Raw genomic sequence first — 260,532 nt, forward strand, 5'->3', positions numbered from 1 at the left:
TCACTCGGCCGCTTCCTCCGTTGTCAGGATGAAAAGGTCACGGATGGAGAGAATACAAGAGGAAGAAAAATTACACAACCTGATTCTTTTCGAGTAACAATTCCATCTAGACTTCAATTTCAACTAGAACTAAATAAAAAAAAAAGCTTTCCACGAATTACCTAGATTCATCACTATTGTAGTTTTCTTTGGCTGAACAAGCGTTCATTTCAAATTATGTTGAACAATGATCCTGAATTTAATTTAGTAACTAGAATGGAACTCAGTAGAGCACTTCCCTCCACCAAGGCTCAACAGTCTCCTTAAATTCAAATAAACGGCTCCAAATTACACACTGAAATATATCAACCCCATAAGTGTGCCACGGGGTTTCTTCTCCTCCAGATCCATGAATTGTTCCCTTAGAAATTGGTGAAAGTGTCAAAAAATGTATTCAGAAGTTTTTGTGTGATCCTGCCAACGATCTAGGAAATGCAGATGAAAACTTAAGTTGAAATTGGAATATTAACTAAATGTATAGTTCAGACAAAGGTGTCAAAACTACAAGACATGAGCAGCTATAATTCTGGGATCGTCTTTATGATTTTCAGTCTTTACGACGTTAAACCCAAATTTTTAAAATCCAGTTTCGGTGGATTTCAAGCATGGCTGAAAATCCTGTGTCCTTGAATCTGATCTCATGAGATTGCTCCACCGGTGAAATAAATTCTGTGCTCGGGCGGCTCACGCCCCCTTCGGTGAATCGTGCGGTAATTGTCATCATTCTCATCCTCAGGGTTTTGATTGAAAACGAATTTAAGAGCAGTCTTAGCATTGTAATGGTGAGTGGCTGCTGCATCGATCTGGAATGTCAAGTCAAATCTGCCGTTAATAATTAATGATTAGTCTGGCAGAGGCAAATGCATTTCCTGATCACTTCGCTGAATGGAAACAGTGCAGATTGTTCATACAGGATAAAAGTGCTCTTGCACAGTTGAGCAGCGCAGACACACACACACACACACTCCCTCTCTCTCTCACACACACAAACACACATGCAGACACACACATTTTATCCGCACACAGTTACATTGGCTCTAATCTGTAATGCATCCAATATGCAGAGCTATTGGCCAGCGCTCTGGGAGGCAGAACAGCATGGCACACATACAAACCTGCACGCTACTCTCCATGCATCTATCCAATCAGCATCTTGCCTGGCTCCTGTGCCAGCGGGCCAATCGGATGCCCCAGATGAAGCCCACTCCCCACCCCCACTGGAAACACACACATGTCTACAACATGTACACACACACACACACACACACGCACATCGGCCACACACACACGCCAATCCAGCTGTGATTCTTGGACATAATCCAAGTTGAATGTCTGGTGTGTAGTGCAAGGTGGGGTCTGTGTGTGCCAGTGTGTGATACAGATTATCTTCTATCAGGGAAGAAAAAAAAAAAAAAGCCAGGAGCATCATGTCAGCGATCAGTGTGGTCCACACACCGAACAGATGAGGGTGCACAATGAAAGAGCGCGGGTCATTCTGTGAGAGGCTGCAAGAACAACAGACGTGCAGAGGAGAATTAGAGAAGAAGAGCGAGGCGGCGGGTGAGGAAGAGGGAACGTGACTCTCGGCTACAGAAGAGTAAGCAGTCATTGAATCATTCTCACACACACCAGCACTTTGGCCCAGATCAGCCGCAGAGATAAAGGAAGAGGATTACACTCTGGCTGAGAGACTTGGGAGGATCCAGAGACTCCTCTGACTCGCTGCCACTTCTACAAAGTCACCTCTGACAACGGGCACGTCCACAGAGCGACGGATCAAAAACACACAAGCACATTGGGATGGTGATGTGGAGCTCATTCCAATGTCCCCAAAGCAAATATATATTTTACAGATTGGGCAGATTAAGCAGCGATTGGTGGCTTGACGGGGGAAAAGAGGAAGCTGGAATCTGTGATGTGGTGCACTTTTTACAGTGTTCTGAAGTGAATGGGACTCACCAGAGGTACCAACGGCCGGTTTGATGCCGTCCGGGGGCTGCAGCTCTCCGTCAGCTCCACCCACACCACGGAGGCCACTAAAGATAAAAGAAAATCAGCATTAGTTTAATCTAAAACTTGTTTTCATACCATTCCACTGTAATTCATGGAGTTTTGGCAAATCTATCGCGTGTCCCAAAGTGACGGCTGCTTTGGAAGCACGGCAAAGTGGTTAGATGATTAGATGACAGCATGGAAACGAACCAACAGTTTAACCAGATTATCTAAACCACTTTGTCTGGAGGTAAATCTGCGAGTGAGAGGGACCAAAATGGCAGCAGCAATTTAATCTTTGCACAGGAAAACAATGGGAGCTCAAGTGGAATAAGTACAGTAAACAATTAAGACGGCAACACAGATGTTTTTCCTCTAGCTTAACACATTTAGCTAAAATGGAGGGTTGTTCCAAAGTAAACTTAAAACCTCTTCTTTTCAATACTGCCATGTTCCAGGATCTCAGCCATTACTATTTTATTTTCTTAAACAAGAAAATAGATGAAAAACAAAACATTTTAGTCGAGTTGTCTGAACTTTAAGCTGAATAAGAAACCACAGTCCAGATTTAATGTTTTGTTTATTAATGGCTCCAGTTTGAGTTCTGTGGTTAAACTTTGTTGTGTATTGTTTACATGATTCTTTAGATTTTGCTTTTCCCGGTCAAATCAAACCAAGTCGAGGTTTTCCATTAAACAAATGTTTGTGTTTGATTTTCTCACCAGCGTCATGCACATTTAGAACCAGGAAGTGACAAACCTGGGCTGGCCTATCTTGATCTCTTTTAAGGAAGTGCTCCCGGTGGAATAAACCAAATGGGGTAAAAATGGAGGGGAGGTTGAGAGGGATTTTGAGAAAAAGCTACTATTTGGGGAGTAGTTGCTCTGATCACGCTACTTTAATAATGCATAATAATAGATACAGATATATTTATGTACAGTCCTATGGTCTCCATAAGTTTCTTTTTTGTGATTCGGTGATCTGAAACTAGTTTTAATCAACTACACACAAATCTTTTCTTTAAAGGTTTGTATTGGGTTATATTTACACCCTGTCGGTTTGTTGGTTGGTTTATATATCTTATTTAGCAAAATTACACAAACACAACAGAATGGACTTCTACTAAACCTGGTGTAAGGATCTGACGTGTGGGTCTCAATAAAGGGTCAGATCCTTTCTCTTTCTTCAGCATTGAGTTCATTTTCATCTTTCCACATTTCCCTTTTCTGTTTCAACGTTTCCATTTCTCAGAGAGAAACACATCTGGCATATTTGGGGGATTGATCAAGATGAGTTTGTACAATTTGGTGCAGATCCAGATAAAAATCTGAATCCATTGAATGTGACTACATACAGGGACTGTTGTGTGTGTCAAACATTAAAATGCACCTTTTCCTGGGCTGTATCGTCCATAAGCATGGAAACAAACTGACAATGACAATGCTTACATGTTTATTTTCAAACTATGCTCATGGTGGTCAAAAAATCATCCCAGCCTTTCATCATCTCTATTCTTTATCAGCACTAAACATAAAGTCAAGCTACAGATATCAACAGTTCTACAGGTATTTGTTGCTAAGTACAGGCTGAAAGTACTTCTCTGCAAACTAACACCCTAAAGTACACAATATTTTTATAATATCCTGAATAAATGAGAAGTGAGTAAACATTTGCATCTTCTCTCTGTCTCTCCTCCCAGAGGCAGTGAGAGTTAGTGGGCCAGCGTTTTACTTCCTGCAGCAGCTGGAGGACAGTGGTGCTGCTTTCTGATGACTTTAAATAGCTTATTGATTTCTGAAAAAAGCCGGAGTGGACACGCTGCAGTTTTCCCCCTTCCCTCTTGCTTTTGTGTTATTTTTTTTCTCTTCACAGCCATTCGCATTATGAGGGTCGGGGGTTTATTGTGGTCCTAAAAATGTTGTTTACTCACTCTGCCGTCTGCTGGAAAGAAAAACAAGAACATACATAAACAGCCCTTGCCATGTTACGTGTGGGTGCATGTGTGTGTCGGTCTGAGGGGGCAGTCGTGGAGTTACTTATCCAAAAGGGTCAAAGGCATAATGGGTTATAATCTCCTGGTGGACAACCTTCCCACCCAACAACACTTATACTTCTAACAAAGACCTTGGCCTCAGCCCTGAGCGGTCGCTTCCCCTCCTTGGCTTCCACCAGCGCTCCTCAGATGACTGGTCCATTGTGCTGCCTATCGACTTGTTAGATGAATTCAAATTTCACATGTCAATTAAATGAGTGTTGCCCTGGTGATTAGCAGATCCCACTAATTGTGGCTCCCTCCTCCTCTTTCTTCCACTTTTTTTTTTCTTCCCTTGCCCCCTTCCCCTCCTCCTCTCGCTCTCCTGCCATTTTCCACATGGAGGAGCAGGGAACGGGGCTTTGTGTCGTCGGGCCCCCTGCCCCATGTCAAAGATGGCTCCTCAGCCTCTTCCTCCGGCCACACCCCTCCCTCTGAGACTCCCTTTGGGGTGTATGGAAGAAGTGCATGTGTGTGTGTGTGTGTGTGTGGGGCTGGGAGGGCACGTACACAGCACACAAGCATGAAGAAGCATATAGGAGCTGATATCTTGTTCGGGGGGGGGGGGGGGGGGGGGCCATAGCATCCGGACTTAGGACAGGATGTTCAGACAGCGCCACACTCCCATGTGCACCGACAGACGTGCGCACATAACACACTGACTCACACTCCTACTCGTGCACCCTGGCAGACAATTACCCCAACACCCAAGAGCATCCTTCTTTGTCCATCTCTAGCTATGTGTGTTTTGTTTTGCTTGACTTGTTGAACTTGATCTGGATCTTCACGCCGTCTTGTTCGCTGTGCATTGAAATATATAAACCAAGACACAGAGTGAGGCCGAACATGTTGTCTGCAAAAGCCACCTCCTTTAAAATGTTTATGATTTTCTGTGTTTGTGATATAGATACACACCTGTGTTGTTACCTCCAGGAAAATGACACAACCTGATTTTATTCTTTATGAAAAAAGCAGAAAATCACATTTTACCACAGTAAATATTAAAAAAATAAGAAAAATGCAAGTATGTGTGTAAGTGTGTTATCAAATTCATGAAATTATCTTGACATGTGCTTATTATTTAACAATACTTCCACAGTTCACTGCTTGGAAATGTTTCAATAGTCGATCAAATAAACTCTAAAGATCACGTGAACGTGGTTTGTTTGCTTCCGGCTCGGCTTGGAGGATAAAACCATCAGGAAGTGAAGATAATCTGTGAGTCATTCCTTTCATTTCCAACATAAGTAGTTACTGCAGGTGTTGGATGAATGCATTGAAGTAAAAAACTGGCATATCTCCCACGTGCACATCAACCCACCCACACGCATATGCCCTGCTCTGATCACTTTGACAAGTGTGTCATGTCGCCGCTATCTGAGGACTCTACAATATTGGGACTTTTGAAAACCCCCTGAAAGCGAGCGAGACAGACAACTCTCCTCCAGTCTTAAGAGGAGCGCTAATCATCTCTCATCACAATTAAACACAGCGGACAGGAGCTCCAAACACGGGGCGACATCTTAAAACTGTATGAATGGTCCCTACCCCCGGACGCCCCCCTACCCCATCACCTAATGTTCAACACTAACCAACCATCACACAGACCTACATTCAAGGGCTGCGCTACAATGGACAACACTGCAGCAAGGCCAGTGCGGCCCAGACGGTTTCGTTTGCACTTTATCAGACCATACAAAACAGCAACGCCTCATTGAGCCACAATTTGCTGCTAGTTTCCTACAAGACACAAAACAAAGGATGGGGCGGCCGGGTCTTCCTTTTTGTGCCAAAGCAGCGGACCAGGGGGAGAGAGTGCACACACACACACACACACACACACACACAAACACACACACACACACACACACACACACACAGCAAGTAGGGGATACACACTCACACGGAGAAAAGTGAGTGTAGCAGAAAAAACAAACTCCAGGACACATCTTTCATATCCTTCAGAAGACATGATGCTGAACTCTTCAGCCTGTATCCAGCCACTAAATCTGTAAAAGTGGCATTGCAGATCTGGAACAAGATTTTAAGATGTTATCTTTTTATTTGTCATACAAAACAATTTGTGTAGAATAGACTTTCCATGTAAAAATACAAAAAGTTTTCACTTTCAATAAGAAACTGCTGCAACTTAAACTTCGTACATCAGCGTTGCTTCATGAGAACGATGGCTTGTCCTCATGACCGGGTCATGAGGACATGGCAGTGTTTAATAACCGCTCGGGGATAAAATACTTCTGTTGGGGCAATCTCCCCCCCCCCCATCCCAGTCTCGTCCTCTCTCACTCTTCCTCTCTGGTTTTACTACCACGATCATTCCTGGGTGAGTAGGCGAGTGTGTTTGGTGTGCGTGAGCCAGGCAGGGCTGAGGTCCCGTTTGTGCATTTGTGTAGTCATGCGAGAGAGCGTGTGACTGAGTGTGTTGCTCGTGGATGAGTGCTGCGGGTGCAACGAGTGTGCTGCCGGGAGACAGAAGTCTGCAACGCGAGATGGGCTTACTCACAGCCGGGCTACCGAGCAGGCGGGCCTCCGACAGAGCACAGGCGAATACAGAGCAACCTCACGACTGCTGCAATCATCTCTGGAAGGAGGGTCGAGCAAATGACACAAACATGACACAATCCTGTCTGAGGGGTAAATGCACACATAAACAACATCGACATAAACAAAGGCAAAGAGATGCTTTGCAGTGCACACATAAGACCAGGCTCATTAGCATACAAACTGAGATCAAAGGATGTTCAGTACATCATAACCCCCCACACACACACCCCACACCCCTTCCCTTTTACCACCACCAACATTATACAGCAATTTGAAAACAGAGAAGAAAAAGCCCCTCTGGAGGAGTAAATGATGTCGCCATGACAACTCTGAAGAAGTTGAACTCCAGACGAGGAGGTGCAGATGATGTGGTGATGGCGCCTCGCCCCGTGTGTGAGAGGGTCCCTCCCCTTTTTCTCTATACCGCCTCGCTGCAGCCCGACTCCTCCATACCCTCCTCTAACTGGCAGCTGCTGGTCCTGCTACGGGATGGGTGTGTTGTATTTTGTCTGCCTGTGTGTGGATAAATAATTGATGAGTGTGTCGGACCTCTGGGAGAGGAGCCGGCTGCTAATCCGACCCGATGCAGCTCCTTCCGTCCCGCCAGCAAGGTGGACAGGGGTCCGGGATGACCGCTAATTGGAAGTGGCGAGCTGATCTAATGACACTGCGGGGATACTTTGGTTTGTCACAACGTGTAAAGGCCCCATCATTTCAAGGGTGGCCGCCCTCCAGTTGGAGTTAATCAATGCACAGCTTAATGCAGACGACTCGGGACAGGGCACAGTTGCTGGTCCCGGGGTAACTGAGGTTAAAACCAGCAAGACGTTTCAGAAGGACTCTTGCTTCCCCCATTGACGTGAAGCTGTTACGACACCGACCCAGTAACTCCAGCATCACACAGGAAACTGTGCCAGTGTACTATGTCCACGCTGCATCTAAAGGCGACCGAGCCACAGTCGAGCTCACGATTTTGGTATCTTACCTCAGCCTGATAGCTGGATTGCACACAGCGCCACGTTCTGCACGCAGCCATTATAGAGAGCCCAGAGAGGAGAAAATAAAAATGCATAAGCTCGGAGCATCAATCACGGTCAGAAAATAGTGATCCCATATGTAATCGATTTCCATAGCATCTTCAATCCCTACAGCTCACATGATGGTGTTTTTCTCCGACGACTTTCTTCCAACGTTTGATACAGGGCACAGACGGATGAAGGAGATGGAACGTGCACGTGTTCACATCTAAAGGGAAGAGCATCAGAAATAACACATCTCTTTACTCTAAACCTCTCTCTCTCTCTCTTTCTTTATTGCCTCTAGTCTCTCTCCCTCACACACATGCACATTAATAGCCGCCCTTTAATGGTGAGCAATGCCGACTTGTAAACTTGCGATTTACACTTGTGTACTAAAAGCAGCTTGAGACAAACAAACACAGTCAAATAGCAAACACTGAGGTCTTCAAAGTGTGCCAGCGGTCGGGTTAGTTGAGGGACCCCAACGTTACAGAGAGACACAAACTAGTCCTTAAAAAACAAAACACATTTTTGTGAACATTTAATGCCAAACGTTACATTTTGAGCATTACATCAAAGTTCTGCCGGAATTTCTTTTTCTAGAGCCCTGCATCATAAATCAAACCTGTGTGTCCTTTATGATGCCGGACCACCTTCGGTGCTTCTCTGAGTGAAATTAATACCTTTAGAAACCAATTTACATTGTAAACACACAATGCAAATCATGTTTGCCATGTTGGGGGGTCAGCCTGCATGGTGGTTGGTCGCAGGGCCGTGGATGGAGATCTACAGGATCCCCCTGGACCGCCACACAAACAGACACACACAGCTCTAAACCCTGCACCCACTGACTGCGTGCCGTCCCCTGGGGAGAGTGCCCACCTCCCGACCTCCTCCAACAGGGGGGTCAAAGGGAATTTAGCACGAGAGTCCCACATTCCTCCAAGGTGATAATTGCTGTAACTGCTGGCAGGGGGCCATCAGCCGAAGGGTAAACAATGGCTCCCTATGCACCACCCACTCCCACCCCCGATAAACAGCATGCATGGCTGTGACCTGGGTAAATTATGCCATCAAGGCCGGCGTGACAGCGTGTCACCCATCACAGTGCAGTGGGTGTGTTTGGTGTCTGAGCACCCAGGTGTTTGACTTAACTGTAACTACACCATCAGCCAGACGAGCCACTTCACACATACTGTCAAACACAAGCTGGAGGCGAGAGGCCAACAGCGTTGAAAAGCTGTTTAGTGAGGAGCTTAAGTGGTGGATCCACAAAGAACAACACAACTGTCATAATAAGAAAAAACTCTGTCGGCCTAATCACACCTCTCCATCTTCTGTTGCTCTACAAACCTGGGAGCAGGTAGGGAGAGAGTGATGGATAGAAGCAGGGAAACAGAGCTCGATCTTCCACTAGGGGTCTGAGGTCTAACCCCTGGTCTCTAAAAACTCACAGAAATCTTGAGGACAAGTGGTGTCATTTGATAATTTCAATGTTAAAGTACTGAATAAAATATTCACCTACAAAGACATACCCATATACAGATATTTCTTTATAGCATTGTCTCCTGATATTGTGCATGGACCATAACAGCCACACTATTGTCAATAATATGTGTACTGTAGTTTAGATAAGTTCCACATGCACCAGTACTGATTTTAGCACCAACGTACTAACCCTGACTGAAAAAAGGTTCCCAACAAATGCACATTTTCCTCCTTGTGTTAAAAAGCACAGAGCCCATCTGTTTCAAGAAAGAACTGAATACATCCTTTAAGAATCTACATTCACCATAACAGAAAACTATTATTCATAGTGTTGTTGTCCTGTGTGTTATTAGTGGTGTTATAGTTTAGATAAGGGGAGGGCCTGGCAGTGCCATTATTTCCTGGTCTCTGCCCACATGTGGTCCCCCCCCCCCCCCAGCCACACAGTAAGTCTTGGAAGGTTATAAAAGCTGAGGGGGTGATTAAGAAGCAGGAATAATGGCCTCCACAAAACTAGGAATGCGTTTAACTGCTACAACGGCTCCGGAATCGTTCTAAATCGGACTGCTGCCATTAATATTGGGAATTATTCGGCCGCTCTTGAGCAGGGGACGTTTCAGGGGTTTAAACGTGGATTTCAAAGGAACTGGTGCCGGGAAAACATGAGCAGCATGGCCAGGATGTACTGTAGGTGTATGATTTATGTCTGAGGGTGACCCGGGAGGATTTAGGTTGGCTGTATCCGGAGCCGTGCCGACCTTCCCGCCACTTCTGCATTGTTGGGAGTTTGGTGGAATCCTTATAAATCCAGGATTAGAAAAGTCAAATATACAAGCACTTTCACCTCGCCGCTCTCTCTCACACACAGACACACCGAGAGGAGGGAGAGGTAGTTACGGTCGGCTGTGGCTGCCTGCTAAGCATGCCCAAACCCCCAAACCCCATCACTTTCCTCATTACCGGAGCTTCATGGCTTTTTAGGGCTCTGTGCTTTATCTGGGATTTCACATTTCGCAGCCTGCCACTTGACATGGCTCCCCCAGCTGCCAGCAATCAAGTAGCGGAGGGCAGCAGCGAGCCCGGCTGAGTCTTCAGGCGGCACCTTGATTTGAGAATTGCACATCACAACCGCTGGCCTCGCTAAGCTTCGGTAATTACAGGCCACACATCCCACCCCGCGCCTCCAACCCTATTCCTGCCCCACATCATACACTGACCTGGCATAAACGGCGGAGGGGAAGGGGTGTGCATACAGAGAGATAGAGACGGTCACGGGTCAAGGGTGGATTCCAGGGATGTGGATCTGTGCTTCAAAAAGGCATTAAGTGTGTGACCGAGTCGGAGAAAAGCAGCGAGAATATGCTCGACTAAGCATCCACACTGTCAATCCGAGATTGTCGCATGCGTTGAAACATCCTTGTGAGTGTGTGTGTGTGTGTGTGTTGTTTTTAACGCACGTATGTTTGCATGTAAGTACTTGTACTCGCATCTACAGTACACACGCTGTTATGTGTGTGTGTGTGTGTGCCTAATTGAGAGGTAAGCAAAAAAGTTGCCTTTAAAGTTGCCAATAAATATCCTGCCAGTAATGTTAAACACCTGCCCGTAAAGCCCAGAGGAATGCTAAATGAAACCAAGTTGCAGAGCCTGTCTCCTGTCTGGGCTCTCAACTCAAGACAGCAGGATTTGTAATGGCTGTAACCAGGATTATTGAGTTCAAGCAGAACAGCCAGGAAGCGAGAGAAAAAAAGCCTTGACATGGTCGGCAACACTGTTTTCCCTCCCTCTAACGGCCGGGCGCAGCGACTAATGTGTGTCCCCTTACCAGCGCCGAATATTCCAGTTTACTGCTCGACTTAATTACACAGCTCAATCAGTTCTACAACTCTTGGAATCAACAACATGTCGAAAACACACAGAACACGGCTTCAACCGCAGCGTTCACAGCCGAGTGATCAAAGCTCCTCATGTAGCGTTGTGTAACACTAGTGGACACAAACAAAAAGTGTTCCTAAAGTTCTTTGTGCGAGCGTGAGCCAGATAAAATAAGACAGGACATTACCACAGCTCCAAACACGCCCCCCTGATCCCCTCACCCCGGTGTCACACACCAATAAGTGCCTCATTCACACACTCACTGGAGCGCACATGCCTGAACATGCACAAAGATAACCGTGCGCACATATTATGCACATACATTCACGGTGTACAGTGTCAGGGCAGGAAGAGGCTCTCGCTCTGGAGCCTCCGGGGGTGAGAGGGAGCATCTGACCCCCGGGAGCCGGAGACGCTGTCGTTTGGCCTCATCTCTGGTTTCGATTCTCTAAACTCCTGACGCCTTCCTCCCGCTGCACCTGTCGAGTGCCAATAGACCCCTCGGCTAGACCCTTTCACCACAGAGAATATATGACCCTGCTCCCTGCTCCAGTCGGGCTAATTACTCCAGGCCTCAAAGCTGCTTCAAACAACCCCACGGGCCGGGCATTGAGCTGCTGTTGCCACCCTGAGGCCCGACCCGGCAGCCCTTCCTCTCTCCGGTGCCCCGCCGCTCCTCTCCGAGGGCCAGATAGGGCTGACCGAGCACAAGCGTCTATTTCCAGAGTCACAACCCAGAGATTAAGCACCGCTGTCTACACGCAACCATGAATAATGAAGCTATCACTCCAGACAGGCAGGCAACAGCAGTGTGAGTTATACACACCAGTAATCCCATAGGCTGCTGCACACACGTGCCAAACGTGTACAGTAGCAGCGCCACTGTACAGCTCATGCATTATTTCACAATGCAGAAGACACGCTCTCAGCCAATTTAACATCGTCAGTGGTTTCTTCAACTTTGTTTGACGTCGCCGACTCCACAACAGGACGATTCACCGATGTTAAAGGCAAAGTGGCCCCGGTGCACATTCGTTTTGTGCCTGTGACGTGGGCTCTACTCTCACGGCCTGAGTTTTATGTGCCCCTTTCCATTCAGACTGGAGTCAGCGGTGATAAGTACTCCGTGAAATGAAGCACAGTTGTCGTGTAAGGCGACACCGTACAGCCACAACTGTAAAACGTGAATGTGGCTGAACAGTAAAAAAAAAGCCAAGTGGTGTATATCCATGGAACGCTTTCAGGCGTGAACTCCAGAGGTTATCTGGGAAAACTGGGAACGGACATTTTCCAGAGTTTGCCTTCCACATCTAAGAAACGCACAGGGAGATTGTGACGTGTTTACGACAGATCATTCAGGTGAGGGGGGGCGTCTGCACGCAGGAGGCAGGACATGACATTTAAGTTCTTCGGGAATCACATGTTTTTGGTTAAAACACATCGCCATCCGCCTCAGCACCTGTCACCAAAAGCTCTCAAATCTCACTGTCTTTCCAAGGTCTTCTACAGCCACTTGTTTTTCATCCTGAGTCATTCATATTCTTCTTGTTTCTTCTTGTTTTGCATCTGTCGTCAACAAGCCCACTCGCTCACTGTGAATTTTCCCGCTCCATTCTCACACAGCTTCAGATTTTAAACAGGAACTTGTCCGGAGTTTAGTGCATAAACTGATATATATGGATTTGTTGGCGTCTCAAATGGATATTCAAAAATTAGAAATTCTGAGAAAAAGAAGGAAAATGTCACTGCTGCCAGTTTTCTGTAGGACAGAAATCTCAGTTTAAGTAAAGCTTTAAAGCGGTATGTGATCATATATAATTATAACTTGTAAGCAAACTGTGACCTATCCTGCTTGTGATGCAGGCTCTTTGTCATCCTCAAAACAAATGACCCATCTTTCGCTGACGAGATGTTTAAACTGGGAGTCTTATATCAAGACATTAGAAATAGAGAAACAAGCATTTATTTATTAATTAATTAAAAAAAATATATATTTTTGCAGTTTAGTCAGATTTGCATTGAGAAAAAAAACAACATCAGTATTACATTACATCACTAACCTGTTGTTTCTTTTTTATAATGTTTCTCTACCCTGTTAATTGTGTTTACTCATGTCCCAGCCTTCAACAGACATAACGGTCATGTTTAATTGAGGAGCAGGCCCCTCCCTCTGAACGCAGCAGTAGGCTGTACCTGACTTGAGGGAGGATTAGAGCAGACACCACGTGACTGCAGCACTTTCCTGTCTGGACGCACGGCAGGGTCTGTCAGAGCCTCCCCGGTGAGGACGACACGCACACGCACTGCGCGGGGGTATAAATAGACACCATACATGATGTTGAGAGGACGCTCGCACCCCCACAGCGTTACACGTCCAACTTGGTTAAACTTCACCACCGCCGCTTCTTATTTTGTTAATTACCGACCCCGTCCCTGCGAACGCGTCTGTTGATCCGCGCAGGTTCATGTGTCGATGCGCAAAAGGCGCACGGACGAACCCCACAGCTCGGATCTGGCTCCCCCCGCCTGCACCTGCCATTCAGACCTGGTCCCAGTTCCACCGACACCTCTCGTTCATTCACACACTCCCTCTGCTCGGCGCTGCGTCACCGGCTCCAGACGGGGGGCAAAGTATGGCACCACGTCTGAACTTGCATGAATGAAAGTGACGGCACCACGGCTCTCCGTCAGCAGGCGACTCACTCAGCCTCCAGTGCGTCTGTCTGGCTCGCCTGTGTGTGTGCGGCGCTCTCCCGCGTCCCCTCAGTGAACATCACTTTGCGCGTGGCATCCTCCTTCCCTCGCAAACCAACGGTCCTGGTCATCCCAGACAGCCCCGTCCTGCGACATGTTTTTTTTAGTTTGGACCCGTTGATGTCACTTCCTGCCTGGGTAGCAGCCTGCACAACCGAGCCCAGGGATGTGGAGGGGTGTTTCGAGGAGCCGTCAGGGTGGCTGCCTCTCGAGGTCACGCTGCAGGCGAGTTCACGAGGTCACGCAGGAGCCGGGTCGTGCAGAAGCACACAAGATGCGCGTTCGTCTTTAAAAAGAAAAAAGAGATGACAGCCATCATCCCATCTGGATCACTCCAACTGTGCCCTATACTTTTATATAACCAGACACATCCACCTCATCCCACCACCCACCCCCTCCCGTGATGCGCCGGCGAGTTTCATTTCCTGCTACGCCGCGCGCGTTTACGGCCACGATTATGCAACGTGGAAAGTCGCATCATCCCTTTGGCAAATACTGCACATGAAATCACGACAGAGCGCATGAAGCCCTCTGAAAGCTGCAGTGAACACAAAGTGCTGGGACACCTGTTGATGCCAAATTAAAACTCTATTAAAAGAATGATTTCATTTGGCTAAACGCACGTTTCCAGTTCTTATTCTGTTTGAAACAAGTTCGTGGCCTGTGTGGACTTCATTGGTTGTTGTTGTGTTTAAGTTTCAAGCCCCTCGCCGCTTTAAGAACTCAGTCTGCCCCTTCACACACATTCAAGTTCATAACAAGGGCACATATTTCTATTGTAGCTGCCTGGAGGAGACTGATTGCTCCTGTCTGATGAGGAGTCATGGTGGGCACACCGAGGTGATCGGCCGGGTGGTGACGGGTGATGGAAGTGGATCGGAGCGAGGACTCTTGCCAAGAGCGCTCTCCTCTTTCCCCACCCGGGTCTCTCCTCTTTACCTTTGAACCCGGGGCCCAGCAGCCCATCTCTGATCTACAGAGGGTCTCCCCTTACCCCCGTCACCTCGCAAGGCTCCCGTGATAGATGACCATCAGCATGCCAATACGGCGCAATATTTCAATTTCCTGCCCAGGAAGAGGAATTTGAGGGGTTGAGTGAAGTTCAGAGCACAGTGTGGTGCCTCCAGCTCGCAAACCAGCCCCCAGCCTTGTGCCGAAGACCCCAGATCCAAACATTCAACTGAGAACATTCCAGAAACCAGGTCCTCTCCGTGTCAACAAAACAAGCCCTGTAGTCCTGCCTGACAGGCCTCGGCACAGAGGACGCTGACAGGAGAGCCGGTAGCCTGTCTGTGCAGCATTATAAAGATTGAAGAGTGCTTTATTCAGAATTACGTTTTTCTCTCTGCAGGGTCGGTCTCATGTTTGGCTGGATTCAGCCTCTTGTTTCCAATGATTCTACAGATAAGAATCAAGTCCTAAATAAATTTGTGTTTCTTTGGAAAATTATTACATTTTACATTATTTTCTAAAAAGTATCATGGCGATCACTGATTTCAGTAATTAAAACTTTTGATTTGTCCTCAAAATACCTGCTCCCAATAATTAATTTGCTGAGACTTGTGCCTCATGTAAGAGTTGTGGTTCTGCTTTCTGTTGTATTCATATTACAAATACTGTCACATGTGAATTACTGAAACACCAGACTAGAATCTGTATTTTATTTTTTTTATATAACAGTTCTTTCTTAAACTTGCCAACTACCTTTTACAACTAAATCTTAACTCCAAGTAATTGCAAACGCCTGCTCTATTTTCAAATCTTTACACACGTTTAGAGAAGAACTAAATATGAACATTTCCTGGTTCAGCATGCAGTCTTTGAGTTCATCCTTTTTCCTACAATGTTCTAATTTTTGAAAGAAACGTGTACACATGCTGTATTAGAAAGACTGGGATTATGAAGCAGTGTTTCACTTTGTTGTGTGGATTAGTCAGCCTATATTTATATGCCACGGTGAATTCAAACAAACAGGATTATGTGCATTGTATCAGTGGGAATGCGGCAGGCTGATATCCAGCATGTGTAGGACACCTCAGGTGCACACAAGTATACATGCATGTGTGTGGCTGAGTATTTTTTTTCTAATAGGATATTGCTCTCGTGGGGCTCTGCTGTAAAGGCCTGCGATTGGTTGGAGGCGTCTATGTGTGCAGGCCGGAGCAGAGGCTGCGAGGCAGGCAGTGCGACCTAGTGGTGGAAGAGAGGTGTGTGGTGCAGGGGGGAATGCACTGCTGGTCGCATGGATAGACCCTCAAACACACACTTTACGTCTTGCTCATATGGACACACACACCGATGTGTAGACACACTCACAATCAAACCCACATACTTTGTTAATTCACTGTAATTTATCTCCCTGAAACACATGCGCTTAACCTCTAACCCATGTATGACACTGTTCCAGGTTCCAAAATAACCCATAATTCCCTACAAGCCACCCACATACACGACTTAATGCTCTTTAACCAGGTTTGAATGCATTTGGAATGTCAGTCCACCCTCCTCTGCCACCCCCCCCCCCCCCCCCGCCCCTACTCCCCTCCTCTCACAGCCTGCTCTTGAACCAAATGGCACCGGTGGCAACTTCAAAGTCAGGATCTCTGTGATGACCCGACCTTCTCAAAGAAACATCCATTTGCCTCTGTTGTGGAATATTAGATCGGTCTAACTAGATCAGCTGGCGGTCCAGGTTTTTCCAATCAGCCGACTGACACTCGGCCAGGCTGGTTTTTTGGAGATGCTCAGACGCAGATCACAATTCTCTCCCCAATCCCCCCCCCCAAAAAAATCTGAGATTACCCCGCTCCTCCAGATGTGTTCTAGCAGGGATTGGGAGGGCAGACGGGGGAGCTTTGATAAAGCGGGGGGGCTGAGAGTGGTCGGCGGGTGGAGCTGGTCAGAAATTTTGGGAGAAAGAAGAGCAAAGGCAAGTGAAGTCCCAAAAGCAGGGTTTAACAGGGGCCCATCTCTGGCAGAGCCACGGCCCATTTTGCCTTGAAGGGGATTAATAATGAATTAAGGCACTCCCACCCCCCCCCCCCCCCCCCCCCCTTCTAAAAAGATATTCATGCATGCTAATGCATCCATTATTTATCGTGTGCACAGAGGCTGGCTAGTGGTGGCCACATGCAAGTGGGAGGGATGTAAGGATGAAGTGAAGAGGTGGGGGTCTCTTCCCCCTGAGTGAAGCTCCGAGGCTCTGGAAGCAACATCCGCCCATTGTGGCTGAGCCGGAGCTGGGTGGGGAGGGTTTGGGGACTGGATATGGACAAGTGGGAGGAGGTTGGGGGAGATGGGGCGAAAGGGGTGGGGGGGGGGGGGCCCTCGCTGCCAGACAGGCAGCTCGTGCATCGGGAGAGGGCCGCCAAGTGTTGTGGGGGGAGGGGTGGATTAAACAAATAAATACATGATAAGAAATAATCATGCCAGGGAGGGAGTGCGCAATGGAGACAAAGAGGCTAAGAGGGACAAGGCGGGGGGGGGGGGGGGGGGGGGTTGTTAAGTCGGACAGGATTTGCTGTCTGGACGGATCCGTTCTTGACCAAAACAAAATGTGTGAGGCAGGAGAACTTTTTTCCGAATGTTCCCTTGACTCGACTGGTTCGACAGCTCTTCACTGACGAGTCCCTCATAGAGGAGCTGGACACATATTGAGCTCTTCTTCCAATTTCCACGCCACAACTAATATAAGGCAGCTGTGGGTGATAATTAAACCCAGCGTCGCAGAAGTCGATGCAGTTGAAAGCATATACGATGAAATGTAGACGTTTGAAAAAGGTGAGAGATCGAGGACGAGTGGGAAGACGCCGTCTCCTTTAATGTTAGCAGCACGTCAGGTATGTGGTAAGGCAGTGCAGAATGAAGCCGGGAGATAAGATAAAGCTAAGGAACGAGCCAGATGAGCTTTCTACCCCACTGATCCCCCGTATTAGCATAGATACAGAGTCATCAGCATGGCAGGGAACTGGGAGTTATGGTGGTGACACCTGGGCCGTGACACCTCAACTCATCTCCATAGATATCATCGGGGCCATGCGGATAAATAATACATCAGGCTTATCTAACACGTCTGCCTTGCATGACATTCTGCCGGCACACCACCACCTTAAGTTTTGGTTATCCTTGTGAGAGAGTCATTCCTCATGCTGCTTCGGTCCCCCCCTCCCCCTGAGTAAGACGTTCCTCTGGTGTCAGTGATGGTTTTTTAAATGGTTGTACAGTCGGGATGACGGTCGCTTCGACAGACTGCTCAACATTGATAATCCTGTCGGGCTACTGAGAGTTCACTGTTTACATCCTTGCTTCTTGCGTGCATGAATACACATCTGCCAGAGATGCGGTGCTATCTGGGCTAAGAGGTTATCAGTGGCTTTGCAAAAAAAAAACCTGTTTGAATTTGGGATTGCCCTCTGATTTCAAAGTGCCGGCCCCGTGAAGCAAATCCCCTCCGGCGTGATGGAGTTTATGAATGGTTGCAACATGAATCTATAAAATACTGCTACATGAGCTTGCAGGAACCGTGCAGGTAGCAGCCAGACACCCATTAACGGCAGACGCGCAACATGTTTCCCAACAAGTTGCACTGGAGGCCAGACCTCCGTGAAGGGACAATCTGCATTGTGCAAACATTGCAGCCTTTGTTCCCCCAACAAACACAAGGTGAGGCTCTTTACTGTTTTTTTGTTTAATACGAAAACCTCAACCGCACACAGGAAAATCCATAAACGTTGGAATGATGTCAAAACAACATCGTGAGGTTTGATGCTTTTAATTTTCCACAGCTCAGAGTAGAAAAAACGGCTCCTGCAACATTTCCTGCACCCCCGGTGATTTTTATGACAAATACAACAGCAGCTTAATTATACATGCGACCACCGCTGTAAAAGCTCAACCATTAACTAGCATCCTGTTAACACAGAGGACCTGCCTCGAAAGTGCTGGAGTCGCATTTTAAAATCCTTTCACTAAGCGTCTGTCTGCCGTGGCAGATTGGCACCGTTTAGAGGAGATGTAAAAAAAGGAACGTGGCAGCGAGCGGAGGCCTCTTACACGAGAGCATGAGCAAGACAGCGACCACAGAGGGTAGTTGTTGATGAGCTGTCCTTGATGTAGTGGCTGAAACATCATGAAATTGAATATCATGGAAAGAGATGTGTCTAAAGAGAGAGAAAAAAAACACAGAGACACGGACACTTTCATCGACTCTAACTCCAACCTCCAGCTGCATGGGAGCAGGACAAAAGGTGGCTTCCAGGGGCCGTGATCTGCCGCGGTGTGTCCGGGGAGAACGCTTTGGAGTCTCAAAATAAGAGTGAACTTCCAACCTCTTCCTAGAGAGGCCTTCGGTAAGTTTCAAAGGCTTCCTGGTTTTACGTTACTGGCCAAACACACCCCAGCTGTACACAAAGTGGTCACTCTCAATGAGACCCTATGGAGGCCGAGGGAGATCAGACAGACACCCCGTGACGTAGCCAAACATCCCAGTTAAAAGCACAGAGCGCTGAAGGGATGCCATTGATGTTATTGCTAGCTTTAACAGGTCAGCGTTCACTCCTGGCTAGTGTGATATTACAGACAGTAATTTCATACTTGGGAGCAACGCTTCGAGCCCGGAGGTTTCTACAAAGAGAATTCAAAGTTTGTCACCGTCGTGAAGTAGAGCGGTCATCTGAATATTTCATACTCCGTCCTTTTAATCTACTTTATCCTGAAGACTTCCACATGGGCTTCATAGAACGTGTCAATCTCCTTAGTGATATAAGGTAAAAACCCACAATACACCCCCTAAAGGCAAGCCCATCAAGTAGTATTCACTCAGAGATGTATGGCCCTATGTTAAGCAAATGGGCAGAGAAGTGGTGACCCACTGAATCCATTATTGCTCCCCCTATATCCATTGTTTTAAAGCCGGCCTTATGTGCCCAGAGTGTCTTTAAAGGCATGTTAAGAGAAAGGAGCTTTCTGCCGTGGAATGAACTAACTTAATTATCATAGCAACTGGCAGTGCTCTTTAACATGTCAATGGTACTTGGCCTGCATGCATAATTCTGCTGTGTTATTGTGGTGGCCTCTGTGTTTCTCACTGACAAAACCCCGAACCACAGGCACGAGGGCCTATTGTCATGGGCGCATCCATCTGGATCAAGGCCATTAGAGGATATTTGCACTTCCTCTGTGGCTCCTGGCTCTTTTTTGACATGCGGCAGAAGGAGCAGGCCTCACCCACCAGTGTAGGGCCAATTGAGGTGCAGATTGACCAGAAGGACAGGGAAGGAGGGCAGTCAGCAGGGCAGCGCTCCTGTCAAAACCGGTGATGGACACCCACGAGGGGGCTGCTAGCTAGTTTTCGGAGGTCCTATAGCAATTGATAGGACATGACGCAGGCAGGCGCCCTGGCTTCAGTCTTTTGTCCCCGGGGATGTTGGAGGGTGTATCAGAATGTCAGAGGCTCCTGGCTACAGCACACTTCTCGTGTCAATATGATATACAACTGCCCCCTTGCATGCCCACACATACACCCCCAGGAAGATCGCAGTGGAACGCAGTGTCTCAGAAAACAATTCCTTTTTCTCTTTTTATGTTCAACCTCAATCATGAATAAAACATGACTGTATAGAACCTGTACAGTGCAAACGTGTTTGCATGGAATTTAGAGCACAAACAATCGGAAGACAAACACATAAATGGTTTTCCCTTTGAAGATGTGGAAACATGCTGATGAAGCGCCCAGATAGACCTGATGTGGTTAACACCATAGCATTTACAGAGGCCTTCAGTGTTCTTTCATATGTATGCATGTGTGTGTGTGTGTGTGTGTGTGTACACAGGTGGGGGGTGCGGGGGGGCCATTAATTGTAAAAGCATATATCTCTATACACATATGGAAAAACTGCTTTGAGACACATATCAAATAGAAGCAATTCAGCTCCAACACATAAACACATTAGCTGTCAATCCATATCTCCCCACGTGTAACGTATACGCTTGTCGCTGCGCACGCCGCCTCTCGGAGCTGCGCTGGAATGCTGACAGCACAGAGATATGGATCTTGATTTGATTAAGAGTCAGAGTTGAGGGTCTGGGCGCTGGAGCCAGTGTCGGGGGGGGGGGGGGGGGGGAGAGGCTGTGCAGAGGAGGTGATGTGGAGGGGAAGGGGCAGAGTGTGATGGCAAGGAGGAGGGGGTGGTGGTGGCGGTGGTGGTGGTGGGGTTACCTGTGGCCCTGGCTCCAACTGGGAGTAATTTGGAACAGACTGCTCCCAATGTGTTCATTAGGTTGTGATTGGGGCTGAGCGCAGGTGGGGAGGGCCTGCCCAGCCTGACGCTGAATAGTCCTGATTGTGCCCGGCATAAAACGCCATCTGTTTCAATGAGGGCATGAGGGAGAGAGAGAGAGAGAGAGGGAGAGAGAGAGAGGGAGAGAGAGGGAGGAGGAGGAGGAGGGAGCTACCGGTGAAAAGTCGTGTTTTATGATGTCTGGTCATTTTTATGTTCTAACAAGGGGACACAAATTAAAAAAGGAGAAAAACGAACGCTTGGTGACATTTTAAACTCTTCTCCTAAATTCAAAAATGCAATGAAAAAAAAATCTATTCTAAGTGAAAAACATCATCGTGAAAGTCCATAAAATAAATGGCCAATTGTATTAAAAACACTGCATTGTGAACAAACTTAGCACAGAAACTCAAACGGGTTATTAGTGACCTGTTCTAGACGAGAGGTAAAATGGCGTCCTGCTCCAGACTGCATGGCAGGTTTGAGTCAAGCTGCGAGCAGACAGCTAAACAGACAGGGGGATTGGAGATGGGGCAGTGGAGTTTATTTACGGGCCGCCTGCTTTAAAGCTGGGATGTTTTTGGTTAATCCTGTACTCATACCAAAAGCAGACATCCAAATGTTAATCTAGGTGTTTACACACACATTTACACTGTCTGCCGCGCTGTAGACACAACATTACCCCAAATCACGTTCATAGGTCTTATGAGGATAAAAAAAATGCAGAAGACAAAATTTCCTTTTTACTCAGTCAGCCTCTCTTCTGTCTCGTATTTTTTTTTTTCCTCCCTGCAAGGCCCTGGGAAGAAAAAGGAGAGAGCCGCAGAGAAGAAGGCCACTGTTTGCTGCTCGACTTTTGAAGCGTCTTTATCGGGCTTGGCAGCGTGGTCCTTGCGTGTCCAAGCCTCGTCGTGCTTTTCATCCTTTGTGCTGTCCAAGGTGTGTCCAATGCACTGGCGCTTTGTGCGGGGAGGGAGACGACACATCACATTCTGTCTTCTGTCCCGAGCTGGGGGATGGGGGGGATTTGAGGGAGGGAGGGGGTGTACAACAGCGGGGGGACAAAAAGCAAACTTATAGAAGGCCGAGGGTCTTCAAAGCCGCGATGCACAAAGGCGTATAAAGCGTTACTTCATGCAGAGTTGTGCCAGATGTAATTCCGGGGTTCCTGGAGATAGAGAATCACATGCAATGCCTAGCTCCACCCCTGACACCATGAAAGGGCTGTGGCTAAGAAGCATCAACGGCCAAAGGGGTGGGGGGGGGGGTTGTGGGCACAAAAGTTTGCTCCACTTTGATGCACAATAAACAAGTGAGTAAATCAGTCATCTTAAAGGTCCTGGTAGGAATCACTTGCTTCCTGAGACGGGGTAATTTCGTGTGTGCAATGTAATGTCGGCTTCCTGTGGCCTCCCGCTGAGATGGGACAGGTGCTGAGTGTGCATTGTTAAATATGTTCCAAGGCACAAGCGCTGCCACTGTCAGGTGCATTTGCAAAGAGTGCCGCTCGGTTCAGTGTGTGTGTGCAGGTGGGGTACGTGCACCCGTGTATTTGGCTCACTGACAGTGAACGGCGGTGGGTGTGGAGGAAAGGGTGGTGCCATCACTTTAGGCCTGCAGATGGGGTTCCCACAGGAGGGACACGCCCCGGTGTTTTCCAAGAAGGAGACGGAGGCAAACATGGCGGCAGATCCATCTTTGCATCTTAAAGGTTTCGGCGGATACTTAGCCAGGGAACAGAAACTTCTTCTTGTCTCTTCATGTGTCATGTCCAAAGGCCTCCTGCTAGGGAAGTGGAGCCGCCTCTGAATCCACAAGGTCGAGGCTTAGATGTCTCGCACAGAAGATTTTCCTTTAGCCGGCCTCATTTTAAATGGAACAGAGAAAGCTAAATCACGTAGAGCCTCATCAAGGTGACATAGTGTGAGCACAATAGCATATAAATGTACCTCAGTGGCTCTCATCTTCACAGGATGGGTTTACTCAGGGACCCGTGTTTGTTTTACAGACTCCCCTTCTTGCCTCCGAGGATCAGAATTCAAGTTTGCTTTATATCTTCACTGCGGCGAAAGGGCCGGCGTTTGTTCTACACGAGCGGAATTATCTTGGCTGTTCATGGCGGAATGAAATCTCGCCCGTGATTAGAGTGGAAATGAAGGATCTTGTGTATATCCAAGTGATATTAAATGGCACATGGCAGAGCAGGAGGGCTAAAGCCTCGCCCGGTGCTCCTCTGCATATCAATCGTTAGGTGCTTGCGTGAAATGGAATAATTCCACCGCAGTGTGTTGGACTACAAGAATTATTTCTGATGTACGACCCACATTTTGCATGAAAATCCAGCATTTGACAAAGTATATGAAATAATCCCAAAATTGTTAATTACTAATAAAATGCAGCATCCCAACATGTGACCTCTCCGTACACTGTAGTGGCAATAGATTAAACATTCCATGCAAATATATAGAAAAATTCTGCGTAAACGTGCACCACAGACACACGATACAAATGCGTCGGTGCCGAGGTGTGGGGCAGTCAGTCGGTGACTCATCACTGTAACGCGCGTCCAATTGAAACTTTTGGATTAGCTACCAGCTAGCGTGTATCTCTCCACAGGCCGGCGTCGTCCACAGGTCACAGAACAAAGCACAGGGGCCAGCGAGCAGGAGTCAGGGGTCACAGCATCCCAAGGGTACCTTGAGTCTCATCCCAAAACCTCTAACATCTTTCAAAGACCTCCTGCAGCCCAGGCCCTCATCAGCGAGTGCCCCCAATGGCCCCCTGCATATATCCACGAGCCCACGCTCTTCTCTGGCGAGCGAAGGTGGAAGCCTGAGTGCATCACCTGGAGCCGTGACTACGTGACAAACAGGCTCGCCCCGTCCAGAACCAGCCCGAGACTCGGTGGGGGGGAGGCAATAATGATGCTGAGGGGGCAGACACACACACACACACACACACAAGGGGGCAGTTTTCATTTTCTTCATATTTCACAAAGGCCTTTCGTACATTCTTGTTGAACTCGAAGCCCGGCTGCCGAGAGGTTTCAACCCACGAGAGATAATTACTCACAACCCACACGGCCCCGTTAGCTCGGGTTCATGTACACACTGGCTCAAATTGAAAATGTTCTATATCACCAACGTAACACATAATAAAACATTTCAATGTGCATGGAGGTAATCAGTGATCTTTCTTTGCATTTCTAGCTTTTAACCTTCAACAGTGAGACGAATTTTAGCCAAACTTTATCTACCGGCAGCTCAGCGAAAAACTGGGCCCTGATAAAGCAATAGATCCATCACCATCCCCTGATCCTCCCGATCAGCCATCAATACAAATCAGTGCCGGTTGCAACAGCGGCACCAGCCGGGCCTACACCTGCCACAGTGGAAAAGACCCCGGCCCACTACTTTACACCGGGAGAGGCAGAGGAAAAAAATTAAGATGATCAATGTCTGCGCAGATTATACTTTATCCCAGATGAAGGGTTGAAATAGAACGAGTGCGGTTCAGTCAAACCAGCTGAACGGGTGAGAATTAAGATGTTGTAGCGTGGGATGAGGCAGTTATGCATACATAACATGTTGAGGCTGGGACCCCCTACTGGGGAGAGGCACGACAAAGCCTCTCTAACAGCAATACCTCTGGGACAGCTAATGATTAATTAGCTTGTGTCATTAAGTGAGGCAAATGTCACCCGAGCTTCCTGGGGAAGCTGTCACACCATGTGGAGGCTACTCACAAGTTTCCCCCTCAGGTGCTGGTGAAGGGTGGAGTGGGTGGGTGTGAGGGTGGGCGGGGGGGGGACGGCTCCTGTTGCACAGTTACTAGTCAAATCCTGACATCTAGTGGTCAGATATTAAACTACGTCGAGATGCAGATGCCACAAAAAACCCAGACAAAGATTTAGAAAACTTTTTTTTCTCCTTTTTTGTTTGTCTTGAGCGATGTATCTTTAAAAAAATAAAGAAAAATATGTACTTTAACTTACGCTGAACATTTGTAGCACAGGTCTGCAGCTCAAAGGTTATTCAGATCCACCTTTGGGATTAATCCCTGCTCTCTGATCCCTGAGCGCTAAATTAGGTGAGGTGACCTCTGACCTTTAAATGTCATTCACCTTATTGACCCTGGCACTGGTGTCAAAATAAAAGAGCTGATACTTCCTCAAACACATACTGGCATGAGCTGGATTACGGGCATGCTTGGCCATACTGGCACCTTTTTTACCGCAAGACCTGGCTGCAAACACCGGACGTCTACCTGCTCGCTGTTGTGGTTTGTAAATTCCAAAGACCTGAATTAAATTATAGATAAAAAGCTAATTCTAACATAAAAGCATACGATTTAAAAGGTCTTACCAAAGATGCGAGATGCAGGCTGGCGTTGACGGCTTTCTCGAACAGTATTCCAGACAAGACAGGCTTCTGAAAGGGTCGATTCAAATCAGTTTCATTCTGCCACTTTCTTCATCAGCGACCTCTGGATGTTCACTATGCACACGCTCACTTTTTCTTCCTCTCTCTCCCTCTCCATTTTAAGGATCAGTTGGTGTGAGTCGTGTGCAGATCAGCACTGAATCCTGGCCTGCTGCAAGACCAGACCCAGGACAAGTGAGAAGGCCTCTCTCTGCACCAGGGAGTGGCAGCACAACATGGACACACACACACACACACACACACACACACACACACACACACACACACACACACACACACACACACACACACACACACACACACACATACACACTTCATGTCTCTGTTTATTCAGTGCACACACACACAAACACATTCACACACACACACACACACACACACACAATCTGCCTCACCCTCACATAGACATACGTATACAAAAGCACACCTGTCAGGGACTTTCCACTGCGTGAGCAAAAGCAAAGGAGTCTGGCCCTCCCTCTGTCTCTCTGTATGTGGTATCCCATGTCTGCTATATTAAAGCAAATCCATTCAGTTCCCACTTTCTCATCTGAAATAATGGCATGAGCAATTTTCACATTTAGGCAAAGCAAGGACACATGTGGTCTTTCTCTCTCTCTCTTCTCTCTCTCTTAGTCTCTCTCTGTGTTTAATGAATGGAGTCGGCTCCGGGCCCCCGTGGCTGTGGTCTAATCTGCCTTTGAAGATTTTTCACCATATCCAGATAGCAAAATAAACCTGCAGCTCCACACACAGTTGTTTTTTTTTATCTCAAAACACACCAGTAAATAACACGTCCATTGGTATATCCGTATATGTTTACTCGTGTCTACAAGTGTTTGTGACTTCTGTGTTATTTACCTCCGGGGAAAGGGGCCCGGGGCCCTGCCAGGAGCCTCCTGATTGTGCCAGTTTACTGGTGTGTGACGTTCATTTGAAGGGGGAATCTGTCAAATAGCACGATTGAATTAAAGTGCACTTTGGTCCAGAGTGCTCCCTCTTTGCCACTTTGCACCATAACATGTCTTGTCCTAAAATAATTAGAGTGGGGCCTTGGGTGGTGGAGTGGCCACATCCTCAATGGTCAAAAGGAGGAATGGTGTTGGCTTTGAATGGAAGCCTCCCATCTTAAAAAACACTCTATTTCTTTACACTTGAGGTTTGTTGTCTTTTGTGACTATTATCCCCATTCACCATTTGCTTTCATGCAGCTGTGCCCCTCTTAAAAAAAGTCTTTGTGCCACCACCATGAATACAGGGAATGTGTCCATGGCAGGTAGCCCTTATTGCAAGTTAATCTCCTGAAAGAGCCTCATACAAGTACTTTTAAATTCTCCCCGAGCCACCGAGGGCTCATCATCAATCGAGTACTTCTCCCCTTTGTGGGACTGATGAGTGTGGTGCGCGGCCCGTGACAATGGCTCCAAAGTGTGACAAAGTAATCACCTTCTGTAGAAAACACTAGTAATTACTTCTAAACTGTTTGGGCTTCGGAGACAACTGCCATTGTGCAATAAAATGAAAGGCTCCCTTTGGAGAGCAGTGCCGTGATGGTCGCCCTCAATCTGTTTGTCATCTGTTTGTTTACAGAGATTTTTCTGTGCAGTTGCCCGGCTGCAGCCATGTTTTTATCATATGTGTGTATGTGTGCATGTGGTTTTTTTTGCCTTGTGTGTCCTGATGGCTTCAGGCGCTTCTGTTCCTGTATTCTCGAAGAAAAGAGAGGTATGCATCGACATTCATCGTGCAAACAAAAAGACACTTCGCACCCGACAAGCCATAATGTTAAGAGGAGCCAAATAATTGTTTAATTAAACAATTAAATGTTCCCTCCAGTTCAAAAGAGTTAGTTAATTATGCACATTCCTGCATTCAACCAGACCTCTATTCATCCTGTGTCAGGCTCTAAGAACGTCAGAAGAAAGACTATTTACTGAGCTGCACCAATGAGATAAAGTAGGTTCTGCTGATTCAACAGGGTTTATTTCTCTTATTATGGATGGAAGCACAACTGGAGAACACATCAAGATAGGAAATGATGACAAAAAAGCAAAATAAATGTCCTACTTTCTCAGAATGTCATTTTAGAACTACGTTGGTGCTGAGTAGATGCATACTCTCTGAATAATAATTATTATGAATATATATTATATGAAATGTGATGTTTTTTAGAAATGTATTCAATAGCCTTATTACCTCAATGCATTTATACTGTAAAATGTCATAATAGACATCATCATTTCCAGGAACGATGATATTTTTATTCCCATGAGAGCAACAGTTTCATATTTACCTGTGTAGGTCTGGAGCTGAAAGATTAGCAAAGCAGCTTAGGTAAATTCCTGTTCTCACAATATTACTGACACTGAAAACCACTGCAGCTCTCACAGATTAAGGAGCATGAAGTTCAGGGACTTTACTGAGAAGTTTTGATTTGCTGGAAACTTTATATTCTACAAACAAATATAATATAATACATACTAGATCAACGACACAAAATACAAGGGATTGCATTTCTTTATATAAATATCTTTATTTACATAAATATATTTTGATGCTTATACATATATATATATATACATGTTTGTATGTGCACAGAGATGAAAATTATCTTTCTTGGGGGTAAAATTCTTGTGTGTAATTATCAGATAAATTAGGCCTATATTCCAGCATAGACTCCTCTGCAGAGCTGTTTAATTTACTGCTGACAAAACATGTGTTGAGGAAAATGGTTGAAATAAATTTTGACTGCGAAATGTCATGAAAACAAGAAAATGTTCTAAGGTCATACAGCTTTAATATCCTTGTCACCCCTAAATTATCAAATATCAAGCCTTTGTTAATTTCATATATTGCATTATGGCCACACTTTTTTAGATTAGATAGATTTCCCTCTCTGTAATATTGTAAGTTTTATGTTTTATACTTTTGAAGAATCACTCACCAGTTACATCAATTGGATTGGATTTGGCTGCAACACTATTTACCCCTGAAACTCCAATAGCTTTTTGTGGACTCAACACTTCACCCACCCCTCCATCAGCATAGTGGCAGTTAATGAGTGCATTTTCATTTTTGGGTGAAAAATCCCTTTAAGTGAACTGAGCTGCGGGCAGCACAGCAACAATGGCTGATCCTCCTGCATATACAGATAGTTAAGTTCCCTCTCACCTGCATTAGAGTTATCTGGACGCCCAGCAGAAGTTTTACTGACTCAACATGCCCACAGCTGCATCGCTGGCAGACCTGACGAAAGGAGCGTGACAGTTAGTGCTTGTGGTGATGAATGAGAATCCCCTCCTCCCCCCCTCACGATAGTCCTCATCAAACCCCTCTGAACTGCCTGTGTCTCGTTTTAGCCAGCAGAGGGCAGCAGCATCAAAACAAACCAAACAGTGGAGATAGAAATCAAACATGACGGATTAAGTTTGCTCATCAATCAATCAAACTTTACTTGTACGTCGCAGCATATGTAAATGTAATGTGGCAGGGTGGGCCACATTAATCAGACTTTGTTAAGATGCTTTCATGTGTCTCTAAAAACTTCCTATTTTGAAATGTGTGCAGTTTTTGTTCTGGCTGCTGTCACATAAAAAAGAAAAAAATTCTAATTGGTCTCTCTTAACAATATATAATGAGTGTTTTAGATCTCTGCCACCACACTGTCTCTTTTAGACTTTAGTGTTTTTTATTTATTCTGATCTTGAGTCAGAGTATGCAAATGCAAACAAGTGTTGCCTGCGATATATTCTTGGAAAAACCTTGTGGTGACCATCTCTCTATGTTAACACCCTGTTCTCAGTAACTCAGTCTCAAAGCCTTCTGAGTAAAACCACTCGAGCAGTGATTCATTGTGCCAAACTAAACACCTTTGGAGTTTTTTATAACAACTGAAGGCTAAAACAAGTTCTCTTTCCTGTTTGGAAGGGGAAGGTGAGGTGAGCGGTGCTCAGCTGCAAACTGCAACTTCACCACACCCTAAATTCTACACACTGGACCCGTATTGTTCTCTGCTGCCTTTGATTCTGAGCAGTAGGAAATATGTGTCAGAAACTGTGTCAGGTGGTTACATCAGCATGTTCTGTATTTCTTCAAGTGGCCAGAAATCGCCCGGAGCTACATTTTCATAACAAGCCAGCAAACAACTGCCTATAAATGTAAAAGTCTGTATTGTTATAGCAGATCTTCTAATCCTGATGACTACTCAAAACACTTGTGCAGCACTTTTTACATCAAACTCAGAGTCACTAGGGGCCATTTTGAGGTAAATATCTTGCCCAAGGACACTTCAGCAGGGGGAGTAAAGGAGATCAGGGATCAGACCGCTGACCCTCTGTTTAGTGGACAGCCCACTCTATCCTCCTGAGCCACAAGCGCCCCATATTGTCAACTATGACATCATTTCATTTGGAGTGTGTTTTGTTAGGAATTCAATATTTTAGCTGTTGTGTGGGTCTGACTGTACTATTTGCAATAAAGGCAGGAGGGGGGGGGCCTTGAGCTGGTTGGGCTGATATAAGGCCTTTATACAAATTATTTATAAATAACCCTTGCTGCATAGTGTTAATAATGAATCTTATAATTGTTCTGAATTCTAACTTTTGGTATTAAACCATTATTCCCTTAGATTCATTCACATCACATATATTTCATGCAGCTGTCTGATAAATTCTGCAGGTCGGGCACAGTGACTTTGTTGACATTGTTTTGTTTCGTTGGTTTGGTTTCGAGGATCCTAATGTTTACATCAACAGGACATTGTTTGGATATAGCAGGAACATCATATTCCTTTCTCAAATGGCCCACATGGCATCAGCTGTGTCAAGGCCTTTCATGAAGAGAAGACTTTGCTTAGCAACTATCAGAGTAGTACTAGCGTCATGGAGAGCGGCTTCTTGTCACTTCCTGGATTCCTTGACAAGAGGCGGGGGACTACAGCTGTGGACCAATAAGGGAGAACCAAATTGATTTGCGGTCACTCCCCTTCAATCTTTCATAACCAATCATATTAAATCTACTGTTATAATTATATCAACCCCTTTTGTTTGGGGCCATTATTAACTACCTATTGCTAACTGATTTAGCCTAGGCTGTGATAATTGTCCATAGCTATGTTGTTCAACTTTCATTGCATCTCAATAAATACTTAAATTGGACCAGTCCGGCTCATCTCTTATTTAGGATAAACCAACACGCCTGACAGTTTCTGGCAGCTTGACGAAAGTACTTTCGAGCATTTGCACAGTTTTTAGCTCTAGTTTGTTCTCCACCATCTCCCACTGATGTGTTCTCAGCAGTGTTGTGCATGAACGAACGCAAAAGAACGCGTTCATGAACACGTTCACTTTTATGAGAACGATGAACTGAACGCAACTCAATGAGAAATAATTAATTTGAACGGTGAACACGTTCATATTGTAGCGTCCACGCGTATAGACGACAGGAAACTTCTCTCTTTACGTGTAACTTTATTAAAGTCCAGCGAACACGACACACTTCTTGTTTGTAACTCTGACACTCCTATCATCATCCACCACTGTGTTCTTCACTCCCCTTCCTCATTCACCCTTGATACGCCAACTCATCAGCCAATGAGAGCCTAACATCCCACAAAACCCTACAGCCATTGGCTTAGAACTGTCACGTGCCCAACCCTACCTGTTCACTGACCCTCAGGACATTTCAATACTTTCTCCTCAGGAGAGACGCTGTCTAAATCGAATGCTTGCACCATGTCATTGTTCAGTACCCGTAAAATGTCCGGGATGTAGCCTAACCTACACCAACTAACTCGACTGGTCAAGGCCGGCCCTGGCAATGTTGGCGCCCTAGGCGAGATTTCAAATTGGCGCCCCCCCAACATACACACGCAAACTGTCATGCATCCCCAATAACTTTTTGACTGTAAACAGATGCACAAACAGGCAGACAAATTTGTAAGCTATAAAAAACAATAAAAATATATAAAATAAAATATCAAAAGATTCCTGTACTGATAGCATATCATGTCATGTCGACACAAATAAACATTAATGATGTCCACAATCGAGGTGATTGGTCTTTCTTCTCCTCCTCTACTTTGCGGTTTAATCTTTTTTTCTTTTTTTTATTCATCTTTGACTCTAATCAAAGTCTGTGCGAGCCGCCGCCTGACTGTAAACAGGAAGCCATCCAGGATGATGTTTTAAATAGGTTCATCTCTGATCCATGAAGCTTCCTTCTACCAAGTTGTGTGGTTATTGGTCCAGTAGTTTATTACATAAAGTGCGCACTAGGCTTTCTGATCTGTAGTTTACAAAAATAAACAACAACAACTTTAGCTGGTGTAATCTTGTGTCAGTCCTCCAGTCTCTAATTGAAACATCAACAATTTTTTATTTTTTTATATTCGACAAGGGATCTTTGATTTCAATGTTTCATTTCAGAATGAAGAGGAAGACGTGTGTGCTGGAAGACACTGTGAAGATGCCAGTTTATGGAATATAAACAGCCAGAGAATAAAATTCACAACAGAAGTTCTCCAAGTTTGAAAAAGGAAACTGCTGCACGCCTGTGTCAGAACGGCAGGGTTCTCGTTTAAATGAATCCATGACTTGATTACATCTGTTGTTGTCTTTCTCGTCATCACATTGTCAACAGCAAGAATATAAGATGCTTATTTATGCCGCTGTAATCTGGAAGAAAGAATTTACAAAGCCACATCAATAATGTACCGACAAATAAACTAAAATGAAAACAAAGAGAATCAGAGAGAGACCGAGCTTTTGTCTGTGAGCTTGCAGAAAGAGCCCTTGCTGTGGACTGTGGGTTTGTTCTTGTCGACCCGTAGGTGTCGGTGAGTGACAGCGAGCCAGGGACAAGCTGAATGACAGAGCTACAGATGGAGAGCTGGACACCTGAGGCCATATTGAACTCTCATACTGCATTAGCAGTGTGATGATAATGATCCCATGAGGCGGCAGGGCCTTCCTTTGAATCACGGTCCATTCAACACGAGAACGGGGGGGAACGTCTCCCCGCCCCCTGTGCGGTCACCAGCATTTCATTTGCAATCTAAATCTGAAAAACACCGTGCTGGAGAGTCGCATCAAAGAGCTTTTTGATAGCCGGGACCGAGCAAAGGCTTGAAATAAAATGGCTAATTACGAGTGCTGATGAGTGGGCCATGTAAGCTATACACACTAATTGGATTGTGCAATGCAGTGCTGCTTTTGTTTTCTGTGCATTAATGAAGTCTTTTCTCTGAAATGTTGAAGAACACTTTTGTGTTTTCCTGGGTTTAAAATGGTGGCCTATATAAACATATAATTTATACAAACACTCATATAGGAGATAATTCAACTCCATGGTTACATTTAGGGTTTGATTAAAAAAAAACAACAGCAACCCTGAACCACCAGAAGCACATTGGGTTTTCTGTTTATCTATTCAGCCTGTGTTTTCAGCTTCATAATGAAGAATATAGGAGTTGTAATAATGGAATATTTACAGCTTTTGTCATCTGTAAAAGAAGGTATGTGAAAGATAAAGTTAATATCTTGGATCGAGCAAAGAAACCCTACTTGCCCGATGCAAACTCAAAGTAAAACATCAGTTTGATCAAGGGCAGATAAAACTGATGATTATGAAATGTCCTTTAACAAGCAAAGGAGAAATATGATTTCAAAAATTCTATAATTGAATTTTAAACTTCAGCTTGCTTGTTTTACATGGGTCATATAATTAACATTAGCATCCAGCCATAGTCCGATTTATTCAGTTTCATAACCATTAAGGGTTTTGGTTGGGTGCAGTAGGCTGGATAATCCAAAATGACCAATAGCCTACGTCCAGTTTCATCAGAATTTAAAACAAGTTTCTATGTGACGTAGAGATCTGTAGTGTATCAAAGGCAGACTGTAGATTTGGTCAGATCCGGAGAAGAGCCAATGATGTACAAAAGTTATTTTAGCCCATGTCACCATTTTGGGTGAGAGATGATATTATTATTTGGTATATGGTAAATAAAAGAGGACCAAGAATGGATCCCTGTGGTGCACCCATGCTAATGCTAGGGGGACTTGACTTGGAGATTGCTGGAGATGACGGGCTCTCCTGAGCTCTACCTGAGAGGAAGTCATTGAACCATTTAATTGAAACACTCAATCCTTGAATTTAGAGCATGTTATTGTTTAAAACCCTGGTGTTGTATGTGTTTCAGACTGGGGCAAGGTATTGGAAAGGCTCAAGCGACTGAAATATGAAAACACTATGAATCCAAACCTTCTGCTTGAGATGATGATGTTGATTTCTGATTCTTATTTAACTCTGGCCATTCCGTTATGTGAAGATGACTGATTGAATAACTAATCAAGGAGACCTGTGACCTTAACCAAGATCCCATTTGGCTAAATCGAAATTAGGCTATTAATTATGGGGAGGGGGGTAAAAAAAATTTAAAAAAATGAAAGAATCCAATTGAGGAATGAATGCTTTTAAATGTCCACTATAGAAAATGATCAAATTGACCCATTGTAATATGTGGATAGTGTTTTGTACATTCGGTTCCAAGTGTGAGTGGGTTCGTGAGACGCACGTTCACAACAAAGCAGGAGAGGGGCTGGTGAAGCAGGAGGTGGAGGGGGAGACAGGAGACATCGGTGCAGGTGTCCTTGGCTTTATTTCCCCGCTGACAGCTCCGAGACAGGAGCCGCAAGGAGCCTAAGACGGAATGAAAGCTGATGAAATAATAAACGTCTGATCTGCCGAGAAAGAGCAGCGGAGGGAGGAAGGATGCGCTCGTCTGGATGAGAGACCCCCGCTGGGTGAAGACGCGCAGCGGAGGCTACGTGTTAGCTGAGCCGTGAAAAAAAAAAAAAAGCTCCGAGGATGAGGTGGAGGAAAATGATCACATCACCAGCGATCACCGTTTCACACGCATCCCGCTCGGATTAGAAATCTGCATCTGTCTGGACATCCCGAGCTCGGTGCTGATCGGCTGCCTCCACCTTCCAGGTTTTCCTCCGACAGATGTGGGCTGCATCAGGGACGGAGGCCTGCTCGGGATACATCGCGATGAGCAGCATTGATCGTCTCCAGCATCAAGGGCGACTCCTGGATGAGTCTGCTGCACCGTTTCCACACGTTATGGACGCCTGTGCCATCTTCAGGTGAGATGCAGCCGATGTGAGCGGAGCAGCGTTACTGCAAACCCGACCCAAGCTGCTCTTCTGCTCCATCACGATGATGGGACTAACCTGACTCTGCTGGATGTCACTCCCTGGCACTGCTGCGAGTATGGGCACAAATATCACCGAGGTTCCCTGGGAGCCTGCTTTCGCCCCTGATTCCGCCCAGTACCCGGTGTGGTCCACCACGGCCGGCTGCGTGGTGAAGATGGTGCTCATATCATTCATTGTGTGTGTGTCCTTGTTCGGGAACGTGGTGGTGCTGCTGGTGTTCCAGAGGAAGCCTCAGCTCCTTCACGTGGCCAACCGCTTCGTCCTCAACCTCCTGCTGGCTGACCTGCTCCAGACTATATTGGTCATGCCCTTCGCCATGGCGGCCACCGTGCCAGGTGTGTGGCCCCTGGATGTGCGACTGTGCCAGGCCCTGGTGGTGCTCATGCACCTTTTCGCATTCGCCGGGGTCAACACCATCATAGTGGTGTCTGTGGATCGCTACCTGGCCATCATCCACCCTCTGTCCTACCCCACCCGCATGACCCCTCACCTGGGCACCAACCTGATCATCTGCACCTGGGTGCTCAGCTTCCTGCAGAGCACGCCGCCTCTGTACGGCTGGGGGGCCATCGACTTTGACCGACACCACAACATGTGCTCGGTGGTGTGGTCCTCCAGCCTGACCTACTCTGCCGTGGTGTCAGCCTTCTCTTTCTGGCTGCCCGTGCTCATCATGCTGGGATGTTACTGGATGGTGTTCAGGGCAGCTCGGAGGCAGAACGCTCTCGTGCACCCCATACAAAAGCAGTCCTACACCCAGCCAGCGCCGCAGGACTCCCAGGGTCCCGGCAGTCCACAACGGCAGCCCCAAGCCCAGCCGGCAAGTTCACCGGAGGGCCCCTACGTAGCCAGAGGATGCCCTGTTCGGGTCAGGCACAGACGCTTCCACTACCACTGCAAGGCCGCTCGGGTAGTGTTTGTGATTATGGCCTCATACATCCTCAGCATGGGGCCTTACAGCATACTGAACACAATATCTATGAGCACCAGAGCGCCTGTGCCCCCCTGGCTGTCCTCTGTTGCGCTGGTGCTCTTTTTCTTACAGTGCTGCCTGCACCCGTACATTTACGGCTACATGCACCGCAGTGTGAGGAAGGAGTTCCTGGCCCTGCTCTGCGGGTCCTTCTGCAAGCAGGGCCGTCCCAGCCAGAGCTCGGCTGTGGAGAGCTGCTTCACCACCACAGAGGGACGCTCGGGCGCCCACCCTCACCTGCCCAGCCTGGCCGCTCGGGTCCTCCCTCTGAGGACCTGGGAGGAATGCACGACCTCCTCCACCCCCACTTTCGAGAGGAAGTCGAGGGACAGCCGCAAAGACACGGCTTCCACCAGCATCAGCTCGGAGAGGGAGCTCACGGTCCACAGCAAACAAAGCACATGAGCGGCCTTGATAATTTGGATCTATGTCCTCATACAACAGGGTTATTCATTAAGACGTTACTGGCATTAGGAACAACAACTTGACAATGTTTTTCTTTTCTAACTTGATGTCAGCTGTATGTAATGGGGGGGTAAATTGACCATGTAAAAGAAATCTCGGTCAAATGTTGAGAAACATGTTTTATGTTTTGTCTCATTAGTTTAAACGTGTGCAGTTGTTATACAACAGCTACACAGTAAAACCAGAAACAACATTTAATTTGTATTTTAAAGTCTTTACAAGTCACTTATTAATACCATTAGGGTTTTTGATCTGCTGTGATATAGAAAATATCCCATTGGATTAAAATGCTGTGTGATCACTTTGCTTTGATAAGGGGTTAATAGAAGTCTCTGATAACGTATTGATCTGCAGTGTCTACGCAGCTACTCTGTGTGTGTGTGTGTTGTGTTTGGAGTCAGAGGATGTACTGTGTACCTTGTGTTGGGGCGAGCGACGTCGCCTGCCACACAAATGAACTCAGGATCTGTTTTTGGAAAAACTTCGTGGTGCCCTTCTCTGTTCTTGAGCAAGTGGAACATGTGCGTGTTTACGTCCTTGTGTCTGTAACTCTTCTTAGTCTCAAGGCGCCTTTTGAGGAAATGAGTAGATCAGTGATGCATTGTGCCTGTTCAAACACACAAGGGTTGGTGGATTACTCTCCTTGATGGGATGGACAAACAAAACCAGTTTGACTTAACCTCTGTGTTTCCTTTAATTCTAGTTCAAATGAGATGGGACTTTTTAATATCGGTCCGGAGACTCTGTATTTTCTGCCTTTTGTGATGTCGGCCTTTCTTTGAGGAAGTACAGTGTTATTGTTGAATCAGTGCAGTGCATAGAGAACAGGGTATAGACTCCAGTGGACCAGTTATTTAATGTAGGCCGCATTGTATATATATATATATATATATATATATAAACCAGTGGCGTATATATATAAGAGTTTTCTTATGTTCCTCTGAACACATGTATATTTGTAAAAATCCCTCCTAATAGTACCTGCCCTCTCACAGCCAGAGAGGATGAATACCTGCCATGACTCATCTCATAGAAAGGCGAATCCCTGAGTTGATTGTAGATGATGTATCGCCAAAGGATTTCACAGTTACACGACCACATTATGTGCATTATTTTAAAAAGTGTGTCCGGTTCTGTGGTCAAGTTTTTATAACTTTTAAATGAATGTTTTATTATTAGGATCATGATTGATATATTGTACTTGACTGGACTACCATAGATTTGAGCCTGGAGTCATTCAACAGTATTATAGCTGACAATCAAGCTTGTACAGCAGGTCTGACACGTTTCTCGGTGCAAGACAAAGAGTGACACTACAGTGTGTGGAACAGTTTATCATCAAATAAGAGAGTAGTGATGTTTTTAAAGTGCTTTAAAACGACATATTTTTGTGATTTATATCGTGCTTTTGCATTATTTCAGGTTTTCATCGATCAACATCACAAGTTGTCTGTTGTTTAATAAAAGTGAATTATATGTATTATGTGTCTAAGTGTTGTATTCAACTCAATATACCAACTAGTCCTAGGTGTGCATGTGAGGGTGTCAGGTTGTTGTTGTCCCCACAAACAAAATCCTGACTTAAGCTATCAGCAGGATCTGTGGAGTGAGGGCTGGTCGAGTCACCAGGCAAAGCATCCACATTAAATTAAGTGAGGTTCATTTTAGATTTTGAATTAAAAATAGCATGATACGAGCTGCACTTTTCAAATGTTCGCCACAAAGGGCACTATAGGTTTTTAGAGGTGTTTTTCGTATTTGTACTAAACTTTCTTTTTATTAGTTGTTATTTTGTTGCTCTGCTACATACCATCATTTTTTAAATTAAATTTGAGTTGAAGTTCATCGGTTTTAAAAGTCAACTCGACAACAACTTCATGAACATTTAAATGGAAATATGAATCTTCAAAGCTACTTGTCTTATGTCACTACTAACATATCCTATTACCTCATACATATAGAGTAAGGGACGTGGTAACGAGTGTATAAAATGATCATATATGTCACTAGTGGCTCAAAAAAGAACATGGTCTTCACTTTGAATTGACTGCATTTATTTGTAAAAATGTTACCACCTGGGTGATGACTCCACGCTGCTCAAAGCAAAAGGCAGCAGGGTTTTACGTATAGTTACAGTTCAGCAAACTGCTTATTAATATCTAAAAGGGTGCATCTGTACTGAATCAGTAAATGAACGGACTGCATGACGATTTCACTGGGGGAGAATCTCTCCTGAGAATCTTAACGTGCAACACACTGTAACTGCAGCATATTCTTCAATGATACACGTGTGCTTCTTAGACGAGTGTGACCTTTGCTACTATGCAAACTTGAGCACAGCAATCAAATACAAGAGAATAGACATGTGTCGTAGCAATGTCAGTATTTTATATGATTTCTGAACTACAATACAAGCCGATAGTTTAAGGATTTAAAGCCCACCCTTTACCTGAAACAAGAAATTAAAGTTCCTTAATGGTGACAATCTTTAAGTAGCATCTTTTCACACACACACTCGCTCTGTACAGTATATGTACACACAGTTTTTTTCATTTTTACAATATAAGTAATGAATGAAAAAAAAGTTTAGACATTTAGAAACATAATAAAAAAAGAAAAAATCAAAAATACAGGGCGAACACTTCATCTTCTGTTAAAACCCACCAAAACAAACTGCTCACTATGAGAAAAAGAGATCATTGGAACCCACACTGATTTTCAAGGCTCCACTCCAAATATTACTGGTCAACAGTGAAGACAAAAACACATATATACTTTAAAAAAAGGAAAAGAATAGCAATGTAGGTTTAAAGCACAAAAGAGGACGGGCTCTGCTCTTCAGGTCTCTATAATAAGTGATGGTTTCATTCAGGTCCATTGAGACCGCTCTATCACACAGGCAGCACCGAGGAGGCGAGTGCTGCGACACCAAGGAGTCAGTCTTTCCCTCAGTCCTCTAGTCCACCTTGACCACACTGTAGATCTTATTTACAAACCAGAAGCAGGCAAAGAAGCCAATTGTACCTGAAAAGAAAAGGAGAAAGGTTACAGGAATGATCTGAGAAATGTGATTACAAATTATAAAAATAATAAAAAGCATAAAAAACCAGCCCCATGAAAGTACTTTAGGAGCATGAGCACAAAAGTGTGAATCTGTACAACCGGTTTGCTGTCAGACCAAAACCACATTCCAACCACTCTGAAAAAACACAACTTTAAAAATAACTTTTCACAGGGAGTGCCAATCTGCACGCCTTGAAATCACCCCCGCCCTTCACTTTGTCAGAGACAGAGGGAGCGAGAGAGCACGTTTCCCTGAGCTCCACCAACGTTGAGAAGCCAGATTGGTCAAAATCCTGGATCAATTCATCCGGGCATTAAAGTCCAATCTGACTGCTCAATGGGGGCAACGCAGCCCAATCCGGATGAAGTTGTGATTAAAGTTGGAATGAGGTATAAGAAACAAACTTAATAAAAAAAAAAAAAAATTAAAATGGGAAGTGAGAGAGGATTATTTAGATCAAAACTGGAACCAAGGAAGGGAAGTGATAGTCTTTTCCTTGAATCCTTGGATTACTTCTTGGTGATAATCTTTTGACATCTCGTTCCCTTGCTACTTACGGCTCTGACTTAAGATAGTGTCAAACTTTGTAGCAGCGACACGTGGGGACTACGGGCTAACTGTTATCTGGCCTAATGACGGTATAACACCATAAAGTATGTCATCGTCTGACATCTCGGTGAGCCTTATATTTTCTGGGTGGCATAAAGACCAGGCGTGTGTTTGCCAGTTATCTAGTCCTGTATATTATCCTCTTTCGGCACATCCCTCGTCTCGGCTGAGTGGGAGTGCATGAGAGTCGGACGGGGTCGCACCAGAGAGTGCCGTTACCATGTCAACATGCGTCAATCTTGGGATCTTTTAACATGGAGACGAGCCCGGTAACAACGTTCTGCTCATTGTAGCTCCGTGATAATAATGCACGTGGTACATAGATCTGCACAAGCCGAGTCACTTAGCTTGATTTCAGGTGCAAGCAGAGGAAATGTGTCTATAGAGCGATGATCAGGAATCCTGAATGTTTATAGGCTTATTATTATCCATGGCAACTAGTGATTGTGGTGCCTGTATCCTTTGATGTTCAGAACCCCCCACAGAACCAGGCTCTAGCTTGTCAAACAGCAGGCGACAGAAGAACTGACCCAAATAATTCTGCAAAAAAACTAGATCTGACCATCAGGGACTTTTATCATTCTAGTCTCATTTCCTAAAGTCCCAGAGATTTTCATTCAACTACAAAAGGACTTGAGAATGAGAGTTTAAATGGGACCTTTGCAAATAAATGCTCTTGGCTTCATCTGACACGGTGCTTCTATTCTGCCAGTTTAGAAATGAGATGGCAGAGGCTTCTATTTGTCTAAAGGACAAGCAAACAAATGTTGCTAATAGGGTGCAATTCCTCCTGCTCAAATGCTCACAGGAACAGGATGGAGTTAGTGTACATCCTATTGTGTTTGTAAAGTGTACATTACGTGCACTTTACAAACACAATTAATGACAAACTATACACCCCTGTCTGCCTCTGACACATGGAGCTTTCAGACATGCACTGAAGTCTGGATCATTTTTTAAATTACTCTAGAGCTGCTGAATGTGAAAACGTAAAATTCTGTTTCTTTGAACATTTTCTGGAACTTTTCCTGCCAGCTCCCTAGTAAAATTCACGATCCAGGGAGCATGTCAATAAGGTTTTTAAACACACAAAAGACTCGAAACTGGAAGAATACTAATATTTAGGGACGAACAAAAAGGTGCCATGCACTTATAAAAATATGACAAAGATTCTTATGGCAATAAGGACTTAAGGATTTAAAAAGCTGCTAAATCTTCTCTGGCGGTCATGTGAGAAAATGTCTATGCAGTACGACACGGAGCTTCTGCACAGGTCAGAGAAAATAACAATAAAACTAAATACATTTTTCAACAAAGGGATATAGTGTATGTGGAGGGTTATTTGTAATTTTTATATAAAACTGAGCTCACAAGTAGAAGCAACCGATCACAACATGATATCCAGGTATCATTGCATTGTGTCAACACAAGTAAAGCTCACTGAACCCAAGGCCTCACCTGTGAAGAGGAAGAAGATGAGGACCATAATCATAGTGTATCCAAAGTAGAGGAAGGTGCTGGCCGCCCCTACGATTTGTAGCTTTGAGAAGAAGTAATGCACAGCATAGATGAACAGATAGACTGCTGTGAAGCCGCTGGTCAGGAAGGAGCGCCACCACCAGTGGTAGTCCTGGAAACACATGGCAAAATAGGACAGGTTAGGATTTAGCATATGAGGATGTTCCAATTTAAATATGGACCAGATGAGTTTTCCATTTCAATTGTGTGTCCCTGTGTAAACGGACATATATTTAGCAAAGAACAGGAGAAACATGAACAAAGAACCAACATCATAGTATTTTAAATCCCTGTATTTTCTCCCTGTAAAATGTTTGAGGACTCATCCTGCACTCAGGGGCTGTTACTAATTTTGAGTCTGGAGAGAATGCACTGCAGGCTTCAGATCTAGGCTAAAAAAAAGATATGGCCTCACTCCAAATCAAAGGATTTGATCATGGTCGTCGTCTTCAGTTAAATACTCAGGCTTAGGCGGTGGCGAGAAGTCCTCAGCAACAAAAGGCATGTTTTTGTCACGACTCTCCATGTTAAGCTGTGAGCTACTGTTAAGTCTTGTGTGGGGGTGTAAAGCACGTTCAGCACTACGGCTGTAGCCCCATAGCTTCATCTTTTACTGCAACCAGCTAAATATACTGATAAATTGGTGCTCTGACATCTGTTTCACTAGATTTGTAACAATGAGTTAATAACTCAGATTAATATAATTCCATTTTCTAAAAATGCTCGATAAAGAAAACAACATTCTCTGTATAGTTACGTACCTCGGCACATAGATGGAAGTAGCAGAGAAGAATTGTGGCCTCGGAGCAGGTGATGAGCAGAATAATGAAAACCAGGAACAGGAACCCAAACATGTAGTACATCTGATGAGACCTAAAACACAAACAACCACTTTAAGCTACACAAGACTTCCCGACAGTCCTGAAAAAACGGATTCCTGTCTTCTTACCAAATGCTGTTGAGGATGAAGAAGAGCTGGATGAAGATGCAGCCAAAGGGCAGGATCCCGCCCATTACTATTCCAGGAATTGGTTTGGTAAAGAATGACTGCTCAGGAATTTGACGGGGGATCTGGTTTGTTCGCACTGGCTGCTCAATTGCCTGCACAGGTGCGAAAAGAGAGATTGAATAATTATGATTCAAGCATGTGTACAAGTTTCATCTACAAGCAGTCAGTCCAAGCAGGAGCGATTAATAAATCAGGAGGCCAAACTCACAGTTTTCTTGAATCCAAAGTAGGCACCAACAAAGGTGAGGGGCACAGAGATACCAAACCACAGGGCCAAAATAGCCACCAGAGTGCCAAAGGGGATTGCCGCTGAGGAACCCTCCCACCAAAGGATCAGGTTCATCAGGAAGAAGTCTGCAAACACAATGCTAGCAGCAGAGAGGATGATAAAAGGACAATGACAAAAAAGAAAGTTAATACATGCGAGAGGGATATTTGCAGTGTGCAAGGCATGACAGGGCTTATGTAGGGCAGTGTGTCTCATTCCAGCACTCAAGGACAGATAAGATCCAGAAAACAATGGATAAAAGAACATAAGCTGAGCAAGCGAACATACCCTGGGCACAAGAGTGCTGTCAGCAAGACGTTTGTCTTCCACTTTTCACCTCCGAAAGCTGAGAATAAAAACAGATGGATGTGAGCGTCATGATAAGACATTGTCTGTGTTACTTGATAAGACTGGAACTAACGAATCTGTAACCGGTTTCGCTGTATTCTTACTTTTGTAAAGGCGCGCAGACACATAGCCGGCAGGGGTTCCCAGCAGAACCCAGAGGACGACACTGCACGTCATGAGAGCCCCTCTGTTGGCTGGTGACAGGAAACCCAGACAGGCCAGGACTAAAGTGGACAAACAAGGGACAGTTCTACTTTACAAACATTAAGGTGACCCGAGTCAAGTCCTTAAAATACCTTTACATGGATGATAATGTATTTCAGACTCTCAACAACATTAAATATTTTTATAGGAAATTAATAAATTGGTTTTAGAAGCTGAGCTGAGCTTTAATTTGCATAATCTTGTTCGTTTGACATGACTATTTAGGTTTACACAGGAATTTTGTTTGTATACTCAATAAACACAACACACAGACATACAGAACATTTCAAAACGGTATTTTGGTTTAGGATGGCCCAGTAACCTCTTGAATGAAAAAATTGAATGGGACAATTTCCAAACTGCTGTATATTGTTTGCTGTTCTGCAGTAGTTTCCAATTCAATATATAGTTTATGTGGTGAAACTAATTACAGCAGTAAATATTAACGAGTGTAAAACAGAACTTACAGAGTGTGATGAAGGTCATGATGAAGATCTGGGTGCCCTGCCCAAGGAACACAGACAGCAACATGCCTTTCCTGGGGGGACGGAACACATCCCCGTGCACCTGCTTCCACCCAGACTCCTCCTGTGCATCCTCCTGAGAAGGGAGCCAGTCAGCCAGAGAGGCACAGTTACAATCAAGGTCAAAGAGCTGAATACTTTACGCTTGCAAATGACAAAAGTAAAAGGTTAACCAACCACCACCTGTGAGCAAAGTAAAACGAGGTTGAGAAAAGTTCACCAAAAGCTGGAAAATCTGGTGTGAAAACTCCTCGTTCTCGTCTCGAGAGTAGCAGACCTTTTTTTCATCAAACTCTCCTGTTTCCACACCACATTTTGAATTTTATCCTAATGTGCAGATTTACTGCAATCACACACCCAAACACCCGATTCCGTTAACACAAAAAAAAGAGTTTGGTTTGAAACAGTTTTTCCATAAGCTTACATAGAGTAGAGGGTTTTTTTCCTTGGTCGTTGGAACCTTTATCAAGTCTCCCTGTGAAATGTGACAGAATATATATAATTCTAGGTGTGTGCGAGGTGGTATTAAATATTGCAGAAGTTAACCAATAACCATTTATCTCTGATAGCAATGACCAGTTAACAGTGAGTTACTGCCATGTTAAATAAACTAAGCACTTAAAATGTGAGAGTTTTATCTAAAATGCAATAAATAAATTGGGACATTGTGCCAAAAAAATGACAAGCAGGGCTACAATTCAAAGTAGCAGTAGAGTTGTTTGTTTAGGACTTCCGTGTTCATAATGACACAAGATCTTTAGACTAACATATTTGCATGGGGACAAAATGGTGTCCTACATCCGTTTTGGTTCCTTGTCAGACAAATGAATCTACAAGAAGACTACACGTGTATGTTAACACATCATCTACACATCCGGATCAGCTCCAACTGAGAGAGACCTTTACCTGGTCCACCTGGTTGTATCTGGCAATGTCCTTGTGCAGGGTTCTCAGCATGATCATGGCCACCATGCCAGACAGGAAGAGGACAATGACGAGGGAATTCATGATGCTGGAGAAAAACAAACAGGACATATCATAGTATCATACCATCAGCTGACAAGAGTGTTTCTCGGATGTACTGTGTGAAAAAAGTCGTCATACCTGAACCACTGGATGTTGGTATGAGGCATGGAGACCAGGATGTAGTCCCACCTAGAAGCCCACTTGATTGAATTGTTTTCCTGTTAAATGAAATAAATGTATTGTTAAAAGCACTGATTTGTTGTCACATTCTCTCTATTTGGTAGAAATAGTTTTGTATTAGTTACATGTAATTAGGTTCATTATAAAAGTATTATGTGGTTTGGAGGCTGACCTCAAATGAGACAGAGTAGGTGTAAACTACAGAGACATCCTCAGATAACTCCATAGGAACCTCCATCGGGGTGGTTCCTTCACAGCTTGGGGATGCCTCATCTGCTTGTTTGATGCTGTTGCAGACAAAACACACAAAAATGTTCCGGTCACATTATTAATGAGGCTGGTATTATGTTAAAATGGTGGGTTCTCATCCACCGGCTACGTGTTGAGGAAGATTAGACATAAAGCAAATCAATTGTATCTATTGCCAAACAATATTTACCTCTTTGGCTCCAGAGTGGCAGTGACCAGCCGAGCGCCTCTCCATCCCTCGGCTTCTCCACTGTGGTACGTGAGCTTTATGTCCACATGGTTGAAGACATAAAATGTGTTCTTCTTGTGGAAATCCGACTGGAAAAAAAATGTATGGTACTCAGATTTGTAAAACAAACGTATGCGAGTTGTCGTTTCTTCTATATTGAAATTATTCAATTAGAGCAATTTAAAAAAAAAAAGACTTTCAACCTTACAGCAATATTATGATTAATGATTATTTAAGCTAGATAGAGAGAAGTTAAATTACGCCATCATCCTTGGACACCCGTGGCAACTATGAAGATCTCACAAAACTCAGTATATCAGAATGAGTACCACTTCAAATGCAAGTGACCACTACGGGGAGAACTTAACATATAAAGGGAAGCACAAACACGAAAATCAAAGACAAAGATAAAATCAGGACTCACATTAATGACACAAGCATCTTTGGGTTTGCCATCTGCCGTGACAAGGCAGCCAATGGGGAACCCTGGGTTGCAGTACTTCTGACCGTCTTCCACATCATAGCACCAAGTCACCGGCATGTTGTCGATGATCCTGAGGGAATAATTGGTCAATCTCAGCAAGCCTCTATTTATTTGCCGAAAGCTTTTCTTTACTGCGGCCATCCATATCACTGACAAAACTTCTATACTAGGAGTGCTGTAATCCCAAGTATTTCATTGTAGTACAGTGCTGTGAATAATTTACTAACCAGTGGTGCTGGTAGTTCAACTGCATTCCCATCTTGAGAAAATCCAGTTTGGTTGCATCCTCCTGGGAGGCTTTGCTGTATTTCTTTGTGCACACTGCTTTGCATTTAACCTCTTCATTGAAGTTGAACTGGAAAAGGAAGATCATTCACATTGCATCAAGAGAAAACATGTAAAAAAAATAGGCTTGGGATTAGGGATGGACAAAAATTTTGACATACAGTCGTCCTGACTCCTAAAATATGATGATCTATATGCTTGCGCCAAATATCAAGATTTTTATTGTGTATTTATGTTTCTATATATCAGTCAATTACTTTTGAAGACTGAAAAAGTTTTGCTAAAGAACTGCTCTGCTTTCTGGACGTTTGCATGTGTATGTTCATTTCACATTTGAATGATGAACACCTTTAGGGAGAATCTTCTTCAGCTAGACAGATCTCATGATGTATGATGTATTATGTGGGCCATGTATCGTGTCTTGTAATGTATCATGTCACCCAACGATTCCCATCTCTATTTATATTTTTAAAATAAATAAAAATGGATAGGCAGAGCTGCTCCCTTGTGATCAGATCTCTCAGGGCAAATGCTGAAACCAGCTCTGACCAGACCCTTGGATTGTGTGGTAACACACCTTGTAGGGCGAAGACTCGATTCGTTCTCCAAACAGCACCTGCCCAAGGTTCTCCGAAGGCCTCTTCTCCTTTACATCTTTGCAAAAGTCGAACCTTTAAGTAAATTCACAGATTGTTGCAGAGAATGAGAAAATGATAACGAGATGGGAAATGTGTTCGTGTGACCAGCCATGGCACAAATAGCATCAAGCAGAATCCAGATAATACTTACACATCATACTCGTAAGGCAGGACCGACTCCACCGAGTCCAGGCGATTGACAAACAGCTGAATCAATGTCTGCAAAGAAGCAAAGAGTTTGTCTTACATGCTCAGCATTTGGGTGGGATGAGCCCTGAGCTACGAGTTAATCGGCTAAAAGCTAACTCTGTTGAAATCTGTACTAGTGTGGTGACAAGTTAATACTAGAAAGGTGAACGCCCCACAGCCGAAACAGAAAGCTCATTTACTGCCTCAGCAAAGACAGATCTAAGCGACGCTGCGATGCATGGGAACACTCATGCTAGTGTTCCCGGTAATAGCCGGGGCCTACGGGGAGCACTGGTTTGCTAGCAAGATCCAGGAAGTGCATTCCATACGAAGACGCACATTCAACCGTTAGCACTAATACAACAAAAAAAAAAAACTCCACCACATCAGATAGTGACTGTTATTGCTCCTCTGAAGGGACCTTACCTGGCAATCTTCGCCACCGTTGTCCTTCTCACAGAAACTCACTGGGGCCAAACCCGGAAGATAGAACGCCGAGCACGAAGAGAACTGCGAGAACAGCAAACAAACCAGCGCCAAACCTCCGTGTATCCGCATCTCCATGTTTGCCGGCGGTTCTTCGACGCTCTGTTTGCGGTGGTGGGTGCAGAGAGGCTTCAATCTACTCGGGGGAGGCGGGCTGCTGCTCGCTGTTCTCGGCTAACAGGCTGTTTGTGCTCGCGACGCAGAAACTGCGCTGACCTGACAACGTTGATGACGTTCGCCTCCGACCCAGCCACGGCATCAGCCCCGGAACCGAAACATCTCATCCTTCAACATAAAAGCACGCACTAAAATAACGACTTTAGTATTCTGTATTCCTCACATGCATACCCGGTGCTATGAATGCATTAACTAGTTGACTGTAGATTTTGCTCGTAATATAGATATAAGCACTATTCTTACTCATTAACTCATCAAACTGTGCGACCATGTACTGGCAGTACTTTTACTTTGAAGGTTGGGAAATCGGATGTCACATGGGACGTATTTAACGTCGTGGAAGTAACAGTGACGTTGCTTATCGATGTCTGATCAGTAATACCAAATTAGCATTCAAATTAGAAAACATTGTTAAAATAAAAGCTGGTTAGTTACTGTGGATGTTGGGCGAAATATTACATCTATGAGGAAGCAAAACAGTAAAAGAAGCATGTAACTAACCTTATATAACCGAGCAAAACTTTGTCAAAGGCTGCTTTACAAAACTAGAAAAACTGGAATGGGCACATTAACTTGCTTGTAACGACAAATTAAAACCAGTTTTTTGAACCCATATAGTGACTGGAGCCTTTGCACGTCCCCGTTTTGTTATTGCAAACTTCATAGATGCAAGCGAACTGTGTTATAATTCAAAGAAAGTCTATTATTTGATGTTTATTTACCACAGGAGTGGATTTTCCCCTTCAGAAATCAACAAAAATATGCTTTGTGTAGCAGGTGTGCTCAAGCTCTAATCCTGTGGTACAAAAGTGGTTTAGTGTAAGATAGTGGTTTAGTGTAAGTAATACTGGCGGACACTTGAAAAGCTAGTTTGGGACCTTCATAGCCTATAATTACAACCCCCGGTCCCCCCCAGGGGAAATTGTAAATGAAAGGATGCCGGAGTCTGACAGGTAGTGATTGTAAAAATAGAAGATTTGTCAGTGCAACCTTTAAAGAAGTACTTTCAGTTTACAGGCCTTATGAGGATGAATAAGGGCTAAAGAATCTGGCCCGGAGAAATTAGGCACTAACTTACACCTGGCTGAACAGGTCAATGCAGTCTTTTTTCTTGAAAAAATCACTTGACATAAAAACACAAACTTAAAGTTGCCACCAACTCACCTCAGTCACTTTACTTGAGTGTTGTTCTGCATAATGTTTGAGGTCTTAATCAACTGCAGAAGGGTAACTATAAATAATCTCGATACTGATCTCCAATTTGAGCTGAAGATATGAAGCCTACTTAGAAGGCATGAATTTGCACCATCGCAAGTAGTTTGGAGCTGGAATGTGGATACAGGAATCCTCCACTGCACATAGGCAATGAGGATTATTAAAATAATACAGAAGCTGACTGGGCACCTCCTGCGCAGAACACGATATCAGCTGACTAGACTTGATAATGTCCCCTCAAGTGACATAAATACATTCAAAACTCTAGTGTGGCACACAGTAGAGTGCCTACCTCCACCATGGCCCAAGCCCCATCAAATTGTTCACACTCAGATATCCGTCTACTAGGCAAAAAGCATGCAACGCTTCATATAAATATATATTATGTTATATTATATACTATATATACTGTACTATTTTTTATATACTGTCTAACAATAACATTACCATCATATCATCAGTACTATTACCATCATCTGCCACTGCACCGTATCTACCTATTTATCTTGTGTGTCTGTTTTTTATTCTTTCTACCTCAATATTTTTTATTTTATTCTATTGTATTGTATTTTGTTGTATTCAAATGTAACGGCTGCTATGACGACTTAATTTCCCTTCGGGGATGAATAAAGTAATCTATCTATCTATCTATCTATCTATCTAATGCATGTGCTCGGGCCCGCTCAGTGCTGCTTTGCAGTCCTGGAAATTTTAGAAATTGTATTTTATAGTTGGTAATTTCAAGGATTGTGCGATCCGGTTATTATAATTTTCTTTTTCAGGGAAATTAATTGGCTTTTTGTTTTTATTCATTTTTTTATTGTTTTTAATTTAATTTAAAGAAAATATTTATCTCCTGCGCAGAAGTGGAATGTGCCCCCCTGTGCAAATTATTAAAATATATATATATATATATATATATATATATATATATATATATAAAATTAAATTAAAAAAAAGTCCATTTCTGCGCAGGAGGAGTGCAGTTCGCAGGATTAATTTAATATAATTTAATATATAATTTTTTTTTATATAATTTTTTTTTTTTACAATTTGTTCTCCTTGCCCACAAAAATATGTAATCATATGATATAATGATACAGTTTAATTTATAATTTAATTTGTATTAAATTATTATTATATTATTATTATTAATATTGTATCTAATTTCATTTGTGCATAATGTGCCTTGTTCTTTGGTATCATTTGTGATGACGTCAATGTCTTGATATTTGACCGATTCAAATTTTACTGGTAAAGAAATAATCCTGATCTGGATTTTGGTCTGCAGGTGGCGGTGTCGTGCCGCGGAGCTCCTGGTCAGCCGGGAATATAGCGGGAGAAGCAGAAGGAGACGGAGGGCGGAGTGGGAGAAATCGTTGTGAAGCTTCAGAGTCTCGGTGCTGATCAACTTGTAGGCCTCCGCCTGTAACGCTGACTTACTCCATTTAATCTACTCTGTAGTTTTATCGTAGATGTCGTAGAATTCGCGTGCTGGTGTGTGTAAAGCTCAGCGCGGTCGCTAGTAGCCGGGTCGCTCCTTAGCCAGCGTTAGCCAAGTAACCAGCTGCAGGCGCTTTATCGCCATTTTGCGCAATCAACAGCCCGAGATTTTCGCCCGCAGCTAGGTAAGAAGCCCAGAAATAAACCCAGGAACCGAACTTTTTAGCTGACGCTCCTTATCGCAGTAACGTTACACGATCAATTGTGTGTGGCAGGTGGTTGATCGTGCAGCATGGCGGAGGCAGACCGACCGGGGAAGCTCTTCATCGGGGGACTGAACACGGAGACCACCGAGAAGGCCCTGGACCAGTACTTCAGCAAATATGGCAGGATTGTCGAAGGTGTGTGTGGAGCAATTGTTGGCCATTTTAACACTCACCCCAACACGCAACTCGGTTTATGGTTTATTCCAAGATACAGTTTTTGCCGATGCCATTATCCGACTTCAAAACTCTAACAGATGTTCGTGCACTTACTTGAATGTAACTAACGGCACCAGATGTCTACACGAGTGCATTTTAGTTTGGTCTTTTCTCGCAATGAGATAAATATTATTAACATTTTATTTGTTTGTATTTTGAATATCAGATGTGTGCACCGTCGGATGTTTTTGGACCTTTTACCTTAGTCCCCATTTTATCTTATTTACTTTAAATTTAATCCTAGCCTTGAAGGAGGAACTACGAAAACTTTTAGTAAACAAAGTAAGCAGTAAGATTAACCTTGACAGCAATCTTTTAGATTAACAGTTAGTAAATTGAGGCTAGAAATAAGTTAAATTGTTGTAAAATAGTAATCGTTTGTAAATGATGTAATCAGCCTAAATACAAAGTACAAGCTCTCACTTGTTATCTCTTTATTTCAGTTATTTTGATGAAGGACCGTGAAACAAACAAGTCAAGAGGATTTGCTTTTGTTACTTTTGAAAGTCCGTCTGATGCAAAGGATGCAGCACGCGAGATGAATGGAAAGGTAACTACTGTCATCAATCAGCCGCACCCCCCTTAGAAATCTGCTTCGAATTGTGATTGAAATTGTAATTCTTCTACCACAGTCTCTCGACGGCAAGCCTATTAAAGTTGAGCAGGCTACAAAGCCTCAGTTTGAGAGTGGAGGCAGGCGAGGACCTCCACCCATGTACTCCCGCAGTCGCCCCCCCAGAGGAGCCCGTGGTTCCAGGGGAGGTATTGATGGAATGAGGAGCCCACCTTCCAGAGGTATGTATTTATTTAGCAAACAAATTGTAAAACGACAATTTTATACCATTTTACTTTTGGAGCTTAGTGTGTTAATATCTGTATCTCTTGTCTGTGTGCAGACTACTATGATAATTCAGGGAATGGAGAACCCTTCTTCAAAGGGATGTCATCCAGAGGCCCCCCTCCTATGAAGAGAGGACCCCCAGAACGTAATGGAGGCCCCCCACCAAAGAGGTCTGCCCCGTCTGGTCCTTTGAGCAGACGTAAGTATTGGTACTATGCTGACTGGAAACCCAGTGGTTCACAGATTTGATCACTTGCCTTGTTCTCCGGAAAGTACCTTGATCTGCTTCTTGAATCTTAGATTATTTTTCTTAATTAACAAGCTTTTGTGGTCTTTGCTTTCTAGCATCCATGTCAAGGGACAGGGATCCATATGGTCCACCCCCTCCTCGCAGAGACTCCATGATGTCCAGGAGGGACGATTATCCATCACCACGAGATGACAATTACAACTCAAAGGACAGGTAAAACATTTCGTCTTTAGTTACATTACACAATTTTGTGATACTGTGAAAAGGTTTTTGCATTTTATTAGATCAAACTTGAGCATTTGTGCTTGTGTTTGAAACCTGTTCAAAAAACTAAATAGCTAGTTACTTACTTTTATGATCATGGGTAAAATAATCAACAGAAATTTGGCTCCCAAGTGAAATATCAAAGACGGCGGTTACAGCTCTGCAGTTAATTGCACTATTTTTTTTCAGCTACTCCAGCCGGGATTATAATTCCAGAGAGTCCAGGGATTATGGAGCTCCCCCCAGAGATTATTCATACAGAGAATACACAAACTCCAGTTCCCGAGATGACTATGGCTCAATGTCAAGAGGATACAGGTACTTGAATAAGTTGATGCAAATGATTTTAAGATTGAATCATCACATTTGGTCATCAAATGACACTTGTTTGTATTGTGTAGCGATCGCGATGGTTATGGCGGAGGCCGCGAAAGCAGAAGCTACATGGACCGTCCGAGTGGTGGCTCCTACCGGGATTCATACGATGGTTATGGTAAGATACGACTCCATGAATGTAATGACCACTGTGGCACAAAGAAAAGCTGCACAAATACCCAAGCAAATCGTAGCATTGACTACCACACTCTCCAGTCAGAAGAAGCTGCAGTTTTTCCCCGCCCCAGAGGAAGTGACTTATCAGGCAGCCTCTTAACTTTTTTCTCTTCCCTCTTCTGCATCCTTGACCTGCAATCCGAGCTGCATATGTCCGCGCTATTAGAAGCCTATAGCCATTGGCATCTCAAATTCAAAACAAAATTCTATCCCAAAGCTGTTTCTTCATATCTATGCCCATAGTACCGCTACAGCCATCAAGCTTTTGTGGCAATATCGTGCAGAATATCTGCAACCATAAGGAGTCTCAAAAAAAGTCCTTGGAAACATCTGTTGAGCTCTCAGTATGTGTTGCCTAGCAAAGCACTCCCTCAAGGAGTAACCTTCACAAAACCGTCAAGACAACTCTGAAAACCTCGTCCTTAACCTGCAATTCTAACTCTTGGAGCTCTAAATGGAAAAGGCTTCTCAAATCAATGGCATGCTGAAGTGGGTAACAATGCCCATTAATTCCCTGTGCTTGGATACATTACTGCTGATATCAACCAAGTCTAGCAAAACGTGATGGGACATTTAAATATGTCATCCATTCAATTTATTTTTCACAAGGTGAATTCTATTGGCGAAAAAGTGGGCACTTGGCAGTGCGAGAATATGTATAAATTAAACCTTGCCAATTACCTGACCATTGACCCTGCAGGTAACTCTCGCAGCGCCCCACCCTCAAGGGGCCCCCCACCATCCTATGGTGGGAGCAGTGGAAGCAGTCGTTATGATGACTATGGCAGCAGTACCCGGGATGGCTATGGCAGTCGTGACAGTTACCCCAGCAGTCGGAGTGAGTCGTATCAACCTAGCCGTGGTGAGCGTATGGGCAGGCAGGAGAGGGGCCCTGCTCCCCCTGTCGAGAGAGGCTACCCTCCTCGTGATACGTACAGCAGCTCAAGTCGTGGAGCGCCTCGTGGGGGCCGAGGGGGCCATCGAGCCGATAGAGGAATGGCTCGCAGCAGATACTGAACTGGACTTGGAAATCGCATTAAAGCAAACCTTGGTCGCCGTTGCACAGAAACGACGTGTTCTGGATGAAACCTGACGTGACAAACAAGCCATGTCTAAATCTGTGGATTACAAAGCTTAGCTTTAAACTCTGTCATGACTTTCCCAGTTTTTTATGTGTAAAATTACTTTTGTTTTTGTTTTTTTAGCATTTCTCTTGCTCATGTAACAGTACAGTTACCAAGTGAGTGTTAGTTTTTGTACATCAGTGCTGTTGGAATCTGCAATGCCCTATAAGTCTGGCTACTCTAATAAAGCTTTTAGTTGTACCTTGACCACTGCTCCTCCATTTTCGAAAAAAACAAACAGATCAGAGACAGTAACATGAATGTGAAGTAACAACATGAATCTCTGTAAAGCCGAGTCTCTGCTCATACTATATAAGCAGCCAAGTGACTGAAGTTCATTCTTGCCACTCATGTACCTCCAACTGGACGCTACTGTTTGTAAGGGTTAGGGAAATGTTGCTGTCAAACTGTTCCAATGTAGTTTCCTTGGAAATGGATCCATCACCCTAGAGCCATATGATGGCATGCAACGACAAAACCAAAGGCAACAACAACCAAATGCAACTCGACTGGTAGTCAACAGCTGGTAAGCAAAGCAAACCTCTTTGTTTCTCGTCTGTAACTGAGTTTCTCATTGTCCTGTATTGCAATCTCCACTCAGAAGGGTGATGTTCAAGATGCCTTTTGCTACAGTGGACAAGAGACAAAAGGAGGTCGACCGAATGAGCCTTTTTCAATGTAGTCCGTTCTCACCAGCTCAAATTGTCCAAACTGAGAAACAGCCCCAAGACAATGAAAGCCGTAACAGAAACCACACGAGCCCTCAAAACCACCTTGATTGCCTTCTCAATCGTTCACCCTCAGAAAAGTGATTGGCAACAGTTCATTTTAATCTAATGTAAAATATGTTTGTTTTATTTTTTTAAGACTTATTTTTTGCGAAAAAATGAAAGCCTTTTTTAAATCAAGAGACATATTCTCTGTATCAAAACCTGTTCCACAAGCATGCCAACTCAAACAATGGAGACCTCTGGAAGAACCTCATCGTCCTCACTGCCCAACTGGAAACGATCACTGAAGCGAAATCGAAGTCGGAACAAGGACTACATATACTTTCCGATTATTTTATGAATACATAACAAGGACATGGGCAACATGTTAATTTTCTTTTCTCATTGCAGGATGATCATCCCTCCAAGGCGACTGCCCTTGCAACGTAGCTGACTTGTGTCCCGGTGATGTTGAACCGATGAAGCCGCAGTGTGCTAGTCCAGGTATGTCAACCAGACAGATCGTGTTATAATCATTATATTGTGGTTAAGTGGCTTTTCATTGCTGTGTACATATGTTACTGGTTGTCATTGTTTCTGTGTTTCAGATGCTGCCACAGGCTTCTGTTGAGAGTGCCGCTCCGGTCCGTTCAAGTGGACCAACTTGTCGACAGTGGGGAAGATCACCGGCTGAGGATTTGCTCATATTCACAGTTTCTGGTGTTTTCAATAAAGAGTTTTCTTAAAACAAAAAAAACAAGCTTTGTTTCTTCTGTTGTCTTATCATGAAAGAATAATGAAATGAGCCGAACTTTCCACAAAGATATTTTGGATGATGGTTTAGTTATGAGCTGTTTTTTTTTTCTCATAACCTCTTGTGATAAGAGGCTTTTCTAATGGTGATGATGATTTCCTCCTGCAAATATCCACTTAAAGTATTTAGCAAGTGGGCAATGCAATAATCAAATAGCTTGGTATTGTTATCTGGAAATTAGTGCATGACCCATTTGGCACCGGAGTGGTTTTCCATGCCAATGTTATAATGGATGTCAGCAGTCTGCATGTCAGCCCCACTGATCACATATCCTGAATCACTCTCACTGTGCTATGGTGTGTTTTTCCACATCAGATATCAGGGCCCTGGTGTTGTTTGTAATATAATATGAGTGTAAATACTCTTAGTCAGCATGTGGTTCTCTGCAGAGGTAAAACTCCTGGCTATTGTTGAGGTGCCTATTTGCCAGTAGGGGTGATCATCAGTTCTGAGTGTAGAAACAGTCCTTCCCCCACCTCCCCTTTTTTTTTTTTTTTACTTCTGGCAGAAGTGCGGATGTGAGTTGCATATTGATACGGAACAGGCCGCCACTTTTCTCGCTGTTCTATATATATATATATTTAGTGTTTAGCCATGCGTGCACACGGACGATGATCACTCGGTGGAGCCATGAATCCAGAGGAGCAGACGGTAACGTGGTTGATCTCGCTGGGAGTGCTCAGCTCGCCCAAAAAGAACATAGCGGACCCGGAGGAGTTTCTGAAAAGCTCGCTGAGGGATGGGGTCGTCCTGTGCAAGCTCACCGAGCGGCTCGTACCTGGAATCACCCCCAAGGTGAGTGGTCGGTTGAGGGGGAACTGAAAAGGTCGCGGGTTCTGAGCTCTTGTTTTGGGGAGGAAAAGGAGGAAGGGAGGGGTGGTTGTTCGATGGAAGTGATACCGACATAACTTCTCCGTGCTGCGGGCCTGACGGTCCTGCAGCTCGGGTTAAGTTCTCGCTCCGGGCACCGAACTACAGCCGCATTTCGGAGGGTTTTCAAGGCGGGCTTCCCCGCGGAGCTCGGGTGGGGAAATGTTCCGCATTCTTGACACGAGCGAGTCGGAGTGAAACACCCACCAAACACACGACCCGCTCGGGCAGGGGGAGAGCACTCAAACACCGAGGCCGTGCCGAGGCGACGGAGCAGGTCTCCGCCTCGCTTCTTTCCTTTTTAAACCAACTTTTTATATAGTTAACAACCGCGCAGACAGTGGATCTCAAACACACATTCTTTATTATTGAGGTGACCAAACTTAATAAGGATAAATAACAGTTGCAAAGACTGTTCGTCACTTCCTCCTCGGTCCTTCCCGGTGAGAGCAGCTAGCTTAAAAATAAACGGAAGTAGCACGGAAATAGCCACTTCTGCCTTGCGAGGTTTAGTCTTTTTACCCTCGTTTGTTGTTCATTCTATTTCACATGACAAACAAAACTCTTTTTTTAAATTACAAGCAGTAGGGGGGAGAACCTGAGCGTGTTCATTCCCCAGCGTCCCTTGAAGGGGGTGCTTTTATTTTTGAAAGTTTGATGAGTGAGCGGATGTTTTGCTCTAAGTTGCAGCTTTGACGTGTCTGCGCTGTAAATGGTTGTGTGTGTGTGTTTGTGTGTGCACGAAGGAGACGCAGGAAGAACCCGCAGCTATTTAATTTTAACTGCAGGTCTCCGCGTTTGGATCATCGCAGCAGTGTTGTTTGATTTACTGTCTGTGTGTAAGTTAACTCGTAGAGCTTGTGTCAGATCTCCATCTCCTTTCCTATTTGTTTATATATTTATTATGTGTGTGTTTGTGTGTGTTCAGTACTGCCAGGATCCGAGGACTGAAGCCGACTGCATTTCCAACATCAGGGAGTTCCTCAGAGGATGCTCCTCCTTGAAAGTGGAGGTAAGAGTGTCCTGTCAAGTTTTCCAACCCTGTACGATGTGATCTGTGTGTGTCCCTGAGCGTGATCTCCTTAGTGCAGTTCACAGAGGACACTTCATCTCACTCTCTGCTGGTGTTGTGATCTGCTTAACTGACATATGTTTTCTTTCACACGACCATGTGGAGTGAGCCATGCTAACCGGGTCAGTCAGTCAGTCAGTCACTCACCAGATCTGAGCGAAGCATCTGCTCTCAAATTTGACCTAACTCAGCTTTCAGTTTAGTAAACTGTATTTCCTTCCTCATAAATCCCCCTTTCGCTTTTCATACTTTTCCCCCTTGTTTATCTCTGCTGCAGGCTAAACTCAGAACCTCACTAATGCTCTGTGTTACTTCAAAGACATCCTAATGCTGCAAAGTGTTGAGTCCTTTGCAGATGTTTGGGGAGTTTTCTCCATCTCTCTGCACCACCCTGCTTCAGACTGGCCACACCGGACAGTAATTTCTCCTCTAGCTTTATAAATAATCTCTTTCTGGTCTTGAATCACATCAGTTGGTTTCTGTAAACGTCCGATTGAGTCAGCGGGCCTGGCTCGCTGTGAAGTCAAGTGGTTCAGTAGTTCTGCCCAGCTGGCTTGTTATGTCTGGGAGGTCCCCTTTGCTTTTATCCGCGAACCCTGTCGTAGCCCATAATTAGACCTTTTTTTCTTGCGGCCGACCAGTAGCTCGTGGGCAGAGGCTTTTGGAGATCTGCTGTCAAATGTATCAGCCAGGGGATGTATGTGGCGCTGCAAGAACGCCCTGCCCAAGCTTTGGTCAGTGATGTGATCATGGTTGAAGAACTTTTCTCTCTCTCTCTCTCTCTCTCTCTTTTATTTTTGGCGTAACGAATCGTGCTCGCTTGTCCTGTGACTACACAAAGACAGCAGTCATACCATTTTCACTTCTGCCCTGAGTTGCAGAAAGAGGAAGCAGCAATTATCTCTCAGAGAATCTGTCGTGTTATTATTTCTGCGCTCATGTTTTCTACGCACTACTTCAGAGTAACATGTATTTGAAATGGGACTCATTTGAAACTAATGACCCCGGCTACTGTCAAGGTCTCAGCAGTGGCAACGGTTATTTCTGATCCAGCTCAATACGATGACGTCAGAACCGTTTACGCCTTCATTTTGTTTCGTCGGTGCGAATGGATTTTCCCAGTCTGTTCTGCTTTTTATACCACTGGTGAAAAATCTTTACACAAATAGCCAACAAAGCCTTCTCAGTTTGTTTTACATGATGGAAAAACATTCTGAGTAAAAAAAAATGGCAATCAAAGACTTACTTGTCACACTTACTTTAAGTCTGAATGAGGTCATACACGACTCCTGACCAGGGCTGTATCACTCAAACTCTATATTTAAGATGTTTTATTTAAAATGTGAAACATTATCTGCTGGAGGAAAGAGGATAGCCGTCTGAGACAGAGCGAGCATTTGTGAATCACAAATGAGTGCGGCACTGTCTGTTTTAATACAAACCGCTAAGTCACAAAATATGGGTCGTGCGTAACATGTCTGTTTTTATCTCTGTCTTGTAAGCTTTTTTCCCCCCAAATCCCTGTGTGCTCTTCATGTTGTGTGTGTCTGTCTATTGTTTGTGCGGCAGCCTCTACCTCCCTCCCCCCCTCTCTCTTCATCTGTGTTTACTTACCAAGCATTAGTGTTCAGATCACTGCAATCAGTAGAAAAAGTTCCAATTGTGACTTTCTATCTGATGGATTCCAGGTTCTATGCAAACATGGTTTGGCGATTTTCTTCTTTTTTCTTTTGGTCTGAAAGTATCCTCTCTGTTCCTTCTCCATCCAGGGGTTTGAACCGGAGTGGTTATACACCGGCGAGAACTTTGGCAAAGTACTGACCACTTTGCTGGCAGTCAACTTTGCCACACAAGGTAAGAGTTTTGCAGTCTTTCTCTGTGTCTCCTTTCGGCTGGGTAATATTCATATGTTTTTTTTTTTTTTTGCTTTTACATCACAGTATCCTGATGCATGAAAGAAGATGAGGCATGTAGCAAATTAATTCCAAGTCTGCATATCACAGATAAATGCTTATGGGGGATTTCCCCCTAACCCTTTCACTTAATGCAAACTCTTTTTTCCAAGGAACAAGCTTTGATAATAAATGAACATTACACTTAGTTTAATTTCAGCAGTGGCCAGAGGATGTTTTTGCCTCCATATTTCTTATCTAAATGTTCTACTCTGTCAGTGCAGCTCTCCTGTGTTACCCATGGGCAGCTGGCATGGCAGTGTGTGTTTGCATCACGCTGGGTGCCATGTTTACTCATGTGCATCCATAGCATTCATGCACCATGGATGATATCCTTCTTTGTTGGCTAATTATTTTGGTCAATTGAAATTAAGCTCCAGTATGATGCAAAATTATCTGTGCGGCTGAATCCACACATGTGTATGTTTACTGCTCAAGTGTGTTTCTTTAATACAGACGCAGCATAAAATATTTTGCAGCACAGTATCGCTACAGCAGCAGTTTAGGCTCGAGAGCCCTTATTTTGGGGCAGTGAAGAGGTAAAACCAGTCCCCCTCTCATTGCTGCCTGAGAACCAGCAGCATTGATTGTATAATCATCTAGTTTTTAGACCAGTCTGCCACTTCTGCACGATTTGAGAACATTGTCTGTGTGACATTCCTGCATATAAACCGATATGTGCTTGATTGACAGGGGGGGGGCCGGAGCCTGATATTACGGCAGCAGCTAATGTTTTTTTTCATTCTTGATTATTATATTATGAGTCTGATGTCAGAGCACTGTGAAATCCGGTTGCTTAATTTTCTCAGAGTCAGAAGTGATGTTTTCAAATAGCATTTAAACCCAAATATTCAGTTTAGAGTTATATAAAACAAACAAAGACACAACATCCTCATGATTTAGAAGCCATCAGCTGCAATTGTCTCCTATTTGTGTTTGATGAATTGTATTGTTCACTGTTTTTACCCATCAATTAACAGGTTAAATGTTTCTATACAATTGCACATAAATGGAGGGGATAATGCACGGCACCTCGTGAAGTGTGGATCAGAAGCCTCTGCCGGTGCTGGGGCTCTGCTTGATATGCAAGGCTTTTATAGGCTGGCCAGTGGCCATGCCTAGCAGCTGTTCTCTCATCTTCAGAGGTGAACTTGATTTGAGGTGGATTAGTCACAAGTTACTTGATATAATCATACAAAAGAAGCCTCTGTGTTTTTACTCATGATCCTCCAAGCCTCATGAGTTTATTAACGTTTGTTCAGGGTAAATACTTTGAACACTGCTCAGATCTGACAATGCTCGCCACAGAGCGCTTGGCTAACAGCCTTTAGGGATCCTGTTTGTGCGTGTATGTGTGGAGGGAGTGGCGTGCAGGATCCATGAGTCCCACCAGTACACATGGAATATCCCGCTGCCTAAAGTGTTATTTTAATCATATCAGTTATGCCTCAGTGTGATGCAACCTGACATCTCAGCATATGGAAAACTGTAGGGAATCTCCACCATTTTCCCATCTAAACATACATGACATAGATTCCAGAAGACGTTACTCTAGCTCGTTTCTACTGCCCCCAAGGAAAAGCGCACTTAAGCTAATGTCAATTTTATAGTCTCTGAGTTGAGCTCCTTATTTGATCTGCATCAAAGGAGACAAATGGTGCTTGCTCATTATTTTTCCAATCCTTCTGTAATTTGCAGTAGGAAGAGACGGTGGACCTTGCTAGCATCCAGTTGGAATGTGAGAGGTAGTCATCAGTGAGTGTGTTTCTGCTTTTCAGCCTGTGTGCGGCTGGGTGGCTGTCATGTGTCACTTTTCAATTGAGTGCTGTGAAAGAAAATTACTACCCCTGTCAGAGCGTCTCGAAGATTGCACTCACTGCAGAACAGCTGGCAGAAACTGAACCTAAATCACTGCTGCAGTGGCTCAGTGGTGACACTGTCGAGGCTTTGGCTGTGTGTAATGTAAATCGCCTCATAGACTGTATATCTTATAGGAGACAGGTTTGTGGGATATATGTTTGAATTAGTCAGAAGGAACGTATTTGCTGGACTATACGATCACTGAGATTAATTATACTATAATGTAAAGACTTGAGAGTTCCTTCTCCCCTTTTCCAGCTGCTTGCTCGTGTTGGAGCGGTGGGACAGTTTTATTTAAATCGGTTTGTTCCGTCTGACATTGTAAATGTGTGTGCCCATGTTCACTGTCCTGGGGGTTGTGCAGAGCAGGGGACCATAGTGTTTACCTGTGTCAACTCTGACGATGATCACGTGTGTGTTTTCTTTGGGAATTTCTAACATGAACACAACCGAAGTGACCGAGGCTCCATGTTTCCTCTGTGTGTTTGTCCACAGACTGCGCCGCAGAGAGGTCATGTCCGCAGTCCGGCGCCCATTCTCCTAGTCAGTCGACGTCTTCACACACACTCTCCTCTGCCAAATCCAAAGGCTCCCTGCGCAGACAATCCAAATCAGTGGTATGCTCTCTTCTGCATGTGTCTACATTTTCTGTCATCTGCTCACTTAATTTTTACATTGTGTTGGTCAAATCATTTGATGTGTTTTACGCCACATGACTGCACATTTAATTTGTCTACACAACTAGAAGGTCTCAATAGAGCGCATACCTCCTCCAAGGCCCCCAGTCCCTTAATAATCGATCAAGCTGCAGCAAATTGCAAACACTCATAAATATGATTCCTCTAAATATGCTGTTTTTCTTTGAGATCTATATTTTTCCTCTGGAGATCAGTGAAAATGTAAAAAAAAAAGCCCTCATGCAATGTTGTTGAAAGAGAAAAAAGCATCCTGGCTGTGCCCCTCTCCCCAGATGAACTCCAAAATTGAACGTGTTCGGTCTTGGCCCATGTCCCATCGTCCACCAAGTTTCATGGAAATCTGTGCAGTTGTTCTTGAATAATCCTACTTAATTATAACTATAAACACAAGCACTTTGGCGGAGGTAATGAACAGATCATTATATCAAGAGAAGCACGAAAAGTTGAATACATAGCCCCAGCCTAATTTAAAAGAAAACTTGTGCAAGTTCAATATGGTGAGTGTCTGTATTTTATTGCACTGCACAAGATATGTTTGTTGTTATATCTCTTGACACTTGTCTTTGTAATGATGACACCTCTTTAACAGGAGATGTCCGAGAACGGCGGAGGCGGGCAGGCGATGGTGAAGGCCCGCTTCAACTTCAAACAGAACAACGAGGATGAGCTGTCGTTCAATAAAGGTGAAATGATCCTGGTGCTGCGGCAGGAGGAGGGAGGCTGGTGGGAGGGCTCACTCAGCGGCAGGACGGGCTGGTTCCCCAGTAACTACGTCCGGGAGATCAAACCCTGCGGTGAGTGTGGATTTCATTACAAACATTTCTTAGAACACCAAATGTTGGCAGAGTTACAGTGTTGCTACAGTAAAGATTTATGGTTCAGTTGCATTGTTCCGGCTTTCTAGGAAAGGAGCTGTGTGAAAAAGAAAAATGTCTTTGCCTTGATTTGTGTTCCAACACTGAAATTAATCAACTAAGAATATGATTGTGTGCAGGAGAGAATGTGACATAGAAATACTGAGGTTTAAAAAAAACAAAACATACATTAATACTTATTTGTCATTGAAGAACTCTTCTGAATCTCCTTTCTGAATGAAATACATTTTAAAATTCCAGTGCATATTAAAAATGTCAAACTGACTTTAAGATGGTTGTTTTTGTCTGGATATAGATAAATACATATTATGTTGCTGATTCTTACTATGCCTTACTTCTGAGGCTCTGGTTAGTTCTTACTAATCAGTTCTTATCTCCTCTACAGAGAAGCCGGCGTCTCCTAAAGGAACTCAGCTGACTAAGAACTACTACAGTGTGGTGAGTGAAACTTCTGATGGGGTCTGGTCTTCATGTCGGTTAACTTGATTCTTTGTTTTTCAAGTGATGCATTTTATTTTATATTTACTTATCTGTTTATACAGTTTTCTTGTGTTTTCTTATTTTTAACAGATAAATATATTTTCCATTTTATCTACTCTGTAGAACCTCTGCATCTCTTTTTGTTTTGGCATTGTTAAATTGAACTTGATAAGAAACTGAAGTACTCCTGAAAGTTCCTAATCATGAACCGGTTTCATCTGTTTTGGAAACACTGGTGTTTTCCTGGAATCTGACGATATTAACCAGAAGTTTCCTGCTGCTTTCCCAGGTGGTACAAGACATCCTGGAACATGAGCGAGAGTTTGTGAAAGAATTACAAACTGTGCTGAGTTCTTACCTCCGACCTCTGCAAGCCAGCGATAAGTAAGAGCCAATAACTAAGAGGGTGATTGATCCACTAATGTGCAAAAGATTTTAAATGAGGAAGACAGAGGTCTGAAATAACAAGAAAATCTCCTTTGTTAACTGGATGACCCAGAGAGATTGAATTTCAGTCTCTTAATTAATGCTGCACATGATATGATTTTTTTCTGAAATATGTCTGTACTACACTACTTTCATGTTAACTTTCTTTCATTGTGGAAGTTGTGGCACATTGATTGTTCTCTGTAATAAAACTACATCTGTGTGTATTTAGGCTGAGCAGTGCGGAGAGCGCCACCTTGTGTGGAAACCTGGAAGAGATCCTGACCTTCCAGCAGGGACTGTGTGTGTCTCTGGAGGACTGTACCAAGTAAGTCAAGCAGGGCAAGGACCTCCATGAAAAGTTTTCTATTTAGATCAGTTAGGTCACGTTCTGTCATAACTCAAATTCTACACAAAGCATATCATACTTATTTGTATTGTACTACTTCCCAGAATTTCTTTACAGAACAAATATTAACTTGCTGAAATATTGTAATGCAAGTTACCACCTTTGCACAATTTATTTTATAAATGTCTGGTGCATTTCCTTTGTGAACTTCGGGGGAAAATAACATGCAAAACTACTGGAATGCAAATATGTCCTGTGGGGTGGAAGGAAAACATGTAAATACAACTAAGGTATCGTTTGCAATGGAAATTGGAAAAGTGTGCACAGTGTATAAGTAACCAGTTTTCAAAAATACTAGAACCACTTTGTATCAGTAAAAATGTATTTTGCAGGAATATGAAAATGATTCAGTGTATCATCAGGCCAAATTTTTTGCCTCGGTCACTCTCCTTCTCCTAAGCCTTTTTACATTCTTCACTTCATCCACCTCTCTGACCCTGTCTCTGTTTGTCCGACCTTGCAGAGTCCCAGAGGGCCAGCAGCGAGTGGCGGGCTGCTTTTTAAACCTGATGAGTCAGATCAAGACTCTGTACCTGGCTTACTGCTCCAGCCACCCATCAGCTGTCTGCATCCTGACGGACCACAGGTCAGCCCCTGCACACTAAACAGGGCAGACAGCCATTCATTACACTGCCAGTGGAGAAGTCTTGCTAGTGAATAACATTTGTCGGATGGGGAACTGAAATGTGCAGACTTGCCAAAAAATCTGTGTCTAGCGAGATTTAAGTTGAGTCATTTCACTGAAGTTTCAGTCGGACGTCCTGCATTTAAAAAATGGCTTTTGATTTAAATGTCCCTTGTGCTGCTGTTTATTAAGAAATATGGTGTAATTATAAAAAATAAATAAATTAAAAGATCAAACCGTTTTTTAGAAGATAGAAGCGTCACAGGTGTCCTTCGAGGTCTTTGTTGTGGGTCAAAGGCAAACAGTTCTTTAAACTATTGATATAAAACCCCAACATGCCCTGAAACTTTGTTTATCCACTGGCCTTTTCCATGTAATTTGTGTTGTTCTTCTGTGAAAAGCTGAGATGGATTATTAGTGAGTGACTTGTCGGGCCCCCCTATGTTTTCTACTGATGAGCTGTAGTTAATTTTTCAGCCAGAAGGTGTCAGCCTTTCCATTTGCTAATGCCCAGGAGGTTAGTTGTCCCTGGTCCCTGTGCACTGAAAGTTTCTGTCTCTCCATTTGTAATTCAAATGCTGTGACCTAAAGGCAGAGGGACACCCTGCCATGAATCTGTGCTGCACAGATCACAGTTCAAAGATCACTGTGAAATAGCAGAGTGAACACGGTGACATTTTAATAACGTGGTTCGTCAGTTTCTACACTGAGACATGCAAAGCAAGGTGAATTAGAAACAGGAAGAAGCCAACTGTTGACAGGATGTATATACATGTAGTTGTGGTTAAAGACAAGCGAGACGCTTGTTTCCTCACAGTGAGCACCTTTTGTGTTGCAGTTCAAGAAGTGGTTATTTGTCACATTTACTCAGTGTTGCCAGCTCGTGATGCTACAGGATACTGCATGACTGAAACTCTGGATCTTTCAAAGAATGTTAGCGTGCTCGCTGAGATGTGAACATGTGGAGGTTTCAAAAATCAAACCAATGACCTAATTTATGTGGTCTGTCAAACTGTGTTGGCACCATTACAGTTGATGGTAATGTGCACCGATATTACTCAGTCAAAGTGTTGGTGTGCTCTGCAGTCACACCGAGACTCACTTTCCATGCCTCGTGGTTTATTTTCCAGAAATCGGTCAAAATATTAAATTCATCATCAAAACTGTGATGTTAAAAAGAAAAACTTCAGTATACTGTTCCTTGACCTGTTCCCATGATAAGATGCAGTTTTTCTGGTTCTAGTGACATGAACTGAAAGTATGTCTACTTTTATATACATCATTTTACTATTTTCAAACCTGTGTATCTCGATAAGGTCTCCTGCTGCGTTATATGTAGAAAATAAGTGGAGTGTATGTGTGTTGTGTATGTGCACATGCAAAATGATTAAATTGATATTGAAATGGATCGTATTTAGCTTTAATCCAAGCTGTGATGCAATTCATTCTTTTTGTTTTGTTGAAGCATTGATGGCACAATGATGAACCTTTTAATTTTACAGTCAGGGTGCTCTGTGTTCTGTAGCCTCAGCAAAACACTTGTTACCAATAACTGAGGGTAACACATGTCTGTGTGTGTCTGTGTGTGTTTTACAGTGAAGAACTAGACAAGTTCATGGAGAGCCAGGGAGCCACTGCTCCCGGGATCCTGACCCTGACCTCCAGCCTCAGTAAGCCCTTCATGAGGCTCGACAAGTACCCGACCCTGCTGCAGGAGCTGGAGAGACACGTGGAGGTACGGAAAGACATGTATAAATACATACTGAAATAATATTCAATATTTCTTCATAGGGAAATAAGGAATTAAAATGAATACTGAAAAGTGTTCCCATATTTAACTGCTCATTTAAATTCCGTTGAGTTTATTTACCTCCAATAACTAAATGAATGCTAAAACCTGACAACGTGTATTAATGGGAATTAAAAATTAACGAGTCTTTCTCCTCCGGTCTCCATCTTCCCTTCTATACCACAATTGCTTTAATATGAAACACTAGTCCAAGCTCCTGCATTTGATTTGATGTGTTGCTTGTTTCCATCACAGGAAGCCCACCCAGACTACACCGACATCGTAAAGGCAACGTCAGTATTCAGGAGCCTCGTGGTAAGTCTGGTAATCCGGAGAGCTCTTCATGCTTAAACCAGATTTAAACTCCATCTTAAAATTGTGACGGTTAAAATGAGGCTGGAATAAATCTGCATGGTAAATTGATGCCATTTCTTTTTCTTTTATTCACAATTTGATTATTTCCCTCTCGTTGTCAGTGATGCGAACCATGTGGAATAGTGGAATGTACCATAGCACCTCACAGCCCTGCGTGACAGGAGTGTAATGGAAGTGTCTGAGCCTTTTGGGTGAAAATCTGGTTCTTACAGTGGGTGTGAACGGAAAACATGCTAAAGAGTTGGATTAGAAAAAGGGCAACCCGCATTGTGCCTGAGAGAACCTTAATTCTGACACACAGTTTCCCTGGTAGAACTTAGATTTCTATGTAAGACCAGGTGAGGTGACTCATACATGTTTCTTCCGCAGTGCTGCACAGGAAAATTGGGGGGGGGAGTAGGAATCGCACAATGCTGACAATTGTAATTCAAAAGCCTGTGTGTGTGTGTGTTTTGCATGTGTGGTTTGCATGTGTGGTTGGGTGGGTAGGCTCTGAGAAAGTCTAGTTCCCTCTGCAGTACCTGGTCTGCAGAACCTCTTTTTTGTATTCTGCACAGTGGAAAATAGATGATGTTGCATTATCATTTCTTCTGCTTGAAGAGGGAGAACCCCTGCCAAGCACCTGAGAGATAATACTACTTGAAGCTGCAGCTTTCTCCTCATATCCCTGACAATGAATTTAAAAGAAACAAATGGACTTAGATTTTTTCTAAAACTGCTCATAAGTCAGTATTCCTAAAAGGAAAGAAACTACATGGTTCAACAACAGGTCGGTTGAATCTTTTGAGAGAAGGTGTCAACATGGGCTTTAGAATTTAAACTCCCTAATTCCAGTAATCTGTTAATGTCGCTGCAAATACATCTCCAAAGCAGCCCCGTGCATTTGACAGTTTCAGTGAATGTTTAAATCATTTGTCATCTACATAGACTGATAAATATGATTGTGTGTGTGTGTTGGTGTTTAGTCGCAGTGCCAGGAGCTGCGGAAGCGCAAGAACCTGGAGCTCCAGATCTTGTCGGAGCCTGTGCGGGGCTGGGAGGGAGACGCCATGAAGAGCCTGGGCCACGTAGTCTACATGTCCCAGGTCCATGTGAAAAATGGGTCCAGTGAGGTGAGAGAGCTGTGTTTGGTTTAATGACTGCACGGATACAAACAGAACTAACATCAGTTTTCATTCAAATTGTTCCAGTTGGCTGTCTAAGGCAAATGTTTAGATAAGAGTCCAGGGGGCCTTTCAGTCAAAGAGGATAGACTTCTCTGTGCCTGATTTAAAAACAATTATACAGATGCATGAATTATTCCATGGAAAATTTTGAAAATGTGAAAAAACACCTGATCTGGCACACAGAAAATCTTTGATCCACTCTCTGTCTTGATCCACCCCAAAATCGAATGGATTCTTTCCTGGCCCACGAGCCATCCATCAACCAAGTTTTGTTGAAATCCGTTCATTAGGTTTTGAGTAATCAAACAAAACAAACGGACTTGGTTGAAAACAGAGCTAATTATCACTTCCTTATCCCAGTTAAGCCTGAACTGCTGTATAACCAGTGCAGTTTGAATTGTCTAAATTGTTCTTGGTGTTAAACTACAATGTAGACCAATGCATTGACCTTCACTATTTCAAGAAAATGCAACTCGTTTTCTGCTGAAGTGAGACTGTGGTGTTTGACGCAGGTAAACAGACAGGAAGTGTGAAAAGCAGCTTTCGGTGAAGCGCACTTTGCACTTTTCCTTGTTAATCCCAGCAGCATTTTTCAGAAAAATTTAACTTTTATCATCATCTAAATGTGTAATCAGTTCCGACAGTCCATCTTAAATCCACCCTCCTTTACCACTAATTCAGTGTCAGAACAGAAACGAGTGTAGGCCGCACGCAGCCTGAAAAACAGCTCCTTTTTGTGTGGTGTCTGTTTAGGGGTAGGCTTTTATTTGATGGTGGGAAGAAACCTACTCATTTGGATTCCCTGTCTTTTGATCACTGCCAACCACTTTCCAACCACCGTACCTGTCACCATATTTGTCTAACAACTGAACCTTCTCATCCCCTCATCTTATTTTCCATTCATATATAGAGCAACGGCTTTCCCAAACCCGTATCTAGTTGCTTACCTGAGCTGCATTATGCCAGTGTCAGCAATAATGATGGCTTTAGCGTCAGTAGGTGCAAAATAAACTGGAACGAACTTTGGTTTTGGATGAACAACATGATGAACCTTTAGAGCTGCTGCCACCCTCCATTCAGTGGCAATACAAAAACTGGACGTCAGAGAAAACTGTTGTTTAACCAGCGACTAACTGTTGCCGTACATGTGTGCAGGAACTCAAACTTCATGTTGCAACCAAATGTTTTTCTGTTTCTCTTTTACAGGAGAAAGAGGAGCGCTATTTAATGCTTTTTCCTAATATGTTGGTCATGCTCTCCGCCAGTCCCCGAATGAGTGGATTTATTTATCAGGTGAGCTGCAGCATGTGTTGATCCGTTATCAAGAGAAAGGGGAAAGCCAAAGTAATCTTTATCTGTGACCTCTGGTTGAATCTCACCATTCGCTTGGTTGAATAAGATCATTTACTATTCAACAAATCCCCAAATTCTAGGTTTATTTAAGATTTAGCATTTTTGTGGATGTAATCCCACATATTTCATTAATTTCAGTCGATAACAACGTATCGTGGCTACATGGCTTCTGCGTGTGACATGGTGTCTTATTTCCTCTCCCATTGTTTGTACCATTCAGGGAAAGCTGCCGCTGACGGGCACCACAGTGACGAGACATCCAGAGGATGCAGACACTGCTCACTTTGCCTTTGACATCACAGGTTTGCATCTGAAGCTCCTTTCCTTCAGTTTATTTGTGGAAACAGCAATAATGCATAATGACAACATATAGTAATGAGAGGATCTTGAACAGCTTTGGGAATATGGCTTCAAAACTCGCAAGTGCTCACAGTTGCAACTCCAACCTCGGCTAACTAGAGCTGTTTTAGGACATGAACTCCAGAAATATTTCCAAAATTTGGTTTGCACCTTCTCCAGGGTTTGCCTTCCACAAACGAAGACGGTAGCAGGAGAATTATAAATTTCACAGCGGAAATCATGTGCATTTGTTTACATCGGCATCTGTTCTTATCACCAAAAGTTCTTTAATCTCATTGACTTTACAAGTTGACAGCCTCAGCTGCAGATTCAACACCAATTCTTGTCTTTTACCTGAGCTATCTGAATCAACTCACCCAAATGCTCGCTGTGAGTTACCCGGGCACAATCCTGTTGTATTCTCAAATTGACTGGAGTTGCTGACTCCTTCGATCTCTAAATGCCACCTGCGTAATGTGGGTTATTGTAAATGTTGTTTCTTGTCAGCTTTTTGTAACTTCCACTCAAGTCTGTCTATGTGTGTTTTTGCGTGGGTTTGTGTGTGTATTGCAGGAAGCATGATTGATCGAATGACAGTGCTCTGCAGTAGTCCCCAGGAGTTGCAGGAGTGGCTGGAGCACCTTCAGCCCTTCACCAAAGGGGGCAGCCCTGTAGGCACCATTGCAAAGGTTAGAACGCACACGCATGCAAGCAAGCGCGCATCAACATACACAAGCACACAAACACACACACATAAACAGCATTGAGTCAAAGCCGTACTGAAACTGAACCTGTGATAAGGTGTGAACCATTTAAAGTATTTTCTCACCCTGACATGATGAACATGACTTTCACACTTTCATTTTACAGTCATCATTTTCGATTGGCTCACAACCGCTTCTCTTCTTTCCACATAGACTGTTGAGGGAAAGCCACTGAGCATGGTCGGGACCCCAACTCACCTGTCCCACCCGGGCAGCCTCATCGCCATCAGTCGAGGGCCCCTGGAACCACCAAAGATCAGCAAACCGTGGTCGCTCAGCTGCCTCCGCCCCGCGCCTCCCCTCAAACCCTCCGCTGCACTTGGCTACAAAGAGGTAGGAGTTAGAAAGCGTCACAAACAAAACCACACTTGCTGGATGTGCATCTACGGTAAGCAGTCTGGCAGTGAGCTGTTACTGCAACCGAGAAAAGTCTCCTCACCCACGTCACCCTCTGTCCTCTTTTCTATCTCTATTTGGATTCAGACCCAGACTTCAAGATCTTCACCAAACACACAAGATAAATTCCCACACATGCCTTTAATCCATTCAAATAACTGACATGGCACCTGTTGAGAAGTAAAAGATACAAGTGCTCCAGGTTGATGAGAATAGATTTAGTGGTTCAGTTTGTGTAGCCTGAACTGTGTGGTCACAGGCTCTTAAAACCGTGTACTGCTGTGATGCAAACAGGAAAACCCACATTTAAATTAGTTTTCTGAAGAATTTGTAAGCCATTTATATAAAGTACACAGTGACTGGAAAGGAGCAGCAAACATTTTTGTTATATTGTTGAGTAGTAGATAGAGTCAGAGTCCTTTCCGGGTAAATCTTTGCAAACTGGCCGACCCATGTCCATTTAGTGTAAAGTTTGTCGCGAGTACCTAACCCAGTGCAGGACTCTATAGATAGAATAGATTTGAAACTGTTGAAACGGTCCATTAGGTCTAAATCAAAACCAGTTATGCTGTAGTCCTCAGGAAGTTAATTCCAGTAACAGCTGAATGATCGGCGAGTCTGACTGGCACTGAGTGAAACACGAGTTACTGACTTCTCGTGTTGGATGTGTGTTGACGGTCACTCTGAAGCGCATGCGGGAAGCAGAAGCTTTCCTTCTTAGTCAGCACTCGGTTGTGAAGAACCCCCACAGTTTTGTGAGTTAGATATACAGTATATTTACAGTCTCTGTACATCTTTTAAACTATATTCACATATTCCTCCTCTCCCACCTTGAGAAAAAAACCGGTTTACGGCTCGCTGGGTCTTTTTCTCTGCTCTGCAGAGATAGCATGCATAGTCCTCTGAATGCATGACCTTCTTGCTGCTATTTTTTAATGCTATTTTTTTAAACACATAATTATTACCCTATGCTGCATAGACAACCCATAGGTGAACTGCAGAGGGGCTGTAAAAATGCTCACTACCAACTCTCTATCACATCTGCCTCTCATCGTATTTTTCATGCACATTTCCTCTTTTTCTCTCTTTCTCCATCTTGCCTTCTGTAGAGGATGTCTTATATCATGAAGGTAAGGTTAGAACACTCTCTGTTTCTCTGTGTGTGCGTGTGTGCGTGTGTTATCCCCAGTGTTGAGCCGGTATGCGATCGCTATGTTTGCTTCACTCCTCCCCCATTGTCATCTTGTTGGTTTCCTGTTCTCTGTGGCTCTGCGTCTCTCTCTCTCTCTCTCTCTCTCTCTCTCTCTCTCTCTGAGTCAAAGAACGACTCACCAAAAAACACTGTGTAGTAATTTCTTCACGGATACTATTTTTGGAAATGTGGGTACAGCGTGCAAAATACGGTCAAATGTCATTCAGCCCTGAATGTTATATGCAAATGAATCACATTTGCATACTGAGGAGCCTGAAAACAGTTTCCTGTTTCTAACAAAGCATTGTTTTCCTTTCCATAATGCTCTACAGTTTCATCAGACATTCCAATAATGTATAAATCCGTCATTCGCCCGGTGGCTTTAAACAAAACTCCAAACTCCTCGTTCATGTTAGCATGTGAATTTCTGCAGCTCCCAAATCAAATTAAGTAATTCATCTCCATGTGTTCCTTACTACTCATCGATACCAGGCAGGTATACAGGGTATTGGTGTGACACTGACACACCACCCTGCTCCACTGGCCCAACCAATGTGGCACAGGCCTCAGAAAACCAAGCCTAATAAGGAAAGATCCTCAGATCAGCTGAATTAACATGAATCCCTCAGCTTCACAGGCTCTAAAGACATGATTCAGTCAGTTACTCTCCTGCTCTGTGGTTGCTTGTCAGGATGAACCATGAATGGGTCGACTACCTGTTTTCTCTGTTACGTGCTCGTCTTAGCTTCTCCTTTTCATGGAACAAATGACATACTGTAAAGCTTGATAAGAATATATCTGGAATAAGTTAAGTCACAAGTTAGCGCCACACTTTCAAATCAGCATTAGCACATCAGCAGTTTGTTGGACTATTCACCTCACACCTCATCTTTAATGTTCTCATGGGAGGAAATCATCACAAACTGACGGCTGTTGTCTGAAACATGTAAATCTCTCATTTATAAAGTTATAGGTAGTGTCACAATACTGAAGAACATCTTTACTTCCCCTCCTGGCTTTGAAAGCAAATGTTATCTGACTTGAATAAAGAGGAATTAGGTTTTTCTTCATGCTTCTGCTTTCGTCAGGAAGGATTCATATGAGCACAGATGGATTAGATGGGTGCTTCGGTCCCAGTCACCACCACATGCTTGCTGCCTTGTTCGTTGATGGTATTTTGTTCTTCGATGTTGTCTGTTCACAAGGGACGCGCGTCCCTGTGAGCTTGCATTCTGTTTGGTTTGAAGTCTTGGCTTTACAGGTGTGTGTAGCGGTGTGTGCTTGTGTGTTTGTGTGAGTATGTTTGTGTGTTTGTTTGTTTTAAGACTAAATTTAGTGTTTCGCTACTCCAGGACTCCAGCAAGAGCCCACGGCCCATGAAGAAATTCCTGCCAGGCAACAGGAAGAAGGAGCGGAAGCCCTCAGATGACGAGGTTCAAATAAGGAAAAGTAAAGAGTTTTATCTTAATTATATGACGATTTATGAGAAACATGAGAAACAGCCTAATACAGGTGTATATTACCTTATAAATACCTAAATTGTATGTTCTTTGTGTGGTTTTAATGCTTTTATGGTATTTACCTCCATTAAGAACTTTACATTTTTCCCCCTGTCCAATGTTTGATTGGTTCGTTCGTTTGTCAACCAGATTACACAAAAGAAACTTAGTGGATTTCCACATCTATGATTGTTTTTCACTTTCTTTAACATTGTCTTGCACTTCCTGACATTTTCACCAGATGCCCAGGGAACAATAATCGTGGGTCTATATTTTGGGAATGCGCTTGATAATTGATAGAAATTAATTTGATTGATATTGAAACTCTGAAATTAAAACTTGAGAAGTAGTAAGTCTCATTCAAGCGTTGGGTAGGTCAGCTGTGTCCACTTGGAAAATCCTTAGTCCTAACCTGAGGCCCCTGTTTACATAAATAATAAAGAGGACTGTGCAGATTGTAATGTAACGTTTACAGCACCAGTGCAATGTGGGAAATTTGAATTACCTCCACCAAGGACATTATGTTTTCATTGGTGTTTACCTGTCTGTTTGTTTGTATTTATGATTCGTAATCTGCTTTTGTCAGGCACGGCCGCTCTGGAGGAGGATGCTCAGATCTTGAGGGTGATTGAGGCGTATTGCACAGGAGCGAGCCTGCACCAGACCACCACAGGTGTGTGTGTGCGTGTGTGTGTGTGTGTGTGTGTGTGAGACAAATAGATTCTTTAATGCCTTCTTAGACAGCATGTCCATAGCAACTAATATAGCCGTGTATCAACGTTTCCTCTTGATTTGTGTGTTTATATGCAGCGGTGCGGAAGGAGTGCATCCCTCAGGTGCTCCTACCAGAGGAAGAGAAGATCATTGTGGAGGAGATGAAGAGCAACGGGCAGACAGTCATTGAGGAAAAGTAAACATATTATAACTTTGAAAAATAGGCTGTCATTTAGTTGTTGTACCAACAGCGACAAAAAACGGATTTGTCATTGTTTGAATTTGGATCCTAATTATCTCTGTAATAAGATTCAGAAATATGATATTGATCCAATTTTGGTCGTGGAGGCCTGGATCTTTACTCAGACTGACCTCTGCTCAGAAGCCAGTGTGACCTTCATGTTCAAATGTGTTGCCACATAATGACATCGCTACCTGCTTTATTTATTGAGCAGCTAAAAATAAATATGGATATTGTCCTTCAACACTCACCGTCGTTTGGTTTGTCTTCAGGAGCCTGGTTGATGCCGTGTATGCTTTAAAGGACGAGGTTCATGAACTGAAAAAGGTGAGTTTTAACTAATGATCACAATTTACTAGTGTAAATTCCGTATAGTATCTTATAAACTGTTAATTATATGTTCATATGCTGCTTTTAAATGCTAAACTCGGCCTCTGCATCTGGGTTTCCTGCACCGAGGAACGGTTTCGCAGTTTGTTAAATATTGTCACTGTCCAAATGTTTTCACAGGAGAATAAGTGGATGAAGCAGTTTCTGGAGGAGGAGCAGAAGTCTCGCAAGGAGCTGGAGCGAGTCGTCCGAAAACTGGCCAAGACAGGCCAGAAGAATGATTGTGCTTGGGATGACGCCGGCCACTGAACGCCTCCCTCTGATCATCCTCATTCTAGTGTGCCTGTGTGTGTGTGTGTGTGGGTACCTTTTACTGTGTGTAAGCATGCTTGCAGAGGGACAGGAAGGTGTGCGTGTATATTTGTGTATCTGTCTATGTTGCGTCTCCGTATTTCAATCACACAAGAGCAGAGTTGGACTCCCTCTCTGACGATGACTCTTGGAGACTCTTGGCTTAATCTGACGTCATGGTGAATCCGTCTTCCTCGTCCAGACCCACTGGACGAGAGACACGAGTCCGCTTCCTCCCGAAGCAGATCAGCTAAACCAAGACTGGTAAAATGGGATGTTACAAACGTACCTCCTCTCGGCTACTGGCACTGTGAACCTGCCCCGGCGAACAGAACAATTTTGGACGAGGACAAAACAAGTTCTCTGCTGCTTCTCTTGCTTCAGTCGGCAGTAGAGTTCTAAGCCATCGAGTCCAATAGGTTTTCTCTTGCATGCACTTCAGTTACATAGGGGACTTTTTCTTCTGTTCGCATCCTGATGTTTTTTTTTTGTCTTTGTATTTTTATTTGTCACAAGGACCGACCGTGGGGAAATCTATTGACCTGTCATGAGTGTGTGTAATTGCCGTTTTTTGTAACATTTCAGACAACATTTCACTTTACAAATTTCCAGCCGGTTGTTGTGGCCGTTTCAATCAAATCAACCACGTTCAGCTCAACGTCTTAAACTCAGTGGTTGCCCATGACTGTTGATCGACAAACTGCATGAATGTACAGTGTTTCTGCAGAATCCTGCATCAGAGATGTGACACGATTTTCAGATATTTAGTCCAAAGCTATCAGGGATGCCGCTGCAGTAAAAATAGTAAAGGCTTAACTATCATTTATTATACAAGAGCAATTAATGACTTTGATATTTCCCCTACTCTTCTTTCTAAAATATATTCAATCATTTTACTCATTGACATAGCCTGGCTTTATTTTGGATTTTTTTTAAAGTATTCTTTATTTATTGCTCACCCAAGCATTTAATGGTGGTGTTGGCCTTGTTGATATAGTTTTGCCGCCTTTTACATCTGTTTGGATATTTTTTTGTTATTAATCAAACCAAACTGATGGATGAAGGCAGAACATATGTCCTTGTTTTGGCCAAGGGAAAAGAGGATGGGGGTTTTTCATTACAAAAGAGGAAACATGTTAATGAATGAGTCTGCTGGACAATTCAAAGTTTTTTTGTTCAGTCTCGTACAGAACTGACAGAGACAGACTGAGGAAATCCACCCAGTGAGATTCATTCGATGGTGAAGAGTAGAGCTGAACTGTCTAAGTGCCTCCCAAAGGGGTCGTGAAACTTATAACTGAGTTTAACACCAGACTGGGACTAAATGCAGGATTTATATTGAAAGTGTCAAGAGATGGATCATTGTAATATTTGAATGAGATTGGCTCAAACTCAATGGGCGTATATGGGGTCTGACATATGAACGGGGCTCAGCATGTGATTTAAGATGCAGCCTCACAGTGGGGACTCTCGGCGGTACATTTCCTCATGAGGTTGAGCGTGTGCACTGTCAACACTGTTATCTATTCTTGCAGCGCTGCAGAGCAGCAGTGGATGCTATTGAAATGCAATAAGTGACTGCTTTACTGATTGACCTCTGGGTCAGTCCCCGCGCCATGGACCAGATTTGGAGAAATTGCAATAATTAATGAATTAACCCAGTTTATTAACCAAAAACATAGGACCACACAATGTGGCTCAGTTAGCTTGTTTATTACGTTCAAATTTGCCTTTATTTAATCAAGTCCTCTTGGTTGATGTTGATTGTTTTAAAGATCGCTGACCAGGTCCCAGTTTCATTACAAGTCATATAAAATGTTATAATATAGTTATACTGTACAATCCATGTTGGGAATCGCTGTTTTTGCATGCACCTCTTTACAGGGAGGTCAGGGCACCGTGTAGGGAACAAGGCAGCACTGGTACATCTCTTGCGGAGTCGCTGTCTTGCTCAAGGGCACGTAAGCAAGGTCGGTTCTTACCCGGCTGCAGAGACCGATTTAAACCGTTGTTCCTATTCCAACATGCAGATTCTCCTCGGCGCTACACAGACTCTGCTGCCTGCACAGATGTGTGACTGTCTCATCATATCTTTGCTGTTGAGATTAACATTGTTGCTCATTCTGTATTTTGAATTGTTATTGAGTCTAGCATACTGTAGTTTTCAATCCCCCAAAGCCTCATTGAGCACTTACTAGTGGGAAGGGGCTGAACTCCGTTTTTTTTTATCCTGTTTGAAATCACATCTCCAGACCACTGTGTGTAATGTTTTTGAAAAAAGTTCTTCTATGCAATTATTGTTGTTGCAAAGTATTGTCATTGCTTCTTTTTTTTCTAGACACTCTGTTACTTTATGTTTGGTATGGTCATCCTTTTATTAAAAGTTTAATATAACATGTGGAGCTTGACATCAATGTCCCAAAACGGAAAAGTCCAAACACTGAAACTAGGTGAGGTCACGGTTGACTTGGAAATCCCTTCTGGTTTCTTCCTTCCACGCAGCATTCATGGCACTTCTGCGCTTCAGGAATTTGCAGGTTGTTCAGATTTGACTGCAGGAAACTCTTGGCAGGACGGAAAGGAGTGACTAGAATAGATGACATCCTGTGCGAGAGCGTCGCCTCTGCATCTTAAACGCTCCTCCATAGATAATCACATTTTCCATTCTGTGCTACTCATCCGACACACTGCAGAGTTTTTTTTTATGATGTCTGAGGTGCCGACTTCAAACTTGCACTGCATTTTACTTTTGATGGGTGGGAGGGAGTTAGAACCTTCTTTTTATAATACTCACACAGCCTAAGTTACTCATGTCCCACTGGAGATAAAGCCTAATAGTCATCACACAAGTTAAAGTTGCTTCTAACTCATACCTGGAGGAGAAGGTGGAGCCAGCAGTTAAATATAAACTGATAATATGATTTGTAATATGTCAACTTTAATGTTTCAGCCCCTTCCTTTACTTGGAATCTGGAATACTGAGAATCATTTCCTGTCTTTTAGGCAGCCATTGGTCAAAATAAAATTTTCCACTGTGTAAAAATTGAATGGCAGATGTCACATAAGGTAATCCTGATGCATCAAAGTAAAACTTTAGTCTATGATCATTTGTGTAATCCTACTGTTCCAGCAGAGGATAAAGAAAACTGAAAAGTTAATTGTGACGGAACATGTCACCTGATTTATGCACCACATGGGATTAAATGTAGGCCAATTGGCTGCCTGGAAAGAAGAACGCAATATATTACAGAATAAGAAACTAGCAGCTTATACTTGAAAACTGTGAGCAGTAAAATATTTTACATAAAAATTATGATATGTCAACACAGCAGTTTCCCCTGTCAGGGGAGTAGTTAAACTTTTTTTCAAGTTGTAACCTTCATCTGCAGTGGTCGTGTTTCTTGTGGCGCAGCATCATGAGAGATTTCATCTTTTGTGTGGTTTCTTGTGTCCTAGAAATTTGAAACCGCAGTGGAACAGACTGACTAATGATACAGAAGGAACTTTACAGTAAATAAATTACAAATTTTGATTTCTGAGTGGCCCGTGGAGCTCGTCAGACCTCCCTTTCCTAATCCTGATGACTGGGTGATGACTTATCCAGCGCCTTAGCAATGATTCTATTCTTTTTGTTGGTTTGCACCATTTCTTAACGTCTTTAAAAAATATTTTCACACAGATGTGCTCCATATTTGGACATGCACACATAACTGTGCAATACAGTGGTCACCAACCTTGTCGAGCCCATGATCACATTCAAATCCAATTCAAGAAACCCACTCAGGAGGGTCATATTTATTATTTTAGCATTCTCTGTTAAAGGCTGAGTGTACGAGCATACATATACACAACGAAAGGCGGTTATGCAGCTTTATCTATTCAATGAACAATAGTCACATTAATATCAATTCATATTTACAGAATCTGTTCAGTGCACAGTATTTAGCCTCAGTTCAACACTGCAGCACAATGTTTTTTACAAGGCCATAAATGTGACTATTTACTTTTGTGAAAGTAGTTCCCTGTTCTCAAATAAATACAAATACTATACAGCCGTCCGTATTCTGCTCCTGCAAATATTTCACAATAAAGTCTCCTTGTTAAACAAACCAAAAAATGGTTTTAAACACTGGGGTGGTTTTATTTTGATACGCATACATAAAGTGTTGCAGCCACTTGTGTTCGTAAAAAAAAAAAAAAGTCAACAGATAAACAATTAAAACTCGAATGAAAGATCATTTTGTCTGGTTATTCCTCTTGTAAAACACAATGTGTATCTGTCTATGACGCAAGCGTATTTACAACACCTTCCCGAACCCGTTTCAAACTAAAAGCGTTTCACTTTCCGAGTCCATTCATCTGTTCTAAGGTTCTAACGGGGCTTAGATTGTTATCGAGAGACCGGAAGATGTGCGTCTTCATACCGTAGTATACTAGGATTTGCTTTAGTACACAAACCGACTTGCAGTAGATCAACTAGCAGCTGTGGCGAAACCACAGCCACTGATTCTAGAGATTTCGGGGGTCCATGGTGAAGACTGTGGGATCGACCGGCAGATCCGTCTCGACGGGTGGGCGACCACATCACTGAGATGATCGGTATCTCCTTTACTTTGAATTCACTCCTGAGTTGAGCACACGCGCGATAAACTGATGAGATAAGAAGGGACGCTTAAGATTAAATATAGAAAAAAATAAATCATATCAGGGTAATATTAACTTCATTTAATTGAATAAATACAGAAGGATTATGTATAAATTATAGTTGAGGAATGTTCCTCTGTCATCAGAGTTCATCAACCCTCAGTATTCAGCAGTGTTCTCAGTAGATTTATATCCAGGTCCATCCACTGAATGAGTTCATCTCAGGTCCGTGTCCACGCTCCTCCGGACGCTCCTACAGTCTGTACATCCCAAACGCTGTGGCTGTTCCATCGTAGTCCACATAGGAAAGGTTCTCTATCCAGACCCCGAGCTGGTTTCCCTCCTCCAGCGTGACCACCCTCCCCTGCGTGGCCGTGCACTGCCGAGGCTTAGACCCATTCACAGTGGGGCTGCCCAGGTTGCAGTAGGCCTGCATTAAGATCTCATCCTCCTCCTTCTCGCTCTTCTTCAGCTTGACTTGGCTGAACAGGGGGCTGACGGGGTGGCTCTTGGAGAAGGTCACCCTGGAGTAGACGTAGTAGTCCCCGGCCTGCAGCACCGTCAGCCAGCTGCTGTAGGAGTAGTTGATGTTCTTGCGAGCTGAGTTACTCATGTCCCACTGGAGATAACCAGCTGGAGAGACACAGGGAGGCGTTTGTTATAGAAAATACTCAAATTTCATTTCAAATATGCTATTTCTATAGTTTCTTACATTTAGGCGTCTTTGCAGTTGTCCGGTCAACCCCCAAATGCGCAAAGGCTCTGTAGGAAGTGTCCTGTTTATCTGATGTTAGAAGTGAAGCTGGAAATGAGAGAAAACATTTGGTCAGAGTCGTATAAATATTTTTATACAACTTAATATATCAAATTACATTTGGGGGAGAAATTAAATGAGTTTACCTTTTCCTTCAGCTGCGTAAAATCTCTCCTGTGGGAACGAATAAGGAACACGAATTAGGATTTTCCTCATACGCTTTTAATCTATATATCATATTATCTATGATATTAACGTCGGGAAATTAAAGAGCTTTCTCTCTATGATCACAAAATGTCTGTTATAGTAATATCACACCTCACTTGCTTGTTCAAGAGCATTTCCTGTGCTCTAAATACACAAATGCAAACTCAGGTGCACTGCACATAAGTTACTTCATTCAGAATTTAGAATGAAAAATTATGAATTTGCAGATGAAACTGAAATATTTGTTTCATAATTATTTTTTCCTTTTGATACGTTTGTAAGTTTAATAGAAGTAATTTAAAAAAAAATGCCTTTTTTCCTCCAACCATCACCTTTATATTTACAAAGTAAAATACTTGTTATGGGTTTCGTAAGTACTGCATAATGATTAAAAAAATACTTTCAGCAGTGCCACCAGCTAGGCCATGTGTAGTTAAAATCCTCATACTGTAATTATAGACGTAGTTTTACCGTTTTTTCATAGTGGTACAGATAGATGAATCCTCCGACAGACAGCAGCAAATGCAGCACCGCCACGCCGACCAGGAATCGGATGAGAGTCTTGCTGTGGCTCGGTGATGGATGTGGACCGGGGATGAGGAGGGTCTGGGACCCGCTGTGGCGTGGAGGCACCGGCGGTGGGGCCACGCTGGTGTGGTAAGTGTTGATCATGATGGAGAGTAGCGGTGGAGTCTGCAGGAGCTGCCTGCTGTCCGTCACATCCCCACGCACCTCTGAACTGCAGCTCTCTCTGTCAACTGAGTTTTACTCTTGATACTTCCTGGAAGCTCTGAAGGCTTCAACCTGCCCGAATCTACAAGTGACGTGACCTTTGAAGAGTTCATGTGTCAGTGTGCGTGTGCATGCATGGGTGTGTTGCATCTTCCATTCTAACAGCCTCCGCTGAATGTTACGTGAACTTGTACTTCTCAATATTTCCATGTAAGTGTGGCAACACTTCTGTTTTTGACAAAAATGAACAATAATCCTACAAAGTGCAGTATAATGTACTACTATTTGTTATACAGGAATAGAACTAGGCCACGTGTCACAGAGCTTATAACCAAAGGCTTGTGCATTGGACGCTCAGTGGTATTTTCACACAGTTTTGATGCTGTGTGTATTTCCTGAGACACAAATGACCTCAGCAGCCGCAGATACATATGATCTGCACAGTAATAGGAGCAGGAAATAACACATTTACAAAATGTTCTACATCCATGTGGCCCCTAAAGAAGACCTGTGTGTAGACCCATGCAGTTTAGGGTAACTTCTCGATAATATTTGTTGAATTATTTGGTTGTTTACTTGAATTCAGAGGAAACAAGAACAAGTGCAGAACGCAAGTGGACAAATGCCAGATGAGCAGAGGCCGGTTAGACCTTCCTGAATTCATCTCAACTCAGTTCAACTTGAAAGAGGTTTATTCAGATACATGGAGATGTCGTCCCACTGCTGAATATGTGAACACTGCTCGGTTGTAGAGCACATACAACAAGGGAAGAGGAATCGGAGAAAACCTGGAGAAGATGCGCAGAACAAGAGAGGAAGAAAGAGGGGCTGTCATGGCAACAACTTGACCGGAGGGCACAAGAGCGGAGAGGATGGGGGGGGGGGGGGGGGGGGGGGGGGGCTCGTTATGTTCCCCGGGGAATCAAAAGGCTTCAGAAGAAGAATGCACAGAAAGTTTAGGCTATTGTGAAACTCTTTTTCACGTTTTCCCAATTAGTCACTGAGGGCTGTAAAAGCAGAAGGTATGAGACAGCCTAGCAGATGACATTGTGTCGTGTCAGATGCTTTGAGTCATTTCTGAAGAGTCGGTGTTTCGTCCGCACGACAACTTTTTCACATGGGAGCTTCCTCCCAGAGCTCCCACACCCAGATGGGCCTCTGAGCGAAAGCAAGGAAAATTCCTGCTTCTCATGAAATCACTGCGATGCTGAGTTACGTTTCCCCAGTGAGTAGAAAACAGTCGTTATTTGTCATCGTTGGGTTATTCAATTAAATGTTATAATCATCTCTAGCTCTTGTGTCACTTTTGTTACTTGTTGCTAATAACAATAATTTAATATTTTTTATGTTGAGGAATGAAACATTTTCACCAAAAAACACATTTGTTATTATTTTGGGGGCTAAAAGTTAAGATTCTCATGTTGAGTATTGGGTTAAAAACAGCATAATTTATCTGGTGGATCCTCGAACCCCATTAAGGTGGTTTTAACTTAAATATGTATAATATTCTCGACACTGCACACAAGAATTGGACAGGTTTTCCTATGATTAAATAAAAAGACTTAAAAAAAACGATACTCAAAAATAACTGACACACGTGAAGACTGAGTGTAATGTGACATTACTGCATCTCAGTGGTTCAAAATATTCTCGACAGTATATATACAAATAGATTATTTGTATGTATAGAAATAAATACAAATAAGAATAGATTCAATGTTTTTAAACACTACATTTTATACTTTGTTTTCCTAATTTAGTACCAGACACCATGTACTGTTAAATTCTATGTAATTGTTGAACCAGAATCAGTGCATGTTAAATTATTCCCTTTCCTCTCAATTAAATGGTGAATTACACAATATTCTAACTGGTTCTTCTGTTTCCTGTTGTTGCTGTTTTTGAAAAGGAAATAAAAAAAGATAGATTTCAGGACTCAGAATCAAACGTCTAACTGAGAAGTCCAAAGGAATTTTATTCTTTTGCAAACCACAAGAGACATTCATTGATATTTACATTTCATGAGCGTCGGCATCAATATTCAGAGGCTGCTTTAACTCGGTCGGTCGAGCTGCAAACTTACACATAATGACATTCTTAACATGTGCTGTACATTGGCATTATCGTAAATGGAAGATCAGCACATGACCAAGTGAAATGTGAACTAAAGCAGAACTGCATGGGACTGAGTTTACATTCAAACCTTAGAGAGTTCTTCGTCATGTGTAAAATGAACTGTCTTTGAGTTGCTCTTTGGATTCTGCACATTCATAAAAAATGAATTAAAAAAAAAGAGTTTAAACGTCCAAAGTCTGTCAGAGGAAAAAGGTGAAAAACCAGCTAAGGAGTGAAATGAACAACAAGTGTGTGACGTTCACTGTGCCGGCTGCAGGGGGCAGTGTTTCTGGAGCCTTCTGGAGGTGGGGCGGAGCGGAGAGAGGCCTGATGCTTGTGGGAGGGGTAGAGGCCTGAAGCCGGTGTCCCTGGGGTCGGGTTCACTTCTTCATGAACAGACTGAGGTTCGTCTCTGCACTTCATCAGAGCCACAAAGCCTCTGTAGAACTGGGGGAAAACACAGAATACAGGAGGATCAGTGTTTGTCAGCATTGATGTGGTGTTGTGGTGATTTGCAGGTTATAAGAAGTTTGACATCCAAGCTCATTATGTCAGTAACATACATAATAATCAGTATCATATCAGTCAGTTACTAAATGTTAGGATAAAGTCGGCTGAAACAAAACTTATACTCTGTCTAGAGAGGAAAACATTAAATCATTAGTTTACTTAAGATGTGTTTAAGCAGAAATCATAGATTGTATTTAAAGATGGATGTCGTGTGTCCACATCCTCCGACTTGACCAATCTCAGCTGTCATGTCATGTCGGAGGATCAGCTGTCATGATGTTTCGCCCCTTTTGTTATCGTATTAAATAACTAATTAAAAACAAAACTTACTGGAAAATGTTTCACTTGGACAAACAACAGTGTGATGAGATTTACCCCAAACGACAGAAGATATACACAAAAAGTTGCGCAACGTGAACTTTGACATTTTAGTTTGGTTAATGTCCCATCGATTAACATGGAGGATTTATGCGTGTTACTGCCGCCAGCCACTAGGCGGCAATTGAGATGCATTGGCTTCACTTTTGGGGAGCACCCACAGTCTATGAAAGAAACAAAAGGTCACATATAGCTGCGGGGGAAGGAAAGCTCTTATGTGTGGGAGAGAAAACTTTTGTGCTACTTTCTATTGTGTGTATTTGTAGCATATTGGTCTATTTGGTTTATTTTGTGTATTTGCCAAATTGGTGAGGAGGTTTTCTTGTTTCTGCCTAAACAGGAACCTGTCATCCAGTGTGATGAACATAACAGCTGATATCGAGAAACACTGAGAGAATAAAGACTGAGCTTCTCCTCCGTGAACGTCTCTCTACCTTTCTCTCCACTTCACAGTTTACAGACACAGCTGAGCAGACATATTTATACTTTAACCAACAGACCTTACATAGCGTACTTCATCGTTCCTCACCCCCTCCTCACCCAGGTCGCTCACCTGGTTGTTGAAGAACATGTAGATCACAGGGTTGATGACGGTGCTGAGCTTGGCCAGGACCGAGGGCACCACACTGGCCATGGGAGTGACCAGTCCCAGCCGACCGAAGGTGGCAATCAGGGCCATGATGCCGTAGGGCATCCAGCACAGCATGTAGCAGGACACCATGGACAACACCATCACCAGGATGTGCTGCTCTCTGCGCTGAGCGGCCAGCAGGTTGATCTTACCCACCTGGAGACATGGAGAAAGAATCAGAATCAGGGTTTATTGCCAAGTTGGTTTACACATTCAAGGGATTTGCTTTTTTTTTTTTTATGGTTGCTGGATCAACACCTCATTTCTCTATACATCTGCCTGAATGCTGAACCATGGTGTTAGGGTAACTCTCCCTATTTTCTCCATAGACGCCTCAAATAACTAGTGTTCATGATTAATGTGGTTTAAATTTGATAAGAAAGTTTATATTTAGTATTTTGTGCACTGTTTTAGTATCTACTTTGATATGTGTATATTCTGTTTTGCTGATACATCACTTGATTACTTTAAACTGGACAGTGGGTGTTTAAGATGGCGACTTTGTTTCTAAGAAGTTTGAGTAGAGCTATTTTGTGCTCTTCAAAAATTGTTCCCCAACTCTTCCAGAAACAAAACGAGAGCCGACAGTTGGTTGAGGTGAAAGTGTGAATGTGTCCGTGCAGTGTGTGACGTGTGAGTGTGGATCGGTAGATCTAACATGTCAGACTTGGTAATGGACATGTCGCAGTAACCATAGAGATACCCATTAAAGAAACACTAGAAGGTTAAAGTGTGTCCAGCAGCTCCATTGTGTTCCATTACGTCAGACGTGCTGGTCCCCCCCCCCCCCCCCCAGCTGTGGGCTAAAATAGCTCAGATACAAGGATAATGCTGTCCACGGAGAAGCTGCCCCAATAAAACAGGTTTTTATTGCATCACTTCAAACATCACTCATGACACATGGGCGCTGCAGTATTGTGCTTGACTACCATGAATGTAAATAAAAATGTTTTTGTTATCATCGAATTTTTGGTGGGAATCCAGATTAGGAGGCGGATCTGGGAATAATTTGTGTATCTTAAGGGGACTGGTATTTATGAGGTCAATATAGAAATCTGGATCTAATGATTTTGAATGTGGCTTCATCTGCTGGGCCTTGCGCTCTACTGAGTAAGATGCTATTCTTGTAATATAATCTAGCACGTTTGTCAGGAAATGTGTCCATTGTCAATAAACAGGAAACAGTTATGTGAGAATAAATCTCCAAGGTGCGTGGGCTCATAGAGGAAGCTTTGTCGACAGCATCATCATCATCAACACAATCTCAGAGCGATGTTGCCGTGCAGAGGAGAAAGTATAGAAATCCAAGCCGGATCCACACTGATGCTGTTGATGTAAATGTCATGCGTCCCTCTGACGTGTCCGCCTCAGTCACCTGGGAGAAGCCGGCTGAAGAATCCACACACTGATTGCTCAGTTTCTAAGAAAAGAGCTCCCAGTCAGAGGGCGAGGGCGGAGCCGCCGTTCGAGGGGATACAGTAATCATGTCTGCAAAGCCCCTCCGTGCGCTGACTCCCTCGGGTGCATTAATAGCAGGGATCCATTAGTAACAGGTTGCTTCCCTGATCTAAAAATACCTCCCATAGGTGATTCATAGGAGCAGTAGCAGAACAGTGTACGGAGGCACCTAACATCAATTGATTGCTCTGTAATTGTGTGACTGACAGGTTTACGTAACCCACACCGAGCTGCAGATGAGTCACTATCTGGAAACTGAGAGGGGGTCATTGCCCTGAGGAAGGAAGCCGGGCTCTGATCCTCGCTCGCCCGAAGATGTCGCTGCTCGATCCTTCTCCTGCTGGATAAATGGATTGTGAGGTAGCCAACACTGATCTGTGGCTTCTGGTATTATCTGTTCTGCGAAAATACCCCGAAAACACACGAGCGAGTGTTGATAGGAGTGTGAGAGGAATCACTCAACCTCAGAGCTGCGATCTCCTGGCCAAAGAACACCGTGACAGCTCGAGAGAAACCATGAAGCCCACTTCATGAGAACCATTAAGGCTCTTTATCCTGAGAAAATTACAGCTGGGTGACGTGCATCTCACACTGAACCTTTAGAAATGTGTCTTCTATACTGTCAGGGTGAAACAAAGCCGAGGATAATTGAGCCAAGTGTGTGTGCAATATATTATATACATTTCTGTGACATAATAAGAGCCTGCAATTGGTGACAATGGAAACACTCCCTTCAAGCAGCAACTAAAGCATCTGAAGCTTTGAAAGGGACAGAACAAAGAGCACACACTGGCTTTAAATCTGATCTGTGATCTGTTTTCAGGGATTTTCTCCCGTGAGCTATTTCATATCAGGGCATTGCCTCTCCCACCTGCACAATCATGAGAAACAATGGACTCGATACACACAACACAAAAACTGTGCTTTGTCTCTTGAGCTAAACTTTGTATTATTTGCTCAAATTTGTTTTGTTTTATTCTTTATTTCATTTGTTGCAGTTATATGTCTAGTGTCTCTGCTTCTACTTTACCTGAGGAGTTAACAGCCTGTGTCCACAACGTTAGCAGGAAGATAACTAAAAAGTTTGTGGCAGCATCAACTGGTGTGTTGACGTTTCTTGTCTTCTGAGTTTTTGAAAGAAACTATTCATAACTTGTGCTTTATTATTACATACATGTTTTGTGTAACTTCAGTCCTAGGACATGTTAAACCAACCGATCTGTGTAAGCGTGTGCCGGACCGGCATGCACTCACCCTCCTGATTGCAACCAGGATTCGTCCATAGGAGTAGACCATGAGCAGAAGGGGCAGCAGCAGACAAAAGACGAAGAGACACAACACGTACGAGACGCTGGTGGGCGAGCGGAGGTGCCACTGGACTGAGCATGTGGTGCCCGGTCCCTCGGGCCCGTAGCTGCTCCAGCCCAGTAGAGGCGGCACGGTCCAGAGGAGAGAGTAGAGCCAGGAGCCTCCGACACAGAGCCAGGCCTTCCTGAAGTCCGAGATGTCGGCCTGGGAGGAACGCAGCACGGTGATGCAGCGCTCATAGGAGAGAATGGACAGAGACACCAGGGAGACGATCCCTTATGGAGCAAGAGAGGAGAGATCAGAGTAGATCAGGTTTATAAGAGAATAGCAAATTATGCTTCTTACTCTTCCTCTTCAAACAACTCTACACTGGTTCCAGTGAACAAGGAACAGTTGGTCTGAATCAAACTGCCGACTGCAACTGAGATGTTCTCTGTAAAATCAGACCTTTAACTTTGTCGAGGCTGTGAAAGCAGAATAAGAAATAAATAGTTCAAATGAATTCATTAAATGCAAAAATCATAGTTTGTCCGGTTTTTATTATTTTAAGTAACACATGAAAGTTGATGCTTTTTCTTAACAATGAACAAAGATCTTGAAATTTACACATGTTTTGTGAAACGCTGACTTTCCGAAGCTGTCACGTGAAGCTGTGTGTGAGCATCATTCTTCTTTTTTTTGTGACAGGAAACCTTAATCCCACTAGACCGTCATAGAAAAATCCATCCTATCAGCTGCTGTCTTTTCCTTTTCATAGTAAACCGCTCACAGAATGACAACGTTGGCAGAACCGCCTCTTTCCTCCAGACTGAAATATCTGAACAACTGTCTGATGGATTGAAACGACATTGATGAACTGACTTTTCCTCCAACATGAGGTTCCATACTGGTGGTTTATAAGAGGAATGTCTCAACAGCTGCTGAATGCATCGCCATGAAAGTTGGTACAGATGTTTATGCTGACACTAACATTCCCTTTGTCATCGTCTCATTAATACATATCCCAGAATGCCGTCAGATCTCCAGCACACAAAAGGTTTGAATCTTACAACTATATAACTTTTCACCTAAATGAAATTGTTTAATAATAAAAACCTGAATTTGACCGTCAATTTCTCTTAGAATTTAGAGTGAAATAGTTCTTTCATGTTAATTATATTTGCGAATGTGTGTGATGGTTAGAGAACTTAACTTAGCTAGTTTGCTGTTGCTGTTATTGTGTTCCCATGCCTTTTTTATTTCTTCTTAATCACTTATTCTTTTTTCTGTGCTTCTGTAAACCACTAAGAACTCCCACATGTCTGCCTGGTGTTATATAAATAAACGATGTGAAAGTTTACGTGTTTGCGTGTGTGGGTGTGTGTGTGTGTCTTTTGTACAAAAATTAAAAAAAAACAGGATGCACATTTCTATCTCGGCTGCAGAAAGCCATTCGACTGAAAGCTGAGGAGATCAAGAGACTGAAACTCAAGTAAATCTGTCAAATGACATGTCCACCATGAGTCATCCTCACTTTGACACAAGATGAATAGATCGCAGCAGGACTCTATTTTAGCGTCACTGGCTTCCTGTCGTGAATCTGCCGTCTTTGGTCTTAGTTTCCTTTAAAGAGCCAATTAACTGAAATAAATGGTACAATGTGACACCTATACAATCCCACATGGTTATTTTAGGTTTATTTAACCAGTGGTAGCAGCTGAAAATAACTAAGTAAAGTACATTTACTCAAATGCTCTAAAATATGTATTTCAGTTACTTCCCTCCACTGTTTAAATACTGTGAACTCGTTATGGCTCTTATGAGCCAAGTATTTGAAATATATGGTTGAATCTGACACCAACACAGGTCATGTGGTTTTATTTAACCATTGGAGTTAAGTTATGTTTTCTCAAGCACTGTTGAGATTTGAGTTTCATGTGGCACACAAAGAGAGATACAGATTTGCACGTTGCAGTTTTGATTTGTAGCAGTTTGAATGCAGGACTTAAGGTTGTAAATAAGAATTCTTATACAATGACACCGCTACAGTCCTATTATCAAAATCTAAATACTTTTCCCACAACTATATTTAACCTTAACGTCATCATTCAAATCCAATTAACAAAGTCAGTTACCATGGTGGACTTTGTCAAAGATGATTTTGATATCTGATATTAAGCTGATATTGGATTTGCACTTTAACTTTGTTAAAACTTTGAATTCAGGACTTCAGCCTGTGAATAAGTTAGTTTTTTTTCAATACTTTTATCAAAGCTCTAAATGTTTCTTCAGCCATTGTCTGTCTCCATGTTTGGCTTTATAAAAGATTATTTTAATATCTGATGTTTAGTTTTACTTTGGTGACATTTTGTATGGGTGGTTTTATACAGTAGTACTGCCACAGTACTTTTTATTCCACCTCTGTCTCTATTAACACAATCATTAAGTCATTTAAACAAGTCAATTATGGATTTTCCCTTTTATTTTGGTAGAACTTTGACTGCAGGACTTTAGGTTGTAAATGAGTAAAAGTACTGCTACAGTACTACAGGTTTAAGTATTTTTTCCACGTCTTGTCAAAATCATCTTTACCAAAGTCAAACGTCAATTTTTAACTTTCTGAATTCATCATAAAACTCACGAGTGGGTGGAAAACCACAGACAGGAAAGTTGTTTGTTTTCTCTCCCGTGTGACTCACCGAAGAGCGAGTTGGCGAAGCCGTACCACTTGCAGCCGTGCTCCCCAATGAGCCACCTCCCCTGCAGACTGGCAGCGAAACTGAAGGGAGTCCCGAACACGCAGACCAGGATGTCGCTGAGGCTGATGTTGAGCAGGATGAGGTTGATGGGCGTCCACAGCGAGCGGAACTTGGCGAAGACGAGCAGAGCGAGCAGGTTGTTGAGGATCCCCAACACCAGGATGAAGCCGAGGCAGACGGCCACCACCGTGTGGCCGCTCCGGCTCAGGCCACCGGGGCTCAGGACACCGGGGCTCTGGGACACCGCCGCCGGGGAGTCCCGCAGGGAGAGGTCGGTGCCGGGGCTGGAGGTGGAGTGGGAGCTGGCCGCGGTGCTGAAGTTGCAGCCGCGTATGAGGACGACCATAGCAGAGCAAGGAGGAGGAGAGGAGGAGGAGAGGAGCAGGAGAGAAGCCGGACAGGAGCACGAGAGGAACAGGACAGGAGCAGGAGAGGGGCAGGAGAGAAGCAGGACAGGAGAAGGAGAGGAGCAGGAGAGAGGAGCAGGAGAGAGGAGCCAGATAGAGGAGCTGGAGATAAACTGTATAGGAGCCGTAGAGGAGCCGTAGAGGAGTAGGACGGGAGTAGAAGGGGAGCACGAGAGAAGTAGGAGAGGAGCAGGACAGGAGCAGGACAGGAGCAGGACAGGAGTCGGAGAGAGGAAAGGAGCAGGACCGGAGCCGGAGAGGAGAGGAGCTGTAGAAGAGTGGGACGGGAGCAGGAGAGGAACAGGAAAGGAGCAGGACAGGAGCCGGAGAGGAGCCGGAGAGGAGCCGGAGAGGAGCCGGAGAGGAGCAGAGACTCACACACTGTCCTGCACAGCCCCGTTGCAACTGCTCCACATGCTGCGAGGGCCGGTACAGCACAGTTAGAAGAGAGAGTGTACTTTGCCTTGTACTCTTCCTTATACCTGCACTCTTATAATACCCCCCCCCCCCCCCCCCCGACTCCTCTTCTCCACATTCTCTCCTCCCCTCTCTTCCTCAGAATCTCCCCTGGTATTAAAATGAGTCCTTTTGATCCCAGTGACCTGTGTTAATAGAATGAATCCCACCAATTGATTGCTTTCCGGCTGCAGGTGCAATGTCTTTCTGAGCTTATGTGCAGACGTGAATCAAATTTGCACGGTCACACCGACTTCCATCGGATTCCTTCCATTGGAGTTTTCACAACAGATATAGGCCAGATCGAGCGATTGTCCAAAAATGAAGTTCTTATTATACACCAGAGAGGGAACTACATGTGACGTTCCGCTTCAGAAACACAAACTTTGGCTGCATGGTTCTGCTAAGCCGTGCGTTTCATATTCAGTGCTGCTTTCTGTGCAGGACTGCTTTTGTGTGTGGGAGCTTAGTCAACCATGCACACAGTAAGTCACCAACAAAGAAACTTCCCCACCTGTTCAGCATTATTCTTTCTCACATGGCCAACCTGAGTTTTTAGTGTCCTCTCAATAAACTTTTACCTCGCTGCACCAACTTGTTCTCGTACATTTCTTCTTTGTGTGAACTTATGGAGACTTAGAAGCCTCTACAGATCGGTGACCCATGCAGAGAGTCAAAGTCTGAGTTGGCAAAGTTCACTTTCTGCTGCTGATCAATGCAGTGAAAACATCTGCGTCCCGGCTGCCTCGTTCACAGCAATCGATTGAGTTTCATATCAGTGAATATCATATATCAATTAAATGGATGCCTGGACAAAAGTACAGAAATAAACTAGGGATTGTATTTAACATTGGTCGACTTATTCCAACTATCCAGAAATGAAGCTGAAATATATGTAATAAGAATGCATCTTTTGCATTTGGTGTCTGTGTCTGTGTAGCAACGATCACTTCATGGACACACTGTCTCTTTAAACAGGATCTTTACTCCCTCTTGTTCATTTTTATATCTGTCACACATCTTGTACACATTGGTTATTGTATCTTTGGATTGTTTAGTTGTTTGCATTACTAGTTGTGTGATTTCTCGAAACTCAAGGTGATACGGTTGATAACTTTCCTTTCTTCATACTTCTCTCTCTTCTTTAACGAGTTTCTAGCAGCTACAATGAAGAATGAATTTTAACAAACCAAGGTGACATGGCCCCTCAGGTCTGTGAAATCCTTTTAGACAGTCGAGGACAGTGTCATGATTGGTTTCTTTGGAATGGATTATCTTGATGATGCTGTCGGCTGTGAAGCTAAAGGAGCTGCATTCTTCAAATAAAGAAAAATGAGGGTCAAGCAGACTGAATGTCCATCGACAAAGAGAATGAGAAACTCGTGTTTGCAGAAGAGAGTTACAGACCCAGAGGACAGTGCTTCTGTTTGCAGTCCCCGTCTCTTACAAAGCTTTAAGTTGACAGATTGTTATATAAATCTAAAATGTTTCGTCTCTTACTATTGGGGATCAATCATGATTCATTATTGTGTGCATCACTGGTAATACCTCAAATATTACAAGTGTCATTACTGCTCCCCTCATTTCTTTCACACATTTTGTATAAACACTTCAAAAATGAATACACTGTCTTGAATGTTATAGATAATGTTATATTGTCGACGTTTTATGTTACATTTGGAATCTATTGCACCCCCGTCCGTCCTGGGAGAGGTATTCCATCCCTCACTTGTGGCGCTCTGAGGTTTCAATATTTTTCCTCCTGATAAAGGGTTTTTTTGGGGGAGTTTTTCCTCACTGTAGTCGCGGATGAAGATCAGACAATGTACCACCCTGTTAAGCCCTATGAGATGAAATGTTATTTGTGAATAGGGGGTGTAATAACGCAATGTGATAAATCGGTTGATTCTGTTGGTAACAGCTGAAGCAGCTTGATAACATCACAATTCAGGATCATTTTATTTATTTGTCTTAACTGTTTTAGGTTCTCACAAGTTTGAAGATTGTTCTCCGGTTTGGTTGTTTTTATTCCGCTTGAACCTAATTTTAGCCAAAAATGTTTTTATATATATAACAGTTTAATACTATGTGCACTGCAGTGCCTTAGACATTTCCCACGAATCCTCGCTACATTCGGATGTGATCCACTGGGTACCAGTCCTTTGTCGTCATGGCTACAATATTAACGTTAAATTAATGGGATGATCGTGGTTTGAATCACACACTGGTTAAGTTATGTTTACGCCCAAAAAATGCAAGAAATGCTATCCCAACTGTTCAGTATTTGTATTTATTCACAACATTTTTTATTTCATAAGGTCTCATCTGTGTATTCATTTAGAATTTACCACCTTAAATGTCCATAGTATCAACAAGTAAAAATAAATCATGTGCAAAAGTTGAAGATATATTCGAATCATTTCAATTAAGCAGAAGCTGCAGTAAGACACACTCAAAATACCCAATTACATATAAAAAATCCTGACTTACGAGTTTTACTGTTGTAAAAGTATTATCAACAAAATCTTCTTCACACATTTAGAGTAAAATAATTGATTGAGCAGAAAAGCATCTTTTAGTTTGATCTTATTTATATTATTATTGCTAAATTAACATATAATTGCTTAGTTTAATTCTGTAGTCGTGTGAGGTGAAGCCAATTTAACTTATTCACTCTTCTGGGTAGTTTACTCAGTAGCCTTATGAATATTTAATATGGTGTCAACCTGCCACTAGATGCCACTGTTTTTCAATTTGTGTTGTCTGTTAATTTCTTTTCAAAGCCGGTGAAAGTTTTTTTTATATTTTTACTTTACTTTTAATACAAAATGACAGAAAACGATTTATTAAGATTGTATGACCATGCCCTGTTGGATATTTAAAACATTAGCAACTAAAGCTCATCCAGGTGAACTGCAGACCAATATTAACAACAATATCTTTACACTGAAAAGGCTCACAATGTAATACTGGTCTAGTTACTGGTATAGGTCCACTAAGATAAGTTTTAAGAGAATGCCATCTCGACTCCACAGCAGAAGGAGAAACAACACATACAGTGCCCTGTAGTCTACCAGAAGAATGACAGAGTTGAAGAACAGGTTTGTCAGAGAGTGTTCCCTTCCAGAAGGCTTGTTCCAGTTAACACATACTGAGGTACTGAGTTCATTTTACTGAGAAGTGCAGAGAGCGAGCCAGGGAATGGAAGTGCCGCTGTTTCTTTCGTCTTTCTGAGTTCTCCCATGACACGCCGAGGTCTGCTTGACAAACACACATCTGGCGGCTCCTCGACTGAAGAGTAAGCCAGCTGTTGTAACTCAGTGTCGCGTGGTGGAAGACGTTACTGTCTCTCCTGCTCCAGTCGCTCGCTCTTCAATACCAGTATAAGTCCTTCTTGTCCAGACGCCGCTCTGACAGAGAGGAGACAAGATCCCAGCATTTCTAAACAGCTCACAATCACCCACACTGTTAAAGATTACAGCCTAATTAATCTATATGCATCTTTTTCAAACAGTAGCAGAACAATGTGCAAGAAGTTCCTGTGCAGATACAAGGAAATGAACAAGAAAGTGATCCAGATCTTACTGATAATACAAAGATTCCTAACGAGTAATTCCCAAAGACCTCCACACTGATCTGAGAAGGGTTAGGGTTAGGGTTGTCTGCTGTCCTACGATAACCAACATAAGTGCCTCGGTACTGACTGACTCTGGTGCATAATGGCACATAATCACTGCTTTTATGTAAAGATGTACTGTAGCGTGCCTGCTTTATATGCAGCACGAGCAACAAATGAGCATGAATGTGCTCTGAAGATGACAAGTAAGATATTTTAGTTTAATTGCCGTCACTCAAGTGATTTGTTAATGCTTTTCCAGTAGGAATGCACTTGCTACTTGCCAGGTGTGTACTGCCGGAGCATAGAAACACAAGCCTGCACCTTAAAGAGGCGACATTGGTTAAGTGCCTCTGCAGCTGATAAGGATTTGAATTCAAGCCAAAGATTTACTTTGACTCAATTCATTTCACTTTCATTATACACCCTGTGAAACTGGGGGATAGAATCATCAAATGTTAAAATCTGCCCCGAATCTAAGAGTAATTTTTTAATGACCAATCATTACCTACTATACATTACTGGTTGTTCCTTTCTAAGACCTCACAATTCTTGGAACTAAGTTATATTATTATTAATGCTTTATCAGTTTCTCCATCTGAGGTGCGATGCTGCGGCTGCAGGCTTACCAGGTTCAAATCCCACAGAGGGGTCCACAGACTCTCTGAACCCCTGAGGCACCGTCCAGCTGGGCAGCAACTCTGGCTTGGAGCTGGAGGCCATGCTGGGTCCCATCTCACCCCTGTCACTGTGCAGCAGGTTGAGCAGGGATGTGGCGTATTGTTGTCCAGTCAGGCTCAACCCTTGTGGGGTCAGGGAGTATGCAAGGGGCGGCAGACCTGAGCCCTCTCCTGGCCGGGCTGTGAGCGAGTGCCACGAACCGGGGGGAGTTTCGGCCGCGGGGCCGAATGTCAGGAGACGTTCCGCGGCAGGAGGGGACTGTGCCTCAGTGTAAGGGTCAACAGCCCTGCCCTGACATGAGCTGCTGCTCTCTGCAGGGGGCAGAAGAAAAGAGAAGCCATGTAGTGAAGCTGAATAGAATCGAACATCTTGTTTGTGTGTCACTCTCTGTTATGTGCTCACCAAGTTTGATACTTTTCCTCGTTTTTTTTGTCTTCGCTGCCGGAGCCTTGGCCTTGCAGTCTCCTCTGAGAGCTCGGGTGAAGTGAGCGTCCACCATGCTGTTGATGTCGCCCTGGAAGTAAGTCAGGATGACACCCCGAGAATGCTCCTCCACCTTCACAGCCATCTGGGCTTCTGTTCTGTCCTCCATGGGTCAGCTGGGACTGAGCACAGAGACACAACTTATCGCTGATGACGAGAACTGTCAAACTCAAGAGGGAAGTTTTCCTTCTCATCTTCACATGAAACCTGAGTTGCCCTGGATTCAATGAACAGCCGGCTGTCTCTAACTGTCCTGCTTCCCATGAAGTGTCCAAACGATTCACACAAGCTCAACCAGTCAGACAGTGAGGTCCACCTTTCATTTCACTTGATTTGTTGAGTATAGTAACATCTTACACTTACATGAATGGAAATATGTAGAAAGAGCATAGAGATGTCAAATTTGCATGAAACTCTTTTGTAATCTGTGAAAAATGAGCAGCGGTTTGCAATTTTTTTTAAAGCGAGTCATTATCTTATCATCTGTTGAATTTGAACTATACTGTATATTCAAAAGAAATGGTGAAATTAAAGTAAGTTTTATGTATTATTATATTATATAAAGCCCCCATGAACTTCCTATCCTGACTTTTGAGAAAAAAAACAAAGAGTGCATCATTCAAAAGGTCTTACCTGACCTGATGTTTGCCCGAAGACGACCAGACACTGTGTCCTTGAGTCGACCGGTGGATCAAAGTGAAAGTGAACAGCAGCAGCAGCAGCAGCAAATGTTTTCGGAGGAAATATCCCCTGGACTCATCGATAAGATTCGAAGAAGCGACAGCTGTTGCCGTACTTTTCTTCCTCTACTCTACACACACAACATTTCGCTCACCGATCCTCCAAGTGTACATGCTGTGTTGGACTGGCAGGGCGTGTGATGCTTCATAGACGCAGACGGCTATGAGCAGAATGTCATCCGGCAAGTTCCTCCAGAAAGTGTATGACACCTTATAAAAACATTCCACAGTCACACTGACTAAAAGTCAAAGAGTTTAGCAGCTGTTTTGAAGGGATTCATTAGATGTTTGCAGATGAGACTTCATGTTAAATCAGGTTCAGATGTTACATATTACAGGTTTATGATAATTGTACTTAAGACATAAAACTTTGTTTTTTTGACAACCACTGACCTTACGTTTCAGGGCCTCTGTGGTTGACTTCTGAAATCTTGTTTCCCTGTTTAAAGGAATGACCTTTGTATTTTGTGTCAATCATAACAGATTAAATAAAACAATGTGGCTCTTTTATCATTGATAACAAATAAAGATTTAGTCAGGACTAAAATAAAAGTAAAATTAATAGTTTTGGTCTGGTCACTGTGCAGATTAGTAGTAATGGAAATGTAAAAATATGTAAATAAAACTGAATCGTGGCATTAGAAAGTAGAACAAACAAGAAAAAAAGCTAAACTTACTGAAAAAACATTGAAACTTCACAGCAACTGTGCAGAGAGATGATTTAATATCTTACAAATTACAACCATATGCTTTTAAATTTCATTGGTAAACTGTTTAAATGCAAGGTTACATTTTCTTATTACTTTACAATTATTACATTACATACATTTTTTTATTTGTATTATTTGCTATTCAGTGATACAGACATGAAGCATTTCATCTTTTAACCACTGGATAGTCACTGAACAGTAGACCTTGAGAAGGAGAGCTTCACAGAACGTCTCATACGATGGCCGCTTACGCCCCCTGGTGGTGCGATGGTGCTGAGCCCGTAGAGGAGTCCGAGACCTTCCTGATGCTGGAGGTGTTGTCTGAAGAGCCTGAGTTGATAAGATTGTTATTTTTGCGGCCGCCCCCCACTGTCGCAGAGCGGCTCCAGTCTGGACACAGGGAGCAAGAAAAGAGAGAAGAAGAAGGATCATGAAAAATCAGGACATGAACCATGGGACACTGCATGTCCAAGAGAAGAAACATGGCTTTCCAGCAGGTACCTGAGTAATCACTGAGCCTGAAGCGTCCGCAGCACAAGTGGATTCTCCACTGTTTCCTCACGTTCTCCTTCATCACACAGTGGAACAAGAAAATAAAGAAGCCTGGGACACAAGAGCAGAGACAATGGACACAGTCCTCTGTCAATTTGTCCCTGCTTTTCTTATTCGATAAAGGAATTGAAGTGTTGTCTTTATTCTTTTTCTATTTCTCTAAAGTCTTTTGATTATATAATTTCATCATATTGCTATTGCAGCCCTCACATTTTGTCAAGAAACGAGAAACCCATCATTATATGGCGAATTGAATTGAAGAAACTGATTGTGAAATTTTTTTAAAACCATGGTGATAAACCATAAATGCACTTGAAGCACGGTGGTAAATGTCAAATCAATCACGTGAACAACATGATGGGAAGAAATTGGATTTTCAAAACCTCCCCGAGTCTATAATGCAGTCAAAATTACATACATGCGAGAACTAAGAGAATTACACACGTGTTGAAAATGACTTTTCACTCCTTTGTGACTAATAACCACAAAACACTTCAGCTGATATTTACCCTGCAGAGTGTTGAGGATGGAGAACAGGTACATCATGACCATTCGGCCCGGCCCAAAGGAGAAGAAGCCCATTGACCACGTGAGGCCCAAGAGGACGGTGAGACTGGCCACCGCCCTCAGATCATGCAGCGAGCCGATGCTCTTTGCTGAGGGCTTATTGGCTCTCATCCGCCTGATCTGGATCAGAACCACGACGAACACGGCGATGTTACCCAACAAGATCAGGAGAACAAATGCCACCACGGTCACATAGAAGAAGACGTCATCCTGCAGCCAGCAGCTGGAGGGAGGAACCAGCGGACGTGTCATTTACACTGGGATTTATGATGAATGTCACCAACTACATTTGATTTTTGTCTGTTTGTTGTTTTTATGGATTTTCCTCAATATCCCTGGAACATTCAAATCCGAGCTTAAGATCTTAAGATACCAGTGCTTTTAATCACTCTTTTTTTAAATGGTTTTATTGGTTTTACTTGTTTTACTCTCTGTGTTTGCTCTCAGTTTCTTATCGTTTTTAATTTTATTTATTTATTTGAGGATAAACACATTCACAGTGCTTTCCTTTGACTTGGTACATTTTTTGCTTCCATACATTTTATCAGGCACCAAAGAGATTTTATAATTTCTATCATTCGAGTCATGATGATCACCGCTGCTCATTTCTTACAATGGGTCAGTGGACTGGTCCCTGCTCGCAGCCTGTTCAGCCACAACATTGCCGTAAGCGTCTTTATCTATTGCCAGCACCAGACCGACTACGACCAGAGGAACACCTGTGAAGACACACAAACATACATGTAGTAAACCTAACATAATCATTTTTGCTTTAGATTCTAGAATAACTCGCTGATTTTTTGACTTTTTCTTAGTGGAGCCTAACTGCACCAGATTTTGTTTGTTTTCTACAGCCAAAAGTCCTGGATAATGTCAAACGCCACTTTTGTGCTTTATTTTGTGTGTCATTTCTGAAACACACTCTGTAATCTGGTTCTTTGTGTCGTTCAAACAGAAACATTGTTCTACAGGTAGACTTCAACATATATAGAGAGTATTCAGGGCAAAGATTTTAAATGATAAATAACTATTCACCCTATTCTATATCCTATTCTAAATTTAAGTTCTTTCTAGGATGCTTAAAATTTAGATGATTGGCAAATAAATCTCTAATCTGAGGTTTCTTAAACAAAGTCGGCCCCAACCAATCAAACTTCAGTCCTGAACCCAAACAGCCAATTAGAGCCAAAAGACCCTGAACTTTTCTTCTGTAAGGAGTACTCAGTGTCTGCTCACCCCATCCTACAGCGCAGAACTTGAGGATGTATGAGGGAACATAGATGTTGAAGACCTTGACCAGGGCGAGGTACATGTTTACGGCCTCCAGGCCCATCCAGGTGAACGAGGCCAGCAGGAAGTAGTGCAGCGTTGCACCGGTGGCGATGCACAGGCCGTAGCTGGAGAAGGATGAGAACCAGGAGTCCAGGAGGAAGAGCATGCTCAGGCCCAGCAGAGCAGCTGACAGGTTGATGAGGATCTTAGACGGGTGGTCCCGACGCAGCTTCCTAAAGAGTGTGCGTGGGAAACGTTGAGAGAGAGGACACAAACACAGACGGACCAAGGACAAGTCTGAAGTCTCGCTTAAGATCTCAATATCTTTAAGGATGGTGCGAGTAGGTAATAGTGCTTTAAGGCTTATTAACAAATTCTAAAATGCCACAGAGTGAATCACTTAAGTAGCTAACGCACGATGCCTCTTATACTGTCAGTGTATGCGACTCACTCAAACACCAGGTAGGTGAGTAGAGTGATACCCAGAAAGATGGAGGATATCCCACATCCAAGATATGAAATCAGAGTCAGAATGTAGCTGTTGGCTTCACTGATGGGAGTTCTGGACACATCCTGAAACACCAAATACAAACAGGACAAATCTTATATTTTAAGCCAGAATTGGTCAAAGATTATAGGTATAATACGTAACATCTCTGCATCAAAATATCTAAAAAAAACGTTGACTAGTGTTATATATTTGGTTGAGTTATGCACTTAAATGATCACAAATGATTCCACCAATCCTTAGTCACCCTTTGAATCAGTGTTGTGTTTGTCTGCCATCCCTTAAGAGCTCTGTTTGTCTTGAATAGAACACCTCATGCTAATTCGTCTCCTAATAAAAACCTCCCATATGTTTTTATAAGTTGTGAGAGAATGAAGCCGAGCAAATGTCAACAGCAAGCGGCAACTGAAGCCAATACCCAAACTCTGTAGTTCATTGAATGGCCACTTGAGGCTGACTCCAAAAGTGAGTCAATCCCTGGCAGCAGTTTGGCTAACAGCTCCCCGGGGACAATATTTAACGTGAAACTGCTTCTATTAGCTTATTAACTGGTTTATATGTTTTGGAGAGAAGGAGGCCTTCAGGACAATAATCTGCCAGTTAAAAAACACCTCAACGATAAACAACGAAGGAAAGCCAATCAGGCAAAGTTAACTCCAACGACAACGTGCGTTATTTCCCGACATCACAGACCCACTTACAGACCACTAGCGGCAGAAAAGGACACATTGTACGTTTACATTTTTCCAAATGTGAGCGCACCCTGGTGGTAGAATCAAAAAGCTGTAACATCAGCATCTTGCATCACAGCAGTGAGCCACTCACCAGACTAAACACCTCATGTTGTTGTTGTTTGTTTCTTTGATTAGTTCATAAAAAGCAAATCAGTGACTCACCAGGAGCACCGCGAAATTTGTGAGGTGATCGCAGAGACAGCTGGTCTGATGAGGAGAAATACTCCGGGTTTCACAACCACTGCCGTTCCAACCACCCAGTCCACCTGACACACACACACACACACACACACACACACACACACACATACACAAAACACACACAAAACACAAACAAACAAAGATACACTCCATTTATTGGCTCTGGCATCTACATGGACCTTGATTGTTTGGTCTCACTCCTTCATAGAAAATTGGCTCTAAATCCAACTGTAAACATATAAAATATAACCTGGACAATAAATGATGACTAACTCACCGTTCTTCCTGAAATCCCAAAACATACACTGCACCCTGTCGTCGGGCTGTAAAAGAGAAACAGGAAGTGATGGTGGCTTTGGAGTTTAAAAAAACACGTGTCTTTTCACTGCCGAACTGAAAATGGAGTCATTTCTCACCAGTTTGGGTTTGTGATGGCTGAGTGTCACCACCACCGGATAACTCAGGTTGCTGACGTCAGTGTCATTGATGCTGGCAGATACTATATAAGAGTTCAGCGTCCACTGGCTCTGAGCTGTGCTGGTGGTGTCCTGGTAGGAGTCAAATAGAGGTTACATTAACTGTGGCACGGCTATAAATCACAGCAAGTTGGTAGAGGGTGTAAAGTTTCACTGAGGTCATTGATCAATGCTGCAGAGAGGCAGATAGAGATTCGTCATTTTAAAAGATTGATTATTTTTCTGTAAGTGGGGAAAGTTACAAGTTTAACTGTAAATATCAAATATCCAACATTAGTTTTCTTGTTGTTTCTTACACAAATAGTTTGTGAGAATATGCTGAATCACTTTCACGCTGAGATGAGATTAATTAGAAGAATTGTTACCCCGTTTTTATATTTGTGAATACATGTAACATGAATACATACAGCAGCAACCTCTTAGCTTAACTCTGCATCCAGACCGGAAACAAATCCCAAGTGAATCTGGTTCGTTGAATTAAATCAAACAAAATGGGTGAAATGTAAGAGGTCAGGAGGATTTTGTTATCAGACAGAGCCACGGTAGTTTTTCCCACATGTCTCCAGTCTTTATGCTAAGCTAAGCTAACTGTCACCTGGCTACATCTTAATTTAAGTCCTACAGATATGACTGTACTATCAACATTCTTATCAACAAAATAAGTCATCTCTTAAGAATATCACAGTTGTATTCTTGAATTAAGTGGCCTGCATGGCTACTGCAGTTTCCTCAGTGTCGTGTAATGAGAGTACCTGAAAAAGCTCGGGTGTTCCATGGAACTGAAACTGAACACGAGTTGTGTCTCTGGTGAAACAGCTGTTGAGCTCAGAGGGCAGAGAGATGGTTGCATCTGTGTCTGGAAGTGGTTCACTCACGAAATTCCAGTTGACAAATGTCTGAAAATCAGAAACAATAGTACAGATAATAATCAGAATCAGAATCAGAATCAGAAAGTATTTATTGCCAAGTAGGTTTACACCTACAAGGAATTTGCTCTGGTTATTGGTGCATACAATGAACATAGAAACATAAAAACATAAAAACACAATAAATACAACGCACATAAGAAAAGCAATAAAAGAAACAATATGTTTTTACTCACTATTTACTTCTTATTTACTCCCTTTTTCTAATATTTATACAAAGTAACATTTATTTAGACATAAGACATATAAAAATATATAATAGTTAAAAGATATAAAAAGTGAAGTAAAAAGTGAAATGCAAGATGCAAAATGGGAACAGTGTCAGATTGTTGTGATGTAATTCAGTATAATATAATATAATATAATGTGTTAATTTAACACATCCTTGAGGTGTGGGGGCAGAATAAAAGTCTGATTGTACTTGTGAATTATTAGCCGACATGGCATTTACTATTCAAGCTGAATGTATTATTTTAGAAATTGTATTAAAGTCGACTCATTTGCTTTCTCACTGAAGTTTAATGAGCTGTGGCGGCTTGAGTTAATAAAATTGACTGTTTATTAACTCCATTTCCTGAATTTTAATTCAAGGACATAAATGACACATTGAATTTGTTGAACCATTGTCTGATCAAAACAATATATCTTTTCAGCTCTTGCAGATCACGGACCAGCTGGTTTCGTAAAAATTGTGACACCTCATTACATCACATTTGTGATTTTCTACCTTCAGATCCAGGAGAGAAGAAACTGAGGACACACCGAAGGTGAGGCCCTTGAATCCATCTGCAGCTACGTTGATCATGGAAATTGCCAGTGAGGGAGCGGTGACACTCACAGATTGATCACTGAAAAACATATTGTCTGCCATTCTGTCCGTCAGCTTGAGGACTCTTTGACAAAAGAGAGACAGATTAACACTCTTTTGTTCATATTTACTGATTTACGGATGCCCACTTCCCTCTTTGCTTACGTTGTAGCCACTTGTGTGACGTTGGTTTCAGAGAGCAGGATAACAGCGATGACATCGACAATATCAGCCCCAACAGCAGGTTTGATGACACTGATATCAACCACTTCATTGAGCTTCCTCACCACGGAATCCAGCTCCAAGTATGAGAGCACGGAGCTGTTACTCAACTCAACGTCCACCAGGTCCTGAACAATGTCCACCACCTCAGCAGCGTTATCTACAAAACAATAAAAACATTTATGGTTTAACGATTACTGTAATTGCAATTAATTATGTTTGTATACAAACAAAGGCAGTGAACCAGACTGTGTGTGATACTCTTACCAGTGGTGACCGTGATATTGAAAAGGTCGGACATGGTCACAAGTTGCTTGCAGTTCTTCATATCAGGCGTAGCCCAGCTGGTCATGTCAGTTTGAATGTCTAACTTGCTGAAAACAGAGGAGAATCAGAGACATTCTTGTTAATTGTTGAGTTTGGTTCCTCTGCTTGTAAGATCATCACCCGTTTCTACCCAATGTGGATTATTGCCTCATTTAACATCAACCCTGTGTTCCAGTAATAAGCCATAAACCCCGTTATCTGTATTGCATTGCCTGTTGAGTGATAGTGATAGTGCAGGGATGATGTGAGGAAGACTGAAGCCTTTCATTACTCTTATTATTCACTGATAGGAAATTGATGTGTGTGTGGGGTATGAGAGCTTGTGTGCAGAGTGGGAGGGCCGCGTGGAACAGGACATCTTAATCAAGGGGAACGTCTTGTCTTGCTGGGCCGTCTCCATGGACAAAGACGAAACAAAAGATCCGAACGAGTTAATACTGTCGAGGAGTTTGAAAAGACACTTTCTCCCCAAATTTGATCGGATCAGACGCTTCAGCATCATGCTAGAGAGAATAAAGCCCTTAATGTGATTTCCTCACCATCTCAACTATCACCCAGGATATGCTTTATTAATATTTGGTTGACACTATGTAATACTGTCAAACAATAAAACATTAGATCATTTTGTGCAGCGTGATAAGCTCTGCTAATAAAGATGTGTTTGGATTGATTTTTCGTGTTGTCTTTAGGTCATCGTTTTATAATGGGACCATTTGTCTTTGGTCAAATCTGCTGTGTAAAAGGAAATTGGTGAAGACTTACCAAAGCCTGTGAGCTCTTTTTGACGGAGGTTTTCTGCACACCATCTCTTGCTGTTCTTGTGGAAATGCTGCAGGCCAAATATATTCTCCATAGATCGTTACTCTGGTTTCTTCTAAACAGTTTTCTGGCACTGACAAAAAAACAACATTTTAGTTGTCAAAGTCAAACTTTCTCTTTTCATCTGAGCTAGAAATCGATCTTACATATTTGCTTTATCGCCAAGTCCACAGCTTCAATAATAACGGAGCCATTTTCGTGCTTTGACGTCAGTGCAGAATTAATGAAGGTTATGATTTCTGCGACACTGTTTTTTTTGTACTCCTGAACATGGAAGGCGCAGTAATAGCTGTTAAGGAAACACACAATTAGTGCTGCTGACAACCACAGTGCTTTAATTAAGTCATTTCTGAATGGAAAACTAATTAAATTGACAATGCAGTAATGTCAAACAGGCAGTGCAGGTAGCTTTTAAAATAATCATTTTCTATTTTCAGTCACCTACTGTTTTTGTCGTTGATAGGAAATCTAAAAAAAAGGAACCAGAGAGAAGAAGACTAGTAATTATCATGTGTTTAAAGCAGTGTGAGATGTTTTTCCTAGGGTTAACCCAAACTCTAAAATAACATGCACTTATATTGTCTTTACATATTGATGTTGAACAACATACTCACTGTCAGTTTACTGTTTTGGTCCATGTTCCTATTGAATAATACAGATGAATATATAAGAAATCAGAGCTTTAAAATTAGAAAAATCAAAAACAGAATGTTTGTTATGCAAAAATAATTGAATCCACCCACCGGCCGACTTTCTCCTTTATGACGAGATTCAGTACAATCATGGTGCCATTCACCTCCAGTGATTCTTTCACCTTATCCCAGGAGATAACAATTCAGTGAACACAATTTTTTTTGGGTGATAATAGTGTGAGTCACTGTCTCTTACCCATTTCTGAATGATAACCTTTGGCTTCGTGGGGCCACCATTCATCTGTAACGTCATATTGACTCTGAAGAACGTATCCGGTCCGACTGCGGGGATAAAACGGTCCATGTCATATAATGACACAATTCAAAGAACAACTCTGAATCAAACTCTATTTATGGGACAAAACATCTGTTTGTGCTGTGCAGACTCCCCACAGGGTCGTGACCAATTCCTGTTACTGTTTTTTCTTAAAATTAACAGAATCGTAAAATGAGTCAACCCCAGGCCAATGCGGTCAGGGTTTTCTGGGAGAGAACATTTATAAAACAAGAGATGTGGTTATGGCTAGGTATGGAGTTAGGTTTGCATTGACTGAAGTCTTTTAATGGATGTTATGTGAAATAAACACTCTTGATTCTCAAGATGCGTCTAGAACATAGACTGTATATTAAACTGGAGGACACATCTCCACTTCCTCCCACTTTCCCAATAGGGATCGGTCATTCGAGCCGTGGTACAGGGGTTCCGACGTTACTCTGCCACTTGAGAGTCATTCTCAGCTGTGAGTCATGATGTTTGAAACTGTTTTCCTAGCATTAAATTATAAATAAACATTGAACAAACATCGGTTTGATAACAACTACAAACAATGGCAGAAAACATTCTTGAAAAAAAGGTTTACTTGACGTGTACTTAATTTGGTCCATGTCCCATCCACTAACATGGCAAAGGCAGGGTTTATGACCTATGAAGAAAACCACTAGGAGGTGACCAAGATCCTGTGGCTGTACTTTCGGGGAGCTGTGGTGTTGTCCATCTTTATTTTCTATTGACCAGATTAGCAGTTAATCAATCAATCAATCAATCAATCAATAAATTAATCAATCCATCAGTCAGTCAGTCCTAGCTTGTTTGTTTGTATCGAACTCTTACTGCTGCTGCTCATATTTTGTTTTCATCATGTTGAGCTCTTTGATTTCTGTGTGTGTTACCAGCACTTTAAACATCTTCAGTTGTCTTATTGTGATTTTAGTTATTTGTTGTTTAAATGCTGCTCCTCTGCAATGATTTGAGGACTGTCCAGCTAAGATGTGAAAGTGAAACAGAAACAGGAGAGAAGAAGCTGCATGAACCCGCATGTTTCATCTGAGTTTCTTGATAAACTGACAGGCACTCAAATTCCGATCTGAAGGATCTCCTGTCGTCGACACGTTAGCGGGACCAGCCGGTCGACTTTGAGTTGGACCTGTTTCTGAGAAAATAAATGACATACATTACAAGAAAAGAACAGCACGGACAAAATATCTTTCACCTTATTTATGAAAGGAAAGTCAGTGCTGTCACTGTAGATAAACGTATTCCTTCTCGCACGCTCACCTGATGTAGATGCAGTAGTAGTGACAGCTGTCGGTGGTTCTGATACTACAGGGAAGGACTCTGAAAGAAACACATGAAATCATGAATAACAAAAGCTGCAAGAAAAAAACATTCAACTAACAATCTAGATTCAAAATAGTGAATTGTGAAAATTAAGTGATTTGAATTCTGCAATAATGAGAAAACATAAATTTCTTGTCTTCTATTATAGGTACTTTTAGAGACTTCACTCAGAAATGTAACCTCTGGCTCGACCTCACTCCTTGTTTTCATCAGTGCAGCTACACAATGTTTATTTTATTCACTTGACAATAGCTATACAAATGCGTGTGCGGTTAATCTTTGATGGACGTAATCCACTAAACACAACAGAGTATGTGCTTCACAGACTGTACATACCCACAGGAAGTACCATGATGCTGGTAGGGTCAGCTGACAGGTTGAAGAAGTTGTAAGAGAAGGTCAAACTCAGCAGAGAAGTAATGTCCGTCTGAACTTCTTCTACGTTGGCGGCAGGATTCACATTCACATTGACGTCACAGCGGAAACTGGGGGTTGAACACAAGAACACAAGTTAAATCTACATGTTAACAGTGCAATGATCGTGAACTTCGGTTTTTGTAGGTGTTGATTTCTTCTCACCACTTATCACAGAGGGAGTCTGGTGACGCTGTTGATCCCTGGAAACACACGTCTCTTCATTACAAGGTTACTCATTCGATTACACCTGGTTGTTCTTATTGTGATTCACAAACACCTGCCGTTCAGCTCACATCAATGTTCTCATACGAAATTCATTCACTTAGAAAACTAGAATAACACTCAGCAGAGGACAAACCTCCACCAAGGCCCAACAGTCCCCTTATCAAACCATATTTAAGTTGACTAGATTTTTGGATTTGCAACAAATTTCATGAATACAAATGTATATATCAGCCTAAACATGACATTTTTTTTTCATTAAGATCAAAATCATTCTCTGAGAAATCATTGAAAATATGGAAAAATGATGTCCTGCAATGATCCAAAGTTTTATGAATTCCTCCCTGACCCGCCAAACGTCCACCAAGCTTTATGGTTATTCGGCATAATCCTGCCAGTTTAAGATTAAAAACAATTCACTTGATACAGCCAATAACAATCTCTCCTTTTTGATTAGTTTTAATTATTCTAGTCTCTAATCAGCTCAAGTATTTGAGGATATTGCTTCCATGGAAAATCCAACTGAGGACTGTTGACATGTACCTGAGGCTGTCGCACATGCAGAGCTGCAGAATCATTAACCACAGGGCAGCTGCGGCTGTACGGGAGCACAGATAACAGAAATTACAGACATGTTCAGAATATACATTACATGTAGCCTTGAAATGCAACAGTCACCTTTGCACCTCAAACCTAAGTTCAAAGCGGTGGGAAGTATTTACAAGTACTTTGTAATTTGAGCTTTAAAAGAATGGCTTTACCTTTGGGAAGACACGGAGATGTCATGGACAGAAATGGTGCGAGGGAAAATGCTCTCCAGCTGATGAGAGGTGACAACAGGTACATTATTCTGAAAGGCAAATCTGACTGTTGAAATCTTATTGGAATATTCAGCAAATTCTTCATACCCAGCCTCTAGTGACTCCCTTCGGGGAGACAACACAGTTTCCAGGCTCCACGGCGTGAACAATGAATGTCCACATTTGGATTTTGTAGCGAGACCAAGCTAATCAAAAAGAAAAAAAGAATATGAGGAACAGTTCCAAATAAAAAATGTTAATCAATCAAGTATAATCAACAGGGTTTTCAAACAAGGTATTGCTGAACTCTTGAAGATGTTCCTTTCCTTTAAACTCAAACAGCTAAATACATTTCTTAAAGGTTCACTTTGTAAGATTTAAGTGAAAGGGATCTTTCTGCAGAATATAAAATATAAAATAAAATAATCCTAGTGATGTTGTTACTTGTGTGTTTCTTCGTATAAATTGTACAATTTGTTGTTTTCTTTTCACTAGAGTGGACCTTTTGCATTTAAATACTTTATATTTACATAAAGAGTGGGTCTTCTCTAAGGAGGCCTTCATGTTTTTTACAGTAGCCCAGACTGGACAAACTAAACACCTTTTGAGTTTATGACAACTGAAGGATAGCACAGGTTCTCTTTCATGTTTGGAAGGGGAGGGTGAGGTGAGGATGCAATATGCAACTTCACCACTAGATGTCACTAAATTCTACACACTGAACCTTTAACTCCAGGGAAGTTTGAACTGGACAACCATGCAATGCAACATAAATAGTTCCCAATGTAATTACCACAGTGTAGGCTGTTGTCAGGCACAGGAGGGCAGCCGTGTTTCCACTGCCGCTGGTCCCATCTCACCACGTCTCCATCTGCACAGCTCTGCCCACTCAGCTTCTCAGCACTCCACTCTCTGGACCAGATCCTGAACCGACCGATCTCCCCCAGCAGGTTGTTCCCGCTCTCTGCCTGCAACTCCCCATTTGTATTCACATTATGAGAAACCCCCAGAGTGAGTGTGCCGTTTGGGGCCAGCTGTTGGGGTAGGTTAGGATTCACAGGGGCCTCATGCAGAAGGGTTCCATTAATGTAGGTCCTCAGCCTCCGAGCTCTGCCCGACCAGGTGAGACACACAGAGTACCACTCTTTGACTTTCAGTTCCAAGAGCAGAGGCTCTCTCTCTCCGAACAGCCACACCGTCAGCTCTGAACCTGAGCCCCCGAGTCCCAGCTCTATTCTTTTACCTCCCGGCGCTTTGTACACGAACCCTGTCCACTCGGTTGCAACACTGCGGCGTACGAGCAGGCACACACTCAGCTCCTCGAGGGCCGGCACCACGACACCTGGCTGTAGCTGCCAAATGCAAGGACGACCGTTGAATTGGACTTTCTTACCCCACAGGCTGGTGGTGGCGGAGGCAGCTTGTAATGTTGAAAAGACACAGAAAGGTTTAAACTACTTAATATGAGATCACAGTCAAATCTTAAATGTGTGAAGTCTAATCTCATGTCAAACTCAAGATTTTAATAATTAAAAAACTAAAAAAAACAGAATAAAAAGACAGAATGTTCTATATATTATTTTTTTATATTGTTGTTTTATGTACAGTGCACCAACCACACAAGGCAATTTCCTGTATGTGCAAATATACTTGGCAAATAAAAAATTCTGATTCTGATTCTGATGTGGTTTGTATTCATTCTCTCTAATATTTTCCACAACTTTAAACATTATCAAGCTCTTTGAAATAATTGAAATGTTCTGAAATCTTACTAGAACCCAGAAGACACACTGACAGCTGTATGTACAGACAGACGGTCAGTGGAGACCGGGAGTCCATGACTGCAACTTAAAATAAACTCCGGGTTTTCAGTGTCAGTCAGCTGGTCATCCGCTGAGAGGTGAGAATAAATAAACAGATGTTTTCATTATGATTCACTACGTTGAAGGAATCTGTGCGGCTAAATCAACAAGTGAGACTTACCATGCTTCCTCCCTGATTTGGTCAATTCCAAAATATAAGATGTTCAGTAAGAAATTAATCAATCGATCAAAATCAGTTCACACAAAGCTGCCCGAGCAATGAGTCTGCTGAGCGGTGTCACCTCACTTCTCTATAAGAAGACCTCCACGCCCTCTCACTAGAGTTACTCATTAATCTGGCAATAAACATAACTGACACAGGAGATAACACTAGAACCGTGACTTTGTGAAACCCTTTGCAGAAGTGAATCTCAAGATCTCTCTGGTTCACACATTGAGGAGTTCTGTGCTCAGTGTGAAATCACCTGGTTGTGGTGCTTCGGGGTTCAGCGGCTCATCGAGAGTTTGAATGAATAATGATCCTCCTGAGGCTTAAAGTTCAAAGACAAGAGTTTAGGTTGTTGAGAAACATTCCGTCTTTGACACACACCCTTGTTTGTGTAGATGTTGATGACACAGATGTAATAAGACATGACACGCTTTATGTGTGGGGGCTGTAGTCAGAGCTTCTAGATTCCTTCTGCGTGGGGATGGATGTTTAATAATACAGTAGTAGATGCAAAACACTGCTTCTTTAAATGCTGCTTATGAAAAAAGTATTTCTTGGTTTACGTGATGGGTATTTATTCTTTAAACACAGTAATGTGCCAGATATGCAGAAAATGTACGTTGACTTACATATTCCTGTACAGTTTACACTTGTCACTTTGGTTTCGACACTTGCATCCTTGACTTGTATGTAATTTAAATGTACAAATTGTTTTCATTTGATTTAATTATTGCTCTAAATACACCACTTTCCATTGTACTGTTCACCCTGTGTTAACTTACACATGACGCTAAAACCAGAAACTATGTTCTTCCACTGCTCTTGTTTTTTACAGGTGATAAGCGTTCAAACAGATCAAATTTTCTTCCCTGTGTGAGATACACTGTGACCATGTCTGTGAAAGGTATACAGTATAAGTCCACAGTGCAGCCTTCCTTTAAGCCTTCACAATTCAAACAGCCAATGTATGTCAATATCTCAACCTTTTCTAAACCAGCAATATCCTGTCAGGGCGTTGAAATCTTTCAACAAGGGAAGACAGGATGTTTTTTCTTAGCTTTATGGCTCATTGCTTCCACAAAGTAGTAAAAAGCGATATTGTAGCAACCCGGCTGCACTTTGGGAGGCGTTTAATGATTCGCAGCCCGTCACCTTCAGCTTGTCTCTCCTCTGTGGAGTCAGCAAGAGCTCAAAATAATAGATAAGTGACTTTGTTTCACTCGCACAAAGTATCCTTGTTGGAAACAGCTGTCTTAACAAGGCTCTCATTCATGTATCTGAATACCCTTCCCTCCTCCTCTTCCTCCTCCTTCCCTCCATGTCTGCAGGAGCTGCGGCCGAAACAAGCGGGTTCCCCAGAGGTAACGTCAGAAGACCAGGTGTGACGTGAGGTGCCCAGGTGGGGGGGGGGGGGGGGGGGACCTGAGTGGCTGTCTTGCGTCACATGTGATGTAGAATGAGGGGGATTCCCAAAGATCTTTCCCACTTTTGTCTTCCTCTGCTGAATGAGGAGCAGCTTGGAGGGAGGCACGCTGGGAAGGATGCACTGCTTTTACAGATTTGAAACTTTTCAAATAGGTTTTGGTCACTTTTAGGTTTTGATGTTAGCTATCTAAGTATTGTTCATGAGAAAACTTTTAAGATTGCTTTCAAATGAGAACACATACTTTTTTAGGATTACAATTTCAGAGAAGAAAAGGACATGGACATTTTTTTTGTAGGGTTGTGTCTCTATGTTGCTCTTTTTATGGTAAGTCTGAGCATTAAAGCAGTTTCTCTTGACTGTGTGATGTTGTTTTATTGACCGATAATCCATTTTTTAAATAACTAAGTACCTGAGAAGGCAAAGTACAGAGTACATTCACTTAGTCACTGTATTACAGTAACATATTGAGATATTGTATTTGAGTATTTACATTTCATGCCACTTTGTACTTTTTACTACAATTTACTTTATGTGCAATCCAAATTTTTGTAGGTAATTCTCAACTTGTTTTCGATGCAAACAAACTTGTTTAAAGTATTTTTTCTGGAATCTATAGACACTCGATTGGAGGACGTTTTAAAAGAAGCGGATTTAAATGAAATAACTGCAGTTTCATTTGTTTTAAGAAATACCGGTTTCTATAACTCTATAATTAAATGTTCCCTCTGATTATTTTACATGTGTACTTCCTCAGGTTCAGAATGTTCAGGTGCCGTCTGAGCTGAGCTGTGATCAGACAAAGTTCCTAAACCCTAATGCCACATGTGTTGAGTGTCCTGCATGTGGACCTGGAGAACAGCTCTCAGAGGTAACATGACACATCACAGTGGTCTGCAACTTTTTTATCTTTCACTTTCTTTTCTTTTCTGACTCTGTACTGTGCGTCCCTCTCGTCTTTATGTAAAACTGGGGTGGTGCATGCAGGTGTTATGAACTCCGGAGTGTGACTGGGGAAGTTGAGCCGTCCTGTGTGCCGTGTCACAGCCATGACACCGTCCATAAAGAGTGTTTGCTTTCCATAGCTCAGGGCTCGAAGGCAGGTAAGATCCAGTGATAAACCAGGGACCGAACGACAGTGTAGACAACTATGTTAATAACGTTGTATGAAGAGTTTTATGGCAACATGTTGTAAATGAAGATTTGCAAGTGTTATTCTCTGATAAGACGGTGATGTCACTTTTCAAATAAACAAAGAACCTGAATAAGAGTGAGTGACCCTGTGGATTTTCATTACTTTATTCTTTTCAGTTTGACTAGACAGATTCTTGTTCAATCAAGGAGTAAAGGAAGAGGACGTTTCAGTGATCCTGATTGGTTCAGCAGCAGCTTCCTCTGTTTTCCTCATCGCTCTGCTGCTTTGGGCTTTCCTCCTGACTGCCGAGAAATGCAGTGAGTTAGACATATTCTGTTTGATGTCTCTTCTCCTTCTCTCCAATCTGACTCCTGTTTGCTAGATGTGCATTATATAAACTTGTTGCTAAATCCAGAGCAGATTCCAGACCTTTGTCCTGGACCTGAGGGGCTGCAGAAACTCTCAGAGACGCCTTCACAGGAGGAGTTTCTTTCAAGGTTTTCTGCAAATAGCACTTACTGAATTATTACTCATCAAACCAGACCGTAACTAATTATTTATATAAATGGCATCTGTTCCCAGAGGCCTGAACTCACTGAACCATGGGAATGAAACGCATCCTACTTCTATTGTGATTAATGTCACCACCAACATCAAGCCCTCTGGTCAGCAGACAGAGAACATCCCACAGGAGGAACAGAAAAGCAGCTGCTTCTCCTCAGACGAGGTGAAATACACAGGACAAATAGAACTTATTGTCTGGGTCATGGCAGGAATTGGAACAAAATCTGATTTACAGTGCATGCTCCTTTCTTTTTCATTGTCCCATAAATAAGATATACGGTTGCTGTTAAAAACTCTTTATGCTTTATTCAAAATCCACATGAGATCCTAAAATCAAACATACTTTCAAATGTGCTTATCATAAAAGCTGTAAGTGGGAATGATTTTGTTTTTTACTCTGACTTTAAATTAAATACATTCGGAAGTAATAACAGTTTATTTCAAGGATAACATCAGGATAAACCGTATCTTTGTCTTTTCTTGTTTCTTTTCTATGTTAACATCAGGTGGAGGACAAGCTGCAGACGATATGGGAGAAGGCTCAAGGTGTGTATGTTTTCAATAAGACAAAGCAAACATAGCAGTTATTCGTTTGGACTATAAAAGGGCCGCTCAATTTAACCTCTGGGTTTATCTATTCACAGCACTTTTGATATTCTATGGGGGGGGTGGGGCATTCAGGGTTCAGCATCTTGCCCAAGGACACTTCGGCATGCAGATGGGTCAGACTGGGGATCGAACTGCCGACCTTCAGGTTGGAGGACGACCACTCTACCCCTCAGCCACAGCCGCCCGTAAGCCGGGTAGGAGGCACCATCCTGTTGAATGGCCTCCATCAGCAGGGACCCTTTCTTGAGTTCCTGCCTGATTCCCTGTCCTCATTCTGACTCTGTCCAGGTGACGGTGTCGAGGCGCTCGACTACGACTCAGTCCAGGACTTGTCCCTGCTCCTCGACTCTGAGGACGACAAGACGGCGTTGAGGGGACTGGGGCGGTCCCTGGCTGTCCCGCCTCAGGTCGTCCCTCATCTCTGAGGCTTCCATGACCTCTTCCAGTACCTGCGCACCTCCACCTCCACGCTGCTGCCCCCGCTGGCCCAGGCCGCAGCACCCCTGCCTAATCCTGAGGTTGTTGCTAGGACACACAGGGCTGTGGTTGAACAAGTGACCACTTAGCCCCTGAGGATGCGTTGCCATGACTCCAGCTGTATAGTATTTCTGACCCACTTTGCGTGATGACTGTGTTACCAGCCGGGTCGCCCGATGCTCCTGACACGTCTCCCTTGAGACACACTGATGCTCTTTGTCCTGAAATAAATTGATTTTGCGTGAAGTGGGATATTACTGTAAGTAGATATAAAAGGCATGAAATTAACATCAAAGAGACTTCCAATACTTTGTTAGCCCACTTTATTGGTTCCACCTGAATTAATCAATCATGATAATAGAAGCCATGAGACTGACTAAACCGCACAGACGGTATAAGTCATTATTTGTGCTTTGCGTGTTAAATAACACAATCTCCAGGTCATTGGGACTGAACCAACCAAGCGGGGTTGCTTCCTGTTTACTGTGTAAAATAGAGGAGAGGCCCTCTGGCTCGAGCATGTGAGACCGACCTGGACAGAGGGAACAGTGTTCATAGCAAGAGAAGGAACATAGAGCCCTGAGAAAATGTGTTATTCTCTCACTGGGAGACGTTTGCCAGCTGAACATTTTTCTTGATCTCCAGCTCTGCAGATTCTTCAGCACGTTAAATCCGGTAAGGTTCGTTTCATCGCTACTTTTCAAAGCAAACTCAAAGGATAACGATGGACACATTGTCAGTGAGGTTTGGTGTCTTCTCTTTAAATCTATTTCCATCTTGTCTGAAAAACTGACTTTGAGAACCATAATGAAAAACATGTCATATGAAAGTACTTAGTTTGTTCAAGTAAACACTCTTGTACCATGAAAGTCTCCTGTATATTTTTTAACTGTATCTACTGTACGTTTGATTTGCTGATGTTCTGATCTTCTCTTGTGGAGATACTTTTTTTTCCCAGTGTACATTCAATAACTAACTATAATCGCTTGGTGGCGCTCGTGATCAACATAGCAAATGTGTCCAATATATTTCAAACACTCCCCCCCCCTCGCGTAGATCGTGAATGGAACAGATGATCCACTACTCTGTAGAATTTGGCCCATTCGGACTACTTTTGACTGTAGAACTGTACCTGAGGAGAGTTTTGAGGTAATTCTGCTACTTGTTTGTATGTCAAATCAATTCAGTGTCCTTCAGTCGACTAAAGTGGAAATTCAGCAGCTACTCAGCAGTAGAGCAAGATATAAAAAATAGCCCTGCCTTTACCAACTGCAACATGTGATGAAGGCCTCCACATAAATTCACCAATATTTATAATCAACTTAAAAATATTATATCTGAAATGGGGCAGTTTCAACAGGTGAACAAAGGATTTTTACTTTTGCTACTTTAAGTATATTTTTATTCCAATTCTTTTGTACTTTTACTTAAGTGAAGTTGTGGATTCTGAATATAAGAAAGTATTTCTAAGGTGTGACTACGCAATCGGCAGTCTTATCTGAGTAAGAGATTTTAGTGCCTCCTCCAATCCTGCTTTAATTTATGGTTAAAAGTGACACTTTAAAAGTGCCGTCTCTGTTGTTAAATGTGAGTTCACATGCCACAGGCCGGGATCTGGGTTTCCTTTAGGCCCCACACCTCTTTAACAAATCTCTTTGCAATGATGCATTTGTTCTCCACAAACAACTTGAAAGGAATAGTTTGCAGCCGAATCCAATACAATTTAAATGACATTTAGGCTTAAAACATCAGTTTATTTGAATGTGGATGCTTATGGACACTTGGATAATACCACAGGAGCAGTATGGAGGCTTTTTCTGTTGTTCTTCGAGCTTTGAAGAATCAATCGCCAGTTACTTGAATTGTTTTGCATTTGGCTGCAACGCTGTTCACCCCTGGAACTCCAAAAATGTTTTTTGGACTCAAACACTTTCACCCACCCCTCCATCGGCGTAGTTGTGAGTTGATAATGAGTGAATTTTCATTTGGGCTGAACTATCCCTTTAAGTGGTAAACTGATATAGCATTGAAATTTTAGTTAGCTAAGCTTTAAAAGTGAAATAAAATGAATAGATACCAAACTCCAGCACAACAAAATATAGAGTAGAATCATCACAATTTGTTCCAGTGCATCAACAAACCAGATGAGGACCTCGAGGACCTTATAATCTTATAATTTGACACTGATAAACCTCAGTGTTTAAATCATAAAGCTTCCAGACTCTGGCACATCTGCACCTGACCACTTCTCTGGGACGTGTTGCTCCTCCGCACGAGAGAAAACTCCTCAGAGTGAGAACTCGCGGCTTTCCCCGCTGCTCTTCGCTGTCCACGTCCCCGCGGTGTCCGAGTTCTACCGGCTGCGATGCGTCTCGCGCCCCCGCGCTAAGAGAACACACACTGTGGAGGAAAAACTTCGGAGAAATGGCGGAGGGCGCTTCGACTCTCAAAGGCTTGCGATCCCAGATGGGTAAGACGCGTCCGGACAGCCGCGGCGGTGTGTGGTGCAAACTCCGATGTGTCTCACGCGGCGGTTGGGACTTTGTAATGTTTGCTAGCAGCAGCAGCATCCGCCGCTAACCGGGCTGCTAGCGCGGTTAGCTTCTCCGGGGTAGTGACGTTAGCTCGCTGTCCGCTCACAATTGACGCCGACTACACTGCAACTTATTACCACATTAAACCTTGTATATTGAAATAGTCGAATCACTTTAGCTGACATTGACTTGTGGGCTACAAAAGCCGCACAAACGCAGTGAAAGTAGGGAAGCTACGCTGAGTTAGCTAAAGTTGCGACGGCTGACACATCGCGACCAAACTCGGCTAACTTGCATTTAGCTCCACTTCAGTGATGTTCCACACTTGTCCTAAGAAGTATTTATGTATTAACGTGTGTGTGTGGACACGGACAAACTCATCATGCTTTGTAAACGAAGCTAACTTGTTCAGAGGCAACGACAGTAGCTTAGATAACCATCGCTCATCACTCAGGGTGTGGGGGGGGGGGGGATTATTGTCACTAGTGATCTGCTGTCCCCATCGGGAAGAGTTCAGGAAGCGCGCTGCTCCTCGCGCCGTGTGTCCCCGGCTGTGTCACAGCTGACAGCTCGTGTTGTCCCAGCATCACATCAGCTGCTTCATCATGGGAGAAGATGCTATTCTCAGTTTCTTTCTTTAATAGCCTCAGTCAAAGTGCTCTTCTGTCTCCTGGATCCACCCGGCCGCCACTTCTGCATATTTATTGACATATGGCCTAACCCCCCCCCCCCCCCTCCACTCTCCAGGGAGGGCAACTATGACAATGTCTGACCTGAATTTTCAGCTAAAGCTGGATTGTCAGACGGAGAGTGTATTAGTGGAGTTTGTCTGCACGCTTGTGTTTTCTCGATTTGTCTCGATGCAGTGATAACAGCGTTTGGGTTGGACCAGCAGTCTTTGTCACACACTGATCTGTAAAGCTGAAAGCCACATTGCATTATGGACAGTTTGTGATTTAGGCCAACTGCAAACTCTCCATCAGTGATTCTCATTCAAAGTCGGCCTCCTCCAGAGCTTATGCATGGATGTTTACAGGGTCTACATCCACGGGCATGAATGCACAGTTTGTTATGGCTCAGACAGATTTTCAGTGTTTTAGGATAAGAGGGAGTTTTCTGCATACCCAGTTTGGGAGTAGGCTCGTTTTACCTCTGCCAGCGACTGGACCACTTCTGGTGCTGCTCTTGATCCTATTTCCCTTGACTTGTCCATGTAGTATTTTGAATCTAAAATTTCCATCCATCCAACTGTGTTGTTTTGGGAAAAATATCTGGGAAATTGAAAGTGATGTGAAATGTTGGAATACTGGCTTTGCAAGGAGCAAAACGATCTCCTGAGAAAGAGATGGCTCAGAGGACTGACAATAATAAAATAATGTCAGGAATTTAGCTAATGTGCATGGTCAACTCCACAAGAATGTGAGCAAGGAGAAAATGCACCCTGCTATTAAGAAGGGAGATCACACTACTGCGAGTCACACCGCAAGGTTGTCCTGATCTTGGCTCAGCAGTTGCCACTGCAGAATTGAAAGCATGACAAATATTTCAGAACTGTTAAGATTTAACCAGAGGAAATGGACCATCTGTAAGTTTAGCGTGTGTATGTTCTAGGATCTGTTCACATTGCATTTGCTTTGCTCTTCTAATTCCCAACCCAGTTTTATTTCAGCTCTATACTCTGACTGATAGGAAGTGTTACAGTATAAATGTGCACACACCCACACAAACAATATTTGAAAAGCAAAACATCCTCATTTGTATAAGCTATAACTGAGGTCGGCGTGTCATCAGAGTAAGGCATCAGTTGAACCGGTGTGAAATTGTCCAACATTTCTCTCGTTAGTTCTGGTAAATTGCTAATAACTTCATAACAATGCAAAGCATATTATCTATTAGGCGCAGTGTCACGGTCCATTTAAAGTGGTATTTTAGCTACAGGCAGATCAGATTTATGAAAAGATTATTGATGTGACATATGTTTGGTCTGGCACTGTAGGTTGTAAGTTGTTCTGGTTCAGAGAGGTCTGTAAACCAAATGGCTACATGTGTACTTCACTGATAGAAGTCTAACTACAATCCAAGACCGTAATTACCATTTAAACAGCTGGTAATATATTTGCTCAACCAAAGCTAAGCTATAAAAAAGCACTGCTATTAAAACATTATAAAACTTGTGTAAACTTGTTTCATCTCGCAACCTTTAATCACAAGTAACACATTAGAGAGTCAAGTAGAATTTGTATTGATGGTGTTTTTTTGTAAACGATTAAATCCTTTCAATGCCCATCTCCACAATAGAATATAGTCCATCTGGGAGAGGAGACTCCCTATGAAACCGGGATGTGTCATCATTATCCTGCTAGTACTGCAAATAGCCAAGGCTTACCTTTGCATGAACAGGTCTCCACTAATCCCATAGAAGGTCTAGTGTGTTTGTGTGTGCATGAGTGCGCATGTTTGTGAGCGTGCATCAGCTCAGCTGTGTTATCTGATGATCTGAGCTACTGAGCCAGCAACGGGTAGCTCTGTGCTGTGGAAAGCCAAGACTGTTAATGTTTTCTTTGCAGCCGAGCACAATATAAGTCAGCCGCACTTATCTGGATAAAATAAAGCAAAGAAATATAACAAATCGGCGGCACAAGTTGTGTTTGACAGTGAATTGTCTTGTTATAGTTGGCGTGAAGAGTCCCTGCTTAGCAATGCTGCTCACTGCCAAATGGTCGTCCACCCATGCATTAAGCTGTGCAGACACTTCCTGAGCAACAAGCTACTTAATTATGCTGCAGGGCACAATGAAGACTGCAGTTTGAAGAAGGGACAGAAAAATAGACCCGTTCATCCAACTCATACTTTTCTGTTACACCACGTGTATGAAAAAGAGGGAGGCACAGAGACTCCCAGAATATAAAGATCGTTATTGTTATTTGGAGAACTAGCGGGGAGCTAGCATTCGATGAGGGTTAGACGAGAAGGGGTATGATGTAATGCTGGCTGGTCTGGTTCCTGTTTGGGTTTTTTGTCTGGGCTGCAAAGCGGGGTCATCACAACACCCCTTGATGGTCTTTTCTACTGCTGTAATAACCCAACACTCCTCAATATGTATATGTGCTGCAGCCAGAGTGTGTTTCCAGTGTTTATTTGAATATCTACGACTTTAAAATGTTAAATCAAGCTCTAATCATAAACACAAGAGTCATACAAATATATTCTCTCTCTCTCTCTCTCTATATATATATATACATATTTGTCACAATATGACCAAAGTGATTATTCATTTTTTAATGACAGCATGTGGATTGAGAGGATATGGCATGACGCATCTACTGCTCACTGCGTCTTTAACTCTACTCTACCACCTACCCTTATCTGAGCAACATATTATCTGACAGACAATGGCATTAATGAGTCTGGTGTAAAATTAGCGACAAGATTAATCAGTTGTGTTTTTTCCATCTAACCTGTTGAGTCTTTGTTGTTGCAGCGGTGAAGATGTATGTAAATGTGTGCTGATCTCTATAGTGATGGAGTGATGAGAGAGAGCTCCTCTGATTGGCTCTTTGCATTTCTGTGAGCACACCTGGCTCTCTGGAGATCTGGACCTCGTCCCCCGTCTCATTAAAGCTCTTTAGTGGACACATACTCGTGTGTGTGTCAGTGGAAAGTTATATTATTCCAAGATGACGTGTCTGACTTGGTGTTAGGTTGCATTTAGTTTGATTCTTTCTCATCACTACTGAGCGTGAACTTCATTCAGGAACATCCTCTGCTTGTGGCACACAGAAATTCTGCAAAGTCATAACAGCATCAGTTTTTCTAACAGAAGGGCTTATTGTCATGTTTATCGCAGCTCGAAATAAGAAAGAAAAAATATGCATCACTTTAGCTAACAAATGGAACCAACTCAGCCTTTTTGATTTCCTGTCTGCTTTTACTTGCTTATCATGTCACGGCAACGGAAGAAAGTCGTAATATTCTGAGATATGAAATATGAGATATGAGACATGGCAATAGTTACACTTATTTTCATTTTCAACCCTTTTAGCCTTGTTTATGAAGGTGGAGATAAATGAGGGACATTTCTGTCTATTCTGGTGAGATAAATGTGTCCTGTTCTTGAATGAGACTCATTTTTGTCCAAGACATATTTGGCCATTTCTTCTGAATACAAATCAGCTTCTTTTACAACAGTGAGTTTTTTTTAAATTATTATTTATTCCTACGCATTAAACATGATGTCTGTTGTTAGACGGTGAGGAGCTATTTCTCCAGTTCCTAAATCGATGTGCTAACATATTATCTGTTACACATACAGTGAGATGCAATGTTTACATGCACAACACAGACTTTTAACAAAAGTTTACTTGTATGCTTTGACTTAAGTGGGTTTAATTTGTAGGATTTTTACCACATGTACTTCATAGCACAAAGCTGGTGATTGATAGTTAAACGCAATTAAATAAGTTACCCTATTGTATGAAAAAGCTTTTATAAGTGCTGTTAGATCACAGGCACCCTTAACTTCATTTAGCTTAGCATTAGCTAACATTTGGCCTACTCATGAGGTGGATGCAGGGAATTAGCTGCAGACTTCGACCTTTAGTAATCTCCTTTGACTGGAAAGCACTGATGCTGCCACAGGGTACAGATATCTAGTGCATTGGTGAGTGCTAAACCGGTTAGCTCTCTCTTATCTCTGTGTCACCTGGTTGTAACTCTAGTGGTGGTTTGTACTAGTTTATTACTGCTACGTCAGATCAGTATCAAAACATTCATCCAGATATAGGGCAATAGGAAGATATAAATCAAATCAGACTGTTTTACAGTACCTGTGGCTCAGATGGTAAAGCGGGTAATTTGCTGATCAGAAGGTTGAAGTGTCTCTTGGGGAAAACACCGGCTGTGGTAGTTTGTGAATGGGATGTATGATACAGAAGAGCAGTATGAAAGTGTGTGACTCATAGTCTCAAGCGCTTTGAGGGACTATTAAAGGTACATTTATTTTTCTTCATGTGGATGAGGCTTTCTTTGTTGAATCTTCCTCACAGCACACACACACACAAAGGCAACACAACAAACACAGAGGATAATAGAACGTGGCAATTATGAACAGAGGAAGGACTCTGACCAGCCTAGACCTATTAATATGCTTGTATGTAAAACGGGATACTTCTGTCGCATGGACGTAGGTGGATCATAAAAAGTCTGACGTGAATAGCCTTAATTTGAAGATTATGCTACAGATCAGTCCTCAAGACTCAAACACCACTAACCTCTGTGGTAGCTGCCATGGCAAAGTATTTGCATAAGATATTACTTACATTTTACTACATCAGTCATCAGGAAATGCGATTTTGATGATATCACACTTCCTTATTCCTCTGTTTTGAATCTTATTTCTTTTCGTCTGCACTCATACATCTTCCTAATCTAAGAAAGCATATTAGACAGTCAGCTGTGTGAACAGAGCTTATCAGTCAGTTTGTCAGTGTAGGTTTGTCAGTGTCACTTCATTGAAGCTGAGCCCCTTGTCGTCTCTGCTTTTCCAGACAGAAGTGTTGTAGAGAGCAGAGCTTGTCGGTGCTTGTGATTGACACAGCTTAAATATTTTCAATATGCTAAAGCAACTCGGTTATAGATGTTGATAAATCCAATAAGCACTTTCATGGCAACATTTCAGCTTACTTGGGTTGCTTCTCTTTTATTCATAATAATTATTAGTTTTATTTTAATGGATATGATGGAGAAAGAGAAAAACTTTCAGCACACGGTTCAAAGTGTTCATCAATAATGTGGATATCACATAACCGACCTTGATTTAGCTTCTTTGTCAGCAGTTCTGTAATGCTGAATTCAGAGTAAAAGAGACGGGAGAAAAAAGCTGATACTAGGGCTCATAAAGCTTGATCATGTCCTAACTGTTTCCTTCCTTCCGGCCTCCGTGTCTCTGAGCCATGATTTTCCTGGGAACTGTTTTGGCTGAAGAAATCGCTGTTGACCCAGCGGTGGTCTTGGTGGGAGAGTTGATCTATTTGAGCGAATTTGTAACTCCTGCCTTGATGCAAAATTTCTTGATGGTCTATGTGTATCGGAAAGGAATGATTTTCCATTCATGTACACTCACATGTACACACATGTCACTCATATGTATCAGAACAGGAAATCTTGTGCGGATAATCCTGTTTATCAAGATGAAGCAGTGGTTATGAAATTTGCTCGAAATTGTTTTTATATCATTATTTTATGGAGTACGTGTTTCAAAATGTTGTGCATCCTCAGGCATATTAGCGCTTTACCAACATGCTCACAAGGGTTTGATTCCAGACATTTCTCACTGCAGCCCATCTCTCCCAGCTTGCCACAGAAGGCAGTGTATAGCTGGCTACAGGGTTGACTATGAGAGAGGGGGTTATGTCTCATGGCTGAATAGTTGGATTGTTCTGTAGCTTCAGATCTGGTGAAACTGTCCAGAACTAGAATTCCTATGAAGAACAAACAAAGCACAGAGAAAAAAACCTCTGAATTTAACACGATTTGTTTGGATCATGTAAATCCAGTCCGGTTCCTTCCTTGATATTATGTGATATTCCAGCTTTGTCACAATGGCTGTATGTGACTCCAGTTCTCTTTGTGTAAACCCTGGGTGTGTGTGTGTGTTCTCCTACATGCAGCTGCAGCTGCACAGGCCCAGGCAGAGGAGCGGCGCAGCCAGGCAGGAAATAGTCCAGGACCTACAACTAACACCTCAGCTAAACCTCAGGGGTGTAAACCAGGTAAACGACACCACACCTTGACACAGAAACGGATTGGTTCTCACAAACACAGCCCTGTCACTGCTCTATTGTCATTAATAATCTGAACCAGTAGATGCAACACAATCCCTTCCACCACCCTGTCAGTGTGGCTTACTGCTGGTCAACCTTAGTCATCATCTTATTACTGTAACAGTTTATAAAGCTCATTAATGACAGTCACATGCATACATCTGCTAAAGCCTTCGTAACTCAATGCTGCATCGTAATCCACTCCTGTGTTCATCATGTATGCATTACCCTTTAATCACATGCTGTATACACATGTTTGTGTTTGCAGTCCTCGACGGTGCTGTTCTTAGAATAGACGACCGGCTGCGAGTGGCAAAAGAGAGGCGAGAGGAGGCAGACAGACAACAGGGTAAGATCACAGTTGCTGTGTGAGATTAGTTTAGCCAAAGCTAGCCCTAACCTATTTAACCCGATGTGATGATTTCCTGGTTAGATTCATAGAGATACTTAAAAGTGATTGTTTTAAAACAGGAAATGATAGAAATTTATTACAAAGAATACCTGCATTAGCAGCATCTTCACTAAATTAATTGATAGATAATATGGTTGATATCAACCTAGGCCATATATACAGTGGCATTGTAGGGATTATTACAAACAAAGGGATTATTATTTTGAGGCTGTTCACCCAAAAAACCACATACTAATACATGACTTGTTTTTCTCTGTTCGTGCATGCACATGCTTTGTGTGGTCAGTTTTGCGAGAGTCTCAGATTATGGAGCGGGAGCGTAAGGCCAAGCTGCAAGTGGAGCGTCAGTTGGAGGAGCGTCAGAAAAAGGTTGAGGAACAGCGAAAGAAGGAGGAGCAGAAACGACAGGCTGTGGAGGAGAAGAGGAAGCAGAAACAGGAAGAGGAAAAGGTAGCTGGGGGCTGGCTGAATATGGGGAGCCTTAGGATCTTATTGTTGCTTAAGTAATTTGACTCCTGTGACTAAAATAAATACATTTCTAGAGGAACTCTGGTTTATGTTGCAATGTTTCCCTTTTTAGAAAAAAAAAGGGGAGGTAGAGATTAAATTAAAAGGACATAGTATATTGTTAAGAGCTAACAGCACAATTTTAATATTTGGCTCTTGTCGTCTTTAATGTTCAAGGTAGAATCTATTGTCCTTCACTTCATACGCAATGTTCAGTATGCAGAACAAAACTGCACCCCATTCCCTCTGTGCTGATGTGTGCAAAGTTATACCACACAACAGAAAAAAATTAAAAGGAGTACAAACAGTAAAGTACAAAGTGGACTAAAATACCATGAATGTTGTTTTATTCTAAATGACTTGCATATTCCTCATCCCCTGCCCCTGCTCTGCTGCAGGAGCACTACGAGGCAGTGATGCGGCGGACATTGGAGCGTAGCCAGCGTGTGGAGCAGAGGCAGAAACGATGGTCATGGGGAGGACTGTCCACAGACTCCGATGGACGAACAGGTAGAACTCCTTAAAATCCTTCATCTTAGCAGTTCATATTTATTTTTGTGCTTTTCTGTTAAATTCGATTTTTTTACAGCGGCGCATTAAGGAGGCAATTGGGATGCTCTACGAGTTCCTCATAAAAATGGTCAAGTTGACAATGTGACTGTGTTTCACCACAATTTGGGTAAAATCCAGGCACAATGTGCATGAAGGAAACCTTTTTTTCCTTTGCCAGTAATGTCAGATGAGATGATTTAGGTTGTAGGTTTTTCAGTCAGACAAGGTTCTGTAGAGATAGACAGAACACTCCCTATCTTTTTCATTTTCAGAAGGTATGTTATTACTTTTTTTTCACCAAAAATACAGAAGTGCAAGAGTAAGATTGACTGTAAATGACAGCTTGAAGGTAGTCGGACACATTTATTAAATAAATACATTAATGAGATATTATTTGATTGCTGTCTACACTTGCTCTACCTGCAGAAAGTACAGCAGTTGTAACTCCAAACAACACAGGTTGAGTTGAGATAGCATTTGTGTTGGTTACCAAATGATATCTCCAAATTAATTAAATACGCAGTCCAGTGTATTTTTGCTTTAGTCGCAAGGTGTCAAATGAAGGCTGATGGGCGACAGGAAGGTTACACGCTTGTCGATGATGAAGGATTTGCCTCTTCTTGCATTTTATCGCTCCTCCCTTAGAGCTCTTTTTTCCCACAGGAGATTCTGATGCCAGCGCCTCATCTCCAGTAACTATAGTTATCTCCCCTGCCTCGCCAGACAAGCCACCGAGGAGTCGACAAGGTTTTGTTTGTTGATTAATTGTTAATTTGCTCACCTATGTTGCAAAACACAGCTTGGACTGGCACCGGTACTGCAAATAGCATGGTTACCCACCGTTCCTCCCACCAACACCCCTCCACCACCTGCGGTCTAACTGGCAGTCTTTCACTAACCATTCTTGTATGTGTGGCCTGATTTGTAAATGTGCCTAAGTCTTGTTGAATAGCTGGAATTGTAGCTCTAGGTTTTTCACTCATTCACACTTTCCAGCTCTTCTAGGTCACGAAGGTGAATTCGCATGGGAGTCCACTTATGTTTGCCAAACAAAAAAAACGGGTGTTTAAACACTAGCATCTACAGCTTACTAACCACAATGCTTGTCTCTGAAACCATGATCCCAAATGGTTTGTTACAAATGTACATTTTCATGTTAAACATGATATTTACTGGCAAATGTATGCTATATATCATGTTTTACAAATGTGAATTTCAAAATGTGCACTGCATTGTTAACACATTAGATCAGTGTATGCATTTTATGGTATTTTGGGGGGGGGGGGGTTATTAATGAAGGTAGATATATTAGGATCTGGCAGAATGTTATGCTCCCTCATGTGCACCCACATGCCCACTCCTATCAGCCGGCCTCTAGTGTAAACCCCGCCTCCCTTGTCTGTCTTTCCTCCTCCCTCTTAGTGGACAAGCGCTCCACATCCACCCTGAACTTGAAACAGTCGTCCGAGGCTGGCATCAGCAAACGCCTATCCTCTTCCTCTGCCACCCTCATCAAATCTCCCGACAAACGTAAGTCCCCCCCCTTCCTCAGTTGCTCCCTGTCCCTCCTACCCTTCTTCCTACTCTCCCTGCACCCTGCATTCCAACGCTTGTGTCTCAACCAACAAAGTGTATTCCAGACTGTTTTCAGCCAGTTAAATGTTTTTCAGTGATTTATCTCATGTCCCAAAATCTATCAAGTGATAAAACTGTTGATAATCTAGAACAAACCTCTTTTTATCTGTCAGCTCTTTAACATGAACTCTGACCTCTTCATGTCCAGGGTTTTGCACACAGGCTCACATGAGCCTAGACAGACTCTGGTAAAAATGCTGTAGCTCTCTGTCTCTGGAGAAGTTAGTATCACCTGCATTCTGCTGCATCCCTTCACTGTGCTCCTCTGCAAAGGGCATTGAAGGAACATTTTTAGAGGACTCTAACAATATTCCTTGGTCTATTTGATTTCGCAAAAAGCCTATTTGATTTCTGCAGGGTAAAAAAAACATATTCAATTGATTCCTATCTCTTCACAGCTTCCGAGGGCTGCCAGTGCCATCTTTCCATCGCTAAATTCTCTCTTCTGCCATACTCATTCAAAAGATTATTCTACCACTCTTTCTTTTGCATACATTCTCTCAAGTCTGTGAGACTTCTGTACAATTCACAAGAGACTGTTGTTAAAATTTACCATTGGGTGTTTCATCATTGTCCCTCAGGTGTTAAGCAGAGGAGTTCGTCTTGTAACCGGTTGCCTAGCAATGTGAATGCTCCTCAGGCCAGTAAGGAAGATGTCAAAAAGCCTCAGGTGGAAAAGACAGGTGCAAAAGATCCGCTCTCCATCCCACAGTGTGCTCTCACAGCTAAGACGGCGAATAGAACAGTTTTCCAAAAACACTGCAGCTGATAAAGAAATATTTCAATTATAATGATTCACCTGTGTCACAGCTATGATAACCACATAGCAAGCTGACTTTGTATAGGCCAATGGATTAAACACGCACAACCACAGTTCCCCTACTGTGCTAATAGTAGGGAGCATCAGGTAATTTGATCTAATGAGTTACAACTCATGTCTGGGTGTTTAACCATCAGCTTTGAAACTGGGGCATCAGCTGCTGTCAGCCCGAGCCTGGTGACTAACATTAAGCCAAATGAAGTGCACATGATGTGTAAACTGTCTATGGAGAGTCTTTGTCGACCGTCCTCTAGTGCCTGCTTGGCTATAATTCCACTCTCATGTCCATAGGCCAATCCATGAAGAAGAGAAGCTCCTCCCTCACTCGAGTAAGTGTGGGCAGAGCACAGACCCCTACCAAGCCTGATAAGGGGACAACGGATGATCAAGGTGGCTAGCATGAACAATCGGCATTCGTTTTCTTTATGGCCCTATCTGCATCACTAAGGCCTCCTTTTTTCAATAACAAGCATGTGGCTCTGATATTAATAGCTTGCTCAAGGATCTACTGTTGGTTTTTTAAAGCCCCTAAAAATTCTGTCTGCATTGGCGAGGTTTTCGGGATAACATCCTCATTTGGCTCAATTTAATGTCATGGTGCTGAAGGAGTCTTTTGACAGGCTTACTCTTCTTGCTATGTATTCCCTCTTTCCCTCACCAAAGGGTCTCCCTCACTTATTACAGAAATATCGCCTGGGAAGCTGCTAAGCTTCTGTAAACTGTCATTTCTCATGATTTACTGGAAAAGCTGTGTGTTTCTTAACCGTTCTGCTGTCATACTCCACCAGATCCTGCACCGTGCCATGCGCCTTACTTTGTTTGAACCTTTTCATTGTTTTCTTTTCAACCGTCGACCCAGCAATGGATTGTGTGTCTGGACTAACACTAACAGCGTTTTGTTTAGTTGTGACAAAGTCTTGATTGTTATCTCCCTCCCAGATAACGTCATGGCTGGATTTAAGTCTCTGGGCTTGTGCTTCAGTTTGGTGTGTGGTGTGTGTCTGTCCCATCCCCCCATAGCACCCCAAGGGCCCAGAAATGATCACAGCAGCTATCAGTCTATCTGTTGCCATTAACCACCAATGCTTTTGTTTGTCCCACAGCCACGTCAGCATCTTTGTGCTGCGGAGTTAAAAAATGTTACTTGTCCTGTACAGATGTATGTTCTGTGATTAACCTGAAAAATAATACACCACAGCAACAACTATCATTCATACAGACTTAGGACTTCATAACTATAACCTTATCACAGACTAATAACCCACATGCTTCATACTTTGGTGCAGAGCAGCAGGCTCCAGGGGCTGGTACTCAGCAGATGACAAAAAAACAAGTCTGTCGACAACAGATGTCCTCTCTATTAGGGGCTCCTACAGGAAGTGACTCTGCAATCTCCATTTGAGGAGGTAGCTTTTTAGGGACTTATCAAATCAAATCATCCCGTCAACACTTTAAAGAAGTGACAAACTAATTTGGGAAATGTTGATTATTTCATTTCATGAATGCAAGAGCTCTTTGTTTCTGCTGTGAAACAACCGTGGACCATATTGCTTTTCCAACATGCTGACTTGCTCGGTACTCACTGCTTCTATTCTTATTTTAATTTGTTGATTTAAACTCGGCACCTTCTATATGTCAGCCACGGAAAAATGTCAACAGCCGAAGCTTAATAATTATTGCCTTATCCCAGTCCTCTCTCCCTGTCACTTTTAAACTTTGTTTTCACTTTTTCATTTTCCTACCCAATAGTAATCCTCTGCTGTTTTTGAAGTTCACTAATGGTTCGGTTTTTTCCCAAATCAGCACACCTTCCTCTGCCTCAAGGGACCATTGATTTGACCTCATTTTCTACTTTGACTAATGTTTTTTTAACTGATCTTCAGTTACCAGACAATCAGTTCTTTGGTCTGTCTCAGTACTCTTCCATGGTGTCCTTTTCTTACTGTCTTTCACTGACAAACCTCATTTGTTAACAGTACAAAAGACAGTTGATAAGGAGCCAATGTAAGATTATTCAGACACACAGTAAACTTTGGTTCTATTTGTTGATTCTCTCCTGTTGGTTAAATCACATGGTGACCTTTCCAAACTTCATTGACCCCCTTCTTTGTGTTGCCTTGTCATCCCACTCTCTCCCTCTTTGCCTTTTTGTTCTCTTCTACTTTTTCGGGTGATTTTTTTTCGGCCGGTTTAGCTCGCAAGGCACCGGCTAGCACTGTGGACGGAGGGGTCCTTAGTCGCCTGCTCACCCCCACCCAGGCCTCACTAGCTAGGAGCAAGAGCGCCGCCGCCCTGTCCGCTGAAGGAACAGATGCTCCAGGTAACCTCCACACAGGAGACCCTGACAGAGAGGAAGGATGGCTAGACAGAGATCCTGGTCCTCTCTGCTTACCCTTGTTTTCTTTTGGTAAAAAGTGAACCCAGTCACTCCCAGTACCACTTTAGTAGATTAAAACTCATCCCAGTGCCCTGCTGGTAGATCCTTGTACTTTTGGAACAGTCCTCTCAGAGAAAACGGTGGCCAAATCACAGACGTCAATGCAGCTCCCTGTGTTTAAAAGCAGCCATTGTATCAATCAGCTGTTTTATGTTACGTATGAACAATAATTACTTCCAGCAAAGTACACTCATGTGAGCATGTATAGTTACTCAGTAAATATTAAGACGTCGCACACATGGATCCAGCTCACTTGCACTCTCCGACCGGACACAATTGGCTGTTGTGTGCTGAGCTGGGACGAGCAGTGCAGACTTGGCAGGGAAGGCTTCTCTGCTTCTGAGGAGCGTCAGGGAGGCATGCTGGGAGCTTTGCTCTAAGCTGCTTACCTGTTGGTTCTTGTTACATCAGAATGAGACCGTTGTGCTATAACATGTGTTCTCATCATAAAAACCAGGGTGTCTGAGATTCCAAAACATGCCACTAAAATAGTAATTACTTGTATTTGACTGATTATATGGGCTCTATGTCCCTCTTATCAAAATCAGTACATCCTAAATCTCCTGCTAGACATTGTAAAATATGGTCTAAAGCCATCTAAGTAGGGTTTTTTATCTCACTGAAGAACTTGCATGCCTTAAGGTTTATATTAACTATTTCTGTTTTATACCAAAATGGTTAATCTGCAGAACATAGGTTATTGTTAAAGATCCATCGTTTTAGACTCAGCATAGACAACCATTAATGAATATGTTTGAGAACACTGTTCTAAGGATATAAAGAAGCACACTCTAAAGTACTGACTCGCTTAATAGCTTCCACTGCAGTCCAAGCATTGGTTTTAGGTTGTGGTGTTTATTGACTGGCCATTACAAAGCCATTAGCAGCTATAGATCTTTCGCTAAGTATAGTCCCAGTAGAAACATGACACATCAGCATTAGGAGCAGCAGTGGGAACAGGATACATTTCATAGTCGACAGGGCTGCGCAGTGTGCAGTCTGAGTGGATTTGAAGAACACATTTGTGATCAGGCTTTGGCAGAGAGAGTTCTCCAGGTCTGGGGATTATCATGGCTAATCCCTCAATCTGACACAACAAGCTCAAAACCAGAGGACAACATTATTACCTTTAAGAGAAGGACACATAGACGGCAAATGACTCCTGATTTAGTTACTGATACTGAACATGACACGATCAACATTCACTGTGTTTTGATGTACTAATATATCTGTGAAATGTGGTGTGTATAGTCCCAGTGTTCGTTGTACTGTGTCGGTGGTAGGTTTTGTATAGCATGTGCTGTGGTGTGGTCCTTGGTGTTCCTGTTTGTTCATGTTGTGTCAGTAAACTGTGGCGTGTCTGGGACTTTTGTGAATTTGTTGCATTCTGTTCCTCGAGTGGCCTTTTAATCTCCAGCCTAATCAAAACATGAGCAATCATGCTGTCGCCTGCCTAAAGTGCTAACATCTTGCTTTTTTTGTGCTCTTGTCCCCCTACAAAATGACTCCTCTGCCTTTCTTTCAACCATCATCTCTCCTCCCGTCCTCTCTCCCACTTTCCTTCTCTCTTTTCTTCCACTCTCTTTATTTTCCTCTTCTTTTTGCTGCTTTGCCGCCCAACTCGGCCGCTTATCACGCCTCCCATTGGTTGTTCTCCTCTGGCCCTGCGATCACTGTGTCCTTTACCAGAGTGTCACCTGTGTCCTCGCTCAGCCTCTGCCACTCCCCTGCACCCACCACGCGGACCTGTGCGCAGCCGTAGCATTGACCGACAGAAGAGCGGCATGACCACCTCTGTTTCAGCCGACGGAGCCCTCGACCCTTCACTGGTGAGAACAACTCCTCACGTCACTAACAGAGAACACCGTTCCAATCAGACATTTATGACCAGCAAGATTTCATTTCTTCACCATCCTCCCTGTCCCCTTCTTCCAAAGCTGCATTTTTGTACATGTATTGATGTGGGTCTACCTGCTTATCATACAGCCGTCATAAAAGACAATGCATTGGGTTGATATTTTTCCCAGAGGACCTTAGGTGGCCTTGATCCTCTACTATCAGTGTTTTACATAAAAGCAAAGCCCTGTTGGAGCGTCACATCTTTTTCTTAGACTCTTAACTGGGAAATTTAATGTCTTAAATTGAACATTTTATTAATAAATGCATAATTCTATGAGGCCTGAATAATAATGTTGAATTATATCACGGCCCTTTCAGTCAGTTAGTATCCTGAATAAAGGGTGATCTGTTTTGACAGAAAATAAGTAACGGTTTCATAAGAATATTTTACTTTACAGCACAAAATAATTGCTGGAAAATAACACCACATTATGAAAATTCATAATACATAACCAGCACTATCAGTAATTCCAAGTCATTGAATTTGACTTGAAAAATGTGGAGAGACACATAGTAGTTGACATATTATTTAAATATTAATAGCTCTAAAGAAGAGTTGTACCTTTTTAATAGAAACAGTATGAGGATGAAGTTATGACAAATGCATAGAGGTGACACTGCTCAGAGAAATGAGGCTGGCACCAAAGACACTGATTTATGTGCATATCCTGCTACATTTGCCTGTCAAAGTATTTCAGCCCGATGCTAACGATAGGGAAATGTCATTCCCCCAGCTGCTCTTTGGCCTTCCTGGTCACTTATTGGAACTTGCCTATACACTGGCTATTTGTTGTCCTCTGCACTGTACTTTGCAAATTATAATTCTAATATTTTTATATGGTGCCCTGTAGTGCCAAGCTTTCTCTCAGAACCTGCCCGCCCTCCTCCTGCTCTGTGGCTGTGAAGGGCCTCATTGTCGTAGCTTGAAACAAAGGGATTCACAGTAGTCAGATTATGGACGGATCATCTCATGCAAAGTAGACCCCACCCCTGACTCTGGGGCCTAATGTCAAAAGCCTTAGACTCTCCTCATCAGCTCATTGTGTCTTCTCTCCTCCACATGACATTGGTGTGGAGATAATTTGAATTCAGAGCTTCATGCCCACCATCCAGATATAGGTTAAAATGTGATTTCAAGTCAACTTAGTTTGGCTACACCCATATTAACATGTTGATGTGATGAACACAGAGACTTTTGAAAACACTGCTTGCCATGTTTTAATTTGAAAACTCAGGTTTTGTTGAGTCATTGGATGCTCAGAAAGAGATTTGGAAAATATTAGTGCATACAGGTTTGTGTTGGACAGTGCTGTAGACTCGTGTGTCAATCTGAGTGTCACATGGTTGACCTTGCTGTGCCCCGTTGTCATCTTGTTTGCAGTGCCTAGTTTAGCACATAGGGATTAAAAATAGATGTATTAAATCCCAACCTGTAGGACTTATTTAAGGCAGCAATGTGTCACCATTTGATTTGTGAGTTAAACGAAAAGAGGCAGAAGTAACGATGAGTTTAATGCTGAGTTAATATTTTGTCATAGTTACTTTGTTATAACAGGCATATGTGTTTTTGCCTATTTATCGCAGGATTTAGAGTTTTGTTATAAATAATAAATATAAGTATAGTTCAGTTACACACATAATAGTTCACCATGAGACATTTCATCAGATGAATGATAAAAGGGACAAATTAGACAAACCTGGAGTATTTCTGCTGCATTATGTGAAGTTATATAAGTTTTATTTTTACTTTTTTCTTTTTTTGCATGTTTCTTTAGTAGTACCTGATACCTTCATCATCAAAATACTTAGAATTATACAGTCTAAGATGGAAAAATGTTATGTTTGGTTTAAGTGTGTCATGTCTACATTAATGCCATAAGCTGTCACAAGGGGTCACAAGTATCCCTTGCTGCAGTGAACTGATCCCTTTTCAATGTCAATACAACTTAGTCAAACTCCTACTTAGGAAATTGCCATAAATCCCTGTTCCTCTTCTTTCCCTTCTCTGTGGAACTACAGAAGGACAAGCAGTCAACATCGCCAGCAGGGCAACGTCCCGCCTCCCCATCCTCCACCCTGGGACGCAACCGCTCACCATCCCCAGCCCCCAGTCCAGCTCCAAAGAGGACCCCCTCCCCAGCAACATCCAAGTAAGACTACAGTACATCTTAAGTCAATCATTCATAAATATGTGTTTTGCAGGATTAGACGCAGCCTCATTTGAATTTAATGAGAAAACAAAACAACACAACTCACACTTCATTTTTCTTTTTTTACAGGCAAAGTTCCAAGACACGCCCATCCTCACCTGGTGGAATGAAACAACGTCCCCCATCTCCCCAGCCCACATCAACCAAACCCCCACCGATCCAGAAACCAGCTCTTACTCCAACAGGACCCCCTACTTTACGAAAGAGAGACTCAAAGCCCAAGGATTTGTGTCCTGTCCAGGCTGTGTCTCCGCAGTCCTCTGACAGCAGCAAGACCAAAGACAAAGACAAAGATGGTGAGTTCTTCTCAGTTTGAAGAAAACACCACACAATATTAATGTGTTGTTGTGCTGCATAAATATATAGACAGTGATTTTTATTTTTATATGTAAGATACAGAGGCCCGTATAAAGGCAGACTTAACAACCACAGACCACTGACGACTGTTTAATAGTCAGCACCTGTATTTGTCAAGCGTGATCCTCTGTTATTCTGACAACCAGGATGTTTGCACTTGTGGATCCAGACAGGTTGTTAGTATCAAGGTGCACAGTGACCCAGTAGGATAAGCTACAATCTTTTTCGTCTTATCACCATCTTTCAGTCTCATAAAGATTCATGTAAACTCTTTGTTTTCTGACATTTACACTGCACAATTACCTATTATTACCTGGGTGATCCTAAATCTAAATTGTGTTGCTGCAAAAGAGCTTCTTTCTTGTCATTGTTTATATAACCTGACGTGATGACATAAAACAGCAAGAGATCTAGCATCTACAAGAAATTGCAGATCGAGGTTTAATGCGTGAATACATTGTCAAATCTATTGTAAACAAAACAAAATTCTAGTTTAATTTCAAATGTTATTATCTGCATTCCATGTGTTTGCCAACTCTGCATGGGAACCAGATAATAGAGCGCTTCTTCCTTGTTCCCTTTTGAACTCCTGCTCTTTGCTTCTCTCTCTCACTATCTCTCTTTCTAACCACACACACACACACACACACACACACACTCTCCGACTGTCCATTAGCAGCGATGTATTCAGCTGCACCTTCACTGTGAGCAGATAACAAATTACAGCCTCTGATATCTTGGTTTAATTCTCCCCCCGTCTGTTTGGTTAGAGAGCATTATCATCTGTTTCAATAGCAACAGCATGAACCGAGGTTTGTGTATCTGTGTGTGTGTTTGTGTGCCGCAGACTGATGTGGCAAAGGCTCAGTTTGCATAAAATCTCAGTGGAGCAGGAGACCTATTAAGTCCCAGCTGGAGTCACATCCTGTTACAGATCTGTGGTGGTTGCTGCTGCTGCTGCTACTGCCACCTCATGGACAGAATCATGCTCTGCAAGATCAAATGACTTAGTAATGTTTTAATACATGTCACCGGGCAGGGACTGTTACCCAGAATGCAGAGCAGTCTAAAAATGAAGACACAAATGATCAGCGAATTTCCAACCCTGACTTAATAAGTTCATAGTAATATCTATATTATACTTCAAATATGCACATTATGCTTTTCATTTGTTACGGATTCATTTTAATTTGTGATGCTGGTTAAGTCCTCTATCATGGTATATGTAATTTAATATATTAATACATATCAGGATAAGTAGATTTTCTCAAATCTATTAAATAACTCATTAATTAAATTGCCTGTTTCATTTAAGTTTAGTCACAGTGTTGCAAAACTCATATAAAAGTCTCAACTGTGCTCTCAGCCATCTATTTTTTTACTGATTTAGCATCTCAAATAACAATAATTTTTATTAAATAGTTATATATTATATGGCCGAGATTCTTGATTAAGGCAAATTAATCATCCATTCAATAATAATCATTATACTGCCTAACCCAAATTAGTATTGCTACAAAGGTTATTGGAACCCGAGTTTCCTAAAATGACATAGATTATCATGTGACAGTCACACAACTCAGAATTAGGCCACTTTTTTTCCCTACTCTTTTTCTTCTTCACATTAAGCCTCCGCAGCCAATCTGGCTTTCTGTCCTCTCTGTCATTATTTATCCTCCAGTCACAGCGTCCCATTGCTTTGAGCTCAGGTCTGCACAACAATAAGAAACACGTGACAGAGTGGACTGGACATTAAACGCTAAATGAATCTCCAATTTTTGTCTTTACACCTTAACAGACTCGAAGGGCTCGACGGGAACCAACTCGGCTGCTGAGGCGGCAAAGATCCTGGCTGAGAATCGCAGGCTGATGCGAGAGCAAAAAGAGAAAGAGGAGCAGCTCAGGATACAGAAGGAGGAAGAAGAGAAGTGAGGATCTTGAAATTAAGAATGCTTATCTTCTTTGACAATGGCTCTAGAGAACTGTAGATGTTAAGTGAAACCGTTTGAAATACGGTCATATTTTTTAGGTATTAAAGTTACAATTATTATGATTCTTTATCTCCTGAAAGGCGGAACCTTCTGAATGTTCACTCTCTGACATTACTTGAACATATTTCTGAGTTTGTTGTCAAGCATTTGCTGCTTGTTCCCTTCCCAGGCTGAAAAAGGAAGAGGAAGAGCGTGTAGCGGAGGAGGCCCGACTGAAACGTGTGGAGGAGGAGAAGAAGCTAGCAGAGGAGAGAAAAGTCAGAGAAGAAGAGGAAGCTGTGATGGCGGAGGAGGAGCGGGTGAGACTGGCAGAGGAGGAGGCCGTGAAACAGGTCGAGCTACAGAAAGAACGAGAGGAGGCTGAGGCCAAGGCTCTGGTTGAGGCGGAAAAAGTACGTCAGGAGAGAGACCGCGTCATGCAGCAGAACCAGCACGAGCGAATGGAGAGAAAGAAGGTAAGCTCCTTTCAGACAAGCACTGGACTCCACCGTATTTTAACCAGAGAATGTGCATGCGTGAAGACACGAAAATGAAAAATACTAAAAGAAAACAAATATCTCCCGGTGAAAAAGCGGTGACACACACGTAGAAGACACAGCCAATGATATCAAGAGAGTTTGTGACGATCAGAGTAGACGACAGTATCGGGGTGATGAAAACATGATCACGTGATCTCAGCAGCAGAGTTAATTTGTCACTTCCTGCCTCTGTCTTCTGTACTGCTCCACATCTCGGCTGAATAATGAGGAGGATTTGTTACCGTTGTGAACGCGTCTGTGTAGAGAACCTCCTGCTGTGTTGTACATGTGTGAAAGGCAGACTTGTGTAAAAATGTATTCTTTTTTCCATTTCAGAGAATTGATGAGATAATGAAGAGAACTAGAAAAGGGGACCCTAATGACAAGGTGAGCTCACATTCACTCAGTTGGTGTATCCATATTTTGAGCCCATAATTTGGCAATTTACAGTTTCATGGTTTTAATTTGGGGGTTTACTAAAGTAGGTTCACTTGTCATAATGTTTATCATGGGCATTATTTGTCTCATACTCAGGGAGTGCCTCTTTTCACCCTCTGTCTGAAACACTCATTTTAGCTCTTGGCCGCCTCTCAATGAGCTGTTTTCTCTGATTAGTCAGGCGACCAACTCCTTTGTGATTGGTCAACCGCTTAGACTTGCATGTATTCAAAGCGTCATGCCCCTCTTTCACAGACTGTCTGGTCATCTGTAAACACTGCTGTAGCCACAGCAACAATAGCATTGAATCTGCCAGACCAATACGAGCAAGAGTTAGATATTGAAATTCAATATGAACCAGTCAATAGACCAGCTTAAGACTGGATTTCAATGTTTTACAATGGTAGGCTTTGTTGGCAGCTTTCTTATATTTCATATGTAGCAATTTATCTCTATTATCTCTATTCATCACGGGGAAAACTGTATGAAGGCTGGCATGTTACCTTGTGATGTGAAAGCTTTTATGTCCACAAAATAACTCTGTGATCCACTAAGGGAAAGGGGAAAAAAACAGAAGAGCATATTGTGGACATTTTAAGTGTCTGAAAATCCTCTTCCCTTTCTTGCCCGTGTAGAGAGATGATGATAAATGCTCACAGGACAATGACGACAATGAGGACAATGATGACGACGATGTGGATTCAAACTATGAAGCAAACGGTAAGTGTTTCCATCCTTAAGCTTTCACATTAATTGCAGATTCAAGATATCAGACTATCTTTTCTCATCTTTTTGTTTTAAATAAACTCATTGTGTGTGTGTGACTTTGAATAATGTCCTATCTAACTTATGACTCGTCTCGTCCAAATCAATTACCTCAATTTCCCGGCAGAGATGGATGACATCGCCATGGAGGCCGACAAATATGATGAGTGCGGTCTGTCCTGTGAACCAGTGAATATCAGAGAGGAGGCCCTGGACAGGGTGAACGGAAAACCAGAGACTGACGACAAGGAGAACAACAATGGCATAAGCACAGATGAGACCGAGGCAATAAGGTATAACTGCACAAAGGAGTAAGAGTATGTAATTGTAACTGTAGAGTACAGCCCAGCTGTTGGTTTGTATGTAAAAGTTCATACACCAGCAGCTTCACATCAACTCTACAGTAAAGAGCCACATTTGTTTTGATCATTTATTGAAATACCACAGCACTAGCTCTTGTAGGTAAGTGCTTTTCCCTAGTCAGGATTTACACTTCAAACTGATAAAAAAGTTACTCAACTCAAATATAACAAATACATTCTCAGCCACCCAGTCAGTGTTAGTACAGCCCCCCCCATGCTTAATTCCCACATCAGCTGACATTAAGCTCATGTTTTACCTCAGTGTCTTCTTAATCTACGTGAACACATCTGATTTCCACAGTCAGACAGCTGAGAAGGTTCAGGGTCTGATTTGACTAATTAGTGGAAAACCATAGAAATTACCTTTTGACAAAGTTTAACCTATATCCTCTGCCCCCTTCTCTCCAGTCCAGTCCCTAAAGGCCGCCACGTGGAGGGCTCAGAGTTCCTGAACGAGCAGGACTCTGCTAAAGTGGGCTTGATCCCAGGTCTGAACGGTAAATCCAACCAGTGGAGCTTTGAGGAACTGATTGACCTCAACGTCCACTCCAAGACCCCCCTCATCGCGGCGGAGGACTGCAACCAAGTCTTGATCAACTGTGACGGGAGCTCAGATGGGACCAGGGTAGCCTTCGAGGACAAGGGAACCCCCGTCAACCCCCTGCATTCCTCTAATCAACCCATAGAAGCCCTTTCAGGTGAGGGCTCACTCCCGTACTCATTTGTTGGGAATGTCTAAGTTCTAGAATAACCATTTTGTGTTTTCTCCTGTGTCTCTGCAGAGATGTGATGCTGCTTCCATCCCTTTGAAGCCTCGCACTGTTGCACTCCTGAAGTTCCTATTAAGCTGAGCTCATTAAAAAAAACAAAAAAAGCAAGTCCTCTACCGGTTCCAAACAGCTTCCTCCTCTTTGTCCTCCTCCTCCTCCAGACGGAGGAACACAAGGTGAAGCGGAAAGACCTCCCTAAGTGCTACCTTTGCACCGCACATTATGAGGAAACATATGTATTGAAATTATATATTTAAAAAGAAATCCTTCAGGGAAATTCCATATATTCCTTAAACATGCTTTCTTCAGGTCTCTTTCCTCTCCCACTTGTGTTTAGTTCTTCTCCCACATGTTATTTCTTATTTTCCCTGTGTTGTGTCCTATTTTGATGTTTTTTAAGAGCTTTGTCAGGGGTGCATTGTTGTAATTTATTAATTTTGGCTTCTTTGTAATTGTAATTATTGTTATTATATGTTACGTTTTTTGTTTCTCTTCTGTGACAATATTCCAGGACACGTGCGTGAACTGACATTGTGAGTAAACGGAAGGAACGTTTAAACGGTCTGTCCTGTCGGGGGTTGAGGGGGCGGGGAGCATCCCAGGATTTGCGTGTGATTCACCTAAATTTACTTGACCGGCTGTTTTTGCAGCATCCAGCAATATGGCCTTATCGCGTTTCCCAACCTCGACGTATGAATATACTAAATTCTTTGTGCTGAAAGCTCACATGCGCACAGCTCAGCCGTCTCAGTTGGGAGCAGATTCATGCTTCACCTCACACATCTCGGTTCTTTCACCCCCATTGTGTTTCATGCCAACCACACACTTGTCGCCCAGCTTCTCCCTCCCTGTGTTTCCTTCGTTGGCCACTAGAGGGATTCAGGCGCTCGGCTGTAACGTTTGAAGCTGTTTGGTGTCGAGATGAAATGTCGACACAGTTGTGAATTCAAATGTTCGGTGGAGCCTGAGCACTTTGTCGATATAGAGTTGGCATCTCATTTAGGTTCCATGTATATAAACTGTATGTTTCTTGAGTTGTATCCAGTTTTAGTGTCTAACATCTGTAGCGACGCCGCCTGCAGCTCACTCACTTCACACAAGTGAAGTTCATTAGTTTCCTTCAGCGTGTCTTTGGAAAACAGTGTCTGTTAACTGACCTGAACTTGAATGTTTGGCTGTTCTGTCAATAATGTTAAACTTTCGACTACAGTTTTTCCATTTTGTGCTTCATCACATCCATACACACATTTCTTCCATTCATCCTTCCACCCATGCGGCTTTATCATAAATTTCACTGTCCCACTAACCTCCCTCTAAAAAACCTCCTCTTACACAAGCTGCTGCATCTGAAACAAAAGCATTTCAACTATTTTTGATAATATACAAATTTGGCTTTTTGTTTGTTTATATATGAAAATACATTTCTACATATATTTAAGTGTTATTGTATTGTGTATATAATCAGTATTAGGCAAATGAAGCCATGTTCCGGTGGGAGTGGTGTCAGGATGTGGATAATTGAAGTCTCTGTGTATGTGTATGTGCGTATAAGATTTAAGGTCTCTGTTCTTCATGTGCCCTGTGAGGGGAAGTCAGATTTGTCGAAGGGCACATCGGAAAACTAATATTTATCTGAAGCCCTCTTCCATAAGAGCTCCGCAAAAAAAAAGGGGCCACTGTGGTGTGTGTCCCCAAGCTCTGGTTTTGATTCAGATATTGCCTCATAAAAAAAACAAGTCAACATTTTGATGGTGAGCGGAGCTCTTGCCCTCAGCGACATGTCTGAGCCATGAAATCAGTCGCGTCTGTGCCTCACAGTGATTTTAAAGTCACCGAAATATGTTTTAGAAACTGTCAAAGGATGAGGGGATGTCGGCTCCTCCGTTGCAACGACGCACATCCGCTAAACAAAACCAGACGTGGGGCCAGACTTGTTTTCCCGCATTGTTGTTCTGTCTGTTCTGGATTTTTGTACTGAAACGTTTAAATTCCCTGATGCTTGAATTGTCCAAGCACCAGGTTGGGGGACCTTGATGTTTTGTTTTTGCCTTGTTCTCTGCTGGCTGACTAAAACTGGCTTTCATTAATAAGCTCGAAGAATGTAACAGACTCCATAAGCCGTCCTTCATTATTTACCACATCTCTCAAAAGCTGCCCGCTTTTAGCTTTCGTGCATTATTCATCTAGGAAACGCAGCGACTCTTTGCACTGTTTCAAAGTACTCGCTGTGTTTTATGAATGGTAACATAAGAGTAGCTTTACTGTACAGAGCCCAAGGAGAGTTGTGCGATATTCTGGAAGATGTCGTCTTGTCTTTGTTCCCGTTCCACACATTTTAAAAGTCTCATTCATAACCTGAAACTTCTACCTACTCATGCCTACACCCAAACTCCTCCCCACCCCTCCCTCCGCTCCTGTGTAGCACCTGTTTGGGGGCTGTTGTAGCTGCTGCTTGAACAGATACTGTATCTATTCCAGGTCCTGCTGCATCTTTTAGGGCTCAAGCGCTCAACGTTGTCTGATACAATAGGATAGAACGGTGCCTTAGTTTGAGATTTAGTATTTTTATTGTATCACTTGTTACTAAGAAAGTTTGTCTTTACCTCAGCCTCGACAATCAGTTCACCCAACCAGGGCGACTGTGTGAATATTGAATATTTCTCTGAAAGATTTACAGACCTAACAACGCCCTGTTCAGAAAATACAAATTTGTACTGTAAATATATCTAAAAGTGTACTGAGTTGACACAAACTGTTACAACAATAAAGTTTGCAAAAATACTCCTTTTTCCATGTTTTATATTTATTTCTTTTTATTCTTGTTTACACTCAAAGTCTTGGATACATGAGCAGTTTATATTTCAGCATCAACCTCAAAAACCTAATGTGAGATTTACATTCACTCTACACATCGTTTTAAATGCTAAAAAAAACATCCAGGCGTCAAGAGACGTAACAGATTAATGATCAAAGCTGGTGGGTATGATGAGCAGCAGTTTATTCTAGATTCCAGTAAGGCACTGAAAAGGCTTCTCGTCTGGTAAAGATGCACAGAATCCTGGATTAGATTAGACTAATGTTACACTGTTTCCATATTAGTATCCAACACACTGTCACTAATACAAGCTGCAGTTATGTATATGTGGATAAATGATTGAAGCTATAGTGCATATTGAGTTGAAATAACCCCTAAACTGTCCACTTCAGAAGAAGATGCTTAACTAAACTTGTTCTGTGGCAAACTGAAAGTCTAAACTGTCAGTTCTGGTGTAATCCCACTTGTTAACACCGTGATATTCTGCACAGCTGACGGTGCAGCTCACAGCTTCTTGGCACAGTCGGGGCAGTGGATGTGATCCCCGCTGATCACGAAGCGCTTGTTGGCCAGAGTCAGGCTGCACCTCTTGCAGTTGAAGCAGTAATCGTGCCAAGAGTAGCCCTCGTAGTTCACCACGTTGGTGCCATGGCCGAATCCTGCAGAGGCCAGAGGAAGAAACCCGTCAGAACGCGGCTGCTCATATCTCGTTTAGAAAGCAATGTCCAAAGTGTGAGCACACACTGATCTGTACTCAAAGCAAATGTGCATGCTTAATTTGCATTAAGTTTGAATTTGACTGTGTGTACAGTCCTGTGGACTTATCTGTGTTATGAAATTCAAGATGTTTGCTTGGTGGGCTGGAAGAAAAAATTGTGGTTACACTAAATCTGTCTGGTACATACATAAACAATTCCTAGATTCTCTCTCAAGGGTTTTCATGATGATTTGTATTTGATGTTTTTATATTTAGCTCTTTATTTAAATTGACTTTATTTAGAATTTCTTCTCTTACTCTATATTCTCTAAGGCTGATGCTCTTATTGCATTGATGAGCTGATATTTTCTTCTTAACAAATAAAACTTGAAACTCAAGCTTGAAATAATTATGTTATTATTCTCTATTATTCTTCAAGGAATAATTAATATGATAAAAATGTTTTAACAAAGAATCCTAAGAAACTTTTCTCTGATTGCTGAATTGAAAGCTTGCCTGTTGAATGAAGTCAGATCTGTGCTGTGCAAACTGATTATTAATTCAACAGTGTTTCTCTTGTAAGGGAATTATTCAAAATTACAGACTCATAAATAAAACAATACTCGATCTAGTTGTTTCTGCTGTGAGACACTGAAGCTGTTTGATGATGTACTGTATCATCTGTGGGAGATGCAGGTCGTCCTCCAAAATATGGCTACAGTGCATCATGAGTCAGTCCAGATTATTAGATCATAATGTGTCAGAGGTCCTTATAATCATACAGGAAACAACGAGAAGAGGAAAACACATTAGAAAATAGCTGCACCACTGTTTTCTCATTCATCTCTGCTGACCTGTGATAGGGTTCTTGCAGCCGTGGCACTTCTTGGCCACGTCGGTCTTGTAGCAGTCCACGCAGTAGACGCTGTCCTCGTGGGAGGTGAAGCGGACTCCTGCCAGAGATTTGCGGCAGGTGCGGCACACGAAGCAGTCGGAGTGCCAGGGCTGGTCCTGGTAGCTGATCCCCCCAGAGGTGATGGGCTAAAGAAGGAGACACCTTGATCATGAGCTCAAACACAACTCGGACGGACATTTATTCTGTTGTAAACACAACAGTATACGGTGACTTCACAACAATAAAACGCACACAATGATGCCGTCGGAGCTCGTACCTGCTTGCAGTGGAAGCACTTCTTGGCAAACTTCTTGTCATGGCAGGGGGCGCAGTAGATGTCGTCGCCCTTGGCCAGGAAACTCTGTGTGCGGATTGGCTGCTTGCAGTCGAAGCAGGTGAAGCATTCCTCGTGCCACACCTTTTTCTTGTACTCCACGTTCTGGGATCCTGGAAACAGAATAAAAACCATTTGAGCTTAATGTCATTGGAATTTTAATCTCCGCACACAGCATTTCTGTTTTGGTATATTTTTGAATAATTCAATTCTTCACTCTCCACTAATATATATTGTGTTCAAGATTGTTCCATCTATTTTATTGGAGCTTTATGATTTTCATTTCATTTTCTTATTTTCTTTTTTTGTATTTCGACCATTTCAATAAATAAGAGAGAAATTATACAAACAAGTGGAAACAATTTAAAAATTATTATTTACAAACTGAAAAGAAATGTAAACACTTTATGATTTAATCAAAAATTTTGAAAAGGATTGAGAAGAAGTACAAACATATTTAATATCACCTCTTCTCCATAATAATTTTATACTTAATCTAGCTTCCTATATTTCTATAAACATATTTTTTACCTGTGCTATATTTTATATATAATGTACAAAAAATATATGTAATAATAAATACAATGTAATATAAATATAAATATTTATTTATACATATATACAAATACAAATCTTTTTACACTGAGTGAAATTTTCAAACACGACACTGTATTTTTACTATGCACCTTGACAATAAATGCTGATTCCGACAGGTTTATATCTGATTTAATCTGTATCTTTGGAAGCTTTGAGATCTCAACTAGAATGTAAAATAAAGGTCTAAACAAAGTTTGTATAGTCACATTATTATTTCATAATGAGTGACCCACCAGTAGGTCATTTGAAACGGTTACTGGTTGAATAGCCTAGAAGCTCGAGGGCAACTGTAATAATAACCTTTGTGTAGCACGAGATTCAGTTACAGTGTTTTATATAGAGCAGAACAATACCAGGCAAAGGAGCAGGTGTGGGAAAAATAGTTTTGTGTTGTTGGAAACATTATATATGGATGTAGAAAACTTAAAAACTCGTTATAGCTGAAGCCCTGAAGTGAGTTTGATGGTTCACTGACTAGGAACAGAGACATTGGTGACACTTTCAACTCCATTTCTCACCCCGAACGTCTGTTCCTGTTCCTTCTAACTAAAGTGGGTGTGATCTCCTGTGAGAAGTGTGATCTGAGGTTCAGAAGTCATGCTGAACTGTAGATCATTCAAAAAGACTCAAAAGTCCTTTAAAACCTTGTTTTTCTACAGTATTTTGCAAGTAAACTTTGCAATATGAAGAATTTTAAGCACAGTTTGGTTGGCTTGTGGCTCTTCTGGTTGGGGAAGCTGGGCATCATGGGTAAAATGCATCATTCAGCTGGGTTTCAGCTCAGTGAGTGGGACTCCGCAGTCTAGAGATTGACAGACTATGTTTTTTTTTCTCAACATGAAAAAAACCATGTCAGGCTGCAGAGGGCGCTATTGCTCGGTAAAAGTCATATAGTAATGCTTTAAAGCCCCTTGTAGTCGTTTCAAATGTTGTCATGTTATTTGTTAATAAAATCCTGCTTTAAAACTCTGCATTTTGATAACATTTAGTTGAACTATTTAACAAAAACGTATTGTTATTGAAATACTAAATAAAATAAAACTATTGGGGCAGTAAGATTTTACCCAGCTGAGGCACTGACAGTCCAAAATATGAAAACAAATACATAAATCTCCTAACTGCTCAAACTTCAGCAGAAGGTTGTGTGCTCGTGTCAGGTAATAAACCAGTTGAGAAAAATGTGTTAGGGGCATTAAGAATAAAGTGTGACAGTGAGCACACCCACCTGGCATGACCACCTTGTAGCAGCCCTGGCACCGGTTACCATCCTCCCGGGAGCTACACTTGCCACACATGATCTTGCCATCGTCCCGTGCGTTGAACTGCTCGCTGGCCAGCGGCTTGTAGCACTTGGCACAGCGGAAACAGTCCTCGTGCCAGTGGCGGTTCTTGTGGTGCAGCTCCTAAATGCAGAGGGTAAGAGCAGGGTGAGCAGAGGTGCCCTCAACTGAATCCTCGTGTAGACCCAATTAATTAAAGTGGGGTTTGTTTGCTCGTCATGTGAACTCAGGCTCATGTTGCAGTGCAGTGATTGAGCCATGAAGGACTTAGAGGAGAGTTAGATGCTGGGAATGAGATGGAAAGTATTAAATTTAAGCCCAATTTGTAGAAGTAATATGGGTATTTATATTTATTTATATTTGTAAAACTTCTAGAAGACGGACAATTTGTGTAACTGCTAAAGACTGACTGCTCACACACATACACACATACACACACAAACACACACACACACACACACACACACACTTACATACTCATGCCCCAACGACCTATGAGGACATTACATTGACTTACTCTAGCCTCAGCCGTTACTTGCCTATAACCCTTACCTTAACCTTTCTTAATCTTATCCTTAATCTTATCCTTAACCTTAATCTTCAGCTTAAACGTAAATTTATTTTTAACGGTGGCCTTATCCTTTACCTTAAAACATGTTTTCACTGTTAAATCTAATACTTCACATTGTGGGGACTTGATTTTGTCCCAATAATGTAGTGTTTAAACAGGGTCCCCACAACACAGGTAATACCTGGAGCACACTCACATTTTGTTTGTATTTATGAGTGACTTCTTCTTTAATTTGTATTAATATATTTTTGTCAGATGATTCAGGCTGGTTCCTGTGCAGGGCCGGGTCTAGGCAGGGGCAAGAGGGGGCCTGGCCCCCTCACATAAATGTTGTGCCCCCTCAAACTAAATAGGGTTAGGGTTAGGGTTAGGCACAATGCCCCCTCAAGATTTGTGGCTGCCCCCTCATACATGCCTGTCTAGACCCGGCCCTGTTCCTGTGTCACTCATCTATGTTTTCTCGACACCTTACACACCTTAGAATCCGCCCCGATGGGGCGCTTGCACTCTGCACAGGTGTTGGCACAGAGCTTGTCGAAGCACTTGGGGCAAACGTGCTTGTCGTCCTTCTTCACGTACTTCTTCCCGTGCAGGTTGTCGCGGCAGTAGTAACAGTCGAAGCGGTCGGTCATGGTGGCGCTGAGGTAACTCCTGGGAGCTGTGGAGACACAGGACACACTGTCACACACTGGGACTCCATCACTGGTGAGTTTCCATCAGACGCCAGAAGGGGGCAATGTTGCCTCTTTGTACAACCAGTGAACGAAGCAAGTCAGAGCTTCAAGATCCCACACAACAGCAATGATGAATGTATTATAATTATGCAGTCGAGTGCTTAAAACAATGTGAATTCAAAGTGCTTTGCAATGCAGAAAATGTTTTAAGGCATTAGGAGCAAAAAGATCATTTAAATCTGCACGAATGCCATAAATTTGTGGCTGTTGTTTGGTGAACAGGCAATTAATGCCCGAGGCTGTAACTAAACTGTATATCTCACTTCTGCATCTTACAATGCAAAACAACAGTGTTATGCAGGAAGTTGATTATATTTTGTGTTTTTCCTGTAGAGTCACAGGGAGGTGCAGCTCTAGCGGCAGCATACCACAGTGATGAAGTATATCAAAGAGCAGCACACAGTTGTCTGTGTATTTTCGGGCCACCAGGCTTTTTTTTTATCAAGTTCTCCCTGGAAAACTGAGTGCCTATTTTTAGACTGTCTGGCTTATTCACTTCCAACTCCCCCTCCATCACCACCTGAGAGACCGGCCTCGCTCAGTCCGGCCCACCCGCTCTCTTTAGGGCAGGTCAGCTTATTGGCTCCTCGGTGTAAGCACTGTAAACTGAGTTGCCTTTTTTCGCTCCTTCATTCATCAGCATTCCTGCGTCTCCATCCCAGCCGGTCTCTGCTGGGAGCCGACTGAGTAGTTTCCTGGAACAACTGTGCACAGGGTGGAGCGTGTGGCCACATTGAACTTTATCTACATCACTTTAAAGCCTCTGTCACAGGATGTCAGGCGGAGCAGACGAACAGCGGGTGAACCTCAGCGAAAGTGATTTATTCAGTGCGACTGATATCGATTTAAATCCGGTCGGGACAACAGGAGTGATGGAGGGAAACAATTGGTGGAATGGCATTTGGTCCTCGTAACCATAGGAACGAGGACAATATTTACAAAAGGGGACTGGGGCTATTTGAGTGGGATGTGCTCCACAGCCGTGTGATAGATATGAGGTTCCCTATGTGTGGTATGCGCCCCTGGTGTGTGTGGACTGATAGATGAGAGGAGAATATATATGTGCAGCTTTGCAGCAGGGATAAAGACCAGACTGAGCCCTGGACACACCCCGACTCCGCTCGCCCAGTGGTGGCAGAACAGGCAAAACCTGGCCGGCCCAACCCAGTCAATCTCCTCAAATCACCTTTGCAGTACTTGATTCCTATAAGCAGAGAGCTATTTTAGACTTGGACCCTCTAAAGTCCACTGACCTTCCAGGGGACACAAAGGGAGGGGGACGCAGAGTGATGACTACTGGAACCTAAGCAGCTATTGTGGCTCCAGTTGAGATGTGTGTGGTACTTTAATCTTTTGTCACAAGCAGCGTGACAGCTGCCGCCTGTCAAGCAGGCCTGGTATGTACCGCCGCTCGGCTGCCATGGTCCCTTCAGAGACGAGTCAGAAAGGTCAGAGTGAGACCAGATCGAGAGGTGAGTCAGAGACGGGATAAGAGTGGTCAAAGTCCGGACGAGCCAGAGAGCGTATCGGTCCAAATCTACAGGCACAGTTTAGAAACGTTCTGTTCTCTGATGCTTTGAAAAACAACAGCAGGTTCTGTAGAAAGAACTATAAAAACATGCGTCAAGAAGTGATAAATGGAAGAGAGGTCAAAACACAGATTTAAAAGCTATTTCAAACATAATACGACAATAAATCATTTGATTATTTTCTATTCGATTAAACTCAGTAAAAAGCTTTAAATAACTTTTTGGTTTAATACTTTTACTTAAAACTAAATACTCCTCAAATCCATGTGTTCATTTAAAAATAAAAATGTGATTAATAACATGATGTGGTTTAGTTTTCCTACAATAAAAAAAACAACAACATAAAACTAAAATCTTTAGCAGTAGATCAATAAACTGCTCCTTAAATTAAATAAACTATTTCTAAGCTGTGGTACATACGGCCCAAAAAATAATTTTCTTAGCTTTAAAAATGTCAACAATTTGGCGATACACACTTTTTAGAAGACAATGGTCAAAAGTTAAACATCCTTTTATGAACTTGGTTCAAATTTAAGATAATTTCTTAAGAACACAGGTTTCTGATTTTGCACCTGATTACAAGAGGTGCACTCGATAACTTTACTAGCATCCTGTGCTGTCACCATCTTTCCTTATTTTACCTGTGTGCTTGTAGAAAGCCATGTTTGCTTCCCGTCAGGAGGAAAAGAAGAAGAAGAAGAGAAAGACGACACAAGGACAGGAGAAGACAGTAGCATCCACAGGAGGTCAAACCCTCAGACCATACGTCTCAGTTAGTTATGGGGGGCTGTATATACCCCTCTGTGACACACACAAACACACCCCTTGGCCCCACGTCCAAATCGAACCTTCGGCCCCTCCGGTCCTTTTTAGGGTATGAAGATCAGAGGGGATGAGAGGGATGCTGAGGGGATGGATTAGGTGATGGAGGATGGATTCCACTGCTGTAACATCACAGGTCAAAAAATGAAACACAGCGATGAAGGACAACAGATACTCCCACTGCCCCTACATCAAAAGCTCTGTTGGTGCTCAGAACATGTACATATGACAAGTCGGATCATTTAACATCATAAGTCAAAGGGATGAGTCACAGGAGGAGCTGCGGGATGTTACTGACCGAGCTGAGGAGAGACGATGTGTTGGAGAGGGTTGGGTGAGTATACTCTCCTTCATTCCTGTGTGTGCTTACATATTTACAACCATCACATGTCTCAGATAAAGGGGTAACCTGAACAATAAAGTCAGCCAGTGAAGATTATTTTAGAAGCAGGGAACATCCAGTGCGTTCCTGAAGGAAAAGCAAAAAGACAGAGTGAAAAACACAATCTCTCTCTTAAGGGCAATTCTCTTCCGAGATACACCAACTGGGCTGAACAGCTGAACAGCTGAATTCTATGCAGTCTTATTAAACTTGGCAATTTACAGGGGCATGGGAACTCTGGAGCTTTAAAATCCTCTTTAAAAGCACAGGTATTTTAATATGTCATTAAAACTGTAATAGCATGTGTTTAGGGCACTTTGGGTGCAGCAGAAACAAATTACGAACATTTCATTTACGTATCGTCACCGTTTCAGTGGATGTGGTGAAGCTAGCAGGGAAAGATTTGGCCCACACTGGCGTCCGGACCACATACACAGAATGACAACACTCTGGGAGTCTGCTCCTGTTTGACATATCTGGGCCATAACAATACCGTATATCAACCACAGGTGCAAAAGGTGGCCCGACCTTGTTTTGTGCTATTCGGGCCGATGTTCACCATTAACCACATGGTTCACTTTGGGTTCACATCAAGATTGCACCTTACCTGGAGCACAACACGTTTGTGTGTCTGGCTCTTTAGCTGCTATATGCTCCTTTATGTTCACTGTGTCTGCTTGCCGGTGGCTGCTGAGCGGGAATTGTATGAAGTTTGAGCTTTTTCACTGAAGAAATCTGGGTGACGAGAAGATTCCATGGGAGAGGTGGGAGAGAATCAAAACAATAAACCAAAACTAATGAGATGAGAGGGGGGGGCTGCAGAGTCAGATGATAATAGCGTGTGTTACTGTGACTGATACTAAACACACAGTCATCTGATTTGTAGTTAATATAATGTTGATTGCAGTGATTCAAATTGGGTTAAATATTACAGAGCACACCATCATTATCATTATCTCTCCTGCAGTTCAGCAAATGAGTCTCTTGTTTACTCTGACTGATTTTGGTCTTTAGTGAGTGCAAATACAGAAATGTAGAAATGAGACCAGGAGCCTCGAAAGTTCAGGAAATAAATCCGCTATTTAGATAAACTCACTGACCTCAGTTGGAGCCTAAACAACCATCTCCATATTTTATCCACAATATGAATAGATACAGCGAGCCAGCCTGTGTAGGTGCTCACTAATTTAAAGGCATCTGGTTGTTGTTACAGATTTAATTTGGTCCATTACACTGGAACACAACATTACATCTGTCCCCTTTTATCATCTGTCACCCAATTACACTGAACCCACAAAGACTAATTAATGTGCAGGAAGGCGCCATGACTCCCGGTCCACAGAAAGCCCTCTACAAAAGATGAACGGCTCTGTGTCACATCGGGAAATGTCTTCAGATTCTCCTTTATCATTGCACTGTGTAGGATTTCATTGCAACCAAAGAAGGATTCTGGTTCGAATCCCAGTTTGGCCGGGGACTTTCTGTGTGGAGTTTGCATGCTCTCCTTGTGACTATGTGGACTCCTCCCACAGGGTTAATTTGAGGCTCTGAATTGATGTGAATGTGAGTGTGTTGGCCCTGTGATACATTGTCGATTGTCCAGGGTGTACACCGCTTTTCGCCAAGTGTCAGCTGGGATTGGCACCAGCAACCCTCAAGACCCTACAAGGATAAGCGGTAGATAACTGAATAGCTCCACTCCTTCAGTTTCATGTAGTAGAACATATGGTACTTTTCTACTCAGTTTTATCTTCTGATACTTCCTCATATCAGCCAAATATCAAGTGTTGAGTTTAAAGAGGAAATGAAGAAGATTTCCTGTTTTGTGTTTCATATGAACTCCGACAAACGGCCAGAGGTGAAATATTAAAATCGAGAAACGCTTGTGTAATCTACTTCCTGTACCCAACACTTATCAAAAAAAAAGTTATCAGCATTTTTAACCTGTCGGACACGTTTGCTTCTCTGCTCCACTTATTTTCGGTTTGGATTCTCTGACATAAACTACATGTCTCTCATCACACTGTGCTGCTTAATAACAGTCTCATGTGGGGATCCTATTACAGTGAGAGTCCATTAAGCAGAATTGTGGTGCCCTCCTCTCCACCTGCTGTCTGCGGAGCCTCGCTCAAAACAGAACCAAAATAACTCCCGATCATCTAGAACAATAAACAAAGAGAATCTGGGCTGATTATGTTTCTGGCGATGTGGAAAAAGGGTATAAATGCTATAAAAGGCCCTCGTTTCAACTCATCTCTCCCTCTCTCTCTCTCTCTCTCTCTCTCTCTCTCTCTCTCTCTCTCTCTCTCTCTCTCTCTCTCTCTCTCTCTCTCTCTCTCTCTCTCTTTCATACAGCTTATGCCTTTGAATCTCACCCTATCATGAAATTCCATGAATTGTTTGGTAGGTGTTGCTTCTTGGCAACAAGCCCGTCATCTCTCTGTCTCTACAGTTTTGGCAGCACAGAGAAACAGGAAACCCGACCTGTACTTCCTGAACAAGAGAGCAACACACCTCAGAACGAATGGAACAAGCAGGCCCCGTCCTCTCACTGTCACTGCCACTGTTTGTGTTTGTGTGTGTCTGAGCGCTCGCTTCTCAATGCGACCTCTCGCCCCTGGACGTCCATGTGTCTCTGTCAGCCTCCAAATCTAGTTAGTGGGCAGACAGAGCAATGCCAGACTGAGCCACACCATCACTGTCAGGGGAACAATGACTCACCATGCACACACACAAACACACACACACACACACACACACACACACACACACACACACAAACACACACACAACTAAATACCTAACCCTAACCCTAATGTAAACCTAATTCGAACCCTGACCCTAGAGCCAAGTCTTAATCCTCTATTAGGTTGATGCTCAAAATGGTCCTAACAAAGTACAAGAACACACACACACACACAGACAAACACAGGAAAACACAGCAACAAGATGCACAGAGTTAGTGTGTCGACACGCACAGAGTTGTGTTACAACACAAACACAAGTGCAGTGAGCAGCTGAGGAAATCAGGGTGTAGCTGCACGACCCAGACACATTGAGGTCAAACATGTGAAGACAAAAGACCACAACAGGACCTCTATCGGAAAACAGTAACACTCCTGTCCAGAGGTTATGACTTGGACAGGAGTGTTGCTAACACACCCACACACACAGACACACAAATAAGCACTCTGAGATAAAGCCCTCGCTTTAAGCCTGCAGCACTCCAGCTCTCACATGACCCGAGCCTCCCAACACTGAGCAATATGTTACAGGGTAGAAATCCCTTTGTGGGTCTGACTCTGTGCTGAAGATCTCAGTGAGACACAGGTAAACCATCATTAAACATCAATTCTTCATGCACAGTTCACGTCAGGTTTTATCTCAACACTTGCATCACTCTCAGAGTCAGTGTGATAGCAGGTTAAGTTTTCTGTTTGTATATAGAAAGGCTTTTTTTAAATAATTGAAATACATCATTTTGATCTCACTGCTTTTATCCTCATGTCATGGGGCCAGCAGACAACACTTAACAGTCAGTTATATAACTGTGTACTTATTGATATATATATTTTTTACCATTTACCATAGCATACCACTCTAAGTAAATGTTTGAGGTACTTCACTATGGATTTTACTTTTGTTCTCATTCATGTTAATAGTTTACTACTTAATAAAAGGAAATATTGTTCTAAATTACTCCCTGACATTGATCTGACAGTTACAGTTTTCTGACGATTTTAGTTTTTTACATTGCATGATTACTTTATATGTAAAACCATAGACTGTATATAAAGACGGACAACATGGCAACTTCCTAAAAGTGAAGCCAAATCGTCTTGATTGCCCCCTGGTGGTTGGGCTGCACTATAAGTCATAAGCCCCTTCTCCTCCATGTTAGCAGACAGGGCACTGACCAAACAAAGCAGTCAAAGTACATTTTTCCCAGATAACGTTTCCGTGATTTCAGGTAGAGTTCTTAAGTCTGATTTAAATTGGGTTTTAGATGATAAAACCAATTGGCAGCTGAGACTGACTCACTCAAAAAAGGAATTAGAAAGTCTGCAAAATGAAATAACTCCAAATACATTTGACTTCCTAATATGTTTGTATGTTTACTTGGGCAATAATTGAATGCAGGATTAGCACTAGTTACTACTAAGAGTAAATAATTTGCATTGCAGGAAATGGATCTGGCGTCTTCTTCCATAACTGCATGTGCGAACAGACTTCCTTTCTCACACTACGCATCCAGCTCTCTTTCACTCTCACTACTGGTTGTGGTTATTGCGTCTTCCTCATCTCTCATCTCTTTCCCTCTTTCATCCTCTTTTATTCAAAAAGTAATTGTGTGATTTTCAGCTGCGGCTCTCCTCTGGCTGAGGGGGAGCAACCAGCAGTTTGACGTCCACAACAGAGGATATTGCCTCTGCTTATTCTCCGCTCAGCCCACACACACACACAAATAAGCAGCATTGCCTATTTAGGACTGTTGGGCTGGTGAGTGTGTTTCATCAACTCTCTTTCCTCCCTCTCTCTCTGTTGCTCAGTCTATTTGCAGGAATAAAATAAATGTTGAAACTCTTTTCTCAACAAAAGCGTGTCCCTGGCTGAACATGTGCAGCCACCAGAGTTCCCAGTGGCCTCATTGTGGCTGACACATCCTGCTGGTGGTGGCCTGATGGAGAGGAGACCTCACAGGCTCAGACATACAGCAGCATCACTGAGGAGTGATATGAATTATACATCACATGAATACCAGGCTTTATGAATGAATGATCTGTGACTATTGGGTTTGCAGAAAACTTTTGTGCTGATTTTACATGAATATAAAAAACAATAAAAGACTTCTAAGATGCATATTATAGTCTTTAAAAAAGAGATGTATATAGTGCTGCCTGCATAAAGAAGTTAGTCACCAAAGAAAGAGCGGTGGTTTAAAGTTGAATTTTGTGGGTTTAATTTATGACCTAGTGAACTTATAAAGTGTTTTATGGGTTTTAAAGAATGGTGAAGTCATGGTGAAGTCATATGGAGCAGCCACAAGGAGTTCCAATGTGCCAGGGAAAGGACCGTAACCTGCTGGTCTCTTTAATGACATCATGGGTTTGGTTTGGCAGCCAACCAAACCTGAAAGGAGGAAACGAGGAGCTGATGTGTGTTTTACAGTTTCACACGGCAACTTTGGTGCCGAGCTGTTCAGTGCACAGACACCAGCATCACTGCAGGACGAGGATCCCCTCACTTCAGATCTGCTGCAGCCGGCAGCCATTACGACCTGTTGTGTTGGACTGTTTGGTTTACATTTAGACTTTACGAGGGATGGCTTTTTAAAATATGATGGTAAAGTAAACAGCGTAGCACAGTCATCCAGTGATGTGGAACCAGACAATTTGTTTTACAACTTAAGGGCTGAGCCATAAAACCAATAAACTAAATCAATAATTATTGCAATGTTGATTTCATCAACAGCAACATAACAAAAGTTAAATATTTTTCGATATATTGTTTATGCATTTGACAATTACAGTGAGGAGGTTTAACACATAATGGATCTTCCTCAGATTTGTAAAATACTTTGCTGTTTATCAATCGTTTGTCATTCTCTGATCGTGTAGGAGATTTTTTTCAATCTTTAAACCTGAAAGAAATAATCATGTGAAATTTATGGTGATAAATGATGTACCGATGTACATCTTGATATAATTTTTTTAAACATATCACCCAGCCCTAAATCATCTACATCATTATTGGGTTACATAAAATAATAGAGACACAGTGTCTGCCTCCTGCAGGTGCTTGGACTCTACTTTGATAATGATTAGTTTTATTTTATTAATTTTTTCGCTTGGATCATATTGTTTGATATGAAGGAAATAAAAGTAGCTGTACCATAAAGTTCTACATTCAAATAGTAGATTTTTTGTTTTTTATAATGTTTGGTACTTAATATGTGCAATAATTATAGATGTGAAAGTGAAAATACTATTTCCCTCTGGAATGTGATGGTGGACAATGTAAATGACAAAGTCAATCCCTGAAATAAAAAGTTTCAGAGTTCAAGGAGATATATGATGGACATTTACAGATGAAGACAGAAATGGATCCAACACGTGCCACTGCGGTGCCAAGGAAAGCGCATCAGCCAATCACGCATCTGCTATAACGGTTTTTAAGTCAACCAAATATCATCCTCCTGTTTGACTTCTGCTGTCGCGCTACCTGAGGTGAACCTAGGTTCTAAAACCCCGCTGTGGTTCAGACTCACCTCTCTCTCACTCAGATGAAGCGTCTCTCTCCCCAGCAGCTGTGCGCCCTGTGCGTCCTGCGCGTTTGGCTGAGAGGTGAAGTCTGAGGAGGCATCGCAGCTTTAAAGGACAGAGGGAGCGGGGGGGGGACGGGACACGAGCCAAACCTCTGTACGCTCATATAAACGATGACCTCAACCAGGAATTTACAAGATCTCGCAGCAAAAGTTCTCATTGGCCCTGAAGCCAAACGGGATCAGCAAGTAAAAATGAAAATTTATTTTCCTTTTTTTTAAGCACCAGGAATGGAAAACTACCTTGTTGTTGGGAGTAGCTCTGCAGAGGGTTCCCCTATTTAGATATAACTTTAGTTTCTGGCTTTAATCCTGTATTTCAGGTATTTACAGAAATATGGATTGATTTGTCCTCCCACATCTGTATTGGCCTCATCTTCTCCTTCTTTGGTAATGAAAAGAAGGAATCACACCAAGATGACTCAATCTTCACCCAAAGTAAACACTCGCAGCCTGTAAATTGAAAAAGTTAATCCGCCACAAGTCCTTGATTAAATGGCCAGAGTGTGGTCCTGCTATGTAACACAGATGCTTTTAAATAAAGTGTGTCATTGAGACTAAACAGATATTTGCATCATTGTTTGAGGTCCATCCAGAGTGCCTCCATCGGGACAGATAAACACACATCGCTCAGCCTGAGGGGAGAGTGAGGATGTGCTGTTAGTGCAGCCGGAGGGGGGGAGAGAGAGAGAGAGAGAGATATGTGATGAGGTGTTTTATCGTGAGGAGGTCATGTCTGTTGTGTTTCGAGGTCTCAGGGTTACTCAAACCTCAGGGTCAAAATGTGACGTCTAGTCTTTACCTCATACATCTGCACATGGATCCACTTTAAATAAGCCCTCAGCTGGTAATTCATCCTCTCACTGTAAACATGAGATTCCTCTGTTGGTAACATCACTGAGAGTCGATTACATGAGGTCAGTGTTGATGAGAGCCACAGGTTCCCTCTGGGTATTTCCTTCTGTCGTGAACATCAGATCTGCAGATGTTTTACGGTTTCACATCTGCCAGAGCAAGCGCAGGTTCTCATTTTTATGAGAGCAGCATTTCCCTAACATAAAAGAAGCTTATATATGAACTATATCAGGGGTGTCCAAACTACGGCCCGCGGGCCATCTGCGGCCCGCCATCCATTTTAAATTGGCCCGTCTAAAAAAAAATTAATTAATTATAGTACTTTATAGGTTTGCTCTATTTTTGAAGAAATTAGTACATTCTTTCTCGTTGTTCTAGTTTTTTACCCTTGAATGCACTTATTGTAAGTCGCTTTGGATAAAAGCGTCAGCTAAATGAAATGTAATGTGATGGACTATGGCCAACTGTATTGCAGCTCTCAGAATGCCGCCACGCCCCTCCCCCCACTGTCAACAGTCCGCTCCAGGGCAGGGGGGCGTGGCGGCGTGAGTGGCCCAGACCTTCGTATTTTTTTCTATATTTGGCACTTGGGATAAAAAGTTTGGACACCCCTGAACTATATGAATACAAATCTAAACAACAGGGTTTGTGAGGTCAAAGTGACATTGACCTTTAACCTTTGAACACCCAAAGCTAATCAGGTCATGTGTAAGTCTAAGTGATAGTTTGTACCGTATTTGAAGACATTCGCCCTCAGGGTTCTTGAGATATCATGTTCACAACAATGAGCCGGTTGGACGGATGAGAACCTGAAAACAATATGCCGTCGGCCACTGGCGTCATAAAAACATTTAGTTTGATATCATCTCATTATTATAAAAGATATTAAAAATAACTTGAACTTGAAAACAGAAAATCTCACCACTCAACAATCATTGAGGATCAACTGGAGTGAACGAGTGAATCAAGTAGACAAAACATTTTGAGAGCAAGAGGCAGAAAGAGAAAGGGGGGGGGGGGGGTTAAAAGTAGCCCTTTAAAACTACTGTTTCTTCTGCACAGTACAGACATTCTTGAGCAGACTGGAGGGAGTTGTGACCATATTAGGAACGTGTTACAAATCCTGTGTCTGAGAGAATAAAATGCCATCGGTCCCGGCTGCAGGGCGCGGCTCCTCACATCCACACCGCTCTGCACCTCCGGCCTCGGATGGATGTGGGAGATCTGCCATGTCAAGATGTTTTTACAGGAGAGAGTCATGTTTTAGGGAAGAAGTGACAGAAAAGTGAGGATCAGTTCATGAAGTTTTGTAGTTTAGATTCTTTTACATAACTATGTAGAGCTTGGTTGACATGTGTAAGGACAGAGATACAAATCTGGCCCCTGAATCTGTCCCAGAAATGAATTTGCCCAAAATAGTGAGGTTAGGTCAGTTTCAATCACAACCCTGGATTCAGTCAATAATGCGAACAAAACTACAAAAGGTTTTGGACAGGACATTCATTGGACTAATGCCTGGTTGTGTTTTGTTCATTATCCAACAGTTTGGACTTTTAAGCTCTGGACCAAAAAGGTAATGAGTGTGTGAGCCTGCTACTAAATAAAAAACAGCTGTTGCAGTGATATGAGGATGTTAATGTGCTTTACACAGATAGAAGTAGAGCTGTAAAACATGATCTGTCAAGCCTGTGTGTCCAGTCCCATACAGACACAAACACCATTAAAGTAGCGCCATCCCGGGTTGGGAAACTTTATTTTGAATCTTTACTTTCTGGGACTTCACCCTCCTGGCCACCAGGATGAAGTTGAATCTTTTCCACTGAAATATTTAGGAAGTTTTAATTATCTTTTACGGGCTTTCTGCCATATTCTGAGGCTATGAAGATTATAAACCTGTTCTTCCTACAATAAATCACAAATCCCCCTTTCAAGTTGAATTATTTCTGGCACTAATCTTGTTTCACATGTCTTGTGGACGGGATGATCGCTGAATCTCGACAGCTTCGTTCTTACACGACAGAGACATCCAATAAATAAAAAGAGGGGGAACAAAGTAAATGAGGAGGCCGTTACTGCGAGGGCTTTAATCAAAAGCACAGGCTTCTATTTATTGACCATTGCACGCACATGAACAGTTGAGAGTATATTTATACAGATGCGTCAGTAGAGTCAGTACCTGCAGCACAGAGGAGAAGGGAGAACGTGATTTCTTGCTCTTTCTCTCTCTCTCTCTCTCACACACACACACACACACACACACACACACACACACACACACACACACACACACACACACACACACACACACACACACACACACACACACACACACACACACACACACACACACACACACACACACACACACACACACACACACACACACACACTTTGCAGTATCAAGACACAGCACAGCAGGCCTCTTTGGACTCCTACTTCATTTCCACTGGTCAAAGCCAGTCACCAGTCACCAGTCACCATTCAGAGAGCAGAGAGGGAAACACAGTGGCAGAGCAGGAGGCAAATACCGAAACCTACGAGAGCTTTTACAGATTTGCACTTTTTTAATGTGTCATTTAAAGAACAGTGGCACACAACTCTGTTTGTATATAATGTGACCATTGTTTCCCCACCGTCAAGTGGAGGATGAATGATTCATGCTCTGCAGAAGACATTTAAACAGCAGTTTGTTGCGAACACACATACAAAGTACCTGCGAGGTGTGAATGTGGGATGACAGAATGAAAGGTCTGCCACTACAGTGTGGACATTGATTCTTCACAAAGTATTTATCAATGAACCGAAATGAATGTCTACGAAATACATTTCTTCAGCGATCATTTAACAGACTGTCGCTCGTTTTTTCACAACCTTCCAAAACACAAGGTAAATAATAATAAAAAAAGCAGCTATAAGATAAAACAAACAAGGCAATAAAACATGAGTGCAAATTATTCAGCTTTTTTTCCCCCCCTCACATCATTGTTTCCCTTCAACAAAATAAAAGTCCAAAATAACACAAATGAAAAGTATGAAGTGGAGGGAAGATTAAATAGTTTCCTGGACGTCAAACACTTTTAATAAGAAGTTCCTGCACAGCAGAAGATAACTGTGGAAGGAAAAGCGATATCTAGAAACGCCTGCTCTTCCTTCCACTTCTGTTTCATCCCCAAGATACGAACTGACACACAAACAAAATGGCCAAATTCTCCTTCCTCATCAATTCCTCTCATTTTAATCATCTATATCTCACACTCGAGCAAACACCCGATTATTTTTTCTTTGGCTCACCAAACCACCAACCCGTTGTGGTCGACTGCGTCATCGAGTGTTTCCTGGCTTCTGTCTGCATCAACACAGTGTTGCCACGGGGACGTCCTATCAACACTTCCTGTTGAACCCCCGTTAACAGCTGCTGTGCTCCACACACAGGAGACAACACACAACACACAACCTTCCATTCTACTCGTACACGCACGATAAATAACCCCCGACAGCGTGCGAAAGACTGGAGTAAGACGACAAGTTAAATGTAACGCGTCCATCTTTGAGAAACATTTTTAAGAAGTGAGTATATTTATGACTTGAAGCACGTTAATGCTATTTTACTTCCTGTTTTAATATCAAGCCATGAATCCTAAAGGACGGCAGAGAAAAACCTCCAGCATATCAACAACTATAGTTTTCCTGTTCTTGAAACAAACTCCCACATAAATATCATAAAGAATTCCCCGCATCCAGCTTCATAAATGCAAATACTTGTTATTTTTAGTCACATGTGCTTGGAAAATGTATATCTTTGGGCTTTGATCAATATTTTTTGACATTTATAGGCAAAACAATGATCGATCAATCAAAAAATAGCGATGAATCAACAAGGAAAATAACAATTAGCTGCAGCCCCAGTTAATAATTCTTTGATTTACCAAAGTTATACATACAAAACACCAACTTTCTTTACTGTCAAATTCATATAACTATCTTTGTCATTTAATGAGAAAATTGGATTCAAAGTCTCGACAACGATTATAAAAATGTGCATGAAGCCAAATATGACTATGAAAAAAGGGATTCTGATTAAAATACATAAGCTCTGTTGCCAAAAAGAATATAAAACACTTGATAACATCAACTGCATTTTGATTTTCACAAAAAGTGGAAATGCAGGAGGCGGATGGCACTAAGCTCTCTTCATTTGGATCTCACAGCAGCCCTTCGTTCCGTTGGGAGCGGCATCAGCTTCTAAAATAAGGTGTAAAGTCCATCTCTATTTCACAGTCAAAGGTCATTGGGAGAGATCCACGACTTTCACTGCCAGGTCACAACGCATCTGTGGCCTCACATCGCTACACACTACTGACACGCAAATAGCACAAACCGACAGCCCCAACACCCGCTGAGTATATTGCTACCTTATGGACAGAGGTGTCTGTTTAGTTTTTTGGGTTTTTCTCTTTTTTTTTTTTTACAAAGGAAAACTTTGACCGCGTGACCGACCCATCCTCAGACAGCTCTGACTCCCAGGGCTGATCCAGTGTGGGTCGCCGGGCGTAACACTAGGACTCCCAGGCACTTGATTGTAACCAAATGAACAGTGAAGTTGTCCACTGGGTCAGCAGGTCTCTGGCGCACAGAGAGAAGGCAGCAACATTCAAGGTCAGACCCGGAAAAACACAAAAGCCCTCGGCCTCACATACAAAGAAAACAACGAGCATCCTCAGCATGCATATCAAAGATATAGTGATATACTGTACGTCGACAAATTAGATAGTGGTTGGTACTTGCGTTTACACACGAACACATGCTGCTGGACCTCTGTGCGATGCTACAGTCAAGGTAACTAGCACACAAGTTGAAGCCAACCTGAGAGAAAATATATTTCTGGAAAGGGTGGAAACGAGAAGAATGAGAATGAGGTAGAGACAGTGATTTGCCACAAGAAGGAGTGAGGAAATGAAGCAGTGAGGAAATGAAAGAAGCAAGAGGAATGAGAATCTGTGCCGGAGCAAAAGAGAATTCAGAGGCAGAATGACAGGTACTGGTCTTTTGCTCGATGGCTCGGGTCAGTGTCAGTGGGACGGTTGTCTGCGTCTGCGCTGACAGACTGACTGCTTCACATCTGCAGGCGGAGTCGGGGGTCTGTGAAGGGCGGCTCCGAGTCATCCATGGGCAGCACCAGGCGTGTGCCCCGCATCACCAGCTCGTTGTCTCCGTATGTCAACTCTCTGTCCAAGTCGTCAGCGGTGACGCCGGCAAAGGCCACGCCGCCGCTGGTGTGGGCCCCGGAGGCGTCGGTGCTGACTGTGATGTCTCCGTAAGTCAGGTTGATGTCGCCGTCGGTCAGGATGAGGTCTGAGTCGTCATCCTTCAACTGGCATTCATTCTAGGGGGAAGACGTTAGACATTAACTTCACAGAAACTCAAATTAAGACGAGGGCGAAACATTTAAATGATCGTTTTCTCATCTGCCGGTAAAACAGAACCTCTCAAGCTGATTTATCTAAATAGCTGATTTCCATTCAGTTAATACAGGATTAAAAGCTTCACAAATACAGTTTGGCTCCTGTATGAGCCGGTGTCTGACCTCGAAGGCCTGGGGGCTGGTGAGGAAGCGGGCGAAGGGGGCGCAGCAGGGAGGCAGCGTGGCGGTGAGGGGGGGGCCGCTGTGAGTCAGGATGGGCTTCAGGTAGCTGCAGAGGGGGCTCGGGTCAAGGAAGGTTAACATAGAGGAACATGCACTGAGAGACAGAGGTTAGACAAAATGATACAGAGACACCAGGACAGTGAGATTCATGAACGATGAGACGGACATGTTCAGTTTGAAAAGAACAACAACAGAATAAATTTAAATCAATAAAGTAATTCAACATCATGAACTAAATACTGCGTCATCAATTAAAATTATAGATAATTTATCTTCCAGTCTGTACGAGGCACTCCCCCTGCTGGCTGACACTGTGAACTACATTAGTCTCCACGCAGCTACAATAGATGCCACCAACAGAAAATAGCTGTCAGCTCAAAGTACCGAGGAAAATAAACAGTAATACTTGTGTCTAAAGCTAAAATGCGTAACAACTTATATTTATTACTTCTTTGCACTGCTTTTACTGCACTACTTACACGGTGTAAACACACAGGGCAGCTGATTTGCACACGCCACAGTCATGGTGCATTCACTTCCCATTCATCACTCTTTGTGTATATTGTGGATTGTTTATCTTTCGCACTACTCTTAACTCCGTGTTAAGAATAGAATAATGATGTATGTTGGTTTAGTATGTAAGTACATCGAAAGTGATGCTAAACAGGAGTCAAATCCCCTGTATGTCCACACATACGTGGCCAATGGAGCTGATTCTGATTCAAAATCTTAATTTTAGCTTCTATATAAAGGTTTTAATACTGATTTAAATATATTTATAAACTTTATAACCAGTTAAAGCATTACATTTTTCTGTTGACGTTTTGTGTACTTTTATTTTGAATATATTTCATTATTTTAAGTCATATGTTTATCCTCCTTTAGACTAGGGTTGCCATTTATGTGTCTAGCTCTCCGATAACTGACAAAAATAGAACTAATTCAAATCCCCCGAGCACATAAATAACTTCTAATAAATTCTGCTTGACTCATTTCTCACTAAAGGATACTTGTGGTCAAAGTTGTACCAAATCCTGAATAGATAAGCACTTTCTAGTTTGGTGCTTCTTCTCTCTGGTCCCTCGGCGATGCTCATCTAAAATAAACAAAAACAATAGATGAAGTTTTAGGCATATTCTTGTCATCATAATACGTATCAGCATCTCAAAATAGTGATGCGTCTATCACAAGAGACTGACTCACGGGGTTATCTTGATCAGAGTCCACTCCCACTCTGTAAACAAACAAAACAAGGAAACACATGTAAATCATTTTGAGTTGCAGCTGTCAGAGCATGATGGTGTTGAGAAGCGTGTTTCCCCCGTTTAACGAGTTCCTGAGCAGAGACGCCTAACGAGGAGATGTACAGAGTATAGAAACCTTCAGGCATTAGCCAGAGCAGAGCCAAAGGTTACTTTCACTTCTTAATTCCTGGAGATTGAAACTGAAGGTTTGCACAACCAGAGAAAATTCACTTATATCAGTTGAATTCAGTATTCATGTGACCCCTGTGTTAAAAAACAATACTAAGTGTAAATCCAGGGATGGATGTGAGTGGGGGTGGAGGTGAGGCCTACCGTATGCGCTGGCAGGACAACATCTGGGTGGTGCCACCTCCACAGACCCACACGGTGAAGAAGACCACGAGCAGAGTGGTGGAGAACATCATCTGACGGGCGTACGTGGCCGTGTCCCTGATGGACAGGGCGAAGGTCATCGCACCTCGCAGTCCTGACGAGCACAGCACAGATCATTGTTGTGAACCCACATCAAGCATGTGTGTTTACTACACAAGACAAACCTCTGGTCACAAGCCGGTGTTGCTTTATTTTCTCGGCATACAGCAAGAAACTAGAAAAGCTCCCAGTGGATCCACAGGCTGCAGATACCTTAGACTCTAAATTCAAGTCTTATTTTGTACTGTGATTTTTACAGAGCTTACCCTGTGCATGAGGAACATCTTGTATCTGTATTCCACTAACCTGCGAACATCATCATGTGCTGAAAGTTGGACCGGATCTTGTTGCGTCGCCCCAGATTAAGAAGGAATGAGAGAGGGTAGATGTTAGCGGCTCTTCCCAGGAACACAGCCAGCTGAGAGGGGAAGAGGTTAAGGAGAGGACACCAACACAAAACAAAACCGAGAGCGAGTTAATTCTGTTCCAAGCTTATTTACTAACCCCCTCAAATCAATTAACATTTACATGTTGCTGGTTGATTGTAAAACCCTGGGAACTTTTTCTATTCCGATACTGACGTGACTGAAAACGCAGTGACTAAAAAGGGGGTCATGGTAATCTGGTGTTTTCTTCTCAAGATTTGGTCGTTTCGGACGCAAAAGATACAAAAGCTCCTACGATGAACATGGGATTAAAGACGTGGCTCTGGAAGGTGAACAGGGTCAGACCCATGTAGGAGAAAATGAAGTTCTCCGCCAGGAAGTTCAGAACTTCAAACAGCTGCAACACACAAGAAACAACATCAGACGACATTAGATGACAGAGGATTTGGTCGGTGTACAGCCTGTAAACATGGTTACACAAATCCAACAGCTTAATACACACGGCTGGCACTGCTTTGACTAGAAACATTAAAATGAAGTTATCTTAATTCTAGGAAAGAAAGTTATGGCCACTTTGAAGAAAAAACAATTCTGAGATTTGGAGAATATTGTCTTGATATAATGAGAATATGGTAAAATATATAATTTTTTAGGAAATAAGCAGCAAAGAGGACTTGTGTTCACTTCAGATCCAAAATCTTCAACCAATCTCAGTGTTTCTTAAGAAACTGTGAACTGTGTATAGCACACAGATTCCACCACTGTTAACTCGCCCTTTCTAAACTTTCTAAATAAATGCACAAAAACAACTCAATATTTGAACCATGTTGAAAAGGACCAGAACGAGCAGTAGTGCTAGTGAGGTCCAGGTCTGACCTGTTTGGTCCGGTCCTGGGACTCGGGGGACAGGTTGTTGAAGGTGTAGTGGGCCTGAGTGATTCCACAGAACAGCACCGCCACCACGCCTGCAACACATCAGCAGGGAGAGCACATGGTTTCCAGTTGAAATACTCACTACATTCCAGTTACTGTGTGTGTGTGTGTGCGTTTGTGTGTGTCTTACCTGTGAAGCCACAGGCCTCAGCCAGCAGGAACGTGCTCCATGACATGAGGAAGAACAGAGCCGTCTCCAGCAGCGGGAAATCTCTCAGCTTTGTGAACTTGGTCACGTACAGACGAGAGTCAAGAAGTTGAACAGCACACTCAGACGATGAAACATGGAACTTCATTAGAATTCAATAAAGTGGATATAAGGTTTTTCCACCAGATAAAATAACAAAATATCTGCCAATGCAGTGAGATGATTTAATTTAAGAAGTCTGCATTTTAAAACACTGTCTCATGTTTTCAGAGAATTCTGAGAAGTCTGTTTGTTTGTTAGTTGGTTTCTTTGTTTGCAGGATTATGCAAAAACTACTTAGACAATTTCCACCAAAATCTAAAAATAATATTTTTTTCATGTTATATTTTGCACCAACCCCTTTATAACAGCAGAAGCGGGATATTGTTAAAACAGTTAATTAACCCGAGGCTTTGGTCTGACTTTTTTAAACTTGTCTTGTATCAATAAATAATAACACCAAAAAGATATGAGAGCAGTGACGACTCCGGTGGCCACCCCCAGAGCGAAAGAGCCGCTGAAGACTCCGAGGAAAACCCCAAAAGATTTCAGGATCGCCACGATATCGAAGTTGTGCGTGTTGTCTCCCTCTGGCTGGTACGCTACTATAGACCTGGCGTTACACAAAGACACAACCGTTTAATGGAAACATCTCATGCAAAGTGTAAGTACTTTCCTGATATAAGACAAATAACCATCAGTGAAGGTTCATATCATTTCCCAACTTATTGAGCTGAAGTTGAATCCTGAATACAGAAAGTGTTGTAGTAAACATGTAAACATTTTATAACCTCCCAGTACAGCATGAAAGTTTTTGCTAAAGAAAAACTTTCACTCACGTAGGCAACTTGGGATAAAGAGAAAAGAGGTCATGAGGTTGAAATAAAAGAGTATTTCATTAATTCAGTGTTGATACTCAACTCATAATGAATTTTAGATTCAAACTGAATGCTATTTAAAAAGAATTACAGATATGAAATGTGTCTCCAGTTTATACACATCTAAATTTCCACTGAGGTCAATAGAGGACTACAAATACTGAATGTAATGGTGCAGTTTAGGTTTAATGTGCTGCCACTATCACAATAGCTAACAATTAAAAGATAAGAGGGATATAGTTGTTATCATTAGGTGCTGTTAAATACACAGTTTTTCATGATAGAAAACAAACACAGGGAGAAAAAGAGACGACGGAGCTTTTTCATTCCTCTGAGGATTTAGTCAGATAAAAAATCTGCTTAGGAAATCATGTGGATGGAAAAATTCCAGAGAACTAGCAATGCCACAAACTCAATGAGAAAGAATCTGTGTCACAGCAGCCACGCACACTACAGAATTTTGTTTTTGGGATTAGAAAAGATGAGCCGTGTAACTTTATACTTTCTCTTTTCTATAATTTGTGTGAGTCTGAGTCGAGTATCAACACTGAAAAATCCCAGTAAAAAGATACTGGCAAGAAACAGTACCACACGTCTCATCAGACTTGGCTCAAATAGCTTTAGAAACGTGGTTTGAAAGTGGAGTGTGCCACGAGAGGGGACGCCATCGCAGCAGAGGTTTTTAATATTGTGCAGGGTCATTGTCAATGCAACAATGAAAAAAAGATATTTAAAACTTTTGTATTGGTAAAATGGAATCAACGTGGCACACATCACTTCCAAATAATAGTTTCAAATAGTACTTGAACCAGGTCTGCCAGTAGACCATATTCACCCTCTGCCTTCACAGCCCCCACACTTGAAAAACAAATCATCAGGCATTTTGTCTGTAAACACTCGCGGCTTCGTGCCCTCGTCTTGACCTCTGTATATACAGTAAGTCTGAATATAATTGGAATGTGTTCTTAGCTGGAATAAATGAATAAGTAATGAAATGTTCTCAGCTACAGTGGATTCAGCCAGAGTGTAGAAACAAATGACCGATGATTTGTCATGTCGCTCCCAAGGCACCGCCAAGGCACACAATGCCATGCTCTACTTAGTACACCCGTTCAATGGGCTGGTCCAAGTCTCTCCACGGGGCCCGGCCCCTCCGCTGTGCATGCCTTTAGAATTTATAATCCTGTGGAAATAATTCAATGTAAAGCAGGAGAACAACTAGCTCAGGTACCACCTCAGGTTTAGCATCACATCGATGAGAAGCTGATATTAGTCCAAGGTCACTGGTAATTAATAAGAAAAATACATGACTCACACTTTCATTATTTCTGTTAAAAAAGCAGTGAGTTAGCATCAGCAGCCGTGCGAACACTGTGGACAGATTTGGCACAGACGCAGATTCAACGACTGTGCATGATGTCGAACAGACGGACGACTTACGAGGACAGAACCAAGGCCACGGCGTCGTTGAGCACGCTCTCTCCAAACAGCAGCGCGTACAGATCCACGTCCACATGCAGCTCGTTGAAGATGGCCAGGACCGTCACTGAGAAACAACGAGAAACAACATCAATCCTTCTCCACATTAGACAGAACCAAAATATTGATACAAATCAGAAAGCAAGTGGGTCCAGAGCTTCGGGAGCCATGCTCCCAGTCTATAATGGTTTATTCTTTTAAACATTTGAATCCGTTTTTTTACAGTTGTCTTTTTGTCATATTCTAATAATAGAAATAACATTAAAAGGGGCACCATTTTGGAAGTTAATACTTCAGAAATTAAATTACTTTACTGTTTTGTGTGAAAATCTGAACAAAAATGCAATTTGGAGCTTCGATATTTGTATTAATTGTATGAAAGAAAATGTTTTTTTTTTTTTTTTGTATTTATATAGAGCTTTTCTAGTCTTGATGACTCAAAGCTCTTCACAGTACAGTTTTACATTCACCCATTCACACACACATTCATAAAGTGCATCTATTAGAAGCCCTTTTTTTGTTCTATGAGGGGCAAGTCCGGGTTCAGCATCTTGCCCAAGGACACTTCGGCATGCAGATGGGGAAGACGGGATCGAACTGCCGACTTTCAGGTTGGAGGACGACCGCTCTACCCCTCACCCACAGCCACTGCCGCCCCAATATCAAATTATTTTTTAAACTGATCTGCACCAGCTATATTTCTCATTATCGTATATTATCTTTAGTTTTATGATGAAATGGTTTTGCCCGTTCCCTGTTGGTGGGAACCCGTCCCACGAACTTTCAACAACTTGTAAGCAGGAGACATATTGAAGGCTGAAGACCACCACACGTACCCGGGTCAGTGGCCGAGACGATGGCTCCAAAGAAAAGACAATCGGTGAAGAAGAAGTCTCCGTCCAGCTGCCCCACCTGCTTCATCAGCGTCACACAGCCGTACATCATCAACCTGACAGAGGAACAGACCGTCATGTTGCAATAAGTCATAAACAATACTGACTTTATTGGCACTTACAAATGTTTCTGGTACAAAAAGTATCTTGTGCATATCTGCAGTGCATATACTCCAATATAAAATTTTACATATGAGATCAGAAGAATGTTTGTATCAGTGTTTTCCTTTTTGGAAACTAATATTCTTACCCGATAACGAAACAGGAAATAACCGTCCCCAGGAAGGCATACGCGAGAATCGATCCCATGTTACGGAAAAAATGTCTCTGAAAAACAAAACAACAAAACAATGTAACACATCAAGATGAGAAGGAATAGGTGGATTTCATAATGAAAGGAGAACATTGTTTGAGTCATGTTTTAAACATGTTCACTTTGTAATTGTCAAAGTATTTTGAATGAAGCAATAGAAAGTGTGGTTAAAATACTACTGCACTGTAATAATACTACTGTAATGTGTTCTGTACTATAGACACTACTGTAATACTACTGTACCCTTTTCAAGCTGTAGCCAGCATGGAAGATGATCGGCGGTAGAAGAATGTTGAAGAACACTTCAGGGTCAAAGGTCACCTGAGTCACAAACAAAAACAATTATCATGAATTATTGTGTAATAATATCATGTCACATTTATGAATCACTACAATAAGGAAGGACACTAAAATACTTTAAAACAACAGTTGTTTTCCTGGAAACTTCGAGGCTGCTGTTTTATTGACTCACTAAAATAAAGGGAACATCATGAAGAAAATTCCTGACCGTACATTGTAAAATGACAACATTGTAAAATGATGAATTAAGAACAGGGGACGGCTTTATAGTGAGAGGGCTGCCACCTTACTTTCTGTTTTGTTTATATTCTGTGAAAACAGAAGTTATTTATTCATGCTGGAGAATCGAATTCAGGCTGCAATACTAGACACAGAACTATGATGTCAGGACGAGAAAAAGAGCCGTCCAGAAATGCTTGTTTTGTCTGATCAGCTGTTTCAAAACCTAGAAAGTTCTGTAAACCATTATATGGGAGAAATAACAACAACTTCTGAACATTTGATCTAAAGCTAAAATCCGCAAAACTTTTGATTCAGAATAAATGAAATGTTGAAGCGACTGTCCAACCACTGCTCATTCATTTTATGCCGATCGTCTCATCATTCAGTCATTAAAGGAACATCACAATACATGCATAAGATTGACAGTGATCAATAGAGATGAGTCAAACCTCTGTGTGACATTCACACCGTACCTTTCGCAGCATCTCATTATCTTGCACGTCGTCCACCTCGTTGGGACTGATCTCTCCTTTCAGAGTGTACTCGTAGAATTTGCCGCTGACGTTGATGAGCAGGGTGGCGGGACTGGCGTTCACGTTGCAGCTCAGCGTGACGTTGCTGATGTCCCGAGGAACGTGGATGCCGTAACGTAAGACCACGCCAACGAGCACGCCTGAGGACAGCGTTGGAAAAGAGCCGAGACAAAAAGGCGAAAGAGGGGAGAGTCGGTTAATGAGCAGATTCAATGAAGAGATGTCACCCTCTGAATCGTAGAACAGTAGAAGTAAGAAGTAGCAGAACATCCAAATACCCAAAGAAAGTATTAGTATTTCAAAGTCAAATCCAAACACAGTATTTGAATAAGGGCTGGGCAGTAAAACAATGTCAACAATTATCGCAAAATGATTATCCTTAATAGAAATATCATAAAGTTTATAAATAAATACTGATATATTTCTTATTCATTGAACAGTGAGGAGGTATAAGACAATTGATCAGTCTCGGCTAACATGTTTTTCTGGATGGCCTATTCCTGAATTCACTTGGGGTGCCGGGTTATTATTGGTCTTTCATTTCTATTATTAATATTACCATTATTATTTATGTGCTTCCTTCTGTATTTTAACCATCCATCTTTGTCCTACAGGTCTTTATACTTTGTGCTAAAAAGTGCTCTGTATATTAATATATTATTATTACCTTAGATTTGTCAAATGTTTAGTTGTTTATCAAGTGTCATTTTCTGCTCATAAAGAAGAGTTTAAAACCAAAACCTTCACAAATCAGTCTTTAAACTTTAAAGACATTTAAATGTGACATTTATGTTGTGATCATTTTTAATATCCTAATTTTAATAGATGTGTTTAGTGACTTTCCAACCCGGGTGCAGGAAAGGTTCAGGAAACAGGACAGATTTTTGGTCGGTTTACTTTCACGTTTCATGCGTAGTTCTCTCTGGATCAGCTGTGTGTCATTCTCAAGACCAGGCCGAGTGCAGAGGTGCTGTTTGTGTAACTAAGCTTGGTGCGTCTCTCAGGACCGGCCTCGTGTGTGAATTTCCTTAAAATGAAAAGTGCTGCAGCTCAGTAAACAGGATCGTGAACGTGTTGGAAGCTGACTGTGGATCACGATGGTGGATCCTGATCCTGGTGGTGGATCATCATGACGGATTGTGGATCATGGCAGATCCTGATCTTGTTGGCAGACAGGTTGACCGACACCATTACTGACAGTAACTCCTCAATTAAGATGTCAGTGCTACACCCTTCATCTCTAGCATACATTTTGTGTACGTACAAATACTTTAAACATTGACAGTAATTTCCATTATGTTACAAACCGTTTATTCTAACCTATGTTGTAAATATTATTGTTTTACTGATCTATTGCACTTCTGTCTGTCCTGGGAGAGGGATCCCTCACATGTGGCTCTCTTTGAGGCTTCTACGTTTTCTCCCCTGTTAATATGGATGTTTTGATGGTTGTTCCTGCCTCTTGTTGAGGGTTAAGAACCTAGGATGTCGCTCCTTGTTGAGCCCTATGATACAAATTGTGATTTGGGAATATGGGTTATACAAATAAAATGTGATTGATTGATAAATAACACGGAATCATTTCAGATCGGATCTCCAACAACAAAGCAAGAGTCTCTCTCTCTCTCTTTCTCTCTCTTTCTCTCTCTCTCTCTCTCTCTCTCTCTCTCTCTCTCCATCACTGTCTCTCACCATAGATCATCGCCAGTCCGGTCTCGTGCAGGAACCTGAAGCGCCGGTGCTTGAACAGCCATATGGTGAGGATGGTGAGGGTGAGGAGCAGGATGAAGATGAGCAGGTCGGCGCTGTCCTGCCGGTGGCTCTCCTCCGCCTGCTTCTCCGTGACGATGTTCTCCATGGCGCTGTCGGAGGAGGATGCTCGACACACACAGATGCTCACGGACAGACCCACCAGCACCAGCAGCCACAGAGTCCGCGTCGCCCTCCTCGCTCCGCTGACAGTCACTCTACCCAACATGTCGCCCGCTCTCTGCTCCAACGCTGGGACGTCGTCGTGGGGTTAAACACAGGAGGGAAACTTCGTGCAGATGTGGAGCCACGACCAGGAGCTGGCTGGAGGAGTCGGGCAGCGGAAAGACGACAGCAACACACAGATCGACCCCGGCCCGGAAGTGAAAACCAGCGATCCCGAGAAAGTGTTCAGTGTTTATTTCAAACGTAAAAGCAGCATATCAGGATGTTGTTAGTTTAAATCCACAATAAGTGTTGATAATAGCGCGGATCATTGTGTTGTGATGTATGTGACTCATGAGTGGTCGATAGAATAGATGTTATCGTTTCTCACGGTGTATTTCAAAAGGTTATGATACTAGTTGTAAAAGGGTGACTCTTATTGTGAAATGTACCATTCTCATCCTTCAGAACAGGCAGTGACGTACATAAATAAACATATATATATGTCTTATTTATGTTATAAATTGAACATCTTGGCCCTTATGTGATATCACAGATTAGTTATTAATAAACAGCCATGCAAAAAAAATCTCACGGCCTTTTTTTGTTTTTAAAACGTACAGTATTTTATATTTTTAAAGGAAATATAAATCAAAGCAATAGTGCAAACAGGTAAATACAAGTTAAATATGTATAGTCGCCTATTATATTTTATTCTCTTTAGTCTAACAACTCTCATGTTATAGCTTGATGACTGACATGAAGTTGATGTGCCGTTCAAATTAATCGGAAATATCTTTTCTCTAAGGGGGAAGTAATAAACATCACGTAACTTTGGTTCTGAATCAGTGTTTACAGCGTGAAAAAACTTCTGTACGTGAACATTACATATTTTTAAATCTTAAATATGCATGATACAATACCTTCTGTCAAGATACAGCTAACTATATGTGTACTAAATGTGTGCTGGGTCTGCGTGATGTTACTTACACATTTTCCGAGGAGTACTTGAAGGCAGCAGTCGTCAACACAGTGGCCGACATGTTTTCTCCTCGTTAGATGAACTGGAGCGATTTTAAATCAGAATCGTAATATTCACTGTTTCTTTGCAGGCGTTTAATCATCGAACACATCTGTTTATTGAAGGAGAACGAAGATGACGTCTAAACTGAAAGGTACACTGGCACACTGTTAGCATAGCTGCTAAGCTAACTATAGCAGGTTAGCCGTCTCTGTTGTAAACATGCTGCTAATGCGGTTGCGTCGAAATGAATTAAAGATGATAGAAATTAAAAAAACACAATTGCCGGAGTGTGGCTCCTGAATGTGAACCAATGTGTCCACAGCTCCGGGTTTGAAGCAGGTTTCTCTGGACTGTCTTTGCTGTTATATCAAGTTAGCTCCAAACAAGCTAACTTAGCTTAAACGTTTCTTTGTAGCTTCAAAAGCTGATTAAAAATCACCTCATAACGTGAAATCTACAAGCGATCGAGTCTATTAATCTGAGTTTGTTGTGTCATAACAACTACAGGCAAAAGTCAATAAAGCTAATGCAGCCGTAACGAATGTAGAATAACAAGTTATATTAATATAAATATGTAGCATTAAAGTAGAATATAATTATCAGGACACACGTAGCAAAAATGGAAAGTAACTCCAAATCAAAGTCATGTTTTAAATATATATATTAAATTACTCTGACTCTGTTGACGTATGGAACCATTTCATGTTGTTATGAGAGAATCCTGCAGAAGCTCATTACACCAAACACTCTGTTTACTTTTAGTGCAATTCCTTTAGAATTGGCTCCAAACAGGTTCAATCTATAACAAATGAAAACGTTTGGACATGGCTGGTCAACATGTCTGCTAATGTGAATAATTTAGTGAATAGAAGATGAGTTGATCTCCAAAAATTTCAAGTTTTAACATTTAGCGCAAAGTTTTTGCATTATTTATGTGTACAATTTCATAATGTCATAAAGTAATAGAGCAATTTGAGCTCCCATAAGTTTTACCAAGGTCTCAGACCTTCATATGCTTTGCCTCCTTAAAGCTTGTCACAACAATTAAGAACCATGATGAATACAAATGTTATGGATTTCGTTGGTATTGTGCTTCTCATATAATTCATCTCATTCTTACACTGCTGGCATTGGCCATCTGGGTAAATTTGGCCCATCAGAGTCCTTATACACTTTAAACCATCTATGTGATTAGTTGATTATCCACTCGACCCCCTGAGCCACAACTGCACAATAACTTATCATGGGTTCCTCTAAGCAGCTGCCTACCCCTCTTAAAAGTATCATAATGGATCCCCACAGGACAAGCCTATAAGAAGATATAGCCAAGCATTTTCAGGGCACAGTTTTGAATGTAATTAAGATATGTCAGTTAACAGAAATAGTTGAGATCAAGTAGAATTCTGAAAGACCAAGAACACTTTCTGAATGAACTAGTCCCAGGATTGCTAGAAAGGCAAACCCCTGTAGTGGTGGCGTACTGTTTTACTGTGAGGTGACACCTGCACAAATATAACCTTCAAGGAAAAGTCCTTGTAAGAAAATCTTTCCTGCTTCTTTGGCACAATATTCATCATCAGAACTGAGCTAAAGAACATCTAAAGAAGCCTGATGTAGAAACAAGGTCTGTGGACTGATTTAGTCAGAATAAGGAACAGAATTTTGTGAGAAAAAAACACCTCTCCAACTACAAAGCGAAGCAGTGGATAAGTCATTCTTTGGCTTGGGTTGCAGCCAGTGGAACATTTAATTTGCTGAGGGAAAAGGGTTCAATTAAAATACAGCAAATTCTGGGAGCAAACCTCACAGCCCCTGTAGAACAAGCTCTGAATCTGAAAAGAGAACGGATTCTGCAGTTGGATATTATCCTAATCACACCTCAAAATCTACAATGGACGACCTTAGAGCAAGCTGAAGGTTTCTTCATCATTGCCCTCCAAGTCCCTGTTTAAGTTTGTACAAGATTAAATAAAGTAGTCTTGCTTAAAATATGAAATATATCTTTATACATATATATTTATATATATATATATATATATTTAACTTTTCTTTTTCAATATCAGGAAAGTTTTTTACTCACTAAGGTATTCATAGTACAGAAATATACTGTTTCATGCCAAAAATATGAAATTAAATTAATCCTAAAACGACATCTCTGATTTATGTCAGTTCAGCATAGGCAAAGAGTTATGACAGTGTAAATGGTAGTTTCCTAAATATAAAAAGCAATAAGTGTAAGTGGGTTTAATTATTTGTTCATGGTCACCTGTTTTAATTCTAGTCGGGAAGGTCGGCTCCAAGAACAAGAACAAGGAGGATGCTCCGTATGAACTGGAGAGCCAGTTTGTCCTGCGGCTGCCCTCGGTGAGACTTGTACATGATGAAACAGATTTTATGATATAAATGATATTAACTGCGATTGTACTTAAACATGTGTCCTCTTTTACAGGAGTATGCTTCAACAGTCAGAAGGATTGCACAGTCAGGCAGTATGAACATAAAGGACAGACTCACCATTGAGTTGCACCGTAAGATGCTTTTTATGTTCATAGTACTGATGTGTGAGACATCACAGTTCGAACTCCTGTGTCAATTGTATTAATAATCAGTGTTACGTCCTCAAGCGTCCTCTCTTATGCAAAACATGTGTTCCACCTGCATGTTTTGTCTTCCAACTGAACAGTGACAGCTGTGTCTAGATGGCAGTGGTTTTCTACAGCCTCCAAACATCTCATTATACTCATCACATCATTCCTCTTGTTTGTGTTTTAGCTGATGGTCGTCATGGCATAGTGAGAGTGGACCGCGTCCCTTTGGCTTGCAAACTGGTGGATCTGCCTTGTATGATTGAGTCTCTGAAAACTGTGGACAAGAAGACATTTTACAAAACTGCTGATGTCTGTCAGGTAAACCACCACAGGGGCATTACATTGGAGTCAAGTTTCCATTGTCGATGTCACCTTCGTTAAATATCTTTTTTTTTAAGTCCATGTTTAGGATGACTGTGTTAAACATGATTTTTCTTCCAGATAGATCAGCACCATGTTGTGTATATATATATATATATATATATATATAAAAACACTGGATACATATTTAGTTTAGAATACGAATTGCATTTTTTTTTAACATTAAAATATAATTTTTTATAGTTAATTATTATGCATGAGTACAGAGACTTTAATCAGCAAAATGCTAATTACACTGAGTTATTAATTATGAATTTTCATGGTTCAGATGCTGGTATGTACACTAGATGGAGACCTTTACCCTCCCTTAGAGGAGCCGACTGGCACCGACCCAAAGAGCAAGAAAAAGGACAAAGACAAGGACAAGAAATTTGTTTGGAACCACGGCAGTAAGTCGACAAACATCTACACACGACAGCATTTTGAGCTGAGATATTGGCACATCAGCAATTCAAGAAGTTCAGTTTCCCGCCAGCACAGCTGAACGAGCTGTATTGACTTCATTAATCCCTTTTGTTTTGGTCTCCAGTCACCTGCCCCCTGAAGAACACGCGCAAGAGAAGATTTCGGAAGACAGCGAAAAAAAAGGTTTTGGCATTTCCATTTCCCCTTCAGCGCTTCAATCCCCTTTCCCATCCATCCGTTTAGCATCTCGTCTGATGATCCATCTCTTTCCCCGGCTCTCTTCCAACAGGGCATTTACATTATATAAAACAAGAACTGTGGTGAGAGTGAAAACTAAGATTTACATATAAATAAAACCTTTCCATCTTAGTTTGCCCCAAAGGCCTGCAAAAAGCAATTCACTTTTGCTTTGATCAGAGAGAAAGCAAGTGTGCACGAGCACTACACTTCTACATTGTCTTTTGAATAAATCTTCCTGAAGTTGCACAGCCGAGCCATATTGATTTAGCCCCTTCTGTTTTAATCGCTAATGTGCACGCTGGCATCCAGCCAGCTGCTACCTTTCAGTGTGTGTGTGTGTGTGTGAAAGCGATGCCACGAACAGTACATGCAACTCGATCTTCCTCTCTATCCACAGTATATTGAATCTCCTGATGTGGAAAAGGAGGTGAAGAGATTGCTGAGCACAGACGCTGATGCCGTCAGTGTCCGTATCCTTTTAGTGACCTGCTCATTTTCTGCATGTCCATAATGTAAAGGCCAAACAGCAGTAAGAGTCTAAATAAACACAACAATGGTGTTAAATCTATTTACCAGGTAAGATGGTACAATTCAGAAAAGGAGTGTGTTTAGTTATCATGTGGAATGAGCTGGAAATGATTCATGGATTTAAATCCTACCCGTGACCTCAGCTTTAGATGAATCATATCGTTCTCGCTGTTTTGTGTTTTTCAACAATCATAACCTTGCTCCCATCTCACATGCTCACCAAATGTGACTCAGTGGAATGCCTTTGTGAGAGCCACGCACTTTGCAAGGAGGCTATTAATGCTCTAATGAAACTCTAAACTTATCTGACAGAATAAGAGCACAGCAGGGCCGCTCTCAATGGCTGCTTGCTTCGCGTTAATTGAGATGGACTGTTCATTATCATTGCTTAGTTGGTCACAGTGAAGCTGGATTCTAATTATAGTTTTGGGAGTTCACACGCAGCAGCAGCCGACACACACACATGACGTGCTAATGAATGGTAAAGATGTGGCAGCTCCCGCGGAGACTCATCTGGTTTTCACCCTTCTAGTCGGGATCAAAGACGAGCTTGAGGAAAGTGAGAGTTTTGAAGGATCATGAGTTTTTTACGGGAGGAGTCTACACACTGTGTGTTGACCTTAACCCGAGATGTTCAGGATGGGAAATAATAGCGGAAGATGAGTCCAAGGAGCCGGAACAGCAGGGCTCTCTGGCAAACCTGGACTCCTCACCTGGCACCTCAGGACACAAGATGGGTCATGGATCTTCTGGTAAGTCAAACAATCCTTAATGTACGTTTTATAAGTGTGGTGAATAAGATACAGCAGGCTTAAAGCTGAAACGGGGTGTGAGTTAGTACCTGGGCCACATGGCCTGCAGAAACTTAAAGCAAGTAACATTTTAATCCAATATTTGAGAGTGAAGAATTGTACAACAAGTACTTCTGTCAGATCATTATCCTTGTCACTGTTCTTAGCATTTTCGCCCAGTGGTTTGAAATGGAAGAAGAACACCCCCATGCTTCAGTTACTCTTTGGCAACATGGTTATTTTGCCTCTATATTTCCCAGAGGACTTTCTTTGCACCAAGGATCTCAGGCTGGCACTTATTGCCACATCAGTTTATATGCATGAAAAGCCTGACTGTTGTTTCATTTTGCTGCTGAAACCACTGATTTGCTTTCTGCTTTGTAAATGTTGCCTCAACAATCTATTGTACGTTCATGCGTCCGTGACTTTTACTGCACCACAAAGTGTGGGCAAAGTTTTACTGGGTGACAGGGGCTGTTCACAGCAGAGTGGAGCATGCTGGGTGTTTTGAGTCCACTTTTATAATATCTGATTCATGCCCTGTGAGGCTCGCATCCCTATGAGCTTCTGTTTTCTCTGTGACCCACATCAAACCCCAGCACATGTTCTAAATTCTCCCTGTTTTCCTCTGTATGTCCGTGTTAATAACAATATCCCACGGCCAGCCCAGCGTGACGAACTGAGAGAAATCTTCAACGACATCAGCAGCTCCAGTGAGGACGAGGAGGATGAAGGGGACCGACACGAGGACGAGGACCTGAACATCATGGACACGGAGGATGATCTGGTCCGACAGCTCCAAGACAAACTCAACGAGTCGGATTCCGCTCAGCATGAGAGCGACAGAAACAACCAGATAGGTGAGAGACTCTCAGGGCTTCTATAACCCATGTAGAAAATGCATATTTTTTTAATTGGTGACTTTATTAAGAGCTTATAGAATTATTTCTTATTTAACGATGAATTTAGTTAAATCATCTTTATCGAAGATCAAATTCCAAATTTTCTCTATAGATTTTAAATTGAATATCTGGTATTTGGCTGTCGGTTGGACACTAAGGACGATATGGGGTTGTCTATTTTGTTTTATTTGTTTGTTTGCAAGATTAAGTAAAAAACGACTTAACCAATTGATTCGAAATTTTGTGGAGGGACAGGGAATGACCCAAGGGAGAACCCATTACATTTTGGTGCAGCTCAGGGGATGGAACCAGGAAGTTTTTCACAGTTTTTCACATTGTGAGATGAACTTTTCAACATTTTCACTGATAGATGAGAATAATTCATGGACCCTGATGACAGTGTTGCTATTTGATGCAGATTCAAATAAAAATCCGGATGTAGGGAATTTCAATGTGGTTTTATAACAGGGATGTTGGTCCTTGGTGGATTTATGCACTCTACTGAGTGCTACTCTAGTGCCGTTGTTAATCAAAATTATTGTTTGTTGCAGCACTGTTGACATGGTTTAGTTCTTGTTTGTGTAAAATATAGTTCTGTTCTACATCCATTAACAAATTGTCTAGAGTCCAGACTTTCAGGTCTGTAAAAGCTGCTGCATTTTTATAAATGAAAAATATGAAGAAACTCTGAGATTAATGATGTATGCTTATATCCATGCGGTGGGCGGTGCATGTTTATTTATGTCTTTTCTAACACATGCTGGAAAGTGTGTGAGTATTTGTTTGTTAGTGTGTGAGTTTACCTGTGCTTGTAGCTACAGTAGGTGGATGAGGTAAGTGCAGCATTAGAATTATGCAATGGTTGGTGCTGTACTTGCAACTTCCATTTACCCGTCAGAGTGAACCCTTATTCTTTCAGACTCACTCAATATAACAGCAGTCTTGACCGGCGATGATGCATGTTGATATCAGAACCTTCTTGAAGACCAGAGATAATCAGAACTGAGTTTTCTAGGCCAGACACTACACACACCACCACGAGTAGTCCAACTTGGATATATATACACGTGCCGCGCCCCCTGTCCACGGAGATGCACACGCTGACAGCTCTCAGCTCTGATTCTCCACTAGCCAGGCTGATAGGTGTTGTGGCCCAGCATGTAACTGAGACAGCTGTCCATTCAGACGGCTCAAGGCATCCTTATCAGCATACATGGAGCTGTCAGTCAGCCACATTGTTGGTCAGCTCCTGTGTCAGTTCGACAGAGCCTCTCGTGGTGTGTGGGAGTCTGGCTGTGCGTGTATCTGGCAGCTGTACAATGTGGTATTAAATGGTTCTGCACTGACTCCCTCCTGCATGATTTTGCATATGAGACTGTGCCAGTGGAGGGAAGCAGAGGATGTGTGCAATTAGTATGAAGGATAGTTGATGGCGGAGGAGCCACAGGTTGTAAGACACTATCACTTTGTCTGGCTGTAATGAGAACCCTGTGTGAGGCTCGGAGCAGGCTGATTTAGTTGTGTGTTTTAGTGCTTCAGCCTGCTGGCTCATGTCCTTTTTAAATGGATTTGTTGTTCCCATTAACTGCCATTTGTCAAGCAGAAAAGGAGCCAACCTTGTGGTTCAGCAAGTTAAGGTGCATATCTCTTCCTTCTGGTTTTATGAATGCCGCGTCACTCTGAAATTGTGGCTCGTCTTTCTCTCTCTCTCTCTCTCTCCAGCGTTTTCTGTCTCGTCCGCACTGCACAAGAAAGCAGAAGCATTAATTGTGTGTTGTTGTATTTTTGTTAATGACGGTTTTAACACGTGAACTTCCTGCTGTCCCCCCACAGTCATGGAGTTTCAGGTGCAGATCAACAGCATCAAGGCCAAGCTTCAGGATACTCGCGCCCGGAAGAAACAGCAGCAGGAGCTCATCATGAAAGTGGAAAACCAGGCTCTCAAAGTAAGCTTTGAACACACATACACACATAGACACATTAACAGACACACACACACTTGCACTTTTTTTCTTTTCGCCGTCATTCAGAAACTAGGTCTGCGTGTACAGAAACATAAACAACAACATGCAGATGAGCTCGGAGGCAGAAGTCTTCATGCAGCATAAGTTCTCACAACACTGATGTGAAAACATAAAAAAAACCAGATGATTACACGCATTGTTTGAGGCCATTATTTTGTTTTTGTCATTTTAAAGCCTTGACAATTTCCTTTTCTGCCAAGCACTCCTTAGCAGGGACTTTACAGTGAGTGAAATATGAGCAGACGTAGCCCTTTTTACTTTGCCATTTAGAGCTCTCGTTGCCCGGTGTTTTGGGGCCGACAAAGCCCGTTATTATCACAGTCACAGGGAAAAGGTCAGCTGTCTCTGACTGGCATTCCAAGTGGCCTTTCTGTCAGAGGAGATAGCGACATGAGCCGCCCAGGCAGACACACATTTAAAGCCATCACAATTTAATGAGGCTCAGCGTGTCGACTCCAACAAATCCCGTTTGTCTCTCTTTCCCCTCACAGAACCGTTTCAAGGCCTTGTTCAGTGAGATCATTCTGCAGGAGGAGCGGGAGATGGAGCAGGTAAGAACCTCTTCACAAAAGCCCGGGATCAGGGCTAGCTGTGAGCTCTCTGCGGTTTTCAGCACTTTGCATGAATTTACCTTGTGTGACTATCAAGTACTGTGTTTAGCAGATGAGGTGTTCCTTGCCGTCCTTTTTAATCCCAACGATTCATCACGTTAAAATCAATTTGTCAGCTATGAAATAGTGGCCACCCACTATCCTGGGTCATGCTTTGTATTTAAAAATGAAGGCAGCAAATGACATGTTAATCATCATCTACTTACCTGCCAATTTCACCCCGGGGCTGTCGGGCATCCATCACTCACTCTGTTTTCTGCTTCAACAGCTGGCCTCACTGCAGGAGCAGCTGGACTCACTGATCGAGAAGTGACCACCAGGGGGCAGCCTGATGTCATCTTCAGCCATACAACACACACACACACACACACACACACACACACACACACACACACACACACACATACACACATGATGAAGAGGAGCAGAAGAACCTTCATCTAGGGAGGAGGGAGTTTTTTTAACTAACTTGCTGTGTCATTCCTTTCAGTTTTTGTTTTTCATACATTAAAAACTCAGCAGAATGATTTTTGTTTTAAATGTTTTTTCTTTGTTGCTTCATATGATAACCATGTAGTCAGTTTCAAAAGATGAATATAAGATCCATCCTGAAGCTAAGCATCTTAACATTTCATGACTTGTATAAAGAATAAATTTCAGTGATACACAGGAAAGAAAACTGTCACCTTTATTGCGTGGGAATCAATCTCTATGTGGATATTTACAGGTTTGAATCTTTGTTGTTGCTTTTATAAATGTAGTGAGTGTCAAATCTCCACAATGTCAGGATGGTTTACATTATGGTACACATCAAAAAACGTTCAGACTAAAACATGAGGATTTACATGGGAAACACTGTATGTATACAGGAACCGGTTCTGTCAGAGATGTTTGTACATTTTGTACGCACATGTGTATGAATGTCAAATGGTATTTTTGGGCACAGCTTGTCCAATCAGGGACAAAAGCAGTGTCCCCAATATGTGAAAAAGTAGATGCTGGTTTGGCTTTGGTAAAGTTTCATGTAAACCGGTCAATTGGGGAAAAGGCTGTAATAAAATAGAATTTTTGGGGTCAGCAGGTAAAGAGTAAGTTTATGCAACGTCCCTAAATGGGAACTATGACGTGTGCTTGTGCGTTTGTGCGCCACAATGTAAATACCAAGGACAGGTGAGGTGAATATTCATTATTTCATTTCATTGTCATCTGTAAAGGGACGATGGGGTTTATCAGGCAGCAGGTGAACGTTCAGCTCCCGTTTGTGTTGGAAGTGAAAAATTGGCAAGCGGGAGGATCTGAGTGACTTTGACAAAGGGCGAACTTGTGATTGGCTGAATGACTGAGCTTCTCCAACACTGCAGGTCTTTAATGCTGGCTGTGATAGAAAGCTGTCAGGGGCACAGTACATTGTCGCTTTAGACTGAGACTGCATAGCCACAGAACAGTGTCCATGCTGACCTCTGTCCGCTGCACTGGACATGTGAACGTCACAAATAGAACATGGATCATTGAGCCTTTTTCACAGCAGACGTTTTGACACAGGAGAGAAAGAGAAAGCTGAATTCCATTTCACTGCTTCAGTTGCAGGGTCCTGGTGTTGTGCATGCTGGCTCCCTGTCCCCCTCATGTCTTCCTGGGACACTTGAACTGAACAGACCCATTGTTAACACACCAGCGCTCTTCACACCAGGACGTGTCAAAATGTCTGCTGCGAAAAAAGGCCCATGGAAGAAGGTGACCTGGTCGGATGAATCACATTTATATTTAATTTATTTGCACATCACCTGGACGACTACTGGGTGCGTATACATTGTTAACCCGGGGAGGAGATGGCAGCAGGTTGCACCACGGGGAGGGGGGGCGAGCCGGGGGAGGCAGTTTGATGCTCAGTGCTCTGCTTGGGAAACCTCGGGTCCTGGCATTCCTGTCATGTGGACGCTGCTTTGAGACATGTTCCACCTACCGGGACATTGCTGCAGACCAAGTGGGCCCCCGATAATGTGCTGCTCCACACGGCAAACGTGGTTCACCAGCGTGTGAAGGAGCATCACAATGAGTTGATTTGACCTCCATCTTCCCCAGATCTCAAGCCGCTGTTTGACTGTGGGTCACGTGAAACAAGCTTTTCGAGGACATGACTGTAGGCCTTAGGAGGCTGTGATAATTACTTTCTGGAGAAAATGAGTATTCGAGTTAGTAATTGGCAGATTAATTGTTAGTTGCACCCCTGGTTCCACTTCAAAGATTCCAGGATGCACAATAACACCCGGCAGAGACGTGCTCAGTGGAGAAACAGGCCTGAGACCTTCACCCAGAGAAAGCCCAGCCTGCTGCTAAGTACTTGCTCTGGGCTGCAGCTACATCACTAAACCATCATCGCGTCATCAGATTACACTCCCTCTAGAATGATCTCCGCTTGTCCGAGAGTGATCTGGGTCCCTCTCGTCCACACGGTGCCGGGGCCCGGTGGTCACCCCCCTCTCCCGCTCCTGCCCGGGGGGATTGCTGCACCAATCGCAAGGGGTAGGCGAGGGATTAGCTCCTCAGATTAGAGTGGCCATCTCCAAACCCCTGCCTAATCCCGCCATCTGTCAGAGAGCAGCTAACCAGCCAAGACTCTCTCCACAGGCTAATTAGAAAGCCAGAGGAACACAGGACACAGAGTCGGAAGAAATCTCCCAAATACACACACACACTCACACTTTCCTGTGTGGTGACTGCTGGAGGCGGCGTGACGATGGAGGAGACCTACCTTTGCAACCACCCAGGAGTGAAGAAGAAGATTCTGGCTGGAGGCAAAGGGCCGCTGCCACACTTCCCACCTGGGACCAAGGTAGTCAAAGTCACAGTTAACCGAATGACCTGAATAACACAAAGGATGATTCTTAACACAATTAACCGACAATTGTGATGTAATTAACGCTGCTCAGAGTGATGTCTATTTTTAGCCGCGTGTTTCATTTGCCCACTTCAATTATTTCCCGTTGAATTATTCATGATGCGAGGAAATGTATTCTGTATCTGGCTCTTTCACACAGAGCAAACATTTGGTCAGCCAAATTGCAACATGTTTTTTTGGCACAGCGTCTGTGTTTCACTTCATCTACTGATCTGCTGGTCGCACACTTTTTTCCCTTTACCCCTCTAGTCATATCCAGCCATATGGCACAGAGCCTGGACACTGTGACAAACATTTTCCAAGACATTGCCAGCATGAATTTCAATTTACCTGCGTGTGTGTGTGTGTGTGTGTGTGTGTGTGTGTGTGTGTGTGTGTGTGTGTGTGTGTGTGTGTGTGTGTGTGTGTGTGTGTGTGTGTGTGTGTGTGTGTGTGTGTGTGTGTGTGTGTGCATGCCTTGACCTCCTGGTGAGGTGATCCCCGGCAGCTCGCACCGTTATCAGACCATTATACACAATCTGTCAAGCTATAAATAGAGGCTTGCATGAAGCCAGTGTAATTCTGCAGTCTGGGTGATGGTGAGGTTTTGTACGTCAGATGGATGTTATACAGATGGAGCACATAATGAGAACCAGCAGGTCTGGGGTACGTTACAAGTGTCTGAAAAATACCGCGAAAGAAATCAGATCAGGAGCCCATATTGTATCGTGATTAAATATTAGAATAATAGAAATATATAGCAGGGAGATGGGAAAGAAACGCATGTACCATGTCGAATTGGCAACAGCTGCACATTTGCAAGTTAAATGTATTCACACATGTATCAATTCATATAGCAGTATGAACACGTTCTAGACATAGAAAAAGATAACTCACTATACGCTGCTTAAGAAGTGAGGTTTTGTCAGAAAATGTCCTGTCAAAAATCATGAATTTCCTGAAAAACAGTCATTTCAGATTTTTTATCCCAAATGTATTTTCTTTTTAACAAAAGCATTAATCATTAATCCCCATTCTGTGAATCTTCCCTCCTCCCCCTCCAAGCTGGTGTTCCACTTCCAGACGCTGTTGGACGACTTTGAGCGGACGGTCATCGATGACAGTCGACTGGCCGGCCGGCCCGCTGAGATCTTTGTGGGAAAGATGTTCAAGATGGAGATCTGGGAGACCCTGCTGATGTCCATGAGGGTTGACGAGGTGGCGGAGTTCTGGTGCGATGCCGTTGTGAGTTGAACAACTTCTTACACACACTGGAATATTAAGACCTTAGAAAGGGTTCTAATACGAGTTCATGAGCCAGAAATAAAATCTTCTGCACCTCATTATGAATCAACCCTCCTACATGCTTAGTGTTACAACAGAGCAATCTATTTGTGCAATTTCTAGTTTCCCCCCCCCCCCCCCCCGGAGAAAAAGGTAATTTGCAAGTGAGATTGTGGGTTTTCATGTGTTCTTTCCTGCAAACCTGATTACACAGGTTGGCAGCAGCGGGGGGGCTAGCATGATTCAAGTGCATCCATGTCTTATTTTAGTCCTTTTGTTTATGGCTAATATTGATGTTTTCATTTTGCAGCACACAGGGCTGTATCCGATTGTGTCTAAGGGAATGAGGCTGATCGCTCAAGGGAAAGACCCCCTGGAGGGCCAGAGACACATGTGTGGCATGGGGAACGTGTTCAACTATCACTCCACTGGTTTCCGAGAGCTGGATGAGCTGATGCGAACCCCTCAACCACTTATATTTATCATGGAGCTGCTGCAGGTAGGTGGTAAAACACTGTATAGAAGACTGTGTAAAACAATCTGCTGTTTTCTAATTCTTTCAAAAACAAAAATGTTTTAGCATCGATAAACACAGGCTGTCAGGAAGACGAGACATCAATCCCTCCTCCAGATCCGAGACACTTGTGCTGACGATGTTTTCAAATCAACTGACAGAAATGAGAAAACCAGAGTCCCTCTCTCCCTAAAACATTCAGCTCTGAAATGATATATCATCCCAAACAAGCTTGAAACTCAGCAGGCGGTCCAGCAGTGGTGGCACCAAATTAACATCTTCCCCATTCACTGTTCTTGTCTGTGCACGAGCTGACAGCTGCTCAGCTCCTCTACTTCAAGTAACAGTGGCAGTACCACATCGTAAAAAAGAAAAACACTCACTAAATTCTCAGGAAAAGCACAGTAGGTATTACCAGCCCAGTTTGCTTTCTCAAATATAAGTGCTCATTTGGCATAATTGCCCTTTCAGGATGTTAAATAATGAGATTCCAAGGTCCTGAATAGTCATTTTTATTGTTATTATCTTGTGCGAAAACATAGCAAATAATGCTAAGTGAACAACTCTGTTTGTTTTTAAAGTTCAAACTTTATCTTTGTGATTAGCACTCTCCCATAAATCCAGCCTGAGCAGGTCTAATCAGCCGCGTAACGGTAAATAATCGTGAGGGTGTTCAGGGCCTTTATGCATCATGTTTTATAAGTTCATCAAATGCTCTGTAAAAAACTCTTAATTATAGCTGTGGAATAAATATAGTGGAGCAGAAGTATTACAAACTTGAAACAGTAAAGTACAATTACCTCAAAACTGCTTTCAAGTGCATTCCTCGAGTCGGAGTACTTTGTGTGTTTCCCCCCCACAACAACAATCAGTGGAGCTTTTCTCCTCTTGACCTTTTTGGCCCTGTTGTGCTCCACTCCTGCCCCTGCTGCTTCCAGGTGGGAGACCCCATGTCCTACCACCGAGAGTCGTGGATGATGGAAAAGGACGAGAAGCTGCAGATGGTGCCAACTCTCCACATGCAGGGCAACGCGCTGGTCAAGCAGGGACGATTCCGGGACGCTGCCAGCAAGTACAAAGAGGCGGTGCTGCTGCTGAAAACCGTCCAGTCCAAAGTGAGCGGAGGAGGAGGGGGGGGGGGGGGGGGGGGGGGGTGAATGATGCTGCAAGAATCTTTAATCGTTTTCTCAGGATTTGAGGTTTATGGGACATGCAACTCCCATTGTTTACCAGTGGGAGATTCCTGCTTCCCTGCTTAGCTCTGCTTCACTGCGTCCCTCATTACAGGCGATAGAGTGTGATTCCTGGCAAAGGAATAGAAAGTGGAGAGAGAGAGAGAGAGAGATGTTGGAGGACTGTCTGGGATGAGGGGGGGGATGTAAGGACGGCGGAAGACTGGAGGGAGGACCCGTTGTATATGAGATGTTTTTAATAAGAGAGCATTCTTGATTCTCCTGGCAGCTTTAGGCGGATTCACCAGGCGGATGTTGGGAGGCTCGCAGATAGCTGGCCCGTATGCAAACAGTCGATCTCTCGGTTTCCCTGAGAAAATATTGAAACTTCTGGATTCTCATAAATCATTAAAAACGTGTGTGTAGGGACTGTCAAGCTACAGAACAGCGCTTATCGTGTTCTTGTTCTCTCATCTGTGCATCTGTGTGTTTAGGAGATGCCGGGCGATGTAGACTACATTAACTTGGGTCGAATGATTATCCCTCTGGAGCTGAACTACTGCCAGTGTATGATGGAGCTGGAGGAGTATTACGAGACGATCGAGCACACCACCGAGCTGCTGGAGAAACACAAAGGTAAAGATAATGAGATACACATGTGAGGAGGTTCCATGGTTACTTATAAATTATCCTTTTCTGGCACTGAAACACGTTTGAATCATTATTTCCCAGGTGCATTACACCGAGCGTATTCACACACTCACCCGTCGCTCTAGCCGGCCCAGCCTCACAGGAGCTACCGGGGGTTAATCCTGTGCAGTTCAGCGGTGCAGGATGTTAATCACCCACTTGCCCTGCAGGGATTTCAACCAGCAAACATACTATGTGACCTGGAGGGTGCAGCCGTGCCCAAAATCTGAGAGGAGGAAAAAAAAAAGCATCATGTTGCTAACGGCATGTGTTGGGCCAAGCCAGTGTAATTTATGCGTGAGTGTCATTGCTATTTAAAATATGTGCAGGTCTTTGAAACCGTATATTCAGTCGTTATGGAGCTGTAAAGGTTCAAGAAGTGTTTGAGAAGAAGGCCAATAAGAGAAGCTTGTAATGTAGAGAACAGGGTTGGGTTTTGATCAGAAGATGTTTTTTTCTGGAAGATTAGAGTCAGAAGATCAGATCAGAGTTACACAGAATATCAGAATGAATAGTTGCAACACAATTAAGGAAATTTTAAATGAAGCTGAACACAAATCTTCTTCTGTCAGTGATAAACAGGAACATGTATGACTTAACGGAAAAGCCTAAATAAATAGATCAGCCACACTTCTGCTCTTTCTGCAATGTCATTTAAAACCATTTTCTTATCCAACTCTTGTCAGGAAAACAAATAATGACATGTCCCAACATGTTGAATTTTTTAACACATGTTACGCTGCTCACTAGAGAGGAAAAGAAAAGCCTGCACAGAGTTAGCTCCACCTCTGGGTGATATTAAAAACAATCATTTTGAAAAAGCTGCATGACAGGTCAGGGTCCTGTGTCTGCGCCGGGTCTGCTGCAGTGGCTCTGGCATGTTCGAGCTGTGCTGGCGTCACTGCAGGTTCTACAGTTGAAGCAGCTCTGGGAGATGCACTGTCAGACCCTGGGCTACTCAAATAATCCTGGAGGAGCTCGCATGTCGGCCCAGTCTCCACTTCAGAGCCTTATGAATTATGCCCCTCACCCATAGACAGGATCCACTGAGGCAGTCTTTATTTTACTCTCTGTCCCTCAGCCCGAATTCCCACTATTACATTTGTCTGTGTGTGTGTGTCATTGTGTGTGTGTGTGTGTGTGTGTGTGTGTGTGTGTGTGTGTGTGTGTGTGTGTGCGTGTGCGTGTGTTCTGTTATGAATGTGTGTGTGCTCAGGGCTTATGTAGCAGGAGGATGTAAACTTGCTTGGGAGTGAGCGGGAGTGGCATCATGGAAAATGGTGGGCAGGAGTTTTCTGAGCTCCACTGGCCCAGTTCGAAGCAGCACCTCACAAGAACGATCCGTCCCACACCAGCGTCCCTCCTCCGTTTCCTCTCCCCCTCTTCAACCTCTTGTTATTTCCTGTTTCCATCCATTTCATTTCCACACTTTTGTCTCCTTTTCCTTCCACTTGCATTTTTCTCCCGTCATCGATTTCACGTTGCCTGTATCAGCTGGAATCAGCCACTCCACTGCTGCTTCATCCCCTTTTATCCAGTTGTTCTTTAGCAAACCGCCCGCTGGTGTGTCTCTGCTTTCGCCCGAGGTGATGAATAAATCTGTTTAAATGTCGGCTGAATGAAGATTAAGTGCAGAGGCAAATTAAATGCAGAGGAACAGAGAAGTGGAACCATCAGTGGATATCTGAACCAAGCACATGGGCCTAATCTGCTAAAAACAGAGGAACAGCTGTGTGTGTGTGTGTGTGTGTGTGTGTGTGTGTGTGTGTGTGTGTGTGTGTGTGTGTGTGTGTGTGTGTGTGTGTGTGTGTGTGTGTGTGTGTGTGTGTGTGTGTGTGTGTGTGTGTGTGTCCAGATGAGATTCAAAGGATTAATTCAGCATTGTCTTTGCGGAGACTTTTTGTACACTTTATATTTCACACAAACAAAACAAGAAAATTATAATTAGTCCATTAGTGAGCTTTGGAGGTGGTGCACCACTTTTGTGACCATGGGACAAAGGACGGCACGGTGGCGCAGTGGTTAGCACTGCCTACTCACAGCAAGACAGTTATTGGTTTGAATCCCCTTATGGGTAAATTGCATGTCCTTCCTGCATCTGCGTGGGTAATATCCCAAAATAATGATGATCTGATAAAACCAGTTAGTCACAAGCATGATGCAACACGTGTTCATTTTTGCTTTAACTCAGTGCTGATAGACAAAACTGTCAAAAATAGACTAAAGAAACTGCCCCCTCATGAGGTAGAGCAGCTTTATATTGAACATTTCTAGTTGACATCATTAACAATTGTTTCCCCTTATGGTTGTGTTGTTGTTTTCACGCACCTCAGACTGTGTGAAGGGCTACTACAAGAGAGCCAAGGCCCACACCGCCGTGTGGAACGAGAAGGAGGCTCGCAGAGACTTCAACATGGTGTCCCACCTCGACGTCACGCTGGCGTCTCTGGTCCACAGGGAGCTGAAGAACCTGTCGGAGCGCATGAAGGAGAAGTACTGGGAGGAGAAGGATCAGTACTGGAACATGCTGGAGACAAAGGAGGGCAAAAATGAAGAGGAGGAGGAGAAAGAGGGGGATGAGGAAAAGGAGAGGGAAGACAAGAAGCAAGAAGATGGTGAAAGTGAGACCTCAGGGAGTAAAGATGTTGGACAACGTGGAGAACCAAAAGGTGAACTAGGAGGTGATGAATGCCCGGAGAAGATTAAACCGGATGAGGGTGCAGGTGACGAAGAGGAGAAGAGCTCCTCTGAGGGTAAAGACTGGCAGCAGATGCTCCGACTCGTCATGATGCTGCAGAACGAAGGAAACTTCCTCGTGAAACAAAACCAATTCCAGGAGGCCGGTGAGAAGTTCAAGGAGGCCATCGAGTACGTGGACATCCTTCAGAATAAGGTGAGCCCAACGGGGGATGCAGTAAAAGTGATGTGGTCCTGAATGAAACAAAGTAAAACCTTTTGATGTGACGACAGACGCCAGATTCTCTGTCATATTTACAGCCTCCTCTCGAGCATGATGATTGATGGGACGTGCCGGAAAAGTAGTCGCACAAAAGAATACAATAGTTAGCTGCCTTGTAAACTGTAATCATCATCATTGTTTCTTTACTGAAGAGCAGCTGTGGCTTGTAGGTGTGCCGGGGAAGTGAGGAGCAGAGAAAGAGCTAAAAATAACAGCCCTCCACAGAGAAATAACGGTGACAGCGCTCGGCTGTGCTTCTTTTCTCTTCCTTAAACTCCCCCTCTTCTGCCACACCTCACTGTCTAACCCCCCCCCCCCCCCCCACACACACACACACCTTTCACACACAATAACCTCCCTCTCCTTGTCAATTCGCCTCCTCCTCCTCCTCCTCCTCCTCCTCTAACATTCCTCCACTCTCAACTCCTCTTTCTGTCAACATTCCTCCCCACGCTTTATATTTTCATCTCTCCCTCTCTGTCGTCACACTCTCTCATCTTTTCAACATTTCCTCCCCCATCCATCACCACCAACACGACCACCGTCCTCTCATCATCCCACCCTCCTTCAGCTTCCTGTCTCCGTGTGCTCGGCAGGTGGATCGACGGGGCGAGGACCTGGAGTCACTGGAGAAAGTGCGTCTGCCGCTGACGCTCAACCTCAGCCAGTGCATGCTGGAGCTGAAAGAGCACCAGCGAGTGGTGGAGCTCACCAACAAGCTGCTGAAGAAGCATAAAGGTAATGTTCGTCAAGAGGAATCAAAAAGGGGGTCTCAGATGTTTGGATAGGCATGCTCAGGTTTAGTTTTTCCCCCGCCTCTTGCACACCTTATTTTTTGAAGTTTCCAAATATCTGATTTGTTGCGGATACAAATGTCTGGCCCTCAGCAAACGCCTGCATCAATCCTTGATCTTGCTGTTTGCCACGGAAAGAAGAAAAGCACATTGCTGAGTCTCTCTTTCGCTCCCGCGGCACCGGCCCGTGGACATCACAGTCAAAATGAATTCATTGTTTTCCTTTTGTTTCTGCTACGTCTGAATTATTTATAGCGGAGGCTGATGTGAAATTGTTGTTCTTATGCTTTCCCTTTTCCCTTCATTTACTTCCCTTTCCCAACTCCCCCCGTCTCCTGCCTCTCCGCTGCTGTTCCGTGCAGCTACTTCATCCCCCCCCCCTGGTGTTTTTTATCTGACTTCAAGTTTTACTGCTCACCCGGCTGACCTCCTGTGGTCTTCACATCTTGCCCCTGATAGGTAACTTTAAGGCGGTGTACCAACGGGCTCAGGCGCACGCCGCTCTGTGCAATGAGGACAAAGCTCGAAGGGACTTTGAGACGGTCGAGAAGTTGGACCCGAGCTTCAAACCCTTTGTCCGCCTAGAGCTGAAAAAGCTGGGTGAGCGTGTGCGCTCCATGCACGCCGGCCAGAACAAGACCTACTGGGACACGATGCAGGAGAAGTGGGGGCCTAGTGGAAGCCAGAGCAACAGAGCGGCAAGCGAGAAGAACATCAAATTTGCACCGAAAGCCACAGAAGAAAAAGCTGAAGTAGATAAGAAGGCAGAAGAGAGGGAAAGCTCAGAGGAACCCGCCCCTGCCGAGACGGAGGGAAGGGACGATGCAGAAACAGAGAAAAGCCCAGATGGGAGAGCAGAGCAGAGTAATAAAGAGCTAGATAGTGGGAGAGTGAGGGACGAGGAGTTAGATAATGAAAATATAGAGAGTGCTGTGGATCACGAGCATGGGCCGGGTGCGGCAGATAATCGAGCCCCAGATAAAGAGAGTGATCCTGCGGCCACCAGCACAGGCGAAGATAATGTAGTGAGCAGGAGATCATCGTGTGATAAGGGCGGAAAGAAGGTCAAATGCCAATCAAGTGCCGAAGAGAGCCCAAGCGAAACAAGCCAAGGGAACAAAGCCACCAGTGATAAGACAGGAAACGCTTGCACTCAATCAGAGTAGACCAATGGGCTGAGATTGTCTTGTGTGGAGCCAACGGCTGCAGGCGACGCAAGCGGGCGGAGAGATAAATAGAACGAGAAAACTGGAGAAAGAAAAGGGACATGGACGCAGGAGGTGAATTATGAGGAAAGACAAGTGATTAACTCTCAACGGGAAAATATTGATTCGGCCACATACAAATATAAACACAAGAAGAAATATTAATATAAACAAACTGTTTGTGGCACCGTCCTGAGTCGAGTTTCATTATTCAGCTCTCAGAGGGATGACTGCAAGCACATAACAATAAAAAAAATAAAAACCCAGGCAGACAGGGGGGGGGGTTTGGCAAATACAAAGTTTTTTATTTCTGTACACAAAGAGTAGAAAGCAGCCAGTAACCCACATGTTAATACAGTAAAAAGCCTTTTCTTCAGAAAACCTTTTATACAGATTAAAAACTCCAGAGAGAAAAGACAGCGAGACGTGTTTGAGTGCTGGACAAAAAAACCTCAAATCAAAAACCCATTAAAACAATTAAACTTTGAATGAGTCATGAGGTATATTAATGGTGATTTAAAAAAAAAAGAAGAAAAGTACACCTCAGCTCATCAGTAGTGTAAGAGTGTGTATATACTGTGTGTGTTAGTGTTCTCAAGTCGTAGGTGAGGTGACACACAAGCGCACACGCTCTTGTTGGATGCTCAAGACGCACAACGGTGGACACACAGAGGGGGGGGGGGAGGGGGGGGGGGAGACGTAAAGGCAGGACAGTAATGACAAGGCTTGTTAACATGGTGGAGCAGCACGTGTGTGGAGAACGGCAGCGGAGTCCTCTGGGTTGACCTCTCTCCTCTGTGGAGAGTCTCCAGTCTTCAATCACACAGCTTCAGTCAGGCCACAGGGAGGGGGGGGGGGGGGGGGGGGTCTGTTAGTGTGTTAAGTTTGTACTCGGGTTCAGACCTCAAGATAATCACACAGTTACACAGAGATGCGGCCGGACGACCATGGAGAGCGAGGCGGTGTAGTGGAAATGTAACGTGCTGCCATTAAACCAGGTAGTGAATTCATTTCATTCTGCCTGGATCTTCTTTATTCAAACCCTGTCCCATTATCTCACGTACGGAGGTAAAGCGTGTGAGGGCACTGGGTGATCGTCAATGTGTAACGAGACGTGTGAATTCCATAAAAAATAAAAGTCTATGAATATACATAGCTCATCATGGCTTCTTGTTTTTCTTCTCTTCTCTACCACAAGCTGAGCCGCTGCTCTTTGTTCAGACTTGTGTTCGAGCTTTAACAAAACAAACCGTGAAGCGTCGCCGGTGCACAGACGGATTCGAACAAATGATAATGACTGTTTTTCAGCAGCTGAGCAGTGGCAGGCATCAGAGGAGGATGAAGTGAGGACGAGGAGGGACGCATTTGGAAAAACAAGATGCTATTAGCATTTGTATAAAAGAAAGAACTTAAAAAACAACCCGGCACACGTCGACGCTCCGACTCACACACCTGTGGAGCTGCGTCCTCTGGGACAGTTTCCTGGCAACAGCGTCAGAAGGAACAGGCGGCGAGGGCAGAGGAGCTACAGTCGGCCTACAGATGGGGCCGTAATGAGTTCAGATCATATGGTTCGAGTGTCGCGTTAAGGTATCGTATGTATTCTTAGAGGTGTGTATCTCTGTGTGTGTCGTGTGTGAGTGAGGCGGGATGATTGCTGAGAAGCAGCCGGAGCTGGTTGGTCTCAGGCAGCCTCTCGTCCTGCTTCTGGAGATTCAAGTGGCTCTCTCTCTCCCCAGCCCTTCAGCAATAAATAGATTGTTTTTCTTTCTTTCGGCTCTTTCCTCTTGTCTCTCAGATCTTTCAGTCCCTCCAAACATCATGGGCTCACTCATGATAGCCTGATCCAGCTGCTTTCAACATGTGGATGCTCACGTGCTAGAAATTAACCACCGGCCAGTTCAGGGATGAGAAAGAGCAAAAAGCAAAAAAGTCCAGAACCTCTATATCTGAATTCACTTTGGATTTAAGGCATTAGATGACTGTGCTATGTTTAGAACAGAACACAACCCGTGACCCTGATATGATGAGGCGAAGCCATTTCAAGCACTCTCCGTTTTTTTTGTAAGTCTGAAAGCAATTAGGTCGGCATTAGCAGGGGGAAATCAGGGATGTGTAGTCACTAGCTACTGTTCTTTTCAAATCTACATGAGAGGAGCTGCGGTGGCGCCTCCCCGCCCCCTGTGGTGTCTGGGATCGGCCTTGACGAGGGAGAGGGAGCCTGATCGCCCGGAGCTCCTTCCTTGTCTTTCTCCGCACACAGCAGGAGAACGGCCAAGATCCCAAAGCAAACGCTGGCATGCTGATATTTATCGACGCTTCCACAACAAAAACCCAATTTCAGTCACAATACAAATTGGCTCAAAACCGGGCGCTTGTCTGAATCCCACTCGCCGAGGAGATCAAATAGATCTCAGTTTTTACGACTGTGTACTGTATGTGGTCTGTGTTTTTTCCGTGATGCAGCTCAGCACATAGTATCGATCATGCAGAGAGGCCTTTGTGCATTCGTGCACAATGAGAGAAGGGTGCTTTATAAGCACACAGACGTAGCAGCATATGTCTGTGTGCGCGTCAGGGAGCACGAGTGGTTCTCCACGAGCGTACAGGGCTCGATTGGAGCAGGCGAGCGATGAGATGGACAAGCAGTTGGAGAGGATTAGAGGAACACAGTGTGTGCATACAGAGGCGCTGTGTGCTAGCGGGCACTTTGGCTGTCTTAAATAAATCATGGATTTAACTGATGATGTGTCATTCCCACAAAGTAAATAAGCTCGTGGTGGGTGCTGTCAACTCGCTGACAACCTCCGCCATGCAGCCACATGAAACACACTCAGCCCCGGATCTAGTTTACACCGGCGAGCTTCAACACACCACCTCCCTTCAAAAGACACAAAAATAACAAGCATGATAACAGATTCATTGAAGAGGTGTGTGTGTGTGGGGGGGGGGGGGGGCAACTGAAGATACAGGCATTCTGACATAAACAAAAAGGGAAATCCTCCTTATTTCTTTTTGCATTTGTTTTCAAGTTCTTTTAAATGGAAGGTCCAATTTGTGCTGTGGACTGAGATAAAGCTTCACACCTCCCAACGACTACACAGATACTGGTAACCACAGTGTCCTTAACTCCAGTCTCCCCCTGACCTGCCGCTGACGCTCCAGTTTCCTGTGGCTCGTGGACGTGAGCACCCCGCCCCCCCCCCCCCCCCCCCCCCCCCCCCCCCCCCCCCCCCCGGCCGGATGGACATCAGCGTGGCCCTTTAGCATTGTTCGCATTGAAAAGGCTTTTAGTGCAGTGAGTTCCAGTGGAGGGTTAGCTCAGGGTGTCATAGCTGCTGCTGCTGCTGTGGTCGCAGGGGCCTGACCTCAGCTGTGTGGAGCTCCCCCCCCCCCCCGCTCCGCTGCCATCAGGCTGTCTCTTTGCTCCTCCAGGCCCACTCAGGGTTTAAATGTGTGAGGTGGTGCCTGTAATTAAGAAAAAGAAGAAGAGGAAAACATTTTTTGGGGGGCCAGAGGTACAATCTGAACATTAAACTAAAAAGGTTGAATTGATAATTCCTTTCAAGGATGAATTTCCAGGTTTGAGAGGAACCAGCATGTTGTGTTTTGAATGAGCGCTGCGGTTGTGGGGAAGCTCTTTCTCTCTGTGTGACTGTTCCTGTCTCTCTTCATCTTACCCCCCCCCCCCTCTGCCATTTGATCTCCCTGCGCCTCCCCTCAAGACAATCAACACGCATGCAGTACATATTCGCTCCCCTCTCCATCTCTCACTCTCCCTTGGCTGACAGAGGAGCTGTAGAGGCCGGACCAACTCACCCGGTTCCGAGGGGAAGACGTTTCTCAACTGCTCGATGACCTCCTGGAGCTGCAGCACCGTGTCCTGCTCCATGTCGTCTCCTAACACACACACACAGGAAATATGTTTATGGACTTGGATGAAAGGGAAGGAAGAAAGGTTTCACATCGAACATGCATGCGTTTGTCGGTCGAAGCCTTCAGGCGCTGACCTGCTGCTTCAGTGTCAGTGGTCTCTCTGCTGGCCGGCTCCCCGTGGTGGCCCCCTCCAGACACGGGGGACGACAGGGTTGACGGCTCTGATCCGTTGGCCTCGGAATCCTCTTTGGGCTGTTTGGAGGAGAGACAGATTATCCTTCAGTCCAAATAATTGCTCGTATCCATCATTTTTCAGACCTCCGAGGCCGTTTAGCCTTTCACACGGTAATGAACGTTCTGGTTAATGGCACTCAGACAGCGGCCCTCAACTGACATCTTGGAGCAGAATAATAATAATTATTAAAAAAAAAGAAATATCATCCAGCAGTTGTTTGATGGAGCCATCAGGTTCCTGTGATTTGTCCTTTTTTAGACACACAATAAGACGCCCAGCCGCCCGGACGACAGAGGGGAGCCCTTAGAATCACAATCACAGATGCATAATGTGACACACGAAGATATTTTTATGCTGGTTTTAGAAACAATGCAACAACTCTCAGGGGCTGAGCAAGTTCAGTGGTTACCGTGAAACGTCTGCAGAGACCGGGAGGAATTCACTCACACACTTCCTCAGACAACAGCAGCAGATTGTGGAGATTTTATATTTTGAGGGAAATGAAACTGTGATATTGGTTCAGGCAGAAAAGGATTATATGAATTTGAATTGCATTTTTATATGCAGGTGTATAGCTCCTGTCTCTGTGCAGACATCACTGCCACACTCTGTTTCGCCTTCATCCTCAATCTCAATCTTCAGTCTTTAACCTGAACATGTGTCTGATCCCTCTTTCTCAGACGCTCTCTCCTGTCAATCACTTTGAATTCTCTCTAATCAGTGACCTACATGGGCAGTTTGCATCTGTACTGTACAGCGGCTGCTAACTATTCCCTTCTTACGACCCAGTGACTGTGTGTGTCATCTCTTCACAGATCTCCTCCTCACACCTTTCCTCCAGGCTGCAGTAATTCCTTTTATATTACACTCCACGGTGTCTTAAGACTTATCCTTTTTCTTAACTCGCACAACAGTATTCCCGCCCCAGGTTCTCCTCCTCTTTCCTCATATCGTCACAGTTGACATTTGCATAGAAGTCGTTTTTACATGAACCTTCTTTGACTGCTCGCACTTAATGAAAATGTGTGACGCACTGTGTTCCTTGATGTTTGTAATTTCATGACCAGAAATGTTGAAAACCATTAAATTTGATTCTGTGCCCTTTATTCAAACAGCAGCTATACAGTGATGTACAGTGAATGAAGCTGCTGCAGTTAACCAAGGCCCTTCATCCCAGCAGACGAATACTTATTCTTTTGACTAAACTTTGTACTTCTTCCACACTAACGGTGAAATAAGAACTCAGATGCAATATTAAAAACACTATTTACCCGACCTTTATGTAGGGTTAATAAATATCTTACTAGAAAGTATCAGAAAGACTGAGAAACATACGTCTCACATAAGGATATGTATAAATTGAGACGTATTTCGACTTCACATAACCCCATCACACTGTGATCTACTGCAGGACGTCATGGGTTTATCTTCCTGCCCTTATCATCCTGCCCACCTGGAAAACGACTTATCTTCATACAGAGGAAATGAGATTGCCCCAAAAGTATCACTCCTTTGGGCAGGAAACTATGCTCCATCTCCACCTTGACGAATAGAAATGTTCCAGCCGTGGATTCAGCTCCTTCATGACTCCTCGGAGTTGCTACTCTCAGAAAAAGGCTCGTCAGATCTGTCTGTCTGGCATTTCAGCAGCCAAGAAGCTAAATTCTGGAAATCTCCCCAAAACTTTCATGCTTCGCTCCAAAAAAAGCAGCAACTTCTACCACTGTGGTTTCACGGAAAATAGTCCCTGCCACTTACTCTCTTGACCCATTTATGTGTGAATGGGCAGATTTTCTATGTTATTACCCTCTTTTTATATAATCTTTTCTAATTACACACGTACATGCCCACTCCTACACATACAGTAGGGACTGGGAGATTTTTTTTTTTTTTCAATTAGCTGTTTTTTTTTTACACTATGATCCAAAGATTATTTCCTGTAATACTAAGAAAAATGATAAAAACATCCCTGGACGCACACCTTTGATTGAATTAAGACCACATTTTATGTGGTTCTTCCCAGGCCTCTGCCCCATCTCTCTCCCAAATTTGGTCCAAATCAGTTCATTTCATTTTGCATAATCCAGATGACTAGTAAACAGACAACAAACACAAAGGGGCTAATGTATAACTTCCGGGGTGGAGTTAATAAATAACGGGTTTAAAATGAGGCAGGTCTTTTCCTGGACATCATCATCATCATTATCTTCCCTGCGCCCTCACAGAGGATGTACCTGTAGCAGTAGCTCCCTGAGCCGGTGCAGCTGCGACTCCAGCTGTTTGTTGTGGTCCTCCAGGATCTGCATGCGGGTCTCGAGGCGCGTCTTGTGTTGCCGGAGGACCCGAGCCTCGGCCAGGAGCTCCTCGTCCTGCTGCCCCTCTGCCGTGGGTGAACCCAGGCCGTCCTCCCCAGCCTCGGTCAGCATGGGGACTGACGCTGCTTCTTCGTGCTTCCACTTGAGCCGCCTGTACTCGCCCTGCAGCACCCTGAGGACACCACAGTGGACAGACGGAGGGAAAGAGTCAGTCATCATGGAAAGTATATCCACAAACACACAAACCGCTAGAGATGTTTACCTGACACAGAATAGCTTTTTCTTATTCGTTACATAATCTAAATTATTTCTTTAGCTGCCTGAACAACAACACATTTAAACAATAAAGCAGGCTTCAATTTGAAAATAGGCTGCACTAAATAGGTTCCTTCTGTTTCTAGGCTCCATGTGTGACACTGAGGCCATTAACTGATTGCACTCTGTGCTGTGAAGCATCACTAAAGGTACTCCAATTTATTTGGGTGCTGGAAAATGATGGTGCAGAACACGCTGGTCTATTCCAATGTCAATTTAGTTGAGCAACGTTCTGTGTTTTGGTGAGATTGGTTTGACGTCAGTGATTCTAATCTTGTTATGGTTATAATATAATATAATATAATATACAATATGAGGAGTATTGAACAGATAAACCTTCCCTGGACATTCATCCAGAAACTCTTAGTAGATTAACCATAACAAAATAATAATAAGGACATATTTTATTATTTATATAATGTATATTTCTTTGTATGCACAATCAGCCAGCATACATCTTGGTGCAATCAATTTGTGCCACTGCCACAGTACATTTATTTATTTCTGTAAATACTATTTCCATAGTTGAATTTGTATGTTATGTAAATGTTCTTAATTTCTTAAATTGTATTAGTTTATCTTCATTAACACTCTCTTGTCTACTTGCTGCTGTAACAAGTGAATTTCCCCCGGCGTGGGATTAATAAAGTTTTATCTTATGTTATCGAAAACTCATTCATATTTAAAGAAGTCTATGTTTCTAATGTTTTGGGTAAATAAGAAACATAATAAGAAGTTAAACGTCTTAATAGCTGTGAATCATTGTATTTATCCATGTTTTAAAGCAGGATATCTGAGACTCGTGTCATTTTCTGTTGCAATAAAAAGATGTTAGATATGATTTTTAACCTCAGGACCCCTGAGAGATTTATTGTTGTGGTATGAGTGACAGGATATGAACCGAGCTTCTCTTCTACTCCTGTCATAAATACAGACAGCAACGCACCGTGCAGTGTCATAACAGGAGGAAGACTTTGCAGAGAAAATTAACTGGGTCAAGGTTTCAGACACCCAGAGGATACGTGTGTGTTTGCGTGACTAGAAAGGTCATGACCAAGCAGAAGACAAGAGAAATAATTCATGTGAATCATTCGCATAAAGGCTGCCTCCAGTAACCAATTAAATGGACAGAGAATATAAATTTGCCTCGTTTATGGAAAATATCGGAGCCTCTTGGCAACTGGGACACAGTAAATTCAAATTCAAAGCATTAACATCTAAACTAGTGTGTTTCAGGACTGCTTCTATCACAGCGCTCATTCTATAATGGAGATTTCCTTTCAGGGCACCTTTAATGATGCAAGGAATGGTTTAGAAATTCCCCCCCCCCCCCATGGTCTTTACTGTCAGGTATGAGCACACAAGAAATGCCTCTTGTTCTCTTATGGCTGTTCAAAGGATCTAGACTGTGAAAGTGTTTACTCTCTCCAGGAGATGTGCACATGGCAGCAGACAGATACCAAAAGAGTTTGATGCCTAGAGACAAACACACATATTTGTGTTTTTATGCTTCTCCGGAGATTTACCAATGGAAATATCTCTTCCAATTGCCGCTACAAGTATAATTTAAACCCAATACAAAGCTTTAACCAAATCATATTCAACACAGATGTCAATGCTCGTGTTTCACAGATGTTATGGTGTTGGTGCATGTTCCACAGACCTGTTCTCGTTCTCCAGACGGGCCAGGGTGCACTGGAGCTGCTCCTTGTCCTGGTGGTCCAAGTGAACCAGCATCATGTGTTGTCCGCAGGGGGAGTCAGGGTCCAGGGCGGGGCTGGAGTGACGCAGGAGGTACTGATCTTCATCCCTGAGTCCCCCACACAGGAGACAGCACACTGAGCCACCAGCACACAGCCAACAGCAGCACAAAGCAGAGCCATGGCGGGCATGGGAGAGCACACAGCCCCGAGGGGGGGGCACGCAGAGCAAGACGAGGGGCAGTTTTACAGCCCCAGACAGGACGCGATGGGACACTGACAGAGACATCGCGCTGCACCGGGTTTACTTACGTAATAAACTTGGCTCATCACACCATTAAAAACCTACTCAGATTTATTAATATTGGAATGAGGATCTTAAGCTACAAGACAATTTAATTTCCCAAACAATAACGGACAAACTTTATTGATAATGGAAGATAAAACTTTATGTGTAGATCTATGATAAAAGACCTACTGCTGTAAAACTATAAGTACATCTATAAATGTTTTGAAGTTGTTTTATTGGACAGACAGCTGTTTGTCCATTTCTATTGTGCACTAAGGCTGTGGGCTCTGAAGCACTTTAACTGATCCAAAGTCAAAAGCAATTTAAAGATTTGCATTTTAATCTCATATCATACATCAAAGGGTAATCTATTATATACAAGCAGGCTGGTTTTGTCTAAAGATGGCTAGGTCCATTTATAAATTTATAATTATATACAATTATGCAGTTTTTGCTGTATTTACCCAATTTTATATTAAATATAAGCTATTGTATACTGTTCTACTTCAGAAAATGCTGTTTACATAGATTTTATATTGTAATCATAAAAATATAAAAAGAAAATCTGCTGTTACAGGGCTTCTGTAGTTTTCAACATGTTAGATCTCAGACCTTTTTAAAACAATAATGAATACAATTTAAGACCAATACGTCAAGTTCGACCAATATGAAGGAATATTCTTGAGAATCAGAGTCAAGAATTACTTTGACTTCCCCCTAATTTGAAGATTAGTTGAAGAAGCCGAGTAGAGAATAATCGTGGAAATGTACGTTATTATATATTATTATATTGCAAATTAATATTGACAACACACTTAAAAATGCTGGTTTGAAATACCCCCAGGAAGTTTAAGTTGAATTATTAATATTGAATTATTGCATTGAAACAATTTTTAATACTCATCCTCTTTGAGCAGCTTATGGAAGACCTGGCTCTAATTATCTTTATCTCCATTACCTGGCAATAGGCAGCTTTGTAGAACACAGCACACTGTATACAGGTGGTGCACGGAGGCAAACAGAGGCAATGTGGTTCAGGACAGAAAACAGTTTGATGCCAGCCGAACACCAGCTGGAGGCACAGATAGCATAGCAGCATGTACAGAGCCATGCAGCAGGAGACACAGAGAGGCGCCGACAGACAGAAGGTCTGGTTCACAGAATCCGAGCAACACGATACAAGGGCACAAAAGCAGAAAACCACGTTGCTACACATAACTGGCAGGAGGGAAAGTGTCATGCATACAAACACGCGCTCAGGCCTGGAATTATACACGGACGCTGATGCATACACCATGTGTACATGCACTGATATACACACATGTTTGTGACAAAGCTTCACCCCAGGCAACTCTCTGGAAACGTGCACATGGAAACATAAACATCAGGAGCCGGCTCGAGGAGCACAGATGTCAGTAGTGTGATGGAAAATCTTGTGAGCTCTTGAAGAATTTTCAGGAGACCCACATGTCTAGAGCAGAAACACTGATCAAAGCTTAGAGCACTGAGGAGAACAGAGAGCAGCAATACAAGTTGACACTGTGTAATGATAACGGATTCTGAAGGTGAGTTTCTCTGCAGGGCAGATTTAAATCCTTAAAGAACAACAGCATAATCTCCATGGGACATTAACACCCATCCATACATATGTGAAGATTCTACCAAACATTAACCAGCATCATCGTAAATAGAACATAGAAATGTCATCAAACTGGAGTGAATCCTGCGGAGGAGCTGCTGTTTTCTAACATTGGTTCATTTAGACGTTCTCTAGAGGTTCTCACCAGGGGACTGACCTGAGAAACTCACATCCAGCCCCTCTGGAGAATGTCAGGAGATTCCCCAGAGGTCTGTGCATGTCTGAAAGCAGCTTCAGTTTATATCCGTACAAAGCTTAGGGTCTGTGCTAACACCTTGGGTGCGATGCTACACGAACAATCCTTCACACAAGTGTTGCACTGCTGAGAAGTAGTGTAGTCGTGTCTGAGCATGAAACTCGCTCTTAATGTGGTGTCAATCACAGTTTTCTCTCAGAACAAACACATTAAAAAGAAAAGAAATAATAAGTTCACTTCACACACACACACACACAAACACACACACACACACACACACACACACACACACACACACACACACACACACACACACACACACACACACACACACACACACACACACACACACACACACACACACACACACACACACACACACACACACACACACACACACACACACACACACACACACACACACACACACACACACACACACACACACCTGGAGCCCGAAAAGTCCAATGAGCACTTTGCAGGGAGCTGCTGGCTATGCATCCATGACACTCGAGCCCAGAGGAGGAGGAAACGGTCGACAACTCACACACAGCAACATACAGTCAACAAAATAAGTCACAGACACTCAAAAATAGATGATCTGATACAACCATAAACCTCTTTCTCTACCTGAGGCTCTCTCAGCTTTCCACAATAAGAACTCACCTTACTGGCTTTGTAACTCACCTCACACTTCCCTATCCTCCCTCAACACCCTGCCACTCACTCATCTTATACAAACACACAACAAGCCTCTCTCTCACTAGCGGCGGGGCTTTGTGTACCCACCCACAACAGCAGACTTTAATCACAGTAGGCATGTGCATGATGAAGGGAGGCCGTGTGCACGCCGCTCACTGTGGGATCACCCAATCTTACCATAACTGTTGAACATACATGAACAAGCCTGAGCGCGAACACACACACACACAAACACAGAAACAAACAGTGTATCAGGGGGAAAGGGCGTGCACAGAAAACACACACAGAATCCCCATGAAAGGCCGTGGCTGTAATGACGGGGTTTGTACTGTGGCGGCGGTATACTCACAGGCTTTCATCAGGAGACAGGCTATCCGTGAAGAATGAACAATTCTGGCTCTCCATTTCTGCCAGTCTACACACAAACACACACACACAGGGGAGGGAATTCAACACACATATGTACAGACGGACACACAAAATCAGAAAAAGGAAACAGGAGATTGAAATGTTAGAGCAAAACTTAGAAAACAAGAAATACCCCTCTTTGGTTGGTTTCCAGATTAATAGAAGGTCACCATGACCTTTACCTTTGATCGCTGAAATCCAAACAATAAATCTCTGAGTACAAGTGAATGTTTGTTTGAAATTTGTGAGGCCACTGTGAACTTTCCCTTTGACTTCAGTCTACCAAAATCTAATCAGTTCGCCTTTGAGACCAAGAGGATGTTTGGCTGCCGTCGGCTCAGAGGCATAAAAAGCTGAAGTTACAGATAATATCCAACGCTGGGGAAATATGTTTCACTGAATACAAGATGAAAAAAAACAAAAAAACAACAGGGAGAAGAGTTTCGCTTTTAAGTAGCATCGATTCGACCTCTGGCCTTTTTAGTAGTATGGACTGCAAATGAACAGCAAGCTGCCTAGAAACATGTGACAAGATTGCAGAGTGGCAGAAATTCTAACTACCAGTGTGCAGCAACCATAAAGATGTCCACAAAGAGGGAGAGTAAAATCCGGATGAAATACTGGACACTTCCAGAAAAGTCTTGCGGTCCAGCACCATGGACAGAGACTATAGTGTGTGTGTGTGTGTGTGTGAGAGAGAAAGTAGCTGCTGTGTGGACTCTTCAGGACCAAGGACAGCGCCTCTGGTTCTGCATTATGTCCTGCTGTCCGTGGACAGATGCACTGAACTTGCTCTGTAAGCGCTTTCACTACATCAGACAAAATTGCTGCACTAGGTGAATTTTTTTAGTGTTTGAAAAAAATAAAGGGCACTTATAGTTTCTGATGTTTGATGGCAAAAAGAAAATTACAGCTGGAGCAAAAGACCTGCTTTGTAAAAAAGAAGCAGTAATGGTGATGCATGCATGGAGGTCGCATATAGTAGTCTGCATAATAAAGAACTGGTAAATATTTTAAAGTACATACTACATACAAAACTCACATGGATCTGGATGTAGCTCATGTTGGTGTGAGGATAAAACTCTTGGTGTTTCATGGCTGATATGCTAATAATCGACAACACTGGAAACAGTCTGGGGACTGCCTGCCTCGCCCACTGACTGTATATAAAGAACAAGGCTGTATATAAGGATGTGCATACAGATGAATATATGACTGAATATATGATGATATAAAGACCTCCTCCCCCCATCTTGTGTTTTTAATAATTAATTAAAACCAATCAAACAGGAAAACTGAGTCTTAGACGAACATCAACAGAAACAACAAACAATGACAGAAACTATGGTTGTATCTTTGTTTATTTGAGGTGTACTTTAACTTTTTTGTGTGGTCCATGTCCCATTTGCTAACATAGAAGATACGACCTATGCTGCAGCCACAAGAGGACAATAGAGATGATCTGGCTTCACTTTAAGGATATTTTCCATTCTTAGTAAGAGTCTATGGTTTTGCCTAACAAATTTAAAACTTAACTGTGTTTTGGGTTCATCACTTATTGCACAAAGACAACAAACAGTAGCTTCAACAGCCCACAAAACTTGTTTTAAAACCTGGACTCGCCGTTCATCACAATCACATTCATCTCCTCCGCCTACATACTCTGGCTCCTAAAAGCAGGGAGACATTCTCTCAATGTAGGCTATGACTGGTTCAACACTAAATTAATTCACAACACAAACTGCTACAGTTCTCGGGATATCGTGTTAATGATACACAACAGTGAACGATGATCAAACGGTGGGTTTCTCCTTCAAGTCAGGCAATTAGCCAGCACAGAGAATCAACCCCCTGACTGAAACGTGTTTATGAGCCTTGTGGTTGCCCACGTATATACATTCACACGCATGTGGCACAAGAAAGTGATCTTAAAACGCCTCTCCAGCGTCACCCGTACACACAAAGACACACTGACACACTCCGTGCTGCATCATCTTTCGCAGAGTGTCGTCAGCTAAGAGAGTGAGGGGTTGGAGGGAGGAGGAGGGGTGAGTGATGTAGAGGCTGTCAGGGACATCCAGATCACATTCTATTTCTCTCCGGTGTCCAATGAGACCATAACATTGAGAAATTCAGGATTTATCCATGTCCTGTTACAGGAGGCCCGGCCTGTGCAACTGACCGCTCATAATTCAATCGGTGACACTATTCCTCAAAAAGCACTCCACAAACCCAGAGCCACTGGAACAGGCAGATAGTTATAGGAACTAGTGTAGCATGTGTGTGTGTGTGTGTGTGTATGCAGCAAGTCGCTTCATGTCTGAATATAAATGGAAGAAAGATGAAGTGAGAAGCGGGAGAGTTCTAAAGGGTTTTTAACATGATCCCCCTCTAATTCATCCTCGATAAGATGGCGAAGCAGCGCTGATGATGAAAGGAATCATCAATTCTACTCCTGCATCGATATCATGGGGGGGGTACAGAGAGAGAGGGTAAGGTACTGATGCTGTCCCCGTGTTTGTCATGTCCACAGACACCCCCTTATTGCTAAAAATGTACATCATACCCATCATTTGCTGAGGGTCGCGCACATGCACACACACGTAAACACACACACACACACATACACACACACCTGTCTGGGAGAGAATTTCAATTGCATTGACATTCAATATTTCAATGTCAGCTTGACTTCCTATTCTTGTTCACAGTGAGTCATGATCAATTCAAATGAGAAATGTGATTTCTCCCTTTTATATTCTATAGCACAGAAAGAAAGAAGGAGAGAAAAAGAAAGAAGGACAGAAAAAGAAAGAAGGAAAGTAGCTCGTGTCACTTCTGCGTAACGCCGGCGTACAGATAAAATAGTGGCCACTTCCATTATAAGGACTGTCTCCTCTTATTAGGATAGTGCTCAGATCAAGCTGGAACATAAGAGGAGCGTGCTCGCACTGTTCAATTTCCCCCTGATGTCTGAATGTGCTGCTGCTCATTCATTTTCAGCCAGTTCCATGTGTTTATAGCCACTGGGCCACTGTCATACTGGTCAGCCAGTTACACATGGAGTAATCTAACGCAAACACAATGGAAATAAACCGATAAAATGTTCACTTAATGAGCATCCCAGCGCTGTTATATTGAATTGTGAAGCTGTACACAGATGGAAAATTATACTAACTATGAAAAAAGGAACTATATATATATATATATATGTTAATGTACAACGCTCCCTCATGGCATGCAACATCCTTGAGTTCTTGTACCATGTGTGGCAATGTGCAGCACAATAAGGACGCCAGATGCACATTTTAAAGTTTAATTAATGTGTCTGTAACTACCTCTGTGAAACATTCACAAATGGTGTCGACACAGTCAGAGGATGCATGATAACACACTAAAGCTAAGCTGTGGTTGTTTGTAACCATCATTCTGCCATGAATCTTCACTGGAGCACCAAATGTGACTTACTCCACTACTGACATCAATCTGTTCTGGCTGTAGTTTGACGATTAAGTGATCAAATCTAAACAGTATCCAGATATTTTCTTAAAGAAACATATTTTTGAAGATTTAAGACTTCTGCAGGAAAAAAGGTTTGAGGAGTTAAGTTTGTTTGAGTATTTTCATGTGATTTAAAATGTTAAACCAGAATTATCCTTTATTGATTTATTCATGTTTGTAATTGGCTAATACATACTTAAAAACCCTGTTCCGTAAAATAAATATTTCATAATACATTATACTGTATTATAGCTGTTCTTAATGTGTTCATTGAGATATACCCTAAAGAGAATACATATTATTTTATCAAGCATTAATAAAAGATGCTTCATATGAGTTGTAAGTAAGTGATTTCACTTTTACTATCCTCCACGTTTTTACATCTACATTACAGTGATTCAAATCTTCTGTTATCCTTTTAATAATTAACTATATGGCGCTTATGAAAGATAAATACTGAGTGTTACAATGTTAGGACACTGTCTGAAAGTGTAGGGCAGATGCAGTCATATGTCATTTTCTTAACCTAAGACTGATTGCTTGATTAAAGAGAGAGAAAGATTCCTGACTTGCAAAAAGAGAAGTTTGCTGTGACTGAAGCTGCAGAGAAAGACACAGATACAGAGGACACTTTATTATCTTTAACCGTGGGAAACATTTTTCTCTCAGCAGGTCAAAAAAGGCCGACAATCTTTCTCCGTCTCATCACTTTTCAACCGTGAACACTTCTCCATTTCTCTTCTTCTGGTTTTATTTGGTTGAAGGCATGTTGGCTGCTACACTCGTAGCGTATTATGCAGATTACGATTTTTCTGAGGGACTCAAGAACAGTTTGAAGCTAATTTTACTGTAATTGGCAAAAAGGGAGAAAATGTGAGGGAACATAACAGTCAAAGATATTTAAGGAGGGAGAAGAAGAAAGGGCTCGGAGAGAGGGAGCCAGAGATAGATAAGAGGGGGAAATAAGTGTGTGGGTGGGACACAATAGGAGAGCGGGATCAAAGATATGAATAAAAAGGCAAACAGAAAAACAGGAGGAAGAGGAAAAAGGGAGAGATAAGACGGGTAGAGAGGACAATTGTGCTCGCTCGCTTTTTGGAGTTTATTCCCTCAATTTTGGCAGGATGTAAAGCAGTTGTGTATAGGGGCCTCAGGGAGGAAATACACAATGACACACACACAAACACACACACACAGTGCCACACACACTCTGCATCTCTATGGGCAGAGCTGCCAGGAGTGTGGGACTGTGGGACTCCAGTGCTGTGCCCTGTTTATAACCTGTCAGACAGACTCTAATCTACACCGACAACTCCCATGTGACCAATGGGCTCATTGCCCTAGCAAGTGACAGTGCGCAAGGCCTGCTGACCCCCACACACAACACACAACACACAAACACATACAATAACAACCACAAACTGCTCTGCTTCTGAGTGCCAGCGTGTTCACGTGGAGAACACGAGTGACAGAAACTGCTGGGCAATATAGTCCCTGCCCGGGACGGAGTACAGAGCACCACGCAACCAAATCAATACTTCAATCAATGTGTGGTGAAGACTAAAGGGTGAGGGAGCAGGGGGGGGGGGGGGGGGGGGGGGGGGGGGGGGCACAGGGGTGAGGGGAATATCAAGAAGATGGAGGCTGATTTTGGAAAGAGCAAAGTGAGGAGGGAAAGCTTTTGTTGTGGTTACTTGATATAGTGTGAAAGCGCAGTGAGCCACGTACCTGCTGGCGAAATGTTCGATTCTGCTGTGTGTGTCTGCATGGGGCAGCTTGGGCGAGGAGCACGGCCTGCGAACGACAACAAAACCAACATCAATACTGCACCAAGGCATTTCCACACTCTGCAAGTGTGACTGTGTGGGTCACCGGAAGGCTACAACTCACAGGTGTTGCTGTAATCGGAAGAAGAGAAAACTTTCTTGTTTATGATGAAAAACAAAGATTTGATTTATTACAAAGTGAAGGAAAATAAAGGATGTATATTTTAAAGTGTTATTCCATTTGATGCCAATGTAGACGTCTAATCTACATTTCAGAGGAAAGTACAGTGTTTTCTACTTGCTAGATTTGCCTCGTCTGAGTGAAATTACTATAGTTACTTTTCAGATTAGGATTTTGCACAAAAACATATGAATCCTCTGACCCTTACAAGGCCTGGGCAGAGAACTGTTTGCTGTTCTAGTCCCGCTTGCATTAATGCCGGAGGAACACCACTTCTGTTTAGAAATAACTCTCAAGTTTGATACACCTTTCATTTTGATAGTGCAGAGGTTTTTCTTAAATATTGCTTCATTGCCACATCTACTTGAATAAAGGGTCTGACTTTTTCCAGCTCTGGACTTTCATGTCTGTTCTGCTTCAGTAGATGGAAGGATGAACTCGTCAGCTGCCTTCAGACATGCACTGAGCTCCGGAGAACCTTTCTCCGCCTGGCCCCGTAGTGTAAGGTCCAAAGGAGTCAATGTGGAGATCCCTTACTGGATTCACCGCGACCGAGCGAGGGGGTTGATGGCACTTCTAACACTCGACAGAGTCAAAGATAAAAATTATATATAAAACCCCAAAATAAATCAAATAGCTGCGAGTTGAAAAGCGATGTGACACACGTAGAAGACACAGACGAAGATGTCGGGAGAGTTTGTGGCGATAAGAGCCGACGTCTGTGTGAACGAGTCTGAACAGAGAACCCCCCCCCCCCCCCCCTCCCCCTCTGCGTTGTGCATGTGTGAAAAAAAAACCTGGGAGAAAATCCAGACCCAATTCTACAGAGATCCCCCACAGGACATGTCTGAAAATGGCTTTGGACTCGTATAATATTTGTTCGCGGTTATAAAAGTTGACCTTCGTGACACAATCGGACGCATAATCATCATAAATTTCCACAGCTACGAGCTACGCTTCTTGATGATCTGATGCATTTTAGCCTTGTTGCGCATACTTCTCCCTTTGGGTGAGACTCGCTCATGTGAACACAGTGTCTGACCTGAACTGACATCGCATGATTTGCGGCATGTTGATTCTGAACACAGACGGAACCCTTGATCCTTCGTCAGCGAGGCAGAGTGCCTGAAATCGTCAGAGCTATGACCCGACAACAGCAGAGCTTTGCATGTGTTTAAGTGAGAGAAGGTGAGAGATGTGTGACACAGTAAAGCAGTGATGGAGAGATGACTGTGTGTGTGTGACTCACGTCTCCGAGCTCTCGGCTTCCAGCACGGACTGCACCGGCAGGTATCCTCTCTGCGGGTGTTTGGTGAAGTACTGCTTTGACCTGAACTTATTCTTCAGAGTCTTGGCAAAGTCCCTCATCTTCTCTCCCGAGGTTGTCTGGAAAGTGATGTATGAGTGGGGCGGGTGTGGGGGGGCAGACGGGGTGAAACGCGGTGAGAAGGCAATGGGAGTGGACAGGTGGGAGACAAATTACAAATTGCACAGCTTGAGAACTCTCTGAAATATTGTTTTACCCCAAATGACCCCACGAGAAATTTGTCCACTGTCTCCAGGCCGGTTTGTCTTACTTTCACTTTTATTTCTCCATCTGTTCTCTCTTTTTCAATTTCTGCCTCTCTCTCTTGTGCACCCTTTAATTTCTATGTTGTTTCCAATCTTCCCACTTTTCCCTCTCTCTCTCTCTGTCTCTCTATCACAGCAGAAATCTATGGGCGCCGTTTGCCTCGCCATCGTGAAAAACTGTATCTGGCTCGCCTTAAAAAATTGTCCAGTGAAAAAGAAAATCATTGTTCAGCTGGCCCTTTGCCATATTTTACAGCTCGGAATTGATTAGAGATTAAATCTGGCGCCGTCTCAGTACATTCCAGCGCTCAAGCTACTGTGCCTGAGCTACTGCTTTGGAATTAACTCGACTTCAGAGACTCTGTGTTCGATCACCTAAGACTCAGGTTTTCTAAGGGTTTAGTGTGCAACGTGTGCACCAGGTGAGCCCAGAGTGATGTCAGTGCTAAGTGGGATTCAATGTATGCCTACTGTAGATGCAGATGAGGCAGAGACAATGGACATCTTTTACTGGACTGGTGACTAATCCAAGCCTGGTATCAGGAATAAGGAAATGGTGGTATTTCTTTAAGCAACAGGGGTTTATTAGTATCCAGCTAAACCATAATGTTTGTCTTACTGGCGTGTAGTACTCCATGATGGGGTAGTGCAGCTTCTTTCCCTTGGTAGTGCGGCCGGTTAGAAAACATGTCTGGCAGATGTCCACATTGAACTGCTTCAGACTGCGATACCTGTCAAGATCAATATAACACAGAGGCTGAAGTGATGTTTGCAAGAGAACAGGCAGAGGTGCGTGTCTGTATGTGTGTGTGTGTGTGTGTGTGTGTGTGTGTGTGTGTGTGTGTGTTTGCAGAGTAAAGGGTTGGTGCATGCATGTGTACTGAATTATAGGTATGCCTGTCGACATGCAGGCTGTTTTCACACATCCCTCTCTGCTCCAGAAAGAGGTTTAGTCCACATAAGCCACATGTTTTCTGAGTCAACACGCCTTAATCACAAAACACCAGCTGCTCTTTTAAAAGGATTTCTTCTGTTTTTTTATATTCCCAGAATTAACGTTCACATTATTTTACTCAACAGGCTGTAATTATGATGCAAAAAACTAAAAGAAAATTCAGAATTATTCTTATTACTACCTACAAATATTGACCTTTTGACTCCCATTTATTATTTTCTTACATTCATTGTGTATGTGTACTTTAATCCTTCATTGTGATTAATTTAACTAATTCAGTTTATTTGCTGTCAACCTGTGCGCTGGCATGAGCGGGAGCAGGGTAACAACTCAGAGACGAACTGATAACCACAGCCAGAGCAGCATCTACCAAGTTTATGCAGAATCCTGCCTGTCTACAGAGGACATTAAACATTTTATGGATGTTTTAATGTAACAACAACACAGGAAAGATCTCTGCTGGTTCTGCCAATGATCAGTCACTGTGAAAGACGGACAAAGTATTTGTGTGAGCGAAATTTAGACCAAGTGAAAGAAGCAATGGGACAAAGACCACTGAACACTTATTCAGTAGTATATGTAATGTATTTATATATATATATATGTGATATACGACACATGCCTACTATACATTGCTCCTCAGATGCTTTTCATGATTCTTTATAATATTCCTCATTGAACATCTGCATGAATGTCAGTTTGCCTACACTGGCATACCGACCTGAAGCCCTTGATGGGACACTGTTTGCATACATAGCATTTGGCTTGGTGCTTGGTCGACTCTGCAGCAGTCACACGGTGGAGGACAGGAAGCCAAACCATCGACTGGGGTTCAAGGCTCATCCACTCCAAGAAATGAGACACCTCGATGGAAGGTTTCCCTGGGGCCTGGAAAAGGACATTGGGAGTTAGGAAAGAAGAGTAAACTGTAAACAAGCAAAATATAGACCAGCAGGCGGCCAGATACATAAGGGTATTAAGAGAAGAAGCTTTGCTTCCTCTTCAAAGGTGGTCCTGCAGTGAGCGGGTGTGGAAGAAAGGTATCAAAGGGAAAAGAGGAGAGGAGATGAGAGAAGAGAAAAAACTGAGCAGAAGAGTTGAGTACACCATGGGGAATTTTTTGCTTTCATGAAACTATACTACACTGTAATGAACTTTATTAATCGTAATACCTGCTCAATGTAAAATTCATTTAATTATATAGCTAATTCACAGCACATATGAACCCTGTGCCTGTGTGTTTAATGTACGTGTGTTTGTTTGTTTACTCTACGTGTGTTTGTGTGTTTACAAGCAGTTTTAGAGAATTCCAGAAAGTGGCATAAGAAGGAAGTCAACGTAATAAAAGAACAACTCGCCAAGTGCTGACAATCCGTGATGTGCTAAATTCTCATTAAGTCTGCATCAGAGATGCATTAAGAGGTTGATTTCCCTGGGGCTTCCTCCAGCGCTCAAGCTGAGTAGCATAATAAATGTGTGTGTGTGTGTGTGTGAGTGTGTGTGTGTGTGTGTGTGTGTGTGTGTGTGTGTGTGTGTGTGTGTGTGTGTGTGTGTGTGTGTGTGTGTGTGTGTGTGTGTGTCTGTGTCTGTGTCTGTGTCTGCATGTGTGTGCATGTGTGTGTAAGTTGTATACTGATGTAGAATGTCCCGGGGACGGAGGCGCTCCTCTCTGGTAGCAGAGTAGCCAGTTTATCTCCATGTGGGAGGTCAGAACGCAGCCCCTTGCATACCGAGCACCTGGGATTGGCTCTGACTAAGCTGAGCGTGCCGCTGCATCACAAAGCAGCACACTGAGCAGATGGCACACTCTAAACATCATTGGAAAAGTAGAGTAATAAACATTCAGTTATCCATCAAAACTCTGCACTTTGTGAACTATAAATCCCCTGAACAGCACGTTTGTAAACCAACAGTCAATGTACAAAACTTTTTTAAGTATTTGCTGAATTTTGAGATATTGTGCCAGTTGAATTTGCCCCAACAACCTCTGTGCATATAAATCACCTTCGGCAATATTACATTGCTCTGTACAACTACTTATTTGCATAATCTGTTTCAGGTCAATTTCATGTTCTCCTCTCCCAGCAGAGTCTAACAGTCAATATCAGTCTGAAGTGACCCCATGTGCCATCCCCAAAAAACTGATGTCACTCACTTCCAAGTGATAAATGGGCAAATGGGTCAACCCCCGCTCAATTCCCACTACATGGATATTTCATCTACAACTAAATGCCCAGACATGGAGCAAACTTAGAGAGGAATTGGTTTTAATCGGCCGTAGCTGATACAGTAAGCATGGACCAGAATAGAGTGTGTATAATTAGGATCTGCCTTGAAAATGAGGGAATTAAACAGGCTTTCCAGAGGCCATCTACCTCCCAAAAAAATTAGCTGCAGCCTGCTCCTAACAACTCAGTAATTATCTGGTGTTGAATGTCATGAGTTTAAGTTCAGGCAACCTGCGGCGACACTTTTAGAACAAGAAAAGACAAAGTAATTAGGACATGTCTCCTCATTAGCTCTTGCACTTCACTAATGGACTCTGTGACTTTGCTTCATATCAATATTCCAATATTCTTATTATACACTCAACTTTCCCAATAAAACTTCTTGAATTTCACCTACAGTCTATGTATGGTCGGGAGCATGATGCATTATCTACCACTGACTGTATTTTATGTCCATTAAAAGCAATGAGATGCAATATTAATGAGATGTAATGTTTGTGAGGCAAAGCTCCTAAGGAAGGATATTTATATCTTCTCCATTTCCTGAGATGGTGCGTTTAACTGCTTCCTCTGTAGAAGGAGTCCGACTTTGCTGATGTCAGTAAAACACAACAGGATTCAAAAAGCTGCTTCCTGGTGCGACTACATCACTTGTTCATACTTGACAGAAAGCATCCACAGACAAATGTTTGATTAAGATATTCATTTTTTAAGGTTTGGCCTTTAAAATTCTCTTTCTGAAATAGGGTCTTGGTATAGATAACGTCTGTTCTGAATATCTGGAGCTCAGTCATTATTTCCCCACACATTAATAAATAGATCAGCAGGTTTGAGATACAGAGGGATTCATGTGGTCTGCAACATTCGGACCGCACTGTACATTATTATGCTGTAACAGTATTAATAAATGATCAGGTTGTTGATTCAAGAACAGAAAAAAAACGATTGTGTCTTCAACACTGCTCACTGACTTCAAGCCTGAACAATCTAATCCAACAAGGACACTGGGCCACGAATAACAATGCAGACCTCCCAGTAGTAGATGAGTCAACAAGCAGAACATTGTTGACCAGGTCAAATAAGGTAAGGTGAACTCACAGCGTATTCCAGACAGATTGTTTAATCGTATGTGTGTGCATGTGTGCAGCAAAAAACTTTGCATGCACCAGTGCCTGTCTGTGAATGTGTTTATGCATGACATGCATGCATGCGACTCTGCCCTCACCACGCGGAAGCAGCTGCGGACGCTGGGCTCCACGTTGCTGCCCCCGAATGCGGCCACTTCGCCCAACTGCCGCGGGATCTGGATGGCTTCGTGCAGCAGCAGGCTGAGGTGACGCTGGTCCGTCAGACCTCCAGGACCAGACACCTGACGGAACAAGTCTGCACAAACATACAGTGTGCGTCAGTTATGCAGGAACATATCTGATCGAAGAATAGATGGTGCACTTCATTTGTATGCATGAAAAACAGTTATTTGAATTTGTATTATCATAATATCTGCATTTTCCTGCATGTTTACATCTGTTGATTTACAGCATTTGTATACTGATCTGTATGAGCCGGGCTTTTATGACTTAGGCTTTTTTTTATGAGTTTCATTTCAAACATTCAAGCAAAGCAGCAACAATTAAGAAAATGTGCCACAGCAAAATAATGGTTTTACCCTAAGATAAGAACTATATGCTGAGCCTGTCAATACAGTAGTATTGTTCGGGCTGTTTGGCTTGGATATAAAAAGCTGTGTATGTGGAGTCCTATCAGATTCTGTCACTGAGGAGATGAATGCTGACAAGTGTGTGAGGGTGCTGCACAATGGCAGTTTACACATCCCATGTTCCCCTCCCCTGTGCACTTATTCAGCCCAACAGAGGCAACACTTTAACACCCGGATGTTTAACAGCCTCCCCTGCATAGTCCTCATAACCAGAGCTGAAGCATGTCTGACATTTTAAACATTTACATTTGAGCTGTTTGATAGAGGTGAGGTTTCAACATGTTTTTATGGCGACACATTATACAGCCCTATTACATCTGAAACATGCAGATGGCAATGTTGGAAACTCAGCAGTTAGATCATGTTCCTGGATTTGGCTGCACAGACACACGCTTCATGAGCAACCATTACTATTATTTAAGAAGGGAAAGCTTTTGAGTAACCAGCTGGTTTGGAACTACCTATTTACTAAAACACAAATTATGTTGATCACTTACGCAACGCGGTGCATTGAGCTAAATGCAAAAGTAAATAAGCAAACATGACAAAATTAAAATACTAACGTGCTCATGTTAACCATAGATTATATCAAAACATCTCCAGTTCTTGTACTATGCAGATCTCGAGTTTAAAAACCTCCAGAGCCAGAATATACGAAGAACCACCTTTCATAAAAATGTATTTAATGTTAACTTTGACGTTTGAGTCCACTAACATGGAGGATGTTGGGCATCTCTTTTGGGTAGGTCTCATGTCGTCCATCTTTATATACAGTCTATAATATTCACGAGGTATTATCTTTACCATAGTCACTATAGCATTTTAGCATCCTAATGTGCTAGCACTAAAGTATGAGGTTGATGGAATTGTCATTAATGGTGCAGGTGTTTTGTAAGATATGACACATTTCTGTCTGGACCAAATCTCATCAGCAGCATCTCTTCTACATTACAAACATGACATGATCGAGTTTGTCCAGCTTTTAAAGATTAAGTAGGTTTAAAGTTGCAAATCCAGTGAGCTCAGTTTTCATAGCATGATTCAGTCGGTTGCGTTTGCTTAATGATTCACCAGTCTCTTAGAGCTATCACAACTTCATCAACTATTTAAACAAAGCAAACATTAAGTAATCCACTGCGACTGCACAGAATAGATTGCCTCCAAAAACAGGTCCGAACATGTTTTTCCAAGTAGCAACCAGAGAGGAAACAACAGCAAATACTGGACGGTAAATGTTGCTGCCTACTTGTGCAGAGAGAAATGTTAAATAGTCCAAGATCAAAGCTACTGGTACCACACAAAGCAATTAAACTACTTTTATAGTAGTAATGATAAATAATGACAAACATATGTTTTGTCAATCACAGGTCCAGACTTTTGCTGATGGAACAAACACCCACCATCTGTATCTCAGAGCAGGTTGATGCAAACGCTTTAGGTCTATTTGAGAATATTGATGATGAGACGTCTGGAGCTGACAGAAATAGAATCATTCAGAGAAAACGACCGACTTTTGAAGCCACCACCTGGACACAGAGAAAGAGGCCTGACTCACTGAGGGACCATTCGATTGAAGACAAATCTGTTATCGTTCAGTGTTTAAGAGACGACACAGATGGTTTGCCAAGGATGAATTTGTGTTTTCTCAGATCCGGTTTCGGCTAAGATGTTCCAGGTCCAACTAACTGCAGCTCATGTTCCCTCTCATTTTACCTGTACAGGTCGACTCTGTAGCCTCAAAATCAAGCTGAATGCTAAAAGTCTTATGGCAGATTTTCCCTGTTATTGAACTGAACGCTATATTTTCTGTAAAACAAACAGCTACTGCATTTTTTGTTATTCTCTTCCTCTTGCTTCATTGCTCTGATTGGTCGCAGGCCTGTTCCGTTGATAACACCTCTCTGAGAATTAAAAAAACAACGGGGAGATTCCAGACCCATTCGCAAATGCGTATTGTCCGTCAATGACTCGTAAACTGAAATAACAGTGGAACAGTAAAAACCCTATCTCAGTCTGGAGCATTGCACTAATAAATAAAATATCGCGGCATAATTTTAATAGACAAAGAGGAAAGGTAAAGGGCTTCGCTATGTGCTAGTTGACCTGTGGAGAAAAAGGAGAGTTCGAGTCAAAAGAAAGAGAGTGTTCATAAACTGTGTTTTTGGCAAGCAATCCTTTTAAAAGGGCCCCTGGTGTCTTCGGTAGAAGTAAAGAAAGCTTTCTCTATTGTGGCAGCAGAGTCATATCCTCCATTAGACTAAGTGGATGTCTTTTTGTAATACCGGCAATCACTGCCATTTTATTTTGGCTCATTGTTCACAGTCGAGGCGACGCATCAGGCACATGAGCCTGCATCAGACGCACATTTGTACTTCTCCTGGACGTCGGCGTTGCATAAGCTCACTAATCCCATCTTGAAGCTGAGCACTCGCACTTTGCCGTTTCGAGCACTAGAGAGAAGAAAGACAGAACAGAGGGAGAAAAAAGGTTAGGACTGTTTAAGAGTGAATTACACTAAAATGGGGACATTGTTGTATATTCCTACATCGGCTGAGCCCTTCTGGGAGGGACAAAGTGTGGAGGCATTACGTGGGTCAGAGCAGGACAGAGAGGGTCAGTGCAACACTGTGAAATTGTATTAGAGCACATCCACCGTAACCAAAGGCCACACAGGGATAGAGTGTGGCGTCAATGGGTTTATGCCCAGAAGAGCATTAATAAGCTCACATACCAGACTATGTCCCAGTGTTTCATACAGACATATATACATTCTGAACAACACACACACACACACTTCAACACGCTGTCATGATTTACAAACACTTTTCCAGCATTTAAGAGTTTACCCAGCGGAAATAAAACGTCTGATTACTCGCCAATGAAAAGGCCAGTGACATGGACGCTGTCCTGCCCTGACCTGAGCCAAAAAGATTAAAAAAATTTCAGCTTTAAATAAAAAAAGGTGATGTGGGGCAGCAACTGTGGAAGGAATGGATTTGAGAAGCAGAGACAACCATCACTGAGTCCCCGTCAAGATTCCACAGCGCCGGTGCCAAAACCGCCCAGACAAATTTAGTGTCGAGCCGAGCGGCATTGGCAGAAACCGCCGGCTTATTGAATTAACATCTCAATCATTAAGTGAGAATATCAGGAACATCACATTCATCAGAGTGCGTCGGATCAATTAAGTATAAAATCAAATTAAAGGGCGAGTTAATCGTCCGAGCTTGGTTTTGCTCCGATTGAGTTCTGCAGTAAAGTAGATTCACTGTTTTTTAACTCGTTCGAAACACAATTAAATGAAACATAACTCGGGCACGTGGAGAAACATGAGCGGTCTTCAGGAGACCGTTACTGTGGCTCCTCTATTATACTCAGGGCTGGAGTGGGTCCAGAGGAGCTGGAGAGCACATGGGGACAACTGGCTGTCAGCACCTTTCACACACACTCTCTACTTTGCGCCGCATGCCATCTTCAATATGCACCCCTGTGCTGCTCCCCAGGGGACGTGTCACTCCTGTGTACCCCGCTAGTGTGACATGCCTGGGCAGGACACACACACACGTATATACACACATGCATGGCGATACGCTGCGATGCCCATTCACTGGCACAAACACAAACAAACCCACACATGGAAATTACCCAACGAGCATACACACACCGTTCAGACCCACTGCTGCTATTTATTGGAAAACAAAAAGCAATTACTGGAATTTATGCAGAGGGTAGAGTCTCTGATTGTCTCTCATTAGCACCGTGTAGTTAAGAGCCACCGACCAAATTTACAGCACTCATGGGGTTATTCCTCGATTTCCTTTTCTGTGCCTGTGCTTTCTTTTTCAGAAACGACAACACGGTCAATAAGAAACAAAAGGTGGAGAGAATGTTGGTGTGAAAAAGGATTTTATTCTGTTGTGTCTCAGAAGGGACGATTGGCCCTCAGCCTAGAGACATCGCCATCGGGCCTTTAGCCATGCTGTGGGTCTTTATAGATTTCTGTACAACAAGCCATTGAAACGGTTACATCAATCTGAAGACAGACCTCTGTTCTAGGACTATTTGTTCCAAATAGCTTTTAATCGTTTCAGTAGCATGAGATCCCAACTATTGAGTCATTGGTCACGATACACATTATGTGCATGTGATACGTATTTAACCGATGCTCGGATTTTTAAATACCAAGAGTCCTGAGCCGTGCTGAACCTGACTCTGCAGCATTTCTAAACCTCATTCACCAGCGCCATGTAATAAATCACATTCATAGATGCCGCTGCGTGACACACCCATTTCTGTCATTTAATGGGGCTCTTGGCAGATTTATTGCTCTTTTAGTATCAGATTAAAAATAGGAATCTAGTGGAGGGAAGGTTACAGTCCAGATTCATGATGTCAGTCATATCCTCAGTGATAAAAACGGACTAACGCTGATGCACTGCAGGTGAATTCCATTAAAGACAATACAATCCATGTAAAATCTAAACCTTCTAATCACGGATGAAGGTGCTGCTCAGTGTGAGCTACGAATGCAAGAAAAGGTAAGGGCATGGTATATACTGTAATCAGATCTTTTTATTGTATATGTATGCCTTGCTTTGGTGCAAAATCTTCAGTAAAGTTGTGCTATTATGAAACTTGATGAGCGTTTAATAAACAGAGAGGAGGAGTGTGTTTAAATACACATATTCACAGGTTTACAATGTAATTTCGAGGTTCTACTCATTTATATGTCATGATGTTCTAAAGACACATTATTTCTCTCGTTATATTACTTTACTGCCTCTTTTCATCCTCTGTATAAACACATTTCAGATTTATCTCTTGGCCTGCCTCTCTCTGCTCAGATTGGTCAGCAATCCCACTGTTTAGTGATTGGTTTGTCACATGACTTTATGAGTATTGACTTGACTTGAATATTAATAACATGTTTTGAGATATTGTCTTTTCTTCCACACAGTCCTCTTCAATATTCTCCCTTGTCAAAAGCTGATGTTTACATTATAATACATTACCAATATAAGCACAATTGCAAATAACCATTCGGTTGATTTAAACATGTTATGATATTAGTGGTTAATGTGGCTGCAAGCTGCAAGCAGAGAGGAGCTGCCACAGATGTCTGGTAAATTAATTGAGTTCTTCACTCGTCCACTTTGTCTCCAAACTGTAAAACATCAGCCGCAACTGATGCTGACGATTCATCAGCCTTAGCACGGCTCCCACTGGAGCCAAAACAGCCTTAATACAACTTTCCTTTCCACATTTGATGAACAGTTGTTTTAAAAAAGTAAGTTGATTTTCTTAAACACGTCTCACACTGGTGAACCCACCTGTCGTAGACGTTGAGCAGCCAGTTAAGACACATGTCCACGCACAGGGGAATGTTGACCACGATGGACCTCTCCTCCTCCAGCCTCTCGTACAGAGCCGTCAGCCCGTGAATCACCTCCACCACGTCCATCACGTGCTCCCCTTGCTGTAACTCCTGGTCCCGGAACACCTCACCAAGGCCGCTCAGCGCCACTAAATCCACTGAGGACACACGTAGATGGATATCAATGGGAGACAGATACCTGGAAACAACACTCATCTCTATTCAGCTGTGCACCTGGAGAATTTGTTATTTAATGAGAAGAAGCGACGCGGGCAAGTATGTAAATTATGATGCTTTTATTGTGACTGTGTGCGTGTACTTCCCTGATGCGATGCACCTTGTGTGTGATGTGCATGTGTAAGATATTCAATATTTGAAACTGAATTGTTTTTAGCACGGCCCCAACTAAAGTAATTTGATTATACATTTACAACTGTTAAACCTTATTAACACGTGTTCACACATACATGACTTCACATTCATTCATTTCCAACACACGCAGACACACACAGCACGATCATCATCCCCACTTCAGCAAACGAGAGCACAAGTGACACAAGCGCTTATTCACTCTTTTTGCCCACTTAAGCCCGACCAGTTATTTCAAGAGCAGTGACATAAATTAGATTTCCCTCTCTTCTAAACTAATTTGATGGCCCATGCTTTAAAGTGGAGCTGAGAGGGTGTCCGGTGATGCCAGGTATAATTGGATAGCAGGATGATGAGGTGGAACAGTGAGAGGAGATAACAGGGAGTATTCTAAGGGACGGGGAATGAATCACCTAAAAATGGATTTCTGATGGGCTTTTGCATGCAGCGCTGCTCAATCACTCTCAAAGTGTGAAGAGAGAAAAGAGTGAGAAGTCTGCAGTTATCACGGCAGCCTGGCAATTAAATTCTGTCATGATATCAACTAGCAGACCAGAGGAGAGTGAGATAAGAAAGCAGGGGGGAAAAATAACTAATGGGGAGCTTCTGAAAGAGTTTCGACAGTAGTCGAAATAGGCTCAAGTTTTACCAGAGCCACTTACATGGAAGGAGAGAGGAGAGGGGAGAGGAGGGAGCAAGGTGGCAAGGAGAGAGAGAAGAAGAGGGGCTGAACATGATTAAGTGGCTGTGGCAAATCACGGGTCAACGGGAGTTAGAGCAGAGCAGACAATGGAAGATGGATGAGAGGAAAGGGTTGAGAGCAGGAAGAGAGGGCGGGGGTAGTGAAAAACAGAAAGAGCTCAGAATGTAGTGCCTTTAGAAACACAAACTCATCATTAGGGGAAGCACTGGAACAATAAGCAAGATTTATAATAACAGGCATAAAAGTGAGAGTGTGTGGGGCCATGTAGGATCTAACAAGTGCTGTGACCCTGATGACACATTACCACTCCAACCATGCGGCAAAAACTAATTGCCTCCTCTTTTGTATCTGTAATGGACCAATTAATAGCACTAATTATCTCACATGCCAACGATCCGGGAGCTGATGAAAATGAGGAAAGGAACCTGGTGCCCGACTGGTCCTAACGACTCTCCAGTATATCAATACTTCAGATTTCTGTAATGGAGGACGTGGAGAATATTTCACAGAGAAGCGACGATTCCTTTTCGACAACTGAATAGAGGAATGTGCCGCGGCTGATCGTTATATCTCATCCCCGAAAAGAGCCTGTCATGGTGGATTACTGATGGTGCAGGATAACGGTATAGATCACTTAACCAGCCACTCCAGGGGCGGCAGACGGAAAGCACCGCTGATGAAAAAAAGCATACGTACGTCTCAGAGCCTTCTGAACCCGTCGCAGCTTCATGGCTGTTCTGTATGCTGAGAACTTGATGTTGTTCAGATCCGCTGATGGAGGGAGAGAGAGAGAGAGAGAGAGAGAGGGAGGGAGAGAGAGAGAGAGAGAGAGAGAGATTAGAGTAAATTAAAATATGAGGGGAAACAACCCCAATCCGCCCTGCCATCAGAGAATGAGACGTCTCTATCTGTCCCCCTGTTTATCACACCACTGCAGAGGTCATTAGCAGTGTAATTTGTTGCTAATACAATCTGTGCATGTGTCTGGTCCCATGAATTCTTTGTGTGTGTGTGTGTGTGTTTGTGTGTGTGTGTGTCTGTGTTTGTGTGTGTGTGGGGCATGTGACAGCACGTCTATCTCCCCCCGCAAGCTCTGCGTGTCAGATCAGATTAACAGTAAATCACGTGTTGTCGTTCGATCACAATTAATTAAAGGCTAAACGAAAAAGCAATCACAGTGCTGGCAAATTGGGCCTCGTAGGTTAATGGCAGTAGTGATGTAGTCCCTGAGGTGCCTGAAATACTTAATGAGCTGTATGACAGGGCCTTCAAAGCACAACCCCAGCTGAGTCGAGCCGTCAGCGCGGCGCGGTCGGGGGTCCTGGTCGCACGAGCACGAATCGGAGGGTGCTCTAATTGTCTCCTCACTCACCCAGCGCTTGGTACAGCTCTGTCATCTTTGGATGGTCCCAGCACGTCGTCTGGGCCTGATGGCTGAGAGGAAACAAGAGACAATTAATCGAGGAGGCGACGGAGCAGGACCGAGACGAGGCAGCGGGGACCGGGGCAGGTGTGGCAAACGGTAAAAGGAGCAGGATCTGAGGGTGGTAAGTGAGAAAGGGAGTTCAAAATCGAGAGGGCAAGACTGGGGCGGCTACGAGGGAGTTCAGGCCTGTGAAGTGCAGGCACGCGTCAAACATGATGTCGGGTTCAAACACTGATGTGAGGTCCCGCTGCTGCTGTTCTGGAGATACAATGTCGGTCACTTCACAAGGCAGAAATCCCAACAATTACACAACCTTCCTGTCACACTGTGACCACACAAAATGTATTGTGAAACCCCCCCCACTAAAAAAATAAGATCACATAAAACGTGGAGCAAAAATAATGAGAAACCCAGAAGCAGGAAGTCAGGACTCGGGGGCCATTCAGGGCGCAGCACTCACGGCTTTGCCTGTGCGAGTGCTCATTGATTGGAACCCAGTGGAGTGAGTCTCAGATACTACTCCACCTCCCATCGGTACAATAATACAGCACATAAAGAACTGCCTTGCAGAACCACACAAAAAATCACGAGGCTCTGCTGCAGATGATTCAGGAAAGCAATAACCTTGGTCTGCGGAGAGACACACTGTGGAAACGCTTGCATGGTTCATTGATGAAAACAACGGCCCTGGAAAGGTAAACTAGCATTGATGAGGCGAGTAGATAAACAGATGAATGTTCAGGGGCTCAGAGAAGCTCAATAGAGTTCCTCTCCGGATCGTTTTCTATCGGTAACTTTTGTGCGAGTGTTTGGGCACCGGAGAGATCTCTGGGGACAGGAGTCAATCTGTGCTTAAAGCCAAGAGGACGAGGGTCCATTCTACTTACGGTCAATCGGGTCAAACCCAATGACACGTTTGCAAAACTGCTGCTTTACAGGCTGAGATCGGTCAGGTCGTGGGCCCTGAGGATAACGGCCCCGACAGCAAGATAACGGCTCAACTTTGAGATTTCATTGCAGCTGCAGAATGTCGGACGCTCACAAATAATCTACGTCTGATTGTCACAAATACAAATGGGTTCAATTCGAAAAACTGACCGCTGTAGTAGAGCCTCATTTATCTCAGTTTACAGATGCGAAACACCGGGAACTATTTTTCAGAAAGACTAATAGAAGAAACCCTTGATCAGAAATTGCACTTTTTCATTTCCTAGAAGCTCAATGAGGAGAAGGTCCAAATCTGACACTGATGCTCTATTTAAGTGCTCTCGAAGTGTGAAGCCTGACTATTTAACCAACATTCATACGAGATGACACGGCACTTGAAGCTGTTTTGAATCGCTTCTCATCGGGAGGTCACAACCGGAAAAATAACAGACGTCAGAACTAGTAAATCATAGTTCTGAATATTACTACAAATTGGAAAATATGGTCCAACTTAATCTCTGTTGAGAATAACATCATCAGTGTGCGTTTCAGTAACACAATGATGATGCAATTCCTCACACAACTCCCTTGTTATGATAAGGCTTCCTAGCCTGCCGTGGGAAACGTGCACGAATCCCCACAGTGCAGCGGCTGACCCTGAGGTTTGCACTTACTTGATGTAGTAGGGCACTTTGTTGGGCGAGATGGCACGCTCCCATGGTATCTGCACTGAACCTGCACAAACACACGCACAAACAAAATCATATTCAACACAGGCATGTCATAGCATGTCCAGGCTCAATGTCCATTCAGGTCGTCTCAGCGGAGCAGCTGCAGTGGAGCCAAAGGGACGGATTGTGTCTGGTTTCCACACAGTGATGGTTTTTGTGTTGCGATGATGTAATAGAATACAGGGAGGCAGAGGAGGTGACAGTGGACGAGTGAAGGGGTTAACTCCAAACCAAGAGGTTCAGCTGACATCATTTATATTATTAGATTTTAATGATATGCATCAATGTATAGACTGGGAATGAAGATGAACAAAAGCTGCAGTATGGCATTAACCCTGCCACCTCCATGTTAGTGGATGGTACATAGACCAAACTAAATCATGTAAGTAGCTATTATCAAACTGATGTTATTTGATGTATTTGATGATTTTATACAAATCTGCTGAAATCTCATGAGACTGCCTCGTGATTGGTCAATTGCGTGATCTCGATATGTCAGCTTCACTTCAAGATCACTAATGTTTAGAAATCAAGGGCACAATATGGCAAGCTCGTTATTTACAGTCTACGATCAATACATACATTTTTACTAATATCTTTAATTTTTACTTTTGCATCGGCTGAAGGTGGAACTTTGTTGACTAATTTATATACAATTCGGTGGTACCGTCTAGTCGTTAAAAGAGTTTTACCTCCACTGGGCCTCAAACATCCAATCTCAATTAAACCATTTCAGAAGTTTACAGTGGAAATATCTTTTTTGATGGAAATGCTAACGACTAAGCCACCTGGGACATTACAAAGAGCCTCACCTATATCTTACTTTTGGGAATGTATAGAACCATTTGTTTTATGAATGCACCATATTTAAAAGATTATCACACTAGCCAGGGTGTAGAAGCAATTCATTAAAATATGAAGGTGAAGTAAAAGCATGTACAAATGTAATAAAGTACAATACCTGAACTAAATCATATTCCACCTAAACATTTACAATAAGCACCATATGCGCCATAACAAATTTACCATAGCATACTGAGATATAGGCATGTTGGTGCATAGAAATCCACAGCATGTTCCTGCAGGGTGTAGTGGGCTGTGCTGGCAGTGGCATAGTGCTCGATAAGCCCCTGTGTATCATTTCTGAGGCAGCGTGATAGCAGTAAAACTGGATGAGGGTTAGTGAGGACACACGAGTACACAGAGCCACTTCAGGTTCGCTCGCTCCGAATGCCCTGCAACACGCAGTGTTTCCACCTCTTCATCATTTTAAACTATATACATCACGTGTTCAGGCCCCCTGCTTCTGCTGTGTGGCCTTTGAAGAGCAGCAGGTAGAAGAACAGACAGAATTCACAAATATGTATATCTCTCTTCAAATGAGAGCAATGACTGTTGTGATGAGAATCACTGGGGAGGCTCATCGTAACAGTGTGCTGGTTCTGATGAAGACAGACGCACAAAGCCTGCCAGCTCCACCTCTAACCCAAATACGCACACAAACTCACACGTGCTCGCGCACACCGGAAGCGTTTTAAAGCCTCATCTCCAACAAAACTGTTATACACCTAACCCCCTTTTCATCCCTGCACACTCTGAGATGGTGCCTTGGCGCAGCATTGCACAGAATGGTGGGACACGGACTTCAAATGGGAGGAGAGGACTCTTACTGGAGAGGAAGTGCTGCGATCCGGGGCCAAAGTCTCGATGTGCATCCTGGAGCTGCTTCAGCCTCTCCTCTATGGAGCCCTGAGGACGGACAGACACGCACACACACACACACACACACACACACACACACACACACACACACACACACACACACACACACACACACACACACACACACACACACACACACACACACACACACACACACACACACACACACACACACACACACACACACACACACACACACACACACACACACACAGAGAAAAAGAGAGAGAGTTAAATCAAAGAGACTCATGCTGTTCAGCCCACTCCTCGTCAAATCCCCACAATAGAGATGCACACACTCAGGCCACCTGCTTCTCCTCCATTAGTTAACTGCGGAATACAAAGTATGTCTTTTCCTCTGCTGCCCCTCTTGAAAGACTCTCGAAAGCCTTTGAAGAGCAACAGGTACGAAAAGGAAGACGGAGATTGCAAAACAATATATTTTTGAAAATGAGGACAGCGGTTCCTGGTAGCGGCGTGTGGAACAGAGCTGGAGGAAAATGAGATGAAATGAGACAGAGGAAAGAGGAGCTGGTGGGGGTGGGGGTGGGGGGTGGGGGGGCTACAAAGCCTCACATGTGCTGCGTTAATAACCATGGAGACTGAGTTGAAGAAAATTAAGTTTGCAAAAGCATTTCACATCACTTTTATTTCGCGTCAAATGGGGTTTAGTCCGTCTAATCCTGGTTTATTTGAAATGTATTGGATTTGGCACTTGGATCATTGTCGGCTGGATGTTTGAAACACGTCCTCAAACAATTGGAGGCAAATCCACTTGTGTTGAGGTAGAGAGACGAATAACGACAGAAAGAGAATACGAGGGGGGGGGGGGGGGGGGGGAGAAACGCACAGGAAATGAGTCACAATGTGGAAAGATATATCGAGTTAGCATTTCTCAGTGTACACACGTCACGGCTACAGTGATTTAAATTGGTGGGGACTAATATAGAGCATTATCAATGTGCCGTGGAGATGCTGCTGCCAACTGTGCCGTGTTGTACAATCTATTTGTTGTACGGGCAATTTGTGCTGCCATGAGGAAGACAAACGACAGAAATATCCATGATCGGCAAAGAGAAGCAAATCAAATTTGGAAATACATTGTTGCTGCAGTCATAGCAGCCAAAATCAACAGGGCACAGGACGTTCCTGGGATTCGGCATCTATCATTTTAATTAAGAGGAAAATGGGACAGAGAGAGAAAGAGAGAGAGACAATGAAAGACATTTTTCTCTGCGTTCTTCTGCATCTTCGTATTGAAATTATTGATGTGGACGATGGAGACGGCCGACCGATCGATGTGCGAGGCGGCTGGAATGTGCAGGAAAGGCTGTTTCTTTTTGCCACGTCTGAAACCATTTGCCACACCTGTCTCTTAATTCATCACTGGGGCTCCGCCGATGTCACAGAAACCCCCGGAACGCTCTGAAATGTGGAAGATGAATATCGGCTGGTGTCGGTGGATACTAAAAGCCTTCTTAACAATGCTGATCATCAGGAGGGATTACAGACTCTGACATGGTCTCTGAATCAAAGAGCAGAGGACGCGCTGCCCGCTGAAGCACACAGTGCATCAAAGATTCAGCAGAAATTATCCTGTGAAAAGAACTTTTGCATGAAGACTCTTTTTTACCTCTAATGCGAAGGGACATCAGTGAGTCCCAATTTCTGTTCTTCCTGCTTGCATCCTCTCTCATAAAGAATGTGTAATGAGCCCCAGCATCCTTTCCTAAAATACATTGGACTGTGTCGACAATTTGTAGCAGATGTCCCCTTGATAATTCCGGATTCATAAAGTTAGTTAAAACTTGTGCTTTTAACGAACGCTAAGACTTCCCTATGCATCGAGGGGCTTGCGAAAGAAAGAAAAAAAAAATTCAATCAAACAGATGGAAGGTAGGCGACGAACATAAAAATACAACTAACAGATGTTTCTATTTATATGTAAGCTCATTCCATCCTACACAGGAAAAAAAGGGCTGCAATTCTGTTGTGCGGTAATGGCTGCATTTGCAGGATAAGAAGTTCAGTTCTCCACAGCTCTTTGAGCCAAGAGCACTTCGCCTCGTTCACTTTGGTCGAACGAGTGTCCTAAAAAAAGATCAACGCACACACAGCCTTCGAAACAAGCTGCGTCCCCAATCCACACGGTATCTACTGTATAGAACTCTATTTCTTTTTCCTAAAGCTTAACAATTTTTTTAATTAATTTGGTTTTCCAGGAGGTATTTGTTCACCTACAATGTATCTGATTATACTTTTTAGTTGCAAGCTTGTTCCCAAATTACTTTTGTCCACAGCACATATAATGACTGTATTCAGCATGATTAGCTAGTTGAATGGTTCTTTCTTTCATGAACGCACTCCATAATACTTTTAATCAGTATAGAGGTAGGTGTTTGTACAGTGTGAGAGTATGACAACATGCTAGGATTTGCTAATGGGGACTAAGCACAATTGAAATTGTGACCTGATAACAATAAAAAGTCAGGGGATCATTAGAGTTGTTACAATCCTGCAGGACTTCTCTGGAGAGATGTGATGAATGTACTCAGCGTATCTAGTCGGCTCTTTGTTTTGAGGGCATCGATTGTTTAAATGTGTGTGCCTCTATCTCAGATCGAGTATTTACGTCTGAGCCTTCTGCTAATTTCTTTTAGCTCGATGGCATTTATCAACTGAACCCAGATGTCCACTGTGGAGAATTGCGTTTTTGTTGTCTGCATCTCAGGCTGAAACGCAAAGCTAGTTCTGTTGCCTTGAGTCCTCGAGCAGCCCTACACTCGTCCGAACTAATTTGTTGCAATGTGAAAATCCAGCCAACGGTTGAGATATTTTACTTTCACTCCAAAATACTGTGTGCTCCTCTCATCGAGGCAGAAGAAACCCCAGGGAATTGCCAAAGTCATTTAGACTCTATCAACACCATGAATGTCACAGAAGTCCAATCAAAAGCAGTGAACTGACGGACCGACTTCGCCGTCCCTACAGAGCCCCCCCCCCCCCCCCCCCCCTGACTGCTTCAGGGACTCAGCCGCAACACGAAGAACTCAGGGAGTGCCAAGTGTGTAAAGTGGATACCGGAAGATAATTTCTAAGAATTGTGGGATCTTATAATCATCCTGTTTAGAGAGCCACTGAGAGAGAGACAGAGAACAGGAGAGGCTGGAGTGGCAATTAATACCTCATCGGCCGAGCGGAGGAGGAGGAGGAGGTGTCATGAAGGTTATCCTGCAGGAGCGGGGCGTTCACTCATGAGCTGTAGTGAAGGTTGAGTGGGTTCTGTTGTGCTTGTAGGAGCAGTGCAGAGGTTTGTGATGGAGAACTCGGCATTAGCTTGAGCACTGCACACTTCAGAGTTACAGTAATGCTCACTGGATAATGCATCCATACATTCAGTAAAGCATCAAGAGGAGGGCAAACGCAGTTCAATGAATCTCGGGCACTTTATTCTTGGAATTTTTAAAAGGCTTCTAGAGGAGAGTGCCTTGGACTCATTGAAGACTTTACATGTGGGCACATTGGTTTAGAAATCATGACTCATTTCATTTCCGTCATTCGCTATTCTACTCGTTTCTAAGATCTGCTTGGTGCCGATAGTTTGAATCCATAACTAATGAGCATCGTCTAATTTCCTCCTCATCTCCTTTAAGTGAGTTCATTAAAAAAAGATTGAGCCGAACCCATCGCAGGGAATGAAGTGCCGCTCAGAAAACAACGGTTGATAGAAAACGGGTCCATACTTGGAATTAGCTGCCTGACATTTTGTTAATACAATATTAATGCGGACTCACAGTGATTACCATGAAGCAGCTGCAGGACGAGCAGGAGACACTGGTGAGAGAATCTAACGCTCGTTCAGCAGCTCAGTCAGGTTTAAACCATGTTTTGACAGTTTTACCGTAGTTTACCCCCCCCCCCCCCCCTCATTAAGTCTTATGTTATCAGTCCATAAAATTAGTTAATCATTTACAAAGCACTTTATGTTTACTGCATTGCTTATCTATAGTAGTTGCATCTTAACATACTTAAAACTTGTTTTTTATATATATGTTTCAGCTGTTGTTATTCTGTTTCTTTTATATACTAATTTGTAAAATTCACATATTTGTACATATTTCTCTTCATTTTCATATTTACTCATTTATATTTCTATATTTTTTAATTAAAATTGTTGATGTCTGCATATATTTTAGGACCAGCTGGAACAAAACCCAATGTTCATAGTAATTTAAATACTTATTATTTATAAATTACTCCTTAAATGAATTAAGTATTAAGAAACTAGGTTGTTGAAGAAATGCTAGTGAATTAATTCATGTTGGTATGATTTTCTTTTTTCTTCTTTTAATTTCTGTTCACTGTAAGGGTTTATAATTCATACGCATCAACAGCCTCTGTATTGATTTGAAATAAAACTGAGATGAGGGAGAAAAACAACTGCCCTTGAACTGTGGGAAAACTAAAACCCAAACACTGTGTCCTTGTGAAGACTTGAGATGCTGAAGATGTAATTGGGAAAGATGCCAGGAACGTTTGTTCTATTATCCATGATAACGGCAAAAATGTGCAAAAATACACTAAAGCTGCAGAGTCTGAATCCAAAGATGGAAAAAAACAAAACAAGCTGAAAAAACACATAAAGCAGTTGTAAGCCTTTAGTGTGAGAACCCACACAAGCCTCATATAAACATTTAACTTACACTAAGAGAAACATAGAATGACTTTGGTACGTGTCGCTTGAATTCGACTGCTGCAGACGCTGCAGCTGACAATGTCACACAGACGCGACACAGAGCCGGCACTGAACCCCACCTGAAGCACTTTCCATCTGCTGTTGAGATGCTCCAGGGCGTGGGCGTTCTCCATCGACAAATGAACATCGGCGATGGCCAGCTGGTGAGCCAGATCATTGATGTGCTTCATGCCCTCCTTCACCTGGGTGAGCTCCTCCTTAAATAACTGAGTGCAGGGGAAGATAGAGAAAAAGACAGAATTGGATTAAATAAGGAAAACATTAGACACATGAGATATTAAATACAGAAAGGTGTAGAAACGAGAGAGCAGCACAAACATCTGGACCAATTCCACCGTAACACCCCAATAAATAACATAAATCAAATGAGATGTGAGACATTACAGCAGCTTTCAACTCCACTTTAGAAAGAATTAAGCAGCAAATATGTATTAATGTCCTAAATAAAGGTGAGAAGAACAAGTTATTGGAGAAGCACCAGCCTGTGTTCATAGTAGATTTTTTAAATGTGAACAATGATGGAAATTAGAGAAGATACACAGGAAGCAGTGCCATACGATACGTTGTGACAACGATGGAGTCCAGTATTTCCTTTAACGTGTGAAACACTGATGACTTAAAAACACTTTTGCAAAGTTCAAATAAACTCATATCTAATTAAAAAATACACCCAGAGATTATTGCCTGATTGACATGTTGTTTTTCAGATAATATTTATAGAAACTGATGACAGTTCACGCTAGGGACACAAGTGAGAGATTGGAAATGAGGCGTACCACGCCACATTCAATAGCAGTGACCCGTGTGGTAGCAGACTCAGCCCTGGGGCAGCCTGAAGATACTTGTTCTTTTAGGGATTACTTCCCTGCATCTGCTCCTCAGAGCGCAAATCTGAATGAGACCAAAATAAAGAAATCAACTTCAGCACTGAAATCTAATTAAGGTTTCATGCTTTCCATTATGTAGTGTAACTGTGTGGAAGCTCCTCTCTAAAGAGGTGAAACTTCTCTTGATGACAGAGTTCGTTCCTGATAGCTACAGACATGGGCACCAGCAGTAATAATGTCTAAACTTTTGAATTAGGAGAATAAATTTGAAATGTTCGAGAATAAACATGAAATTTAGAGACGAGAATATTAAATTACTTACATTAGCACAAATGACTATCTCTAAAAAATGTCTCATGAAGATGAATTTGTGAAAATGGTTCTGCCGGATAATTTTTTGTTACCAGGAAAGTCTTTATCTTTTTCGGAAAAGCTATAAAAGAAAGCCGCTCACACAGCTGTCAGTCGCTGCTCTGACTGGATCTGATGGACGAGACGAGTCCACTTTATTCTGCACATTTCCACTTTCAATCTTGAAATTTAAAAGAAAAGAAACCCCATTGTCTTTTAATTTTCTGTCTCATGTCTGGACCTCAGTCTCAAGAATGTAAAGAAACGTCTTCATCAGAGGAGCAAGTATGAAACCCTGTTTGAAAGTGAACAGTGAGGGTCAGTGTATGAGCTTAAACAATTAATCAAAGCTAATCATCTTAACCAAACACGGCATTGTAGGTCTCAAGTAAGAGAAATTGAATAGGCAATTGTTTTGACAATCAATTGTTAGCATGCATGTGAATGCCAGTGTGCATAATGTGTGAATGAATGTCTCTTAATTGTGTACATCCATTTGTCTGTGTGTGTGTGTGTGTGTGTGTGTGTTTGTTGGACAGACGAGGAGAGAGGCAGAGGAGTGACGAGCCCGCCCTGAGGACTGAGCTGAACATGTGCTGGCTGTGACAGGAGTCCAAACATTGACACGATTATTATTGTGAATTGCCATCGTCTCTAATGAATAGTGCCACGCAATTACAGGCGGTGGCGGCGTTCAGCACTCAATAATGACTCCACCGATGACCTGCCATTTGTATAACAACATCCATCCAGCCGGGGACGGTGACCCCGGCCGTCTCACCGTGTCAGTCTGAAGCGACACGTCCCTCTCGACATCTGTCAGATCACAGCCTCTCTAACAGAGACGTGTGCGCAGGCGACCCCAACAAACAATTAAAAAAAAAGCCTCATTCAGATCTATCATTAATTCATGAGTAACGTACGTCAGCTCTGTTCCTGTGATGTAAAGAAAACAGATGTCACTATTTTGATGTTGGTTAATGACGTGTCAGAGTGTCACAATGTTCACTTTTTCCAGGGACAGCTGCAGGCAAATATCTCAAAGGGGACAATTAAGTTGTTGCACAGGCAAAACTGAGCTATATTTAGGATTCATGACGATGCCGAAGAGAGACAATGAAACATTGGTGTGGTGCGGTGGGTCTACCTTGGTGGCGTCTATGTGGTCCTGCAGAGAATCTATGAAGAGGTCTCCCACAGGCTCCCAGGCGTCTCTCACGCCCTCGGCCTGCTCCAGGGCCACGGCCAGCTCCTCCATCGCTGCCTGGATCTGGAGGAGACGCTCTAAGGTCCGCTCCATGTGTCTGCAATTCAGGTGAGAATATAATGCACCATGTTTAACTACCTGCAACCACTGCATCAGTACTTCATTTCAGGAGGAGTGCGTACAAACATTTCACTACCTAAACAATTTTTTTTATTCTGAGTTTTAATTATCTAACTCTTGATGGATGTGTTTTTCCTAATGACCTCTGTAATGGATTATACATGCCACAGTTTGTAATCATGTTATTGTAATTATATTATGTGTAATGTATAGCTGCATAACCTTTGCTACACAACAACAGTCACAGGGAGAAATAACACTCAGGTCTTTAGAGTTACAAAAGTTACAGGCATTTACGTGTCGGTAAAAACTTCTTATTGCTAAATTATTGTTGTACTAAACCTTTTTTTTATTTAATTTTTCGACAAATATAGATGATTTTGTTTCTACTAGAAATCCTTAAAGAGCATTTTTTGACTACGTTATTCACCTGCTTTATATGGTCGATTTATTTATAGCGATTAAAAGAAGTAAAAAAGAAAAGTGAAGAACATAACATCTGGATTCTGTATTACAGTTCCTGAGCCATGAAAAATTATATATTAACTGCAATATTATTCCAAGATATTTGAAAGAAAGTTTTGGAGACATGGCCATGAACCTCACTGAACAGCGCATAGTCACTCAAACTTGAACTGCAAGGTTTCAGATCTGACTGAAAGTTTGCTTCCATTGTACAGACATCTTTTCACCAAATCCTTCAGTGCTACTTTTTACCTAAGAGACACAGTGAAAAGTATTACTCAGATTCTTTCCCAAAGTAAAAGTGTCAATGCTACAATGTTAGAAATCATCCAATATTCGAGTCCTTGATTCAAAATATCTATATATCCAAAATCAAAGTTCTCTTTATGCAGACTTTACCATTTTAGCTGCTTGATTAAAAACTAATTTTAACTACTTTATATAGAGTTGAGTAACTTATTTGAGGGGCTGTCCGAATGGTCACAGAATAAATCTGAGGGGGATGTGAGATACTGTAATTAAGATGATTGCACTGATGTGTTGGCTTTTCCATTAATGTTTTTATTTTGTATTACTCTGAACCTAAAATAACACCAATGGGAATAGGAAATGTCTCTTTGATGAAAGACTCATGCTCACAACTCAAAGACATCTGGGAACCACTTGATTAATATTACTAAGTAACATTTGATAATATTAGGATATTTCTTCTTTTAATGTAAAATCTTAATCTGTACAGTAAAGCAAAAATAATTGTAAAATAGTAACATACTTGAAATAGATGAAAGTAAATGTACCTGCAGGGAACCACATGCATAATGTGAGCAGGTTACACACAATGAAAAGAGAAGCGTCTGACCTATGGCGGTCCACACAGCGCGCCGTCAGCTTTTCCCACAGGTCACTGGCCACGTTCGCTTGCTTCCATACTGAGCGGCTCACATTCAGGATCCGCCGGCTTGGAGAGACCTCTGCAGGGGGTGAACGAGGTAAGTCAGGGCCACGCCGGGGTAAGAGGATAACGGTGGAAAGAAGGAAGTGGAAATACAGAGAAGACGATGGAAATAATGGAGTGTGGAAGAGAGACGGGGTTAAAGGGTCAGAGAGAAGCAATGATCAGAGGTGGACGGTGTAAAGTAGATGAAGCAAACAGGGAGCTGAACACAGTGAGGTTGACTGCTTTAAATCCCCGAGGTGAGGCTCCAGTGGTGCGAGACAAACAACTGGAAGTAGGGCGCGTGGCCTGAGAAACACCGGAGCTTACTGTATTATTGATCTATTGCCGGTACTGGAGAGCTGGTGAACTAGAGCTAATTGGTGCCGACCCGGAAACGCTCCCTACTCTCGTCGTAACACCGTAGGACGGATCACTGCTGGAAACTACTCATGGATGATTTCACCTGCATGCGTCCAAACAAATGAACTGTGGGAGCCAGCCGAGGAGGCCGGTGAGAGTAGGGTATTTTGGCTGGCGCAGCATTTGGCACTGAGTAAGAAGGGAGCAGACCTTTTCCATCGGCCAGGGTCTCCTCCGGCTCCTGGAAGGGGTGCTGAGCCAGAAAGGCCTGGGCGGACTCCAACACCGAGTAGATGAACGGCCCGCGGGACTTGACATCCTCCATGAACGCCTGCCGGGGGTGCGGGGGGTGGGGCGGAGGACAGAAGAGAGGAAAGGGTTTCTAAGTGAAAAGAGAATGAAAAACAAAAGGTCTCGATCAAGTCAAGTGCTGGTTTCTCCCCAGTGAAGTGGCCGAGGAAGAGGAGTCATGGAGGCGACGCGGAACAATGAGACAACCTGACCGAACACAGACAAAAAGGATTTCACATTTTTGTGAAAAATGTTGGGAAAGCAACTGAACATGTAGGAAAAAACAATATATTGCCTTTCACAAACATCAGCACATGGTTCTAGCCTCTTGAGTATGACAATTTGCTGATTATAATTTCAAATTGAATATTGCTGGAATTTGGCACCACAGGTTGGACAAACCAGTTCAGTGAAGACTTGGCCTTGGGCTACGTGGAATTTTGACATTTAGCACTAATTTCTGGCACTGACTAATCACAATCATTCAAAAAACTGACCAACAAGTTAGATGACAATGAGTCGTCTTTATCAATTTAAGCTTTATAAACAGCAGCCCTACATGACTGGGTGTTTGGATGTTTTGAACTGGTAGGAAGGGACACAATCCCTTTATTTAATATTGGAAGTTGGGGCATTTTCACTGTTTTCCCCACAAACAATTCATGGATCTTGATGGAAAAAGAAAATCAGGCACATTTAAGGGACCGACACCTGAGTGTGTGCAATTTGATGTGACTGGATTGAATTTAAGGGCACTCTGGTGGAGGTACGCGCTCTACTGAGTCCATTCTAGTATTCACATGTCAAAGGAAGAAATGAGAACACACCGACAGGAGAGCGGAGGAGGTTATGTAGATGTGAAAAACAATCAGTGGATCGTTGCCAACACAATTTACAAGCCCCCGGAAACAGCAACGTGTAATAAGTACATAATGTGAGATGGAGGATGTGTTGCATGAGCTGTAGCTGTGTTTGATCACATGACTTACAAATCAATAGATTGATATCATATACTTCATATTCATAAAAACTGATTCACACTAATTAGATTAATTGGATTAAATTAATTAGATCAAGTGTTTTGAAGTGATTTCCCTGATCCGCATCTACGCTCTAAAGATCACGTGTGATGTAATACACACTACACACAGTGTAAAACCTAGAAGACTAACAATTTGTTTTTGAGCTGTAGAAATAAATCTGGCTTGACTTCCGTTTAACAGCAAATCCCTGTGATTCACAACATGCCCGGGCTGCTAACAAGAACAAATGAGTGTATGTCTGACTTCCATTATTCACATCCTGCCTGAGACATTTTCATTTGTCTGGTTCAAGTGATGTATCACCAGCGACCGAGAGTGACCAATGAAAAGAAACATGTTTTCAGAGTCTTCACAGTTGAGGAGGATTGACTGAACAGTAAGCAACAGGTTGGAAGAGCCTTACAAATGGTCCTTCTCAGCTCATATACAACTCAACAGTAGAGTAGATAGAGTAACAGAGTTGGAATTGAGGGAAAAGAAGACACTGAAGAGCCAAGTGGTTAAAGCATTAAAGCAAGTGTAACCAGAGGGGTATCAAAGAGATCACACCTCTGCAAAGGCCAAACAGTTCCACCCAAAATCTACTGTGTTCATTTGGACATAGTTCTACAACTATTGAAGATGCTTATATGAAGTGTTGATTCTCTGCTGAATCCACATGATCCCAGCTCCACATCGGTGTTAGATAAAAGGTTTGTCGCCTTGTTTGTCTCCGTCCATCGACTGAAAAAAGCCTACCCCACAAAATGCCAGATTTCTTCCATCACGATCAATTAATTATTCTCTGTGAAATTGGTGAAAATGTCAAACACCCTCCCCTTTGTCCGGATCCACTTCAAAACTCGATTGATTCTTTCTTGGCTCATGTCCCTTCCATCTAGTTTTGTGGATATCTGCTAAGTAGTTTTCGCACAATCCTGCAAACAGACAAAAAATCAAAGGAATCCAGAAACAAGCAGACAGGGAAGGAAAGACGAGGTAACAACAGCACAAGTACTTATACACAAAGTCAGAAAACTGTGACAGGCTATGTACTTAAAAGAACAAATATGACCCTTGGTCTGTAATGTTGGTTCAGTATCAATTATCCTCTCATATTAGTCTGATGTGCATTTGACAGTTTCATAAAATACTCGTTATACTTATTTTAAGCTCAATAGGTTACCTAAGAGCCGAAGTTTCCATGGTAACAGAAATGACTGCCAACCGGCTTCAGCATCACAACTCTTGACTGAATGTTTAACCTTAAAACTGAAGGAGGGGATATGAGGAATTCTCTTCTGAAATCAAACATAGACTCGTGCTGAAATGACACCGGGCTTCACAGGCTGAAGATCAGACACTCATGTGCAGTATACATGAACCCACGGTATAATTGGCGTGTTTGAATACATGAGTTTTAAAACACACACACACACACACACACACTAACATAGACACACACACACACACACAGACACACACACACACACACACACACACACACACACACACACACACACACACACACACACACACACACACACACACACACACACACACACACACACACACACACACACACACACACAGACACACAGACACACTGACACACAGACACACACTCTCGCAACTGATCTACTGGCAGGACCACATACGATGACATGGCTGTCCGCTTGTGCTGAGCCCAGGGCACAATAGGAGACCGTATCTACTGGGAGTACTGGTCTGCCGGCCTGCGAGCACAGAGGACCCAATTAGCTGGAGAGACCGGCTCCACTGGTCCACATTCAGCGAACACTCCCTATGCTAATCAGAGCTGAGGAGCTCAGCGTGTGTGAAGACCCACTTACTCCGCCTTAACTCAGCCACCGAGCAGATTCCCAGAGCCCCCCCGGTGAGTTGAAGAAAGCCAGTGTGTCAACCTCCTTCATTCTTCCACACTCATCTCTGTTCTGTAGAAAACACACTGCAGGTGTGTGAGAGCTAGTGCCCATTATTCCCACCTCTTGAAAGTAATTTATTTAGGGTGAATCCAACGTCCTCAATCCTCTTACGCTGTGACGAGATTACAATTCCATCTGAAAATCTGTGACGCCGGTTGGAATTAGCCGGGGTTGTGCGACTGCAGCTGTGATCGTGTTTCAGCGGGGCAGGCCTGATAACACAGCAGTTAAACAGAAAGCCCACATGAAACCGCAAACATCAGCCGGCACCGAGCAAACACGCAAAAGTGTGTAAAGGTAGGGGAGCTGAGGCATAAACAAAACCTGCTGTCTGTCTTTCCTCGCTATTCCTCCTCAGCCTCACTTCCTCCTCGCCTTTTCCTCGACCCTCTTTCCGTCCTCTTCAGCTCTCTATTCTCTCCATCCTCTGTTTAGCTGCTTTGCGGCCCAAAGAGGAGCTCAGCCATGGATTCCCTGAGCCAGCTGCCATGTTAAAACTTTAATTCCAGCTAAATTTCACACTCAGAGGCTTCATCTTAGGTTGAGGGAACATTACAGTTTTTTTCGATTGCTTAAACACGATTTTCAAAACAGGGCCCGGTGTTTCAAACACTAAACACTATCAGCACAACCACACACCCAATCAGCAGAACACCTCAGATCCTTTGCAAAACTAAACACTCTTGTAAAAACTATACACTTATTTATCCAAACCATTTTTTTACCATATGAAACACACATGCCTCATATGACTTAATTCTGCTTTAGCCAGTTACACACTGCTGTTGCTAACCTTAAACACTTTTAGCAATTCCAGTTCTCAGTGATTAGAGTTCTATAAGTGAAGTACTCTGAGAAAGTGAAAATATGCAATAAATTCAACAAACACTACACAAGACCAATGCTGCAGTCCCATGAAAATTTAACTTATTTCTCTCCATATCCCCAAATCAGTCAACATGTCAACATGGAGAATCACAACAAAACATGTCCCAGTTGTCATGCTACTACAGGAGTGTGCATAACACTGAATGCTCGACAAATATCAGACAAGCAGAAAATTCTGTATCCAGTACAGTTTCAATGAGGGGTACCTGAGCCTGGGGCTGGAGATCGTAAACCCTCCACCGTCATGCCGAGAAAAACTCTTTGATTGGGTTTAGAGACGGAGAGTATGGTGGAGGTATGGTACTGTAAACTGTGGATGGTGTTGAAACCAGTTCTGGACCAGAGCAGAGCGGTGGAATGACTCATTGTCCCAGATGACAATGGATTGCATCTGGTGCCTGTGGTTTACTGCTGTGACGATGTTGTGTAATCGGTCCAAACATTTGAGAATGTGAAGTGTGTTGTAAGGGCCCATGTTGTCGTGACGGAGGAGGACCCCATTTTGTGTAGTGGCAGCGCAAAGGGTGATGTTACCCCCACGTTGCCCTGGGACATGGATTATAGCCCCGTGGCCAATGATATTTCTGCTTCTCCTTCTTGATTTTGTCCTATGAACCCTGATTCATCTATGTATATGAATTCATGCGATTTCCTCTGCATCCATCTGTAAAACTCTCAGGAATACAGTGAAAGCCAAGATTGTGTAGTTCAGCATGGGTCTGGAATAGAGTAATTTACATTATTGAAAACAGGTGAACTCAGCTGATGCATTTTTAAAGTGCTTAAACCTGATTGGTGTGTCTACAATTAAGCAATCATGTGTTTGCACACCTGATGGCTGTGTTGAACCAATTGGCCCATAGGGGTGGTCATTTGACAGGCAGTGCTTAGGAATTGCAAGGAAGTGACATCTTGATATACTTCTGTGTTTAATGTATACAAGTGTGTTTAGTTTTTTTCAGATCACTGTGTGTATTGTTTTTGCAAAAAGTGGGAAGCTGACGTTGTGCTTATAGTGGTGCAGATCTTGGCCCATGTTTTGCTCCTTGAGTGTCAAGTTTGATAATTGTGTAATACTTTTGATTTTCGTGTTATGCAATCGAAAAAAACTGAAATCCCTTTTGCTTCAATTCCTTTAATCCCCTTTGCTTCAATTCCTTTAATCCCCTTTGCTTCAATTTCTCTAACCCCCTTTGTTTCAATTCCTCTATCCCTCTTTGCTTCAATTCCTTTAATCCCCTTTGCTTCAATTTCTCTAATCCCCTTTGCTTCAATTCCTTTCACCCACTTTGCTTCAATTCCTTTAACCCCCTTTGCTTCAATTCCTCTAACCCCCTTTGCTTCAATTCATCTAACCCCCTTTGTTTCAATTCCTCTATTTCCCCTTTGCTTCAATTCCTTTAATCCCCTTTGCTTCAATTTCTCTAATCCCCTTTGCTTCAATTCCTTTCACCCACTTTGCTTCAATTCCTTTAATCCCCTTTGCTTCAATTCCTCTAACCCCCTTTGCTTCAATTCCTCTAACCCCCTTTGTTTCAATTCCTCTATTTCCCCTTTGCTTCAATTCCTTTAATCCCCTTTGCTTCAATTCCTCTAATCCCCTTTGTTTCAATTCCTCTATTTCCCCTTTGCTTCAATTCCTTTAATCCCCTTTGCTTCAATTCCTCTAATCCCCTTTGCTTCAATTCCTTTAACCCCCTTTGCTTCAATTCCTCTAATCCCCTTTGCTTCAATTCCTCTAATCCCCTTTGCTTCAATTCCTTTAATCCCCTTTAACTCAATTCCTAGTGTCCACTTTGCTTCATTGAAGAATCAATCTGCAGCAACAAGCCAGTTGGTAGAACAAAGAATAACAAGAGATTTTTCATGCAAAACACATTTCGAACAGCGAAAAAAACAGTCACAATGGAATTCACTCAGAAAGTTAAGCAAATGGACATAAATGCAGAGAATGTCCGCCCTTACTTTGAAAGCTTTTTTACGAAGCTCACAGCAGAGCAGTGGGAGAGGTTGAAGTCATGCAAACCGGATGAAGCTACAACATTTATGTTGGCAGAACTTCTGCTGAACTTAATGACGTCTGTTTCAAATGCCATTGTAAAGCGACGTCCCCGTTCACCCGTGTCTGAGGATAAAGTTCGGTCCATTCTGGGCGAGACTCTCAGCAACAGTCTTTCACCAGGCAGCAGAACAACGTCTGAGAGCTTGGATAAGCTCACAGACTTGGTTGTAGAGGAGGTGACGGAGACTGTCAACTCCACCTTGTCTGCGAGCTCCATCCGTGTGAGCTCTGAGAAGCCTATCCCAACCCGCCTTATTAACCCCGCTAAAGTCCAACAGATGATCTGTTATGCCTGCGAGACGTTAAAGACAGACGGACGAATCAACCAATTGGTCAAGCAAAGTTGGGCCATCTCCTCAGAGGAACAGGACCCTTCTGACGATCCCATTCTGGTTAGTAGGACTTCTTCAAGCTCCTACTCTTCACGAGCAAGCTCCAAGTCAGGTAGTTCCTCAGAGGGAGGTTCAACAGCAAGCAGTGTGGACAGTGTGAAGAGGCTTGTCCAGGAAACAATCAACGAGAGTTTGACTGACATCACAGACTTCTTCACTGAGTTCAATGACAGCCTCTCTCTCAATTCCTTGTTTTCGTCAGAGATTGATTTGGCTTTAGATGAAATAATTGAGTCAATCAGTGAGGAAAGCACAAATGGAAAGGAATATCCAGAGACAAACTTCTCAAACGGTAAAGCGATGGGAAAGATCAATAGGCTTTTCATAAAGACTTTTGCCGCAGCAGGGACGCTCCAAATATTGTCAAAGGTCGCGAAAAAATTCAATGAGAATCCAAAATTCACTAGCAGGAAGGCGATGCAGTCATTGATTGCTAGTATTGACGCTGTGCTTCTGGAGAAGGAGAAGCCAGGAGGTGGAAATGAAAGTTCTGCATTCAAAACACTGGAAAAGCCTCGATCTGAAAAGGTTATTGTTTTCACAAAACAGCTTTCAGATCTCATCTACTCGCACATCGCACCTGGCAAGAATTCAGACAGGGGTTCAGGTCTAGTGAAGAAGGTTCGTGTTCCTACTTCACACAGGGGCATATATGCAGACATTCAGACCAGGGTGTTTTGTTTTCTGTCCTTGATAAGCTGGTGGCTGAAAAACCAAGTTAACCGCCACACAAACAGAGTGTCAGTCGCTCTAATGACCATCGACTCATCGCAGTCATCATCATTAGAGGTCAACAGCCTAGAGGAGAAAAGATCGGAGCAGTCGTCACCATCATCAGAGTTCACCAGCAGAGGGAATAAAAGACTGAAGCAGTCAACACCAGCAGTGGTCACCAGCAGTGTGAGTCAAAGATCGAAACAGTCGTCATCCTCAGAGGTCAGCAGCGGAGGGAAGGAAAGACTGAAGCAGTCAACCCTAGCAGTGGTCACCAGCAGTGGGAGTCAAAGATCGAAACAGTCGTCATCCTCAGAGGTCAGCAGCGGAGGGAAGAAAAGATCAAAACAGTCTTCATCCTCAGAAGTCAGCAGCGGAGGGAAGGAAAGACTGAAGCAGTCAACCCTAGCAGTGGTCACCAGCAGTGGGAGTCAAAGTTCGAAGAAGTCAACACCAGCAGTGGTCACCAGCAGTGGGAGTCAAAGTTCGAAGCAGTCTTCATCCTCAGAAGTCAGCAGCCGAGGGAAGGAACGACTGAAGCAGTCAACCCTAGCAGTGGTCACCAGCAGTGGGAGTCAAACTTCGAAGAAGTCAACACCAGCAGTGGTCACCAGCAGTGGGAGTCAAAGTTCGAAGAAGTCAACACCAGCAGTGGTCACCAGCAGTGGGAGTCAAAGTTCGAAGCAGTCTTCATCCTCAGAAGTCAGCAGCCGAGGGAAGGAAAGACTGAAGCAGTCAACCCTAGCAGTGGTCACCAGCAGTGGGAGTCAAACTTCGAAGAAGTCAACACCAGCAGTGGTCACCAGCAGTGGGAGTAAAAGATCAAAGCAGTCAACACCAGCAGTGGTCACCAGCAGAGGGAAGAAAATATCCAAGCAGTCAACGCCAGCATTGGTCAGCAGCAGTGGGAGTAAAAGATGGAAAAAGTCTTCATCCTCCGAAGTCAGCAGCGGAGGGAATGAAAGACTGAAGCAGTCAACCCTAGCAGTGGTCACCAGCAGTGGGAGTCAAAGATCGAAACAGTCAACACCAGCAGTGGTCACCAGCAGAGGGAAGAAAATATCGAAGCAGTCTTCCTCATCAGAAGTCAGCAAAGAATGTGAGAACTCAGGATCATCAGACAGGAGGGCCAGGGAGAAGATTGAAAAGATCCAGGCAGAGGTCAAATATAAAACGTATGTCAGTGTTATCTCGGACAAGCTCGTCACACAAATCTATAAAAAGGCAAAGGTGACCTGTAATGATGATGACACAAGGCATCATCTGATGGAGAGAATATGGGCAGAGGTCAAAGACATTGACTCAACTTACATCCCGAAAAGAAGCCTTGACATGGACATTTACAAGGAGCTGTGTAAGAAGTGGCCTTCTCCAAAGACGCTAATGTCTTCCCTTCTTGGAAGAGATCCAGGACTTGAGATATTAATAATCTCCATTGTGAGAAGACGCCTGTGCAAAAAGCCTGGCTTCTTCTCCTCTTTAAGAGCAGGCATCTCTTCCTTCTTCAGGAGATAATAGGTGGATGATGTTACTCCTGACATGGCTTTTACTAAGTCTAAAGTTCTGCAATGGGTTTTCTCAGGGTGCTCCTGTTATCCCAACATTTAAAAAAATGAACAAAATGTATAAAATGGAATTATTTGTTCTCAGTATTTATTCCACACAGACTAAAGTTTGCTGTTTTTCAAGGTGAAATTTCACTGTTTCTCAAGTCCAAGTTTCTTCCTTTAATTGAAGGTGCCATCGGCACCTTCACCTGAACTTATCTCCCAAACGCTGTATAAGGCGGAGGAGAGTAACCTCATTATGGCTGGTGATCAAATACCAATAGTAAGAATCTAACTTTCAGATATTTTCAGAATAAGAGTCACAGTTGCTGCACAGAATCAGCGTAAATGGATAAAGTGTTACTTGATTGTGTTTGTCTTAAATTAAAAGGAAATTTGAGATCTCAACTTTTTCAATTTTGGAGTAAAATGTCTTCTTATATAATATCTGGCATTTTATATGGGACTGCATTAGGTCCACTCAGTGTACCTATGCATTGGTTATTAAATTAGGCATTGCTGTATTTCAAATAAAGACAATTTCAAGGTAAAACTGGAATTGAAGATGGAGCACAAACATTGTGTGGTGTTCGTGTTTTGGTCACTCAGCCAATGTTCACGGGTCTGGTGGACCCACCGCATTATTCGATCTTTCAAGCAATACAGCTACAACAATATATGTAAAAATACTTAACACATGTTAACTTTATCCCAATTACAAGCTATATAAACAGCATATATGGTTCATATTTGACATTTACCCCTGTTAAGTCACATTTATGAATAAAGGTGCTTTTCGTTATTTGTGCTAAAATGCAATCAAACAAAGACACATCAATTACAATCAAGATATGATTGGAAAAAACGAACATGAAACAAGGTTCTTCATCAGTATTGAGGTCTATTTCTTGAACTTAATTAGAAATTGAACACACTCATGTCAGTCTACAAGAGAAATGATTTTTTGAAGAGAGAAAATCTTTGGAAGACAACAGGCACGTGAACAGACATTTTGGGGGGCAGGTGCTCAAACCCCCCAAAAATGGCACCCATCGCCAAAATTATTTACCAAATTAAAAATAATAATAATAAATAAATAAAAAACACAGTGGGATATTTTCAACTTATATATTTATTTTGTTAACAAACTAACTCTAATTATCAATTTGAATAAATAAATAAATAACAGGCAAAAACAGAAAAAACAAGGCCATATTGAATAACCAAATAATATGTTAGGGTTAGGGTTAGGGTTAGTGATGTGATGGGCTCCTCTGGACCAGGTAGGGTTAGGTACTGCAGTACAAGGTCGATCCAAGTGGAAAGCGCAAGCACACGTATCGTCTGTGAAACAAAAGCCTAATACCAGACTAATGGATATAATTGCTCGATGAGTTATTTTTGTGTAACAGTCAAAGTTGAGGGGTGTGGCTTATTGTTACTTCAGAGTTTCCATTGAATTTATTTCTCTTCATATCCCCAAATCAGTCAACATGTCAACATGGAGAATCACAACAAAACATGTCCCAGTTGTCATGCTACTACAGGAGTGTGCATAACACTGAAAGCTCGACAAATATCAGACAAGCAGAAAATTCTGTATCCAGTACAGTTTCAATGAGGGGCACCTGAGCCTGGGGCCGGAGATCGTAAACCCTCCACCGCCATGCAGAGAAAAGCTCTTTGATCAGGTTTAGAGACGGAGAGTATGGTGGAGGTATGGTACTGTAAACTGTGGATGGTGTTGAAACCAGTTCTGGACCAGAGCAGAGCGGTGGAATGACTCATTGTCCCAGATGACAATGGATTGCATCTGGTGCCTGTGGTTTACTGCTGTGACGATGTTGTGTAATCGGTCCAAACATTTGAGAATGTGAGGTGTGTTGTAAGGGCCCATGTTGTTGTGACGGAGGAGGACCCCACTCTGTGTAGTGGCAGCACAAAGGTTGATGTTACCCCCACGTGGCCCTGGGACATGGATTATAGCCCCGTGGCCAATGATATTTCTGCTTCTCCTTCTTGATTTTGTCCTATGAACCCTGATTCATCTATGTATATGAATTCATGCGATTACCTCAGCATCCATCTGTAAAACTCTCAGGAATACAGTGAAAGACAAGATTGTGTAGTTCAGCATGGGTCTGGAATAGAGTAAATTTAAATTATGAAAGTTATGTGTGTAGTATGCAACATCACAGTGCTAAAGTGAACAATACTCATACTGTAGCCGCAGCCTTCTCCACCTCCGTGGATTCCCCCTCTCACCCTCACTCTTCTTCTTTTTTGAGCACAAGCTCCATTTTGGTTGAAAACAGGTGAACTCAGCTGATGCATTTTTGTTGAACCAATTGGCCCATAGGGGTGGTCATTTGACAGGCAGTGCTTAGGAATTGCAAGGAAGTTACATCTTGATATACTTCTGTGTTTAATGTATACAAGTGTGTTTAGTGTTTTACTGATCACTGTGTGTATTGTTTTGCAAAAAGTGTGAAGCTGACATTGTGCTTATAGTGGTGCAGATCTGGGTCCATGTTTTGCTCCTTGAGTGTCAGGTTTGATAATTGTGTTATACTTTTGATTTTAGTGTTTATGCAATCGAAAAAAAACTGTAAGAGCGAAGCCTTCAGATCAGATTAAGTTACATTATGCATGGAGTGGAGAACGTCAGGGAGGAAGCGACTTCATTGACTTCGTCGGAACGAATCCCTTAGGACCCCCCCCCCCCCCCCCCCCCCAACATGCTTCTTACAAGAGAGAGGGGGATACATTTTCATTTGTTTTTTCCGCTTGCATGAGGAAGAGATTTTCCATGCCCTTCCTGAAATACTAATTTGTCCCAACACGCAAACACAAACAGAACCCTAACACTAACACATCTTCACACCGACCTTCCGCCATCACAACCCGGAATAACGCAAACTGCAAACATGCTCCCCAACATTGCAGATGAGCTCAGAGAGAAAATAAAAAAAGTGTGGCACAGAGGGAGCTCGTACACCCACACACAGAAACAACATCAGAAAGAATCCACTCAAGATCAATAATTCACGTTTTTTAAAATGCTTTAATTCTCTATAGAAAACCGGGATGCATTTCCCTCTCTGCTTTGTCGGAAAAGTTTTAGAGCAACCCGACGCTTGGGAAGCGGAGTCATCTCAGATCATGAAGGCGTGCTGGGCTGTAAAATGGGACATTTGAGCGAGGGGTGGAGAGAAAGCTCGGTGACGCTCAGATGGGAATCCCAGTGAACTGTTGAGCACGGAAGGGAGGCGTGAATGAAAAGGACTGTTTAAGGTGAAAAGGGCAGATACATGTTCAGCTAGAAGAATGCTCCAGAAGCACAGACCTGCACCAAGACCCTATTACGCCATATCAGAGAAAGTGACAAACAGCTCCTGAATATGTTGGATTCTTGCTTGGGTCAAGCACCACCACTGCTGACACACACACAAACTACAATGGCCCCCAGTCAAGCACTTTGCTCCGCCAAGGCCCGACATTCAGTTCAATCAAGTTGCACCAAATTGCAAACATTGAACGCTATATCATGCAAATAAAAGGAAATCCTGCATCTGCCTCTATGTCCACATTTAACCGGAAATATTTTTGTTTGTCAGCTCCTTTCATCAAGTTATTTTGTCATTAACCTGGTATAAACAAACCAACAAACAAGACATTAAATACGTATAAAACGGAACGTCCTTGGTGGAGGAAATCAGTTATTTTTTGCTTTTGGTCTGATCTGGGCCAACACCACAAAAATGCCATTATTACCAATTAACAATTGAAAACACATGACCTTATTTCCATTCAGAGATCATTGAAAAAATATCCTCCAAGTAATTGAATAGCTAGTTTGGCAGACTACTTATGTTGTAATGGTGCCAATTTGTGCATCACTCAATATCACCATCAACCCTGGAAAAAGGAAACTGCAATTGGGTGAAGAGGAGACAAAGGAGAAGCCACTACATGGGTTTTTCTCATTCTCCTGCTAATTGGGAGGATGATTTCACAGTGCAGCGGCTGAGGTGGGAGTTTTCGACTGAGGTTTAATGGGAGCCACAAACCTCTCAGTGTCAATACCAGTCACTTCACAAAGATTCGGCACAAAGTGACAAGAAGGGAAATTGCAAGGAGGGTAGAAAAATGAAATCTGAGCTGTGCTTTCAGAAACCGATCATGGGAGTGCATGAAGACAGATCACAGGATGGGCGTGTGCCTCTAAACATCTATGCAAGCCACAGTTTGTGATTCGTTGCAGCCACAACTGAGTTGATTTACCGGAATATAAAAGAAAATCTTGGAAGTCCCGGGTAGCGTTCGTCCAAAAGCGGTCTGTCACACAGAGGGAGGAATCCAAAGATCACATTTTGTAATGGTTCTTACCATCACTCATAAACCATTAATGTTCTCTTCATACAGAAATCCTGCCAGCTCAACACTGTTTTATCCTAAATGTCATCACCCCTATGATGTAGCTACTGCATCATATTCTGCTTTTTTGTCTGAGATATTTTTGAGTAAGTAAGACACACATAAACACACACACTTGAACAAATAAACAAACACACACACACACACACACACACACACACACATGCCGGCTGGAAACGTCCTGCCTGTTCCAACTTTAAGACACTCAGCACTCACAGGGCTATATAGCATGTCAATTAAAAAGTTGGGAGACTTTCTTCCCTCAAGGAAATCCTGGGATTTTTGTTCTGGTCCCACCAGTGGGTTTCTTTCTACACACAGGAAAGCCATTCATTTTATTTTATCTTCCTTCCCATAAAACAAATGCTACTGACATTTCATATCTCTCCAATTATTCTGTCAGCATGCTAAATTACAACCGCCTGCAAATATAATGTATGAATTTGGTAATGTTATAAGTGACCAGAGGCTGGTCTGGTCCACCCACTCAGGTATTCAGTTATTTCCAGTACATAAAAGCATGAGCACAGCAAAACTCATCTGGGTTCCTTCCAGAAATATGTAGCTCCAGGAGTCTGGTGACAAATGAAATACTGAAGCCCCTGAAATAAGGAAGCCAGGAAGTTGGTAACTCTTATGAGTCACAGCAGCCTCGTTCCAACCTCACATGTCGTTCTCTGGATTATCATTTCATTCCATAAAGGCTTCCTTGAGATGAGAAAAAGCTCCCTGAGTTAACAAGCTTTCTACCTAACAATCGACAAGCTCAGAAGTTTTATGAGTGGCACAGTGGTTCAGTGGTTAGAGACTGGGTTCAGGCCTTTCCGTGGGGATTTAGCATGTTCTCACTGTGGCCATGTTGTGTCTGGCTACGCTAGCTTCCTCCCACAGTACAAAGACATGCAGCTTAGGTTTATTTGAGACTCGAAATTACCCGAAGGTGTGAATTTGAGAGTGAATTGTTGTTTGTTTCTACATGTTGGCACTGTGATACACTGGCAACCTGTCCAGGGTGTAGCCTGCATCTTGTTAAATGTCGGCTGGAATTGGTTCCAGCTTCCCCAGCAACCCTCAGAGGAAAAGGAAGAAAAAGGTTTAGAGAAAGGACGGAGGAACAGAGGGATAAGATTCCTCATTAACCTGTCAGTAAGTCAATGTTATTTGTTCAAGACACATTTGTACCATCAACCCGACTCATCCATTACTTTTCTGTGGAGCAAACACGAAAAACTCAAAGAGGAAGATGCGCACAGACTCGCCTCATCACTGTGAGTGAATCTATTGATTGTGCAATATCAATGGAACTAATCAAAATGTAATTCTTTGGTTTGAATCAGACCAGGCCTTGACGAACACTCCTCACGTGTTAGCTTTGCGGGCTCCGTTAGGTTGGGCCAATTTGTACTTTAACAACCTCTTATCACACGTTCACCGACCCTCAACATCAAAACTGGTTTAATCAGGAAAAGTAATGAAATACACTCATGTGCGGGAGCTTCAAAGAGAACGGGAGAAGCCCCTGAGACAAAAGCATCTCAAGCAAACGTGTAGTTATTGAGCAATGAAGACGGGTAAAGGACTTAAGAAGACAGGAGTAATGAGATATGAGCCGAGCGGTTCAAGGTCGTGCACATAGACAGTTATCTGCAGTCTGTGGTTGTTTTGTTACTCATAAGAATGGACCAGTTCAAGATGAGTCAGACCTGCACAACAACTGATCTCTGCACAGTGCATACAGGGAACATAAAAATGAAAAAAAAATAAGAGTAAACTATTATAATAGCACCTTTAAAAACTTTTACAAAGTGCTTTACAGTAAAAACAAATTATACATTTAATACTTGCGAGTGAGTTTAAAGAAGAGATTTAAAGGAGGACGCAGAATTTATGTTCCCCAAACTTCTGGTCTACTGTGACTTCGATTGCACCTTAGGGACAAAAAGTATTAAATAAATATGAATTTAGTTTTAAGTCTGTGGCATCGAACCAAACTGGAGAACACTGGCTGCATTAAATTATAAAATCAGATGTCGGCAAAAAATGTATTCACAGTGTTGGAGAAATCAACACCAGCTCTTGTTTCTTCTCTGGGTGACCTCTGGTATCACCGTTAATTTCATTTTGGGAATCAAAGAAAGTTTTATATTAATTTATCTGATTCTGGGTGAAAAACTTGCCTGTAGATTTTTGACACACACTCCAGCGACAGCTCCTTGTGAGAGTCAATGTAATATTTGAACATTTTGTTAAAGGTCTATGTTGTCTTGCTATAATAGCTGCAACCAAAACACAATCCATCAAGCGCAGACACTCACGCCAACGCAGACCTGAGGAGACAGCTGAAGACAAACTAAATGAAACGTGTGCTTGTGTGTGTGTGGGACAGGACCTGCAGAATTCTGCTGTATGGTTATAAATATGATTTGGTCTGTGACGCTCAAAGATAGAAAATTAATATTTCTGTTGCGCTGCTGTCACTCCCCCTCCCGACTCTGTCGTGCAGAATCGGCTGACATCCAGTAATTCACGTCAAATTATGATTCTAGGTCTTAAAGGCAGAGTGGCTTTGCTGCCTTTAGAGTGAAGATGAATATATTTATTGGAAATTAAAACCAGTGCAGATTTTTTGCCACGATCAATGAAGTCTCAGTCAGTGAGTTTCGTGAGCTGTTGTGCGCCTCTTTCCCCTGCACGTCCTTGAAGGGATTTAAAGGCCAGTTCAAATCACTGAACCGTGGAGGAGTTATCTGAAAGGGGGAAGAGGTGGCTTGCTCCTCTGTCAGCAGCTCTAACTGATGTTCTCTAAAGCCCTAAACCTTCATACTGTAAAAAAATAAATAAATGTGGCTACCAGTTCCACCCGGTTACAATCGGGAGAAGAGAAAGTCGCAGTTTGTCTTGTGGCTCAGTGTTAATCAGTCTTTATTTTTCCCTTAATAGCTTGAGAATTGTGGTTGAACTGTACAGATTGTGTGTGTATGAACACCTCCAGACAACACTGTGAATAAGTGTGTAGTCAATATGTCTGCTCAAATAACTAGAATATTTAATTAATCACAAAATATAAAAACAAAAACTACTGTTAATTTTCTCGTAATATAACAACAATCTGCTGACGTATGCTTTGATGTTTTGCAAAAATGTGCGGATCAATCCATCAATCAAACACAGCACATCAACAAAATATCTATATTTAAAATATTCATGAGAAAAGAAAATGTCTAGCTGATGAAAGTACATTTGTATTTGCAGCCCTGGTTCATTCTTATCTAGTCTTCAGTCTAAACTCATTCCTAAATTCCTTAAGGCAGCTATAGTCTAGCTACCTGTCAGTAGGTAGAGCCCAAAACAGGAGCTAAAACTAGTGAGTATTGGACTTACAATGATAAAAAGCAATTCAAATTGAGCTATGAGGGATTAATTCTTTCAGTAGAATCCACATCAATGCTTGGAATCATTCATAGTTTATATCACAAAGCAGAGCCTTTCCAATTATACTGAGTGACTTTTTGTTCCGTTATAAAGCGGCGCTGCTGTCCCTGACTGATCAAGTGAGCAAGTGGCCAGAAAGAATCAGCTGCAGAATGTCTCCATAGTCAAATGGAATAAATGGGATTGGTGTAGTAAAGACGTCTGGGGTTGAAATTATGAATACAAGCCCTCATCTAGATCATTCACAGAAATATTATAATATTTCCAAACAAGGGAAAAGAGATTGTTGTTCCTGTTTATTTAGATATTCAATAAACCAACCTTTAACAGCAATGAAATGTTTGAGCTGCATGTAGAAACTAATCTGTGGCCCCCCCAACACAAGCCTCACCTTCATCATCGGTATCTGTGACAGACGATCTTCAAGAAAGTTTCATCTCTCTGGTGTTGACTCAGACTCGACAATAAATCCAGCTTTGATCAACGTCTCTGATATTTACAGCTGACATCTGCATTTTGTTCCTTTCCTTTTTATTCCTGGTCTGCAAGCATAAACATTTACAAAACCACGCTGCTCCACATGTTTCTTTACCACGTAAACAGATTCGACCACTGTACAAACCAAATCCCCGTCCTTCCAACCGCCAGCCGCTCAGACCGTGATGACAGAGCCATCACACGCTCTGCACAGATCACAGCACATGACCCTGGGCACCCCCTCGATCCATTTCTCCCAGTGCGCCCACATGGAGGACAGCACAGGACTTTAAAGTCGAGAAGGGAGCTGTGGAATTCCCATCTGCCACTCACGATACAAAAACAGAATACTCCTGCGAATACAGCTTGTATCTACAGCCTCGATCCGTACATGTGGTGCATTCATATTTGTGTGTTTCTGTCTGTCTGTGTGTGTGTGTGGGGGGGGGTCTTTAGTGAGAAGACATTCTGTGGTAACTAATTACCTCTTGGGATGTGTAATGATGATTAAACTCTCTCCCATGGATACTTGCACTGTGCGGGTTATATTTGCACTCATCCACTTTACCTGGTGGAACTCCCTCTGGTGCTGGACGGCCCCCACGTCGCCTCCTATGGGCAGCTGCTCCGACAGCTCCTCATCCTTGGCTGTCAGCCATTCTATGATCTCCTGTAGCGAGAGCTGCAGCTTCCCGCTGTTGTCAGAGAACGCCTCTAGCCGCACCCTGCCAACAGACACACACACACACACACACACACACACTCAAATCAGCAAACGGTAACATTCCCCTAAACACAATCTAAATACTGCACATGGCATTTAGTCCCTGTCTCCCACTTGGCAACACGTGAACATCCAAAACGAGCTATATTTACATTTTCCTGCTAATGATGGTGAGTTACCAAGAGTTTCAGCCACTCTTAGTTCTAATACACCCTCTAAGCAGAGCTACCTCTTCAGGGCAAACTACGGTGACTCAGAAAGTGGCGAGATGATCCGGGGCAGTGACCCCTCTCAAGTCAAACTCTCGGGATTCACATTTGCAGGGTTTTTGTGGACCCAGCTGTAAGAAGGTCAGCGGTTTACTGGATTTAAATTTAATTGAATCGCTCTTTAAAGTGGATTTGCCGGTGATAACTATGGTCAATCATTTAACCATTACATTTGTGAAAGCCGTTATTATAGCTGACCTTACACACATAGCACACACAACCACGTTTTAGGGCTAAAGCACACACTGGACACACTGCTGACTCTGCAGCTGCGTTGTAGATGACGTAGTGACCCTCATTCCCTTTCTGATTGGCTTTTATAAGTCACCACTCGACTACCGCCACTGAAGGCAAAGCGTTGTTAACACTTATTGTTAGTAAGTGTTCCACCTCATTGTTCATCCAAGAAAATAAAACCCTCATCTTACTTTCCTCTATTGATGTTTCCTATTTACGGTATTTGTTAGTCAGCAACCACCTGCTTCCTGTTTACACCAGTATGCACACATAAATACAAAGTCATATGATATATATACGTTTGATGGTTTGTTAGTACGAACAGGGACTAATAGTGAGTGGCACCCAGTTTTATTTAATTGTTTGACTATTTTTCCACTGATCGACCGGTGGTGTTAAGATTCAAGGCACGACACCATCAAAGATGAGGAAGAAGAAGACGTCTGCCAAGCACAAACCTGTAGCCAAACAACCGTGGCTATGAAATGCTTTAAAAAATCAGCTGCCAAGATTTATGTGGAGAGAAGTGCGTTTAACATGTGTGTAAGAGCTCCAGGATACACACAGCATTTTGGTCGCAGAGAAACGCAAACAGGACTTTTGTTTGTTTACAAGGAATCTCCGCAGGGCACCTTAAGTTTGCAAAGCACATCGGTTTGTTCACGTCCTAAAAGAATTTCCTCATTAAAACTGAAACAAGCTGTTTGAGAATGTGAATAATAAAGCAGGCTGCCACGCTTATCCAAGTGTTAAAGCTAAGCATCCGAACAGGGAATGAAACAACAGTCTGAACCCACATGTTTCCTCGATGCCTTTACCTGGAGTACCTCCACACAGCTCACACACCTGCTCTGCTCTTCATCTCCACGTCTATAAATCATCCACCTTTTTCTGCAGGGTTCTCATTATAAAAATCAATCAAACAAGTCATGGCGCTAATGTAAGCTTAATTAACTGGCTGGAGTTGATAAATGTTATCAGCAAAACCTTGTTACTGGAGCAGAAAAATCAACTGTGGTAGACTGCAAAAAATGAGAAGCTGCTTTTGTCTACTTCCATCTGAAATAAGGGAAACACTGTTTATAAAAAATAAAGCCTTCTGATAAATGGAAATCTGTCGCCGTTATCACGATGAATTGCATATGGGCTCTGCAAGGAAAGAAAAGCTTGACAGCATCTGAAGAGATTGGGTCTTAGATGTGGTGGGTGTTCTGTTTTGTGTGAGTAAATATATGCAGCAGAGTTGAGTGACATTCATGCTGAGTCATGCTCCATGATCCCCAAAACACCAGAATACAGCATCTATCTACCTGCAATGCTGTTTCATATACACACATATATAAACAGTGGTGCAGGAAGTACTCACACTTATTATATATTTCAATACGAAGAGATTGAAATTGAAAAATGAACAAAAAGTATTTCTGTGCACAATAGGATGAAAATTTGATATAAATGAGACTATCTGGTGCTCAGACCCCTCTTGATGTCATTAAGACTGAAAGGGTGGTCAGGCTGTCGCATTGTATAGGACCCCCCCCCCCCCCGGTCTAGACAACAATGACTGATTGGATCAAGAAATTGTTGATTGAATGTGCTGGCTATGTAGACTAGAGGTGATTGGCTAGGAGGAGCGAGTGACTGAAATGACAGCTGACAGCGAGAGAGAGAGGAGAACAGATTTCAAGAAGCAACGACACAATAGGCTGATTGAGATCGTGGCCAAATCTAATCCGATCCCTGTAAACACCCAACACAGTGTTTTCAATTAAATATCCAGACTGTTGCAGCCAGTCATTTTCTAATGTGTCCCCCCCATTGTTTCATAATGAACCCAAAAAAATCCCAACAAGATGATGAGATCTCGATTTATCTCCATTGAGTTCTTGTCTGGAGCATTCAATACAGTTCTCTCACATGCGAGAGCACATCTTTCACTCTCTAGCTTGAGTTCGAGTCACTTGGGCTCTTCTGCGCTGAAAAAAGAACTGCATGCACGTGCACCTGCGCTGCCTCCACCGACTGAATCAATTCTGTGGGAAACAGTGAAACAGTCAGCTGATAGGAGGGGGCGTGGAGTGGGAGAGATGAATGGGACAGTCCTCCTGATTGAACTTAATCTGAGCTTCATTCATATAGTCAGTCACAACAAGCAGACAGAGAATGTATATGTTGTCTGCTTATAGGAGAGACACAGAGTCCCAGGTTTGTTCCGGGTAAACCAGGAACAACTCAGAGAGCATGTATCAGCTCGCCACCTGCCAGCATCATGAGAGGAGTCTAGGCAAAGCACCGCTCTTATATCCCTGGCCCAGCTGGCACTAGTGCGGTGGCTGCTGGGGCTGGTGTGAAAGAGCCCCACTGTTTCAATTACACACCAGGAGCCAGCACTCAAATATCATTATTCCTGCACATCACAATTTGCCAGCACTGCCACATCAGACATGATGAGTGGGAGCAGAAGCAGAGAGAGTGTTCGCTGCTCACCACTGTAAACAAGAGGGTGTGCTGCAAAAAGACAAATGTGACTGGACTGATGTTCAGAAACGAGAGTAGAGCCAGAGGAACTGTTTCAGATTTCAGAGTCTCAGTGGAGTCAGAGTAATCATGCAATGATGCAACTCTGCAAGAATGTAGCGTTAACCTATAAATGACTAAACTCCTCCAGTGTGTTTGGTCCTGTGCCATCAGCAGGGCCGCCGTCGGCAATGTCATGTCAGTGTCGGAAAAAAGAAATGTAAGGCAATTTTTCTGCAAACTGAATTTGGCACCTGCTAAAAGCTCTGAGACTTTAAGGGTGAAAAGACGGAAAAAGGTGAAATCAACCTTGTAAGTGCACATTTCAGAATTGATAAGCCTCTTTGTTTGACCCTGTTTCAGGAGACCGGCATGAGGCAGACCACGCTGGCCCCTCGCCTCTTGTCGCCCTCTTCAGCTCTGCTCCCCGTGGTAATTGAATAGGAGAGCAACTGTTTTTTTTTCCTGTGGCTAAAACAGCATACGCTCTGAATCTGTAATAGTTTTGAATACACACTCGTATACACAACAACACACATACACAAAGCGTGAATGGAGCGAGCCAGGGCCTCAGATATGTCCATGTGAGGTCATCCATTCAAGGACGACCCTGGAAAAATTGCAGAAAGGCTATAAAACACAGCCGACATTCACACACTCGTGCAGAGACATTCACAAACACACACGCACACACAGCTTACAGCACACTGACCCATCTCTGCTGCTGTCATTACACACACTGAGGGTGAGACAAATGGAGCGCTGCCTGTGCTCTAATGGAACAGCCGTCACATGGCGGGCGCTGCCAAGAAAAAACTCCTGCCTTGCTAAGCTGGGTCAGGCTAAAGGTCTGCCAGTGTGGCTGACTCAAGGTACTTTATCTCCAGTGGAAACACTCTGGTATTAATTGAGGTGCTATTTAAGGACCATTTTCTGCAGCATTCATTAGGCGATACCAGGGATTTTGAGTAAGTCCTTAAATGCAAAAAAAGACTTACACCTTAAGGTCACATCGTGTAGAGTTGGTTTTATATAGCAGGTCTGGGTACTATCTAAATACTGTGGAAGTACCGAAGCACTCAGTCCTTAAATAGATGCAGACAGCCTCTATTCAAAAACTGTACTTTAAAACAAGCTGTCAAGATTTCCCTTACTTTCCCTGTCAGTCACGGCCCCAACACCGTCAACCAAGCGTATACAATTTGACTTCTCTCTGTGTTCACCTGAAGTATGCTTCATTTTATTTAAAATCTTTATTAAAGCCCCTTTTAAAGTCTTGTTTGACGACTCACTCCACCAGGTCATCCTTTAATCTCTTGAACGTTGTTCCTCCTCTGATTGTTGAATAAAAATTCAGGTTTTAGCCCTTATTTGAGTTACACTTGAACTTAGAACCAGCTACTATTAGGGCTGTAAATGTGGTTTGCAAATTTGCTTGCTCACATCTACCGCCTGGAGTTGGAGCTCCCAAAAAAATCACAAGCTGCTTCATA

At 42.9% G+C, this 260,532-nt stretch overlaps 13 protein-coding genes and 1 pseudogene across 26 annotated transcripts; 6 read left to right on the forward strand and 8 right to left on the reverse strand.

Moving 5' to 3' along the window:
* Window positions 1-34,756: 34,756 nt before the first annotated feature.
* gpr101 (G protein-coupled receptor 101) lies at window positions 34,757-36,079 on the forward strand. Its single transcript, XM_053429345.1, has one exon. The coding sequence runs from the start codon at window positions 34,757-34,759 to the stop codon at window positions 36,077-36,079; it is 1,323 nt and encodes a 440-aa protein (XP_053285320.1).
* Window positions 36,080-38,507: 2,428 nt separating this feature from the next.
* LOC128445998 (transmembrane 9 superfamily member 2) lies at window positions 38,508-47,637 on the reverse strand. 2 transcript variants are annotated; one of them, XM_053428937.1, is made up of 18 exons: window positions 47,330-47,637; window positions 46,866-46,933; window positions 46,654-46,747; window positions 46,019-46,146; window positions 45,732-45,861; window positions 45,269-45,396; window positions 45,002-45,116; window positions 44,788-44,867; window positions 44,590-44,695; window positions 44,108-44,158; window positions 43,627-43,759; window positions 43,060-43,179; window positions 42,896-42,953; window positions 42,548-42,707; window positions 42,280-42,431; window positions 42,092-42,203; window positions 41,271-41,442; window positions 38,508-39,163 (listed from the first exon to the last, which is right to left on the reverse strand). In XM_053428937.1, exons 1-18 carry the CDS (start codon window positions 47,465-47,467, stop codon window positions 39,096-39,098), a joined length of 2,013 nt encoding a protein of 670 aa, XP_053284912.1. In that variant the 5' UTR covers window positions 47,468-47,637; the 3' UTR covers window positions 38,508-39,095. The 2 variants fall into 2 exon arrangements, with proteins under 2 accessions (XP_053284912.1, XP_053284913.1); XM_053428938.1 differs by lacking the exon at window positions 44,108-44,158.
* A 2,475-nt stretch (window positions 47,638-50,112) lies between these two features.
* rbmx (RNA binding motif protein X-linked) lies at window positions 50,113-55,197 on the forward strand. 2 transcript variants are annotated; one of them, XR_008339558.1, is made up of 10 exons: window positions 50,113-50,409; window positions 50,500-50,625; window positions 51,150-51,256; window positions 51,339-51,501; window positions 51,603-51,746; window positions 51,893-52,010; window positions 52,251-52,379; window positions 52,463-52,554; window positions 54,859-54,951; window positions 55,056-55,197. XR_008339558.1 is itself a non-coding variant. In XM_053429222.1 (9 exons), exons 2-9 carry the CDS (start codon window positions 50,517-50,519, stop codon window positions 53,628-53,630), a joined length of 1,179 nt encoding a protein of 392 aa, XP_053285197.1. In that variant the 5' UTR covers window positions 50,113-50,409; window positions 50,500-50,516; the 3' UTR covers window positions 53,631-53,944. The 2 variants fall into 2 exon arrangements, 1 of the variants encoding a protein (XP_053285197.1); XM_053429222.1 differs by lacking the exons at window positions 54,859-54,951; window positions 55,056-55,197 and adding an exon at window positions 53,314-53,944.
* A 557-nt stretch (window positions 55,198-55,754) lies between these two features.
* arhgef6 (Rac/Cdc42 guanine nucleotide exchange factor (GEF) 6) lies at window positions 55,755-77,431 on the forward strand. Of its 3 annotated transcripts, none has more exons than XM_053428226.1 (22): window positions 55,755-56,056; window positions 57,060-57,143; window positions 58,973-59,057; window positions 61,511-61,632; window positions 62,303-62,507; window positions 62,974-63,026; window positions 63,358-63,452; window positions 63,727-63,822; window positions 64,367-64,489; window positions 66,125-66,263; window positions 66,573-66,632; window positions 67,658-67,804; window positions 69,065-69,151; window positions 69,432-69,513; window positions 70,124-70,239; window positions 70,468-70,647; window positions 71,820-71,840; window positions 73,255-73,351; window positions 73,988-74,074; window positions 74,212-74,311; window positions 74,629-74,683; window positions 74,867-77,431. In XM_053428226.1, exons 1-22 carry the CDS (start codon window positions 55,892-55,894, stop codon window positions 74,993-74,995), a joined length of 2,328 nt encoding a protein of 775 aa, XP_053284201.1. In that variant the 5' UTR covers window positions 55,755-55,891; the 3' UTR covers window positions 74,996-77,431. The 3 variants fall into 3 exon arrangements, with proteins under 3 accessions (XP_053284201.1, XP_053284202.1, XP_053284203.1); XM_053428228.1 differs by lacking the exon at window positions 55,755-56,056 and adding an exon at window positions 56,920-56,970; XM_053428227.1 differs by lacking the exon at window positions 71,820-71,840.
* A 1,367-nt stretch (window positions 77,432-78,798) lies between these two features.
* Window positions 78,799-81,437, reverse strand: cd40lg (CD40 ligand). Its single transcript, XM_053428230.1, has 4 exons — window positions 81,114-81,437; window positions 80,582-80,609; window positions 80,394-80,483; window positions 78,799-80,314 (listed from the first exon to the last, which is right to left on the reverse strand). The coding sequence occupies exons 1-4, from the start codon at window positions 81,312-81,314 to the stop codon at window positions 79,935-79,937; spliced, it is 699 nt and encodes a 232-aa protein (XP_053284205.1). The 5' UTR covers window positions 81,315-81,437; the 3' UTR covers window positions 78,799-79,934.
* Window positions 81,438-83,364: 1,927 nt separating this feature from the next.
* Window positions 83,365-90,858, reverse strand: tmtops3a (teleost multiple tissue opsin 3a). The gene is made up of 4 exons (XM_053428229.1): window positions 90,453-90,858; window positions 87,721-88,049; window positions 84,931-85,164; window positions 83,365-83,936 (listed from the first exon to the last, which is right to left on the reverse strand). Exons 1-4 carry the CDS (start codon window positions 90,856-90,858, stop codon window positions 83,715-83,717), a joined length of 1,191 nt encoding a protein of 396 aa, XP_053284204.1. The 3' UTR covers window positions 83,365-83,714.
* Window positions 90,859-93,646: 2,788 nt separating this feature from the next.
* vgll1 (vestigial like family member 1) lies at window positions 93,647-97,079 on the reverse strand. 2 transcript variants are annotated; one of them, XM_053428793.1, is made up of 4 exons: window positions 96,794-97,079; window positions 96,075-96,277; window positions 95,621-95,983; window positions 93,647-94,785 (listed from the first exon to the last, which is right to left on the reverse strand). In XM_053428793.1, exons 2-4 carry the CDS (start codon window positions 96,262-96,264, stop codon window positions 94,748-94,750), a joined length of 591 nt encoding a protein of 196 aa, XP_053284768.1. In that variant the 5' UTR covers window positions 96,265-96,277; window positions 96,794-97,079; the 3' UTR covers window positions 93,647-94,747. The 2 variants fall into 2 exon arrangements, with proteins under 2 accessions (XP_053284768.1, XP_053284767.1); XM_053428792.1 differs by having other exon boundaries at window positions 96,789-97,067.
* Window positions 97,080-98,533: 1,454 nt separating this feature from the next.
* adgrg4a (adhesion G protein-coupled receptor G4a) lies at window positions 98,534-105,272 on the reverse strand. The gene is made up of 14 exons (XM_053428368.1): window positions 105,164-105,272; window positions 104,961-105,090; window positions 104,139-104,245; window positions 103,815-104,031; window positions 103,569-103,734; window positions 102,668-102,811; window positions 101,856-101,987; window positions 101,717-101,762; window positions 101,401-101,504; window positions 100,448-100,569; window positions 99,961-100,229; window positions 99,338-99,443; window positions 98,667-98,947; window positions 98,534-98,550 (listed from the first exon to the last, which is right to left on the reverse strand). The coding sequence occupies exons 2-14, from the start codon at window positions 105,002-105,004 to the stop codon at window positions 98,534-98,536; spliced, it is 1,755 nt and encodes a 584-aa protein (XP_053284343.1). The 5' UTR covers window positions 105,005-105,090; window positions 105,164-105,272.
* A 6,796-nt stretch (window positions 105,273-112,068) lies between these two features.
* On the forward strand, window positions 112,069-115,094 carry LOC128445621 (uncharacterized; annotated as a pseudogene).
* A 2,223-nt stretch (window positions 115,095-117,317) lies between these two features.
* Window positions 117,318-142,814, forward strand: map7d3 (MAP7 domain containing 3). Of its 6 annotated transcripts, XM_053428186.1 has the most exons (20): window positions 117,318-117,475; window positions 124,208-124,309; window positions 124,629-124,709; window positions 125,059-125,222; window positions 125,678-125,789; window positions 126,495-126,578; window positions 127,254-127,361; window positions 128,048-128,149; window positions 128,578-128,676; window positions 130,481-130,606; window positions 132,437-132,552; window positions 134,642-134,772; window positions 134,902-135,128; window positions 136,988-137,117; window positions 137,350-137,635; window positions 138,035-138,085; window positions 138,772-138,856; window positions 139,029-139,194; window positions 139,672-139,961; window positions 140,046-142,814. In XM_053428186.1, the coding sequence occupies exons 1-20, from the start codon at window positions 117,430-117,432 to the stop codon at window positions 140,051-140,053; spliced, it is 2,514 nt and encodes an 837-aa protein (XP_053284161.1). In that variant the 5' UTR covers window positions 117,318-117,429; the 3' UTR covers window positions 140,054-142,814. The 6 variants fall into 6 exon arrangements, with proteins under 6 accessions (XP_053284161.1, XP_053284156.1, XP_053284158.1 ...); XM_053428181.1 differs by lacking the exon at window positions 130,481-130,606 and having other exon boundaries at window positions 117,325-117,475; window positions 132,413-132,552; XM_053428183.1 differs by lacking the exon at window positions 130,481-130,606 and having other exon boundaries at window positions 117,325-117,475.
* A 1-nt stretch (window position 142,815) lies between these two features.
* On the reverse strand, window positions 142,816-157,117 carry fhl1a (four and a half LIM domains 1a). 2 transcript variants are annotated; one of them, XM_053428187.1, is made up of 7 exons: window positions 156,958-157,025; window positions 150,127-150,429; window positions 147,699-147,880; window positions 146,597-146,774; window positions 144,718-144,887; window positions 144,400-144,586; window positions 142,816-143,507 (listed from the first exon to the last, which is right to left on the reverse strand). In XM_053428187.1, exons 2-7 carry the CDS (start codon window positions 150,146-150,148, stop codon window positions 143,353-143,355), a joined length of 894 nt encoding a protein of 297 aa, XP_053284162.1. In that variant the 5' UTR covers window positions 150,149-150,429; window positions 156,958-157,025; the 3' UTR covers window positions 142,816-143,352. The 2 variants fall into 2 exon arrangements, with proteins under 2 accessions (XP_053284162.1, XP_053284163.1); XM_053428188.1 differs by lacking the exon at window positions 150,127-150,429 and having other exon boundaries at window positions 156,958-157,117.
* Window positions 157,118-159,948: 2,831 nt separating this feature from the next.
* Window positions 159,949-173,435, reverse strand: slc9a6a (solute carrier family 9 member A6a). The gene is made up of 16 exons (XM_053428783.1): window positions 173,003-173,435; window positions 171,251-171,450; window positions 170,499-170,576; window positions 170,193-170,269; window positions 169,886-169,998; window positions 169,011-169,116; window positions 167,164-167,305; window positions 166,636-166,741; window positions 166,449-166,537; window positions 165,856-165,969; window positions 165,493-165,604; window positions 165,088-165,241; window positions 164,714-164,744; window positions 164,521-164,606; window positions 163,451-163,556; window positions 159,949-163,249 (listed from the first exon to the last, which is right to left on the reverse strand). The coding sequence occupies exons 1-16, from the start codon at window positions 173,286-173,288 to the stop codon at window positions 162,980-162,982; spliced, it is 2,070 nt and encodes a 689-aa protein (XP_053284758.1). The 5' UTR covers window positions 173,289-173,435; the 3' UTR covers window positions 159,949-162,979.
* Window positions 173,436-174,222: 787 nt separating this feature from the next.
* taf7 (TAF7 RNA polymerase II, TATA box binding protein (TBP)-associated factor) lies at window positions 174,223-183,403 on the forward strand. Of its 3 annotated transcripts, none has more exons than XM_053428786.1 (13): window positions 174,223-174,399; window positions 176,530-176,612; window positions 176,698-176,776; window positions 177,021-177,154; window positions 177,486-177,606; window positions 177,747-177,805; window positions 178,260-178,332; window positions 179,029-179,142; window positions 179,847-180,041; window positions 181,917-182,029; window positions 182,599-182,658; window positions 182,987-183,069; window positions 183,100-183,403. In XM_053428786.1, the coding sequence occupies exons 1-12, from the start codon at window positions 174,381-174,383 to the stop codon at window positions 183,029-183,031; spliced, it is 1,095 nt and encodes a 364-aa protein (XP_053284761.1). In that variant the 5' UTR covers window positions 174,223-174,380; the 3' UTR covers window positions 183,032-183,069; window positions 183,100-183,403. The 3 variants fall into 3 exon arrangements, with proteins under 3 accessions (XP_053284761.1, XP_053284762.1, XP_053284759.1); XM_053428787.1 differs by having other exon boundaries at window positions 182,987-183,066; window positions 183,106-183,403; XM_053428784.1 differs by having other exon boundaries at window positions 182,987-183,403.
* A 29,179-nt stretch (window positions 183,404-212,582) lies between these two features.
* Window positions 212,583-234,004, reverse strand: drp2 (dystrophin related protein 2). Its single transcript, XM_053429057.1, has 11 exons — window positions 233,877-234,004; window positions 229,010-229,088; window positions 227,283-227,343; window positions 225,628-225,689; window positions 224,952-225,026; window positions 223,140-223,341; window positions 220,174-220,259; window positions 217,318-217,475; window positions 214,586-214,752; window positions 213,529-213,640; window positions 212,583-212,723 (listed from the first exon to the last, which is right to left on the reverse strand). Exons 1-11 carry the CDS (start codon window positions 233,985-233,987, stop codon window positions 212,583-212,585), a joined length of 1,254 nt encoding a protein of 417 aa, XP_053285032.1. The 5' UTR covers window positions 233,988-234,004.
* Window positions 234,005-260,532: the final 26,528 nt, after the last annotated feature.

This window comes from Pleuronectes platessa, chromosome 8 (assembly GCF_947347685.1).
Source record: "Pleuronectes platessa chromosome 8, fPlePla1.1, whole genome shotgun sequence".
Taxonomy (NCBI): domain Eukaryota; kingdom Metazoa; phylum Chordata; class Actinopteri; order Pleuronectiformes; family Pleuronectidae; genus Pleuronectes; species Pleuronectes platessa.

Excerpts from the sequence above, each read along its gene's own strand:
- gpr101 (XM_053429345.1), top strand. The coding sequence starts at position 34,757 with ATGGGCACAAATATCACCGAGGTTCCCTGGGAGCCTGCTTTCGCCCCT.
- LOC128445998 (XM_053428937.1), bottom strand. The coding sequence starts at position 47,467 with ATGGAGATGCGGATACACGGAGGTTTGGCGCTGGTTTGTTTGCTGTTC. Across the intron at positions 46,934-47,329 it reads ACGGTGGCGAAGATTGCCAG|ACATTGATTCAGCTGTTTGT; the intron begins GTAAGGTCCCTT and ends GCTTCTTTGCAG. Across the intron at positions 39,164-41,270 it reads CATCTTCTTCCTCTTCACAG|GTACAATTGGCTTCTTTGCC; the intron begins GTGAGGCCTTGG and ends TTTTCTTTTCAG.
- rbmx (XM_053429222.1), top strand. The coding sequence starts at position 50,517 with ATGGCGGAGGCAGACCGACCGGGGAAGCTCTTCATCGGGGGACTGAAC. Across the intron at positions 51,257-51,338 it reads CACGCGAGATGAATGGAAAG|TCTCTCGACGGCAAGCCTAT; the intron begins GTAACTACTGTC and ends CTTCTACCACAG. Across the intron at positions 52,380-52,462 it reads TCAATGTCAAGAGGATACAG|CGATCGCGATGGTTATGGCG; the intron begins GTACTTGAATAA and ends TGTATTGTGTAG.
- arhgef6 (XM_053428226.1), top strand. The coding sequence starts at position 55,892 with ATGAATCCAGAGGAGCAGACGGTAACGTGGTTGATCTCGCTGGGAGTG. Across the intron at positions 59,058-61,510 it reads AGTCAACTTTGCCACACAAG|ACTGCGCCGCAGAGAGGTCA; the intron begins GTAAGAGTTTTG and ends GTTTGTCCACAG. Across the intron at positions 66,633-67,657 it reads CAGTATTCAGGAGCCTCGTG|TCGCAGTGCCAGGAGCTGCG; the intron begins GTAAGTCTGGTA and ends GTTGGTGTTTAG.
- cd40lg (XM_053428230.1), bottom strand. The coding sequence starts at position 81,314 with ATGATCAACACTTACCACACCAGCGTGGCCCCACCGCCGGTGCCTCCA. Across the intron at positions 80,610-81,113 it reads TGTACCACTATGAAAAAACG|GAGAGATTTTACGCAGCTGA; the intron begins GTAAAACTACGT and ends TCGTTCCCACAG. Across the intron at positions 80,484-80,581 it reads TTACGCAGCTGAAGGAAAAG|CTTCACTTCTAACATCAGAT; the intron begins GTAAACTCATTT and ends TCTCATTTCCAG.
- tmtops3a (XM_053428229.1), bottom strand. The coding sequence starts at position 90,858 with ATGGTCGTCCTCATACGCGGCTGCAACTTCAGCACCGCGGCCAGCTCC. Across the intron at positions 85,165-87,720 it reads TCCTGGTTGCAATCAGGAGG|GTGGGTAAGATCAACCTGCT; the intron begins GTGAGTGCATGC and ends CCATGTCTCCAG. Across the intron at positions 83,937-84,930 it reads ACATGTTCTTCAACAACCAG|TTCTACAGAGGCTTTGTGGC; the intron begins GTGAGCGACCTG and ends GTTTTCCCCCAG.
- vgll1 (XM_053428793.1), bottom strand. The coding sequence starts at position 96,264 with ATGGAGGACAGAACAGAAGCCCAGATGGCTGTGAAGGTGGAGGAGCAT. Across the intron at positions 95,984-96,074 it reads GAGGAAAAGTATCAAACTTG|AGAGCAGCAGCTCATGTCAG; the intron begins GTGAGCACATAA and ends TGCCCCCTGCAG. Across the intron at positions 94,786-95,620 it reads CTCTGTGGGATTTGAACCTG|AGCGGCGTCTGGACAAGAAG; the intron begins GTAAGCCTGCAG and ends CCTCTCTGTCAG.
- adgrg4a (XM_053428368.1), bottom strand. The coding sequence starts at position 105,004 with ATGGTGTGCAGAAAACCTCCGTCAAAAAGAGCTCACAGGCTTTG. Across the intron at positions 104,032-104,138 it reads CAATATCACGGTCACCACTG|ATAACGCTGCTGAGGTGGTG; the intron begins GTAAGAGTATCA and ends ATTGTTTTGTAG. Across the intron at positions 101,763-101,855 it reads GCCATCACAAACCCAAACTG|CCCGACGACAGGGTGCAGTG; the intron begins GTGAGAAATGAC and ends TCTCTTTTACAG.
- map7d3 (XM_053428186.1), top strand. The coding sequence starts at position 117,430 with ATGGCGGAGGGCGCTTCGACTCTCAAAGGCTTGCGATCCCAGATGG. Across the intron at positions 124,310-124,628 it reads ACCTCAGGGGTGTAAACCAG|TCCTCGACGGTGCTGTTCTT; the intron begins GTAAACGACACC and ends TTGTGTTTGCAG. Across the intron at positions 139,195-139,671 it reads GATGAGACCGAGGCAATAAG|TCCAGTCCCTAAAGGCCGCC; the intron begins GTATAACTGCAC and ends CCTTCTCTCCAG.
- fhl1a (XM_053428187.1), bottom strand. The coding sequence starts at position 150,148 with ATGGCTTTCTACAAGCACACAG. Across the intron at positions 147,881-150,126 it reads GGCTTTCTACAAGCACACAG|CTCCCAGGAGTTACCTCAGC; the intron begins GTAAAATAAGGA and ends GTGTCTCCACAG. Across the intron at positions 144,587-144,717 it reads AGTGCTTCCACTGCAAGCAG|CCCATCACCTCTGGGGGGAT; the intron begins GTACGAGCTCCG and ends CTCCTTCTTTAG.
- slc9a6a (XM_053428783.1), bottom strand. The coding sequence starts at position 173,288 with ATGTTGGGTAGAGTGACTGTCAGCGGAGCGAGGAGGGCGACGCGGACT. Across the intron at positions 165,242-165,492 it reads GCACATGATGATGTTCGCAG|GACTGCGAGGTGCGATGACC; the intron begins GTTAGTGGAATA and ends TGTGCTCGTCAG. Across the intron at positions 163,557-164,520 it reads TGGTACAACTTTGACCACAA|CTACCTGAAGCCCATCCTGA; the intron begins GTATCCTTTAGT and ends CCCCCTCTGCAG.
- taf7 (XM_053428784.1), top strand. Across the intron at positions 176,613-176,697 it reads TTGTCCTGCGGCTGCCCTCG|GAGTATGCTTCAACAGTCAG; the intron begins GTGAGACTTGTA and ends CCTCTTTTACAG. Across the intron at positions 177,806-178,259 it reads GGAAGACAGCGAAAAAAAAG|TATATTGAATCTCCTGATGT; the intron begins GTTTTGGCATTT and ends CTCTATCCACAG.
- drp2 (XM_053429057.1), bottom strand. The coding sequence starts at position 233,987 with ATGAAGCACATCAATGATCTGGCTCACCAGCTGGCCATCGCCGATGTT. Across the intron at positions 223,342-224,951 it reads GGTTCAGAAGGCTCTGAGAC|TGGATTTAGTGGCGCTGAGC; the intron begins GTACGTATGCTT and ends GTGTGTCCTCAG. Across the intron at positions 220,260-223,139 it reads CTGCTCAACGTCTACGACAG|TGCTCGAAACGGCAAAGTGC; the intron begins GTGGGTTCACCA and ends TCTTCTCTCTAG.